Genomic DNA, 288,358 nt, shown 5'->3' on the forward strand with positions numbered 1-288,358 from the left:
ACCACATCAACAAAAAGAAGGACAAAAACCACATGATCATCTCCATAGATGCTGAAAAAACATTCGACAAAATTCAACATCCATTCATGATAAAAACTCTCAACAAAATGGGTAAAGAGGGCAAGTACCTCAACATAATAAAGGCCATATATGATAAACCCACAGCTAACATCATACTGAACAGTGAAAGGCTGAAAGCTTTTCCTCTGAGATCGGGAACAAGACAGGGATGCCCACTCTCCCCACTGTTATTCAATATAGTACTGGAGGTCCTAGCCATGGCAATTAGACAAAACAAAGAAATACAAGGAATACAGATTGGTAAAGAAGAAGTCAAACTGTCACTATTTGCAGATGACATGATATTGTACATAAAAAAACCCTAAAGACTCCACTCCAAAACTACTAGAACTAATATTGGAATTCAGCAAAATTGCAGGATACCAAATTAACACACAGAAATCTGTGGCTTTCCTATACACTAACAATGAACTAACAGAAAGAGAAATCAGGAAGACAATTCCATTTACAGTAGCATCAAAAAGAATAAAATACCTAGGAATAAACCTAACCAAGGAAGTGGAAGACCTATACCCTGAAAACTACAAGACACTCTTAAGAGAAATTAAAGAGGACACTAACAAATGGAAACTCATCCCATGCTCCCGGCTAGGAAGAATTAATATCCTCAAAATGGCCATCCTGCCCAAAGCAATATACAGATTCGATGCAATCTCTATCAAATTACCAACAGCATTCTTCAATGAACTGGAACAAATAGTTCAAAAATTCATATGGAACCACCAAAGACCCCGAATAGCCAAAGCAAGCCTGAGAAGGAAGAATAAAGTCGGGGGGATCTCACTCCCCAACTTCAAGCTCTACTTCAAAGCTACAGTAATCAAGACAATTTGGTACTGGCACAAGAACAGAGCCAGAGACCAGTGGAACAGAATAGAGACTCCAAACATTAACCCAAATATATATGGCCAATTAATATATGATAAAGGAGCCATGGACATAGAATGGGAAAATGACAGTCTCTTCAACAGATGGCAAAACTGGGCAGCTACATGTAAGAGAATGAAACTGGATCACTGTCTAACCCCTTACACAAAAGTAAATTCGAGATGGATCAAAGACCTGAATGTAAGTCATGAAACCATAAAACTCTTAGAAAAAAACACAGGCAAAGATCTCTTGGACATAAACATTAGCAACTTCTTCATGAACATATCTCCCTGGGCTAGGGAAACAAAAGCAAAAATGAACAAGTGAAACTATATCAAGCTGAAAAGCTTCTGTACAGCAAAGGACATCATCAATAGAACAAAAAGGTACCCAACAGTATGGGAGAATATATTCGTAAATGACAGATCCGATAAAGGCTCAACATCCAAAATATATAAAGAGCTCATGCACCTCAACAAACAAAAAGCAAATAATCCAATTAAAAAATGGGCAGTGGAATGGAACAGACAGTTCTCCAAAAGAGAAATTCAGATGGCCAACAGACAGATGAAAAGATGCTCCACATCACCAGTTATCAGAGAAATGCAAATTAAAACCACAATGATATATCACCTCACAGCAGTAAGGATGGCTGCTATCCAAAAGACAAACAACAATAAATGTTGGCAAGATTGTGGAGAAAGGGGAACCCTCCTACACTGCTGGTGGGAATGTAAATTAGTTCAACCATTGTGGAAAGCAATATGGAGTTTCCTCAAAATGCTCAGAATAGACTTACCATTTGACCCAGGAATTCCACTTCTAGGAATTTACCCTAAGGATGCAGCACTCCAGTTTGAAAAAGACAGATGCACCCCTATGTTTATCACTGCACTATTTACAATAGCTAAGAAGTGGAAGCAACCTAAGTGTCCATCAGTAGATGAATGGATAAAGAAGATGTGGTAGATATACACAATGGAATATTACTCAGCCATAAGAAAAAAACAGATCCTACCATTCACAACAACATGGATGGAACCAAAGGGTATTATTCTCAGTGAAATAAGCCAGGCAGAGAAAGACAAGTACCAAATGATTTCACTCATATGTGGAGCATAAGAACAAAGGAAAACTGAAGGGACGAAACAGCAGCAGAATCACAGAACCCAAGAATGGACTAACAGTTACCAAAGGGAAAGGGACTGGGGAGGATGGGTGGGAAGGGCGGGATAAGGGCAGGGAAAAAGAAAGGGGGCATTACGATTAGCATGTATAGTGTGTGGGGGGCACGGGGAGGGCTGTGCAACACAGAGAAGAGAGGTAGTGTCTTACAGGATCTTGACTGTGAAGGGGTATTTCGGGGGGGACTTGGTGAAGTAAACATAATGTTCTTCATGTAATTGTAGATTGATGATACCAAAAAAATAAAAGTTGTTCAAACCCAAGAACTAAGCGATATCTTGTTTTGACCACCTGCCTTAGAGAAGTGCTCACAACACATGTACTGGAAGTCATCAGTTATAATAGCAAAAGATGTTTAAATAAAAATATTTTGGAGTATAATTAAGACAGCACAGTTTTTATAAAACATGTAAAACCAATTCTTCCAACTTAGAGAGGTGGGTTAAGAATGTGTGTCTATGATTAGAGGTTGAAGGTAAAAAGGGCTTTTCCAGGCCCTTGGGATCCAATTCTCTTTTACTGTAACTATTATAGAATCTCCTGCATCAAGGTCTAAAGTATACAATTAAAATCTTATAGCCCATATTCAGGCTACAATTGCACATCATATAGAATTCTTAAGTATCTCATTATTTAAAGATTGTGGGAATTTTTATGAATTGATGATAAGCTTAGTGAGATGTGGTTACCAAAATATGAAAGAGTATTCTCACAAGGGAGAAAAGGGTCCCTCTCTACTGTTTTTTTGTGAAACCATGTCTCAGTAAGTTGTATTTACTTCTGGATACCACACTTTAGCTGGGACACTGACACACAGGAGTGTATTTTCAAGTCTTCATGATGGTGAGGAAACCTGAAACCATGTCACATGAGGCAATGGTAAAAAAAAAAAAATCCCACAGGGAAGGAGAAAAATATCTCCAAAGAGCATCATATGGAAAGTTCTTCTTCATGTTTTACAGGACCAGAACCAAGATGGAGGTTACACAAACAGAAGATTCAACCAGGGTGATGTGCACTAAGACCCAGAAAGCAGGAGATCCAGTCTGCCCTATGAGTAGTCATCACACCTCCGGAAAAGTAATTTAAATTCTCAAAGCCAGTCTTATCCAAGAGAACTATCTGCAATGATGGAAATGTTCCCTATTTTTGCTCTACAATACAGGTAGCAGTAGAAATCTGGTTATCATAACTTGAGGAATTGGATTTTTAATTTTATTTCATTTTGATTACCTTAAATTTAAATAGCTTTTGTTTCTCTTGCCTGGGGAGATACGTTCATAAAGAATTCGCTCATGTTTATGTCCAAGAGATTTTTGCCTATTTTTTTCTAAGAGTTTTATGGTTTCATGACTTACATTCAGGTCTTTGATCCATTTCAAATTTACTTTTGTGTGTGGGGTTAGACAGTGATCCAGCTTTGCCAGCACCATCTGTTGAAGAGACTGTCATTTCTCCATTGTATGTCCATGGCTCCTTTATCATATATTAATTGACCATATATGTTTGGGTTAATATCTGGAGTCTCTATTCTGTTCCACTGGTCTGTGGCTCTGTTCTTGTGCCAGTACCAAATTGTCTTGATTACTGTGGCTTTGTAGTAGAGCTTGAAGTTGGGGAGCGAGATCCCCCCCACTTTATTCTTCCTTCCCAGGATTGCTTTGTCTATTCAGGGTCTTTGGTGTTTCCATGTAAATTTTTGAACTATTTGTTCCAGTTCGTTGAAGAATGCTGTTGGTAATTTGATAGGGATTGCATCAAATCTGTATATTGCTTTGGGCAGGATGGCCATTTTGATGATATTAATTCTTCCTAGCCAAGAGCATGGGATGAGTTTCCATTTGTTAGTGTCCTCTTTAATTTCTTTTAAGAGTGTCTTATAGTTTTCAGGGTATAGGTCTTTCACTTCCTTGGTTAGGTTTATTCCTAGGTATTTTATATATAAAGCTAGAGACGGTAGTATTTGGAAGGTGCAGCTGTAAAGCCTTAATTTCCTCCTCTCTGAAATGGGGATAATATTTTCCAAATGTTGAGCTGAAGTTCAAATGACAATATATGTGACTTTAGATAAACTGTATCATACCACACAGTGTTAATTATGTTGATAATTATTTCATTATTGTCTTGCTGTAAAGCGTTTCTATCATTTGGATTTAAAGAAAAGTGGAATAGCAGTCTGAGAAGTATTTCCCAAGTCTGGTTTTCAAATACAGGTTTGAGGCATGCAGATACTGGAGAGAAGAAGAAAAACATCCTGAAGAGTTGGGCTAAATCCGAAACATCGATCAGGTGCCTGTATAGACCTTCTTCACAAGGTTCTCCCGAACTCCCCACTTGATGAACTAATGACCCTCCTTCAGGCCTTACCAGGATACTCCCCACACTGTATTGTAAAAAGTGGTATTTGTTCAACTGTATCTGTGAGCAGGCACCGCTTATACCCCCGCGGTCCATGGCCGTGTCCCTGTGTTTAGCCAACTATCGGGCACACAGTAGGTCCTCAATATTTGCTGAGTGATTAACTTGCCATGTACTCTTAAGGGTATGATTCCCTGCTAATAATTAGGTAACTACTAGATTGTGGGAAACGTTATGACAGTTCTTTGAGGACCAAGCAGGTGAATACCAGCTCCCGCAGCGGTAAGGCTGGATGTCCTCCGTTCCAGGAGGTGTGCAGGCGATGGCCTCTCTCTTTCGCCCTTGCGCTCCCTTGGCTCTTCAGGCTGTAGAGCACCTCGTGGTCACAAGGTAGCGATAGTCCGCACGGTCGTGGAGACGAGCGGAGCGCGGAGAGAGAACTACATTTCCCAGACGACTCTCGTGCGCGCGCCTCTGCCCGCGCAAGAGGGGCGAATGCACTAGGCGCTGCGCTCCCTGCCGAGCTCGTCGCCCGCCCGAGCCTTTGCCACGGGATGAGGTGGGAGGCGCTAGAAACCACTTAGCTACAGCCAAGCGCCCAATGCAGCACTCGCTCGCTCCCCCCGCCAGCGGAAGCGCCCGCGGAGCACAATGCAGCACTGAGGCAGCGCCGCGGCGGAACCTGCAGCGCCACGGCCGCCGCAGCACCGGCCCGGGTTGGGAGCGGGCGGCCAGGCCAGCCGCGGGGCGCGGCGCGGGGGAGCCGGACCTGGCTGCTCGGGCATGAGTTGCTGAGCGTTTCCCACCCGGCGGCCGGCGGCAGCACCATGCAGGCGGCGGCGGCTGCGTCCGTGCCCTTCTTGCTGCTCTGTGCCGTGGGGACCTGCCCCCCGGCGCGCTGCGGCCGGGCAGGTGAGTTAGCCACCCTCCGTGGATTCCGGACGTACCGTTTTCCGGGAAGCTCTGTGGCTCTCAAGTGCACTGTAAATGGGCATCCCCATTTCCCGAGTGCGCGGGGAAATTTTTTCTTTGGAAGGGTGGTGAGAAGTGAAGCAAAAATACATGTGTGGGGGCGCGCGGATGCATTAGAAACCTCCGGTCAAAAGCCTGTTTTCATCTGAAGAAGAGTGCGGAGGATGGGAAAGGGGTGCTGTGCTTCTGGGCCCCGATCCTGGATGATTTCAGAGGAGCTGGTTCAAGGTTCTCCGGTTGGTGTCTCCGCGTCCTTCCCAGACGGGTCCGGGAGGGAGGGGGCGGTGGGGTTTGCCCAGGGCACTCAGACCGCAGGACGGACGAGTGCGGGGCCGGGTCACTATTCTCGTCTTCTCTCCCCACTCCTTCCTTACCGCCTTTCTGCCTGGAGGAGACGCCTCTTTTACGGAGCTGGAGAGGAGGGATGAAAACCGCTTCCTGGAGCGCCAGAGCATCATGCCGTTCCGGCTCATCTACCGCTCGGGCGGCCGCGACGAAGCTGGGCACGACGCCCTCGACACGCGGGTGCGGGGCGACCCCGGCGGCGGGCAGGTGAGAGGCGCAGTCAGGGGGGTGGTCGTCCGAGCGGCCCGGTCCTCCGCCTCCCCGCGTTTGCTTTCGGTTGCCCTGGAGATGCAATGTCTTCGGTGAAATGAGCGCAATCCTAATGCTCCCTGTGTAAAAAAGAAGGGAAAGGAGGGTACAAGACCCCCAAAGAACCCCAGAGCGGGGGCTTTGCCCGAGAGGAGTTTGGGCGGGCTGCCTCCAGGAGGGCGGCAGCCTGAGAGCAGGGGTGGAGATCTCTTCCCTCTGCCAAGCAAAAGCCTAGCAGCGGCAGAAGGGATCTATTTGCGCACGATTTGCATCATCATTGTTGTGGCAGTGGTTGTTGTAATCTTCAAAAAGGAGACTTTATAAGAGATTTAAAGCAAGGTGGGTACTGTCGAAAAATGGAAAAAACAAGCCTAGGCATCCCAGCCTAAACTCGGACCGTAAAAACAAGCTGAACTGCCGGGCTCTGCGCTCTCTTACTTGTGGACACAAGAGATGTACCCATTCACCTTCACCTGACCGGAAAGGCGTCCCTCTCCCCCTTTCCTTTGTTGGTGGGCAGCCCTTTTGGTGTAATTAGGGCTGTGTTGTTTATTCGGCATTTCTAAATTACGTTTTAAAAAATATCTAAGCTTCTCATATAACCATATTTAGATACTAGTTACCCATATTTAGACCGCACATCCACAGATACTCTTGAACATTATTTTGAATTTACTAGTTGATTTAAGTAAATATACTGGGACTCTGTAAACATTTTTTGTGTTTATATACATCAACCTGGAAACCAGTTCACCCACCTGAAAGTGTACATATTAGGATAGAACTTGTTCATGTGGTTGAAAATTTTGTAAACTTTGCTAAAGCCAAAGCATGCTGGTCATGTTCACATGCATAAATACATTCATTAATACTTTGAGCATATCTTGATGATGTAATAGTCATGGTAATATATCTGTGCAAAATATGGAAAAATAGCAAAATATTATTTGTATCTGTATTTGTAACCAAATGCTTACTTCTGTTAAAAATTTAATCTAAGATAGAAATTAATTCAAAGCACTATAGTAATATCCACTGAAGTTAGATTATTGTAGTAGGAAATCTAATATGCCAAGCCAAGCTTTAATGGATTCCATTATTTGAATTAATGTTTTGAGAATACCTATTTCCCTTTTCCATTTCGACCTGTTTCTGTAGCAAAACTGAAGCAGCAGGGGATACTGTCTTATTTTTCAAAAAAAATTAGAATTACTTCTCTGGAGGAATATTCTCACATCTTTCACCACTTTTAATTATATAAAATGTCCAACACCCACAGAAGTAGACAGAATATTATAATGAATCCCCAGGGTCAGCAATTAGCAACTCAAAACCAATCTTGTTTCACCTATTTCCTATTTTCTTCCCCTTCCTGTATTATTTTGAAGCAGATTATTTCATTTCATTCATAAGAAGTGCAAATTTCACTATGCGCCTCTAAAGGATTCTTTTAAAAATGTAACCATGTTATTATCACATCTAACAAACATATTAAATATTGAATATATAAATGTGTTAAGTATTATGTAGTAAAGTAAATATATGTAAGTATAATACATATATATTTAAATTTGCCTGTTTGATTCAGGACCCAAATAATGTCTGTAGACTGCAATTAGTTAATTTTTTTGTTTTTTTAAGTATCTTTGAATCATGGTTTTTCCCACTCCATTTCCTTGGTTTCTTCTCCTTGCAATTTATCTGTTGAAGACATGGGGTCTTTCATCCTGTAGAGTTTCCCAGAGTCTGAATTTTTACTGACAGCCAGCTCTTTAAAGAAAATCACAAAGACATTCTTGGAGGGCAGGGGAGACAGAAGGAAGCAGAGATTCAGAAAAGGAAGGCTGCAGGATTGAACCTTGAAGCTTCCAGGGTGTCTGCCTGGTGCTGATAATGTTTTCAGGTACCCTCTGCCCTTCTGTGTTGGCAAAAGACCACCACTTTTGGAAAACAGGCTGTCCTCCTTTTCTCCCCATTTATGGAGCACCATTTCTGCAGATTCTGGTTCATAGGCCTCTGTGTAGTTTCCGCTTCTGACAATAGTAAACCTCCCATTTGGGAAGAATGACTGGCTTTTGGTGAGGTGTGAAAGAATTGCTAGGATGTGGGTTAAATAGCATGAGTAGATTATGAATTCAAGTCAGAAAGGAAAGTGAAGATACTGTCTTGTCATCAAAGTAATTTTTACAAGCAATTATCTCAGTGCTAGGCACATAGTATGATACGCATAATACATCTGGTTGGATATCTGGGTCACCTGGGACCTTTGCAGTTTACCATGCTCCTTAAATTACAGTTTGAAATCATTGACTCTTTTCTAGGACTGTATCTGTCAGTTAGAGTTGTATAGACTTAGTTGCCATATGCCAACTTTCCCCGCAGTAAGGAAACTAAGGAGTTTTCCTGCATTTTGCCATTCCTAGTTTCTTTAAAGGCTGTCATTGGACCAGAAAACACAAGTTGATTGTATGTGGTCCTTGTTATATCTTTGGTAATTAAAGAGAGAGAATTTATGGCATCTTGGCTGCCCATAGGTATTTTAGCATCTTCTCTACTTCAGAAATAAAAGTAGGGTGTTGTTCTGTCAACTGACAAGGCTTACATATATTCATTTGTTGATTTGTTTATTTAAAAGTCATTTATTTACTTGAGCTCATACTGTATACCAATTTTTGTGCAAGGCCTTGAGGATTTAGAGATAAAAGGCATAGTTCTAGCCTTTAAGGAATTTGTAGACAAGTGGGAAGATGGGTGAATAGTTAAGCAGTTACGCTCTGCACTTCTCTGATTTTCTGGCAGTGATCACAGATAGCTGTGGAAGCCAAGAAGACACAGTACTTAACCCAGGGGAGCAGTCAGGGCAGGTTCTCGGGGACAAGGTGCTGTCCGAGCTGTGTTTTGAGGGTGAGTAGGAACTGGCCAGATTAAAGGGAGCAGATGGGCATATCAAACAGAAGAAGCAGCAATTGCACAGGCATGTGGGAATCAGGACACATTTTTGTTAACTGCAAATAGTTGGAATTTCAGGGACAGAGGACGCAAAATGAGAAAGCAGAGTAGATGTTGCGGCACCTTCATGACTGACTGAGGAATTTGGACTTTGTCCTGAAGGCAGCTGAAGGATTTTAGAAAAGAATGTTAACTGACCTGATTCATGTCACTGTGGGGTAATCCTAATTGTTAGAAATGAATTATTTTAATTTCAGAGGGTAAGTGAATGTGGTTTTTCACTTTAAGTTATTGGTAAATGCTGATTCACATACTCATTAATCTTCATAAGAACTTAGTTACTAAGTATACTGAAAATACTGTATGAGTGGGTTAATACTTATAAAGCACTTAGAATAACACTGGGTATATTGTAAACACTGTATAAATTTTCATTAAATAACCTTAGCTCCTTCAGGCTGCTTGAGTACTATTTAGAAATTTTATGACATCACTTTAATGCAAAATGGTGCCCTAATTACCTAAATTTAACACATTCCCAGAAGTAAGTTACAAACTACTACAATTTACATAACCAAGTAGAATCTAACAGTCCTAGAGGTGGAGGAGACCTTATAGGTCATCTAACCTAATTCAGGAGTTGCTTCTCACCTGATAAGATAAAGCCCTTGCTCGGAGGAAGGAAACCAGCAATGTATTACTTAATGTTTCAGAAAGGTCACAAGAACTATGGTATAAAACACCTTAATTTTACACTTTTGAAGTGTATTTGTTTCAGTTTCAACACTAAATGGAACAGAACACTTATTTTTTGGAAGACATTTTCACTTTAGTTCTGTAGAAATACAATTTCATTGGTGTGATATAATAATTCTGTTGATATGAGGCCTTTACCTTTACTACATGGCCAGTTACTTGAATGCAAACTTTACTTTTCATCCCAAGTGGGATGACTGGCCCCCACTGAAGCTTATTATCCCATAAGGTCTTAGAAATGATAGTCCAAGAGGTATTTGATTGAGGGTAACCTTGTTATCTTCAAGGTTAAGTCAGAAGTAATTTCAGTCCTGTAAAAATAACAGTACTATAATATTCAAAATAATCCAGTCTTTCTTCTGACTTGAAATCATTTGTGCTGAAGGAACTGTGTGTTTGCAGATGAAAGAATACATTTTTTTAGCTGAACACCCATCCAGGCAGGATATCACGTACTGAGTCTTACTGATGGTTTCATCCTGTTGATTATGTAATTGCTATTTTTAAGGATAAGCATCTTAATGGTTGCTCCTTTTTTGCTAGCCAAGCATGACAGATTTACTTTAGCACTAAAGATAGGTTGTTTGGTGGTTTATTTTGTTGTGTGGTCACCCCATAAATTTTCAATAATTTGTGTTTCACCCAGTGATTACATTTCTCTACAGCATCAGAATTTCTGTTTGTCAGAAGTCGTCGTTGTCAGTGAATAGATGGGGCACTTTTTTCTTTCTTTCCCTGGAAAGTATTGTAGCTTCTCAAAAGTGGTCAGGTGCCAAGAACATATTTACAGTTTTTCATGGTTTTGATAGCTGGTAAAGGGGAATATGCAAGATATAGCAAAAGTTTGCTCCATTTTTATGAATATATTTATCCATATGCCTAAGTCTGAGTGAGCTGTACTTAGAATTGTGCTGTTTCACCTGGGAGCACTGAGTCAGCTTGACTGTAAATTGTCCGCAGTACTGCTTCTCTGGCAGAAAAGGACTCCTAGGAATTACAGCTTTATAAGTATTTTGCAAGGATAGCACAAACATGTTTTTTTTTTCTTAATGTGCATTTGTTAAACCTAAGTAGCTCAATATTGATGAAGTTTTGCCACCAATTAAAACTTTGCTCTGCTGCTATTGTTATGCCTGAATCGCAGCGAGTCCCAAGAACCACCGGAGGACTCAGCACGTAAAAACAAAGAGCCTTTATTAAAGCAGAACAAGCTCGAGCTTGGGCACCCAACCAGCCCGACGCAGCGGGACTTAGTTCAGGAGCCCCTGTGAATGTTACAACAGGATTTTTATGCATTCAAGAGGTACTTTTCACCTATTAAATGTTAAATGGCTTTATATTTTCCATTCTCACTCTCAAGATAATAGAAATGAAGCATTTTTGCTGTGTTCTGCAAGCTTCTTCACTACTATATAACTTTAAAAAAATATTTTCAAGTGCTGCAAGATAGATGTAGTTCCACTAAAATGACATCTAAAGAAATATTGGTAGCCATCCATATTCCTATGTCTTTCTCCAAGACAAGACACAAACTATCTTTTGTGTCTACCCAGTACTACTGAACTCACAGCTTCCTGCTCTCACTAAGACCCCACCAGAAAGCAGGCCACCTGTCATGTACATCTAGGAGCGGCTCTAATCATTAAAAATGGTAGAACATTTAGCAGTCTTTGAAAAATGAGAAATAAAACAAGAGTGTTTATCAACCCATAAGCTCCTAAATTAAGTCATTCATAGTTTTCCATGTGTAGCTATAAAGAAGTAAAGAAAGTGAGCTGTAGAAATAGCTTCAGAGTCTCAAATGTCCAAACATTCAGATAAAACAGATACCTAATCAGTAATAACTCAAATGATAGCTTCTGTGAACATCTAGTTGGATGTGTTTACTTGGGGAATAAAAGTACTAGAAAGCAAATATGGAGAGAAAGATTTAAAAATAAGAATATTTGTTGAATATTTACCACATACCAGGCACTGTACTGATTTACGTGCATTATCTCTCATAATGAGATAGATATAATTACATAGCCATTTTATAGATAAGGAAACTGAGGCCTAAGGAAGCTAATTAACCTGCCCAAGATCATATAACTAGTAAGTAGTAGAATTGGGAAAAGAATTGTTGAAGAAACTGTTAGCGAGCCACATAAAGTAATCCTTATGTAATCTTTACTACTTCTTTACCCATTCATTTCTGTGTTGGAACAAACCTAACATTTCTTTATGAAACTCTTGGCCCTGGCTGGGCCTCCTCCTCTGCTAATTTCTTCAGGGAAGAATTGTTGTCATGTTTAGTACTTGTTATATGTCTTCACTTCTAGAAAGGGATATAAAATTTCTATTTCTATGTTAAGAGATTCTTTTAGCCGCATGGGAATATCTCAATCTACATGTAAACAGCAGCAGAGGTTATTTGCACTCTGAGTACTTGTTGGAGTTTAATCTGCCAGAAATTCATTTAAAGGAAATTATTTACGGAGAATTATCATCTGTTCCTTCACAGTGTACTGGCCTCAGCTCCAGAGATTCTGGGGTGGGGGGTATTTTAAGAAATCCTCCCAGGAGATTTCAGTTTGCATCCAGGGCTGAGGAGTTCTGTGTATTTTATCTTACGATTAAAGACTTTTTTTTCCTTAATTCTCTTTGGATTTCAGTTAGTCATAAGACAGTTTGATATCTGAATTGGTATTGGTATCAGTTTTCTCAGTCATTTTCCGTGACCTCTTCAATCACCTAAATGATATTTAAAAGTAAGAAATATTCGTGCAAAACAAGTTGGAGTGTTAAATGAAGTCTTGGAGAATATCAGGCATGGTGTCTCATCAGGACCAAGAGGAGAGATTTGTCCTGTAACTGTGTTTCCTCCCTTGAGTTGGATCCCAAAATTTAGCGACAAATTGTGCCCTCTCGCAAAGCCAAAGGCACAGCTTGGGAGCAGCTACATCTGGCTCATCAGCATACCCCTTTCAGCATCCCCATTTCAGCTCAAAAGCCGTCTGAAATATCTCTTGACTCGTGATAATTTATCAATCTGGGAAGTCATTTCTGTGCACATTTTCATATGCATGTTTTACTTAGATTAATATACATCTGCAGGCTTAAAAATAGTAATCTCAGGCCCCACCCTGGACACTGTGTGTGCGCTGGCCAGGCAGAGGCTACGGTGTCAGGTGTGCTCCCCTTCCCCAAAAGAAATCTCACAGAGGTTTCCTCTGTCCACTTTTGTAAAGTAGCCCCCCTGCATCCCCTTCTTACAACAGCTCAGCATGCCATTGTCTCGCTAGCGCTTGTTATCATTTGATGTTCTATTTAGGCTTGCTTATTGCCTTCCTTCTAAGTGCTCTGAGAACAGAGATCTTGCCTATTTGTTTGCGATGTATTCCACTGCTTAGAACAGTGCCTGGCACAGGGCAGGTGCTTAATGAATATTTATTGAAGTAATAAATTTTCCTTTTCCCCCAGTTTCTTCATCTGCTTAAAAATTATATTTTATCTTGCAAATGTCCATGTAAATACCCTGAAATTCTTTTGGGAACATAGTAGGGGAAAAAGTCATGAGTAATTTAAATATTGAATTTATAGCCCCTTTTAATGATTACAATTATTTTACACATAATTAAGACAGAGTTCAGTGTGCTATTTAAAAATACAAATACTTCATATATGAAAAAAGATTTTAGACTTATAGCTGTCCTTTACTTCTGATTTCATCATCTGAGTTGCTTTTAAGATAGAAATCTGTTTTTTCCCCAGAACAGACTATTATATGTAATTTGATTTTGGAAATAAAGTAAAACTTGCTGTACCATGATCCAGAAATATCAGCAATTATAACTGGGAAGAGAAGGAATAAAGAACTTAATCCACCCCCCCAAAATCTGTTTGCATTGAAGAGATTTTTCAGATTTGTATGTATCAATATGAGTAAATCAACATTTTTCTTCTCCTTTTTAAAAATTAATTTTGTACCAGGGTACTTCAGTACTTAGCAGCAGTTGCCTTTTTGTTGCATTTTTTTTGCCCAAATAAAGAACATTACATAATTCTTTGAAGATGGGAAATCAATGATGCTTTCTTGAAGACAGGCCTCAGGAGCTCAAGTTTTGCAGGTGGTTTTAAAATGTTCTACCTGAGGCGGTATAACTGGTTGATGGTTTTCTTAGACCACATGTTCTATTTGACACTGACTCATCTCTCTAGCATTTACCTCTAGTTGGTCAATTGCTCTTCTTCCTTCTTTATTAATTTATTTTTTCAGTTTGCCTTCTAAGTAGGCTTGTTTGGAAGAAATTTCCTCCACTGGTGGGGTCAGGATGTTGGAGGCAGGCCGTAACACACAGTTTGCTTAAGCTTTTCTCTGAGAGGTTTCTCTTTTTTTGGATTAGATAGCAAGATAATGCAGAAAGAACTGCCACTTCATAGAACCTGAGATGTCTATGGATTCGCCTGTGGATTTTTAATGCCTTTGGAATATCCTGTCAGGATCTGCCCAGGAAGTCAGCTGTGGAGCCTCAGTGGGCCTAAGTAGCAGTCAAGGTCATGCACAGTGGAATGAGTCTAGGAGGCTGGAGTAACTGTTGGCTGAAGGCTGATCTCGGGTCATGAACATGGGCGACTGTGGGCAGAAGGGTGGAGAAAGGTGAGGCTCAGGGAAATGAGAAACCGGTTAGAGAGAGAAGATAATGGTTTCTCTGGGCCAGGGCAGGCCCGTAAGCTTCTGGCTCAACCAGGGAGTCTGAGGAACTAAAACCATCCGGGTTTTGGCGGTTGGCTCCACTCTTGATCTAAGTCTAGTGTTTTTTAAAGGGGAACTTGTATTTTTTAACCAGACTTGCTCTGATGGCATCTGAACTGTTTTCATCTCCCCGAGCTTTATGTGGCTCAGAGTGAAGAACAATTTCTTCTTCTTTTCTCCTTTTCCTTCCTCTCTGTTCCCTCCCGCTTCCTCATTTTCTCTTCTTTATTTCTTATTCTTCCTCCCTCTTCTTCTTCCTCCATCTTATTTTTCATTTGTCTTTTCTAAAGGTCTGCAGGCTAGTGGGAGAGGGCTTTAAAGGGCTCACTCTTCTCTCCATTTCATGCTGTGCTTCTCTTGGGTCAAGAGATGAGGCTCCTATAAAGACTGAGTTCCTACTTCATGCAAGAGTTGATGCTCTGAAAAAAGTGTGTACAAAATGAGTAGCAGGCTCATTTTGAATGGCATGTGGTCTGTGGTCAATAAATGTATGTTAATGATCAAAGAGTCCTTGTAAGTGGGAGTTTGGAAAATGTGTTCTTAATGGAATGGATAATTGTGGTGTCCATCTCTGTTTGCCATAAAAAGTGGGTTATTTTCAAGGTGAATTTGGTATTACCTGCAGTTTGGCAGTGGTTAGGAGTGCTTTCCATGAAAACTTAAGGTAAACGTTTAATCTAAGAATGAGAATTTTTTTTTTTTACAGATGCACTTACAAATTTAACCTTATGCTAAATAATTAAGCCATGGTTTCTTATGAAGAGTTTTATTGACTTTGATAGAAACTTAAACATCACTGAAGATGATGAAAGTTTTGATTCAGGACTGCAAAACTGATCTCGAATGTTATGGTCTTGTACAGCTGGTTTAGTTGCAAATACTCATTGCACTTTTAAAAGCTTATCTCCTCATTGAAGTACCTTAAAACCTGGGCAGATATCAATTGATAAGGAGATAAAAATTCAGGTAGTGTTCATTGCTGTCTCCAAAGTGTAAGCCATTTCTGACTGGGTGAGTAAGTAGAGGTAAGGCTATTTCAAACCATGGGGTAGAGCAGTTTGTATTGTTTCTCAAAATCCTCTAGGATAAAAAGGTGGGGTAGGGGGAGAGGGGAGGGCATATTGGTGCCAAGACACTGAGAATTCTCATTTAATTGAATTTCTAAGGTTGGTTTAGTATGTGTTCTTCTATATATGTTCTTCTAATGATGTTCTTATACTATGAAATCTCCTTGAGGTAGATTAACTGAGTTGTTCAGAGGACATTTCTTAAATGTTCTGATTGTGAAATCATTAAGTTTGTTGTTGTGATAGGGTGTTGGGTAAAAATTTATTTTATTCCAATTTAATTGTACAGGAAAATATGGAGTGAAGGCACTCATCCTCATCTTCCACTTTCCTTCCTTCTCAGCATTGAGCCCAGAGCCTTGTACCTGACAAGGCCCAGCAAGCAGCGTTGGCTGGGTGAGGTCCCCAGTGCCATGAACATGGAGAGTGCTGGTCCAGTCGTAGGCCCCAGAACCCTCTGGCTGTACCAGGCTTTTCCTGGTCAGTCATTTCTTTTTTCTTCATTTCTTTCTTCATCTATTGGTGCAGCTCTGGCACTTTTCCTGTGACCGCTTTCCATTTGCTATTGTCCTGTGAACATGGCCTTGCTCTGTCCACTTTCCCTAGGACCCTGGGTTTATTTTGTATTTTTTTCCCCCCACTCTATTTCTGTCAAATGGCTCTTTTGCTCTTAGCAACTAAAGTAAAAACAAGTCTCTGAAAGGTTACTTACACCCAGTGTTGAGAATATTGTGCTGTACATTGCCGGGCTTAATTATTTTGGGATTTGAAAAATGTGTCATAGTTCAACGAGCTATCCATTTTATCACTTACCTTTAAACCTGTTTTTCATTTTGTTTTTGTTTTTGTTTCTGTGTGGTTTTCCTTTTTTCTCTTTGATTTTGTTCCCCTTAAATTGTCCCTCATTCATTTTCTTCTTTGGCTATGGATTGAAGTGTCCCTTCTGCTCTTTACTGCTGGAATAATCATCTTTCTAAAATCATTCTCCTTGTTTTCATTGTTCATAGTCTCCTGGATTTGAACTCTGAGTTATGTGCTCAGCCCATCCTCCACACTTTCTGAGCATGTCACTTCTCAAAGTCTTCCAATGATCTGTTGTTATATGATTTGGACTCAGTATTAAGGAATGGTAAGACAGGTGTACTAAAACTTGCCTCATAGGCTTGTCATCAAATTGTTCTTGCTTCTGTGTGTGTTGGTGGCCCACGGGGGTGCTGGGGCGGGGATGGGAACACTGCTAACTTGGGTGTGTTATGGAAGGTGTCCCCATGAAATAGACTGTAGTCTTGGGCTGGAGCTTGGTCATTCATATATGCCAGTGTTGGCTTACTGCCTAGCACTGTGCCTGATGCATAGCTGATAATTCAGCAAATACTTGTGGTCTGCTTTTGTTTCAATTTTTTTGTGTCAGAGATGCTGAAAAAATGTCCTGTGAACATTTATGTTACTGATTTTATGCACTTTGGATGTGTTTCCAATAGTTAGAACGTTTATTTCCTCTGGATCATTCAAATATTTTGTTGGGATGGGTTTCAGAGGAGCATGAGCCTCCTTCCACACTTCTGCCTTATCTCTGACCTCGTTCTTCCTCATCTCCCACATCAATGCTATTGGGCCAGCCCAGCAGAGCCACCCTGTACGTGGGGCGCCCAGGTTCTGTGAGGATCCCATTACTGTGAGCAATCTGAGCCCTCCTGCTTCCAGTCTGAGGCAGGGTTTGGTCGGAAAGGCAGGGCCGTGATGAGGAGGAGAGAGACCACCAGAGAAAGTGGTGAGAACTCAGTGCTTGGTGTACTGACATCCTGCCACATAAAGCCGCTTTGCTGTCTCTCAGCTGCTTTAATCACTGTGACAAAATCATTCGTGTCAGTTTATAGCCCCATCGCTCCCAAAAAAGATAAATCCAAGCTATTTAACCTCTGTGTGTGATTCTATCCACTATTTGCCCCCTGGAGCTGCATTTTCTTTAAGACAGTGATGTATGTCTTCTGGGAGAGTGACAGAGAGTATTTTTGATGGATCTGAACTCATATGACATGTTCAGCCAAGGTGTTCTTTGATGTTTGTTCTTGGAATTTGTATTTTATTTTTTTTGACTGTGGTTTTGAACTAAAAACATCCTTTTTTTTTCTTTTACCCTCTGTAGGTAAGCCCACATTAACTTTCTTTTATAATACTGTTTCATTTCAATTTTTCTCTAGTTTCTACCTCTCTTTAATGAGTTAATATAAAATATTTACTTTGTTTTTTTAGAAGGTAGCTATTACCCCGTATAGTACTATTACTCCATGAAATCTGCATGCCTTTACAAAATCTGGACTCTGATTTAAATCAGAAAAACACCACTGCAGAATAGTTACTTTAGAATAAGTGGAGACCCCAGGGAAGGGTGACTGACGCTCTAAACTGATTTCAAGCATTTATATTTGAGTATGCATGAAGGACGTGAAAGCAGTTTTAAGATCAGAAAAGAAAATAAGGGCGTGTGGTAGGAAAGAGGTCCCACATCAAAATATTAAGATTAAGTCACTGTCTAATAGATACTAACTGTTTAACAGTTTTATGACTTCAGCTGACCTACTGTAATCTCTCAGGAATAAAATAATTCATATTTTAATCATATATACATATTTTACATAGGAGCTTTATGCAAATATAATTTGCATACCATAGAATTCACTCATTTAACAATAATGAACGACTTAGAAGTTTTTTAATGTAACCAGTTGTGCAACCATCACCACAGTCAATTTTAAAATGTTTTCATCACCCCAGAAAGAAACATATTCTTCAGGCTGTTTGCCACACTGCCTGATCCCAGTCCCAGCTTCTGCAGCCACTAATCTACTTTCTGTGTCTATGGATTTGCCTCTTCCAGACACTTTTATAAATGGAATCATACACTATGTGGGTTCTTGTGGCTGGCCTCTTTCATTTAGTATGTTTTCAAGGTTCATCCACATTGTAGCATGCATTATTATTATTATTTTTTTTTTAAAATTTTTTATTATGTCATGATTGATATACACTCTTATGAAGGTTTCACATGAAAAAACAATGTGGTTACTACATTTACCCATATTATCAAGTCCCCACCCATACCCCAATGCAGTCACTGTCCATCAGTGCAGCAAGATGTAGCATGCATTATTACTTCATTCCTTTCCACTGCTGAATAATATTCCACTGTGCATCAACTCACCTGGAGATTTGGGCTGTTTCTACTTTTTTGGGAATTGTGCATAATGCCGCCATGAGGATCTTGTAAAAGTTTTTGTATATACCCTGAAAAACACACACACACTCCAAAGAACAAAACAAGTGTGTTATGAAACAATACCTACCCTTAATACATGCAGTTGTATATTCTTCATTCTACTGTGCTCTTTGTCATTTTCCAAAACCTCTTGCCCATTGTGCACTAAAGTGAATTCAGAGCTCTCTAATGGGTCATGATCCAAACTACAGTTTTTAAAAGTGTCCTGTAGGGTTCCTCACAGGGGCACCTAATACCTATAAGGCAACTCTTTCTTTGGGCAGCTCTGGTTAAAAAGATTTTAGAAAGTTGAGTCAAAATGTGCCTCCTTGCAACTCTCATAATATTTCTTGTAGTTTTTCTGGCAACGGTATTAGCGATATCTGTACAGATGTGTCCCTCAGCCCCTAGCAGTTAGGTGGGATCTATGAAATCCACCATGTGAGGGTGCTTGTGAAAATTTCTTGAAGGCAATTCTTTGTTACTTTTTGTAATTTTAAAAAGATTACATTTCAAAGTAATTGAAACATACCAAAAAGGTAGATAGAGTAACATAACAGACATTCTTGTACTCACCAACCAGAATCAATACAACATAGTAGTTTTTATTTTTATTTTCAGATAAACATTATAGACTGAGTGGAGGCCTTCCTGCCTTCCATTTCCCCATCTTTCCCAGAGGGACTGTCACCTTGCAATTGGTGTACATCCATCCTGGCTTTGTTTTCATAGTTTATCTAGATAAATATTTATCCATAAACTATATTAATCTTTTGTGTGTGTTTTATTTATTTATTTTAAATTAATTAATTATTTTTGTTGTCATTAATCTACAATTACATGAAGAATATTATGTTTACTAGAGTCCCCCCTTCACCAAATTCCCCCCACAAACCCCATTACAGTACTGTCCATCAGCATAGTAAGATGCTTGTAGAATCACTACTTGTCTTCTCTGTGTTGCACAGCCCTCCCCATGCCTCCCCCCACATTATACATACTACTCGTAATGCCCCCTTTCTTTTTCCCCACCCTTATCCCTCCCTTCCCTCCCTTTCTCCCCAGTCCCTTTCCCTTTGGTAACTGTTAGTCCATTCTTAGGTTCTATGATTCTGCTGCTGTTTTGTTCCTTCAGTCTTTCATTGTTCCTATAGTCTTTGGGTTTGAGGTGAGTCTCTTGTAAGCAGCATAGAGATGGGTCTTGCTTTTTTATCCATTCTATTATTCTGTGTCTTTTGATTGGTGTATTCAGTCCATTTACATTTAGGGTGATTATTGAAAGATATGTACGTATTGCCATTGCAAGCTTTAGATTCGTGGTTGCCAAAGGTTCAAGGTTAGCATCTTTAGTATCTTACTGTCTAACTTAACTCACTTATTGAGCTATTTTAAACACTATCTGGTCATTCTTAATTTTTCTCCCTTCTTATTCCTCCTCCTCCATTCTTTATATGTTGGTTGTTTAATTCTGTGATCTTTTGTGCTTCCTTTAACTGCTTTTGTGGGTAGTTGATTTTTTTTTGCCTTTAGTCAGTATTTGGTTGGTCTGCTTTCTTTGCTGTGATTTTATTTTCTCTGGTGACATCTATTTAGTCTTAGGAGTGCTCCCATCTAGAGCAGTCCCTCTAAAATACCCTGTAGAGGTGGTTTGTGGGAGGCAAATTCCCTCAACTTTTGCTTGTCTGGGAATTGTTTAATCCCTCCTTCACATTTAAATGATAGTCGTGTGGATACAGTATTCTTGGTTCAAGGCCCTTCTCTTTCATTGCATTAAATATATCATGCCATTCTCTTCTGGCCTGTATTGTTTCTGTTGAGAAGTCTGATGATAGCCTGATGGGTTTCCCTTTGTAGGTGACCTTTTTCTTCTCTCTAGCTGCCTTTAAAACTCTGTCCTTGTCCTTGATCTTTGCCATTTTAATTATTATGTGTCTTGGTGTTGTCCTACTTGGGTCCTTTCTGTTGGGAGTTCTGTACACTTCCATGGTCTGATCGATTATTTCCTCCCCCAGTTTGGGGAAGTTTTCAGCAATTATTTCTTCAAATACACTTCCTATCCCTTTCTCTCTCTGTTCTTCTTCTGGTACCCCTATAATGCGGATATTGTTCCTTTTGGATTGGTCACACAGTTTTCTTAATATTGTTTCATTCCTGGAGATCCTTTTATCTCTCTGTGTCAGCTTCTATGCGTTCCTGTTGTCTGGTTTCTATTCCATCAATGGCCTCTTGCATCTTATCCATTCTGCTTATAAATCCTTCCAGAGATTGTTTCATTTCTGTAATCTCCTTCTGGACATCATCCCTTAGCTCTTGCATATTTCTCTGCAGCTCCATCATCATGGTTATGAGCTTTGTTTTTAATTCTTTTTCAGGAAGACTGGTTAGGTCTATCTCCTTCTCAGGGTTTGCCTCTGTGATCTTGGTCTGCATCAATTTCTTCTGCCTTTTCATGGTGATAGATGTATTTGTGGAGAGCGGGCGCGTTGTTGGGTAAGAGAAAATCCCTTCTTGCCAGTTTGTGGACTTCCTCTCCTGGGAGAACAGCGGCCTCTAGCGGCTTGTGCTGGGCAGCTGCGTGCAGACAGGGCTTCTGATCAGCCCTAAGGGGCTGCTATGGAGTTAGTGCTGCAGTTGCTGTGGGCGTGGCCTGCCTCAGGCTGCTTTCCCAATATGGCAGAGCCGCGTCGGAGGGGGAACAGGTAGGAGGCTGTTTATCGTGGTGAGGGGCCTCCGCGCTGCACTGCGCTGTGGGGGTTCGGGTGCCCAGAGTTCCCTGTGATTCCCAGCTGCTGGGCTAAGTGTCCCGGGGTGCTTCCGTCCAGCTGTGGGGTCCCTGTTCCTTTAAGACTTTCAAAAAGCACTCGCTTTTCTTTGTCCGGGTGCGCGGGCTGCTGCGGGGTCCCGCTCACAGGTCTTGCTCTCCTGTTTCCCTGGTTTCCAGCACCCCACGCACGCACTGTGTCTGCGCTCTGGTGTGGATGGCTGGGGCTGGGTGTTTAACAGTCCTGGGCTCCCTCTCCTTCCCCGCTCTGACTCCTCTCCTCCCTCCAGGAGCTGGGGGCAGGGGTGCTCGGGTCCCGCCGGGCCGGGGCTTGTATCTACCCCCTTCGCGAGGCGCTGGGTTCTCGTGGGTGTGGATGTAGTCTGGCTGTTGTCCTGTGTCTTCTGGTCTCTCTTTTAGGATTAGTTGTATTTTTTGTATTTTCAAAATATATATATGGTTTTGGGAGGAGATTTCCGCTGCTCTACTCACGCCGCCATCTTGGTTCTTCTTGTGTGTATTTTAAACGCACATATTTGGTATCCCATACATCCTTTTTCCACTTCTCAACACTTAATTTCCAGTCTCTTATGTTGAGAGAGGTAAAATAATTGAATTTATTCCTTTTTATTAGTCTCTGGCATTCCCCTTTATAAACCCACCATCATTTATTTATTTTTCTATTAAGGGCTTTTATAGATTGTTTCCAACTTTTTTCTGTTGTAAGCAGTATCTGCCATTGATACACACATACTCATGAGTTTCTGTGGGGCATATATTTAGAAGTGAAATTGTTGACTTTTAGGGTTTGTTCATTCTCAGCTTCTCTGCATAATGCAAGATCGCATAGTGATTTAACAATTTATACTCTATCAGCAGTGCATGAGAATTTCTGTATATATCTTCATAACCATTTGGAATCATAAGACTTCTAAATTTCTAACAATATTATGGGTGTGAAATAGCATCTAATTATTGCACTTCTCATTTCCCTGATGACTAACGAGATGGTCCACCTTTGGTGGTCACGTTTCTTCCTTTGAACTCACATGGTTCTCCATTTTTCTACTGGAATACTTATCTCTTTATTATTAATTTATAGGCATTGAAAATATATTCTGGCTTCTCTTCTACTGTTACCTCTATTGTAAATACTTTCTTAAATTTCTGTGTCTTGTCTATTCATTGTCCTCTTTTGTTGTAACAGATTAAAATTTTTTTGATATTACCCATATCAACCCTTTTCTTTATGATTCTTTGTACTTGTGTATTACTTTACTACTGTAGAACCTACTATAGTTTTGGAATAAGTCTTACTCTTCATTGAAACAATTTCCTGATATAGTTTTCTTCCTAAAAAAACATTATAGACTAGTGAGTAAGAGTTGGAGGACCCGGAATTAATTGCACAATTCAAAGCCCACCTTTGCCACCAGCTAACTGTGTGAACTTGGCACATACTTTCTCATTCTACATTTTTACACCAATAAAATGGGAATAAGAATAGTATGCAGCTCATATGTTGTTGCAAGGACTAAAAAAAGATAATTCATGTAGAGTTTATAGCTGAGCATTTGGCATATAGTAAGAGCTCAATAAATGTTTTTTTTTTTTTTTTTTTTTTAGCTCCCATAGTGATCATTTCCTGGTATAAAACTGGTGGTGCCCAGTTTCTTGTGTATACAAATCACCAGATTTCTCTGATCTTTTTCACTAGAGTTGTGATTCCTATCAAATGTGCCAGAGGGTAGGACAGTTTGGCCCCTGGTGCTAATTCTGGGTTCCAGCTGTGGTCTCACTGCACTCTTTCCAGGAATTTAACAAACCAAGTTAATTTTATTGCTTTTTTCTCTTATGTCATATTAGTTCAAACATCAACTGGGATTTCTTTTCTTTTTTTTTTTTTTTTTTTTTTTTTAAATAATTATTTTTTATTGAAGGGTAGTTGACACACAGTATTACATTACATGAGTTTCAAGTGTACAACACAGTGGTAGAACATTTATATACATAATTCTAGGTTCCAGCTATCACCCTACCAGGCTGTTACAATATCTTGACTATATTCCTTATGCTATACATTACATCCCGGTTACTAATTTATTTTACCATTGGAAGTCTGTCCTTCTTTTTTTTTTTTTTTTTTTTTTTTTTTTTTGGTGAGAGCATCTCTCATATTTATTGATCAAATGGTTGTTAACGACAATAAAATTCTGTATAGGGGAGTCAATGCTCAATGCACAATCATGCACAATCATTATTCCACCCCAAGCCTAATTTTTGTCAGTCTCCAATCTTCTGAGGCATAACAAACAAGTTTTTACATGTAGAACAAATTCTTACATAATGAATAAGTTACATAGTGAACAGTACAAGGGCAGTCATCACAGAAACTTTCGGTTTTGCTCATGCATTATGAACTATAAACAGTCAGTTCAAATATGAATACTCATTTGGTTTTTATACTTGATTTATATGTGGATACCACATTTCTCTCTTTATTATTATTATTTTTAATAAAATGCTGAAGTGGTAGGTAGATACAAGATAAAGGTAGAAAACATAGTTTAGTGTTGTAAGAGAGCACATGTAGATGATCAGGTGTGTGCCTGTAGACTATGTGTTAATCCAAGCTAGACCAGGGCAATAAAACATCCACGTATGCAGAAGATTTCTCTCAGAACAGGGGGGGTGAGGTTCTAAGCCTCACCTCTGTTGATCCCCAATTTCTCACCTGATGTCCCCCCTGCGACTGTGCCTGTCTTAGGTTGTTCCTCCCTTGAGGAATCTTACCCGTCTCTGGCTAACCAGTCATCTTCCGGGGCCATACAGGGAAATGTGAAGTTGGTAAGTGAGAGAGAAGCCTTATTGTTTGAAAAAGTTAGCTTTTTACTTCTTTGCATATTTATGCCCTGTGGCTTCTATGCCCAGCATTTGTCTTGAGGTATCTTTACCACTTGGAAGAATTATGACACTCGGTAAATTTGATATGAGGCACGAATTCTATTTAAGGGTTGTAATTAGGAAGGAAGAAGAAAAGCTATAGAAGTAGCAGGCGGAAGAAAACATGGGAAGATTGACTATTTCTTTGACAAATCTTCTTGTAGAGTAACTTCAGCATATATAGGTTTTAAGCTACTACTTAAATTGCGCACACACATTAACATAATAGAAGTATAGTTACATAACCAAAGCATATCTGTAATTACCAGCCATCTGCAGTGAAACCAAGAAAACCAGTTAGGCACCTTAGGCATTTGTGAAAACTTATCTATGATATGGTGGATATTGTCCAACTGAACTTGAACAGTCTGAGAGAAATCAGACAAATTAAAACAACCCATTCCTGGGGACTGTTCACATGCCATATGTTCTTTTAACAGTAAATAGTCTGTAGTTGTAAGAGTTTGGAGCGCTACAATTTGCACTTCTCCAAATTCTTGGTTGAGTTCCAACAGTATAGATCCAGTCAAATTTGTTGTTTTACTGTATGCACAGGCCAGCTTAGATATCTCCTTCCTCATTCCCATGGCAAGTCCAGGAACTGGTGGGATGAGTGCATCTACAGCTGTAGCAGTGCGTGGATCTTTGTTGGGGTTTTTTGATGATCATCTTCTGGCATGAGTCTTCCAGAGAGTGCAGATGTTGGAAGTTCTTTTTCATATCGTATCTTAGTTCATTTTTGGGGTAGCACAATTAGGCTTTGATCCTCTGTATAAACACAAACAGACCCTTTGCCTACACTTTTATATGCCCTTTATACCCTTGTGTAGAACTCGTTGGAGGTTACCACACAGGAACTGCCCTTTTTTTTTTTTTTTTTTTGCTATCACTAATCTACACTTACATGATGAATATTATGTTTACTAGGCTCTCCCCTATACCAGGTCTCCCCTATAAACCCCTTTACAGTCACTGTCCATCAGCATAGCAAAATGTTATAGAATCACTACTTGCCTTCTCTGTGTTGTACAGCCCTCCCTTTTCTCCTACCCCCCCATGCATGTTAATCTTAATACCCCCCTACTTCTCCCCCCCTTATCCCTCCCTACCCACCCATCCTCCCCAGTCCCTTTCCCTTTGGTACCTGTTAGTCCATTCTTGAGTTCTGTGATTCTGCTGCTGTTTTGTTCCTTCAGTTTTTCCTTTGTTCTTATATTCCACAGATAAGTGAAATCATTTGGTATTTCTCTTTCTCCGCTTGGCTTGTTTCACTGAGCATAATACCCTCCAGCTCCATCCATGTTGCTGCAAATGATTGGATTTGCCCTTTTCTTATAGCTGAGTAGTATTCCATTGTGTATATGTACCACATCTTCTTTATCCATTCATCTATTGATGGACATTTAGGTTGCTTCCAATTCTTGGCTATTGTAAATAGTGCTGCAATAAACATAGGGGTGCATCTGTCTTTCTCAAACTTGATTGCTGCGTTCTTAGGGTAAATTCCTAGGAGTGCAATTCCTGGGTCAAATGGTAAGTCTGTTTTGAGCATTTTGATGTACCTCCATACTGCTTTCCACAATGGTTGAACAAGTTTACATTCCCACCAGCAGTGTAGGAGGGTTCCCCTTTCTCCACAGCCTTGCCAACATTTGTTGTTGTTTGTCTTTTGGATGGCAGCCATCCTTACTGATGTGAGGTGATACCTCATTGTAGTTTTAATTTGCATTTCTCTGATAATTAACGATGTGGAGCATCTTTTCATGTGTCTGTTGGCCATCTGTATTTCTTTTTTGGAGAACTGTCTGTTCAGTTCCTCTGCCCATTTTTTAATTGGGTTATTTGTTTTTTGTTTGTTGAGGCATGAGAGCTCCTTGTATATTCTGGACGTCAAGCCTTTATCGGATGTGTCATTTTCAAATATATTCTCCCATACTGTAGGGATCCTTCTTGTTCTATTGATGGTGTCTTTGGCTGTACAGAAGCTTTTCAGCTTAATATAGTCCCACTTACTCATTTTTGCTGTTGTTTTCCTTGCCCGGGGAGATATGTTCAAGAAGAGGTCACTCATGTTTATGTCTAAGAGGTTTGTGCCTATGTTTTCTTCCAAGAGTTTAATGGTTTCATGGCTTACATTCAGGTCTTTGATCCATTTTGAGTTTACTTTTGTATATGGGGTTAGACAATGGTCCAGTTTCATTCTCCTACATGTAGCTGTCCAGTTTTGCCAGCACCACCTGTTGAAGAGACTGTCATTTTGCCATTGTATATCCATGGCTCCTTTATCAAATATTAATTGACCATATATGTCTGGGTTAATATCTGGATTCTCTAGTCTGTTCCATTGGTCTGTGGCTCTGCTCTTGTGCCAGTACCAAATTGTCTTGATTACTATGGCTTTATAGTAGAGCTTGAAGTTGGGGAGTGAGATCCCCCCTACTTTATTCTTCTTTCTCAGGATTGCTTTGGCTATTCGGGGTCTTTTGTGTTTCCATATGAATTTTTGAATTATTTGTTCCAGTTCATTGAAGAATGTTGGTGGTAGTTTCATAGGGATTGCATCAAATCTGTATATTGCTTTGGGCAGGATGGCCATTTTGACGATATTAATTCTTCCTAGCCACGAGCATGGGATGAGTTTCCATCTGTTAGTGTCCCCTTTAATTTCTCTTAAGAGTGACTTGTAGTTTTCAGAGTATAAGTCTTTCACTTCTTTGGTTAGGTTTATTCCTAGGTATTTTATTTTTTTTGATGCAATTGTGAATGGAGTTGTTTTCCTGATTTCTCTTTCTGTTGGTTCATTGTTAGTATATAGGAAAGCCACAGATTTCTGTGTGTTGATTTTGTATCCTGCAACTTTGCTGTATTCCGATATCAGTTCTAGTAGTTTTGGGGTGGAGTCTTTAGGGGGATTTATTTTCTTAAAATTGAATGAGTAACAATGCAGTTCAGTTACTTTGGAATAGAAAACATCTCTGCATTAGCAGAGAGCACTGTAAGTCTGTATTCTGCACAGGACTGTTCCCAGCTGGGAAGTAAGGTAAAGAAAGAAGAGCAGGACACAAAGACGCTAAGAATCAGTGAGATAAAGGTTTGGACTCATAGTTCCCAAACCAGGCTGAGTGTTGGAATCTGTATTTTTAACTGTATTAGAGGACAAGTTGCTTTATTTTAATAGCTTGTTTTACCTTTTTTAAAAACGTTTTATTTGAAGAACTTCAAAAGGCAAAATTCTAACAGAACAGATAGTTGAAGAAGAAAAGCTCCCAAAATTTTATAGAAGGTAGCAGGTATTATAACAAAGTCCATTCTTCTTCTGTGAAAACTTTGCATTTGAAATACATTTATGACAACAATCCTTATTTGAATTTGTTTTTTTATAACAGCTTTATTGAGATATAATTAATGTACCATGAAATTCACACTTTTGAAGTATATAATGCAATGTTTAATATTGTTTTGAATACAGCTTACAGGCACTCTCAGTTCTCTTTTCCCCTTCTGTTCTGGCTCTTCACTTTTTGTCATTCTATTGTCATTGGTCCCACTGTAAACTAGCCGTGGTCCTCAGTTCCATTGTGCCATTTCTTGTTTGGACAGCTTGGCCCAGTGTTAGAAAGAGTTCAGCTCAATGGAAGAACTTCCATTTCCTTGCAGTAGAGTCCATGTTTAATAAATATTTTAACGCTTAATCAATCAGCCATGTGTTCCTGAATTTCTAGCAGTTTTCAACAAACAGTCTTTCCAAAATCTGTTATTCCTAAATTAATTGTGGTATTTCTTTTTCCTCAAGAAATAATTAGATTAGAAGAAGTCCGTATGCTTTTATTTTAGCATCATATGCTCACCGCAGAAAGTGTTCAGAAGAGCAGAGCTCCACGTGCTGATACAATTATTGCTGGGCTGGTGGTGGGGTTAGTGGGGGGTGTGGTGTGGGGAGTCCTCATGCAGCATCCCATTTCCATGGGGCCATGGGGTCAGCTTTAGTCTTCACTTTTCATTTGATGAGAAAAACAGCTACACTTGTCTCTGCACCTTCTGGCCCTTGTGCAGCTGGGTATTTTAGTTATGTCTGAGCTATTAATCAAGCCTTTTTATAGCTCCTGTTCTTTGCAGTGTGTTTTCACTAGAACCAGAAATTCTCTATTTCTCTTTTCGTCATCCTATCTTTGAATAATGAGGGAACAGGGAAGATTGCAAATATTTAATAGACTTTGACTCTTGTTCCTTTTCTCATGAAGTTTAAACTTGCCTGCTTTGTAATTAAAATTTTTCCATTGGTTCTTTTATTTTTCAAATTACAGCTCAATAACTATTTGGGGTGACACTGTCATAGTGTGTGTTTGTGTGTGAGAGATAGAATTATTAATTGTGATTTGATTTCTGGGCTGACATCTTTTTAGTTAACTCCACAAATATTTACTGAGGGCCTATTATGTGGCAGGCACTGTTCTGGGCCCTTGGGCCATGAGTGGATTTAAAAAAAATCAATGAATTTCTTTCTTTATGGGGCTTATGTTCTAGCTGATAGATAAAAACATAATAAATGATAAATGATATGCTATATTAGAAGGTGGTAAATACTAGGAAAAGAAAAGAAAAAACAGTGTGGCCAATAGGGATTGAGAACGCATGGGGGTATAGGGAGCATAGGTTGTAACCTTTTATTGGGTGTTCCATTAGGTCTCATAGAGAAGGGAAAATTCTGGAAGAAAGTGGGAATCCTCCAAGCAGATATATGAAGGAAAGCATTCCAGGATGAGAGAATAGCTAGTACAATGACCTTAAGTCTGGAGTGTTTCTGTTGAGTATGAGTAACAAGACTACTTCTCCAAAGAGGATCTGTGATGGAAGGTCTCACTGAGAACTGTATTGGGGGGAAAATTTGGACTTATCCATACCTCTGGCTGTATTTCAGTGTCATTCTGTGTTCTCAGAGGATTGCATTATCTCACCAAAAAGGGCCATGCATATTTTCACTATAGTAGCTAAGTGTAGCCCATCTCCCACCTCCTCCCCATAATTTAGTGCTTTTGAATTCTTCCTTGCCAGGCAGTGTTACTTCTTTGCCCTTAAATGTACTCTCTTTTATGTTTCATACATACATGGCTCTTTTTGCAGGATATCTTACCATGTGTGGTTGGTAGATATTTTTAATGCCAGCCTGCCATAAGCTTACAAAGTAGCAAATAGTTTCTACTGTGCCTAAGTGATGAGAGGCATACTTCCAAGTCATCTTTGAACATATCCTGTTTCACAAATGGAGGAAATAGACCTAAATTGCATTAAGAGAGTTTTGTTAGCTATTTAAGAGGGAAAATGAGATGATTCAGCATTGGAACAGATAGGAGTTGAGGAACTGTCTCAAGTATTTGTAAAATAGGCTCAGCAATCATTTTTTCAAAGTAGTTTTGAGTAGGTGTTTGTTTCCTCACAGGTAGGAAATGACCACATATGTCACTGAGGTTCCCTAAAGCCAAAGTCCCCTCTTTCTCTCTCCTTCTCCCTCAAGTCATGTAGCCAAATAAGGACCAAACTCACTAACAAACGTTAGTTGAATAAAATGAACACAGGAATACAGGTCAGAAGTTTTTAAGGAGAATCAGTGGGCTGTATATGCTGCAAACGGTGATCCTTTATATGGCAATGATATGTGCTTATAATTACTAACTAGTAGAGAACCAACAAAGATAACAGTTGCCTGATTTGCTTTACAACCCAAAGTAAGCACAGACTTTGTGCTTAGTGAGGTGCCAAGTGTTGGAAATTGGCACTTGTATGGAATTGACAGTGGATGATAGTGAAGCTTTAGGGCATGGACCTCAAAGAGAGAGGGACAGAGGAGCTATTCTGGAAGTGACAAGAAGCAAGAACAATTCTGACTCCTGAATGTAACAGAAAATTCTGTTCATACATGCTCAGACTTTTGCTGCTCATGTGTTAACAATAAAATAGCACTGTTGGAGCTAGACTGTTGTACTCCATCTAGACTGAGTATCCTGCCATGTAGTCAGTCATCCTAGCAGTCCTCAGAGGTTGGCACTATTGTTCTCATCTATTAACTAGAGAGACTGACTTGTCCAAGGTCACCCAATGTGGGAAGGGCTGGGAGTAGGGTTTGAAACAGGGAAACTGGCTGTAGAATTTGGAGTCTCAGCCACTACCCTCAGCAGCTTTTCCTAAGTAACAGCCAACAGTTTCAAAACAAGGAAGACTTCTTGGACAAACCAGTTTAGTACAGGATTATATTACTGCCCAGTGGAGTAGCAACATGTCTTTCCAGACAATAAAACTCTGTGGGCGAAGCCTGTCCTCCTCAGAGGCTTTCATGGTCCTCATGGAGTTCTGTGCACACGGTAGAGATTCAGGACATGGTGCTGGCAATGGAGATGGCAAAGCATGTGGGGAAGGCCAGAGAAGAATAAGCAAGACAGCTCGGTGGCAGTTTCCTGAGGATGCTCATCTGGGGAACATTTTATTCAGAAGTCCTTCCACAAGGCAGCTTCCCAGAAAAATCAGTGGGGGTAGTTCAGAGCAACTTCTCAGAAGTGGATAAATCCTCCTAGGGTATCATTTAATAAATTGAGAAGTGAACTCTGTGTTACATCAAAGTATTCATTTGCTTCAGAGCAACAAGTGAAAAGCTTGCATAAAATGGACAGAAAGAATGACTCTGCCTAGCCTTTTTCCTTTGTAAAAGAATAAGAATGTCTTGTAGGAATCCTTTCTTTAGCTCAGCATGTCAATAGCACGGTGGCCTCATTAAACTAATTTGCCCCCAGTAGAGGCAACAATTAGGGACGAGTTTGGTTTGTTCATCTTTACATCAAAACACATCTGCAGCACAGAGACGTGGGTCATGTATGGAGCATCAAAGACAGTCCCCCTGCATGTGTGCCCTTTTGTTAAGACTGTGAGTTCAAGCAGGGGTGAGTGAATGGCTCTAATCTTGCTAGCGGCTCCCAAGCACCACCGTCCTGCCCTAATGAGGCCATGGTTTCTCGTAAATCTGTTTGTTCATGTTTCCTGTTTCTGATGCCGAAGGGGTCAAGTTCCTTCAGCCTTTGACATGAAATGGTCTCTATCAAGAGCTGACTTAATGCCAGTGAAGAAAAGGAGTGGTGAGACTAAGTATTAGTTTTTTTATATTCAGACACCAAGTCAGAAATAATTGGGAATCTCCAAAGTTATATTGTGGTTTTTTTCTTGTATGAAGATATGTTTTGGGGGTAATGGGTAGTCTGCATTTGAATATGATTTTATACCATTTAATACTGTTAGCTTGTCCTAGGTCAGAAGGGCTTGCAGTGATGATCTGTGTCCTGTCTCCCTCTTCAAGGGCAGCATAGTTATTCCTTCCACTCCGGCTTTTCAGAGTGGGACCCAGCAGCATCACAGAGTTGTAGTTATTTTCCAGGTTCCGTTTGGCCACACACTGCCCCGGCCTTCATGCAGACCCTGTGCACACAGACATGCACAGGCAAGCACTACTGGAGGTACAGTGGATGATGTCACTTGATTTGTTGAGTTTTTCTTGCTCTCCTAATAACAGTCTCTCTGAGAATTCCTACTTTCATAATGGCATTTCATTATTCTAGGGACAGTGTTAGTGTAAAGGATTAGGTGACAAGGTTGATCTCCTTATTGAATGGCTAATAGTGACTAGCTTCAATAAAAAACAGAAGTGTAAGTACAAGTAATTTCTAGAGTTTCTTTCATTACCTTTATCCAAAAGAATAATTTCATTATTTTGCTGCCCCTTAGATTTTTCCTAGTAACATGTTTGAAAAACTGTACTTGTTTAATTTCTTTAGGCTCAGATGCTTTTGAAGTTAGTATCCCAGAAAGATGATAGATCAGATCCATGTAAAGCAGCACACATAACAAAGATTTTCTTACTGAGTTTTTGTGTTTTATCTCAAACATGCATTGTGGACAGATGCTTTCAATTTTCTTGCAATTTAAGGTCAAGGAGTTAACTTTTGAAGCAGCTCAGAGATGCCAGCTGGTGGTACATGGAAACCGATCAGTTTAAGAATTTTGGGGGCAGATTTATGTCATACTGAATCTCTGTAACCGATTCTTGTTATGTTCCAACCTATGTGTGTATTTAAAGAGCCCGCAGCTTGGAGACACAGTTTCCTCCGACATGACTGTGATCTGCACTCTCTCTCCCTCTCCCACCCCCTGCCACATTTCCATTCCTTTCTTTTCTCTGTAGCTGTGCTCATTAAGATAACTAGTATGTTCTGCATACCAATCTTCATTCTAGCTACTTGGGAAACAAACAAAAACATGAAATATTTTGCCGGGGTTTTTGGCTCTGGAATTCTCTCATTTGGTGTCCCAGTAAAGAAAGCCCTTGCTTGGTGACTGTCATGTTACAGATGAAAAGAACATCTTTTGAGTGTCTTTGACATTAGAGTCTTACTGCTCTTTTCCCTTTCTTTTAAGCAGGAGCTTCATTCTTGTAATATTTTACTCAGATTATTTCTTGACTATGTTCTTGGAAAACTTTTGGATAGTTGAGAGGTGTTAGTAAAGAAGGAATCTGGTCCTTTTAAGGTTTACTATATGCATATATACCATATGTATATGTATATGTTTCTGCTTATGCATAGATCTATGCATATGTGTATGTGTGAGCAGAAAGTCCTCTGGGATTATGCAGTTTTAGTCTAGTTCTAGGAAAGAAAAGCCTAGACCCATGTGAATTTGTTTCCCAAAGGATATGCTATGGAGTTACTGTATGCCAGGTATTCATGGGATTTTGTTCAGTGATATTTCTGGTTTTCATTCTCCAAATACTTGGACCTTTGAAGCTGGCCCTTTTGTGGAAGTGACCTGTGATTCTCATTGGCCTCTAATCTCTATAAGGCAGATGAAATTAAGTGAGCAAACCAACAGAAATCCATTGACGTACCAGCCCTGGGTGAAGTGAATCTTGATGTGAAGAACTCACTATTCTTAATTTTATTCTTTGGACTTGGCCTATTTCTGATGTTCCTTCCAGGGGAGATTGTGATCAAGCCTGGAAGAGACAACCTTTATTGCCAGCCTTGCTTTTAAAATTACTGATCGGGAGCCGAACTGATGAGTTATGCATTTGATAATGTAGTAGCTTAACCACTCACCCTTTTTCCCTCCTCTGCTCTTTTTAGTTATCTTTTATTTAGCTTGCAGTAAATTATTCTTTGCAACTAGCTTTTGTATACTTCTTTACCATAAAGAAAAATTTTAGTGTTTTCATTACAGCATTCTGTAATTAATACTATTTCAACTTCACATGTGAGGGAAAAAACAAAATGAAGCCTAGCAAGTCTCAGTGACTCCACTCTGAAACAAGTACGATGTCAGAGTGGGGCCAGGAGGACCTGTGAGCTTTCTCCCAAGTCTTTCTTGTATTAAGGAAGAGTATCAGTTTCCCAGGGCTGATGCATCTGAGGGATTTTGTCTGCTGATTTTGTTGTATCCAAATTTTGGGATGCCTTGTTCTCAGATTTAATTACAGCTCAATATGACCACATATTGTATTGTTCTCGGGCTACTAAAGATCTTAGAGGTATGCTTTGACTTTCAGGATTATGCGAATAAGCATTTTCTTGTTCAGGCCTTAAATGCAGACCTAGTAATGGACAGTTAATGGCCAAGATGATGGAGAGACTGATTTATCAGGAGATAGCTGGAGCATAAATAGGTAATGAGGCTGCCCGACTTCCTGAATGGAACTGAGAAAATGGGAGCTGGTGCCAGTGTCGGCACAGTGTCTCTGCCTCCTGCTGGTTGGAGCCAGGGCCACTGGAGAGAGGGCCCTGGGCCACCAGGGAGTCACAGAATATAGTCACAGAATCACTGCCACCAGAACTGGAAACTCAGCAAGGCAAATTCAGGGAATGCCTCTCAAGAACTCATCTAAGGAAAGGCATTTTTTTTTGTGGTATATATGGTTTCACATAGGGGCTCCTGGGTGCTGAGACCTGTGTGACATAATCTTTATCCTTGGGTAACACATCCCCAGACAATGCATGTTCACATCAGTTGAACATATTTACATCAATTATAAAAACTTTCATGTCAAATAAAGTCAATAGCAAGAGTTGGCATTTGAATTAGTGAGAAGTTCAACTAGAGGAGAATGCCATGGGAATTGGCTACATGTTAAACTCACATGCGTAGTTTGTCACAAAGTTCTGCTTCACAAAATTAGTCCCGTATCTTCACTACCTAAACAAGGGAAAACTGTCTTGCTGATGTGGCCACAGCAAATTCCAGAACGAAGAATCATAATGTTGTTAGATATGTCTCTTGGAGCTCTTTTGTCAAAAGTTCACACACGCAGCGGAATAGTTAGTGTGAGGTTATGGTGATTTTTCATTTGGCCCTTTCTGATGTAGAAAAAGAAAAATAATATATAGAAGTGATTATTGATACTTAGTTTTTTATTGAACTCAAGGTATTAGATGCCAGGAATTACATTTGTTTTTTTAAAACCAAGTTGAAGCAATCAATCAAAAAGAAGTATTTAGGATGCAGAATAGCTAAAGATTCTGTGACATGCATCAAGACGTCTTTTAATAGTGTTAATTACTTTCACAGTTATTGTGGTGCATAATGCCATTTGACTGGTAATACTCCCATCCATTGCTCTTCATTGATTCCTTATTCAAGTTGGGCTTAATTTAAAACCCAAACTACCTTGTCTTTCTCCTTGTGCCAAAGTTCTGATTCTACCATGAAAATTTTAGTGTCAGCTATGCTTTAAAACGTGGTTGTGAATAAGGCAGTCTTGAAAAGTTCATCTGTATTTGCTCTTTGGATATGTAGGCTGCCCCTGGTTCATCAGTTCCAGATGTGAGGAGAAAAAGACAGGCTGCCAAGAAGCAAAATCCATAAGGAGCATGGATGTTACCTTTACTTTACATTTAAATTTCAGGTATTGCCCATGAATAATCAATAGGCCTCAATCTGGGGATTGTCTCAGGTTCTTCAGGTCCTCCAGTTCTATAGTTCACTTTTGAAATTTGAAATTAAAATTATCCTCATGTAATTATATTTATTTTTTACATTTTCTTGCCATCTGGATAGTTATTTTATGTTTTTGTATTTTTCTCCCTCAGTCTTTCATTTCACAGCTTTTATAAACATCAGCCTCACTGTTTGTCTCAGTCCTTACAGCACCACACACACAAATGCTTTACCATACCTAGGCAATTTTTTTTCTTTAATAAATGGATTTCCATCTATATTTTAAACCACAATTCTTAATTTCTAAGGTCTTAATCAAATTGGTCTTTAGAACATGTACTCTGTGTTAGATGTGGTAATGTTACTGACTTTTCCTGATGAAAGCAGAGTTCTAAACATTGTTTCTCATGTGCTCTAAAAATGCTGTTTAGAGCATTTTCATGACTCTAAAAATGCTCCTATTGTAATAGTTCCTGATCAGAACCCAGTGACCCTGCAAGCACTTCTGAGGTGCAGAATGACAGCAAGGAGGAAGCATAATGGAAAAGGCCTGCCAGGAGGTGAAATGCCTGCTCTGCTACCAAGTAGCGGGACTTTGGAAATGACATTGGCCCACACTGGCCTCAGTTTCCTTATTTGTAAACTAAGGATGCTGTATTATATGAGCTCTGAAACTTCTCTCAATAATATATGATACTAAGGTGTTTGGTGAATAGTTTTTAAAATCACAAATCATTCTTCAAAGAATACATTACTGCAAAATTATGTTGTTCAGATATCTCTAGGAGCCATTACTACCCTTTAATCTTCAAATTAAAGTTAATTAAATTTTAGAATTTTTCTTGGAAATACATGTTAGGCAGCCCTCACACCCCCATCCCCCGAAAAGGAAAATCCTGATATTATACTGTTCTCTCTCTCAAAGCCTTCCTTTTCCTGTGAACTAAAAAGGCAAGGTCTAAGATTAGCTTCCTGAGAGCCGTCCAGGCTTACTTCCAATGGGGTTGAATAATAAGCTGGATTGTTAAAACAGCATGCATTCAGTGTAATCCTACTTAATTTACTGTTTCTGCAAGATAACCTAAGGAAGTAACATGTTTCTTCTCTTTGGTCTACTTGGTAAGTCAAAGTTCTGGAGAAGGCAGGTCCCTGCGTGGCAGAGGAGAACACAGAATGCGAGGAAACCATGCTAACCATTATCTTAGTGATGGCCTCTGCAGGGTCGTTTCAGGCTCGGAAGCTCTGTGTTTGGAATTTAATCTTGTACCTTTATAAGTGTCAGTCCTACTGCCGTGAGTGCCTCACTTTGAACTGAGGCATGGAGGAAGGTGATACTGAACACTGGTGAAATTAACTTTCTATTGGTGCTGCTTTTCTGAGTGTTCAGGGACATTGCCAGTAAAGCTGTATTAGCTTCCCATCACTGCTGTAACACATTGATGCAAACTTAATGTCATAAAACAACAAAAATTAATTTTCCTACAGTTCTGGGCATCAGAAGCCTGAAATGGGTCTTACAAGGCTAAAATGAAGGTGTCGGCAGTGCTATACTCCCTCTGGAAGCTTCAGGGGAGAACTCTTCCTTGCTTTTTCCAGTTTCTAGAGGCTCCCAGCACTTCTTGGCGTGTACCCTTTTCCTCACCTCATTCTAATCTCTGTTTCCATTACCTCATCTCCTCCTCTGACTCTGACCCTTGTAAGACTCTCGTTTTATAAGGATCCTTGTGATTACATTTGAGTCCACCTGGGTAATCCAGGATAATCTCCTCATCCCAAGGTCCTTAACTTCATCACAGCTGCAAAGTTCCTTTTGCCACGTGAGTTAACATGTTCATAGTTTCTTGGGATTAGAGTGTAGGCATCTTTTGGGGCCATTATTCTGTCTACCACAGATCCCTTCTAGGCATTCAGTTCGTCACCCAAATGTCACCTTCTGGGAGAAGGTTTCAGAACCACCTAGAATCCCATCTCCCCCAGTCTCCTGTTTACCCTGATTTATTAAATCTGAGAATAGTGTGTTCATTTTCTAAATTTCTTTTTACTTAATTGTTCATTTTCTGTCATTTTATTTAATTGCCATGTTCTGTCCTTCCACTAGAAGGTAAACTCTACTAGATCAGAAACCTGGTCAGTCTTCTTCACCACTTTGTCCACCAAATCAAAAGTTCCCAGCAGTAGGCAGACTCTCAGAAAATGTTTGTTGAATAATTCCATCTGCATAGAGTCTAAGGAAGCCTGCCTTCCAATAAAACAATATTAATATACTCCTGTTCCTATTACCATTAATAATGCAAACTTTCTTCTACTCAACTACAGTTAAACATGGTTTCAGTAGACTTTCTTTTGAATTTAAATAATGGGTTTCTCCTTGGGACATGGATGATCGATAAAATAAAATACCAGATATAAACTGAAGCTGCAGGAAGAAAATATGTAAGAATTAGACAGAATTAGTAGAAGCAGTAAACATCTTGATCCAAGCTGAATGCTGATACTATGATGAATAACATGCGGCCTGAGCCCAGAGAGACGGAGGAGAGAGAGGTTCACGTACCTGAGACATCAATTCTGGTAAGAAGAGCTTGCCTCAGGCTGCTCCAAAACATGGTTGTTGGCACTTCGGGAAACTCAGAGAGCTTTTACACAAAAAAAGCACATTATCCATTGATACGGCATTAAGAACAACCCTGATGGAAGGAGTACATTTCCATAAGCAGATTTATAGCTGTTCACTTGTCTTATGCAGCCAGGTGATGGAGAAAACAAACCCTCAAATGAGTCATTTGGTCTGGAAATACTTCTGAGTATTTGACCACTGAGACTGGTCAGGACTGAGGCCCTAATATCAAACTGGAGGTGTTGGGAGGACTTAGTGGAAGAGGAGTGTTTGGGCTGAATTGTGGCCCCTCCGAGTTCCTATGTTGAAGCGCTATCCCCTAATGAGACTGTGTTTGGAGATGGGGCCTTTAAAGAGATAGCCAAGGTTAAATGAAGTCATGTAAGGTGGGCCCTAATCTACTATGACTGATGTCCTTACAAACAGAGAGTGATGCCAGGGGGCAGATGTGTAGTGAAAGCGCCATGTGAGGACACAGCGGGCAGCCAGGGGGAGAGGCCTTAGGAGAAACCCAATCTGCCAGCACCCCGATCTTGGACTCCAGCCTCCAGCACTGGGGGGAAGTAAAATTCTGTTGCTGAAGCCCCCTTGTCTGAAGTAGTTTGTTATGGCAGCCCTAGCCGACTAATACAAGGAGGAACTTGATCTCAGCCTTGAAGGATGGATAAAGCCATTCCTGGGAATGACCTGCTTCAGAAAAGCACTCAGCAGAAGTGAGGAATGAAAGCCACAGAGTTGGAATGCTCACAGCTTGTTGAATTAAAGGGCAGATGAGAGAACTGGGTGTGAGCAGGGTTTGGACGGGTCATCAGGGATTGTGTACTATTATGTCTGGGCTGGGGGAGTGTTGGGGGAGAGGTGCTATCCAGGGAGAGAGAAAGTGTGTATTTGATGCAGGAGAAAATCTGGGGCTTACATTTGGGGTTTGGGTACGGAGTCGATTTTAGAAAGATGAGGGAGAAGGCTATGATCTGTGGCTGATACAGAAATGAAGAGTGAGGTGTGGCTCCAAATACTATCACAAAAAGAGAAGAGAAGCCTGAGCTTGGTGATAGCCTCGATGCTGATTGGGAAGAGCAAGGTGTTCAGTTTGAAGGGTTCATGAGATTTTTGAGGCTGAGAAGAACCAACTAGTATTAATTCCTTGGGGTTTCATGAGGATTGGAGCGTGTGAGCTGCTGATATGTGGCTTTCTCCGACTGCCACTTCTTTCATATACTTTAACACAGAAGTTCTATCCTTTCCTTCCAGAAACCTTTATTATGATGAATTAAGCTCTTCCCTTTCAACTAATACTGTAAACTCGGTATGTGTGAAAATCCCAGGGGTGACTGAGGAGCCCGTGTGTGCCCCGCAGAATCCTAGGATGGTCCCTCCTCAGACGCGCTGGTTCTCACAGAGCAGCACCACCATCTGCCTCACATGGGATGTAAACACAGTCACCCAGATGGTTTTGATCTCTAAAATAGTGTTTGTTTTGTCACTGTTAGAATCATACATGTTTATTTTAGAAATTGTGGGTACTATAAAAATATAAACAAAAAAATGAATAATTCATAGTTCTACTTCTTAGATACAGCTACTGTTAATATTGGGAAAGTCAAATGGAATAAATCATTTTGCATCCATCTTTCTTTTCAGTTAATGCACATAATTATCCAATATGTTAATATTAATGTTAGTGGTAACACTCTATTTCTTTAGTTTAGAGTCCCTTCTGCTTTTCTCTAGAAGTTCATAGAATGGCATCAAGAAATAGTGATTTTTTTAAAGAAAATTTTGATAGGTGATATTTGGAGTAAATAGGAAGAGGTTGTTTTGTTACTAGGAAGAGGTAGAAACCTTTATGTAACGACATGTGGTAAATTAGAACTTATGTTATTTTTAAAGTACGTATTTGAGATAGGATGAAAGTGTCTTTTTTTCTTTTAGAAGTTTAGACATCTTCCTTGTAAATAGATCATATTCCCATATTATTTTACTCGTTTATTGAAATTGTTTTTTTTTTCTATTTCCTTTTAATGTACAAAGCTTAATTTTAAATGAGCCAGGCATTTAATATAGAATAAAAAAATGAATGAAAGTGCTGTCTCCTTGGAAATGAAATGTTTAGCCACTTGAAGTAAACCAGAAAGGCAGCGCCCTCCCTGATTAGGTGATAACTTCACTTCAGATTTGTGAATGTTTGGCTTCAAAGAAGGTGCCAACTACTGTTTTCACTTAATTTCCATGTTGGATTGTTTCCTAATTTATGATATTATAAACCTTTTTGAGTGATCATAATGCTTGTTGTTTGATCGCTATGGCTGAATGATAAATATTCTTTATCTTTTTGATATTGCAGTTGACTCATGTTGACCAGGCAAGCTTCCAGGTTGATGCCTTTGGAACATCATTTATCCTTGATGTCGTGCTAAACCAGTGAGTCTTTGTTGAGCTGCGCTCTGTTTTGTGAGATAAACATTGAAATCCACTTTCTTATCCTTCTATAAGGTTTTGTTTTCTTACTGTATTTTACTTCATCCCTATATCAGTTAAATACTACATTTAAAACTGTTCTATCTATTGACCGTCAGTTATAAAGTCTGGCAAATAACAGGAAATGGATATCAATTTGAAACCAAACAGCTATAACAAAATTTCAGAATGTAAAGTGCAGGGCAAGACTTCCTCCAATACTTTTTGCATAAGAATGTATGTGGCCTAAGTCCCTGTGAATGATAATCAATTGTGAAAATAATACTTTGGGTATCAAAATATCTTCCTTAAGAACAGCAGAAAAGAGAAAGTTACCTTTTTTGCTCAGTCATTCAGAGGACTGGCTTCATGACATGTGATTCCTAACAATGCCATTACATACTTTGATTTGGAAGTCAGTTTCTGTGAGATTTACAGTACTGGGATTATTCTGTAAGTACAGTATCATTTTGAAAATGGTCATTTGTCTACTTAAAATTTTAGGTTTGGAATAATAGAACTTTAGGTTTGGAAGTGGCTTTTGATAAATCACCAGATTTCATCTTTTTCCTTTGGGTAAGTCTAATCAGTCTTATAGGACATTTAATTGTTTACTTTTTAAAAAAAGCATTTGTATTCCACTTTTTATCATGGGCAAGTGGAAAGACCCGAGGGCTCTGCCAGCCCTTGTTTCTGAGCTGAACCGCCCTGTGCACAGGTTTGCTGTCATCCCATGCGGGACAGAAAGGGAGAGCCTACGCTGTCTACATTCCCAAACCAGCAAAATGGAAGACTAAGTTATTTACAAAACAGTAGAAGAGTCAGGACTGAGAACGTGCCATCTGGATAGGTAGCCACTAACCTCTTATGGCTGTTTAAGTTAATTTCAATAAAATTAATAATTCTGCTTTTCAGTTGCATTAGCCATATTTCAAATGCTCAGTAGCCGTGTGTGGCTAGTGGTTACTTTATTGGACAAGGCAGAACATTTCCATCATAGCAGAAAGCTTGGTTGGACAGGGGTGGTTCAGAGATTTCTTTTCGGGAACCGGCACATAGGAAGTGTGATTGCTGAGCTGGGTCGCCAGTATTCAGGAGGAGAATCACTCCTTTTTCTGCTTAGAAATCAGTCCATGTTCAATGGATTAATTTAATAATTAACTTTGGTAGTAATTTTTACAGAATTTATTTACAAAGTTGTGAGTATAGTGTTTTTGTTGTGTTAAAGTTTACTCCATCTATTAATTTTTTAAGTTAAGCTGTCTTGTAGCAGTTCTCTACTTTCCCCACATTTTTGTAGTTCCCAAACAACTTAAATACTGAAGAGCATTGCATTCAGATGGAAATTGCTATTTGGGTGATCCAACAGTGGAAGTTCCTTGTTCTTTGATCATGTGTATTTAAAAAATGTAACATAAATAATATATATACCATTCATTAAGATGCAGTTTAGTTCTTGTTTTTAAAATTAATGGCTTAGAACATATATAATTAAATATTTCACCCCATACTATATTTTTTTAACATAATTTCATGGGGTAAAAATAAGATAATGTTAATATGAACTGTCTTTTATATTCCTGCTTGTTGTAAATATCCTAAAATTTACATGTTTAGATGATTCATTCCATTTTTTTCTGCAACTCTGATAGTATAACTTAAAAAAAAAATCTTACTATAAGGAATGTGTATCCCTTGGAAAAATAATGAAAAGTAGAAAAACAATCTCACATAATTCCACCACTTACAGATGGATTGCCCTATTTTAAGTTATAATCCTTCTGCCTTTGCTCCCTCATCCATCCCAGTACCTATTCTCCCACACTTCATTTAAAAAATAATAGTAAATAGTGATGAACTCATATGAAATTGCCTTTTTTCAGGTCCACAAATTTGACACCAGCAGTCATATGGTCAATTAATATTCTTTCTTTGAATTACTTACTCTGTTCATTGTCTTTTTCCTCCCACTAGAATGTAAGCTTCTTGAGGGCAGAGATTGTCTTTCCTTCACTGCTGTCTCATGAGCACAGACTAGGTGCTAAATTCCAGGCTGGGAAGTCATACTGACTTAACAACCGAAGGCTGGAATTTACCAGGAGACAGAGAGCTGCCGGGATGAGGGTAGAGGTTGTCGTGGAGGAGGAGTGAAGCCGCAAAGAAGAGAAAAAGGATAAGTGGGACTAGATTCTAAAAGCTGAGCATTTATATCCAGGTGTGACTGGGAAGTCGGTTTCTTAGGTTTCTGTGTAAATGGTGCTCTCCTATCCCTCCTTTAAGTCCCTGTTCTTGTGGATAACCCTACCTTGGTTTCTGGCCCCTGACATTTAGAACACCTTGATTTCAGAGAAGATATGTATTCATGTCCATTCTCCCCAAACCACATCACTTCCTTTGGAGAAATCTGAGCCCAGGAACATTTTGTTCCTGAAGGAGAAACACCTATGGCCATAGTCACCAGAGCATGAAGCATTCATAGAATACAAGGAGTGAAGCAGAATCTCTTAAGATACTGATAAGAACCTCCACTGGGCATTTTTCTTCTCATTGCAGTGGAAATTTGAAATTACAAGAGGTACAAAGGATAAAATAATAGTATACATACAGATTTCTGAGCTGAGAAATGTACAAAGTTTTCTTTTTCCCCCTTGGAATCTGAATTAAACATAGTGGCAGATAGTGGCAGGTAGCTGATTTCTTTAGAGCCAGGAAGATTTGACACAAAGATTTTTTTTTCATATTTTCATGGAGAATGTTTTTATTTCATGGTTTCAGTTTATATATTGCCTCGTTGTGGTGATGAAGGAGCAGGAAGGTGAAAAATTGAATATGCTCTTTAAAGCCTTATTTCTAATGAAGCAATTCTAGGGCTGTAGAAGAGGTAGTTTTTTGTCTGTTTTGTTTTAAATTGGAGGCAAATTAAATAAGTCTCTGTGTAGCTGGATTCCAGTTGCAGAATGGATCTAATAATTCATATTTTTAGATTAAATGGAAGGAAAAGTATTATTACATAAGATTCCATTATCAGTAAAAGATTACCTACAGCAAAATTATACAAGAGATCAACTTTTGGGTTATAACTTCTGCAAGAGGCAGAAAATGAATATGGAATGGTTAAAAACAAAAAGCACAGCCAGTTCCTGTTTGTTAAGCTTTTGAATGGTAGAAATCAAATTTCATTTTCTTCATGGGGTCACACAGTTGTGAAATTTCACTCTTTTGGACAGATGTATTAATAAAACCAAACATATGGCCTGGCCTGGTCAAGCTAGCCCTGAGGCCACACTGGACCTTTCCAGAGGTCAGGGGCTGGTATATACTTTATTGTGAAACATTCATCAGAAAGAAAAAGGCTCAATAAAGATATTTAACTATATTATTGGATCCATTCAAGCCAAGTCTTTTCCTGTAAATCTCTTTCCTGTTCTTCAATTGTACTTAATATGCCCAAAGCAATGTACAGTTATTGAAAAAATTTCCTTTCAATACTCTTTGACCCTTTAACAAAAGGTGACCTAACAAAAACAAACCACTTGTGCAGGAACGCACACACACACACACACACACACACACACACACACACCACACGCACCACACACACACACACACACACTACACACCACACCCCCCTCCGCCCCACACACAAAGAAACAAACACTCCATGTGGTTGTTTTAGCTTGTGAAACATAGTTAGGAAGACAGAACCCATCTTATGTTTTGGGAAGGGATTCTGTGGTATAGCTCCAATATCTTGGATGATCCTACTCTTAAATTTGACCATATTTTACAGATTATTTGTCTCTTACCCTCTTACTCCAGTAACAACAAAAATAGTTTCTCTCCCTTATGATCCTTACATCAGTCTCTCTTTCTTATTTCACAGTAGGTCTAAAGGACAACCAGGGACTCAAATATGACAGCTGTTAGCAGATGGGCTTGCCCATGCAGAATGGGAAGTGTTATAGAGATGACAAGATGGTGGGGAGGAGAAGCAGGAGCAAGGTCAGACAAGGAACAGCCGAATTCTGTTCAAATGGGCAAGTCCAGTCTTGTCTTCAGTCTTTTAGGGGAATCATTTGCAAATTAGTCATCTCTTGCATGCTTTCCACTGGGACTCTTGAATTTGCAAGAAAAGTAGGAATACAATGAGTAAAAGACAGTGTATGAGTTCAACTGGAATTAGAAATTAGGTCTGGAGGAATCTCATTTACTTAACTATGCTCTATTTACAGCGTAGTAATTAGAATGTTTATAGTACAGATAAAAATAAATGATGAGATAAGAATACAATTAAATAATGATGTTACATGATGATAATGAATAACAATAGATCTTTTAAAACTCTTATTAATAAATCTGTAACTGAACATTTGCTGTTCAACTAAATTGGTTATGTTAAATATTTGTTTATATGTATATTTAATGCAAAATTATTGTGTAGAAGGCAAATCTGTATTGAATAGTCCTTATCAATAAGGGTCTTTATGTTCATTTTATACATATACATACACAAAATATACAAACATAAACATGTATAATACATATGTGCCTATGTACACACACATGTATAAGTTTCTTAAGCCTTTAGTTAAGAGCTTAGAGTTCTAGACTGTGAGGACTCAGTAGAAACAAGGATATAAGCACCCTGCTCTTAGGGACCCTGTATTCTAGCCAGTAAGACATGTTAACAAATAAAGTAATTTCAGAAAGTGACAGCGCTATTAGTAGTAAGGGCCTGGAGTGGAGGTAAGGGTGCTATTTGAGCAGTGGTTGTCAGGGGCAGGCCTCTCGGAGGAGATGACATTTGAACTGAAGGGGCCCGCAGGCAGAGAAGACCATGTCAAGGCCCTGAGGCAGAAACAAGCCTAGCATGTTTGAGAGACAGGGAGATGGCTTAAGAAGCTAGAACAGGGTGAGCCAAGAGAATTATTGAATCAGGAAGGAAAGTTAGCAGGACCCAAATCACATGGGTCTCACAGGCCACAGGAAAGAACTTTGGGTGATAGACCAAGCAGAGATTACTGATTTTCTTCACACCATATATATTGCATTAGTCACTTCTTTCCCCACTGACTTAAGATCCTTTATTCATCATATTTAGTTATTGTGTATTTCAATGTCTTCTCAAAGTAATTTCTTCTAAAGATGTATTCATTAATTATTTGGCCTAGTACTACCATACTATTTATTGTAGTTTTATTAGTGTTTTTATACCAGCATGGAAAACTCTCCTGTGGTTAAATTTTTTTTGTAAAATCTTAGATATTTTGCCTTTTCTAATATGGCAATTTAGAATTATTTTTTTCAGTCCCTTTTTGGAATTCTTATTGGGCGATCACTAAATCTATATTTTAATCTGAGAAAAGTACACATTTTTACCATACTGAGTCTTTCCATTCCAATATCATTGTATATTTTTTTAATTAAGAAAAATTTAAACTAAAAAATTAAAAATGAATTTTTGAATTTAATTTTAATTTAACAATTTAATTAAATTTTTAATTTAATCTTTCTTATGTCTCACAGTAAATTTAGTACTTTGGATTTTATAAGTCCTGCACATTTCATGTTAAACATTTTCATGGGAATTGTATTTTTTGTTGCTATGATGGATATTTTTCCATTACATTTTATAATTTAGTTATTGAGGTTAGGTAGGAAAGTTGATTTTGTTGTACCTTATTAACTTTCTTTTTTCTTTTATTTTTTTCTATTTTGGTATCATTAATCTACAATTACATGAAGAACATTATGTTTACTAGGCTCCCCCCATCACCAAGTCCCCCCGACATACCCCTTCACAGTCACTGTCCATCTGGGTAGTAAGATGCTGTAAAGTCACTACTTGTCTTCTCTGTGTTGCACAGCCCTTCCGGTGCCCCCCACGCACTATACATGCTAATGGTAATACCCCCTTTCTTTTTCCCCTGCTCTTATCCCTCCCTTCCCACCCATCCTCCCCAGTCCCTTTCCCTTTGGTAACTGTTAGTCCATTCTTGGGTTCTGTGCTTCTGCTGCTGTTTTGTTCCTTCAGTTTTCCTTTGTTCTTATACTCCACATATGAGTGAAATCATTTGGTACTTGTCTTTCCCTGCCTGGCTTATTACACTGAGCATAATACCCTCTAGCTCCATCCATGTTGTTGCAAATGGTAGGATCTGTTTTTTTATTATAGCTGAGTAATATTCCATTGTGTATATGTACCACAGCTTCTTTATCCATTCATCTACTGATGGACATTTAGGTTGCTTCCATATCTTGGCTATTGTAAATAGGGCAGCGATAAACATAGGGCTGCATCTGTCTTTTTCAAACTGGAGTGCTGTATTCGTGGGGTAAATTCCTAGAAGTGGAATTCCTGGGTCAAATGGTATTTCTATTTTGAGCATTTTGAGGAACCTCCATACTGCTTTCCACAACGGTTGAACTAATTTACATTCCCACCAGCAGTGTAGGAGGGTTCCCCTTTCTCCACAACCTCCCGAACATTTGTTGTTGTTTGTCTTTTGGATGGCAGCCATCCTTACTGGTGTGAGATGATATCTCATTGTGGTTTAAATTTGCATTTCTCTGATGATTAGTGATGTGGAGCATCTTTTCATGTGTCTGTTGGCCATCTGAATTTCTTCTTTAGAGAACTGTCTGTTCAGCTCCTCTGCCCATTTTTTAATTGGATTATTTGCTTTTTGTTTGTTGAGGTGTGTGAGCTCTTTATATATTTTGGATGTCAACCCTTTATCGGATCTGTCATTTATGAATATATTCTCCCATACTGTAGAATACCTTTTTGTTCTATTGATGGTGTCCTTTGCTGTACAGAAGCTTTTCAGCTTCATATAGTCCCATTTGTTCATTTTTGCTTTTGTTTCCCTTGCCTGGGGAGATATGTTCAAGAAGAGGTCACTCATGTTCATGTCTAAGAGATTTTTGCCTATGTTATTTTGTAAGAGTTTTATGGTTTCATGACTTACATTCAGGTCTTTGATCCATTTCGAATTTACTTTTGTGTATGAGGTTAGACAGTGATCCAGTTTCATTCTCTTACATGTAGCTGTCCAGTTTTGCCAGCACCATCTGTTGAAGAGACTGTCATTTCCCCATTGTATGTCCATGGCTCCTTTATTGTATATTAATTGGCCATATATGTTTGGGTTAATGTCTGGAGTCTCTATTCTGTTCCACTGCTCTGTTCTTGTGCCAGTACCAAATTGTCTTGATTACTGTGGCTTTGTAGTAGAGCTTGACATTGGGGAGCGAGATCCCCCCTACTTTATTCTTCCTTCTCAGGATTGCTTTGGCTATTCGAGGTCTTTGGCGGTTCCATGTGAATTTTTGAACTATTTGTTCCAGTTCATTGAAGAATGCTGTTGGTAATTTGATAGGGATTGCATTGAATCTGTATATTGCTTTGGGCAGGATGGCCATTTTGACGATATTAATTCTTCCTAGCCAGGAGCATGGGATGAGTTTCCATTTGTTAGTGTCCTCTTTAATTTCTCTTAAGAGTGTCTTGTAGTTTTCAGGGTATAGGTCTTTCACTTCCTTGGTTAGGTTTATTCCTAGGTATTTTATTCTTTTTGATGCTATTGTGAATGGAATTGTTTTCCTGATTTCTCTTTCTATTAGTTCATTGTTAGTATGTAGGAAAGTCTCAGATTTCTGTGTGTTAATTTTATATCCTGCAACTTTGCTGAATTCCGATATTAGTTGTAGTAGTTTTGGAGTGGAGTCTTTAGGGTTTTTTATGTACAATATCATGTCATCTGCAAATAGTGACAGTTTGACTTCTTCTTTACCAATCTGTATTCCTTGTATTTCTTTGTATTGTCTGATTGCCTTGGCTAGGACCTCCAGTACTATGTTAAATAACAGTGGTGAGAGTGGGCATCCCTGTCTTGTTCCCGATCTCAGAGGAAAAGCTTTCAGCTTCTCGCTGTTCAGTATGATGTTGGCTGTGGGTTTATCATATATGGCCTTTATTATGTTGAGGTACTTGCCCTCTGTACCCATTTTGCTGAGTTTTTATCATGAATGGATGTTGAATTTTGTTGAATGCTTTTTCAGCATCTATGGAGATGATCATGTGCTTTTTGTCCTTCTTTTTGTTGATGTGGTGGATGATGTTGATGGATTTTCGAATGTTGTACCATCCTTGCATCCTTGGGATGAATCCCACTTGGTCATGGTGTATGATCCTCTTGATGTATTTTTGAATTTGGTTTGCTAATTCTTTGTTGAGTATTTTTGCATCTGCGTTCATCAGGGATATTGGTCTGTAGTTTTCTTCTTTGGTTGGGTCTTTGCCTGGTTTTGGTATTAGGGTGATGTTGGCTTCATAGAATGAGTTTGGGAGTATTCCCTCCTCTTCTATTTTTTGGAAATCTTTAAGGATAATGGGTATTACATCTTGTCTGTATGTCTGATAAAATTCCAAGTTAAATCCATCTGGCCTGGGGGTTTTGTTCTTGGGTAGTTTTTTGATTACTGATTCAATTTCATTGCTGGTAATTGGTCTGTTTAGATTTTCTATTTCTTTCTGGGTCAGTCTTGGAAGGTTGTATTTTTCTAGGAAGTTGTCCATTTCTCCTAGGTTTTCCAGCTTGTTAGCATATAGGTTTTCATAGTATTCTTTAATAATTCTGTGTATTTCTGTGGGGTCTGTTGTGATTTATCCTTTCTCGTTTCTGATTCTGTTGATGTGTGTTGACTCTATTTTTCTCTCAATAAGTCTGGCTAGAGGCTTATCTATTTTGTTTATATTCTTGAAGAACTAGCTCTTGGTTTCATTGATTTTTTCTATTGTTTTATTCTTCTCAATTTTATTTATTTCTTCTCTCATCTTTATTATGTCCCTCCGAATGCTGACTTTAGGCCTCATCTGTTCTTCTTTTTCTAATTTTGATAATTGTGACATTAGACTATTCATTTGGGATTGTTCTTCCCTCTTTAAATATGCCTGGATTGCTGTATACTTTCCTCTTAAGACTGATTTCACTGCGTCCCACAGAAGTTGGGGCTTTGTGTTGTTGTCATTTGTTTCCATGTATTGCTGGATCTCCATTTTAATTTGATCATTGATCCATTGATTATTTAGGAGTATGTTGTTAAGCCTCCATGTGTTTCTGAACCTTTTTACTTTCTTTGTACAATTTATTTCTAGTTTTATACCTTTGTGGTCTGAAAAGTTGGTTGGTAGGATTTCAATCTTTTGGAATATTCTGAGGCTCTTTTTGTGGCCTAGTATGTGGTCTATTCTGGAGAATGTTCCATGTGCACTTGAGAAGAATGTGTATCCTGTTGGTTTTGGATGTAGAGTTCTGTAGATTTCTATTAGGACCATCTGTTCTACTGTGTTGTTCAGTGCCTCTGTGTCCTTACTTATTTTCTGTCTGGTGGATCTGTCCTTCGGAGTGAGTGGTGTGTTAAAGTCTCCCAAAATGAATACATTGCAGTCTTTATCCCCCTTTAGTTCTGTTAGCATTTGTTTCACATATGCTGGTGCTCCTGTATTGGGTGCATATATATTTATAATGGTTATATCCTTTTGTTGAACTGAGCCCTTTATCATTATGTGATGTCCTTCTTTATCTCTTGTTACTTTCTTTATTTTGAAGTCTATTTTGTCTGATACTAGTATTGCAACACCTGCTTTTTTCTCTCTGTTGTTTGCATGAAATATCTTTTTCCATCCCTTGACTTTTTTTTTTACTTATAAAATTGCTTTTATTTAAAATATTTATTTTTAAAAATATTTCATTTCTTGTACATCATTTTTATAGTTGCTAGACAAGAACAGATATCTCCATGTGTTTCACTGATGGAAAATAATCTAGCAAATATAAACTAACCTATGTTACATAAAAAATATGATCAATTTCTCACAACAAAAGAGTTTTCTGAAACTTGTTTCCTCAGAAATAAAGTAGTATTTTCTATGGTTATTACAACAGTATTTGCTAACTAAAGGATGTCTTTTTTTTTTTTTTTTGAGAGGTCATCTCTCATATTTATTGATCAAATGGTTGTTAACAGTTAACAACAATAAAATTCTGTACAGGCGACTCAATGCACAATCATTAATCAACCCCAAGCCTAATTCTCATCAGTCTCTGATCTTCTGAAGCACAACAAACAAGTTCTTACATGGTGAACAAATTCTTTGATAGTGAATAAGTTCTTACATGGTGAACAGTACAAGGGCAGTCATCACAGAAACTTTCAGTTTTGATCACGCATTATGAACTACAATCAGGACAGATATGAATATTTGTTTGATTTTTTTTTTTTTAAATTAAGAGGAAAGGCTTTATTTATTTATTTATTTATTTATTTTTTTATATAATTATTTTTTATTGAAGGGTAGTTGATGCACACTATTACATTACATTAGTTTCAAGTGTACAACACAGTGATAAAACATTTATATACATAATTCTAGGTTCCAGCTATCACCCTACCAGGCTGTTACAATATCTTGACTATATTCCTTATGCTATACTTTACATCCCGGTTACTTATTTATTTTACCATTGGAAGTCTGTCTTTTTTTTTTTTTTTTGTGAGGGCATCTCTGATATTTATTGATCAAATGGTTGTTAACGACAATAAAATTCTGTATAGGGGAGTCAGTGCTCAATGTACAATCATTAATCCACTCCAAGCCTAATTTTCATCAGTCTCCAATCTTCTGAGGCATAACAAACAAGTTCTTATATGGAGAACAAATTCTTACATAATGAATAAGTTACATAGTGAACAGTACAAGGGCAGTCATCACAGAAACTTTTGGTTTTGCTCATGCATTATGAACTATAAACAGTCAGTTCAAATATGAATACTCATTTGGTTTTTATACTTGATTTACATGTGGATACCACATTTCTCTCTTTATTATTATTATTTTTAATAAAATGCTGAAGTGGTAGGTAGATACAAGATAAAGGTAGAAAACATAGTTTAGTGTTGTAAGAGAGCAAATGTAGATGATCAGGTGTGTGCCTGTAGACTATGTGTTAATCCAAGCTAGACAAGGGCAATAAAACATCCACGTATGCAGAAGATTTCTCTCAGAACGGGGGGGTGAGGTTCTAAGCCTCACCTCTGTTGATCCCCAGTTTCTCTCCTGATGGCCCCCTGTGACTGTGCCTGTCTTAGGTTGTTCCTCCCATGAGGAATCTTACCCGTCTCTGGCTAACCAGTCATCTTCTGGGGCCATACAGGGAAATGTAAAGTGGGTAAGTGAGAGAGAAGCCTTATTGTTTGAAATGGTTAGCTTTTTATTTCTTTGCATATTTATGCCCTGTAGCTTCTATGCCCAGCATTTGTCTTGAGGTATCTTTACCACTTGGAAGAATTATGATACTCAGTAAATTTGATATGAGGCATGAATTCTATTTAAGGGCTGTAATTAGGAAGGAAGAAGAAAAGCTATAGAAGTAGCAGGCAGAAGAAAACATGGGAAGATTGATTATTTCTTTGACATATCTTCTTGTAGAGTAACTTCAGCATGTATAGGTTTTAAGCTACTACTTAAATTGCACACACACATTAACATAATAGGAGTATAGTTACATAACCAAAGCATACCTGTAATTACCAGCCATCTCCAGTGAAACCAAGAAAACCAGTTAGGCACCTTAGGCATTTGTGAAAACTTATCTATGATATGGTGGATATTGTCCAACTGAACTTGAACAGTCTGAGAGAAATCAGACAAATTAAAACAACCCATTCCTAGGGAATGTTCACATCCCTTATGTTCTTTTAACAGTAAATAGTCTGTAGTTGTAAGATTTGGAGCGCTACAATTTGCACTTCTCCTAATTCTTGGTTGAGTTCCAACAGCATAGATGCAGTCAAATTTGTTGTTTTACTGTATGCACAGGCCGGCTTAGATATGTCTTTCCTCATTCCCATGGCAAGTCCAGGAACTGGTGGGGTGAGTGCATCTACAGCTGTAGCAGTGCGTGGATCTTTGTTGGGGTTTTTTGATGATCATCTTCTGGCATGAGTCTTCCAGAGAGTGCTGATGTTGGAAGTTCTTTTTCATATTGTATCTTAGTTCATTTTCGGGGTAGCCCAATTAGGCTTTCATCTTCTGTATAAACGCAAACAGACCCTTTGACTACACTTTTTTTTTTTTTAGATAATTATTTTTTATTGAAGGGTAGTTGATGCACACTATTACATTACATTAGTTTCACGTGTACAACATAGTGATCAAACATATATATACATAATTCTAGGTTCCAGCTATCACCCTACCAAGCTGTTACAATATCTTGACTATGTTCCTTATGCTATACATTACATCCCGGATACTTATTTATTTTACCATTGGAAGTCTGCCCTTTTTTTTTTTTTTTTTGTGAGGGCATCTCTCATATCAAATGGTTGTTAACGACAATAAAATTCTGTATAGGGGAGTCAATGCTCAATGCACAATCATTAATCTACCCAAAGCCTAATTTTCGTCAGTCTCCAATCATCTGAGGCATAACAAACAAGTTGTTACATGGAGAACAAATTCTTACATAATGAATAAGTTACATAGTGAACAGTATAAGGACAGTCATCACAGAAACGTTTGGTATTGCTCATGCATTATGAACTATAAACAGTCAGTTCAAATATGAATACTCATTTGGTTTTTATACTTGATTTACATGTGGATACCACATTTCTCTCTTTATTATTATTATTTTTAATAAAATGCTGAAGTGGTAGGTAGATACAAGATAAAGGTAGAAAACATAGTTTAGTGTTGTAAGAGAGCAAATGTAGATGATCAGGTGTGTGCCTGTAGACTATGTGTTAATCCAAGCTAGACAAGGGCAATAAAACATCCATGTATGCAGAAGATTTCTCTCAGAATGGGGGGGTGAGGTTCTAAGCCTCACCTCTGTTGATCCCCAATTTCTCACCTGATGACCCCCCTGCGACTGTGCCTGTCTTAGGTTGTTCCTCCCTTGAGGAATCTTACCTGTCTCTGGCTAACCAGTCATCTTCTGGGGCCATACAGGGAAATGTAAAGTGGGTAAGTGAGAGAGAAGCCTTATTGTTTGAAATGGTTAGCTTTTTATTTCTTTGCATATTTATGCCCTGTAGCTTCTATGCCCAGCATTTGTCTTGAGGTATCTTTACCACTTGGAAGATTTATGATATTCGGTAAATTTGATATGAGGCACGAATTCTATTTAAGGGTTGTAATTAGGAAGGAAGAAGAAAAGCTATAGAAGTAGCAGGCAGAAGAAAACATGGGAAGATTGATTATTTCTTTGACATATCTTCTTGTAGAGTAACTTCAGCATATATAGGTTTTAAGCTACTACTTAAATTGCACACACACATTAACATAATAGGAGTATAGTTACATAACCAAAGCATACCTGTAATTACCAGCCATCTCCAGTGAAACCAAGAAAACCAGTTAGGCACCTTAGGCATTTGTGAAAACTTATCTATGATATGGTGGACATTGTCCATCTGAGCTCGAACAGTCTGAGAGAAATCAGACAAATTAAAACAACCCATTCCTAGGGAATGTTCATATCCCTTATGTTCTTTTAACAGTAGATAGTCTGTAGTTGTAAGATTTTGGAGTGCTACAATTTGCACTTCTCCTAATTCTTGGTTGAGTTCCAACAGCATAGATGCAGTCAAATTTGTTGTTTTACTGTATGCACAGGCCAGCTTAGATATGTCTTTCCTCATTCCCATGGCAAGTCCAGGAACTGGTGGGGTGAGTGCATCTACAGCTGTAGCAGTGCGTGGATCTTTGTTGGGGTTTTTTGATGATCATCTTCTGGCATGAGTCTTCCACAGAGTGCTGATGTTGGAAGTTCTCTTTCATATCGTATCTTAGTTCATTTTCGGGGTAGCCCAATTAGGCTTTGATCTTCTGTATAAATGCAAACAGACCCTTTGCCTACACTTTTATATGCCCTTTATACCCTTGTGTAGAACTCATTGGAGGTTACCACACAGGAACTGCCCTTTTTTTTTTTTTTTTTTTTCGTATCACTAATCTACACTTACATGACGAATATTATGTTTACTAGGCTCTCCCCTATACCAGGTCTCCCCTATAAACCCCTTTACAGTCACTGTCCATCAGCATAACAAAATGTTGTAGAATCACTACTTGCCTTCTCTGTGTTGTACAGCCCTCCCCTTTCTCTCCCCCCCATGTTTGCTAATCTTAATACTCCCGTTCTTCTTCCCCCTCTTATCACTCCCTACCCACCCATCCTCCCCAGTCCCTTTCCCTTTGGTACCTGTTAGTCCATTCTTGAGTTCTGTGATTCTGCTGCTGTTTTGTTCCTTCAGTTTTTCCTTTGTTCTTATATTCCACAGATAAGTGAAATCATTTGGTATTTCTCTTTCTCCGCTTGGCTTGTTTCACTGAGCATAATACCCTCCAGCTCCATCCATGTTGCTGCAAATGGTTGAATTTGACATTTTCTTGCGGCTGAGTAGTGTTCCATTGTGTATATGTACGACATCTTCTTTATCCATTCATCTATCGATGGACATTTAGGTTGCTTCCAATTCTTGGCTATTGTAAATAGTGCTGCGATAAACATAGGGGTGCACTGATCTTTCTCATACTTGATTGCTGCATTCTTCGGGCAAATTCCTAGGAGTGCAATTCCTGGGTCAAATGGTAAGTCTGTTTTGAGCATTTTGATGTACCTCCATACTGCTTTCCACAATGGTTGAACTAATTTACATTCCCACCAGCAGTGTAGGAGGGTTCCACTTTCTGCACAGCCTCGCCATCATTTGTTGTTGTTTGTCTTTTGGATGGCAGCCATCCTTACTGGTGTGAGGTGATACCTCATTGTAGTTTTAATTTGCATTTCTCTGATACTTAGCGATGTGGAGCATCTTTTCATGTTTCAGTTGGCCATCTGTATTTCTTTTTTGGAGAACTGTCTGTTCAGTTCCTCTGCCCATTTTTTAATTGGGTTATTTGTTTTTTGTTTGTTGAGGCGTGTGAGCTCTTTATATATTCTGGACGTCAAGCCTTTATCAGATGTGTCATTTTCAAATATATTCTCCCATACTGTAGGGATCCTTTTTGTTCTGTTGATGGTGTCTTTTGCTGTACAGAAGCTTTTCAGCTTAATATAGTCCCACTTACTCATTTTTGCTGTTGTTTTCCTTGCCCGGGGAGATATGTTCAAGAAGAGGTCACTCATGTTTATGTCTAAGAGGTTTGTGCCTATGTTTTCTTCCAAGAGTTTAATGGTTTCGTGACTTACATTCAGGTCTTTGATCCATTTTGAGTTTACTTTTGTATATGGGGTTAGACAATGGTCCAGTTTCATTCTCCTACATGTAGCTGTCCAGTTTTGCCAGCACCATCTGTTGAAGAGACTGTCATTTCTCCATTGTATGTCCATGGCTCCTTTATCAAATATTAATTGACCATATGTGTCTGGGTTAATGTCTGGATTCTCTAGTCTGTTCCATTGGTCTGTGGCTCTGCTCTTGTGCCAGTACCAAATTGTCTTGATTACTATGGCTTTATAGTAGAGCTTGAAGTTGGGGAGTGAGATCCCCCCTACTTTATTCTTCTTTCTCAGGATTGCTTTGGCTATTCGGGGTCTTTGGTGTTTCCATTTGAATTTTTTAATTATTTGTTCCAGTTCATTGAAGGATGTTGCTGATAGTTTTATAGGGATTGCATCAAATCTGTATATTGCTTTGGGCAGGATGGCCATTTTGACGATATTAATTCTTCATAGCCACGAGCATAGGATGAGTTTCCATCTGTTAGTGTCCCCTTTAATTTCTCTTAAGAGTGTCTTGTAGTTTTCAGAGTATAAGTCTTTCACTTCTTTGGTTAAGTTTATTCCTAGGTATTTTATTTTTTTTGATGCAATTGTGAATGGAGTTGTTTTCCTGATTTCTCTTTCTGTTGGTTCATTGTTAGTATATAGGAAAGCCTCATATTTCTGTGTGTTGATTTTGTATCCTGCAACTTTGCTGTATTCCAATATCAGTTCTAGTAGTTTTCGGGTGGAGTCTTTAGGGTTTTTTATGTACAGTATCATGTCATCTGCATATAGTGACAGTTTTACTTCCTCTTTACCAATCTGGATTCCTTGTATTTCTTCGTTTTGTCTGATTGCCGTGACTAGGACCTCCAGTACTATGTTAAATAACAGTGGAGAGAGTGGGCATCCCTGTCTAGTTCCCGATCTCGGAGGAAATGCTTTCAGCTTCTCACTGTTCAATATAATGTTGGCTGTGGGTTTATCATAGATGGCCTTTATTATGTTGAGGTACTTGCCCTCTATTCCCATTTTGCTGAGAGTTTTTATCATGAATGGATGTTGAACTTTGTCAAATGCTTTTTCAGCATCTATGGAGATGATCATGTGGTTTTTGTCTTTCTTTTTGTTGATGTGGTGGATGGTGTTGATGGACTTTCGAATGTTGTACCATCCTTGCATCCCTGGGATGAATCCCACTTGGTCATGGTGTATGATCCTGTTGATGTATTTTTGAATTCGGTTTGCTAATATTTTGTTGAGTATTTTTGCATCTACATTCATCAGGGATATTGGTCTGTAGTTTTCTTTTTTGGTGGAGTCTTTGCCTGGTTTTGGTATTAGGGTGATGTTATCTTCATAGAATGAGTTTGGGAGTATCCCCTCCTCCTCTATTTTTTGGAAAACTTTAAGGAGAATGGGTATTATGTCTTCCCTGTATGTCTGATAAAATTCCGAGGCAAATTCATCTGGCCCGGGGGTTTTCTTCTTTGGTAGTTTTTTGATTACCGCTTCAATTTCATTGCTGGTAATTGGTCTGTTTAGATTTTCTGTTTCTTTCTGGGTGCATCTTGGAAGGTTGTATTTTTCTAGGAAGTTGTCCATTTCTCCTAGGTTTCCCAGCTTGTTAGCATATAGGTTTTCATAGTGTTCTCTAATAATTCTTTGTATTTCTGAGGGGTCCGTCGTGATTTTTCTTTTCTCGTTTCTGATACTGTTGATTTGTGTTGACTCTCTTTTCTTCTTAATAAGTCTGGCTAGACGTTTATCTATTTTGTTTATTTTCTCGAAGAAGCAGCTCTTGGTTTCCTTGATTTTTGCTCTTGTTTTATTCTTTTCAATTTTATTTATTTCTTCTCTGATCTTTATTATGTCCCTCCTTCTGCTGCCCTTAGGCCTCATCTGGTCTTCTTTTTCCAATTTCGATAATTGTGACATTAGACCATTCATTTGGGGTTGCTCTTCCTTTTTTACATATGCTTGGATTGCTATATACTTTCCTCTTAAGAATGCTTTTGCTGTGTCCCACAGAAGTTGGGGCTTATTGTTGTTGTTGTCATTTGTTTCCATATATTGCTGGATGTCCATTTTGATTTGGTCATTGATCCATTGATTATTTAGGAGCGTGTTGTTAAGCCTCCATGTGTTTGTGAGCCTGTTTGCTTTCTTTGTAGAGTTTATTTCTAGTTTTATGCCTTTGTCGTCTGAAAAGTTGTTTGGTAGGATTTCAATCTTTTGGAATTTTCTGAGACTATTTTGTGGCCTAGTATGTGGTCTATGCTGGAGAATGTTCCATGTGCACTGGAGAAGAATGTATATCCTGTTGCTTTTGGATGTAGAGTTCTATATATGTCTATTAGGTCCATCTGCTCTACTGTGTTGTTCAGTGCCTCTGTGTCCTTATTTTATGCCCAGTGGATCTATCCTTTGGGCTGAGTGGTTTGTGGAAGTCTCCTAGAATGAATGCATTGCAGTCTATATCCCCCTTTAGTTCTGTTAGTATTTGTTTCACATATGCTGGTGCTCCTGTGTTGGGTGCATATATATTTAGAATGGTTATATCCTCTTGTTGGACTGAGCCCTTTATCGTTATGTAGTGTCCTTCTCTATCTCTTGTTACTTTCTTTGTTTTGAAGTCTATTTTGTCTGATATTAGTACTGCAACCCCTGCTTTCTTCTCACTGTTGTTTGCTTGAAATATGTTTTTCCATCCCTTGACTTTTAGTCTGTACATGTCTTTGGGTTCGAGGTGAGTTTCTTTTAAGCAGCATATAGATTGGTCTTGCTTTTTTATCCATTCTGTTACCCTGTGTCTTTTGATTGGTGCATTCAACCCATTAACATTTAGGGTGACTATTGAAAGATATGTACTTATTGCCATTGTAGGCTTTGAATTCGTGGTTACCAAAAGTTCAAGGTTAGCCTCTTTAGTATCTTACTGCCTAACTTAGCTCGCTTATTGAGCTGTTATATACACTGTCTGGAGATTCTTTTCTTCTCTCCCTTCTTGTTCCTCCTCCTCGATTCTTCATATGTTGGGTGTTTTGTGCTGTGCTCTTTCTAGGAGTGCTCCCATCTAGAGCAGTCCCTGTAAGATGTTCTGTAGAGGTTATTTCTGGAAAGTAAATTCCCTCAGCTTTTGTTTGTCTGAGAATTGTTTAATCCCACCGTCATATTTGAATGATAGTCGTGCTGGATACAGTATCCTTGGTTCAAGGCCCTTCTGTTTCATTGTATTAAATATATCATGCCATTCTCTTCTGGCATGTAAAGTTTCTGTTGAGAAATCTGACGTTAGCCTGATGGGTTTCCCTTTATAGGTGACCTTTTTCTCTCTAGCTGCCTTTAACACTCTTTCCTTGTCCTTGATCTTTGCCATTTTAATTATTATGTGTCTTGGTGTTGTCCTTCTTGGATCCTTTCTGTTGGGGGTTCTGTGTATTTCCGTGTTCTGTTCGATTACTTCCTCCCCCAGTGTGGGGAAGTTTTCAGCAATTATTTCTTCTAAGATACTTTCCATCTCTTTTCCTCTCTCTTCTTCTTCTGGGACCCCTATAATGCGGATATTGTTCCTTTTGGATTGGTCACACAGTTCTCTTAATATTGTTTCATTCCTGGAGATCCTTTTGTCTCTCTCTATGTCAGCTTCTATGCGTTCCTGTTCTCTGATTTCAATTCCATCAATGGCCTATTACATTCTATCCATTCTGCTTATAAACCCTTCCAGAGTTTGTTTCATTTCTGCGATCTCCTTTCTGGCATCTGTGATCTCTTTCCGGACTTCATCCCATTTCTCTTGCGTATTTCTCTGCATCTCTGTCAGCATGTTTATGATTCTTATTTTGAATTCTTTTTCAGGGAGACTGGTTAGGTCTGTCTCCTTCTCTGGTGTTGTCTCTGTGATCTTTGTCTGCCTGTAGCTTTGCCTTTTCATGGTGATAGGAATAGTCTGCAGAACTGGAACGAGTGACGGCTGGAAGGAGTTCCTTTCTTGTTGGTTTGTGGCCCTCCTCTCCTGGGAGAACAGCGGCCTCTAGTGGCTTGTGCTGTGCAGCTGCACGCAGACAGGTTTTCTGCTTCCTGCCCGGCTGCTATGGAGTTAATCTCCGCTGTTCCTGTGGGCGTGGCCTGGCTCGGGCAGCTGTTCCAAAATGGTGGAGTCGCGTTGGAGCAGGAGCTGCTGGGAGGCTATTTATCTTCGTAAGAGGCCTCCCTGCTCCCTGCAGCCCAGGGGTTAGGGTGCCCAGAGATCCCGGATTCCCTACCTCTGGATTAAGTGTCCCACCCTGCCCCTTTAAGACTTCCAAAAAGCTCCCGCTAAGACAGAAGAACGACCACCAAAAAAAAAAAAAAAAGAAAAAAAAAATTTTAAGTTAAAAAAAAAAAGGTGGTTGCTCTTTTTTCTTTATTCTCCGGTGCCAGCCTCGGGCCTCTGCTCACCGGTCTTGCTGCCCTGTTTCCCTAGTATTGGGGTCCCTATCCCTTTAAGACTACCAAATAGTCCTTGCCAAAAAAAAAATGTGCGCTCACTTTTCTGGTGTCCTCCTGCGCCAGGCCACCGGTACCCGCTCACTGTTCTTGCTACCGTGTTTCTCTGGTATTGGGGTCCCTATCCCTTTAGGACTTCCAAAAAGCGCTCGCCAAAACAAAACAGCAACAAAGCAAAAAAAAAAAAAAGAAATTGGTCGCGCGCTTTTCTTATGTCCTCCAGCACCCGGCCTCCAGTGCCCGCTCACTGTTCTTGCTGCCCCGTTTTCCTAGTATCGAGGACCCTGCACTCTGGCCCGGATGGCTGGGGCTGGGTATTCGGCAGTCCTGTGCTCCGTCTCCCTCCCGCTCTGCCTATTCTTCTCCCGCCGGGAGCTGGGGGGAGGGGCGCTCGGCTCCCGCCAGGCCGGGGCTTGTATCTTACCCCCTTCGCGAGGCGCCGGGTTCTCTCGGGTGCGGATGTGGTCTGGATATTGTCCTGTGTCCTCTGGTCTTTATTCTAGGAAGGGTTGTCTTTGTTATATTTTCATAGATATATGTTGTTTTGGGAGGAGATTTCTGCTTCTCTACTCACGCCACCATCTTCTGAAAGGAGAGGTATTTGTTTGATTTTTGTACTTGATTTATATATGAATCCCACATTTATCCCTTATTATTATTATTATTATTTTTTATAAAATGCTGAAGTGGTAGGTAGATGCAAGATAAAGTTAGAAAACATAGTTTAGTGCTGTAAGAAAGCAAATGTAGATGATCAGGTGTGTGCCTGTAAGCTAAGTATTAATCCAAGCTAGACAAGGGCAGCAAAACATCCACGGGTGCAGAAGATTTCTCTCAAAACAGGAGGGGTGAGGTTCTAAGCCTCACCTCTGTTGATCCCCAATTTCTCACCTGATGACCCCCCTGCGACTGTGCCTGTCTTAGGTTGTTCCTCCCTTGAGGAATCTTACCTGTCTCTGGCTAACCAGTCGTCTTCCAGGGCCATATAGGGAAATGTAAAGTTGGTAAGTGAGAGAGAAGCCATATTGTTTGAAAAGGTTAGCTTTTTACTTCTATGCAGATTTATGCCCTGTGGGTTTTATGCCCAGCATTTGTCTTGAGGTATCTTTACCACTTGGAAGAATTATGATACTCGGTAAATTCGATATGAGGCACAAATTCTATTTAAGGCTTGTAATTAGGAAGGTAGAAGAGAAGCTGTAGAAGTAGCAGATGGGAGAAAACATGGGAAGATTGGTTATTTCTTTGACATATCTTCTTGTAGAGTAACTTCATCATGCATAGGTTTTAAACTACTAATTGAATTGCACACACACATTAACATAATAGGAATACAGTTACATAACCAAAGCAGACCTACAATTACCAGCCATCTCCAGTGAAACCAAGAAAACCAGTTAAGCACCCGAAGCATTTGTGTAACTTATCTATGATATGATGGGTATTGTCTAACTGAATTTGAATAGTTTGAGAAAAATCAGACAATTTAAAACAACACATTCCTTGGAACTGTTCACATCCCATATGTTCTTTTAACAGTAGGTAGTCTGTAGTCTCAAGATTTTTTAGCGCTGCAACTTGCACTTCTCCTAATTCTTGGTTGAGTTCCAACAGTATAGTTCCAGTCAAATTTGTTATTTTACTGTGTGCACAGGCCAGCTTAGATATCTCCCCCTTCATTCCAATGGTAATTCCAGGAACCAGTGGGATGAATGCAGCTACAACTGCAACAGTGCCAGGAACTTTGTTGACACTTTTTGATGATCATCTTCTGGAATGACTCTTCCAGAGAATGTTGATGTTGGAACTTCTTCTTCGTATCGTATCTTATTTCGTTTTCTGGGTCATCCCTTGACTTTTAATCTGTGCATGTCTTTCGGTTTGAGGTGAGTCTCTTGTAAGCCGCATATAGATGGGTCTTGCTTTTTTATCGATTCTATTACTCTGTGTCTTTTGATTGGTGCATTTAGTCCATTTACATTTTGGGTGATTATTGAAAGATATGTACTTATTGCAATTGCAGGCTTTAGATATGTGGTTATGAAAGGTTCAGGGTTGGCTTGTTTACTACTGTCTAACTTAACTTGCTTATTGAGCTATTATAAACACAGTCTGATGATTATTTCTCTCCCTTCTTATTCCTCCTCCTCCATTCTTCATATGTTGGGTGTTTTGTTCTGTGCTCTTTTTAGGAGTGCTCCCATCTAGAGCAGTCCCTCTAAGATACCCTGTACAGGTGTTTTGTGGGAGGCAAATTCCCTCAACTTTTGCTTGTCTGGGAATTGTTTAATCCCTCCTTCATATTTAAAGGATAATAGTGCTGGATACAGTATCCTTGGTTCAAGGCCCTTCTGTTTCATTGCATTAAATATATCATTCCATTGTCTTCTGGACTGTATTGTTTCTGTTGAGAAGTCTGATGATAGCCTGATGGGTTTTCCTTTGTAGGAACCCTTTTTTCTCTCTCTGGCTACCTTTAATACTCTGTCCTTGTCCTTGATCTTTGCCATTTTAATTATTATGTGTCTTGGTGTTGTCCTCTTTGGGTCCCGTCTCTCAGGAGTTCTGTGTGCCTCCGTAGTCTGAGCAACTATTTCCTCCCCCAGTTTGGGGAGGTTCTCAGCAATTATTTCTTCAAAGACACTTTCTATCCCTTTTTCTCTCTCTTCTTCTTCTGGTACCCCTATAATGCGGATATTGTTCCTTTTGGAATGGTCACACAGTTCTCTTAATATTGTTTCATTCCTGGAGATCCTTTTATCTCTCTCTGCGTCAGCTTCTATGTGTTCCTGTTCTCTGATTTCTATTCCATCAATGGCCTCTTGCATCTTATCCATTCTGCTTATAAATCCTTCCAGAGTTTGTTTTACTTCTGTAATCTCCCTCTGGACGTCTGTAATCTCCCTCCAGACTTCATCCCTTAGCTCTTGCATATTTCTCTGCAGCTGTGTCAGCATGTTTATGATTTTTATTTTGAATTCTTTTTCAGGGAGACTGGTTAGGTCTGTCTCTACAGATCCTCTCTCAAGTGTTGTCTGAATGATCTTGGACTGGACTAAATTTTTTTGCTTAATTTTTTTTGCGTATTCATGGTGATAGTGGTGGCTGTAGGCAAGTTGCAGATGTGTCAGCTGGGAGAAGAAAGTCCTTTCCTGCGTGCTGGATGCCTTGCCCTTCTCCGCTGCCTGTGTCGGTTACCTGCACTCCTGGAGCAGCCACCAGGTTAGCCCCCTAAGCTGCTGTCGGTGGTGTCTCCATCAGAGCCGTGCGGAGCCCTGTGGGGAGTGGCAGGCACGCCAGGTATGCTCCCCTGTGATAGTGGCACCTCTCCCGGGCAGATGTGTTCCATCAGCGGCCTTTGGGTCTGGCCCGGGCAGCTGTGTGTTGGGCTGGGATTCTGGTCGGCTGCTGGGAGCGCACCTGCTCCCTCTTGCTCTGCTGCAGGTGTGTGCGGGGCTCTCCTGCGCGAGCCTCTACGGGGCTCCTCTGGCTCCATTGCCGCCGGTGCGCACGAGCTGCACCCGGGCTGTTCGGTCGCAGCTGCTGCGGGCTCACACAAGTCTCTCCTTGTCCCCTCTAGCGCCGTTGGTGCACGCGATCTGCTCCCGGTCCCTTCCGGTGCTGCCGCCCCCTGCACACACTGCCACTCTCCCGCTACTGGGCTGGTGTGTCGGGGTCCGCGCCAGTTGCAGGAACGAGTGGCAGGCTGCTTAGTGCCGTGAGGGGCTTCAGAGCTGCGCTGCCTCCCCAGGGTTTAGGGCCCCTGAGGTTCCCTGGGATTCCCAGCTGCTAGGTAAGTGTGCCAGGACGACTTCTTCCAGCAATGGGGTCCCTGTCTCTTTAAGACTTGCAGAAAGCACTCGCTTTTCTTTTGTCTGGTTGCGGGGACCTACCCACAAACTTTGCTTTTCCATTTCTCTAATATCGAGCCCCCTGTGCACCTTGTGTCTGCGCTCCGGGCGCGGATTTCTAGAGCTGCTTGTTTAGCAGTCCTGGGCTTTCACTCCCTCCCCGTTTTACTCCTTTCTTCCCGCCGTGTTCTGGGGTGGGGGAGCATTTGGGTCCCACCTGGTCGCGGCTTGTATCTTACCCCCTTCGTGTGATGTTGAGTTCTCACAGATGCAGATGTATCCTGGCTGTTGTACTGCATCCACTGGTGTCCCTTTTAGGAATAATTGTATTTATTGTATTTTCATAAATATATATGTTTTGGGGAGGAGATTTCCTCTGAACTACTCACGCTGCCATCTTCCCATGATCCTCCTTATTAACTTTCTTAATATTGCGCATAGTTTTTCATTGTTCCTCTTGAGTTTTCTAATTTCTCAGTAATATGACTGGGAATTCATGAGAGCATTTTTTTTTCTCTCCAAAATAAGACTTCTTTTTACTGTTGCCCACCTTAATTTTTCTAGAAGTTTTTTCTAGAAGTTCCTGAACTCTGTTAATTAGTGATCATAACATTTTTGTTTTGTATCATTCGGTAATTGGAATATCTCCTTAATTCACTATTAAGTAGAATGTTGATTACTGATTTTTGAGAGTTTTATCATGGTAAAGGAATATTCCATATCTTGTTTATTATGTTTTTTGAAAGCAATGGGTATTATATTTTACTGAATACCTTTCTAGTCAATATGGATTTTCTTATTTGACCTATTGCAATTCATTATATTAATGGTTCCCATTATTAAAAATTATTCTTGACTAAGAAGATAAACTGTACTTTGTCATTTGCATGATTTATTGTTGTAGCCCATATGTTGCTGGCCTCTACTTGTGACTATAGAATGAAATTACACCTCCTGTTTTTATCTAAATTATTATGGCATTAGTCCTTTGCTGGTCTTCCTGGTGTAAATTACCTCCTTTTCCAAGTGTTTCCCTGAACTACTTCTGAGATTTCTTCTCTAGTCTTTTATCCTGCTACTCAATTCCTGCTGCCAATAGAACCCCTGCAGTGACCCTTGTGACAGCTACTTTGCTGGGCACAGCCCCTGCCACCAGTGATGGTGGCTAACATCTGCCAGGAATTCACTCCAGAAACCCACAAGCCCAAGCCCATCCTCAAGGCTCCTTGTGGAGGGTGGTTACCACCACTGGGAGAGCATGAGATTTGTCTTCTGCTCAGAGGCGGGCAGAGAAAATGGGATGGCCTTTCTTTCCCTTTCCCAAGGCACCTTACATTCTGCCTCAAGGTGAAAAGCGGTGGGGGGAATCCACTCTCAGAAATGAAATTGGACCCTGCTCCCAGAGTTATGAACTCTTCTGACTTCCATAGCTTGACAGTACCTTTCCCAAAGTTTGCGTTATTCAACTTTAAACAATACCCTATGTGGGATGACTCCAGGCCAGAGCACTGAATATATTTATTTCCCTGTCACAGGCATTTCCTCCTGCATGAGGAAAGGAATAGGATCAGGATTAAGCAGCCTTCCTGCTTTAGCGCTGACCTTAATTTCATCTGACCCAGTGCTTAGACAAGGACAGACAGTCATTTACAGGAATGGGACAGGCTTACAAGTAAGCATGTTGTAGCACAACTCTGCAGTTAACACCTTGAGGAGAGTGTAATTGATTTTCTCTGCTGGATCAAGCTTTCCCAACAATTTAGAGAACCCCAAGGACTTATTAGGGGGACCTACCCCCCACAAGAGATGGATACCCCTTTGCAAATTCTTGTTTCTGCTTTAGAATGCTACAAATGATTTTAAGGCAGTTTCTAGTTTAGAATTTTAAGATCCATTTTCTTCAGTTACCCTGTTCCTAACTACTGAAATAGATATGCTGATACATCATTAAAATTTTTGCATCAACAATCATAAATAGGATTGGTATTGGTCTCTTTTTATGTGTATCAGAGTTAAAAAGCTGTATAAAGTAAATTTTTTTACTTAAATTCCCTGAAACATTCCCTTTTGTAGTATAGAGTCATATATAACTCTTTTAATGTTTAAAAGTCCTTATCTTTATCCTGACTAAGTGCTGCAATCTTTTTAAGAGATAAGTCTTTGATAAATAATATTTTTAATAGATACTGATTTTTAAGTCAACTTTGGAAAATTGTATTTCCCCAAAGAACTGTTCCCATCATGGAGCATTTCAGCTTTGTCAGTATGTATTTGTGTTTGCTTTTAAAATAGCTTCTAAAATTTCTTCTGTACCAACTGTTATATTCTCTTTCTCAATACTACCTATATTTGTGCCTGTTAAATGTAACCTCAATTATAACCTATAAACTTTTAGGAATATATTTTTTGTGTAAATTTAAACACATGTGATTTTAGAAAATAATCTTTTTGAGGTATTTTTACATGTCATAAGATTCACCCTTTTCAAGTGTACAATTCAGTGATTCTTCACTGGTGCAGTGATTCTTCACTGAGTAGTGTGGCCTTCACCATAAATCAGTTTTAAAACACTCTTCATTTCTCCAGTAATTTCCCTCATTCCCATTTAAACTTAATCCCCATTCCTATCTCCAGTCCCAAGTGGTAACCATTTTCTCTTCATAAACGTGCCTTTTCTGGACATTTCATATAAGGAGAGCCCTACAGTACATTGTTTAGCTTTGACTTGGCATGTTTTTGAAGTTCATCCGTGATGTAGCATGTGTTAGCAGTTCATTACGGTCTATCACTGGACATTCATTCACATGCATCATGCCCACCCATCCCCCTGATGCCGGGCATGGAGGCCTGTCACAGGTATCGGCAATCATGAATAATGCTGTTGTGAACGTTCACATGGAAATCTTTGTGTGGGGTAAGTTTTCATTTCTCTTAGGCAGATCCCTAAAAGTGAAAACTGTGGGGTCATGTGGTAGTTTTATGTCTAATTGTTTTGAGAAATGCTAAACTGTTTTCCAAAGTGGACTTCTGTTTCTCTTTTAATGGTACAATAACAGCTGTTTTTTGGTAAGTCCTACTTTGCAGGAAGGATGGTGTCAAGTATAAATTGCTAAGCTTTCAGGCTTTCAGTTCCACGTGCATTGTAAGTCTGGAAATAGTTTCATGCTTCTCATGGTTATGATCTTATGCTCTTTGATTCATAATCAAGCTCTACCTTTGAAATAGATGTTGAACTTTTGACATTTTTTTAAACGGTAAGGTTCTACCATTGATAGAATACCCTAAAGAACTTTATAATGACCTCACATTTCTTATATCTTAACTGAAGCATTTTATTTCCTTTATTTTTTCTAAGTTGAAAAGTGGTAGTTTTAAATTATGAACCCCAAACTTGATATTTTTTGTTGAAGTATAGTTGATATACAATCTTATGTTGGTTTCAAGTGTACAACACAGTAGTTCAACAGTTACCCACATTATTAAATCCTTACCCCCACTGTTGCAGTTACTATCTGTCAACATAGGAAGATGTTACAGCGTCATTGGCTATATCCTCCATCCTGTACGACCATCCGCCTGACCAACTTATATTATGGTTGAGAATTTTGGTGCCCTTTCATCTCCCTCATCCTCCCCACCTACCCACCCCAGCCCCTCCCCCATGGTAACCACCAGTCACTTCTCAGGGTCTATGAGTCTCCAGCTATTTCTTTCATTTTGCTAAAACTTGACTTTATAACTTCTGATTGTAGCAGGCAGCCTCTTAGGGCCAGTCCAGGGTGGCCTGGATTGTTAGTGGGATAGCCCATGACTGCAGAGCTCACGGCAAAGGGAAACTGGGTTGGTAGGCAGTGAAGAGGCCATTGGATGTGTCTGGCAATGAGCCAGAAAGTGAGCCAAGGCAGGAGACCAGTACTGAAGCTAAGACCTGGGAGATTATTTCACAAGGGGCATCCGGAAGGAATCCTAGAGGCAACAGGACACCAGGGGTTGGAACCTTTTACAGGTTTCAGAAGGCCAAACTCATGGGTCGGAGGAAACTGTAAAGCTCAAGTCAGCTCTTTTACAAGAGGTCTATTTAGATCTTTTAAAAGGTCGATTAAGCTTTCCACTTTTTTGGTTTGTTTTTAAAAGTATAGCCTTAGTGCAGACATACTGTCTTTCATCTGATTGTTTAACATGACCTTGAGATGGTTTTAGCATAACTTGCTCTTTTTATAGAGAAATCTAAAGATTTCAGCCTATTTATTAGGGTATTATTTGAATTGTAAATAGAGTAATTACAGAATTATTCAGTATAACCAAGACTGTTATGGTACTTAGTTTTTCAAAGAAAATACTGTATAAATGCAATTTTTATAGTTAAAATGATTACTGTGTGTTTCTGTTACAGATGTATTAGATGAGTTGAAAATGTAATTTGCTAAAATACTTTTAATGTGCAGTAATGAAATTTGTAATGTAGTAAATGTTTTTGCATAATTGCATAGAAAATCTTCTGAGTTTTACAGTGATTAGGAGACATGTTGAAGAATAATTATTAGAGCTCACACCATTTTTCTCCCACGTGCAAAATTATTGAACTCTGCTAAATTATCTAGCAGTGATAGTGGGTAGTGGGTATTTAATCACAGGAAATTTTGTCAGGTATAGTGAATTGGGTTCCCTAGACATAGTTAATATAAATAAGTTTAGGTTTATGATATGATTGTTAAAATATTGGGTGGGTGAAGAAAATCTTTGCAAGGCAAAAGACTCAGTTTGAGTAATTGGACAATTGTTCTGTAATAACAATATTTATTTTATTGTAAAGACTATGTTTTAGAGTGAGGTGTGAGGCATGTGCTTACCCCAGATGATACCATCTGCATGAGCTGGCTTGTTGTTCTTCATCTCTGAAATATTTTTCTCACACATACAGAAAATATTTATTAATCTGTTATCACACAGTGAATATATGTCTACTTCTCATGCTTCACCTATTGGCACATGTTCTCAGCCAGTGAGATCGGATGTGGCAGATTGTACTGTACACTCTTGTCCCATGAGTGTTAGGTAGAGCCATTCCCAGGCAGGGGGTGTGGCCCCATTATTTGGAGGTGACTCTATTAGTTTGTCTAAAACGAACAGTTTTGACACCTCTCAGAGTGAAGAAGTGAAAGTGCTAGATATACTGCTAAGACACAAAGAAAGATTAGCAGCCTAGTTATTAAACTAAAAGTTTTACAGAGTCTGAAGGCTCTTCCTGGAAACTGGTAGAGGATAAAGATAAGCTTGAACTTCCTTCAAGGAACAGGTCCCCGAAGCACAAGGTAAGGATCCATAGGCAACAAGGGATGGCATCATGGTTTGGTGTTAGGAGGGTATGGTTGCAGCTTGGTGGCTGGCCACAGCTGTGTGAAGGGTAGCTGGGAGGGATCATACCTGGGCGCCTGCTGTAACCCTGCAGGCTTTGGCAAGAAAGGTGGTGCAGTGCACCTCGGTGCGGACTCCTCTGGGACAAGCCCAGACAGGAGGCCCCTTCAGGGATAAAAATTTAGAAATTTGTCTCACAATTGGATACGTACTAGGTTAATGTTTTATGGCAAGGTATTTGCATATTAATTGAATATTTAATACAAATCATGCTTACATATTTTATTAAAAAAAAAAACACCTTGTGACTTACTGCCACAATTAGCTCACCTTAACTTGAGTTTTATCCAGTTCAGACATGTTGAAGAGGTGAAGCGAAGAGAGGCCTAGAATATAAATGATCTCTCTCATGGGCACTATTGTGCCGCCTTGCTCTCTTCTCTTGCATGGATTGTCAGAAGGTCAAGTGTCCTCTGTGGCACTGGTAGAGCGGTGACGGGCTCTTCAATTCACAGACACACATATCCCTCTCTAGTAGACACGATAAAATGGCTGTGTTACAGACAACTGCCCTAAGTCTAGTGGACTTAGCTTCCCCTTTTATTCTTTTAAAATAGATGCTTTAGTGACAGAAACAAAAATAGAAGGTTTTTTTCCCCCAAAAAATCAATTTTTCATATTCTCTTTGCTAATGTCCCAAGGGAAGGAGAATGAGCAAGTGAATGATTAATCCTGCTGTTTGCTTATTCTTTACTTCCAGTGTCAAGAGTTAAAAACAGCCAAGCTTTACTTCTTAATCATATGTTTCCATATGAAATTTTAAGTTTGGTTATTTAAGGTGAAGTGTAAGATACAGGATATTTTGATGAACTTACAACATACTGCCAGGGTTTCATTTATGAATGGGCTCTTTAATCAAAACAATCCTTGATAAAACATCCCTTAGATAAAAAAACAAGTTACGACAGGTTTCCATGTATATAAAATAGAAGTAAATGGAAACCTTAAATAACTAATTTTTACTCCTCACTCATTGTTACTACATGATTAGTTTAAAAAAAAAAGGAAGAAGGGAACATTGATACGAATAATTTAAATTTAACTAAAGTAACATCTATGGTATATGACTAGTGTGGACTGAGCATAATCTTTTATACATTCTATATTTATAACATTATATAGTAACAATTCTTATGGGTAATGTTTGGCCTAGAGCACTCTAAGATCCTAAAATCTCTTTGGAAGCAGAAATGAGCAGTTAGACTATTTTGTGTATAAATGTATTCAAATATAGTAGTATTCCCTTTCACATACTGTATGCTGGTTGATAGAAAATGAATTACATTTATTTAGCTTTCTTTGTCATTATTAACATTGTTGTCAGAGACAACATTTCATTAAAAAAATGAACTCTGTATTCCAGTTTAGTGCATTAGCGCTGACTGTTGCTCCTTTGTGTGATGAAGCTTCCAAGTATCAGAAGAGGTTTTGTTTTGCACTGCTTGCTCATTTGCTCATAATTCACTCACTCATGTAGCCACCCCTTGAGCACTTATAGAACACTCACACATGCTGGACACTGTTGGATTTGGGGATAGAGATGTGAAAAGGCAAGGACCCTATCCTCAAGAACATGACAGCTTAGTCTGGCAGAAATGCAAACAGTGATGGACATTGTGTGTGAGGGCATAAACAGGTATGGACAGTGGCATAGAGAGGGTGACGAGGCTTTATGGAGTGGAAGGATATTGTTTACTGGGGTATTTATTAATCACTTTTTGCAGGTACTAACTCTTTATTTGCTAGTTTTACCTTTTTACACTGTGAACGATTAAAACTCTTACTTAAGTGCTTTAAATTATTGTAATATATATCAGAATAGCGCAAGTAACATATGAACGATTTAAAAATACTATAAAGAGAATACCAATATAACCACTACCCAGATATAGTATATTACCAGCGTCTCCCGAGCCTGCAGTTATACCCTCTCCCTCCCTCCTTTGGAAACAACTGCCCTGACTTTTGTAATAATCATTTCAGTGATTTTCTTTGTAGTTTAATCACTTGTATATGAGCCCCTAAACACAAAAGTACATCTCTCTCTTTTAATAAATTTGAGTGTAGGATGGACTTGTGATTTTTATTTATGCAATGTTTACTTTTTATTACAGTTTTTATTCTTCGTGATGCTCAAACTGGCCCAAAGTTGGCTAGTGCACATACTTTCGTTTTAGTTCCTGTGTTCTTTTGAAGTGACCCATTAATCTTTAAGTGCTTCTTTGCTTTCTGAGACAACAAGAAAGCTTTCTGGCCTTCTGGGACAACCAGATTCACTTTTTATTGATAATAGATTTCTATTTTTTTTGGTGACTAGTTTCTAGACTGATTTGTCTTCATTTTGCTATTTCAATTGTATATCATCATCAGCATCTCATTACATAATAAGCCAAAGACTGATCGCCATCACTTATTTTTAATCCAATATTGAACCAGCATATGAATCAACGACAAAAGCATTCCAGTTACTTGTCTTTTGGGAGGATTGCCTGACACATAATAATTAAATTAAGTGAAACATAGGATTATAGCTTCTTTAAGAATGTCATGGTAGTTAATGATAAGTGAGGGTTGACATGAAAATCAGGATTTTAAAGAAATATTAGCATTCTAAGGGAATAAGTTCTTAATATCCCCAAGGTTGAAACAATCAGTTAAAAAGGAAGTGCATTTGTTTTCCTACCCACAAGTGAAATTCTTATTTGTTTATTTTTATTTTTTTTAAATTAAGGTCTAATTGATATACAATCTTATGCTCAGGTTTCACATGAGCAACATTGTGGTTACTACATTCCCCCTATGATCAAGTCCTCACCACATTCCCCATTATAGTCACTGTCCATCAGCATAGTAAGATGCTATAGAGTCACTACTTATCTTCTCTGTGCTATACTGCCTTCCCCGTGCCCCCCCTATATTATGTGTGCTAATCATAATGCCCCTTAATGCCCTTATCCCTCCCTTCCCACCTACCCTCTCCAGTCCCTTTCCCTTTGGTAACTGTTAGTCCATTCTTGGGTTCTGTGAGTCTGCTGCTGTTTTGTTCCTTCAGTTTTTTCTTTGTTGTTATACTCCACAGATGAGTGAAATCCTTTGGTACTTGTCTTTCTCTGCCTGGCTTATTTCACTGAGCATAATACCCTCTATCTCCATCCATGTTGTTGCAAATGGTAGGAGTTGTTTCCTTCTTATGGCTGAATAATATTCCATTGTACATATGTACCACTTCTTGTTTATCCATTCATCTACTGATGGACACCTAGGTTGCTTCTATTTCTTGGCTATTGTAAATACCCACTAGTGAAATTCTTAATGGCTTTTTTCTTCCAACGAAAGGAGATTTGTTTGGAGATCTGTAAACCCTAATCTGATTCAGATCAGATCAGAGACATGATCTGTGTTCAAGGTACTCTTGACCACATGGAGGAAACAGATACCTATCCAGTTTTCTGTAGTGCAAGATGATAAAAGCTGATTCTAGTGGTATCAACTCAGGGACAGAATGAACGGGTTTTGCCTGGTAGCAGGTTTCTAATAAAACTTCACAGAAAATGAATATTTTTTTTCTGATTTTTAAGCTGTGTAAGAAGATTTTGCCAAGGCAGGAATTATCTAAAGCAGAGAAAAGAGAACAATGATATGGATGTGGAAGTGCCTCTGCACAGAGTTGTATAAATTTCAGGGAGCTGGGTGGGACTGGGAAACCAAGTTACTTTGATGGGTTGGGGCCTAAGTGAGAACTCGGTTGCCATACTGATGGATGTGGACTTTTATCTGATTGGTAAAGGAGGACTGTCAAAGATGTTAAGTGTCTGAGTCTTAAAATTGATACTGTTTTCAGAAAGATAACTTCGGTAGTAGTATGGAAGTCTGATTAATCATGAGAACAAAAATCTAGTATGTTTAGGAGCTACTTAAGAAGCTTTCTTTTATTAGTGATTTTGGGTCTTAAAATAATTCCTGAACCCCATAGATGTATTACTCTTTAGGTCTACCACAGGTGGTGATTTTCCTTATCATAATTATGAAATTGTGTTCCTTTAGCATAATTTTTGTTTTTTGTTAAAGTCTCATTGATATACAATCTTATGTTGGTTTCAAAGGTATAGCACAGTGGTTCAACAGTTACCCATATTATTAAATCCTCACCCCCTGTAGTGTGGTTACTATCTATCAACATAGAAAGACAATACAGAATCATTGACTATTCTCCAAGCTGTACTACCGTCCCTGTGGCCAATTTATGTTTGTGATTGAGAATTATTATGCCCTTTCATCCCCCTCACCCTCCCTGCCACCCACCCTAAGCCCTCCCCTTTGGTAACCCCTAGTCTCTTCTCAGTGTCTATATGTCTACTGCTGTTTTGTTTCTTCTGTTTTTCTTTGTTTTTATATTCCACAAATAAATGGAATCATATGGTATTTGTCTTTCTCTGCCTGGCTTATTTCAGTGAGCATAATACCCTCTAGATCCATTCATGTCGTTGCAAATGGCAGGATTTCTTTCTTTTTATGGCTAACTAATATTCCATAGTATAATTTTTTATAATGAATTAGTTTGGATGCTTTGAGCTAAAAGTGATAGAGAATCTGACTCAAAGAGTCTGATGACACAATAGGAGATTCTTCCCTCACGTGCGTCCAGAGGTTGGGCTGCCCCACGCGTGAGTCTGGCTCTGCAGCTTTCCCATGCTCCTGCCCAGAAAAGGCAAAAGGACCACCTCCTCCTCTCTCACTGCAGGGAGCCAGGAAACCTCTTTACTGGAACTTCCAAAGTCTTACTAGCCAGAATTGGGACAAATCCCCTGCTAAACTAATCCTTGGCAAAGGAAAAAGCATTTATATGACTAGTTGATACTAATGAGGATCCCGCTGGAGCTGGGGTGGCTTCATCTTCCCCCTGTCAGATGGGAGAAGGAGCATCTATTCACGGTTCTTTAGCTAGTGGCATAGGGGGTGGGTATTGGAGAAGGAGCCGAAAGGGTCTGCCAAAGACAACTTAGGGTAACACTGACTTTCAAAGAATAGATTGGAGTGCTATTGGAGTACTTCTGCTGAGCTCATTCTGCAGACTTGCTGAAATGAGAACCCTCTGATCTTCCAAGTATACTTTCTTTTGTATTGATCCAAAGGAGCTCCCTTTGTCAAAAAGCAGTAAGTCATGAGACAGTAAAACCTAGGAATATTTATTGGATTTTATTTATTGGTTTTGGTAGTCTGGGTATATCTTATTAGTCATATCTGCTGACATACTGTAATAAATTGCTTTAAAATGTTTCTGATTTTAGTAACTTTGCTTTAGGTAGCTGAATAACCAGATTAGAAGTATTAAATGTCAGGTTGTTGAAGAATAGCTCTAGGAACACTGTGAAATTCAGCCTTCTGGCTGCCTGACTCTGGTCCCCACCTGAGTCAAGAGCTTCCCCCTGTAGGACAGTGAGTTTGCCTCAGGCCTTCACAGCCTTGCTTTTCCCTTCCCATTACCTTACCCATCTCTTCATTCTACCCTGGCCCTGGCGGGGTGGTCACCCAGCTACTTCAGTCCCATTAACTACCTGTTCAGTTAACCCATGATGGTGTGTTTGCTGATCCTCATCCCCTCCTTAGTCTGACTTTTTAGGGGTGTTCCTGCTTCTTGGAGGTAACTCAAAGGATTGGCTCTGAAAGGTGGTATTTCAGACCAGCTAGGAGGGCAGGGCAGGATTTTGAGCACAGTGACGTCTCTTAAATTTCATTGCACTAAAAGCGTGATAGGTGCAGAACTAGCCTTGCTCAAAGGATGATTCTGAGCCCATGAACCCAGGTTTACACTAGACTTCACTGAGAGGCCTGAACACTCAGGCAATAATCATTTAGAGAAAGAACACCACCAAACCATCTGACGAATGAAAGTGTCTAAATTTTCTGATGTAAATTACATACTAAAAAAATCTCTTTCTACAAAAATTATTTGAGTAGTTTTTAACTGAAGTCATTTTCACAGGGAAGATGGTTCATTGTCATTCTTCAGCCAAACTTTGTGTGTTGAGATCTGTTGTGAGTTGAATAATCCTTTTCCCCCATTACTTTCTGCCTCTCTGGTTCTAGTTTTGATGTGGATCTAATCTAATTCATAGCTGTTCTTTAAAAAAATATTTTTTGACTCTGGTCCCACCCTGATTCCTCTTCTAAAGCTGTGGCTCAGATTATAACAGATGACAAAGTTTGATAGTGGTCATAGAAAATCCCAGTTCTCACTTTGCTATGTACCTTGCATTTAAAGTGCACCATCACACAAACTTTCTAATTAAAATTTATCATGCAAGTAGATATTTTTCAAAGCTAATGTGGTAAAATGGCTTTGAAACAGCCCTCTGGCAGTAGTTCTGTAAAGGCCTTTTAGTTAACTAGTAACACATGGCTATAGATACGAATACCAGAGGATTTTAGAGAAATAACAGATATGGATTTATTCCTCCATCTGCCAAAATGGTGTTGGGAATCACAGCACCTTGATGGGAGACTTAGGGTTTTCCCTATGTTACATTATTGGTTGCTACTGGGCGATGCCAAGAGGCACCCTCCTTTTGATATCCAAAGGCCGTAAACTAGCCAGCAAACCCACCCTCCCAAGGACATCCTGCCTTTTGTGATAGCTTATCCCAGCCACCAGTCAGTTTCTACATTAACGTCTTCCTCATTAACAGTTTTCCTCGCCTAGTGATCTCAACTTTGGCCATATATTACAATTCCCTGGGAGTTTAAAAAAACCACTGCCATGGTCCCATTCCAGACCACCTAGTTCAGTGGGTTCCCAGTGTGGTCCCTGGACCAACAGCATCCATGTCATTTGGGAATGTGTTAAAGACAAACATTCAAGATTTTCACCCAGACCTACTGAATCACAACTTCTGATGGGCTAAGACCTGGGAAATTGTGTTTTAACAAAGCTGAGTGATTATGATGTACGTTCAGATTTGAGAACCACTGACCTAGTATTTATTCCTTCTGACATTCACCTTCTGCCATCAGTTTCTTGTCATGGTCTTGATATCGGCCAGACCCAACATTGTATCTACATGCTGCTCATCCCCTTGCAGAATATTCCAAGAGGAACTTTTTTGTTTTAGGTTTCCATAATTAAAAACTATTCTCATTCATGGTATAATAGAGGTAATGTCTTCTCGATCAATCCTATTGAAAAAGAGAACCAGGTTTCTTTTTTTTAAACATGTTTGGCTATTATCAATTAAGTCAAAGAAGAATTCCTACTGGGCCCTTTGTAGCTTGCTCTGACCCGAAGTGGTGTATTCTTGAGCTGAAAAATGTGAATCAGCCACTCACTCAGTCACCATGAGTTTATTTTGCAATAATAGGGTTATCGTAGTGACACCAGGTTATTGGGATTTTAGAACCAATAGTAGACATGATGTACAGAAGTTCACAATGTAATAGTATATAAAATGAAGCACTATAGGAAACCCTGGGTAGCAGATTGTGCTGGCTGGCTATGTGTCCCAAATTTATTGAGACTCGAGTAATCAGTGCAAAAGTTGATATGGAGAAGATCTAGCTTATATATTCTGCGTTGCAGATACTTTGTATTTGTTGTGCCAGTTATAGGTGTTTGATTCAATTCTATACTAACAGGCAGCATAACCAGGTGGTTCGCGGCATAGACTTTACAGCTAGACTACCTAGGTTTAAAATATATGCCAATTCCTAGCTACGTGATCTTGGGCAGGTCAGTTAACTGTTTGGTGTCTGGAAATATCTGTAAAATAGGATGGTAACAGTACTTTTTTCATTGGGTGGTTAAATGACAGATTTAATGGGTTAATGTATATGAGGCACCCAGAACAGTGCCTGGCATATGGAAGTACTCAGGAAGCATTAAGCTATTATAAGCGAACAGGGCACTTTCCTTTCAACAGTTGCTATGAGGTCAGCTGTCTTGAAGGGACTGGCTAACTTTGAAATCCTTAGGACTCGGAAATATCTGTAAAATAGGATGGTAACAGTACTTTTCTCATAGGGTGGTTAAATGACAGATTTAATGGGTTAATGTATATGAGGCACCCAGAACAGTGCCTGGCATATGGAAGTACTCAGGAAGCATTAAGCTATTATAAGCGAACAGGGCACTTTCCTTTCAACAGTTGCTGTGAGGTCAGCTGTCTTGAAGGGACTGGCTAACTTTGAAATCCTTAGGACTTAAAGTGAGTTAAGCACTGAGATTACTATTGGAGTGTTAAAAAAAATCTTAAAGTATATGTAACAAGGTTTTAGTGAAGTTCCAAAGTATTTATTTAGTATTTATAACTTGGTAAACTCACTGAACATATTATAACAGAAATAAATAGTTCTGAATCCCTTTGGCAATTCTGAAACCTCCAAAGCTCTGAAAACAGAAAGGTTTTGTAAATTTTCAGTAACTCATTTGGCATCAAAAAGCTCAGTTGAGTGTATACTTATTAGTTTTGTACTGCTGCCGTAACAAATTATCCTAAATAAAGCGACTTACAACAAGTCAAATTCATTATCTAACAGTTTCCATGAGTCAGAAGTGTGGGTCCTGCATGGCTCAGCTGGATCCCCTGCTTGGAGCTTCTCTGGCTTCAGTAAAGTTGTCATCTGAGCTGGGCTTCTTCCTGGAGGGAGGCTCTGGGGAAGAATCTCCTTCCAAATATTTTGAGGTTGTTGGCAAGATTCTGTTCCCTGAGATTGTAGGACTGGAAATCCCACTTCCTTGGTGGTTGTTGGCCATGGATTTGTCTGCGAGTGGCTGCCCACATTCCTTGGCTAGTGGCTCCCTTTCTACATCTTCAGAAGCAGCAATGGCCGGTCACATCCCTCTTTGGCCCTGAATCTTTCTGACCTCCCCTTCTGCCTCATCTTTTCTCTGTCTTCCTCTTCCACATATTTTCCCAAGTGCCTTCCACTTCAGCTTTTAAGGGCTCCTGTGCCAACAGTGGGTCTACCTCAGTAATCCAGGATCTTCTCCCTATTTTAAAGTCAACTGGCTGGTAACCTTAAGTGCATCTGCAGTTTCTTCATATAGTATGTTGACTAGTATTTGATTGGCTAACCAGATACTGGGAATCTTGGGGGACATCTTGAAAATTGCGCCTATCACAATGCATTAAACAATTAGTCTTTATGTATCCCACTTAGTGTGACTATCATTTGGTACAGAAATACCAATATGTTTGATTATAGGTTGTTGACCTTGAGCCATATATGTAATATATGACATATGCATATTGTTACCTTTCTAAAATTAAAAAAATTCTCAACCTAAAACATATCTGCCTCAAGGGTTGCTGAAGAGCTAGCTGGTGGATATGTTATAAAAAGTCACTGATAAAATATATTTTAAAAAGCATTTATATTTTAAAATACTTTAAAATACCATGAAATGGTACTGGGTAACACTCACTACTTCAGAGAAAGGAAATTTATATGTTCTCCAGATTCATACTTAGAGAACTAAAGAGGGCTATTGATAGATTTTTTATTTTAAAGGTTCAGAAGGAGGCATTGATATTATAGGTAAGGATGCAAAGTAGTAACATTTATCAAACATTATATTCAGTTTACATACAGTAACACGTGTGTGTGTGTGTAATTTAATCCTTACAACCTTTGTTATTTTTCCATTTTACATGTGCTAGAATCAAGAATCAGGGAGACTGAGGAACTTGCTCAGGATCACTTGGCGAGTCAGTGTGAAACTGGAATGTTTGAATTTGTTTCTGACTTCAAAGTCCATTTTCTCCATTCATCAAAGAAACACCTATTTGAAAGCAGATCTGGGATTTAAATTCCAACTTCCTGTCCTACCCCATTAAGGAGTTGTTTTTAATACATCATAATTATAGATTTACAAGTGCTTTTTGAAATATATAAAAGACTTTAAAACTTCTTCCAGGGGCATTTTATGATGCTTGATTTGTTATCAGAATTAATTGGTATTTAGAATACCAGTTGTATGGGATTAAGAGTTTCCATTATTTTAGGATCATTTTTTTATTAAACCTTAAGAGTAAAGTTTCAATTAAATATTTTAGTTATATGAATTCTTTATTAAAAATTGTTATAAATTGCCAATTCTCAAAATGATGTAGTTTACAAATTTAGCAGTCATTATTGAATACTAGAAATAATAAGATACTTTTCCAATACTGGCACATTTCTTATGTTTAATGTTGTTAAGTAATCCCTTATTATTCCTTAGAAAACCAGTTTGTTATTCCTTCTATATAAAATACTCTCTTTTGAACAGTAAACATCTCTCCTGCTGATTTCTGTGAACTCCTCCTTGCTGTTTTGGTCTCTGTTTTCTGTATGTAGTAAAGTGTTGACAGAAAGCAACTGTACAGAGATAAAAATATGCATCAATTAGAACAGCAAATCACAATGTAGTTTTTAAGCCAAGTATTTAGGTAAGACATGGGAAATACAGCTGTAATAAGCATCTGAATAGGAATATCTTTCAAACTGTTACTAAAATAATCTTATGTTTTGCATTTTACGATTGTCACAGGGGATTAAAAAACTTGAATAGGTGTGCATATTTGGGAGTGTGCATCATTTTGAAAATAAATGTGAAATGAAGACTGGAGATTTTTCTAATGTCTTCATTCTGTTCCTGTTATTTTGTTTTTGTATACACAAAGAAAATACTTCAGAATGATTTATTGTGATAAGTTTTTTAAGTCTTGGCTAAGAACCAACTTTATGATTGAGTGAAATAAATTTTATTTTACATAACATGGATTCTTTAAGAAAAATATTACTTTATAAATGAAGCTTTGAGGTAGATGCCTATACTGAATATGATTATTTGAATATTTGCCCATTAGACTAAGGCTTAGGAAATTCATATTTCTTTCAGTTGCAAAGATGGAATTAACTGTGATGTGTTGGGAAATTAAAAAGTAGAATGAGAATAGAACTAGGTTTTGTTTTTACCCTTTTCTTGAGGATAGTTGTTATCCATCTCTGTTGTTTACTATGCTTATGTTTTCAAGTCAGGCATTAAGATTATATTATCTTGGAATTGATTTTATCTCTTTGGGGATCAGAAGAATTGAGATTGGTTCGATATTATGTGATATTACCCAAAGAAGACAGTTTATACTCTGGTTCTTGACTGTCTTTCAGCCAAAAGGTATAGAAACATATGCTGAAAAATAATTTATAAGCTCTTGGCCAAGATAGCATGAGAGACAGTAGAAACTCAAAAGCCAAAATATTTAAGAATAAATAATTCTCTCTTGTTCAGAGATCTAGTATATCACTGCCTCTTTAGAAATGGGACTGAGACTCTGTGATTTCCTGATATTATAGGCTTGTGTCTTGTGCCTGAGGAGTCCGCTGCTCATTCCAAAGCTGGGGTAGGGGGTCGGGAAGAGGTAGCATTTTGAGCTTTAACAATAGAATCCATGTGTGGCACATTGTGTTGCCACTTAACTTTGTGTCCAAGGCCAAGCTTATATTGTAGAAGGCAGTGACCATTTTCCCATTGTTCCCACGGTGCCTAACAGTGTCTGTAATTCTCTTAGTTTCCAATAGGTGAGTCTTTGAGGATCGAGCCCCTGGGTGTGAAGAACTAGCAAGGTGAGACCAGCGGGAGCAAGCTCCCTGGAAGTTTCTGTAATAACGTTTGTAGAAAAGTAGAAATGATGACAGAGCCAGGATTCAGAAGACCCAGGTTTGAATTGTAGCTCTAGAACTTACCAGTTACGTAATCTTGGCCATGATGGATAATCTCCCTAGGGGTCAATTTCCTTGACTTGAAAATGGTGAGTGTTCTTGCTCTGTTTTATCTGGCAGACTTGTTGTGAAACGCTGATGTCACAAACTTCGCCAAGTAGTCAAATATGATGGATATCATGTGGGAATCTTTCATTTGTAAATGACAGAAGTCTGCAAAGGCAAAAGGGGTTGATTGACTCATGAAACAAATCCAGCGGCAGGCCTGGTTTTCAGTCTCATGACTCGGTTGCTCTCTTCTCTTGGCTCTGCTCCTCTCCGTCTTTAATCTCTAATTCAGTATATGCCTCTGGCCTTGGCACTCCATGTACCTTCAATTTCAGTCCCGTAGGGAGGATTGCCTGCCTCTGTCCCAGTGTGTCTCATTGTCTTCCCCCTGTTTTAACTGAGTCACATGCCCATCTCTGAACTACGTCCTATAACCAGATGATATATGCAGACCAGTGGCTGGGGTGAGTCTGGACCTACTCTGGAGCTGGGTGTGGAATTGATTCCTCCTAAACCACATGGACTCAATGTAGGGAGGTGTGATTCCCCAAAGGATGTCCAGGGGACACTTTTACTGATGTCAGGAAATACTGTGTCACAAGGACAATTTTCCACTGGACAAGATACTATTATTTTCTTTTTTGTGAAAAGAATATTTAATGGCTTAAAAGGAAAGTTAAACAGTTGGTGGGCATTCATAAAGGTCAAGAAAACATCAGATGTCAAAGGGAAATTTTATATAATAAGCCAGAGAGGAAAAAGACCAGAAAGGTATAGAGGACAGGTGAATACACTGGTGTGGGGGAGGCAGAACTCTCTCCTTTGTGCAGCTTGGAAGAGGACCATCATGCCTAGCGATACTAACCCTATTGGATGACCATCTTCTGAGACTCTTTTCACTTCCGTCTTGACGCTAACCCAAAAAACAATTCATTTTTAAGGAGGCGACACTCAGGGCAAAGGGCTGGGATTTAGGAAAACGTCATTCTTGACTGAACTAAGAAGAGGATGTCATTTGTGAAGTGTTGGAGCCTTTAGTTAGCATGAGCAGTGCTTTGTCAGAGAAGTGTGCATTATTGTCAAAAAAGTAGCTACACAAATTGTGAAATTGATTCCGATTTTCAGTGATTGGGTGGGGTCAGAGAAGAGTTCAAACGGGAAATTATGAAAATGCTGATCAAATTTTATTTGGGAATGGCAGAGAGCTTCAGGAGACAGCTGGTGCTGTCCCTGTGGAGAATAAGTGAGTCTTAGAAGATCTGAAATAAACAAAAAGGAGACTTAGAAAGACAGAGAGCTTAAATAGCTATATAATTCAGGAAAGAATTTGACCATGTGACATGTCCTTTGTTCCAGAAACTTTATATTCACTATTTCATTTAAACCTCATGGTAATTCTCTTTTACTGATGGGGAAACTCAAGCTTAGAGAAGCTGATAACCTAAGTTTCTACAACCACTCAGTACCAGCTAAGGGCTTTACCTGGGCATCAGTGGATCCGTGGTCCTTCTGCCCTAACTCAGGTATTACATGCAGCTTCTTAGGAAGTAGAATAGAGTTTATTCATTTGAGTTTTTCCTTCAGATTAGATATATACTGAGAAGCACTTCTCAACATTTTCCAAAAGACAGAGTCACAGCCAGAATTAAATAAGATATTGTGAAATACTTGGCTATATCAAATTTGGGAAAAAATGAGAAGACAGATTATAGGCTCCAAATGTAGACAGATCTTGTTCTTTAAGAAGAGGTAACAGAGTCAAAGGACAAATGTTGTTTCTGGAGATGGTGGGGAAAATGGTAGTTCCTATGGCCAGGATCCTTACCTGAACCTAAACTACTTGATGATGTAACTGGCCGGCTGCTGGGCTACTGCTTCCACACCCTAGGCAGTAAGCTATTATTGACTGGGTCACTATATAAAGAGCTCTGCACAGTGCTCTGTGAGGAGGCAGAAAAAAGGAGGAGGATTACAGACCTGCAGACTGCTGGATGCAGACGCGATTCTAGTGATCGACCTATTGCCGGGAGAGCAAGCCAGGTAGTAAACCCTTTCACCCCAAGAACATTCCATTGTCATTCCTGGGCCTCACTGAATCCATAGTGAACTTAACTGGGACTGAAACCCACTGGCAAGACAGGGTGATTTTCAGTGTTCCTAAAAAAGAGTTTTTTCTATGGTCATAGAAATTTGGAAATGCTCTGCATTATGACTGCACTTCGGATTCACGTGCAGCTGAGAGTGTGGCCTGTGGGAAGATGCCCTTGCTCTGTGGAGTCTCAGGTGAACACTCAGGAATGTACGGGCTTGTTGCTGGTTGCTTGTGCCTGCTGGGCAGGTTGACACAAAGCCTGAGAGAGAACAGGTGGGAGAATCTTGAAAGAAATGTAAAAAAAAAAAAAAAAGACTTGAAAACCTAAATGAATCTCTAACCATTTAAGCAGAAACTTCAGCAGTGGGGGTGTTTTTAGGGATTTGAAGGCCAGGGAAGCTGACTTCTCTTCCTGAGAGTTCTTCTGTGTCACCTGGCCTGAAAGGCCTTTCATACCAGTGGAGACCTGGAATCATTTTCCTGTAAGTTGGTATCTGTTAGTCTGTCAGCTTGCTGACAAATAACCACACGTTAAAGGCACTGAGAAGCCCTGAGACAAAGAAGCTCACTTAACAGTGTTGCTCAAACTTTCTTGATCCTGTATTATCTTTTTTTGTTTGTTTGTTTTTGGTGGAAACACCTATTAACATCTGGACTACACACAGTTAAGGGAAAAAAGAATAAAGACCCAAGATATGATGTCAAAAATTGTGTTCCTTGAGGTCTGAAACATTAGAGAGAGAATGGTGGCTTTATCAAATGCAATTCAGAATGAAAGAACATTAAGCTATAACATTAGGTAGGAAGTCCCACAAAGTTCTAATTTTCTAAAAAGTGAAAGCATTTACGACTCACTTTATGCCAGGTTAGCACTTTATGTACGTAAGTGTATTCAAAACTTGCAACAGTAAATGAGTATGAGGCATAGAGAGGTTAAGTAAATTGCATAAGGCCCCATAGAGTTTGTGGTAGAATTTAGATTCAAAATGAGGATAGTTGATGGCAGAGTTTATGCTCTCAAACAACACATATTCTGCCTCTCAGATTAATAACTTCAATGCTTTTGAAAAACATGTTGAATTTTTAGACAAAAACTTTTTTTCTCATTTGGGGGTGGGAGTTGTTTTACTAGAGCCCTGAGCATCAATGTAGCTTGACTTTTGGGTAATCCAACACTGAACATGGGAACTTCATGCTATATTACTATAAAATAATAATTGTGCTCTCTATCCACCTTTCACTGTCCATCCCATTTACGTATTAGAAGGACAGGAGATTTCCTGAGCTGGGTGTTGGGTGGTGTTACATCTTGTTCTGAACTGAGAGCGAGGAATCAGCGTGTTCTCTGGAAATGCCAGAACAGGAGAGAAGACCCTCTGATGGGAAGGCCAAATCTACATTTGGGTGCATCTTGCCCATCTTCAGTGAAGTCATTAACCAACAGTGTTCAATTTTAGGCCTTGGGGCTTGTGAATAGTTTGCTCAGATTGAATGATAATTTGATGTTAGGCAGGAAGTTGTTGATGACAGTGTGACAAGGAGACTGGGCTTGGAGGAAAGATTGGGAAAGGGGGCAGCTCTGTAACTTATAGGACTACAGGGTTGCCACCCTCTGGATTTCAGGGCCTGAGGAGGTAGGGAGCATTTTGGGCACTGCAGGAATGATAGAAGCTGTCTGGATAAGCAGACAGTTCCTACTGAGGGCAGATTTTGGAGGCTAGGTGCCCAGTGGTGTCACCATCACCATGAGATCCCCTGCCTTCGAAAATTTGAGCTTTAAGGCACTAGAAGGGTACTCTTTCCAGACCTAACTTGTTCTTGTGGAGGTTTGTATCAATATATTGATTAACAGGCTTTGATCTTGGTTCTAGGGCTGAATGGACATGAGTGCATAGGGGCCAGTGGTGCTGAGGTGGGTGGGTGAAGGGATCAAGCAGAGAGAAATGCTAAATCTGCCATATTAACTGTATGTGGCTAATGGAGACATAACTTGGAATTTTATTGGTATGATACAGGGCTTTGTCCATGGCTGGATCCGTGTTCTGTAGGTCCAGAAAGTTATATGGGTGACTCCGGAACACTGTGGTGGGGAGGAGTACCAATCTCCCTCACATATAACTTTCAACATCCCCAAAACTTAACCACTAATAGTCTACTGTTGACCAGAAACCTTACCAATAAAATGAATCGTTAACACATATTTTGTGTATGAATGATATACTGTATTCTTACAATAAAATAAGCTGGAGAAAAGAAAATATCTTTCCAAATTGCTGCAAATTTCCAAAAAAATGTATTTATTCAAAAAAATCTGCAGATAAGTGGACCCACACAGTTCAAACCCATGTTGTTCAAGGGTCAACTGTAAAATTTTGAGGGCCCTTTTAAGGAAAAAAACACAGAATTGTAAACACAAAGTTAGGTATAGATGTGAAAATAGAACAAGAAAAGAAACTATACATTTCAAAAAGCTAGCAAACATAATAAATATCACAAAATCCAGAAAAATAACAAAAAAATTAATTCCCTGACACATCACTTTAATACTTTATTTAATCTACATGTTGTAACTATGTATTTTCTGATTACCTCTCTTAATATGATAATCATTTTGAAATATAATTTCAATAAAGAGAATATGGAGATAATTTTGTCTTTCCAGTAGCACGGTTGATTGAATTTATTTTCCGTTATTGATGATTTAGAAATTTCTTTCAACTTTTCATCTTGTTTGTAATAACGTCTTATAAATTTGGGGATTTTAGGCCAAATTTGGAAAAAATCTCTCTCATAATAAGCTGCAAAATTTTATGGCATTTCAGGTTTTGAGGGGACAGTGGCTAATCTGCAGTACTTTGAATTAATGATCCTGTTAAATGGCTTGTCATCATTTTCCCCATTTAGTGGCATGCTGTAAGTTTTGTATTATCTCCATTGATGTCAGTATTTCATGTCAAATCAGGAAGAAATTTAAGTCTTTTTCTAGTTTGATCATATGATTAACTCCTCTTCTAAATTAGATTTTTAAACAACCCAAGAGCCTATTCATTATTTTTCTTTCTTTTTGATGGATTATTGCTTTTGGTACAGTCTGAAGAAAATCTGTAATATCTGCTTCTCGATGTCAAAATAATTTTAAATGGCTACATGATTGTTCTTTGTCGCTTTTGTTCAGATTACATTAATTTCTTTCTGAATTTTCCTTTAGATTTTAAAATATTTAAATTTTAAAATTAATTTTGAAATGACAAGCTACCCTTTTTATATATCCAAATCAGGCATCATAACTTTTTACTAGTTTTATTGAAATGTCTTCTCAAATTGCAGTTAAAATAGTGTATTCAAATTTTATAAAATATGCCATTCCCATTAAAAAAGAAAAACAAAAGTATGGTACATTTATATTGAATATATTTCTGACAGGAGAGCACTTTGAATTTTGACTAGGCATCAGTAGGAAAAAAAGTCAGTCCTCTGCTTATAATTTTAGACATCTGGTCACTGGAAAAATTTCCCACAGATTACCTTTTATTTCAGACCTTTCATCTCCACTCCCCACACCCTTCAGTGGCATTATAGAGCACATCCCTGTGGTGATAGGACTTTGGCCCTTTACTTCTTGTGTTGGTGGTTGAGAAAACCCAGTGGGCTGAAGGAGAGTGTTCCGGGATGCCATTCCTACACCACTAAGACTAGCAGTAACCTAACTACACACAAAATTGCTGGGAACCACATAAGTATTTCTGCAGCTTTACTTTTTCCCTTGTACAGATACCAAAAATACTCACAGCTGTTCTAGCCTATTGTGGTTAAATATCTTTTGCAAATATAAAAATTTTAACAGCATGTGAATGGATTGCTAGGCTGTCTTGTAGGATTTGGAAGGGAACTCTCTGGAATGGGTTCTTACGGTCAGGGCAGACCTACCTTTGGCTTTGCTTCATTTGGAACAAATCACTTAGGGGAGCAGGCCATGAAACCCTCTGGCTAGAGGGTTCCAGAAACTGACCTAATGAAACGTGTCCCATGTGAAATTATCAGAGATCTGTCTGAATTGTACATTTGTGAATCTGACTCAAGACTCTTTGGGTTTCAGGTGACAGTTTAATTGATCACTTTGGTAGAAAAAATGTATTGGCTCAGGTAATAAGCTCCTGAAAGGTAAGCAGGCTGGAGCTTAGTCTAAGGGTGACCTGGATCTAGCGATCTGAACGGTGTCAAATCTGTTAATCTATTTCTTTCTTTTCCCATCTCTATTTCTCTATGTTAATTTCACTCTCTACTTCTGAGAATGGCCTTTTTCTGAAAAAATGATGGCACATGCTATGACTCAAGAGGCAAAAGAACTTAAACCAGTGACTTTTCTATGCCTCCCCAATCGGCCAGCAATTGTGACTGACATTTGATGGGAGGGAAGAGCAGGTCCCCAGGGAAGCAGGGTATCATTTTGGTTAGACAAAACTGTAATTGTGCACTATAGTAGCTGAAGCTAAGGCTTGGTGTGAAGGTGGACATGGCAGTCGTACACATTATGAAACCCTGTACATTCCTCACGCAGACCAGTAACTTACCCCATTATGAAGATAAATCTAAGCACAAAATTCACTGAGTCTCAGAAAGTGTCTTCTCTGTGATTGTTAAGTGTGTGCCTCTTAAATTGTATCATTGAGTATTAATAGTTAATTCACATAATCCTTCATTAACATAAGGGAAAAATGGGACTAAATTAGTTCTAAAAATTATATTCCATATAATTTGGAATACAGCAGCTCAGGAGAGCTGCCATTTGGGAAACAAGGGGATCTGAGGGCCAAGAAACTTTCAGAAGCAACATTGTTAATGTATACTAAAATGGTGAAAAGGAAGCATTTGAATTAAACTCTTACTGATTTAAACTCATTAAGTAACACAACTGATACTGAACATTGAAATTAAGAACTTGGCATTTTTATTCCTAAGTCAACCTGGTAGAGAACATTAATATTTAATAGTTGGAGAGTGTATGTCTTTAAAGGGAAGGTGGATGTTGAACACTTGCTTCTTTATCAAATATGACTTAATAAAAAATTGGACTGCCTTATAATTTGTTTACATTAATAGAGTTTGCAATTATTTATTAATTATTTGAGATCCTATAGTAATACCATGGTCTATGAGCATGGATTTAAAGAAATAAAAAATATTTATGGATATATATAAATTAAACTTGATTCTTCATTTATTACATACTCTTGTTCTGGAGGAAGTATGCTGTTGATTGGATAATACCTTTGTGAGAAACATTCTCATTGGTAGATTGTTGTAATGATACTGTCTTGTTCAAACAAAGAAACGGTATCATCCGTCCAAATGAGGAGACATAATTTAGATTTTGGTGGGTATAGCATGTTGTCACCACAGAATATAAAATTTAGAAATCTGATCTTGAAATAGAATATTTTCTTTGTATGTAAACAGTTTGTATACTTAAACCAAGAAATATAACTACTATTATGGGGAAAAAGATTCTTGTGGAGTTATATTTTATTTAAAGAAAGGTGTTTGTGAAATAATTTGTCAGAATGAACCTTGGAAAGTTTAGTGAAGAAGTTGAGCACTAGTAGCCAGAAAGACATGATAGAATTAACAATAAGCAATATCTGTTGAACTTGTATTATGTGTCAGGCCTACATGTATATAACCCATGTAATGAATTTAATGCAATAGGTATAATTATCACCCCTGTTTTGGAGAAGAGAAAATTGAGGCTGAGGGATGTAAAAAACTTTCCTGTCACCCAAATGGTGGAGCTGTTCTGGGATTCAGAAGGCTTGGCTCCTACTACCTGTGGGAAACACCTAGAATGAAAAGATAACTTGTTTCTAGATCAAGAAATACATTTTGGCTTTTGGCTTTAAAGTAATATAAACATTACTATATATAATATTGCATATATCATATAATAATACATCATATAATAATATATCGCATAAAAACTCCTCATCAATTAATATTACTTAAAAATATTATTTAATCACTTCCCTATTTTTGAGTATTTGAGTTAATTTTTTTCACTGTTGAAACTCTAATGAATATCATTCTACATAATCTTTGTGCCATCCCTAAATGTTTCCTCAGCATGCATTCCTAAATGTGGGTTTACTGGTTCTAGTTTAGGAATACTTTAAAAGCTCTGGTGTAGGAATGCTTTAAAAGCTCTTGGTGGTTGCAGAAAAGCACCCCCACAGCTAGCAGCCTGTGGGGAGAGGGGGTGAGGCAGCTCCAAATTGCCAGAGGCGGGAGGGATGATCTTTCCTATCTCTTCACCATGAGAACACAGTGGGTTCCTGCAGGTAAAATTCTCAAAAGTGTGGGAGCACCCCCAGTGCCCCTCCCTCTCATGCTAACCCACATACAGCCTCCAGCAGTTCATCAGAGTTACCATTCAAGTGTCCCTACTCCAGTGGCTTCTGCTTCAGAGAGCAGTTTCCCCTGTCTCTGTATTCTCCTGTTTCTATAGATTTTGGGGTAACAATTTGCCGTGAACCTCTGCTCTCTGATAGGTCCAAGGAAAGCCATTGAATTTCTGTTCATTCAGCTTTTTTTTTTTTCATTTTTAAGGAAGAGAATGATGAGTTCCTAGTTCTTTACATGTTGAAGCTGAAAGTGGAAGTCTCAATGATTTTCGTAGACTGTATTTTTCCTGAACCTTCTGAATGCTATTTTGAGATGAATGATTTTCAGTGTTGTGACTCTGAACATTCATATTCATGTGGAGAGTAGTATGTGCTGTTTCCCACATTCATGTTTAGCTTTTGCTAGAACGTAAGCCCAATGAGGGTAGAGACTTGTCTATATTCTTTACCAAAAGCACATGAATTATAGGTACTCAATCAATATTCATGGAAAAAATAAATTTTGGCCATATCTGGGTACCACTTATTTTATTATTCATTATTATATTTTCTTGCAATTGATTACTTAAAAAATCCTAAATACCTAATGTACCTTTCTTTCAAGGAAGTAATGTCTGAAATCATAGATATGATATGGTAATTGTACTTTTCAATGAATATATTCAAATAATTCCCTAAGTATTAGAATTTAAAAGTTCCTAAAATCATCCAGCTTCTGACCAGTGGCATTTGTACCCATGTTGGGAAACACTGCTCTAAGCTACTGAGTCCCTTATAACTATAGTACTGATATTTATGAGTCTCTTAAAAATGAGTTGGTTAAGCAGAAACAAATCACCCTAAGTAGGACAGGAGTAAACTCAGAGTCTCTCTAGCTAGCATAGGAGTGAAAATTAAATAGGCCTGTGTGCTATTTCTATTCTAGGAAGGCATACCTTTCTCCCAACTCTGTGTCATACATACTTTTCACAAAGAGCATTCTATTGTACCACTCCTTAAATCTGGGAGTCAGCTGAGGAAGTTTCCCTGGCAGGAGCATTTTCAAGAAGTTGTACACTTTTTGGCAATCCTGGGCTCTAAGAATTTGCCATATCAAAGCCAGAAGTTGCCTGAGAGCCTTCTGGCAGTGGGAAGTTTGCTGAGGCAACACTTCCCAAGTCATCATTCTAGTGAGATATGTGATATTCCAGTGATTTCTAAATGCTGATTCTTAGACTCACTGGAGCAGAATTACCTGGGGAACTTCACGAGAAATGATTGCCGAGGCAAGTCCATTCACAGAGGTTCTGATTCAGTAGACCTGGTGGGGAATCCCTGGAGTCTGCAGGTTTTTAGAGCTCCCCCAGCGATTCTGACATGGAGCCATGACTGTGTATGTTTTGGTCTATACAGTGATCATTGGTATGGGGTAGAAACTTTTGCTAATATTTCAGCACACACTGTGACACTTTTTTCTTTGCATTCTAAATATACCAAGGATTTAATTAAAAAGAAAAGAATGGATTGTGGATTCTTGAATATACCATTATTTTGGAGATCAAAAGAACTTTAAAACTATCTCAGAAGCAAAAGAAGGAAAAAAGTAAAACAACAATCTCAGAAGGATTTTGCGGTTACAGTTGGTTGAGTTGATTTGAACCCTAGTAAGTGTTATCTGTGGGTTGATGTAATGGACTGAATGTATGTGTCATCCCAGAACTCACATGTTGAAGTCTTAACCCCAGTGTGATGGTATTAGGAGGTGGGGGTCTTTGGAAGGCAATTAGATTTAGATGAAGCCATGAGGGTGGAGCACCCATAAATGGAATTAGGGCCCTTAAAGGAAGAGAAAGAGACCAGAGCTTTCTCTCTCTGCCATGTGAAGAAGCAAGAGGCCTTCTGTCTGCAAGCCAGGAGGAGTTGCTCTCAGCAGACACTGAGTCTGTGGGTATCTTGATCTTGGATTTCTCAGCCTCCAAAACTGAGTAATAAATGTCTGTTGATTAAGCCACCCAGCCTGTGGTATTTCATTACAGCAGGCTGAGCAGACTAACATACTGGGAAGTACTGAATAAGCATTGATTATCTATGAAGTAAATAAATCTTCCCACTTTTAAAGAGATGGAAAGAGAGTAGCAAATGCCTAAACAATTACCCCATATCATAGCAGAGTAAAACAACTGTGGATTCTGGCTCTGTCCATGTGCCGAGACTGTCTCCACCATCCCTGGTGCCTTCATTGTACATTTGGAATCAATCGTCACAGGCATGTGTAACTGCAAGCATTTGGTTTCAGGAAAGAGGTTCAGAGAAACTAAGTGGTAAAAGGAATATGGTTGGATTAAATAAAAGAGCTGCATAATGAAACTGGAGGAGGAAATGGAACCAGACCCCCAGCCATCACATTTCATCTTAGTACATAAAATATCTTCTTACCAAAGTCAAGCAAAGCCCAGGAAATATTAAAAGCTTGACTTCTGAAGCCAGGCAGCTTGGGTTTTTCTTCAAACACCATGTCTCAGCAAATGATGAAGTTTAATATTCTCATGTATTGTTCTTTTACTACTAATCTAAAAATCTGTGCTTCATTTTGCATTAGTGAAATTTGTGGAGTGGAGCAGAGATATTTATTGCATTTCCCCTTGGAGTTTTTATTTTTGATCAAAGTTTATCTATGTACATTTTTTAATGAATTTAATAGTTGTACACTTTCCTGTGAGGCAACCACTTTAAATTCTTTCTTACTTCTTCCTCATATATATAGTAAATGTAGAAAATGATGGAACAGAAAATGTTTAATATACTTTTCCCTAAAACTTTTAAAGTATGTTTTCTGATCATGATCATTAGAATTAGCTGGGACGATTGTTAAAATTAGGAATCCTTGTTCCCATTCCAGATCTAAGAAGTCTGACTTGCTGGGGTGTGCTGCCTAGGCATCTGTATTTTAAACAACCTCAAAGCAATGCTGACACACATTAAAGCTTGAGAGTCTCTTTCTTAAAGCTTATGGATTTTTGCCAGGGAATGGCAGGTGGTTAGGGTTCTAGCTAACAACGATTACAACTTTCACAAATGATATTAATCCAAACAAGGCAAAATAGTAGTCTCAGTCCTCCTACAACCGGGAAACTTCTCTAGAGAATAAAATTTGGGTGCTAGGTGTGTTCACTGCTTCTAGGCCCTTTTAGTGGACAGATTTAAAAATTGAGTTATTTTTAAATTAGAAGTATCAATAGGCATATTACAGTGTATTAAATTATTATGTATTTTTTTCTTATACCAAATTCAGAGTTCCTAAGAACAATAATGTAATGAGTTTCTGCTAGTCGTAAAACTGTTGATTGATGTTTAAGATTTCTTTACATCTTCTTTGGGTCTTAGAATATTTCCCATTAAGGAAGTACAGTCAAGTACTATGCTCTAAATTCACTTTACTTATTTTCTCCATTCAGTTATATTACCAGTTTGGTATATATGTAGGCTATTTGTTTCAGTACATTTTTGGCTAGGGCCAGCATATTTTCCTTTTGATTCAATCTAGTTTTTGAGATATGTAAGGCATATGTGTGTTCAAAACTATGTAAGTATATGAAGTGAATCCTCAGGAAAGTTTCACTACATCTCGGTTCACTTCACTCAGTTTCTACCTCTTCCCCTCTCATAGGTAACTGTTTTTATTAATTTCTTCATTTTTTTTCCTTTTCCTTTCATTGTTTCTTTTTATAAGTAATGTAAGCATTGAGATCTGTATATTCTTGTTTCTCCTAATTTTTTCACACACAAAACTACAAAATACATTGCTCTGCTTTTCCCCACATTTTTTTCCTCCACATATATCCAGGTAATCAAGAAGAATTCTTATAAACTGCTAAATGCCCAAAGACTCAGATGGTTAACAGCTCATTGTGGTGTTAGGTCCTGTCTTGTTTCACGTATCCAAACTGGACCCTTTACTTAATAAAGGTCTTTTGTCTAGGCTCAGTATTTACTACTACCCCATGTTAATGAAAAGGACTAAAGAAATAACACAGTGTATCATGTTTGTGTGCTAACTCATGTTTAGATTATCCAAACAATGTTGATGTCTGGTGGCCAAGAAAGAAGTGGTTTTGCCTCCCATTTGTTCTCTGAAAATACAAGATCCATATATAACACCTATAAAACACCATTTTACCTGTTATTTCATTTTATTCTAGATACCACAGTTTTTTTTCTGTGGTTCTTCTTCATTAAAATGTTGTTAAAAACCATTTCAGAGCACTTTCATTAACAGACTCCTCTGTGACGGTCCTCTTATTTTATAAATAAATATGCTATCTAGATTTTTTTCTCCATTAGTAGGTGAGTTTACCAAATCAGTACATTCACACTAATTAGAGCAGAAAAATGGCACAAAGTGTGTTCATAAAAAGGAGAAGCCAAGTCTGATAGAATAAATTAAGTGACTGGGATTTGGGTAGACACAGAAAGCATTGCTTTTTTCCTTACTTGCAACATGCATTGACAATAAGTCACATTGCAAAGAAACAAAGTACTGTTTCCAAAGAAAGATTTTCCAATTGGACTCATTTTTTAAGACTCCCAATGGTACATTTATTTCCTGTTTTTCTGTTTTAGTCACATAAACTTGGTACATGCAAACCCCTGGAGGTCAAATGTTATGTAAATGGATCTTTAGCAATAAGTATCTGATTCTTGCATAGTAATCTTAGAAAACAAATTGCGTAATTTGCAAGAAATTATTTGATATAATAATGTTTACATAAAACTTTGGACAAAGGCAGTATCATTTCATGTTCCTTTTGGTGGATAGCTTATGAACTCTATAGCTTTTCTGATATAAAAAGGATTGAACTTAGTTATAATATCAAATATATACTGTGGTATACTATATATCATAATATATTATACCTAATGGTTTTCTTTTATGAACTCTATAAAAAATGTGTAAATTACTAAACTAGAAAAATTGATTAACTTCAATAGCATTCCATTTTTTATGGTGGTGTTGCTCAGGGGGGAAGGGTGTTCCTCACCTGGGGCAAAACTTCCCTATGAGATCTGTGAAACTGAAGTCAGTCAAGGGAAAGGTAGGTTGGGAGAAACAATTTTTATTGCTCACAGCTTGCGTGAATTTTCTAGGTAGGTCTGGCCCCATCCATCTCCTCAGCGCCACCACTCACGCTCTGCCCCCATGGCACACTCTCTACTTCCCACCTGCCCCTTCTGGGAGGAACTCCACTGGCAGGTCCTTGGTGACTAGTAGATGACAGACCAATTACATGCTAGGAACAGAGGGGAGGAGAGAATGGCCATTATCTCTCTATCCCTTGACCCAGAGGTTACAGGAGGCTGCAGCGATAAACGCGTATTGATATGTAAATGGACTAAGGCCAGGCAGGAGATTCTGGAAATTCTGCAATGTATCCCACAGGTGGGAAAAAGAACTCAGCAACTTAATACTGAGTGAGGAACAAGATGTATTAACATATTGATTTTGAAATTTTTAAGGGAGCATACTTACTTTTAAATATTATACTTAAAAAGATTAATCCTTAAACCATGAAAAATTACTTTAGTGCTGTCATTTGCCATACTACTGATGAAAATGGAATAAATGCTAAGTTCTGAACTTTTAAATGAGGTCACAAAGAACAGTGAAAGCCATCTCTTATGCGGATAGTACATTTTGTTCTGGGGAACACTAATGAGTAATCAGAAGAGGCGCTGCTGTCACCCCTGTGACCTGACGCTGCGCGCTCAGGAGAGCTGCAGTGGTGCTGATGCGCAGGCAGAGAGTGTCACCCATGGTGTGCACTCAAACGACCAGTGTGGAGGAAACAGTAGTGCGAACCACAGGCTTGCTAGTATCTTTTCTCCTGGGGCCTCACTGAGGCCAGAACCATAGTCTCCTTCAATTGGAAGTTGAGACTGGCTGGCTAAACCTGATACAGTGGGTTTTTAAGTGGCTCTGCCCATGATGTACCCAGAAGGGAGAGGCTCAGAGCCGTAGCCACAGGAAGCAACACTCCTCGGGCACTATCCCTCACAATGCCTCTCCGCCCTTAAAGGAGGCCTTCTGATTTGTACTTCTGGGCTGTCACTGGGAATACAGAGGCAACACTACTGTCCTGCTTTGTTTTACCAAGTGAATTCTCCTTAAAATGACTTTTTATGCTGCCTTCCAATGCAACAGGCCCAGGTAATTACCAAGTCCTCTAGCTGTATTTACTCTACGATAACATATATTTTTAAAAATTGTATATCTATTTATTTTGTATTCACACAGCATATAATTCAAAATTGAAAATGAGTGAGTTGGCCAGGGGCCCAGCAGGCTACAGATGGCATTCAAAATAGGACTATTCGGGGAGGGTTTATTTACAGTGAAACCATTCGTGCAAGCAAGGGAGTCAAGGAGCCCAGATGTATATCCCCGTAACCTGGCTTTAGTACCAGACCAGCTGGGGATGAGGGAGGGGTGGGTACTAGAACCAAGCGGTGAGTCCTGCTGTAGATTAGTCAGCCTTGAGAGAAGCCATAACCTTCTGTGGAGTGACAGCCAACGTGAGGGGACCATGAGTGAGCTAGCCAGAGGACTACGCTGTCCACAGTGTTCTTTCTCTCATTGATCTTCTGTCCTGCTTTCCATTATTCAGCCCAGCCAGAGGACGGGAAACTCTTGATGCTAACTAACCACATAGATCAGCCTCCTAGGGTACAAGCAGGGCGACAAGGGGACCTCAGGAGGCAAATAGAAGATACCTAGCATAAATGAAATATGGGGAAAAGACTCTCCTGCCCCAGTGCCCAGTGCCCCATTGCAAAAGCAACCATTTACCAGGGCCTTCCACAGATCTTAAATTGTGTTACCCTTCAGGTAAACTGAGGGGTGGGGATTATTTTTACAGATTTTCAAATTTGCCTAAAGCAAACCTTGTTGCTGGGAAGAATCCTTGCTGTGTGCCAAAGGTCTGCTGAGGGTCATTGAAGATGGAATGACACATATCCTGTTCTTGTATTCTGGGTGTGTCATATGGTCCATTTTGGCCTTAAAAATGTTAAATAGGTAAGTTTTGTGTTATTGCCTTGTGTTTTCTATTAGTGATCTGGCTCAAAAAGAAAACATGTAAAAATATATTGCCTCTTTTGAGACAAGTGATTGTAGCATTTTTTCTCAAATGGACCTTTCAATGGATCTAAAGTGCAGTTTATTCTGTTGACAGATAAATAGACACAGTATATTTCAGGAACCCCTGAAATTGTATTTAACCAGTGTATTTCTCAGGAGAGCAGACCATGGCTTGCATTAAATTTTCATAGTGGTCTTTGTGTCATAAAAGATTAAAAACATTGGTTTAAAGGAAGTTGGATTCACTTGGAATTTCTTCTTCCTCTCATTACTGTTTTTAATGTGACCTCTGCATTCTTAGGGCTCAGTAGTCTGGACAAAGTGAATAATACCAGACTTTTCATAACATTGAAATTTAATGTTCTCAGTAATTTGCAAACTAAAATTCTCTAGTGTGATGGATTAATATGTACTAAATGATTCTTGAAATAAAAAAATAGTGTGATCTTAGTCAAGAAATTCTGCTATGGCCAGCTAATGAGATGATTTATGTTCAATGAGAATATTTCATTTGGATTTAATCAAGAGAAAAATGTTTTGCTTAAGTGATAACAAAGAGGATTTGGATCAGCGAAAAAGTTGCATACTATTTTTTCTACATAAAATTGTCCAGAAATTTTATAGTATCTTCTGTTTTATGAAAATTGTCACTAATATTCTTTATACTTATATGTAGACTTGATAAATTACACTCATATTTAAGATTTTTATTATAAAATTAATGTTGTTTTATGTGAATGATTTCAAAGGTTTGCCATATTTTGGATTCTTGCTTTATGAACTCTGTCCTCTGGTCAAGTATTTTTCCAAGAAAAAGTTTCTAATTCAATTTTAGAAATCACTGAGTTGAGTTCAAGGTATGATTTTCTAGCAGCTTTGAAAGGAATTTCTCTTTCATTGGACACACATAAACTACTGAAACTTGTTAGTGGTGCAATGTAATTTCTGATGCACAAATCATTGTTAGGCTAGATAAGTTAATGCTTTACTTTTACTCATTTCATGTTTCTTTTGTTTAGGACTCTGGTTACAAGTGTGTAAAACCTAACTAACTTAAAACAGAGACTTTATTTTTATTTACTTTAATTATATTCAGAACAGTGGAAATGGATTGATCTCAGGTATGGCTACATCCAGGATCTCAGTTATATCAGCTCTCTTCCTTTTTATTTCTTGGCTCTTCTGTGTTCGCCTCATTCTCTTTAAATATAGTTTTTCTTTATGCTGAGAAATGCATTATAGTTACAGAAAGATCCGGACTTATAACACTCCAGCTAGCAAACAACATAAGAAGAAAACCTCTCTTTCCTCACTTAATATACAAATATCTAAGGGAAAGAGCTTGATCGGCCTTGCTTGGGTTACATATCCAATTGTTAGATCAAGTGATAATGCCTGCAGCTTAAGTCATAATTAGCAGTCCATTCATTGAATGGTGGAATTATTTTCCAAAGGAAGGGGAGGGGGTGCTATTACCAGAGGAAGGGGATAAGGTTGCTGGGCTGGCCTACAGATGTCCAGCACAATGAGTTAGTAAATGTTGCTGCCAAATCAGTACCTGGAATGCCATTCTCTGGGCACTGTATGCTAAGAGGTAAGCTGCTTGCTCTATTTTAACTATAAAAGCATAGACAAAGTCTGGAAAAATATGGATCTGTTTGATCTCCACATGTTCTTGCTCTTTCTATGGAAGAATGTCAAGTAGATAATACTTAAATATAACCACATAATCTTTATTATTGCAGAAGGCTTTTAAATGCTGACTAGCTGGTAAAATTAAGTAAGAATGCAAATGAAAAATAAGGAGCACATTGTGTTTTATGCTTCTGATGCATTTGGAAATAATTGCTGTATGAGTATTTGAATACAGTAGGTCTTCACTGCTCATTTTTCTGTGTAATCCTCCTTTTTTATTTTGGAAATTCCTGAAAATCTTCACTGAAGTATGAAAAGAATCTAGAGTTGTAACCGATGCAAGGTTTATTGTGCCTTCCAAAGTTTACGAATCCTGTAGGGTGAATGTCTTCATTTCCTTAATTATTTTAATGGCACAAATTAATAATACCTTTCTTTGCAACATTCTAATTAGGGCTGGGTAGAGATACTAAAAGGAATAAAAATACAAAATATTTTTCACAACCCCAGTTGCAATATAGCAATTCATTTTATCACCACATTTATTATAATTTATTATACTTGTGATACTTTAACAATGTATTAACAGCAGAATCAGCCATATAAACAACCACCACAGACTGAAGCTGTGAGTTTCTTAACCGTTACTTTAGCAGTTCCTTAAATAGACTATACCGTGTCTATTATCCCCTTCCTTTATGTGAAAACCTCTGGTTAAATTGAGCTCATTCTTAGTCTTAGTTTCTTTTGGTTTTAAAACTATTCTCCTTCATTTCTCCTTCCACCTAAAGTGGCGAGAAGTGAATTAGGATAAAATGAAAATTTCTCCTGACTTAATCACCCATTTTTGAAGGAGTACTTATGAAAGATTCACAATTTAAGACAAAAATAACAAATAAAAATGTTTAAAAACCCCTCTATAAAATCATATCATCCAACTGGCTTTTCCCCTCTTTACTTCTTTTTGTTCTTTCCCAGTAGGAATGCAATATTTTATGTCATTGTCATCATACTTAGCTAGAATTTATATTCTGCTTATTCCATTTAACATTTGCAATAAACATTTCCATATTTTGCACATCCAGTTTGGCTACAGTAAGATCTAATTTGTGATGTTCCATAATTTGCAAAAAAATTAATATTTTATTGGATTTTTTGTTATTTCTGGTTTTGAAACTTTATAAATGGTGCTATTATGAACATATTTGTGTAGTGGAGACTTGGGATTATTTCAAGAAAAATTCTAAGTAATGGGCTAGTGGACCAAAGATTAGCATGACTTTTTATAATTAATTTTATAGTGAATTTGAGATGCTTTTAAAATTTGGAAATATTGTAGCTACAATGTTATAGTAGTTTTTTAAAATTGAAGGTCATATGAATGTAGTTATCATTCATTGGCTTCATTCAACATGTTCTACCAAATTACCTTTTTTTACTCTGTTTATTATGTGAAAAATATAAACCTATATAAAAAATGAAAACCTAAAGCATAAATTCTCATATGAAAAGCACAGGGAAGGATGCAAAGATGTGTATTGACTTTCTTTTTACCCTGCTGTCTAATTTCCATTAGGTTTACCTGTTAGCTAATTTCCATGAGGTCTTCCTTGATTCCTTTTATCTATCTTTTGATTGCCTGTTGATAATTGCCTATTGATAAGAGCTTATTTCATGACTGTATCTCTGTGTTAACCTTTAAACCCAGTCATGGTCAGTGAAGGGTGATGATTTGATTCTTTTGGTGAATGATGAAAAGATCTCCACCATCTTTTCCCTTTATAAGAAGATTATGGATGATTACCCTGCACCTAAATACCTTCCACACACCATTCTTCCCTGGGAATTTTTCACAGAACAAGAGCTCTTTAATTTTCTGTAATGGGTACAACTGTACATACCATCTCTTTAAGACTTTCAGTGGGAAACCTTGTGCCAGTATTCAGAGAAGTCTTAAATGCCTGTTGGACAACTTGGAAAACCAAAGATAATGGATGCATTCAAAACATTGTACCTTATTGGCAGTTTTTTTCACGCAAGGACATTGAACATAGCTCACATGAAAATGTGCAGGAGTTGTGAGCCGCTTGATCTGAAGTCTTAGAAATAACATAACATCTTATTTTTTTGTGTGTCCCAGGGACTTATCTCAGTCCCTGGCAGGGATAAATTTTAGCATTATCCACATCCCATGGAAAGATAAGTACATTTTATCTCATTCTTTGGGAGAAAATATAGACTATAACAGGACAAATTCCATGAACAACTAACTGGCTTATTTTAATTTAGGATGAAAAATTAAAAGAAATTACTTCATTATGTCAAAAAACATCTAATGTACAGTATAAAGTTCAGAATATGTTGGCAGACATATTCACTGACTTGTAAAGTATAAAATCCCAGGATAAAAACTTAAACTAGAGCTTCTGTATTTACAAGCTCTATAGACAAAAAAACACATCTTTGTTATTTTACCCAGTAATTGTGTACATATATTTCTTAATCCAAGTAGAGAGTTCCAAATTTTTTCCCAGGACTCTGGATCTGCAGGGGATGGTAGCCATAATCAAGCTTATGAGAAAGAATTCTAAATTAGACAACAAATAATTTCCCACAGGGTGGCTATCATCTGAATCTGATTTTGTTCCCATGTCTTTTAAATATTGAAAAATTCAAGGACTGGAATAGATATAGGATTATACTTGAAATATTTTTCATTCTTCATGTGTATGTGTATTTTCATTTTTATAATGGGCAGGGTGATGATTATCTGGTATTTATTACCTGAATAAAAAAAGAAAAAATAACCTTTTAAAAAATGTTCTCACTGTCTGGTTTCTGCTAGTGTTATTTTACTGGGTCTGCTTGTACTCATATTACCAGTAACATTCTTGTCTTCAAATTTTATGACGTTTTTTGTTCTTGGCTTTTCTGTAAGTACTTGAAAAGCTTCATTTTCTCATCCTCAAAACTCTTCTTAGTACTAATTCATCTTTCATTTTCTCCGACTTCTTTAATGTCAGTTTGTTCTCTAAATGTGGACATTTCCACACCTGAGTCAAAGTCCTTTTTATTCTCCCACTTACTATCAACTCTGTTTCTGTAGCTATTTCCTAAACCTGCCCTTTCGTGAGGCTCCTTCCCACATCTCTAGTTCTTACCACATTCCTCTCAATAGACCAGGTTTTCTGTAATCATTGCAAGATTAACATGTCCAGTGCTAAACTCATCAGCTTTTCCCTTGGACAGGTCTTTCTCAATATTTTCACGTATCTATAAATGGTTCAACTATTCCCCCAGACATCCAGGCTATTGTATATATTATTGTAATAAGATACGTAAGAAAAACATGTAAGATGCAGATATGTGATAAGATAAGCTACAGATGATGTGATAAAGAGAAATTTAGAATTTTGATAAGGGTTAGTTTTCTATTGCTATGTAACAAATTACCTCAGACTTAGGAGCTTAAAATAATACAAATTTATTTTATCATTGATTTTGTGGGTCCAGAGACCATTTTCCGACTGCTGGGTTCTCTGAGTAGGGTGGAACAGAAGTGCTGGCTTGGGGTGGCAACTGCATCCGAGGTTCAGGGATCTCCTCCAAGCTCATTCACACTGTTGGCAGAATTCAGAATTCCTTGAGATTGTATGACTGGGGTCCCTGTCTTCTTGCTAGCTGTTGTGTGGAGACCTCTCTCAGCTCCCAAAGGTCACCCTCAGGGGCTTGCTACATAGTTCCCTCCACAGGCAGTTCCTAACTTGGAGTTGCTTTCTCCAGGCCTTGAAGAGAGCTTCTGCTCTTGCTCCCAGACCTGATTACCGGCTCACCGTCATCTGGCCCCCCCTCACCTTATCTCCCCTTTCATTAATTCAAAGTCATCTAATAAGGGACCTTAATTACATTTGCAATTCCCTCATTCCATATAATGTAGCATAACCATGGGAGTGATATCCCCTCATATTCACAGTACCATGCTCTGGGGAAAGAGATGATGCAGGGTAGCCTTGGGGTGGGAGTCCTCGAGGCCATCTTAGAGGTCTGCTTACCACAGACAAGTGGAAGCAAGGATGGTACTGAATGCCGCCGTCCGTTATTCTAAATGATGGCCTTGAGACGGTTATAATATAGGTGTTGCCAATAGAATGCCAGTTCAATATTTCATTAGACATATATCTTAATAAAGCTGATTCAAAAAGATTTCATGAGTGTGTGTGCATGTGTGTTTATGAAAAATTATATATCCATATTGGTGTATATATTTAAAAACAGCTAGAAAATGTCTTAATATTCAGTTATCTACACTCCACTCACTGAATCTTAAATCTGTCTTGGATGCTTCTTAGTAAACTTTCCCACAATTCAGCCATTTGAATGTGAAATATAAGATTAGTTTTGCAATGATTATGTTTTTCTTGAGAGATACATGTAAGTACTTTTTGCCCTTTTTCTTTGCTATAAAATTCTGGACAAATATAAATGCTTTTCTCCCTAGCTAGTTCAGACAAGGTGTAATATGAGGTGGTTCTCTTCATCTATCCACCTTGATAAGAATAATTGCTTCTGGTGAATAATCAAATTATGGCTGTCATCCTATTTCACCCTCTGACCTGTGGAGGAACAGCATCCCTCTTATTTTAAATAGTTTTTGTGTGTATGTGTGTGAGCCAAACTCTATTTGAAATGTTATTTTTCTTAGGAAAAATCTGTTAAGAAGTTAAGAATGTAGATTTCTCATTTGAATAAAGAGAATAGTGTTTCTGCTCTAGTTTCCTAAAGTGTATTTATAAATAGAATGTTTCTACATAAATACAGATATTTATTATTAATTATTTTCTGCTTGTGTTGCTGAAATTGGTAATAGAGCTTTTCTTTGAGTCATACCTATTCTGTATTCTTTGTTCTATTTTCTAAACCATTTCTCCAATCTAAGAAGAAAGTATCTTTTTAGAGGAGCCACTGTTTTTCATGGATTTTGCGTAAGAGGCTATTGCCAATTTTTGGCTGCTTATTCAACAATAAACTGTTTAGCCGAAGATAAGAAAGAGATATTCCATCTTCTATTTTACAGATACTGGGATTCAAAAATTTATGTGATGTTTACAAATATGGCATATTAGCCAGAGTATTCGTAAGATAAAAAGGAAGAATCCCAGTGCAAAATACCTCTAAAAACCGAAATCAGTCAAAGGGAAAAATAAAGTTTAAAATCTGTTTATTTCTCACAAACTGCAGTTTGGGCCCTTCTCGCTTTCCTGCTCTAGCAGAAGCAAAACCAGCCCTCCCAGGTACAGATAAGCAAGCCCTCCTTGCCCAGGTAATCACCCACTGCTATGGAGATTAACTTCTCTCCTCCCCTGAGGAATGATGCAAATGCACTAAACCCATACTTCTTTCCACCTCTGAACACCTGTTGATATGCAGATGTACTAAAGCCAGGTGAGATATTCTGGAAATATTACAATTTTACCCACATTTTCAAATCAGTGGGTTATATTGATATGGTATTTAGTCGATATGAAATTAAATACTGACACTTGAAGACTTATCTGTTTTGTTTGTTTGATTTGGAGCTGCTTATACTATCAAGACCATTATGTGGAACAGTCTTTTGCATATGTATTCATAGATTACTCTGCTGTAGACTCTCTAGCTTTGTACTTGATCTGAAGGAATTTAAAGTGAAATTGCAAATTAGTATGCTTATCTCCACCCACATACACTTTTCAGCCTGATTTCTCGATTGATTTAGCATTTTTCTTCTCATAGGGGAAAAAAAAAAGATTCATAGCTGTTGTTCCAGGAGGAGGCAGTCTCCTGCTCAGGGCAAGTTCACTGTGAATTCGATGAGACCAAATAAAAACAAGGGCAGATTGGGGGTATCAAAAGGAGTTCCTACCACGTTTATTCTCATGGCAGTAGACCTCAATCTCCCCTGGCTTCCCTTCTCTGCTTGCACCAGCCTCCTACTCCGCTCTCTGCGCCTCCTGCTCTCTCCCACTCTCCTCTGCTCTCTGCTTCCCCACCCTGGTGCCCTACCACCAGGGAGGAACTCTGTAGGCGGGTCTCTGTGGTGACTGGCAGATGCCAGACCAATTACCACCAGGAACTAAGGGGAGAGAGAATGGGTGTTTCTTCTCCACCCATCCCCTGTGCTGGTGTTCCCTGTGACTGACCATCTGCTTTGTCCCCAGTACACATCCCTTAAATACGCAAACAGGCTCTTTCAGGTGTACACTGGGCAATATTAAGGCCAGGTGAGTATCCTGGTCAGAAATTTTCATTTTCTCCACAATAGCTCAGTCAGTATTTGTATTTTCTTCCAATTAAGTCTTTCTTGAGTTGTTTCTCTTAGGCTGACATTTTATTTAATTTAAGGGAGACTTGATGATAGATATGAATCCATCAGATAATGTCTTGTTCTTGATTGTCACTGAAAAAATGAACTTATTTTAGGCCCTAATTAATCTCACCCATTCAATGATGTTTCGTCATATTTCCTGGGTGTACCTGATCTTATTTTGAAATTAATAGCCTTCTAAGGAAAGGAATATACTACAGCTGTAGAAGAAAAAAAATTGTTGTTACTAGTAGCCAGAAGGTGGATGAAACACACATTCCTGCATAGTAGTTACTTTTCAAGTAGCTTACCTGTTCTTTCTCTTCTTGAATGTTTGATGCTAATTGCCTATTTCAGATCTGCAATTTCAAGTGATAATTGCCATTTCTTATCTGAAACATGGATATCAGGGAAATAACTGTTGGAAAACTAATGAGTGGTTCCATTAAATGAGTTCATTAGCACAGATCTATGAACGTATGGATGAGAAATGTTCTACGCTTCATTGTAAAATTTATAACATTCCATATTATTAAAAAAGTAAACTTAGAAATTTACATTCCTTTCCTATTTGAATAAATTAAAAATTGAATAAAGGTATAGGAAAAATGCTTAAGAGAGCATTTACATTATTTCAGCTATATCCATGCACATTAACACATGTCAATATGTAGATGGAAATTGTGGAGAGTTTTTCATCAGTGTGCATACCATCTGAAAGGACAAGAGATCCTTAGGAGAATAATTTCATCCTTAGCATCAAAGATACTTTTTTTCATCTGTTTTTATGTATGTGCCTTATATAAATCAAATATACCATTCTTTTCATTGCTGTAGTATGGCTTGCATTAGAGCCAAAGAGATGTACTTCTTTTTGAAATTAAAATAGGGAAGCTAAACAATATGCAATCTATTAAAAAGTAATTATTTTAAGTGTTCATCAACCTCGTAGTCATATTATTGCCTGTTACAACCCTCAGATATTACACTGCAATTTCATGCTTATTAATCTATTGATAAACCAGTTATTTGAAGAAAGTGATTTAAAATTAATTTGGAAGTTTTTCTTCCCTTTTGGCTATGGATAATTCATTTACATATCATCCTTGATTATGAGGATAATGACTTTTTAAAAATGTGCATGAACTACCACTGTTACTGTTAGATGTTCTTACAAAGTTAATTCACAGATGGATGAATATGTGGAATTTTCCACAAATCTACCCCGAGTTGGAGAAATTCATTGTAAACTCATGTAATGGAGCCAGACATTTTATCATGAATCTCCTTTGCTAATCCCCTCTACCTACTGTAGTTAGTAGTTACTTTTAATAGGACTTTCATCTTGAATAGTCCTTTCATGCTTATTAGCTATCTGGTTGCTATAGGATAAAATCCTCAGTAGTCTGTTTTTATCCTTTTCTATTAATAGAGGGGTTTGGTTGTTCACAGCATGGACTACCTGGAAATCAGATCTACCTGGGAAATAATGTACTGCTATCATGGATGAGCTGGGGACTTTGGGCTTGCCCTTTCTTTGATAGTAGGGTAACTTTAGGCTTGTCACTTGGCCTCTCTGTAGGCTTGCTGGTCTACCTGCCAGAATCACATTTGTACCTACCTTTTGGACAGGCTGTACACTTCAGTGAGCTACTAGTGCATTTAAAGTCCCTAGCACAGTGCTTGGCACCCAGTAAACCCTTCATAAACACTAGCTGCTGGTAATATTCCCCCAGTTTGAACCCTCTAGCAGCTCTAGCAGGCTTCTCTTCTCACTACCTCTGGAGTCCCTGCTACAGCTCTGCTTTTGTTATTCCTTTCATTTGAGGAATGCCTTCTCTGCCTCTCTCAAACCTACTGACATTCTATCCATCTTCTTAGAATGAAGTTCTGTCACCTTTATGAATCCTGACTTGACTGCTCTAGTTAACAAAGATCTTTTCTTTTTATGGTTTTTGTGTGCCTACTGACAGTTCCATTTATCTTGGTTCTCAGTAATATATTGCATTGATATCTGTTCTCTGTATTTTGTTTCCATACTAAGACTCGAAGTTCCAAGAAATTAAGTGGTCTATAAATTCTCACATCTTCCTAAGAATTGAATGTGCAGGCATAATGTTGAATTGTATTTTTTTTTTCTTGGAGGGGGAGTTACTTACCATTAACTGTAGTATACTTGCAAATGAAAACTGAATATCCTACTAAATTTTAATTGTTAACAATTTTATTATAATATGTGAGTTGTAATACATTCATATAAGATTTCTCTTGTCACTTATTTTGTCAGGGTCTTTTACAAAGATTTATTTAAAATAAAATTTTAGATTACACATATGTGTATTTGGATCACTATATATTTGTGAATAGATTAAATAATAAGTATATCAAATGTGTGCACTTAAATAAAATTATGTGTACTTACATATATAATCAAGAAAAAACTTGAATGTATTTTTTAAAAGATGAAAAGATAAAAATGGGAATAAACATGGGAATTTAAAAAGTTGGGGTTTTTAAAAATTCTACATGAAAGTGATACCATATAGTATTTGTCTTTGTGTAACTAATTTTACTTAGCACAGTGCCCTCAAGGTCCACTCATGTTGCCACAAATGGCAGGATTTCCTTCCTTTTTACAGCCAAATACTATTCCATTATATACATACACCATGTTTTCTTTGTCTGTTCATCTGTTGATGGACATTTAGTTGTTTCTATGTCTTAGCTATTATAATTTTGATGCTACAATGAGTGTGGGGTTACAGATACAGTTTTGATATTTTATTTTTAACATTTTAATAAATGTAAAAAATGGGAAGTTCCTTGAACATTCTGCCTCCTGGAATTCCTCTCTGGTTTTCTCCTCATGTCCTGCCCTGTTTCTGAACTGCTGTCAACTATCAAAAATAAATTATTGTTTTCCTTGTAACATAAAAGAGATAGTATTTGTGCTGTTTTGTGGCCTGCTACTTTTTACTAACTCTAATTATTAATATTTCCATGTTAATAAGTAGATCTGTATCATCATTTGTAATGTGCCACAGTATGCCAGTGTATGGTCTATTATTAATCTCTTATTTATTTAATTAATCTCTTAGTGGATGTTTAGATGGTTTCTAATATTTTCCTGTTATAATATGAATATCTTGTTAATATACACTAGTGCTCTTGGCCAGTTATTTTCTTTGGACCTCTTCTTTAAAAGGGCATTTGGGTGATTGAGAATACATCCTTTATTTATGGTGCATATCATCAAACTGCCTTCTATAGAGGGTATACCAATGTATTTGCTCAAGATTTATGTGTTCCTATACCTTTATTCACCTTTTAAAATCCTCGCCTATGATAGATTAAAAAATTATTCTTTCAATATTCCTTTCTTTATTCTCTGATCCTGAAAAGGCTGAATGTATCTTTTGAAATATTTATTACCCATACGTAGGCATTTTATGAATTCCTTCTTCATGTACATTTTCTATTGTAGTGTTTACCTTTTTCTTCCTGATTTATAAGTACCCTTTATACATTAAGAATATTAGCTATTTGTTTATTATACAGGGTCATCACCAATTCTGAAATCATAGGAGAATATATAATAAATGATTTAGAGGTATTATGTTATAATTCATGTCCAAATAATGTTATCTATGTTTCCATATTTATGGCCACCCTATATATTCTATAAATAATTCTTCCTTCATTTTTTACCCCTCAGTGTGTCATTTACCATTAACTGAGTTTAACGTAGTTTGTCAAAGGGACTGTTTAAAGTTTTATATAACCAAATCTATTAGATGTTTTATTTTTAGTTTTGGTTTTGGTTTTAGAAAGATCCTCTTCATTGAGAAGTAATCATCCCAATTTCTCCTACTACTTTAATGATTTTATGTTTAATAATTAATGATTTACCTCATTTAGAATTTACATAGGTATTAGTGTGAAGTAGGGCTCCAGCTTTATTTTTCCAAAAGGCCTGCTAATTGTTCCTTCAGGAGGCCTCTACCTGAAGTTTTGATGGCTACTAATAGGTTATAAGTTTTTGGGAAATCCCTTAACCTCTCTGAGTCTCAGTTTTCTTGTTTATGAAATAGGGAGTTAGATTATTTTTTACCTCAGATTGGAGTCCATGGAGGGTAAATAACTCACCCAGAGTCTGACAGCTTATCTCTAGAAGAGAACTTCTCCATGTGTAGTCTTCAATGCTGTGCCATTTGGATAACTGGAGTTTGGGATAAGTGGGATTAGTCTGTCATGACATTGATCATGAATTGAGAAAGCTAAGGTTAGAGCTGGTGAGTGGAATATAACTTTTAGTTTTGGTCAGCATATGTTATTTTAAACTGATGAAGAATGATATTTTATATAAAATGCTTTTCATAAAAGAAACTTTGAAATAAGAAGTGCTCTCAGAAGATGAAAAGGTAATATACTACTTTATTAAAAATTATAAGAAAGGGCCAGCTCAGAAAAAAAAATACAGATATAGAAAATAGTTTTAATTGTGTTTCTATTTAAAAACTCATTTCACAATGATTTTTTTATTTCTTAGCTATTATAATTAAAAATGTCCAGATTTGGTCTTAAAGATATCAATAAGATAACAAAAAAAGGAATTGGGTAAAGAAGGTAAAGAAGTCTGTTGAGTGATTTGATACGATCATTGAAATCAGAGCTAGAGAAAACCTTAGCTTGTCAGATTTTTTCTGTTAAAAATGTGGATATATTTACAATAGTTTGTTTTCTGTTCTTTTTTTTAAATTAAAGTATCGTTGATATACAATCTTATGTTGGTTTCAAATATACAACACAGTGGTTCAACAGTTACCCACATTATTAAATCCTCAGCCCCTCTAGTGGTTTCTATCTATCAACATAGCGAGATGTTACAGAATCATATTGACTATATTCTCCACCTCCCTGACCAACTTATATTGTGATTATGAATTATTGTGTCCCTTTATCCCCCCCCCCACCTGCCCCAACTCTCCCCTCCCCCCGTTTGGTAACCACTAGTCCCTTCTCAGTGTCTGTGAGTCTACAGCTATTTTGTTCCTTCTGTTTTGCTTTGTTTTTATACTCCACAAATGAGTGAAATCATTTGTTATTTATCTTTCTCTGCATGGCTTATTTCACTGAGCATAATACCCTCTAGATCTATCCATGTTTTTGCAAATGGTAGAATTTCTTTTCTTTTTATGGCTGAATAATATTCCATTTTGTATATGTACCACCTTTTCTTTATCCATTCATTTATTGATGGACACTTAGATTGTTTCCATGTCTTGGCTATTGCAAATAGTGCAGTGATAAACATAAGGGTGTATATACCTTTCTGAATCAGGGATTTTGTTTTCTTCAGGTAAATTCCTAGGAGTGAAATTACTGGGTCAAATGGTATTTCTTTTTTTAGTTTTTTGAGGAAACTCCATGTTGCTTTTCACAGTGGTTATATCAATTTACATTCCCACCAACAGTGTTGGAGGGTTCCCCTTTCTCCACATCCTCACCAGCATTTGTTATTTCTTGTCTTTTGGATGTTGGCAATTCTAACTGGTATGACGTGACATCTCATTGTGATTTTACTTTGCATTTCTTTGATGATTAGTGATATGCAGTACCTTTTTATGTGCCTGTTGGCCATTTGTATTTCTTCTGTTGTTATGTCTTAATAAGGTTTACTGAATCTTGGCTTTGACCATTCCCTTCTTACATCATTTGCTGTTGACCAGTGAACGGATTTTACCAGACCAGACCTATTGTGCCCAGTGGATGGGAGTCATGGGATAAGGTTGTCACCATGTTCTTTTTATTTTGGTGTAGATCATCAGTTTTTAGTTGTTTAGTTTTACCTTTGCCTTTTAAAAAGAGGTTGTTAAATATGTACCCGAATTCAGAATTTCAGGCTAGGTGTTAACTTGCTAGACATGAGACTGCTTAAAGCTCTGTAATTGAGCATATTCTAAATGTAATTTAGGGCAACTTTGGTGTATTTGTTTCACTCATCAATCATTCTGGGCCACTGACTGCCCATTATTTGGAGTATCCTCACTACCCACTTTACTTTGTGAACATCAGAACTTAGTTAAGTGTCCGTGAAAGAAACAAAGACCCTGGGCCTTTGCTACAAAAAAAAAAAAAAAATCTTTAAAGGCTGCCAGTTGATCAGGTTATAAAATTCTGCATAATTTCAGAATCTTTAGTTTGACTTTTATACTATATGTAAAATATCAGTATTGCTTTCATCCTCTTTGTGATAATTTTTGCAAGGTTTTTTCAGATTGAGACTATGATTGTTTCTTTGTTTACTCTGCTTCACACACTCACATGGTATTTCTTTTCCTTGGGTTAACTGAGGAAAAAAGTTAATTTCCCCATTTCCTTCTCCTTTAAACTGTTCTGTTTCCTTTTGAACTCTATTGCTCTTCACTTCGGTAGTCTTTCTTCTCACTGAACTCTCTCTCTCCTCAGATTCCTTCTCAGCTGTCATCATTCATGGAAAAGCTTTCTTTTTGCTATGACCTATTAGAGTGTTTCTAGTTTTTTACTATTACAAACGGTACTGTGACAAATTATTATGTAAATGTATTCTTTTAAACATGTGGGATTATATTGAAAATATTTTTTAAAACATACCTGACTTTAATATTTTACTTTGCTGTATTTTATGAATTAAAATATATTTATTTTTGAGTAGATGATATTGGCATGTGGTACAGAATTTAAGGAAAGTTTCCTTTGTATCTCCAGCCACCTGATCTCCCATCTCTGCAGCATCCATTACTACATTTATTGTGTGTCCTTTCTGAGGTTATCTCTGTGTGCACACATACGCAAGCATGCAAACACACACATATATATATAATATATATTTTTCTACATAAATGTTGGCATATTAAATACAGTTTCTGACTTTCCTTTCCTCCCTTAGCAATGTCTTGGAAATACTTCAGTATCAGTACATATAGAGGTGCTTCATCTTTTTAAGGGTTGTATAGTGTGCCCTTTAATGGAGGTACTATAATTTACTATATTTATTTTACTTCCTGTTGACCAATGAAAGGGTCTTACCAGACCAGACCTATTATATTCCCATATTAAATTATATATTATATCTAATATATGTATTTATATACTCGTACTGCTTAGCCTTAAATATAGTTATATAATAGAAGATCAGTGAGAGGAAAAAAATGGCAAAGCAGAGGTCAGTCAGTATAATGGTCTGAATTTCACAGGGTCTTAGTTATTCTCTGGTCAACAACCTGTAACCAATATATAAAATTATATGTTAAATTATATATTATTATATGTAATTTACTAGAATTTATAGTTCTCTGTTGGCCATTTAGGTTGCTTCCAGTTTTTTATAATTAAAAATGGTGCTGTGATAAATCATATAAACATGTTTTTTTGAACACGTGGAATTGTATCTGTAGGATAAATTCTATAAATGAAATTGCTGGGTCAAAGAGAGTACACAAGTTCCAGTGCCACTTGAAACATGGCAGAGTGCCTTGCCTCGTTTATTAACATCCAGTAACAACACACACAGCTTTGCTCCCTGGTTTCGGAAGGACCCTGAATCATACTCTCCGTGGTGCCCTGCCCTACCACAGACCCCTCCCTCCCTCCGATCTTTCTTTTCCTTTAAGACTCAGTTCTACCACAGATTCCTGTTAGAAACATCCTTGCTTCATAATCACCATTCTGCTTCCTTCCCTGAAACTTTCCAGACCCAATTTGGTGCCCTTGTTCGTGCCTTCAGTGTGAAATTGATCTGCGAATGTAACAGATTTCTCCTGCGTGCCTCTGTTACTATGTTCACCACTCAGAATTTTCCTCATTGCTTTTTTACTCATACTTTGTTTTGACTCATCTCCAGGCTGTGCTATTCCCATCTCTGTCCAAAACACTTTCCTATGCCGATATGTAGTTGAGGCTCAGTAAATGTGTTTTTGAATGAATTAAAATAAATCAATGTCAGCGTTTTAAATTTGGATGGGAATTTAGCAATAATTTAATCCAATACGTTCACTTTATTAGTGAAAAACGGAGTTCTTAATTTTAATGTTCTAAATTCAAAATTGAGCAATTCATTGTTTTGCTTTTCTTGAAGGAAAAAAATTAAGCCAGTTGTTTTTCCTTGCCTCTGATCTTTTTCTCTGCCTTCAGATCAATACTCCGGTATAACAGTCCTTGACCTGTCGGTTTTTTATGATGGAACATGCAGTTGTTTCTTCGAACTCAACAAATATCAAAAACGTATCTTTTATTTCTTTCCATTTCTTTTATTGCTCACTTGTCCTTTGTTCTGAGGGCCTTGCTTGGAGCAAGTTTCCCAGAATGTGCCCGAGTTTAGAAACACTAAGAGATAGGAAGCTGGAGAGGAAAGACTCCCTCTTTTACTGATAAAACAGTTGAAAAACATCATGTCCCAGTGAGAAGGCCAAATGATCCCATTAGTACTTCCTGTCCCCATTTCCTCTAAAAGTCTAGATTTTGGTATTTAAGGAAGATTTGGGTTGTAGAGCATACACAGTTTCTCATAATTCTGTATTCGCATTGGTCTGGAGCAGAGGGGAAAAGAAAAAAGAGGAGAGTCCTCAGTGTTTATATACTTTTAAAAGATTAACTGCACCCATTTCAGAAATGTGGATCAGGGTAACTAACCAGGTCATCTCATTCCTTCAGAGAGGGAGAGGGGTAAGAGTCCTGGGAAGAACCCAGTGCTAATGCCCCGACGGGAAAACAAGGAGTATTAGAGGAAAGTGCGGCTCTCTAACACATCTTTCTTAAAACCCTTCCCACGTTTAGTTATGTGCTCTTTTAATTTCATGACTTTTTAATGTGTTTCATGTTCTTCCCCCCATCCTTTGGCTCTCTCTCCTTGAACTGTCATAACCTGGTTTCCGGAGTCTCCAGTCTCTCACCTCATCAAATGTTCAACTTGCTCTCTGGATTGCTAGGCACCTAAGGCTTTCACAGCCCTGACAGCATTCCTCATGACTCAGGAATCTGTATGTAAGAAAACTCAACAGAACTCTCAAGCATGTTGAGAAATATTCCTGTAATTCTGTGCAATTCCTAGTTCCCACTTCGATTGCATGTATTTCATTGCAATTTTGTGATATGTATGGAGTCCCTGTGTTAACTCTTGTGGTTTATACTTCTTGGTACATCTGCATACAATATTCATAGTTTCTTTCTTCTCCATTTTCTTTACTTAATAGGCAAGAGAAATGCTTAGTTTTATTAAAACATTCCCTCCAAGTGCCTAATTCGATACTGAAACCTAAAATTAGAGCAAAATCCCAAGAGAGCCATGAGAGTGTAAGGGAGGAAATCTTTTCCTTTTTCCCTTCTAACTTTTTTGGCGGGTCTAATAATTAAATTGACACAAGACAGATTAACAGGAGGAAAAACCCAAATTTTCATTTTGTATGTATGGGAGCTCATAGAAATATGAGACTCTAAGTGACCAAAGCAGGCAGCTTTTATATCTTTTAGATAAAGAAACAATAAATTTGTGAAGAATTGACAAGACAAAGAAGTTTGGGCTTGGGGTAGTAAATTAGTGAAGAAGTAACAGTTTATAAATACAGCCTTCTTGGGCCTGAATTCCCTATCTCTGTTTATAAGGATGTCTCTTCACCTCCTGGTACAGAGAAGGGTGCCTTTCACATGGGAGATTTATTTCCGCTTTCAGGGAGACAAAGGAGGGTCAGAGTGTCCTTCCTGCACTGGCTGTTTCTTAAGTAAATTTAGTTCAAAATAATATGTCAAATAGCATATTTTGGGGTGGCTTGCCCTGAACCCTATGTTAGTCATGTAGACATATCTTGGGTCTTTTCGGTATTATTTTGTAATAATAGAAGTTATTTTGTTTCAGTATCTCTGCTTACTCCCCCATAGATTAACATGAAGTCTTACCGTTATGCATTGATTTCTCTTTTATAAAAACATAATTTGAAATTTATGACTGAAAAGCAACAATGAAAGCACTGTTTTTCCTTTTCTTGGATTGGTGGCTGAATTTAGATTGAGAGGCATATAATGGTTCATTAGATAATTATGAAAAAAGGTGCCCCCTACAAAGGCCTTAGATCATCAGTGTCTAGCATATAGGTATTCACCACTGTTAGATGTACTTTCTCCTTTTCCTTATGCATTTTTGCATATTTTCAGATGCAAAAACTTCAGTAATTTTCCATGAGAAAATTTACTCCTAAAAGATTTTCCTAGAGATAATTTTGTGAAATCTAAGAGACTAGGAAAGCAAAGCATATTTAACTTTTATGTTTGCAACATTATGTTTTGATGATTAGCTCTTAAAATATAGACACTACCTCAGGTTCGGGTCATAGTGTCTAGACTGTGATTAGTTTTCTTTCCATTTATTGCTCATTTAAGTCAGTTTGCAGAGTGATTATAAAGTAATGAAACTCTTTCTAGACAAGCTTTTCAAACCCTACATGGCCAAGTGAGTTAGTTGTCCCCTTCAAAGCTGTCTCTGTAGGAGGGCTTTGCATTTATTACAGTAATATCTCTATTGCTGAAATCAGTGTTAGATCTTTTGGGGAGAATTGCCGTGAAAGTCTATAGCACTTTTCCGAACCTTTTAATGGTGACCTAACATCAGTAATGACAAAGGGTATATTTGAGTTTTGGAAATAGCCGACAGCCATTCACAATCATCTTTTCACTAGTAGGGGTGATTAGCCTATTTATAATTCAGAAGGTATGGTTAGGATTTTCGTATGTGTCACATGAATTGTCCCTCAAGGCAGTTCCAGAAAGGAAATTGTAACAGAGTTCTGAGCAATTGTAGGATCACTGGCCTAAGAGAAGAGGCTCTCAAGATGACAGTTCTCAAAGTGACAACATTCAGCTGCCTATTTAGTTCTTTTGTGATTTTTAAAAAGCACTCATTATTAATTGTAACATTCTGGTTTTGTGAAGAAACAAAGGCATTTCAGTGGAACCAAAGTAAAATGGTTTGACTTGGTTGTGATTACCATTTGCTAATAAAACGTATTTGTAAATGGGCTGAGATTAGCTGGAAATGGTCCCTGGATTTGAAAGCTGGGTAAGAAAACACAGCTAATGGAATAGAATGATATGTGTGAGAGCAGAAAGGGCACCTTTTAAGGACTTAGTGCTAGAGTTTTGAGGCAAATGGTGAGACGCAATTATCTACTCTTTGTTGTCTATTTCATGCCCACATTCCCTAGATTTCCCTGGCTCAGGTTTAATCTAATAATCTCCCATCATAAAATGTATATGATCGTAATAGAAAAATAAATATTTTAAATAACCTACATATTTCTGGTTAGGTGTGGCTGATTGAACTCTTACATATATCTTTCCTCCATTTTAATGACAGTGAAGGAATAATAAGCTCATAAGAGCAAAGCAGATGAGAGACATCAATAAAGTTTTGGAAGATGTAACAAAAATGGACAAGTGGTAACTGACAACTAGGTGGAGAAAGTTGACTCCTAATTTCAACAAGAAGCAGAACCTGGAACAGGGTCTGAAAATGGAGGCACCAGAAATCAGAAAACTGGGGTACAGTGTGGGGCTGAAAGAGAAGATAGGTTATATTAGCTTTAAAAGGTATTAAACTCTTAAACTTTGTTTTATAAGGGGAAACCCGACAGTCATAGTTTTGTTTTGTTTTACATCTGTAAACGTACAGGAGAAGACAGAAGTGCCAGCAATACTGTTTTGGCTTAACAAATATTAAGTGTGATAATGCTTATTTGATAAGCAGGAGGAGATATTGAGTATATGATTCTGGACTTTAGAGGACAGTTCTAAACTGGAGATATAAATCTGAGGGACATCATTATATAATTATTATTTAAGGGAAGGCATTCAATGAAATCACCAAGGGAGTGTGTAAAAAATAAAAGAGAGGAAGATCAAAGACTGAGCTGCAGGGCTAGAGGTTACAAAGATGGGAAGGAACTAGTAAAGGAAATTGAGAAGCAGCAGCAAGAAAAGTAGGAGACTCAACACCCAAAAAGCAAATAACCCGATTAAAAAATGGGCAGAGGATATGAAGAGACAGTTTTCCAAAGAAGAAATTCAGATGGCCAACAGACATATGACAAGATGCCATCGCTATCATCCACATTGCTAATCATCAGGGAAATGCAAATTAAAACCACAATGAGATATCACCTAACACCAGTAAGGATGGTCAGCCTCGAAAAGACTCAGAACAACAAATACTGGCGAGGATGTGGAGAAAGGGGAACCCTCCCTGCACTGCTGGTGGGAATGTAAGCTAGTTCAACCATTGCAGAAAGCAATATGGAGGTTCCTCAAAAAGCTAAAAATAGAAATACCATTTGACCCGGGAATCCCACTCCTTGGAATTTACCTAAAGAATACAACTTCTCAGATTCAGAAAGACATATGCACCCCTATGTTTATCGCAGCACTTTTTACAATAGCCACGATATGGAAGCAACCGAAGTCTCCATCAGTAGATGAATGGATAAAGAAGAGGTGGTACATATACAAAATGGAATATTATTCAGCCATAAGAAAGAAACAAATCCTACCATTTGCAACAACATGGATGGAGCTGGAGGACATCATGCTCAGTGAAATAAGCCAGGTGGAAAAAGGGGATAGAACCACATGGAGATTAGACAGCTGGAGATGAGGGAAGATTTGAGAGCTTGAGCTTCTTGGAGTGATAGACATGAACCAGGAGAAAGGGCCTGATTAGGTTAACCTTGATGATTCTAAAGCATATTGCCATAATGAGGCTGGCTGTGTTGATGGTTGGTAGATGCTCTCTTGCCAGGAGCAGGCAGAATTTGGGATCCTGCTTAACTTCAACTTGTGAGGGCAGGTAGGTGGGATGGGAGTAGTCTTACTCTGAGCACTGGGCTCTTCTTGATTTCTGACGATGGAGTCTGGCACAGGCATATGGTCTCCCTCCCAGAGTATGGATGTGGAAAGGAAGGAGACAGAGAAGGTAAAGGTGCTTATTAGGCAGATGGCAATAGAGAGAGAATTTGAGGCTAGCTCCAATTAATATTAATTAAACATAAATATAAATTACTAAATTAATATAAATAATTTATTTCAACCAAATCTAAGAACTGGAACTTTAACACCAAAATCTCCCATTGATAGGGTGCTCACAGAAAACCTAAGGAGATTTTGAATTGTGTCGGGCAATTTCCTTCTTAAAAAACAGCATGTCTCCCTGTGTTGATTATGTGCCATAAAATCCACCTGGGACTCCTTTTAATTGCTTTGCTGCCATGTGTTTCCTGGTGTCTTTGGTCTTCAATGTGGTAATGAGTCACAATGATCAGAATATGCCAACATGCTAGTCTATTTTTAGTATTTTACTAGAATATTTGTAGACATAATTTGATTATACTTTCATGTCCTGGGAACGTTTTTTGTATATCAGAATAAACATACCAGATTCTGATTTGATAGTTGGTGGAGGGGAAGGGTGCATAGGCATTTAAAAAAAAAAAAGTGTTCTGTGATTCTGCTGCAAAGCTAGGCTTGGAAACCTTTACCTTAGTAAAAATAAGGATTCTGTAAATAACAGCAAGTATTCATGCTAATGCCCATGTCAATTCCTACCTAACTGAATTTATGCCAAGTGCCCTAGTCTTAACATACACATTGAAAGTTCCCTGAAAATTTTCATTTTCTAAGTAGAACATAACTCAACAGCCTCACCTTTAGGCAAAAGAGTGTATAGAAAATCTCTTATATGTGCACAAGCAGGGAAGGAATTTTTATATATACAAATAAGAAAGTAATAAAATGAAAATCCAAAAGTATATCTTTAATTTTCCTTTAATTTAGGTTGAACAAAATAGGAATTTAAAATACTATTTGTTACATACTGAGGATACGGACAACAGTTTTGCAGAAAACAAAGCTGAAGAATGGATGATTAATTCTCAGTGGTATGAAAGTCCAGGACATACATGCATTTCTGTAGTGAGGATTCTCAGCAAAGCCATTAGTGTGCCTAAAGAATCTGGAAGGTGAATACTTAGCTAGATAAAATAGAAATAAGAGAGAGAAGATGAAATGGGTGTAAGGATGTATAGAATGAAGAGAATTGGAAGAGTATTTTCTTTAAAAAACTAAGCTTATAATTTCTTATTCCTTTTACATACAATAATAAAATTTAGATTCTTACTGAATCTTTCATTTTTCCCAGTTCTGTTCTTCTGAAAAGCTTTTCATAGCTTAAATACCTAATGAGATCTCTAATTTTCCATTGTGACTGATGATTTTTTAGGGCTTTTTCCTATTTCACTGGGTGGATTATAGTCATGTTTGAAGTTTTGATGATTCTTTAATATTTATGTTGTCCAAAGTGAGTTACATTGTGCTCATTTGGAGACTGCTCTCAGGAAAATGTGATGCAAATTTTGTGAAGTATAACAATCATTGAATGTTAGAATAAGAAGGCATGATCAACCTTTGCCTTATAGTTATTTTGGGCAATCTGTGGATTGGGCATTTCTGCTTCATGTAGTGTGTGAAATAAAATGAAGTTTTGTGTGTCCCCGCCGTGTCCCATAGGCAAAGACAGCTGTGCAAGCTGTAGAGCCCCAAGTCAGCCAGATGAGCTCAGACTGTGCTGTGAAGATGCCTGATAGCCCTCTTGCCTGTGCCACAAGACTGTCACAGCCCCTCACCCATGACCAGAGAAGACAAGCCTGGAATACTCAAAAAGAAGACAAACTGGTCTGCTTCTTGTGTCCTTGGTAGAATCCTTTAGGAGAATGATTAACAATCCTAATTGCTTCACCCTCTGGCACACAGGTAGCATCAGAATGTTTATTGTTCTCTTGACACTCCCCTGATGAGTTGATTAACATAACCTCTCCCCCGCACATATCCACTTCTGTAAAAAGGAATTAAAGATGCCCCCCAAGAGCTTTGGAGCAGTCTTGTCAGAACACTCTGACTGACTTCCAGGCCATGTTCCTCAGTAAGACTGAATAAACTGTTTCTTAAACCCAATGGCTATGTTAATTTACTTTGACAAGGTTTAGCTGGGGCACTACTACATCTTGAGGATCCAAATGGCCTCAGTCACATGGAAGTTGGTACCAGTATTGGCTGGATATTCACCTGGGGCTGTCAGCTAGGGACTTTGGTTCTCCCCCACTTTGGTCTTGCCATGTGGTTGCCTGGGCTTCCTCACACAATGGTGGCTCAATTGAAAGATTCAAAGATGGGAAGTTGCAATATCAGATGATACATAATATCACTTCTGTCCCATTATATTGGCCAAAGGACTGGCTTAGATTAGAGGAGAGGAATATCGATTGATTTCTACTTCACCATGAGAGGAGTTGCAAAGCATTTGTAGCTTTCTTGATCAATATAGTCCATCCTTTGACACAAATTATTTACATTTTTCATATATGCAAAATGCACTAAATTCCTCCCAAGACTCCTGAAAAACATATTTCCATTATAGTATTAGGTTCAAACTCTTGGGGTTCAGGTTTTCATCATCTCAGTCAGGCCCCAGTGTGATTAAGGCTTCTTAGATGAAGTAACTCAGGTACAGATCCTTAGACTAAAGAGACAAGTCATCTGTTCCACACACACTGAAGATACAGTGGGGAGGTAGGGACAGGATGACTGCAGTAGATGCTGCTCCTGTTTAAAGCAGGGAGGGAGAATAGGGAGTACCTAGTTATCACTGGTCCATTGAAATTCTGATATTCAGCCAGGTCTATGTTACCAGTTCCCCTTGTTTTGGGCAAAAGTAATGAATGTTCATTAGAGCTCTGTTCTGCCTCCTGAGAGTGGCTACCTTTGGTTCTTGGTTCTACTCTTTGAACTACCATTTTTTTCCTACAAGAAATGGCCCAGGCCTTAATCTAACTATCTTTCTAGGTCCACTTGCAGACTGTAAAAAATTTGAACTGACTGGCCATTTTGGTTCAAACTGGTGGTGATTCATTGAGGGATTTCCTGAGAATCTTATTGGGATTTACTCCATTATACAAAACTATAACCACAGATCTTTTCGAGAGAGGCCCCTATCTACTTTGGACTGTGAATTAAGATATTTTGGGACAAATGATTTTCAGATTCTTAGATGTGAATGTCTATGAGTCACACCTTTAAGATTCTTAAAAACTCTTTGATATAGCTGAGGATCCAGCAGGGAGGCCCTTAAGAATCTTAGACACTCTTTTCCATAGATGATACAGTTTAAGCAAAACTAACCTTAAGTCTTTCTTCAGGGTCTTAACAAAGGGTCTTACATCCACTTGCACTTGATTTGATTTTGACCTTGAGGTCACATTTTTCTGGAAGCACTTTGGATTAGATATTTGCTTTGAGGCTGTTTCTTTGAAAATCTAAAGCTCTTTTTATTTTCTTTGTTTATTTGTTTCTTTCTTACACTGTAGTGTTCCTGCTAAACACTTGTTTCTTTCTCACTGTATCCCCTTAGGAGCAGTGGTTTTGGTTTCCTCCATTACTGGTGTGATGTTAACTAAGATCACTTGGTTAAAGTGATGTCCCCAGTTTTCTTTACTGTAGAGTTATTACTAGGATACATTTTGAATGTAGAATTGGATTTTTGGATTTGGCTGGGTTATTCATTAGCCATATTGAATTTGAGATGCCTGTTGGACAGCCTAAATGGAGTCTGATTGAGCAACAGTGGTGTTGGTGGTGTTAAAAATCAAAATTCACCGATGTAAATTTGAAGAGCTAATTGACTTTGTTAAGTGATTCATGAATCGGGCAGTATCCCCTCTAGCAAGTAGAGAGATGCTCTGAGGAATTGTACAAAATGGAAGGTTTTATCGATAGTTGGTGAAGGGAAAGTTATTAGCAAAAGAAAAGGAAAAAGCTGAAAATAGAAAAAGAAAAAATTGTTTCAGGCAAGGTCACTTTCTCTTAGAGGGAAGAACAGGGGTTCTTATAATGCAGATGACCTCCTCTTCTTTTAGGGAAGAGGGAGAAGGCTCATGTGAAAGGTATCTTGTGGGTGATGTTGACCAGACAATTCCTGACTGACTGTATTTCTGGGGGAGGTTGAAACTGTAATAAGCTTAGGTATTAAGCCCTGGTTTGGTGACCTGGCCTAGCAGAAGTTGGGCCAGTGTGATTCTTTTTGACAGTAGACTGGAAAGATGAAGCAGATCTTTCTGTTTCCATTTTTTCAGTGAATACAGAAGTGACATCATAGCAGGGAGTGATGAAGTGGTAATGCTTTGGAGATTTGAGACAGAAAAGTTCAAAAGTGCCCTCTCACAGTAAATTGACTAGAAAAAACGTAGTGAATTTATGGGGAGTGTGCTACAGGGGAGCACTTGATATTGTGGTCATAGATTCAACATACAGTCATTCAGGATGTTCTGCTCCTTGGGGTCAGACTTTGATCAGTAGAAGACGTAAATGTTACCGTGGTGGAGGTTTGACCAAACGAGCAGAGTGGAGCATGAGGGAGGGGTGAGGAAGTTCACAGTGTGCAAGGGGGTGGTTATCACCATGGATCATGGAATATCAACTAGACGAGGTGGACAGGGCGGGGTGAAGGACAGTGGAAAGGTGGTAGGTAGGATCAGTGGTTTAAAAGTCTCCCAAATAGTTAAAGAGAAAGATGGATAACAGATGGTGGATATGGGTGGAGATGATTGAAATGAGGATTTGGAGACATTTTCATTGTGGTTCTGATTTAAAAATACCAATTTTATAAAGAAACTGTTATCATCTCTCTTTTAGACATGGGAAAACCTCATGTTCATAACAAATAACTTGACCAAGGTCACAGAGCTAGTAAACAGCAGAGTTTGAATAGGAAACCAAAGTATTTGTTTTTGTTTTTAAACTCTAAAGCATTTGTATTGTACCAGCTGCCTCTGATCCATGATAGTTGCCCATTAGACAAAGGATAATCATTATGACTGAAAATGTTTACATTCTATTTGTTCTGCTTATTCCAGGCTAATTTTGTCCTGCAGATGAAAAAAAATGCCTCAGAATACATATCTAATTTTAAAAACAACTTATATCCTTTTTAAAATGAGTGGCCTTTAGAATTTGATCGAAAATGATTTTTGTTTTTATCTTTCAAAATTCTCAAAGAATTCAAAATTCACACATCAGTTTTGAATAAGCGGTTAAAATGGTATACATTTTATCTGATTAATTCATAGTAAATAAAATTTCCCAGATATTAAGGAGATCCCTACTTAACAGTACACAATGATGATCTAAGGAAAAGACCTTAAGGTAATTTTGAAAATCTCTATTTTAAGAAGTTTTAAGAAAATTTACTCTGGTTCTAAGTTGATGGTAATAAGGATTTTATGGTTCAGTAGAGGAAAAGCGACATTTTAAATAGAAGGTTTTTCAGTCTAATAATTAAAATGACAACTGTTAGCCATCTTCCACAATACTGCAAACAAACAAAACCAAATTGTGTGGGCTGTTTTTGGTTAAATGATGTGAATCCTTTCCAGCAATATACTTGTAGGTGTAGAGGCTTGATTGAAATAGCTGCATAATTCCGGAGCAGACCGTTTTCTTTGCTGTAATTACATTTGTGTGGTGATGCATATGATCTTGATTCCTAGATTTTACAATTCAAAGGAAAATACTCTCTTGAAATTTGAAACCTGGGAGACTCAAAGTTTTTAAAAGCCTTGCTGTTGTTATTATTACTGCAGAACTACCTTCTTCCATGTCGTATTTAATGTAGCTGCTTTGATTTCACTCATGCCAGCTCTGATGGGGGGTGGTTTACTCATTTGGCTGTGATGGGGACAGGATCGGCAGGTATCTGGCATCAGGGACGGGCTGTTCTGGGTGCAGGGGGGGATTTACTCACATGGCTGTGACGGGGACAGGATCGGCAGGTGTCCGGCATCAGGCACGGGCTGTCCTAGGTGCAGGTGGGGATTTTCTCACGTGGTCATGATGGGGACAGGATCAGCAGGTGTCCAGCATCAGGGACGGTCTCTTCTGGGTTCAGGGATGCATGCAGCGGGGATTTGGGGCTTTCACGCAGGCATTCATCATTGGCCCACCTCAGTTTCTCTCAAGTGTCTGCTTATTTTTGACTTTCTGCTTCCTTTTTCGTCATCAGCTGAATGATTTGTCTAAATTTACTATAGATTCCCAAGAAAGGGAACCTGGCTGGTTCTGCTAATCAACACTGCCCCTGTCTGGTAGTTATTTCTCTGAACATCTGACCCGTACTACCCTGTCCGGGGCGTGGCCTTGGGCAACAGGGCGAGGTGTGGATGCTGAAACAATGACACGCTTTTCCTGAGGCAGATCTTGGCCAGGCAGCTTCATTATTTTGAGAGAAGCCCTGGGAAATTTATAAAATACTGACACATCTGTGGCAACTGTCGGTTGGTTATACAACAGCTTTTCTCTCTATCACCCTCCTTACCTGTGCTATTGTTAACTTTCTGTGTGTAGTCACAGTGTCGGTGGGAAGACCCAAAGAAGGAGAATCTAGATTGTGCAAAGACAAATGTCCTTGTCAAAGGATTGATTTTGGCATGGACAAATATGTAATTCTGGCAAAACACACTTGAGAAAATGAATACTAGGGACTTTTTGTGAAGAGTTTATTGACTCTTAAAGAAATCCAAGGCTTTTATGCCTCGGGATATTTTTATCTTCATGAGATGCTAGAATTGCAGCAGCCATGTGAGGGTCATGGGAGGCACTGGTTTAAGAGAACAGGTCCCCCACCAGACTGCCATCTGCAGACAGGTGAACACATTCCTGATCTCAGTAATGGTACTGAACCACCACACAAACCAACCCAGGACTTCCCTGGTGTCAGGTGGGAAATGCAATGGTAGCCTACCATTGCAAGTATACTACCAGGCAAGCTGTCTCAGAAGTAAGGACACAGCCAACCCCCACCAATGAACCAAATTGAAGTCCTCAGATCCCATGGTTTGCTAAGTCACCTTAGGGCCCATGGTGAGAAGCAAGAGGAAAGAAATGGGTGAGTTAGCACACTTAGGATGGGGTGCCACTGGAGGGGAAGGGCCACGTCAGCTAATCCTGGCATGCACAGTGCTTCTCTGCCTGCTGCAGCTCCCGTCCCTGCTGCTCATGTGGTTTCAAGGACCAGAGTTGAGGTTTGGGCAAGCCCAGTAGATGGGAGCAATTACACCCACTTGCAGTGTCTGAGATACACAGGAACAAGGAACAAGTATACCTGGTCTGGAGCAGTAGCTCACCAGTTAGCTTGGTGACAGCCATGAATTCTATTTGTGCTTTTCGGGCAGAGAAAAACATGGGGCAGGAATGGGTGTCAGCAGCGGTTCTTAACCAGGGAAATTTTACCTCCCAGTGTACGTTTGGCAAGGCTGGACACATTTTTTATTGTCATGACTGGTGTATGTGTGGGAGAGAGAGAGAGAGATGCTACTGGTATCTAGTGGGCAGGCCAGGCATGCTGCTGAATATGCTGCCATGTGTAAGACATTCCCCAAGACAAAGAATTATCTGGCCCAAAAGTTGAGTAGTGTGGAAGTCGAGAAACCTATATATCCTGGACATTTAGTGTCCTTTGTATATTTATTATATTATGAACATTTACTATTTGGGTACCTCATGAATATTAGGTATCTTTTGGTTATCCATCCTTTCTATCAATGTGTAACCCATACATGATCTTCTTACTTATATTTTACACACATCCTATCCATTCCGCCCAGGTCTAACAAAGTTGTGTTTACTAGCTGCTTATCTGTACTTAAAACCTCTTTGAAGTGTTTGCCTATATTTTATAAACTGCAAATGTATTAATTGAATGGAATTGAAGATTCACAAATTAAAGACTATACCTGCCCTGAAATTTCTAACAAAAAATAAGATATACCTGTCCTAATGGCTTAAGCCACTTTTAGTTGTGTTTTCTGCAACTTGCAGCTTAGAGCACCCTAGCTGGTTCCCTATAAAGTCGATAGGAAATACATGCTGAAGACATATGAAACAAGGACTTAGACCATAATTATAGGTTTCCTAAATGGTAATGTAAGCATCAGATACAACAGGAAACTGAGTGTGGTGACTGTGTTAATATAATGCTTGTTTGATCATTCTGTTTACATTTCAAGCAACTGTAGGCATGGTGCCTTTCATGGTAGGCCTATGTGCTCAGAAATATACATTTTTTTAAATGATGGGACAATTTTGGTACCTTCAGAGTACTGTGAAAAAAAATGCAAACCTGGCTTTGCATTTAGTTGCATTTAGTGTTTTAGTTGGCTGGATGTCTATGAATAGAGTAATATATTTAGAAATGCTATAGCTTTATGTATTATTTTTATTTAATAATATTTATTTTATTTATATTTTAGCACTTTAAAAATTTGAAGACTTCAAAACATTTTATGGGAGTTGTGTCTTGGGTCAGCTCCATTGATGGGGACATTTTTCACATATATGAAATTAAAGAGAAGCATACTGAAGATGATGGAAACATTTTAGAAGTATACAAAAAGGTTGTCATTTAAGGGAGATTTCAAAAGAGATTGTTTTAAAATGCCGGAGGTGTATGTTTTCATTTTTCCTACTTTCCTTTGCCCCTTTAAAATTCTTTTTTGTGATGGAAACTAATATTTTGTTAGATTAAAACATCATACATACATTACAAATGGGAAGATATGATAATAAGTCAAAAGTATTTGATAAAAAGTTAAAGTAACAAGGAGAAGACTATGAAGTCTTAAAAATCATGGTGTGTTTGCGGTAGTTTCCTACAACTGTTGACCCCAGTGAGGGGAATCGGCTCTGCTGGACGTAGGGTGATGGGTGATTTAGTCAGTGTAGTCTACTATCTTTTTAGAAGTAATAGGCTGTTTGTGTGTATGTAACAGAGAGAGAGAGAGAGAGAGAGAGAGAGACCTATAAAGTTTATTTTTGTTTTCAGATCTGAGTCGAAGAATCATTAAAGCTGGTGTATGTCAGCTGGACAGTGATTTTCAAGTGATTTACATTCCCAAGGCCCTCTCTCATCATCTTTTCTGTTTGTTGCAGTGATTTGCTGTCTTCTGAATACATAGAGAGACACATCGAACCTGGAGGGAAGACAGTGGAAGTTAAGGTAAGTAAAATTGTCCTCTCTGTGGAAATTGTTTGAGAATCTTTTATATATTGATGATGATTTTGATTTTCAGTGATACTTCTAATGTACAGTTTTGGGGTTCTTATATTTCAGAATTTACCAAGAAAGTATATCACTTCATGGGAGAAAAAAAACCTCTTTAGTTATCAAGAAAGGAATTCTTATTGTTTTCTAGAAATTGTTGGAGTTATGTTCTGTGGGATTAATATAGCTTCCAGAGTCCTTTTTAAGAATGTGTCACAGAAAAATGATTTCTGAAATTGTCCTTTAAGGTTAGCTCTGAGAAGCAAGAGGTGGGATCTTGGGTCCAGGGGAGGTACCTGGCTTTGCATTTAGTTGGGGAAGACTTTCTGGCAAAATTATAAACTTATTAGGTCTGCAGGGAAGTCCCAAGGAGTTTTAAATCCCTGGAGATAGGAAACTCAGAATCCTATTTCTTGTCAAGTAAGCTCTGAAAAGACTACACACAAATAAAACCCTCTTCCATTTAAAAGTGTAAGAATGTGTGTTTTTTCCAGGCTACTGATGTAATCTGATGGCATATGAGACCAGACCCTGCCCAAAGGTTTCTTTAGATCCAATGTTTTGTATAGGGAGTTTTAGTTAAGTGTTTATTTTTTCCTGAACAGTGTTCAGACTGTCTATTTTGCCTTATCAGAATTAAAATGCCATTTATAATATATTTACTTTCTTTTTCTGATTACAAATTTGATACATTCTCATTTTTGAAAAATTTTAAGTAGAGAAAAGTGTAACAAAAAAGGGAAAATCACCCTTTAACTCATCACTAAGGTAAACTTTGTTTTCATTTTGTTGTATTTCCTTTTAGTGTTGTTTTGTCCTGTGCGCATGATTAAGTTTTTATTTTTTTTACAGTTTGTTTCATGCCTATCTGCAATATTGAATCTTGCTTTTTAGAAGTAAACCTTTTATCATATTCTAAACATTTTCCCAAGTTATTTTCTCTTCAATCCTGTGTCCACTGCCTTTCAATTTTTAAGTATATTATTGTCGTAAAGCTTTTTTATCCAAATTAAACTATTAGCAATAACCAAAATACATCACATTGTCCTATTCAAGTGACAATATGAAGAGAATGAGGTTTTCAATTATATATTAACTAAAAAAAGAAAAACTTTTTTTTTTTTTTTTTTTGTGAGGGCATCTCTCATATCAAATGGTTGTTAACGACAATAAAATTCTGTATAGGGGAGTCCATGCTCAATGCACAATCATTAATCCACCGCAAGCCTAATTTTCGTCAGTCTCCAATCTTCTGAGGCATAACAAACAAGTTGTTACATGGAGAACAAATTCTTACATAATGAATAAGTTACATAGTGAACAGTACAAGGGCAGTCATCACAGAAACTTTCGGTTTTGCTCATGCATTATGAACTATAAACAGTCAGTTCAAATATGAATACTCATTTGATTTTTATACTTGATTTATATGTGGATACCACATTTCTCTCTTTATTATTATTATTTTTAATAAAATGCTGAAGTGGTAGGTAGATACAAGATAAAGGTAGAAAACATAGTTTAGTGTTGTAAGAGAGCAAATGTAGATGATCAGGTGTGTGCCTGTAGACTATGTGTTAATCCAAGCTAGACCAGGGCAATAAAACATCCACGGATGCAGAAGATTTCTCTCAGAACAGGGGGGGTGAGGTTCTAAGCCTCACCTCTGTTGATCCCCAATTTCTCACCTGATGGCCCCCCTGCGACTGTGCCTGTCTTAGGTTGTTCCTCCCTTGAGGAATCTTACCCGTCTCTGGCTAACCAGTCATCTTCCGGGGCCATACAGGGAAATGTAAAGTTGGTAAGTGAGAGAGAAGCCTTATTGTTTGAAATGGTTAGCTTTTTATTTCTTTGCATATTTATGCCCTGTGGCTTCTATGCCCAGCATTTGTCTTGAGGTATCTTTACCACTTGGAAGAATTATGATACTCGGTAAATTTGATATAAGGCACGAATTCTATTTAAGAGTTGTAATTAGGAAGGAAGAAGAAAAGCTATAGAAGTAGCAGGCGGAAGAAAACATGGGAAGATTGATTATTTCTTTGACATATCTTCTTGTAGAGTAACTTCAGCATGTAGAGGTTTTAAGCTACTACTTAAATTGCGCACACACATTAACATAATAGGAGTATAGTTACATAACCAAAGCATACCTGTAATTACCAGCCATCTCCAGTGAAACCAAGAAAACCAGTTAGGCACCTTAGGCATTTGTGAAAACTTATCTATGATATGGTGGATATTGTCCAACTGAACTTGAACAGTCTGAGAGAAATCAGACAAATTAAAACAACCCATTCCTGGGAAATGTTCACATCCCTTATGTTCTTTTAACAGGAAATAGTCTGTAGTTGTAAGATTTTGGAGTGCTACAATTTGCACTTCTCCTAATTCTTGATTGAGTTCCAACAGTATAGATCCAGTCAAATTTGTTGTTTTACTGTATGCACAGGCCAGCTTAGATATCTCCTTCCTCATTCCCATGGCAAGTCCAGGAACTGGTGGGGTAAGTGCATCTACAGCTGTAGCAGTGCGTGGATCTTTGTTGGGGTTTTTTGATGATCATCTTCTGGCATGAGTCTTCCAGAGAGTGCTGATGTTGGAAGTTCTTTTTCATATCGTATCATAGTTCATTTTCTGGGTAGCCCAATTAGGCTTTGATCCTCTGTATAAACACAAACAGACCCTTTGCCTACACTTTTATATGCCCTTTATACCCTTGTGTAGAACTCATTGGAGGTTACCACACAGGAACTGCCCTTTTTTTTGTTTGTTTGTTTTGTTTTTGGTATCACTAATCTACACTTACATGACAAATATTATGTTTACTAGGCTCTCCCCTATACCAGGTCTCCCCTATAAACCCCTTTACAGTCACTGTCCTTTAGCATAGCAAAATGTTATAGAATCACTACTTGTCCTCTCTGTGTTGTACAGCCCTCCCTTTTCTCCTACCCCCCCATGCATGCTAATCTTAATACCCCCCTACTTCTCCCCCCCACTTATCCCTCCCTACCCACCCATCCTCCCCAGTCCTTTTCCCTTTGGTACCTGTTAGTCCATTCTTGAGTTCTGTGATTCTGCTGCTGTTTCGTTACTTCAGTTTTTCCTTTGTTCTTATATTCCACAGATAAGTGAAATCATTTGGTATTTTTCTTTCTCCGCTTGGCTTGTTTCACTGAGCATAATACCCTCCAGCTCCATCCATGTTGCTGCAAATGGTTGGATTTGCCATTTTCTTGCGGCTGAGTAGTATTCCATTGTGTATATGTACCACATCTTCTTTATCCATTCATCTATCGATGGATATTTAGGTTGCTTCCAATTCTTGGCTATTGTAACTAGTGCTGCGATAAACATAGGGGTGCACTGATCTTTCTCATACTTGATTGCTGCATTCTTCGGGTAAATTCCTAGGAGTGCAATTCCTGGGTCAAATGGTAAGTCTGTTTTGAGCATTTTGATGTACCTCCATACTGCTTTCCACAATGGTTGAACTAACTTACATTCCCACCAGCAGTGTAGGAGGGTTCCCCTTTCTGCACAGCCTCGCCAACATTTGTTGTTGTTTGTCTTTTGGATGGCAGCCATCCTTACTGGTGTGAGGTGATACCTCACTGTAGTTTTAATTTGCATTTCTCTGATAATTAGCGATGTGGAGCATCTTTTCATGTGTCTGTTGGCCATCTGTATTTCTTTTTTGGAGAACTGTCTGTTCAGTTCCTCTGCCCATTTTTTAATTGGGTTATTTGTTTTTTGTTTGTTGAGGCGTGTGAGCTCTTTATATATTCTGGACGTCAAGCCTTTATCGGATGTGTCATTTTCAAATATATTCTCCCATACTGTAGGGTTCCTTTTTGTTCTATTGATGGTGTCTTTTGCTGTACAGAAGCTTTTCAGCTTAATATAGTCCCACTTACTCATTTTTGCTGTTGTTTTCCTTGCCTGGGGAGATATGTTCAAGAAGAGGTCACTCACGTTTATGTCTGAGAGGTTTTTGCCTATGTTTTCTTCCAAGAGTTTAATGGTTTCATGGCTTACATTCAGGTCTTTGATCCATTTTGAGTTTACTTTTGTATATGGGGTTAGACAATGGTCCAGTTTCATTCTCCTACATGTAGCTGTCCAGTTTTGCCAGCACCATCTGTTGAAGAGACTGTCATTTCGCCATTGTATGTCCATGGCTCCTTTATCAAATATTAGTTGACCATATATGTCTGGGTTAATGTCTGGATTCTCTAGTCTGTTCCATTGGTCTGTGGCTCTGCACTTGTGCCAGTACCAAATTGTCTTGATTATTATGGCTTTATAGTAGAGCTTGAAGTTGGGGAGTGAGATCCCCCCTACTTTATTCTTCTTTCTCAGGATTGCTTTGGCTATTCGGGGTCTTTGGTGTTTCCATATGAATTTTTGAATTATTTGTTCTAGTTCATTGAAGAATGTTGCTGGTAGTTTCATAGGGATTGCATCAAATCTGTATATTGCTTTGGGCAGGATGGCAATTTTGACGATATTAATTCTTCCTAGCCACGAGCATGGGATGAGTTTCCATCTGTTAGTGTCCCCTTTAATTTCTCTTAAGAGTGACTTGTAGTTTTCAGAGTATAAGTCTTTCACTTCTTTGGTTAGGTTTATTCCTAGGTATTTTATTTTTTTTGATGCAATTGTGAATGGAGTTGTTTTCCTGATTTCTCTTTCTGTTGGTTCATTGTTAGTATATAGGAAAACCACAGATTTCTGTGTGTTGATTTTGTATCCTGCAACTTTGCTGTATTCCAATATCAGTTCTAGTAGTTTTGGGGTGGAGTCTTTAGGGTTTTTTATGTACAGTATCATGTCATCTGCAAATAGTGACAGTTTAACTTCTTCTTTACCAATCTGGATTCCTTGTATTTCTTTGTTTTGTCTGATTGCCATGGCTAGGACCTCCAGTACTATGTTAAATAACAGTGGAGAGAGTGGGCATCCCTGTCTAGTTCCCGATCTCAGAGGAAATGCTTTCAGCCTCTCGCTGTTCAATATAATGTTGGCTGTGAGTTTATCATAGATGGCCTTTATTATGTTGAGGTACTTGCCCTCTATTCCCATTTTGCTGAGAGTTTTTTATCATGAATGGATGTTGAACTTTGTCAAATGCTTTTTCCGCATCTATGGAGATGATCATGTGGTTTTTGTCCTTCTTTTTATTGATGTGGTGGATGATGTTGATGGACTTTCGAATGTTGTACCATCCTTGCATCCCTACGATGAATCCCACGTGGTCATGGTGTATGATCCTGTTGATGTATTTTTGAATTCGGTTTGCTAATATTTTGTTGAGTGTTTTTGCACCTACGTTCATCAGGGATATTGGTCTGTAGTTTTCTTTTTTGGTGGGGTCTTTGCCTGGTTTTGGTATTAGCGTGATGTTAGCTTCATAGAATGAGTTTGGGAGTATCCCCTCCTCCTCTATTTTTTGGAAAACTTTAAGGAGAATGGGTATTATGTCTTTCCTGTATGTCTGATAAAATTCCGAGGTAAATCCATCTGGCCTGGGGGTTTTGTTCTTGGGTAGTTTTTTGATTACCGCTTCAATTTCGTTGCTGGTAATTGGTCTGTTTAGATTTTCTGTTTCTTCCTGGGTCAATCTTGGAAGGTTGTATTTTTCTAGGAAGTTGTCCATTTCTCCTAGGTTTCCCAGCTTGTTAGCATATAGGTTTTCATGGTATTCTCTAATAATTCTTTGTATTTCTGTGGGGTCCGTCGTGATTTTTCTTTTCTCGTTTCTGATACTGTTGATTTGTGTTGACTCTCTTTTCTTCTTAATACGTCTGGCTAGAGGCTTATCTGTTTTGTTTATTTTCTCGAAGAACCAGCTCTTGGTTTCCTTGATTTTTGCTATTGTTTTGTTCTTCTCAATTTTATTTATTTCTTCTCTGATCTTTATTATGTCCCTCCTTCTGCTGACCTTAGGCCTCATCTGTTCTTCTTTTTCCAATTTCGATAATTGTGACATTAGACCATTCATTTGGGATTGCTCTTCCTTTTTTAAATATGCTTGGATTGCTATATACTTTCCTCTTAAGACTGCTTTTGCTGTGTCCCACAGAAGTTGGGGCTTAGTGTTGTTGTTATCATTTGTTTCCATATATTGCTGGATCTCTATTTTGATTTGGTCATTGATCCATTGATTATTTAGGAGCGTGTTGTTAAGCCTCCATGTGTTTGTGAGCCTCTTTGCTTTCTTTGTACAGTTTATTTCTAGTTTTATGCGTTTGTGGTCTGAAAAGTTGGTTGGTAGGATTTCAATCTTTTGGAATTTTCTGAGGCTCTTTTTGTGGCCTAGTATGTGGTCTATTCTGGAGAATGTTCCATGTGCACTTGAGAAGAATGTGTATTCTGTTGCTTTTGGATGTAGAGTTCTGTAGATGTCTATTAGGTTCATCTGCTCTACTGTGTTGTTCAGTGACTCTTTGTCCTTACTTATTTTCTGCCCGGTGGATCTATCCTTTGGGGTGAGTGGTGTGTTGAAGTCTCCTAGAATGAATGCACTGCAGTCTATTTCCCCCTTTAGTTCTGTTAGTATTTGTTTCACATATGCTGGTGCTCCTGTGTTGGGTGCATATATATTTAGGATGGTTATATCCTCTTGTTGGACTGCGCCCTTTATCATTATGTAGTGTCCTTCGTTATCTCTTGTTACTTTCTTTGTTTTGAAGTCTATTTTGTCTGATATTAGTACTGCAACCCCTGCTTTTTTCTCTCTGTTGTTTGCTTGAAATATGTTTTTCCATCCTTTGACTTTTAGTCTGTACATGTCTTTGGGTTTGAGGTGAGTTTCTTGTAAGCAGCATATAGATGGGTCTTGCTTTTTTACCCATTCCATTACTCTGTGTCTTTTGATTGGTGCATTCAGCCCATTAACATTTAGGGTGACTATTGAAAGATATGTACTTATTGCCATTGCAGTCTTTAAATTCGTGGTTACCAAAGGTTCAAGGTTAGCCTCTTTAGTATCTTACTGCCTAACTTAGCTCGCTTATTGAGCTGTTATGTACACTTTCCGGAGATTCTTTTCTTCTCTCCCTTCTTATTCCTCCTCCTCGATTCTTCATATGTTGGGTGTTTTGTGCTGTGCTCTTTCTAGGAGTGCTCCCATCTAGAGCAGTCCCTGTAAGATGTTCTGTAGAGGTGGTTTGTGGGAAGCAAATTCCCTCAGCTTTTGTTTATCTGGGAATTGTTTAATCCCACCGTCATATTTGAATGATCGTCGTGCTGGATACAGTATCCTTGGTTCAAGGCCCTTCTGTTTCATTTTATTAAATATATCATGCCATTCTCTTCTGGCCTGTTGGGTTTCTGTCGAGAAATCTGATGTTAACCTGATGGGTTTTCCTTTATAGGTGACCTTTTTCTCTCTAGCTGCCTTTAAAACTCTTTCCTTGTCCTTGATCTTTGCCATTTTAATTATTATGTGTCTTGGTGTTGACCTCCTTGGGTCCTTTCTGTTGGGGGTTCTGTGTATTTCCATGGTTTGTTCGATTATTTCCTCCCCCAGTTTGGGGAAGTTTTCAGCAATTATTTCTTCTAAGATACTTTCCATCCCTTTTCCTCTCTCTTCTTCTTCTGGTACCCCTATAATATGGATATTGTTCCTTTTGGATTGGTCACACAGTTCTCTTAATATTGTTTCATTCCTGGAGATCCTTTTGTCTCTCTCTATGTCAGCTTCTATGTGTTCCTGTTCTCTGGTTTCATTTCCATCAATGGCCTCTTGCATCCTATCCATTCTGCTTATAAACCCTTCCAGAGTTTGTTTCATTTCTGCAATCTCCTTTCTGGCATCTGTGATCTCCCTCCAGACTTCATCCCATTTCTCTTGCGTATTTCTCTGCATCTCTGTCAGCATGTTTATGATTCTTATTTTGAATTCTTTTTCAGGAAGACTGGTTTGGTCTGTCTCCTTCTCTGGTGTTGTCTCTGTGATCTTTGTCTGCCTGTAGCTTTCCTTTTCATGGTGATAGGAATAGTTTGCAGAGCTGGGACGAGTGACGGCTGGAAGAACTTCCCTTCTTGTTGGTTTGTGGCACTCCTCTCCTGGGAGAACAGCGACCTCTACTGGCTCGTGCTGTGCAGCTGCGCACAGACAGGGTTTCTGCTTCCTGCCTGGCTGCTGTGGAGTTTATCTCCGCTGTTGCTGTGGGCGTGGCCTGGCTCGGGCAGCTACTCCACAGTGGTGAAGTCACGTTTGAGCAGGAGCGGCTGGGAGGCTATTTATCTCTGTAAGGGGCCTCCCAGCTCTCTGCAGCCCAGTGGTTAGGGTGCCCAGAGATCCCCGGATTCCCTACCTCTGGATTAAGTGTCCCGCCCTGCCCCTTTAAGACTTCCAAAAAGCACCCGCCAAAACAAAACAACGACCACCAAAAAAAAAAAAAAAAAAAGGGTGGCTGCTCATTTGTCTTTAGTCTTGCTGCCCTGTTTCCCTGTTATTAGGGTTCCTATCCCTTTAAGACTTCCAAAAAGCGTTCGCCCAAGCAAAACAGAAAAAAAAAAAAATGGGCGCTTGCTTTTCTGGTGTCCTCCAGCGCCAGGCCACCGGTGCCCTCTCAGTGTTCTTGCTGCCCTGTTTCCCTAGTATTGGTGGCCCTATCCCTTTAAGACTTCCAAAAAGCACTCGCCAAAACAAAACAGCAAAAAAAAAGAAAGAAAAATGGTCGGCGCTTTTCTTATGTCCTCCGGCACCCGGCCTCTGGTGCCTGCTCACTGTTCTTGCTGCCCTGATTCCCTAGCATCCAATGCCCCGTGGGCACGTACTGTGTCTGCACTCTGGCCCGGATGGCTGGGGCTGGGTGTTCGGCAGTCCTGTGCTCTGTCTCCCTCCCGCTCTGCCTATTCTTCTACCGCCGGGAGTTGGGATGCGCGCTCGGCTCCCGCGGGGCCGGGGCTTGTATCTTACCCCCTTCACGAGGCGCTGGGTTCTCTCAGGTGCAGATGTGGTCTGGATATTGTCCTGTGTCTTCTGGTCTTTATTCTAGGAAGGGTTGTCTTTGTTATATTTTCATAGATATATGTGGTTTTGGGAGGAGATTTCCGCTGCTCTACTCACGCCGCCATCTTCCGCCCCTCCCAAGAAAAACTTTTATTATGGAAAATTTCAAACATAATAGCTGGGAAAAAAAATTATGTAGATTCAGAATCTCCAGGCTTTTATTCTCTTACATGTTTATTTGGCTTCACTCCTGTATTTTATAAGATGCTTTTCTGGATACACAGTGTATCTTACTCCTTTGTTAAGGTAAAAAGTAAAGGAAACAAGCAGTACACTATATACATTTATGTCTGTCAGTGGAGTGATAAAATGCAAATACGAGCATGGAGGGCAGATCCAGCAAATAGCTCTCTGTCGTTTCCACAGTGATACTGCTGTTAGGAAACTTGTACTTAATCAACAAAGCATACTCCACTCTGAGACCATTAGACTGTGTGAGATACATAACACCCTCTAGAGCACTGACTGTACTGCAGAATTTTTGCTAATATTCCAGTCTGAGAATTGCATTTTCTTCCTTGATGGTTTGCCTACCCTTCAAGCCTTTCAAACCAGGGAAATAATGAATCCAACTTTCATTCAAACCCTTGGGCCAGAGATGTTTCTCTCTTTAAGAAAGCCTCTTTGGTCTTACCCTTCACCTCCATTTGTTTCTAGTCCATTTTAAGGTCTGACTCAAAATTCTCCTCTGGGTTTTGTCCAGGAACCACACTGAAAACAATCCTGCCCCATCACTTCAAACGCAGTAGCCAGTTCTTTTCCTGCTGGTCCTCTAGGGTCTTATCCTCTGTGCTGAGCCCTTTGGGGTGTATCTTTTTACATCAATCTGTTAGTTTTCTTTTCCTTCAAATTTTCTTCAGCTTTTCTTTTCACTATACATTATGTGTCATACACAATTGTAAAACTGCAGCATTTTGTGTTTTTCTTTTGCTTCTTTCTACTACCTTTTCAAAAAGTATTGCATGTTTTTTACTTTCCTCTTACCTCTGGTACTAGTTTGCTGGGGCTGCCATACAAGTGCCACAAACACGGTGGCTTAAACAACAGAAATTTGTTGTCTCACAATTCTGAAGGCTGAAAGTTCAAGATCAAGGTGCCAACAGTGTTGGCTCTCTCCTTGTAGATGCCCATATTCACCCAGCTTTCCCTGTGTCTCTGTACCCTAGATTTTTCTTTTTAGGGTACCAGTCATGTTGGAGTAGAGCCTACCCTAATGACCTCATTTAACTTAATTACCTCTTTAAAACTATATCTGCAAATCGAGTCACAATCTGAGGTACTGGGGGTTAGGACTTCAACATTTGAATTTTGGGGGAATACAGTTAATTGTCCATAACATCTTCCCTAAAAGCCTTATGAGTTTTTGTTGTTGTTGCTGTTGTTTTTAATTGGCTTTTCTCTTGGGACTAAAATATATGAAAGATATATGAAATCAAAGCAAAACTCTATATATAGAAAATAAATTTTTTTGATGATGCAAAATTAAAATCATCATGCCAGATTTAAGCAATAGCTAGAAACCAATCTAGTAAATGATTGTGCTCAGGTGTCGTGGAACCTTTATTTGTGAAAATTAAGGTGTGATGCATTTATTTAAGGGTGTGAGTATGAATGTGGGAAAAGGAATACATTTGCATGAAAAAAATACATATTAGCTGTTTTGGTGAATCTTTAGATTGCCATTTTATTTTTAAAACCTTTTATATTATACAATATAATACTGACACAGAAATTATTAAATATGATTACCCTCTAACCACCATCCACTTCAAGACTTTGAGCTTGGCCAGCGCTTCCGTGCGCTGTTTTCCAAACCCAGCGCCCCCACCTGCACCCTGGAGGGCTTGTAAACGCTATACTCACTTTTATGGTTGTCATTCCCTTACTTTTGTTTAGTGTTATCACCCAAGTGTCCCTGGAGCTTAGTTTTGCCTGTTTAGGGTTTAAAAAAAAGTAAGTTTTAAGAAGTCCCTTTTAATGCATTGGTTTCCCCATATCTTTCTCTTTTTATTCTCCCTTGCAATATATTTTTTGAAGAAACCAGATTGTTTATCTTGTGCTGTTTCTCATTCTGGAGTTGGCTGTTGACTGCAATTTTATATTTAGAGTAAAATGAATATACAATTTAGTGATCTTTCCTTAAGATAGTGATTTCTTTTATCTGCAAGAACATTCTTTTTCACATCAAAGACAGTTTTATCCAGATCATTAGGTTCATAATCCTGATTTTGGAGTTCTATTCCAATCTTTTCTTCAAAGGTTACCAAGATAAAGGCTTTAAGCAGGAAAAAAAATACTTTTTTTTGCTCCTTTAACAAAAGGTATTAATCTCACCTTTCACTTACATTTATTTCCATTTAAAAATTAAATTCTAAATTTGCCTCTTAGTTTAGGGACAACTTTTATGTGTTTGATACGAACTTTTAAAAGAATTTAAGCATAAAACCTCGACTAATCAGAATACCTTGAGAACAAAATCTTTTTATTTTGATTGTGGAGAACTACAGTTCTACATTCTTAAGACAGCAAACTGGAATTGATGAGTAGCTGCAAAAGAGTCTAAGTCATGTAGCTGGCTGTTTTATTATTAGCTAGTAGCTTTTTCTGTCTTGAATGTGCCCGTGTTCTGGTTACTTGAAATTTCCAGTTATGTAGGTTCCAGTTAACCAGTAGTATATTACTGACAATGGTAATCACATTTATTGCTCATGATTTGCCAAGCACATGAATTTATATGTATCAATCCTTAAAACAACCTGTGATTATAAATATAACTATTATCCCACAACTATTATGACAGGAAACCGGGGTATTGTGAGGTTACCTCCTTTGCTGAAGGAACACAGGCAGGAGTGGAAGAGCTGCAGTTTGAATCTAGGTTATCTACCTCCTGAGCTGATGCTTATATTATCTACCACATATTCTATATTATGTAAAACAGGATAGATATAAAAATAGAAATGTATTTTATTGAGACTTAGTATCTATATAATCCAATTCATATATATCTAACTGTTACTTCTTTTTTTCTTAATTGAGGTAGTACATACAATAAAATGTACAAATCGTAGTGTATGGTTTAATGAATTTTGACATGTGCATACACTCGTGTAACCATCACCCAGATCAAGATATCAAACATTCTATTTTTTCCTCCTCCTTCATCTACATCTCCCATTCCCTGACCCTAATAATTAGTTCTCTATAATCTAATCCTTAAACTGAAATGATGGTCTCCTTGAATACCCACGACATATTTCTCTCAAGTTTGGTTATGCATTTGGGTAGTTTTTTTAGTAACATCAGTTGTTGGGCAAAAACAGCGAAGACACACCCAGGATGAAGCCTGTTTTATTTTTTCACATCTCAGGAAAATAGCCATAGTAGGACTTTTAGAACATGAGGAAAGGAATGGTTAATTCTTTATATATGCCAGAAATATGTATAGATGGGCATGGGGCAGATTGCCTTGGGATGAAAAAGAGAAAACAGACATCTTAATAGAGATATGATTTATTATATTTATTACCAATGCAAGATCATGACCAGTTATCAATATCATTAGCTCTAATAGTATTTTTTGATGTCTTATGATAATAATCAAAAGTAAGAGCTGCTAATGAGCTCATATTATTTTGAAACTGCTGTCTGTGAGCACCTCCAGCTTGTCCTTAGATCAGGATGCTAATCTGTAAGGATAAGCTTGGGCAGACACCCATTATACAGTACTGACTTTCAACTGGCAATCAACTGGTTACTACCCATCATTTAATTGAATTGAGTGCACTCAGAGATCATTGCCTCAAAGTCTTAATTACATCCATAGTGGCAGTAAGAAGATGGATAAGAAAGCAAAGGCGTGTGGGTCAAGGTTGAAGTGTGGAAATGGGTAAAGGAATAGGGGAGAGTGCTTGTGCTGGGAGCAGGTGTCAGAGGACAAAACATCTACTTATAAGGGTGGAGAAGATTGTTGTGACTCTGGGGGAACCTTTTACTCTGATGAAATGATGGTGTAATTTTTATTACATATTTTTTAGGCAAATCTAAATGTCCACTATTATTTCTGGGAACAGAATATCGGGAAAATTTATATAGAAGCAAGGAGAAAGCCTGAGTTTTTTTACAAAATAGTTTTTCTCCTGCTGTTCCCATCTATCTTCCCTCCCTGGGGTTGAAGCTCCATGAAAGGTCACTAGTTTAGCACAGTACCATCTCCCAGCAGGCGCCTGTGCTATTAGAAGCGTCTCTAGATTCCTTTTATACTCATTTTTCTAAGTCAGAGTACCTGCTCATTTCTCCTTCCTAAAATAGAGATACCTTTTTTATCCTGACTTCATCTCTTTGTTTTCCACAATAAATATGTCAAGGACAGGAAAAAAAAAATAATACTAGAGGAGGGCTGTAAGAAATCACTTAGAAAATTTTAAATATGATGATTGTCAGGACAACAGATACCTTCCTGACTCATGCTAACTTTGTAGCTCCTATAAACCTGAACAGCATCCATGGAAAATGACTTGTCTTGAATGGTGTTCAAGCTTTCTTGTGTCTTGCTTTCTAGATTTCTCCATCTCAATACCTGAATATTTTAAAAGGAGTACAATATGTTAAATGTTTCTTAAAGTATTTTTTAAGATGTTTTGTTTGCAAAAAAACCCCAAACCCCACAAGTAATTATATAGTGCTGTAAAATAGAGTGGTCTCCTTTCTTAAGTAAAAAGTGTTCTCAGTTTGTCACTAGTGACAGAATTTAGTTTATTTAAATATAGGTTATAGCTTAGTGACTGCATTCTGCAGCTTCTACTGTTTTTTAAAATAAAAAGACCTCACTTATCTTGTTATGAGACATAGATTTTTCTTGAATTCATTGCATGCAATTGAATAATACAGAAATGTTTGAACTGTTTCTTTTTTGTCCATGGGAGCCCAAAAATAGCTATTCAACTGCTGCAGTGTCATTGTATATATTTATTGCAGCAGAAAAGATGATGAAAGGGGTTAATCTGATTTTGCTTGTCCTGGATATCAGGTTTCCTTATTGATTCTCAAAACTGCATCACCATCGAGAATCTTGATTCTTTCTATAGAAGCAAGAAGAGTAAGTGATTAAGAAGAAAAGAAATACCAGGCTTTGGTGTGCAGTAAAATTTGCTGCATGCATTAGTACAGGGCCATCGATACCATTGCGTCAGTGATGAATCTTCTGAAGTGGAAACTTGTGTTTTTTTCAAACTGCCTTTAGGTTATCTCTTTGAGGCTGTCTTTGAGATGAAAGGCAAGGCACTCTTGCCAACTAATGTATACAAAGGCTTTTTAAAATCTCATTTATCTTTTTTAAGGGTAACCACTCAGCAGTAGCATTTCTCTTCTATAAAGCCCTTTCATATTTACAACTTTCCCTTTGATCTGAGAAACACACTTTCTATCTTGAATTCTCTCTGCAGAAGCTTTTCCATAGCCTCTGGGATAAGGGAATAGTACTTAGTCACTTAGACAGTAATTAAGCCTGGGAACATGCTTTTAGAAAAGGTTGTTTTTTTTTTTAATGGATCTGTGTATAGAAGTTGTCACCTAAGCTCTTAGTTTTGTCACCTTTAATTTCAAGTCCAAATGTCAGGCATTTTCCCTGGCTCTGTGGAGATGCGGAGGCCTTTACCCAGTAGAGACACTCAGTGATATGCATTGTAAGGCCTCCTGGCGAGCAGACTACCAGTCAGAGATCCTTAGTTCCTCAGAGGGGCTCCTGCTGCCATGGTGACCGGGATTTTTTAACAAACAGCTTTATTGAGATATAGTTCATATACCATTAACTGAAGTGTTTTTGGTCTCCATTTTGTCCATTAGGAAGCACAGATTCTTTAACTGAGTGTGTGTAAATAGAGATGATTACAAGTATCACAGATTAATGAAACAATGATAGTAATGTTTGGCACATGTAACTACCCATATGTCAGAGTGGGTATCTATATCTATATTCTTGCCACACATGCTGGGAGATTGGGACTACCAGCTCTCCCCACCGAGCCTAACCTCTGAGAGTGGACTCCCTGTTCAGGGAGAAGGAAGGCTCCCCGCACAGGTATTACAGGTGAGCTGTGGGCGTGCAGGTACCTCGCACAGGTTTTCTCTGCCCATGGGAAAATTTCAGATGTCATAGCTACAGACATGATATTTTTACACCAATACAAACAAGTTAGCCACAAATACACAGATTTTAAAATTGGATGACTTCGAGGCCTTTCTTCTCAAGCTCGTACTCTGAAACAGTTTAGCCAGGCCTTAACATCCTTCCAACTAGTAATGACCTAGGATGATTTTTTTAAAAGATATTGATCAACATATTTTCCTTAAACATGAATATTTAGTTACTCACTGTAGCTAAACTAGTTTAAAATTTTATTATATTTAATGACTTCATTAGCCCCCACTTGCTGACATAAATGATTTTTAGAAAACCTTGGGACATAAATATCCTATAAGAGTAAGAGTTGGGCTTAAAAAGAAATAAATGTACAAGTAGGGTATACTTTCCTACTTCCAGTACTTTAATAAGAAATTATTGCATTGAATTCCAGAGATGGTGGGGAGGCTCAGTTCCAGGATCTTCTTATTTAGAGATGATTCTGTGATTGCAAATAAGCGAACATAGGAAACCTTGTCCTTTGGGCCCTGTGGGTTTGAGCTGCTGCTCATTTTTAAATACTTTCATTTTTAAATAGTGGATTGTATCAGAAGGAAGACTCATTAATTTTCTCTATTATTTATACAAAGACCACGATAACTCCACATGAGTATTTTAAATCCTGAACATATATATAGCTGGAAAAAACACACATATTTGGTAGTTGGTATATGGGAGTCCTCATGGGCTGGTTTCATTGATTGATAATTGCCATATGTTGCTTTCCTGTAGAAAGACTAGGCCTTCATTTGCTGCCTATTAACTCAGGCTCCAGGACAAAGTCTCATCTTAGGGGCAAATAACTGCTGCTGGTGGTTTAATGTTAGTCTCTTGGAAGAGTTAACCTCTTCTCCTTACAAAGCCAAATTCATTTGGCTTCATTAAGGTTATTGGTGACATCTCTCCAGTGAAAGAAACACTCACCTTAATGGAATTAAATAATAAAATGATTCTTTTTATATCATTGTTCTGTTTTATATCACTCTCAAAAATTTGTATTTTTGCAAATACGTAACTATTATGCCCCCACAGGCGTTCATTTTACCGTTATGGATTTCTTGCTTTATATAATCTATGCCTCTCTGAATCATATTGTTATCCTGATGAGATCGATGCTGGTAACTGGATTTAGGAATAATAACAGTAGAAGTACTAGTCGCAGCTAGAGAAATAATAAATGCTTGCATGGTGTTTATTTACTCTGTGTCAGGCACTAGTCTAATAAAGTATGCCACATATGCTGAGTCATTTAGTTCTCCCATAGTACCATTGTATCTTCATTTTGTAGATGAGGAAACTAAGGCACAGCGCGTTTAACTAACTGGCTCAAGATTTGAAGCCAGGAAGTCTAGTGCCAGAATTTTTGCTATCACCCTCTTTAGTCTACCCTCTCCATGGAATAACCAGAATAGCAGAGGAATCTGAATACCAGAATTTAAATCACAGTGCTTCAATTTACCACATGCAATTACATCTCCTTTAGCAGCTGTTTTAGTAGGCCATAAAATGGAGATGTAATTGTTTGGTTCAGATGAGTCTCGGTTATTCTAAATATAAAATTGCCATTATTCTAAAGAAAACCAAATGCCTTCTTAGGTAGCTCTGTTTTTTCAACTATTTTCTCTTGGGGTTTATTTTTAGTCCTTTGTTCTCCATAGAACTGAGTAATGTTCAGTCCAGGGGATTGCCATGGCTTCTAGACTACAACTGTTTGGAATATGTTCTGTCTTGCAGATGGCAAACACATGGCTCAGTTCTTATGTCCATCTTATGCCTATGTGTAAATGTATCTGCATCTGGAGGAAATGTGAAATTTTATGGACAAGAGTAACTAAGCTAAAACATATAATCCTGCCAGAAGACGAGAACATATTTAGTTGTAATTTTGCCAAGTATTTGTATTTCAAAATACTCCCTGCCTTCCCCCCAAACACACACACACACACACACACACACACACACACACACACCCGAAGCAATGAAAGAGCAATACAAATCACAGAAACTGATAAAACGTTTTTTTTTTCCTCACATGTAACACTTATTCCAGGTGCATCTCCTGTATTTTTTTTGATGAGCTGGACAGAGCGTGCATTTTCCCCCTGGCAGGCTTAGGCAGACATATGTTCCTCTGCCATCTTGTCATCAGTGTGGTTTCAGGAAGGTCTCAGGTTTCATGATTTAGTTTTCTTTGCATTATAGGATTCTTTGGGGATTAAGTAAAATTTTCTGTCCCTTGGGACTGAAGCAAAGTTGCTTTAGGTCCATCATCATGTATAATGTATCAGCTGCCTTAATGGCATTGTTAAGATTGCAAGTAGTGTTCACTCTGTAGCCTGAGGAAAATATATTGGCCCATTACCAGTTTATACAGGTCACGTGTCTTGGTGCTGGCAGTAAGGAAAAACGAAAAGTGACAGCTGGTGTCAGCATGACTTTTGTTTCTAAGCTCTGTAACCTATTTGAGTAGAAAGTCATCTTTACTTTCTTTCTAGTGTAAGATTTTTTTTCAATTAAGTATCCAAAGAATTACTTCATCTATTAATATTCAAGATGTTATCTATAAACTTAAAAAGATCTATTCAGCCATAAATTAAAAAATTCAAAGTAGTGTAATTAATGGTATTCCTGTGTAGAACCAATTAGCTATTTTATAATAGAATATCATTCCTATTTTATTCTAATTTTAGAACTAATCTTTTCATTAAATATATGGGCTTATACAAATCTGTTGTAAACTTTTTCTGAAATTGGAGCAAACTATTAGAGTAATTATGATTGAACAGGAAATGTTGTTTTGGACAAGTTTGTGATTGATTTGAAGCAAAAAAAAACCAAACACGAATGATTCCTTTGTTGTCCTAAACGTGTTATTTTCTTATTGACAAAAAATTCTTATTTTTTGGTGTTTAAGTGGCTACTATAAAAATAAGAACAGATAGTAAAGACCAGAGAATAAATACCTATAAATATCTAGTTTTGATGTTTACAGCCATTTTGGGGAGATTGATCAAGGCTTCATTTGAGTTTTATCATAGCAGGCATTTCATTGCATCTGTGAGGTAGAAAGGTAGGTAGATATTAAGTGGACTTAATTATCCCTATAGGAAACTCCTATAAACTTAGGTATACAGAGTCTAAGTGACTACGAAAGCTGACATTAGAGATTTATGGCAGAGTAGGAAAAAGTCCACATTCTCAGATACTCGTGTTTCAGCTCTGTCTCGTTGGATAGATATGTGTTGAGGGCTTACCATTGGCTGAAGGATATAATTTTGAACACTGTATGATACAAGTCTCACCCTCAGAAAGCTTGTAGCTTAGTAGGTGTGAAAGGCAGAATGAAAATAACTCCCAAAAGGCGTTTTTAAATGACAGTGATGAGAGTCCCATGAGAAAAGTCCACTCCATGTTGCCTTGAAAGCACTTGATGGGGGACCTGACCTGGTCTGGTTGTCAGGGAAGACCCTTCTGAAGGAAATGGTACTAATTCTGAAGTTTGAAGGATAAGTAACAGGCAGGGGACATGGGAGGGGAGAAATAGCAGGGAAATTAGCTTTTCAGGCATTTATTAAGGAAATTAGCATATGTAGAAGTCCAGAGTCCTTGATGCAGGATCATCAAGAAACCAGAGGGTGGCTAGAGCAAGAGGTGCTGGGGGAGTTGGATGAAAATCGGAGTCTGATATTTGACCTGAGCCTCAACTCAGAGAAATCAGATGCAGCCTTAAGGAAACAGCCTGATGATGCCTTTGGACTTAACAATGTTGATTACATTTTGCCTTTGTTTTTCCTTCTCTCAGTATTTTAAAAAAATTTGGAAGTGTACTCATTTTCTGGAAGGCCGAGTAGTGGCTTTGATAATTCCAAATGGGCTAAACCACATAGCAGTTAGATTTTTGGACAGAGCAAATGCTGCCCTCTTCAGGTCATGCTAACTTTCTGATTAAAACAAAAGTTAAAAAAATTGTTTTTCTTGAATAGTGTTAAAAGATGGAACTTGTCACTTCTTTTGTTTCTAAGTCCAGGACAGATCTGTTGTTTGGAGGCAGTCAGATTTAAAGACCAAGAATATTATTAAGGGTAGGCAGACCTAAATTCAAATCCTGACTGCCAATTAATATTCACATGGCTTTGGAGAGTGTATTTACTCTTTCTGTGCTTCATTTTCCTCGTATATCAAATGAGGACAGACATGCATATTCTTTAATTTATACCATGACTTTTATGGACTTATAAGTTACTTTGGTATTTAGAAACAATTTTTAAATTGGTTAAAAATTTATATTAAACATTAAAAAATTTCCAAACACATGAGCATCTTTTGTTATTGCTCTTAAATTTAATTGCTTTCTAATAAGTGCAGTGTACAAGATACTGATTTTTTGGCCTGCTATATGAAAGAAATAAAATATTGGCAGCCTTTGATTTTTTAAAAAATAGATTGCAAATCACAGAACCAGAAAGGACTTTAGAGTTCGTCTAATTCAACTCCTTCCTTCATTTTACAGGAAAATAAGTAATAACAGAAAACTGCATACCACCAGCCTGTGCCCCTAGAAATAGTTGCTAAAAAAACACTGTTTTTTTCAGGCTTCTAGCATCACTTTTTATCAGATACAACCTTAGACACTTGTTTGCCTCCCTGAAGATCATTGCTTGAGAAGTTCCTTTCAGTAAGCCAGTCCTTTATTTGTACCTTTAAATCATTCCTGGGTTAATTCCAAGTCATCCAGGGAGGGGTAAAAATGCCAACCTAGTGCTAGTGTTGAGTTCTTGAACACAATGTGTTTTTTTGTTTTGTTTTTATTAAGGTATCATTGATATACAATCTTATGAAGGTTTCACATGAGCAACATTGTGATTACTACACTTACCCATATTATCAAGTCCCCCCACCACCCCATTGCAGTCACTGTCCATCAGCACAGTAAGATGCCAGAGTCACTACTTGTTGTCTACCCCTCAATCCCCTTCTCCCTCCCTCCCCACCTGCCCTCCTCCACCCCTCCCCTTTGGTAACCCCTAGTCCCTTCTTGGGGTCTGTGAGTCTGCTGCTGTTTTGATCCTTCAGTTTTGCTTTGTTGTTATACTGCACAGATGAGTGAAATCATTTGGTACTTGTCTTTCTCCACCTGGCTTATTTCACTGAGCATAATACCCTCTAGCTCCATCCGTGTTTTGCAAATGGTAGGATTTGTTTTCTTCTTATGGCTGAATAGTATTCCACTGTGTATATGTACCACATCTTTTTTATCCATTCCTCTACTGATGGACACTTAGGTTGCTTCCATATCTTGGCTATTGTAAATACTGAGCACAGTGTTTAAGGTTCAAGGTGCAAGAAGGCAGAGATGCCGCAGTTGCAGTCGTCCCTTGGCAGCTCTGAGTTTTCCCTGTTCATTCTTCCTTCCAAAAGAAGAGTGGTTGGGAGGATGATCAAATGGTAGTGAAATTAAAGAAAGAGGAGTTCATGGTAAAAGTGGGAAAGAAACCATGTTCTTGTTCTTACCTCAGACCCTCATGTAGTTACATTAAAAAACAAAAAAAGGAGGAAAAAACAACAAAAATCTCCTTTTTAGATGGAAATCTTTTTCTTGCGTTATTTTAGGGATGCCAAATATGCTTTCCTTTCATTTAACTGTCTTCAAAGTCAGTTATATTTCTTCCTGTTAATATTCAAACATCAACTACAGAGTAAGGTTTTAGGTAATATGCATCTTTTATGCTAAAAAACTCAGAACAATACATTTAAACTTCTATTATTTGTAAAAAGATACAGTGATGTAGTAATTTCCTGGAAAGAGTTATAATTTCATGAGTTTGTAATTATGTAGTCACTGTATGTGGTCCACATTGATTTTTCCGTTCTCCCGATTTCAGATTGCATCTTAGAGAACCTAGTAAGTATCCTCTCTACATTACAGTAATTTGTTGCTGAGAAGCATTTTGTGGGAACCTAAAATTTTTTAGTAGTCTGATAAGACATTCTTATATTAGTGGGTCTCTAATGATCACCTGACAGATGCAAAATAATTTCCCTTGCCTATTCTCTGGTTAAAAATAAGCGACTTGGGAAGCTCTGTTTGACTTAATAATAACATTGAAGGTCAGATTCACCATATGGTTTGTATAGAAATAATGATGAGTATTTTTAAATGAAGCTATGGGAAACTAGAATGGCCTGCTAGAGTAATTAGGATGTGGGTTAATCTTTATTAGATGATTGATGCTGTGGTGGACACCTCCAGTTTATTCGACTAAACCAAGCTTCTGAGAAGTAAAATCCCTGGATTATGAATATAAAAATTAACTCAGTCACATTCAGAGAGATGAGAAATTGTACTGTGTTAAAATCATATCCCCTCAAAATTCATGTCTCTGGTACTTGTGAATGGGACCTTTTTTGTAAATGGGTCTTTCCACATGTAATAAGTGAAAAAGAGGGCCCTAATCCAGTGACTAGTGTCCTTGTAAGATGAAAGCTTAAAGACAGAGAGAGAGACCCACAAGGAGACTGCCATGTGAATACAGAGGCAGAGATTGGAGGATGGGTCTACAAGACCAGAAACCCTAAGGGTCATTGGCAACCAGTGGGAGTTAACAAGAGGCAAGGAAGGATCCTTCCTTATAGCCATCAGAGGGACCATGGCTATGCCAACACCTTGAGTTCCTACTTCTAGCCTCCAGCACTGCGTGAGCATAAATTTCTGTCACTTTAAGCTGCCAGTTTTTGGTAATTTGTTACGACGGTCTTAGGAAATTAATACTGAAGGCATTTGATTATAACTAATGTAAAAACAATTAGAATGTTGCTGGAGGTGCCTGAGCCCACATTAAGAGGAGCACTAGTAAGTTTTTACCTTCTAGAAATGCATTGCATCTCCCCCATATGTTTATTGCTGCATTACTTACAATAGGCAAGATATGGAAGCAGCCTAAGTGTCCATCAGTAGATGAATGGATAAAGAAGATGTGGTACATATACACAATAGAATACTATTCGGCCATAAGATGAAAACAAATCCTACCATTTGCAACAACATGGATGGAGCTAGAGGATATGATGCTCAGTGAGATAAGCCAGGCAGAGAAAGACAAGTACCATATGATACCACTTATTTGTGGAATATAAAAACAAAGCAAAACAGAAGGAACAAAATAGCAGTAGACTCACAGACACTGAGAAGTGACTACTGGTTACTAAGAGGCAGGGATTGGGACAGGTGGGGGGGCCGAGGGTGAGGGGGATAAAGAGGCACAATAATTTGCAGTCACGTATAAGTTGGTCATGGGGATGGTAGTACAACATGGAGAGAATAGTCAGCGATTCTGTAATGTCCTTCTACATTGATAGATAGTAGCCACACTAGAGGGGGTGAGGATTTAATAATATGGGTAACTGTTAAACTACTGTGTTGTACATTTGAAACCAATATAAGATTGTGTATCAGTGAAACTTCAGTAAAAAAATATTTTTAATAAAGTTGTAAATTGAACATTAAAATAAAAGAAACACATTGCATCTCAAAAGACTTTAACACTTGTTCATTTAGGATACTTGTAAGCAGTAACTCCTGGGAGCCTATCAAAGTTTCCATACTTTGTTTTCCACAGCTGATATAACCCAGGGAAATCAATATAAGTAAAAACTCCTGCACCATTAATAAAAATAGATTTTTTAAGTTCACTGGGTCTCTGGTGGCTTATTTTTTTTATTTTAAGTTGAGGGCTCAAAATTTCTGTGGTGATCACCATCTTCCAATAAGACTCTTTCCTTTTCACTTTTATTTATATCCAGTAACTTTTTAGTTCTCTTTCTTTTCCTTTCTTATGGAAACTTTTGCTACAAAAATATTATTTACTTTTTTCTCTTCAACAGCAGCCATGCATCTTATAAGTGAAATTATTCCATCAGCTAGATTTGTCTCCTATTAGTTTTTAAAATTTTTTTATTATTTATTATTTTTTATTTTGGTATCATTAATCTACAATTACATGAAGAATCCTATTAGTTTTGAAAATTGTTTTTATTGATAACTATGTTACAAGATCCTAGCGCTTATCAATGAATATTAAAATAGTGCATAGATTTTGACTATTTGGCTTTAGATGTTGGAGTGAGCTCATAAGTTGGATGCTGTTGAGCAGTTGTACCCTGGAATGGGGTGACAAACACAAATGTCCAAAGGTGTCAACCAGTAGGATAAATGACAGGCAGGCTAGCTACGATAAAGTGGGCAGTGTGTGCCTTTTTCAAGTTCAGCTGATCCTTGTTCTACAGGAGGATGGAAATGTGGAAAGGGAGGCTCACTGTTAGCAAATCTAATTTTCAGGGGAAGATGGGAATCCAAGTTTCAAGAACTGCAAAGGTCTGAGACTTTATCCTCTTTGCAAGTTAACAAGTTAATGTATCAGGCTGCTGTAATTCCATGTGTATTGGCAGAAGACAGGTGACTCTTGGATCAGCAACAAAGGACTTTATTACTGTAGCCAGAATATCAACATTTTCTTGTACATAATCTTGAGCCTAGATTCCCAGAAGGTGGCAGAGGAAAGGACTAGGTGATACCCGCATACACAGTGTATTCTGTTACTAGAGAGAAACCCTGATGTTAGGAGTCCTCAGTCCTTTGTGATAGGGAATAAACGTGCTTGCCTTTTGCTCTGTCTTCCAAGGCTGTCCAGCTGTCCACAACATAAACATCCTTGCAAGGATAGTCCAGGAAAATCTCAGGCAATGAGGAGTTCTAGATTTTTATGATAGTAAAGTGTTATTGAGTAATCTTTCAGAATTTATTTCCATGGGTTATATTAAAAAATGACGTTTTAATCAGTCATTTAAATTAAGCCTGATTATGTAAGGGTATTTTTTTTTTTTGAGAGGGCATCTCATATTTATTGATCAAATGGTTGTTAACAACAATAAAATTCTGTATAGGGGACTCAATGCACAATCATTAATCAACCCCGAGCCTAATTCTCAACAGTCTCCAATCTTCTGAAGCATAACGAACAAGTTCTTACATGGTGAACAAATTCTTACATAGTGAATAAGTTCTTACATGGTGAACAGTGCAAGGGCAGTCATCACAGAAACTTTTGGTTTTGATCACGCATTCTGAACTATAAACAATCAGGTCAAACATGAATATTCGTTTGATTTTTATACTTGATTTATATGTGAATCCCACATTTCTCCCTTATTATTATTATTTTTAATAAAATGCTGAAGTGGTAGGTAGATGCAAGATAAAGGTAGAAAACATAGTTTAGTGCTGCTGTAAGAGGGCAAATGTAGATGATCAGGTGTGTGCCTATAGACTAAGTATTAATCCAAGATAGATTAGGGCAACAAAACATCCACGGATGCAGAAGATTTATCTCAAAACAGGGGGGGTGAGGTTCTAAGCCTCACCTCTGTTGATCCCCAATTTTCTCACCTGATGGCTGCCCTGCGACTGTGCCTGTCTTAGGTTGTTCCTCCCTTGAGGAATCTGTAAGGGTATTTTAAAAAAATCTTTTGAAAACCGATAGTACTGTGTTAAAGTCTAGGAAGTATTTATTTATACTCTTGATCCAGGATTATATTTCATAGCCCAGGATAATAACAAAACAAATTTTAGGGATCAATATAGGGTTGCCAATCATTTTATCTTGCCATATATGGAAACAACTTCTTCTAAATGCCTAAATTCTATTTACTATTGCCACCAAATCAAAAACACTGAATAGGGCAACTCATGTAATATAGTGCCCTGGAATGGATCCTGGAACAGAATGAGGAAATTGATGGAAACACTGGTGAAAGCTAAATGTTCAGAGTCTAGTAAAGTTACACACCAATATCAATCTCTGTTTTGACAGATGTACCCTCATAATATAAGATGTAAACAGTGGGAGAAGCTGAGTGATAGGTACACTAGCATCCTCTGTACCAGCTTTGCAACTTTTCTGTGAATCTAAAATTGTTCCAAAATAAAAAGTCTATTGATAAATTAAAAATGGGTAATTTTAATAATCAAAGAGAAGAAAGGATAATCAAAGACAGTTAAATAGAAATTAAGTACATTTAGCTTTATGAAAAATTGATTATATTGTGCTTATTTTTCTCATTTTGGCATGCACTGGTAGAGATTTTAGCATGCATTAGTATAGATCCGTGAGTTATTGGCATTTGGGAACCACCACTAAATTATAGCTTTCTTTGGTTAATTTACAGTAAAATGGGATGAGATTGTTTTTCTCTCTACTTTCTCGAGAGGAATCAGATACTCTTACACTTTGTACCTGAACAGATGTTTAGCCCATGTCCCTTTGATAAGAATAGGCTGATTCTCTATAATCCCAAGTTACGAATTTTAATCAGGGTGGGTTGGTGGCTCCTCTCCCATATAATATCTGGCTTTTCTAGGAATTTCCTTCATGCAGATGGCCCTAGCGAGACTCATAATATTCCTGACTTATTAATGCTTGAAAATCCCATTTCTCACTATTGAAAGGAGAGGCAAGGGAAGAAAGAGAGCACGTCCCTCGTGTTATTCGAGAGGAAATTGGGAAGAGGTGATTGCAGGCAAGCACCTGGTGGTACAGACTCCAGGTGTGCAGCTAAAAATGTGAGTCTGGGCAGGGCACATGCCTGGGAGGAATCGAGTATGCTCTAGAGTTCCAGGGCAGGACTTCAGTTCCTGCAAAGGGGTATTAGCTAGAGTGTAGCTTCACAGCCATGGCAGCATGTTGGAATCATCTGGGCAGATTTTTTTAAATGCCCAGGTCCCACCCCCTGGTTCTGATTTAATTGGTGTGGAGTGAGGCTTGGTATTTTTTTTACAAAGCTTCCCCTGTGAACTAAAATGTGCCTGGGGTTGAGAACAACTGTGCTAGAGTGAGCAAGCATTTCCCTTGTGGAGGATGATGGGCGTGAGCTCCAGTCCACAAGGGCAAGAGGTCAGTCCTGGCATTGGTGCCCATGGAGGAGCAGAGGGCTCTGACTCAAGGGGCAGAGCAGGAACATAAGGGTTACAAGGCTTGGTGGTGTGGTCTGGAAGTGTCTGTGCAGGCCCTGTCCCTTTTTGGTGACTGTATCACCCAGATTCACCTGTGACTTTCATGGATGTAGCATCCTGGGAAACCCCTTGGCCCTAGGTTAACCACCATGGTTGATCACTTAGTCCCTTTAATCCAGGCCAAAGCTCTCCTGTATGGTATCCTGTTACCAGCATCCACATAAAGTAGCTCTCCTCATCCTGGCTTTGTACATGGCAGAATTCTCACATCTTGAATCTCACCTTTTACCTTCTGTTTTGTTTCTGATAAAGTCAGCAGGCTTGCAGGAAACAAGAAAAGCTGTGGAGGAGAGCTATGGCTGTGAATATCCTTTCTGCCTCATATGAATCTGCTCAGGAACTAGTGTAGGAACTACTGTAGGGTTTCTGGAGCTTAGCAGTAAGGGACTTTAGGATGCAGAGGCATGTGTAGTGCAAAGCAGTTGTTCTCAAACTTTACAGTGCGCTGAAGTCACCCAGAGAGTTGGCTCAAACGCAGGTGGCTGAGCCACATCTCCAGACCTTCTGATAGAGTAAGTCTGGGGTGAGGCTTGGGAATTTGAATTTCTGACAAGCAGATGCTATTGGGCTGGAAATCACACTTTTAAGAACCACCTGTGTAAAGAAACTTGCCCCTGAGGGTGAAGGGGTATGAAGGCTGTCTCTCAATCTATATTTCCTCACTTGTAAAATGGGGAAATTTATATTTACCTCATCAGTCATCATGAAATATCACATAAATTATCAAGATCACCAAGAAGAATGCCCAGGATATGGTAGATACTTAATTCTCTGGAAGATCTCCATCTTTCTGGTGTCCATTACATAGGGATGGTTTGATATTAGGTTGAATAATTTCAGGTTAATAATTTCAAGTGCAATAATCAGTATCACGTGGGGATTCTTTTGCAACTCTGTAAAACCTGGGACCCTGCTTCCTTGGAGACTTTGATTCAGTAGGTTTGAGGGAAGGCTTGGGAGTTGGGGTTTGCAAAGCCCACCAGGACGATTCTGATAGGCGGTTTGGGGAAACACTGCTGTTGTGTAACACTTACCTAGTGCCCCGGGGCTCAATCTCTGCAGCTTCTTGGGTCATCTGGAGCACTTCAGGAGGAGTTGACACCTGCATTCCATCGCCAGAGACTTAATTCATTTGGAGTTTGGCCTGTGCATTGGGATTTGAAAAGCTCCCCGGTGATTCTGACCAGCAGTCAAAGTTGAGAACCACTGCTGTAGTGTATTCCTGGCATAAGAAAAACATGGACTGTTTATTAAAATGTAGATTTCTTGGTCTCACCTCAGAGCTGCCTAAACAAGCCATCTGGGCAAGAGGCACAGTACTCTGCATCCTTAATCAATGCCCTGAATGGTTAGTCTTAACAAATAAATTATGAGAAACCTAGCTGAAGAGATATGACAGAATCCCTCATCGAATAAATATTCTCTGACTGCACCTCTCACCTATTTATATAGCAGTTTACAGTGGACTTTGCTATCTCGTGGAATTCCCCGTTATATGCTTGTGAAGAAGCTGGGTAAATATTATCCCCATCTTATTGATGAAGAAACTGAGATTTAGGGAGGTTTTCTCTCAGCACACCTGGAGTTACAAACATACGTCAGGCACACATACGTTGCTGGGAGGAAACCACGATGGGGTACAAAAGACAGAAACAGAGATGCAGGTGTGAAGAGATGTAGTGCAGGTTAAAAATAAGAAAATTCAGAGAAGGGGTTAATGACAATAAATTTGTGAGGAGAAGGGAATCTGAGGAGGCTCTTTGGAGGAGGTGGCCCTGCCTATCTTGGAGCTGGGAAGTTGGAGAGTTTCCTTTTTCAGGTCTGGATGGAGGGCACATGACCATGGCCTGCTGCTATGCTCCCTTTATGGATTCCCATTCTTGGAGTTTTGCTGTTTTATAACCCAGTCTGTGTTACTTCCTTGTGCTATCATTTTATCACATTTATAATAAATTCTGTTTTGTCTTTTGAGGTCTTTCTGGCTGTTTAACAAAAATGTGGTTTCTCTTTGGATTTTGCAAACAAGTGATTATTTTGACTTCCCTGGAGTAAAAAATTGCAATAAGCTTTTTGTCCTCTGGGAAAATAAGCCAATAGACATATGAACTATCATGTAGTTCATTTTTATAGAGGTGGGTAATTTTTTTAGCTATAATTATCTAACCAGCTAAAAAATAAACATCTGTACTGTTATGACTATAATTAAATCAAGGAAAATGAAGAAAGTTTCAAGGACAGTGGGTTTATTTCTGGAACAAAAGAGACAGTAAGGAGTAAATCTATGACTGGCCATTGGATAAAGAGTCAAGCTATGGCTGGCTTTTCTCTTTTCCTACATCTGTCTTAGATTATTATATATATTACCTACTTCCATAAGGCATCTGGTGCCTCAAAAAAGTCATATGAAGATATGGAGAACCTTTATAATTGTTAAGACTTGGGAAAATTGGCTTAAGTAGTGGTCTTTATTGAAATACACAATTTTTAATAAAATGCAGTTCATTATTTCCAAATGCAATGCATCTTTTAAAACAGTTATAAGTGCAAAGAAATGCAATTATATTTGTCCTTTAAAATATATCTATTTAAATTTAAAAGGCACATATTCTTTGACCTATTGGGTCCACATCTACTAATCTATCCTATATATATATATATATATATATACACACACACACACACACGCATATATATATATATAAACTGACAAGTATACAAAAATACGTGAAGGTATGTTTATTGTAATATTATTTATAACAGCCAAAAAATGGAGATTATCTTAAAGTCCATTAGTATGGGACTGTTTAAATGAATTACAGTTCAACCCTGTAATGGAATATTATACTATCTTTGAAAGAATGAGGTATTGATATAGAAAGGTGTCAAGTTACTGTAAGGAAAAAAAATCAAGTGGCAGAACATTGCACATAGTATAAACCCATTTGTACACTTAAAAGGATATGTGTATATACATTTTCTTAAATATGCATGGATTATTCCTGACATGGTACACAAAATCCGTCAAAAATACTTACTACTTAGAAGGCAATAGCAGCTTGAGCAATGTGCATGAAGGGAATATTTTTTGCCTTTCACTGTGTACCTCCCGGATTCTTAGAATATCGTTTCTATAATCATTTATTACTTTTACAAAATGGATTAAAATAATTATTAAAAAATAAAAATTATTAAATTTTATTAATTTTATAAATTTTATAATAGAGTTACATAACTTGAAGAAGCCAGCCATTTAATATAAAAGCCTGTATCCTGGACTAAGAAATTTTCCAGATATGTCAAAGGAAACAAAAATAATCTTCATTAATTTAGTACTTAGTTTAAATAATTACTGATTTATGCTGAATAATCCCTGGAAAAAAAAACACAACACAAAAATTAATTTCTGCCATTGTTTAGAAGAATTATATATACCATCAGTTGAGAGCTTCATGATTTGAATTATAATAGCCCAATTGAGGAGACTACCGCCCCCCACCCTGTGTTTATGCTTCTCCTGAAGTGTCATGGAAACATTTGATAATAATCCAACCACATTGAGCTCTTCTTTTGCAGTGTTAGGCTTTTGTGCAGATGGGTCCTGATCATATGCTGTTTTGGATTGATTTCCTATTTTTCAGAATCAGAAATTAGTAAAAGATTGTTTTTTGTTATTTAATCATTTATTTAGCCCCAATGTATTGGGGAAATGTTTTAAAACATGATTTTTTTTGGTCTTTTTTATGATTTAATATAACATGTTTCCCGAGTTGGTATTTTAAAGAAAACTTTTAGTAATTTTTAAAACATTTCTTATATGACTTTCTGACATATTTGCCCCACATATAGTGACTTATCAACTTCCATTATTCCCTGATCTGATACCATAATTGTTGTGATTATCTTTGTTTCTACTATCTTATTATCTACTATTCACTGTGTGTCTTAGACCTCAGAGAGAGATCTGATTGGGTTATTTAGTAACTTTCTGGTATAGGGAAACACTTTTAGATAGAATTCTCTCTCTATCCAGGTTACTTTAGCCTTTGTGTCTGGCCAATAGAAAGCTAGTTGTTGATTTCTGGTCCAATCAGATATGTCCAGGAAAACAAGCTCATTTGAAACATAATGACCTCTGATGCATTTACAACCTAATCTTATGGACAGGTCACCAGTCCAACAGCCCAACAGAGGACATTTTAAATTCTGTTAAATTTACTCTGGCCCTACTCAAAAAATAAATTAAAAACAAATTAATGGCAGAAAATCAGCTTGGGGGAAGCTTAGATTTGCACTGCATGACCCCCAGCTCCTGAGTAACTCAAGGAAAATGACACAGGCTTTGTGTTCATATGTTCACAGAAAGTTTGCATCCCTACTTGGCAGCTTCTCAGGTGGTCAGCCTTGGCGCTCAGAGATGGTGACCTCCTATGTAGTGTAGGGCTAATAATATTTCTTTATAGGATTGATGTGAGAATTTAAGGTGATTGTGTATGTAAACTAAATAGGTCAATCATTGTCACACAGAAATTATAATAGTAGCAAACATTTACTGAGTGTATACCAAATGCCAAGCACTATTCTAAACACTTTCTGCTATAAATTCTTTAATCATCTGAACAACCCCATGAGATAATTATTTTCGTTTGATAGGTGATCCAGGCAGGTTCTGTAACTTGCTGGAGATTTCACCGCTAGTGAGTGAAGGAGCCAATATCTCATGCTGTTAACATCTACTAAACCACCTCTACCCAGGAAGTCAGCCCTCGGCTGTTTTTGCTCTTAACTCTGTAACCTGGGTTACATTCCCTGGGAGACCCACATGTGAAGTCCCACCCTATCTTGCCCTCCATCAAATCCAGCCACAGTCCTAGTTCATGATGCTCACTGAGTCCCTTGGGAATTGGAGATGTCACAGGGGCAGGGATTGCACTGTGTACTGTCCTACCTGCTCTCCAGCCCTCACTGAAGCCACAGTGCATCCTGTCCTGTGGGATTACCTCATGAGGAGCATAGCTCAGGCGAGGCTGCCTTCCTCGGAATTCCAGTGAAAAGAACATCTTCGGCTTGTTACATTAGTACATTATCTCCTGTTTTCTCTCCTCCACTTGTGAGGCACTGCATATTTTGAGTAGGGTCAGTCCTTAAGGCAGACTGAAGTAGGTCACATTTGCCCCTGTGAACCACCCAGTCTACCAGTTGTTTCTGTTTCACTCTTTCATATCTTAATGGGTTAGTTTAATGAGAAGCTTTTAGCTTCTGAAGAAATAAGAGCTTAGTGGAGGAATGGAAAAAGTGATTTAAAGCAATGCTTCTCAAACTTTAATGTGCATATGAGTCACTTAGGGAGCTTGTTAAAATGCGTGTTTTGATACAGTAGATCAGACTGGGGCCTGAGAGTCTGCAATTCTGACAAGCTTCTGGTAATGCCAGTGCTGCAGGTTTCTAGACCACACTGAGTAGCAAGTATTTAAAGACTGTGGCACCATCCTGAGGTGGCAGAGGATTCACTCTATTACCTTTCCAGGAACAATTTAATCCAAAACACTGAGTCTCTTAGTGGACTTTAGTTAATGTAACTGGCCGCTAAAAGAAACTTCTCAATTTCAGACCCTACCCTAGAGTGCTTGCCAGTAAAGTCATTCCTGATTGGAGAAAAGAACTAGTATAAACTTATCAAGTTTTCATACAAATACTGTAAAATTAGTTGTTTTCCTTCATCAGTCTAATTTAGTGACTCTCAAGTGATTTACACTCATTTTTCCTTAGCTTTATGCAGAAGAGTATCATCTTGCCGCTGCTCAAGGTTGAGTTTCCCATGACTGGGGAAATAGATGACTAAACTCATCCTGGTCCAAGGGCCGCAGGTGTATTTCAGTATCTGTTTCTTTGTTCCTTCTAGCATCACCCACATAAAAGGAAAGCTAAGTCAACTTTTATTTCCCTGTCTTTTGATTTGGAGTCAGCTCCATAGGAGTGTTTATGAATAATTCTTTTAGAACTGGTTTGATAATTTTAATCTGAATAATGAAATATGGTACAGAGCTTTACATATGGAGGTGCAGTGTGGGCAGACATATGTAAAATGACACAGCTAATTCTTCTTGTGATGCCAAAGCCTTATGTTCTCTGTTTCTGCTTGCAGGGAGGTGAACACTGTTATTACCAGGGTCATATCCGGGGAAACCCTGCCTCATTTGCTGCAATGTCAACATGCCATGGTCTTCAGTAAGTATCCAAAATTTTTTTTGTGCCATCCATTCCTTCCATTATTTTCTTTATTTGTAATGCACTATATTAAAATCTCTATTTATGTCAAGACATAATTTTAAGTCAGTGATGGATTTGATCTTCTTTGTTGTGGTTTATAAACCAAGCAGATTTTAAAATCAGAGTGTTAGAGACCAGGGCCTTTGGAATTATCATCTGATACCTTGTAGTGACATTTGAAGCATTTCTCTAGTTTCATCCACATTGAGACAAGAGTGGTTTGCATAACTTTGGTCTCTGTTTCTGTGAATGTTTAGCCCCTTGGTACCAGTTCTGCCCCATGCTCCTCCTTGATGTCAGTTGCTATATTCTGTGGAATCATAGACATGTCAGTAGCCGGAAACCCTTGACTCCTTGCACAAAGACAAAATGCTGCAAGTGACTTCAAGAGCTCATGTGTTCTAGCCCCTTTTTTCCAGCCAGAGTACCACCTAACCCCCAGCAAACTTGTGGGAGGGCCATTTGTTCTCAGAAATCTCCAGGGAACAGAGTTCATCCTTCCTCGGGGCCTTGCTTCCTTTCTCATAACCTTCATCTCAAAGAATGTCTGCTGATGTCTAACATGGGAATACATCTACTTCCTCTGGCCTGTCCATGGTGGTGACCCACAGGTGGCTCTTCTGTTTGTGTTGTAACCCCTTATAAAGCTTCCGTGTCGTTCCTCATCATTCTACTCAGGCTAACTCGTCTCAGTTCCTTCTTGTTTGCTTTGCCTTTTTGGGCACAGACCAAGCCAGCATTTCAGTTCTGTTAAATTTTTGTTTGTAAACTTTAAAATACTTCCTGTCTGTTACCACATCAGCGATACAGCTTTTTCATCTAACTGGCTGTCGTTGGGTTGTGTGCTTCAACCAGCCACTAGAAAAATGAAGGTGATTAGAACATGAGCTCACAGTCTGATGGAGAAGCTAAATCTAGCACAGTTTACCTACTGTGGAATGTGTATAAGAATATTTGTTTTCTTTGAGAGAGGAAACAACTGAGAAAAATGCAAGCCAAGAGTGGGCCCTGAAGAATAAGATGATGTTTGAGGGCTCCAGAGAAATGTCACCTGAAGAAGGTGGAGTGTACCTTGGAACCAGCTGTGAGAGGATCTTCCAAGGAGGGAGGTTAGATGGACGGATCTTAAAGAGAGCTGGAGAAGAGCTTGAATGGGGAAGCCTGGAAAATCTAGACAGTCTGCCTAAGTGGCACCTCTGATCAGGCTTTGACCATAGGTATGTGAGAGACAGAACGGAGAGTGTGAGCATTAGTTAAATAGTCAGAGAAAGGACCGTGTACCTGAGAGCATGGAAGACTTCCATTTGCTTATTGTTTGTTCTAAAAGACTGTTTTACTTATTTTTAAGTAAATTCTTTGAATAAAGAGACGTGTTTATGAATAGGAATCTCTGCCTAATAACTGAGAGCCTTGCTTTTTCTTTTTTGGGAAAAGAAACAGTGAAGTTTCTTTCAGCAGTACAGTTGTACAGCTGATGTCAAGATGAGCACAGCTGTTGGGAACTGAGCCTGTTGATGTTTGTGACAGCAAGTATAGATTGTAGGAGAATGATAGAAAAATAAGAGGCTTTTCCCCTCTCTGGTCCTCTTAAAATCTCAATCCCAAGTCACACTGTAAGCATCTTGCCCAGTACTTATTCCAGTTGGCCTCCCAGTTTTCCTAATGGACAGAATACTGTGAGAAGCAGAAAAAAGGTATTACTGCTTTTTAAGGACTCTAATAGACCCAAGAGCCTAAGACTAATAGCTTGATACTAATCCTACGTAATAGTCATTTGAAGGAGGATGGAAAAGTGACTTTGAAGAGATTTTAATGATTGTATCAAAAGTGGAACTCAGAGCCTGTTTCAGTTATTTTAACTAAGTAAAACTTACTTCTGCCTTTAGAAACCTGTTCATTTAAAATTAAAAAGAAACAAACAGAAAACCCACCATTATCTAGGAACACTGTCAGGGTTGTGTATAAGTGTGTCTGAATGTTCCTAGATGTTTATGAGCATGTTGGATAGATATACTCTTGTTATTTACAAATTATTACTTTTCATCTTGATTTTTTGCCTTCTGAACAAACATTGCTGACAGAAATCTTTTGGGCAATATTACTAAATATTAAATAATTTCTATTGTCTCAATTGCAGTGATGTAGATATTTTCACCCATGACTCATCTTTTATAAATTACCAAGCGCATCCTGAGATTTTTCATTTTTCTTGATTTGCTGAAATCAGTTGAAGAACATAGAAGGGGAAACAATCAGATTTAAATGTATTTTCCATAAAGAACCTGCAAGATCACATTTTTTTTTTCAAATTCAAAGGACTAATGGGCAGTATTTTGGTCCTGATATGTTTGGTGTTATGACAAAATCTTGTAACTATGGAGACTTAAAGGATCAAATCGAATGTAAGTTTATGGCAATTTGTAAGAATGGCTGTTTTTCTTTCAAAATTTTGTTTTGATTCAGCTTTTTTCAAATTGTAGTCCAGTTGGCCTATAATGACTAAGTACTGCCTGCAGGTTTTTCTCAAGTATATACAGTGTATGGACTCAGTATACTCATTGAAATTTATATAAATATAACAAAAAGGTGTCAATCCTCAAACAAAGCAAATAAAACACGTGCTTTTTTAGTTGTTAAAGAATCAATAATGGAAGATTGTCGTATAGGGAACCAGAAACTTCTAGTTATGAATGGTTGACAGAATCTGCTTTCTTTGCATCATGTGTGTCATGATGCTGAACCCAATAAAAATAACTGATTTTTGCATCGGACACTAACCCCATACTATTTAAACAAAATAATCTGCTTCCTACCTGATCAGCATAGTCATATGAATTTTGGCAAAGGGTGATGGTCTGTACAGTTTTCTGGATGGGTCTGGCCACTTCTCCTCAGGGGCAGAGAATGCTTACTGCAGTAATTGCTCTACTGTTTTGAAAAGGTTCCCCCCACTGATTCCTTAGGCATATGTTGTCAGTAATATCTTACATCCTGCATCTGTTTAGCTTTAAATTCCAAATTCAGAAGATGTACTTTTGGTTGAAAGCCTTACAGATGTGAGGATAGCAGTTCTGAGGGTATATACAGTTGAGGACATGTGGAAGATGTTATAGCAGGCATGAAAGAATTTGGATAGACGCAGAGCTGGAGGCCATTATGATAATAGCTCAGGGAAACCAACTGATTTCACTAAGCCACCAGTGAAAGACAAACACTGCTCTATGTTTCACAGCTTGGGTGTCATGCACGTATTTCCACCTAACCTGAAAGTCACTGCAGATCACCGCTTTGCCCCCATCACGCGCCTGAATAAGACACGTTCCTCCAGCATCAGAAGAGGCTTGATCTCAGGAGAAGGACCATGTTCTCCTAAAAGGAGACCTTTGAGTGGGAGTTGAGGCCATCTGTAGCTTAAAATGCCTGCCAGAGGATTTCTCAGTTGGCTGATAGTCATCTCCAGCCTAAGAGGGCCAACTTTACACCCTGCTCGCTGCATTCTATTCCTTGTGCCTGCCCCTTTCTGCTCTTCCAACAGTTTTTTTCATCTTATTAAATGGCAATTCCATCTTTCCAGTTGCTGGGGTCAAACCTTGGAGTCCTCACTGACATCACTTTTTCTTGCACACTCCATTTCAAATCCATTGACAAATCTATTGTTGTAACAAAGCTGTTGAAGCAATTATTTAAATTTTAAAGGAGATAGTTTCCCCTCTGCTTGGAATCCTGCAGTGGCTCCTCATCTGTCTCAGAATAAACCCAAGGCTTAGAAGGTCCTACCTAGTATGGCCCCGCTATTCCTCTGGTCTCATTTTATGTCACTGCCTGTCACCCACTTGACTCCAGCCACACTGAATCCTTGGTGTTCTGGAACACACCAAGATTCTCTTACCTTACAGCAGGAGTCTGAAAGGTTCTGTACGTGGGTGTCCCTGTGGTTCCTCTTCCCTGCTTCCAGGTCTTTGCTTAAATGTCGTCTTCTCTGTGGAGCCTTGATTGGACCCTCCCAGCAGTGTGCGTGTGTGTTGTGTGTGTGGTGTGTGTGTACATGGTGTGCGTGTATGGTGTGTGTGTGTGTGTGTTTGAGGGGGATCTGGAGGTGATGGGTGGAACTGGGAAATGGGCACTGAGCAGTAAATTGGTCCTCTGGCAGCAGCTGGTTGTAATGCATCTTGTTGTGAGGCCAGAGTTGATGGCTGTGCCTACCTCTTTCCTTGTCCTTGGCAGTGGGATGTTCTACGATGGGAACCATACGTATCTCATTGAGCCAGAAGAAAATGACACCTCCCAGGTAAGTGCTCCTTCTCTCTGCTGTGGCGGATGTAAAAATTGATGCTGGGAACTTTTCTCCCCTTTCATTTTCATCCTCTTTTTTCTCTTTCATTTTAATGTTTTAATAGCCATGATAGTAGAAAAAAATATATATACACACACACACACACACACACACATATATATATATATATTTTTTTTTAAGTTAAATACTGACTACCTTAAAATACTTTTTTAAAATTAAATATTGAATAAGTCAAGACCACAAGTGGGTTTTTGTTTTTTAAGTCTGTCTCTTCTTCCTCCTTTATGTTGGAAACATTTTCCTACTGAGATGTTTGGAAGCCTCCATTTCTATCTCCATCATAATGTGCTGTGATCTGTTTTAGTCTGCACAGGCTGCCATAACAAAATACTAGAAGTCTTTTTTTTTTAAATTAAAGTATCATTGATATACAGTCTTACATTGGTTTCAGATATGCAACACAGGTACCCATATTATAAATCCTCACCCCCTCTAGTGCAGTCACTATCAATATAGTAAGATATTACAGAATCATTAACTGCAAAATACTGGATGTCTTAAAAACAACAGTTTATTTTCCCACAGTTCTGGTGACTGGATGTCCAAGGTGCCAGCTAGGTTGGTGTCTGCTGAAGGCTCTCTCCATAGAGTGCAGATGGCCGCCTTCAGTTAGGGCCTCACCCTTAAGACCTCTTTGAACCTTTATCACCTCCTCACATGCCCTATCTGTAAATATAGTCAGCCACAAGGGGGGTTAGGGCTTAAACATAAGAATATTTGGGGGTAAACCAACATTCAGTCTGTTACACATCAAATCTACAGATTTCTTTTCAAGATGGTAGATTTTTCTCTCTGTTGATTATAGTTTTCTCCTGCCTGTTGTCTTTAAGGCCCTGTGCTGATGAAGTTGAGAAAAATCTACATTGTCTTAATTATCTCCTTCACTTCAGTTGAAACACTGATTTTCCACAAATTAGAAAAGCATTTAGTTAGTGTTACAGATCACGGAGACACTTCTATTCTAGTTCTGTACACACAGATACTATTCCTTATATCATGCAACATTGTTTAAACACTTAGAGAGGCAAGTCAATCTAGAAAAAATTCCAGATCCTATTTTATAGAATCACTATTACTTTGCCACCCAGCAACAATCTGGTTTGGGAAACTATTTGCATTATATATTATTTTCTAGGTTATTATTGCCAGCTGTTGTATCAATTTGCTTGACCAGGTGATTTTTTTTAAAAGGTACTATCATGAAACTTGACAGTTTATGATACTCTTTTTTTTTTTTTTTGGTAGTTGAATGCAGCCAAAAGAAATTATTTGAATGTTTATTAATTTTATTTAGAAGAAAGGTGGCTTTATATCTGGTGGTTTTTCTCAGAACTTCGTATGATACCTAAATTTTGGAGCAAGGTCTGCTGGGCATCTGCTTGTATCAATCACCCTGCTCCCCAGTGCCAGGATGATTGTTAGCTCTACAGTCTTTGCCTAGCAACAGTGTCTGGCTCTAAAAGGGGGAAAGGGATCCATGGAAAGGAACCGGTTATAAAAAACATTAACCCATTTTCTGAGATGTCTTACCTCTCCTTGGGGAAATAGGTCCACTCATTTATTTTCCATTACTGCTAGCTTTGGCTTCTCTGTCTACAAAGGCATTTTGCTTCTAATAGGATATCGCTCTGGTGCTGGGAGAATCCAGGAGTGAGAGCGTTGTGTAATGGCTCATCGCCTTTCCAAACCGAGGAGAATTTTGTAGGCAAGCTATGGTTCTTCTAAGGGTCTCAGCTTCTTCAGCTATGATTGCCTGAGGCTGGAGATAGCCGGTTGCATGTGCTTAATCTCTGTTGTCTTGTGTTATTTCAGGAGGATTTCCGTTTTCATTCAGTTTACAAATCCAGACTGTTTGAATTTCCCTTGGACGATCTTCCATCTGGTATGATATTCATATTGTGATAAAAAAAAAGAACACTTTAATAATTCACTTTAATGCTTTAGAGCTAACCTATATAGAGAGTATCATTAGCCCAGGACTGCTCATAACAGTTTTAGAGAGCAAGTCAAGCAACGTCAAGAGGGAGAATAAAATGCAGAGTGACCTCAGGGTATAGTGGATGAGTTTGGAAAGATAGCTTGAGCACTTTGACAGAAAACTTAAAAAAATTATTAGACTTAAAGTAAGATATTTCTCAAAGGAAAAATAATATTTGAGCAGAAATTAGTTTGCATAGACAAAATATATGTGAGTTCACTCTTGGTGAAATACTGTTTTTGTACATATAGCGATGAACTCTTAATCATTTTCCCATTCAGTGTTTTCCTCATCTCTTTTGCCCCTGCATTTTAAGAATGATTCTGTACTGGCATTTTTATTATTATGTGCTATTTGTGAGATCATTCTGTCTCTCTCATGTGCGCTTGTTTACAGGTCCATTTATTTGTAGATGTTGATTTGAGCACTGCAGCCACTCGTCAGCTGACAAGTAGGGTAGAGGGCATGCATGGCCGCGTTAGTGAAGCACAGTCTGTTTGCCTTTGGTTTTATTGGAACCATTGGTTGTCTCTTTCTGAAGACAGAAGATTTTATAGGTGAAGAAACAGAGGTTCAGCTTGTTTCTCTTTTCTAGTTCGCAAGGGACTGATTGGGGATTTGGATTATGGCACTACGAGAATATACACTGAGGGGCAGAAGGGAAAAGGGACAGTGATCAGTCTGAGAGCAAATCTTAACCTCGCTTAGGAAAATCACCAAGAAGGTCACATTATGTCTTCATCAGAAAATGACACAAGTGTTTTCTAATGCCCCTTCCTCTCTGAAATGGGTTTGTAACTCCTTGACTTTCTGCAGTTTCTCTAAAGAGAAACAAAATTCACCCCTTCTCTCTGACTGCCAAAGAGATAGAAGATCCTATTTTATAGAACTCACTATTTTGAAAAATGTGCAAATAAGCATAGAGATGCCTGTATTTTACACAGCCACTTGACTGTTCCTTCAGTTACCTTTTGAAACTTTTTACAATCCCTATTATGGGAAGAAAATAAATCATGACTGGCTGCTTGAGAATAGAAATACAATCGTAATAGGTATTACTGGAAGCAATAGACAATAATTAATATTTAAAGTTATAAATAAAGATCATCCCTCAGGACTTTATTGTTGGCCTTCTATGATACAATCTCACCATTTTTAAAAAAACTTTGTTCAGGATTTCTTTTTCTGCAGAAACTTTGGGGCTGGCTTGGCCATTTTGCTGCTATTAAAAATGATTTTGAACATACTCTGAAAATTCTGGTCTGCCTCAATTAGTTTTTGGTTTTCTTTTCTCATCAGAAGTTGGCACTGTCAATTTTCAGTCTTCCATTCAGTCAATTATCTGTCTTCCAAGATGCTTAGACTTATGATAAGTTAGAAGAAAACAAGAAATGAATAGATGTCAAAGCTGCAATTTTTGTGAAATAAGCTCAAAAGTAAGCTTACTTATTTAAGATTTAATAGAGTTTCCCTGGGCTATGGTCACCAGCACTTTTGTCTTGCTGAGATTATGTATTTCCCAGAGGTGGACTCTGGTCAGGTATTCCCCAAGCCTGTTTGATTGTAGAACCTCTTGTTTTTACATGACACAGCTCTCAGGACTAGTGTTCCTAAGAATACATTTTTGATAAGGACTTATTTATTTTGTATGGGCCCCTTAACACTCATTTTTTTAAAGATTACCGCAATGACATAAATCTTGGGTACTGTTGGATGAGTTGTGACATATGCATACTCCCCTGGTGAGATACAGAGCTCATCTGCTTCCATAAATTCCTGTGTGCCCTTTCCCAGTCATGTCTCCCTCCTCGGCAATCCCTTTTCTGATTATTTTTTATTTTTATATTTATTGCCATAGATCACTTTATCCTGTTACAGGTCTTCATACAAGTGAGTCATGCATTATGTCCAGATCCTTTGCTTAGGACATACCTATGAGATTTATGTTATCAGGGGTCATAGTTCATTCTTTTTAATCAATGAAACCGTCATAAGATTGTATATCGATGATTGCTTACTAAAAAAAATCTAATGTATCATCGATATACAATCTTATGACAGTTTCACAAGAAAAGCAATGTGGTTATTACATTCACCCTTATTATCAAGTCCTCCCCAATACCCCATTGCAGTCACTGTCATCAATGTAGTGAGATGCCACAGAGTCACTATTTGTCTTCTCTGAGCTACACTGTCTTCCCCATGACCCCACACACACCATGTGCACCAATCATGATAATACCCTGCAATTCCCTTCTCCCTCCCTCTCCACCTGCCCTCTCTCACCCCTCCCCTTTGGTAACCACTAGTCCCTTCTTGGAGTCTGTGGGCCTGTTATTTTGTTCCTTCAGTTTTGCTTTGTTGTTATACTCCACAACTGAGGGAAATCATTTGGTATTTGTCTTTCTCTGCCTGGCTTATTTCACTGAACATAATACCCTCTAGCTCCATCCATGTTGTTGCAAGTGATAGGATTTGTTTTCTTCCTACAGCTGAGTAGTATTCCATTGTGTATATGTACGACATCTTTTTTATCCATTCCTCTACTGGTGGACACTTAGGTTGCTTCCATATCTTGGCTATTGTAAATAGTGCTGCTATAAACATAGGGGTGCATATGTCTTTTTGAATCTGGGAACTTGTTTTCTTTGGGTAAATTCCTAGAAGTGGAATTCCTGGATCAAATGATATTTCTATTTTTAGTTTTTTGAGGAACCTCCATATTGCTTTCCACAATGGTTGAACTAGTTTACATTCCCACCAGCAGTGTAGGAGGGTTCCCCTTTCTCCGCATCCTCACCAGCATTTGTTGCTCCTAGTCTTTTCTGTGTTGGCCATCCTAACTGGTATGAGGTGATATCTCTCAATAAGTATATTTTATTGTATGAAAACACCAAAATTTCTTAATCCATTGTGTTGATGATGTTTGTTGTTCTAATTTTTGACTGTTATGAATAAAATAACTATGAACATCCTTGTCAATTCTTTTTTGTGGTCACATTTACATTTCTTCTGTCAAGTACCTAGGAATGAAATTACTGGGCCATAAGGTAGGTCCGTATTAACTGGATAACAGTGCTTTCAAACTGAGCATGCATCAGAATCACCTGGAGGGCTTATTAAACATGGACTGCTGGCCTTATCTCTAGAGTTTTTCTTTAAACCACTCTGTGGAGATATGAATGACATACAAAAAGCTGTACATAATCAATGTATACAACTTGATGAGTTGGGAGATAAATATACATCCATGAAGTCATCACTGTAATCTATACTATAAGCATACCATCAACTCTAAAAGTTTCCTCCTGCCCTCTTTATTTATTATTCTTCTTCTTACTGATAAGAACGCTTAGGATCTACACTATTAGCAAAATTTCAAGTATATAATACAGTAAATTAACTATAGGCACAATCCTGTCCAGTAGGTCAATAGGACTTATTCACCTTATACAACTGAAACTTTGTAACCTTTGACTAAACCTTCCCGTTTTCCTCTTACCCCGGCTCCTGGCAGCCACCATTCCACTTTCTGCTTCTATGAGTTGGCTATTTTAGGTTCCTCATGTAAGTAGTATCATACAGTACTTGTCCTTCTGTGTCTGGCTTATTTCACATAACAAAGTGGCCCCTAGGTTCATCATTGTTGTCACAAATGGCAGGACTTCCCTCGCTTTAAGGTTGAATAATATCCCATTATATGTATGTGCCACATTTTCTGTATCCGTTCATCCATCAGTGTACATTTAGGTTGCTTCTGTATCCTGGCTATTGTGACTAATGCTGCAGTGAGCATGGGGGTGCAAATATCTCTTTGAGATACTGATTTCGGTTCCTTTGGCTGTACCCAGAAGTGAAATTGCTGGATCATATGGTGGTTCTGTTTTTAATGTTTCAAGGAACCTCCATATTGTTTCCATAGTGGCTATACCAATTTCTAGAGCTTTGATTCAGTACATTTTGGGTGGGTTATGAGAACTGGCATTCCCAAGAAGTTCTCAGGTAATGCCTATGCCATTAGTCCAGAGTCACAATTTGAGAATTGCTGTTGTATGAGAAATTGCCAAATCTTTTTCCAAACTGGCTGTATCATTTTACACTCTCACCAGCATTATTTGAGTATTCTAATTGCTCCACGTCTGCACCAACATTTGGTGTGTCACTCATTAATGAAGGAAAGTAGTGGAAGTGAAGGTCAAGTTGGGCTATTTAGAAAGTTCTTGAAAAACAATGTGATTGTGTATGTAGGGGAAAATGAAAATATTTCATGAGATAAATTGTTAGGAGTAATATTTGAAATTAAAAAAAATTATATTCATTCATGATAAGTTTTTTTAGTATCACTATGAACATAATTACTTTGATGTTCTGTATTATTAAGTACAATATTATAAATTATAAAATTCATAGAAATCATAGTTATATAATTTAAAACAATTATTATAATTATAAGTTTTAATAATTAATGATCAGGGTATAATTATATAATTTATACTGGCAATAACTAGTAAAACTTTGACTACTCTATGTGAAATACATCTGGCAAATGCACTAAGTTAATTTTATTTTTATTTCCTTTTAGAATTCCAGCAAGTACACATCACTCCACCAAAATTTATTTTGAAGCTAAGACCAAAAAGGAGTAAACGGCAGGTATGTCTTCATAGGAATATGTCATAATGTTTTACTCATCTACATTAAGTCTCTGTAAGAGGGTAGGTAGTAGTTTAGCCCGTAGTCAGGGTGTGCTAAACAGTAAGGGTGGCAGATCTGTAGGAGCAGTAGAGATGGGACCATATTATTTCATAGACTCAAAAAGGACTCAAGATAGTGGTAATAATATGGTTATTCATCATACAGATGGATTATGGGACTGTTTGTGCGGCATCTCAGATTTTTTTCTACCAAGGACTTTTTCCTTGCCACATTCTGGAGTCTTGTGTATAGTACGCATCCTTGTATCCCCTTAAAGATATGCTCTTCAGAGTAAATTTATCAGGTTCTGAAGCCACAGACTGCTATTTGAGCTCCTTTGTGGAGTCTGTATGAATGTTCAGTGAATCTTGGACTTGGTAGTAATAACTGTTTGTACATTGCTTTAAACACCATAACGTAGGTCCTATTATTCCCCTTTCATGGGGAAAAAAAAAGATGGCTCTAAGCTGTGAAAATGACTTGCCCAGAATCATAGAGCAGGTAACGCTGTAGACAAAAAAGAACTGTGGTCAACAGAACTAAGATACGATCACCTTCGGGGTGGTTGGGGGTGGTTGGTGTGTGCATGTGTGTATGTGTGTGTGGCATAAAAAACACAACACAGGATGAGAGAAGTAGATCTCTAATAAGATTAAGCAGTTGAAGGAACCATATATCTTCTTTTAAAAAGATAACTTAATAAGTATGAAATAAAATATGTTTGCAGACAGATTTCTAATGTGAATAATAATCGCTAAATGTTACTGAGTACTTACCATGTGCCTGGCCCTGTTCTGAGAATAACATATTTAACCCTCATAACAACCTTATGAGGAAGGTATTTTTATTTCCATTGTATTAAAAAGGACATTGAAGCATTAGAGATTAAAGAACTTGCCCACAGCTACATGGGTTACCAGGTGGTGGAGCTAGAATTCTTACCTAGAAGTCTGGTCTCAGAGAAGTGTTTATAACCACATGTGCTTTATAGTTTAAACTCAGAAGCCTTTGTGTTCCATGAATTACTACGATGAGCTCTATATATTTTATGAGTATACATACATAGTGAGACTCAATTAAATAGATAAAAATAATTGCTATCAGGATTTAATTTGAAATAGTATTTATTTCCATGAATTATGAAGTGAGAGAATAAGGCAGTTTTCTTTTGACACATTCCTTGATGTTCTTCATAAACATCTGCAACATTTAGTCATTTGCTAAGCAAGCAAACCCTTGATTTCTTTTTCTGAGAAAGCTGTGGACCCATGGAGGTGAAATATATGAAACTGTGTGGCCAGTAGGGCAACTCTCTGACATTAAGAAAATGCTGAGAATTGTTAGAACATGTACTGTGTGAACTGGTAAGGCTCAGGTGTCTTCCACAATTCATGAAGCAGATACTAGCATCCTAAAACATCTGTTTTTAAAAAGACTCCTGTCATGATGTGCAGTTTATGTTGCTTCTTGGTTTCCAAACCCAGAGTTTGAGTCTTTTATTCCCTATCAACTTGTTGTTAAAGGGGTTTGTGGAAAAAATTTTTAAAGTTTGGGAATGCAGATAGCACAGAGACAAAATCCATGTGGCAGTAATTCCTTAGTTTGTTTGAAAAGCAGCTTTCAACACAAACATCCCCATATTGATTTAGGTTTGATTGTATACCCTAGCCTTTGGGAAAGTGAACAAGATTTTCTGAGATAATGTATATCAAAGCCTGACATATTGGGAAAAGTTAACCTGACAGACCTTATCCAAGGCTGTGTTGTAGACTAACTGCAGACACAAAGGCATATGTCTGGCTTCGTGGCTCTTACCAGTAGCATTCATTGATCATAATTTTGAAGATGGAGAAAATGTTTTGTTGAACAGGCATATAGAGCTGAGCTAGGTAACCCAAGACTGCCCAGGAGCTCTCAGATCTATCACGACAGAGCTCTTGGATCACTTGGAGAGGAAGGGCATGTCTCAATTTCAGATCTGGAGATTTTAGAATGAAAGTGCCAATAGCCCACTCCCTGTGTCTTCTCAGACATCCTCGGGAGCTTGAATTAAACCAGAAAGAGTGTGCTTCCATGTTACAATCTCCAAAATAGACTGGTAAATGAAAATAGCCTGATGTAAAGGACAGTGAGGCAAATGAAAGTATGAAATAAGGTATATTTCACATTTGATTTTAGATGTGTAAATATTTCTGGAAGAAACCAGTAATTGTGTTGTATCCATTGTGGGAGAAGGAGTAACAACTAAGTAAATGGGGGACAGAGGTGAGAAGAACACTTTGATCCTAAGCCTTTTTGTAATTCTTCAATTTTGGAACCGTGTACATTTATTACGTATTCAAAAACTAAATTAATTAATGAAAATGAAGGAAAAAGCCTAGAAAAATAAAAGGCCAAATTTTGTTTTCTTTATTTTTCTGGTTTTTTTTAATTAAAAAATTTTCAGCTTTATTGAAGTATAATTGACAAAATGGTAAAAGTATTTAAAGTGTAAAACAGGATATGAGATTTGATATACATATATTTTATGAAAGGATCCCCCCGAGTTAATTAACACATCCATCACCTCAAATATTTATTACCTATTTGGTTTTTTTAGTGAGAACAATATAAATTCTACTGTCTTAGGAAATACCTATTATACAATACAGTATTATTACTTCAAATGTCCACCAATGAATAAATGGATCAAGATACACACACACACACACACACACACACACACACACACACACACACACACACACACAGTGGAATACTGTTCAGCCTTTAAGAAGAAGGAAATCGTGTCACTTGTGACACATAGATGGAACTGTAGGGCATTACGCTAAGTGCAGTAAGTCAGGCAGAGAAAGATAAAAATTACATGGCGCCACTTATAGGTGGAATCTAAAAACAAAGTCAAACTCCTAGAACAGGAGTAAGAAAGTGGTTGCTGGGGTGAGTGATGGGGGAAATGAGAGGTTGGAAAAGGGTACGGATTTTCAGCTATTAGATAAAGGTCTAAGGATCTAAAGCATAACATATTTTTTAGTTTTTCACAGCCAAGTTCAGAGGACTTAGTTATGTGCTGTCTCCTTTACTATCTTGCAGCTTCATCGACATCCTCGTAGTGTAGAGGAGGAGACCAAATACATTGAACTGATGATTGTGAATGATCATCTTATGGTAAAATTCGCTGAATATTTTTCTTGCTTGAACCTGTCTATACCTAGGGTAAAACTGGTGGGTGCAGAAATGTGTTTAGAAGAAAGAAGAAGTCTGTAATGTTTTAACGTGGAGAAGATACTTGTGTAACCAGACATGTTTCTTACCCAGCAACAACCTGGAAATACTCTTAGGTGGAAGTAACTAGTGGTATTTTGTGAAGTTCCAGAAGTACTTGTGTAGCCCGTAATGTCAACTTTTTGGATTTGCTTGTTAATATTTTAAGTTGGAAAAATAAGCGAGGCACCAATAATGTGACACTTTAGTTCATCATATACAGCTTTATCCTAATGAAAGAAAAGCAGGTTTTCTGTTTGTCTTGCTATGCAGTAAACCATATGGAAATGCTTATGTAGCCAAACAGTGAAGATTTTAGGATCTGACAACATGTCCTTCTTGTTCAGTCAATTATTTTGACCCTAGGTAGGTATATTCAATTCATGGACATGTTGCAGTCAGGATGGGTACATTCATAGCACATCAGTGAGTTATAAAGCTAATTGTTCCATGTAACCGGTTTTAAACTAAACATATTCAGTAATGCACATTGTTGTATTTTACTTAATTTCAGGTACAAGTGCATTTTAATTTACTTTGGATGATTTATGAGAGAGAAAATGTGTCATTTATTTGCATGTGACTAAACAAACATATTGCTGTTCTTTATTATTGTTACGCCTAATAGTAATAATAATAAAATAAAGATTGAGTGTTTCTTCCTTGTTCAGGCCAGGACTAAGTTTTGTCTTTCTACTTATTTGAAGGCAATGAGTGTTAATTGTTTCCTGAGATTTTTACAAAATAAGTTGTGTACGTACATATATTTTGGAAATTCTAGGGTATCACAACACAAATGAAAGCAGATAACACAAATGACATGAGCCAGGTATAAAACAATAGGGAGGGTTGAGGGGTATGGAAAGGAAGGCACATGGTTTGCGGAACAGGAATAGCTGCCTCTCAGCACTTGCCAGTTATCATGTGGGGAGGCTCATTTTAAGTGAAGCCAGAAATCAGGTTTTACAGGGTATTTCTGATATTTATTTATTTATTGAAGTGTAATTGATGCACAATCTTATATTGGCTTCAAGTACACAATACCGTGGTTCACCAGTTACCACATTACTAAATCCTCACCCTCACTAGTGCGGCCACCATCTGTCAGCATAGGAAGGTGTTACAGAATGGCTGACTATATTCTCTGTGCTGTGATTTCTTTGTTCTTAAAATACTGTTGACACCAAACAAAAGTATATGTGATCCACATCTACCCTTTAAGCCACCTCTTTGTGACCCTTCTCTTAGAGCTTTCTTCTCTTTACTAAGTCTTATCAAACTTTACACTTTCAGCGGTATTCACGTCCACTTTTTCTGGCTATCACCCTACTTATGTCTGTGTATCTTGCAATTCATAGACAGCTTTCATATGTTTTATCATTTTCAGTGACAATCCTGTGATAAAAATAAACTTGTGAAATGGATGGAATGGTTATTTTTTACTTCACCTCATGGGTGAGTTAGCTGAGGCTTCAGATTTTTAAGAGCCTTGCCTCGGACTACACAGCATATAAAGGACTAGTTCTCAACTCTTAAGATTTTTTTATAGAAAGCCTTAGGGATCTTTCAAACCACATGTTTTCTCTGCCAAGGTGACTGTTTGCGGATGACTCTGAAAGACCTTCTCTTGTTTTCTTCTGCTTTCAGTTTAAAAAGCACCGGCTCTCCGTTGTACACACCAACACGTATGCGAAGTCTGTGGTGAACATTGCGGATCTAGTAAGTATGAACTCGATTTAACATTTCCATAGAGGGTTTTCGTTTGATTGCTAATGCTAACTGGTTGGATAATATGGGTTCTTATATTGTCACTGCTCTAAATTGCCCTTTAGCCAAGGTGTCATGTAAGTCCGGTAAGCCCGGGGCTGCATTGACTTAAATGAGCTGGGAAGATGATAAAAGGAGTGGCCAAAGTTACCCATGGATTTATGCCTGAAATTCCTTTCTGCATTTTTCACATTGGAAAATAAAGGGTTGAGTCATAGCTCCTAACAAAGACATTCGTAGTGTCCTCGTAAGAGTGGAGAGACCTTCCCAGTTGTGCCATTTCCAAGAGTGCCTAGTGTTGTGGGAATGATGCCACTAAATAATTCTACTGGATTTCCTTTCCAAATCTTCCCTCAACAAAGCAGTGCCAGTGCCTCCTCCGTGAGTTAAAAATCAGGTTGCCTAGACCTCATTTCCTTGGAGTGTCCTCGTCGTCCCATTTTCTGCTTGAACATGAATTCTCTGTCCAGAAAATGGTCTCAGAGGGAGTCTTGATTAAGCATGCAAATATTTGTCAAAAAACTGGTCTTCTGTTTCTAATTAGGGCTCTGTTCTTTGGGTTTTACTTGGTGAACAGGTGGACTCTCTCTTACTCAAGGGAAATGTATGTAAATTAGAAAAATAAGTATCTCCCTTACAAACAGTGACATTTCTTACATTTAACTAAAACTCAAGGAGTTTCCGTAAAAGGAGCTTTATAGTCCTGTTCATAAATCATTTGATTTTACCACGTGTACAGCTGCTGTGTTCATTTTGTTAATATACTAGATATATAAAGACCAACTTAAGACAAGGATAGTATTGGTTGCCATGGAAACCTGGGCGGCTGACAACAAGTTTGCCATATCTGAAAACCCACTGATCACCCTACGTGAGTTTATGAAATACAGGAGGGATTTTATCAAAGAGAAAAGTGACGCAGTACACCTTTTTTCGTACGTAACTTTTGTAATGATTTACTACTTTTTTGGGTTCTGTGTTGAATGCTCTTATTACTTGTGACTGAGATGTATCCTTCCTGTCATGTACTGCGTAATGCAGTTAGGATGTGACATGGCAGATATGTTTGGAAGAACTTTTAAAGTAGAGATTGTTTGAAATTTTCATGAATGTGTAGGAGGTTTGATTTTGAGTTATTTTATTATTGCATGTGTATTTCATTCACTTTTTCAAGAGATTTAATCAGAGCATTTACTGAGTAAAAGTACTGAGTTAATACTCATAAAGAGTATTTTTAACAGAACAATTATATTCTTTAACGCTTATGTCTTTTAAATGTTAATGCTATCGTTATTTTTGGTTCCACAGGGAGAGCTAACTATTTCTGGAGTTTATCTTCTATTTTTTTTTCACTCTTAAGGTTTTTGGGGGTTAACATGTATTTTGATACAAATTATATATAGTAGCATTTAAAAAATTTATTATTTCAAGTGAAAGCTGTTGACAAAAGTTACAAATGGAAGTAAGAGTGGGGTGTCTTTTTGTTATAAACTTTTAGTTTTCACACAATTTCAAATTTATAGAAATGTGGGAAGAATACTATAAAGGAATACCATATGTCCTCAACCCAGATCCACCAGTTGTTTACATTTTGCCCCACTTGTTTGTGATTTCTGCTTCTATCCTTCCCTCCTTTCTGCCACCCTTCCTTTCATCCATTCATCTTATCAATTTTTTTTTCCTGAACCATTTGAGGGTAAGTTAGAGACTTCCACTTACTAGGCCTTTACAACATAAGTGTATTCCCTAAGAATAAAGACATTCTTTTATATAACCATAGTAAATTATTAAAACCAGAAAATTCAACATTGATACAATACTTTTAAGCAATCTATAGTCTATATTCAAATTTCACCAATTGTCTCAGTGTCTTTTATAGCTAATCCCCCCACCCCACCATTCCAGGGTCCTATTCAAGATCCCACTTTGCACTGAATTGTCAAGTCTCTTTAGTCTCTTTTAATTTGAAAGATTTCCTCAGCCTTTCTTTGGCTATTTTGAACTTAAACATTTGCAAAGGGCACTGGTCAGCAATTTTACAGAATGTTCCTAATTGTGGGAACATCTGATGTTTTCTCATACGAGATTCATGTTATGCATCTTTGGCAAAAATACCACAGAAGTGATTTTGTGTCCTCAGAGTACATCATATTGGTAATGTGTTTTAATAGTTATGGTTCTGTTTTAAGATATTTTTTGGTCATGGTGGGGAACCATCCCTCAGAAACTTTTTTCGTTGGTTATGTGTGAAGCAGTATTCTCATTCCTCCCTTAGCTCAAGGAGGATATATAGTATAGAAACATGTGCATTGGGAAAATAAGTGTGGTAAATTAATAATGAGAGGTTGTATGATGTTTGAACTGTGAGCAGTAAGCATTTTTCATTTCCTTTTCTAAAAGGGGGAGTCAATTTGAGAGTAGCCGGAGCGGGGCAGCTTATATTGGTGGGATTTGCTCGTTGCTGAAAGGAGGAGGCGTGAATGAAGTAGGTGTGAACGTCCATACGATACAAAGTGGTATGATGGCTGAACATGTTTTCCTAATATTTGGGAGATTATTTCTTAGTATCCCACATTCTCCAAATGTTAGGTTGTTTTTTTTTTTAACAACCAAAATGGTTACTGTAAATGACCAGAGGACAGAAGAGGGAAATAATGAAAGATAATACCTGATAATTTTGTTCACATTCTACTTAGAATAATTTCCCAATTTAGTGATTTACAGATTATACACAGACAGTCTGTACTTCTACCTTTGTTGAAAATAAGGCCCTGTTTAGCACTTCAATTTTCCAGAGAATTGGGTAATTCCCTGAAGCATTGACTTACTACCAGTGGGTAACTACCTAACAACTCCATGGGAAATTTCCTTCCTTTTCCCTTATTTGGTAATTTTTGGGGAAAAAAATAGACCAGAATTTCCAAAAAGTTCCTTCTACTCCTAGCACTAAACCTGATGGAAGTGATTTAAAAGAAAAAGAATCTTTGGGAGAGGCTACATATTGAGAAAAAAATATCCCAAAGTCTTTTCAAGTTTCTTTGGCCAAAGATTATCACCACACTTTGTTACTCATACCATTTATTATCTGAAGCCACATTCTACTCAGTTTGGGGACATTTCAGGAGTGCAAATGGACACACAAAGATGAACAAGTTCCAAATAACCTAGACATTTATTTTTATCCAAAATACAGGCTTAATTATATGTAAGTACTAAGTTTTTCAGAAATGGCACTGGTGAAATTTGGACTCAGAATTATATTTAAGTTTTCAAACCCAAAAGTTGATGATTTCCTGGCTTGTAGTCTTCTTTATAAGACTTAATCAAGATTTATTTCTTACTACTTCCCAAATTCTCAGTTGTTCAGCATTAGCTATGTGTGTTTAAACATTGCTAAATAAAATGCTTGGAAATTCCTTACTTTCAATTACATTGTGACGTTTTTCTCTGACCCATCTTAAATAAAAAATACTTTGCATTTACATATATTTTATTTTTGTTTTTGTTTTTCAGTTTGGAAAAACTGATTTAATGGCAGTTACACTTGCCCAGTCACTAGCCCATAATATTGGTATTATCTCAGACAAAAGGAAGTTAGCAAGTGGTAAGTTCAAGTGCACATGTGGTTTAGTATTATTTAAAATAGAGTATGTGTCAGATAGTTTGGAGAATAGAGATTCTTTGGTTGTTTGATCAAAAGGGTTTGCATGAATTATAAACAGGACCTATATACTTTTTAAAAAAGCAATACAAGGTAATATTTACATTACAGATGAAAATTTCTGCATGAGTAATAAACATGTAAAGCTATGTGATGATAAATTCACAGTGAATTTAACCTAAAAATGGACAAAATAAGGTCAATTTACTCATTTTAAATGGTCTGGTAGAGAATCCTAGGCCTAAAGGTTAAAATCATTCTGTTTTATTATGATTTACTTAAAACAGCTCTTAGTCTGGCTAGAGAGGTAGAATTTGCCTGCTGGAATCAGACCTGATAAAGGGCATAATAAAATAGGGACCTAGTGAAATATGCTAGCTTTAGAATTCTCATAAAGGCCTATGAGACCAGTCCTGCGGTGGTGCATCCTGATTCCTTGGTATTAGATTGTAAAGCCTTTTAAGTGGATGCTTTCAAAATGGCCATTTGTTAATATATCCAAAGATTTTATCTTAGTGAAAATTATAAAATCTTGATAGAGTCAACATAGATTTTTGTTTTGTGTTGCCTAAAAACCTTCAAATATAAGGAAAATTAGAAAGGAGTTATTACTTTTTTAAAGGTACTTTGAGTAATAAAGTGAAGATTTATTTTTAAAAATAAGAACTGCTCTAAGGCACTTGTTTTCACTTTGTAACAAGATGTGTATTCATTTTCTCTAGGTGAGTGTAAATGTGAGGACACGTGGTCCGGATGCATAATGGGAGACACGGGGTGAGCCACTTCTATTTGAAAATAAGTCACTCTCCCTTCCCTGCTCTGCTGTTGTCTTAGGAGGATGACAGCCTGGAACTTAGTGCACGGAACCTCACCACAGACATGGAAGAGAAAATCAAGAGTAGATTTTCTCAGTGGCTCTGTATATAAAATATTTTCACAAAATATTTACTTAGGAATACAGTTGATGTCAGTTAAGCTAGTAGATCATTTTTTCAGCCTTGAATCTAGATTGGAAATGTAAGAAATAAGGAAAAACTTTGTTCTTGGCTAAATAATTCCCTTTCCTTTCATCTCTTCAGTTCTAATTAGATGGGTTATAAACGGTAATGTGCTGGTAAGCTGATGCTTAAGAACAAAACAAAACAAAAAACAAGAAAAGAGCCTGGACTTGTAGCTTTCTTGATTTCTGTGATGTAAATACTCCCACAATAGTTATTTCAAGCTACCAATGGTTAGTCATCGAACAAGGAACGGGGAAGAGATACGCACAATCTGCTCTCCTGAGAAGTTTCCATTTTTATACCATCCTACCCTTCCTACACCCATCCTGTCTGTTATTCTTCCTAAATAAATTTCACAACCTTTCCTTTCATGCCTAGCTTCTCACCACCACCTTACTTTAAACGCTCATCATCTCGGGCTTTTATTATTTCAACAACACATTGCAGATACTCAGGCAGCTATCAGGCTCCCTCTCTCCCCTCCGGAACTCCACTTTCATCATCACTAAAAATGAGTGAAGAATAAAACAGAGAACACTTGTATACTATCATTCAGCTTAAAAAAATAAAACACTGCCTACATAGTTAAGTCCCTCTTGTATTCTCTCTTTACTGGTCCTGGGCCTGACCAAGGTAACTACCATCTTTAGTGTGGTTCATATCATTCACAAGTTCCCTTTTATATTTTTACTATATATATGTGTATGTGAGATGAATACATACCATCGCTGTGCATATTTTTAGTTTATATGAAAGGTGTCATACTACATGTATTCTTGGTGACTTGCTTTTTTTCATCAACTTCATGTGTGTGAGATTCATCCATGCTGATAACATAGAGGTTTAGTTCACTGACTGTATACTGCACAGTTTCTCCATTTGCCTCTTAATGCATACAGATTTATGTGTTAAACATATGAATCACATCATTTTTCTGCTCAGAACTTTTGTTGAGTCTCTATTGTCTAAAGAATGAGGTTCAGATTCCTTCCTCCAGTGTTTAGATGTCCATAATCTTTCTTCATCCTCATTTGCAATCTCATTTTCCAGTACTATTCACTTACCATAATTTTGCTTACCATAACTGTACATGGGTTTCCAGCTGTTTTGATTTGTGAACCATAATCTTACATGGATTTTCAGCTTCTAAAAAAGTTGCTCACCGTAATTATATGTTAATTTATAGCCTCTTTTGATTTCTTCACTGTATTCTCCATCTGGAATTCTCATTTTTCTCTAAATAATGTGCAACTCTAGCCATTTGAGATTTATTATAGTTTTTAACTCCTTCATTATACTTAATTCTGTATGTCCTTCTGTTTCGCCTCACCAATTCGTTGTAAATTTTTGAGGATTACATCTTATACTAATTTATATTTTTGTCTGACCTCACGTAATCTCTTGTACAGATCCAATACTTATTGATTTGATTTGAATTTTGAGCTCCCAAAATGTGCATGATGAGGAAAATAAATGATGGAGGGAATATACATGCAAACATCATTTAAAATATTCTTCAAAATATCTTTGGACTTTTTGTTTAGTAATAAGACAATATGATCAAAGTCTTTTTTTATAGTTGTAATTCTCCAACAGTTACTAAATTCCATGCTAGAGATTCTAATCTCTTAAAAGCTATTTAGTATATTATGTCTGATTATTCTGATTAACCATGAAAATAAAATTTTATTGACGATCTACCTAGCGTGAAGCATGATGTGTAGCTAAATCAATTGGCAACACTCAGATACCTGCGTATAGCTCTTTGCATTGAAACTCTTACATCAAATGGGTCTGTGCAAGAGAAAAATCTCTTTATACAAAAACATTGTCTGGTATGATGCTTTGTACCATACGATCTGTGCCAAACATTATATAGCAGCACTATTTATAGATACATATTTCCCATGAGTACATTCTCTCCCATTTCTACTTTCTGAAGTTCCTCTGTACTGCTAAATGTTGCAAGGCATTGTTGAAATGAATACCAGTCCTATTTAGAGGTATAACAGTTAAAATTTTAAGACTGAATTAACTAAAAACCGATATGTTACCCTGCAAAAAAGAAGTTTCGAGTCAGAGCCTAGGAGAGACATGGTATCTGCTTTTGGGTATTTAAAGGACCATTGTATGGTGGAGAAATTAGCCGTGTTTACTACACAACTGTGTGTGCAATTGTAGGAAGTCAGATGTAGCAGAGTTGAAGGTAAGAGTGATCCACAAATTTCAAGTGTTCATTTATTAAAAGAGCTTCCCTGTGAGTTTCCTGTCCTTGTTGGAAAGCAGACTGAGCTCCCAGCTCTGCAGTCGGCAGGAGGCTGGGTGAGGCTGAGACCCTGAGGGGCTCTTTGGGGCAGGTGTTTGACTTCTGAGGGCCCAACACGAAGTGTTACTGCCTTTCTTCTTGGGCAATAGGGAGTCATCTCAGGTTTTGACCAGTAGAATAAAGAGAGAAATTTAAGAAAAACTTTTTTCAATTCCATAATTCTGGCAAAAATATGCTGGATTAGAGGGGAAAGTGAGTATATGTGAGAAGTAATATATGTAAGAAACTTTTCAAATAAAAAATAAAATTTATGACTTGTTAGGAAAATGGAGTGAAGGAAGTAAAATAGTTCAGACAGTTTAAGCCCAGGATACCTTTATTTGGCATGAAACACTTGAAAAATGAATCTAGGATGAATAATCATTGTATATTCCATTAATTGATGCACAAAGCAATAACCACTAGGAAAAAGTAGGGATGTAAATGGACATAGTCCTTGCAGACTAGTGAGAGAGACTTTATAAAAACTATCCATTATCATATTAATTTGTGTTTCACTTTTCTAAAAGCTCAATGTAAAGCAGTGTTTGAAAAATATAGGATATAAAATTTGTATCATTTCTTTCTCATCATTTCATGATAACCATGGTTAATATTAAAATACTGCTGGTTCAATCCAATATTTTTTCTCTTTCCACTTATACTGTTTTATAAAATCTGGTTCCTGTTAGATATATAATTCCTTAGTCATTAACATTATGTAGTCAGCATTTTTCTGAATCTTTATCTTCAACACCATGATTACTAATAACTATATAGTATTCTACTTTATTAATATATTACAGCTTAGTTAACAGTTTTCTTACTATTGAACATTTAGGCTATTTTCATATTATTTGCTATTATAAATTGTGCCATCATGAATATCTTTGTTCATACATTTTTGTACACATGGCTAGTTATTTTCTCAAGAAACATTTCTGAAAGAATTACTAAATGTAAGGATATTTCTCACTTTGAGTCTACTTTATGCATATTGCCAAATTGCTTTCTATGCAAGTTTCTTTTTCTATTGACCTCTTTATTTTGTATGCCTTTAAAAAAATATTTTTGACACAATTTAAAACTTGAAGAAAAGTTGCAAGAATAGTATAGCAAAGAAATTTTTGTCCTCTGAATCATAAGTTGCTAACTTGGCTCCCCATCACCCGCAAACACCTTAGTGTGCTTTTCCTGCAAACAGGGACATCCACCTGCAGAACCGCAATACAATCAATAACATCTCATTCTTAACCTTCATTCAAGATTGTCCCTGTGTTTCAAAAATGCCATCTTGGCAAAAGGTTTAGAATCATTTAGTTTTTATGTCTCTTACTCACCCCCCCAGGCTGGAACAATTCCTCCTCACTCTGTCTCTGATTTTCATGGCCTTGACACATTGATGGATTATAGGCCAGGTATTTTGTAGAATGTTCTGCAGTTTATGTTCCAGCTCAGTCTTAATATTTAAGAGGGAATCATTATGAAATAAATTATTCCTCACTCTCTTTGCTTGAAATTAAAAGTGTGTGTGTGTTTCCTGTGGATGTGTATGCAAATATGGACAGCCCAGAGTCACCATTAGTCACCAAATGAAGAATTTAGAAATATATTGGTTGAATAAAAACTCTTGTGATTGAATATAAATGTTGTGCATAAGTGGTTGAATATAAATGTTGTGCATAAGTGGAATTTATTCTTCCTTTTTTAAGAATAATGTGCAGTTCTTACAATGGTCAGTTTTAAGAATAATATACAAACAAGGGAGCTGAAAATACCTAGCTATTGCTTTCCTTACTTCTTACAGCTATTACCTTCCTAAAAAGTTCACCCAGTGTAACGTTGAAGAGTACCACGACTTCTTGCAGAGTGGAGGTGGTGCCTGCCTTTTCAACAAGCCCTCTAAGGTAATCACGGTGGTCAGAGGTGTTAGTTACGAATCATTCTAATGTATTATAACAACAAGTTTTTAGTAGTTGGACCTTATGAAAGAATGCAGGTAGAAATAGTGTTTGCTTTCTGAAAAATGTCTCTTTTCTGTTTATGTAACCAAATGATGATTCAGGGTGAGCCTACAAAAATGGTTTCATTTTGCCTTTCCTTGTCATTTTCTTGATGCGGTTTTTATTTTCCCCCTTTAGACAGGTCGTCATGACTCATACTGACAGGAATGGGAGCCTACCTCCCTACATTACTCCCCACCACTGCCTTTCAGAATGAGCAGTGTGAGTGATGTTACAGGCACTTCTCAGTATGAAAACCCAGTCTACTTGAAGAGAAAAGGAAAAAGTCTTTCTGTACGTGGACTTTCTCAGAGTCTTTTACAACTTGCAGAGCATCTTCTGGTTACTGACTCGAAAGCAGGTCTTTTCCCATGCAGTTTGGAGGTCTGCGTGTTGAAGCAGAATGCTCTGTCCTTGTTAATAATGTGACAGGCTCCTTCTGTGCACCACCATGATATGTGGCCTTGCCTTTGTGAGCATTTGCCTGGTTTCATTGTTTGCTCACTCCAATGATACTTAGGAAATGTATCATATTGCATTAGAAAGCAAATTGACAATGTTAAGACTTTTCCGAGAGCTTCAAAAGGGATATTTGAACTGAATCCCTGTTGCTATAAAGGGAAAGCAATACAAGTCTTTTTACCAAAATAACTGATTATTCTGACTCAGAGTAACAGATTAAGGGTATTTTTTATCTGGATGAGTTTTAGTTCTGGCTTTCAAAACTGTCTCATTTGTTATGATCTCTTAACTGAAAATGAAATCTAGAGATGAGTTGATTCCTTTGTAGGAGAGGAGAGAGTGAAATCAGGTGGGGATTTCATTGCTGCCTTCTTTATTCTGCTTTTTCACTCTTATGAGTTAGGAAAGTGTGTGTATATGTATGTCTGCTGATATGTGTGTGTTCACTTCCATTCCATAATATGTAAACTTTGATGAACTTTTGAAAGAATAGTATATATCTGAAGTAGCAACTATTTACTAATTTTACCTATAACTGCAAGATAAGTTACACTCAAAACATAATGAAAATGATGAAGAATTAAAAAATAAAGGTCTTAAAATGTACTCTTGTACAGGCTAAAAATTGCTTCCATTTTGGGGGCAAATTATTATTGCTGTTCTCACAAAGCTGTGTTAACAGGAGGAGCTATCTGTTGTAGTAAATAAATCAGTGGATTTATTAATTTTTATGATGGTCTCCTAATTGTGAAATAATTTTGCACTCCACAAAGAGATACATTTAGTAAAGGGCTTTCGAAGATGATGGAACTTGATCCTCACAACAATTTGTGATGTAGATGGGCAGCTAATATTATTATTATTTCTGTTTTAAATATTAAAACACTTGGGCCATGAGATGATAAGCCGTTTGCCCCAAGTAAGCAGCTGAGCAAGCACTGAATACAGACTTTCTCACTCCAAATTCCTTGTTTCCTTTTTGAAATGAAATGTCAGGAGTCAGTCTAGCCTGGGTTTAGTCAATGGATCATTTTTTGTTTTGGTGGCATTTACCAGACTTTACTTGAAATGTGTGCTACATACGTAAATATGATTTAATCTGAAATGGACACAGAAGTAGACACTTCTGTTCTAAAGGTCCCAGTTCTAAAGTTCTAAAGTCATGCTTTCAAGTTTAGGAAAATAAAGATAGAGTGCTTTGACATGACCGACAGGCACGCCAGATGGATAGATGGGGCACTTACAGTCTCTTACAAAGTCTTTGATGTTGCTTTTTCTATATTTCAGTCCCTTTTTGGTTTTCATCCCACAGCTTCTCGATCCTCCTGAGTGTGGCAATGGCTTCATTGAAACTGGAGAGGAGTGTGACTGTGGGACCCCGGCAGTAAGTCCCTGGGTGCTTTGATGATTGTTTCTTTTAGGTTATTCAGAGTCATTCCAGGTCCACACATAGAGACAGAGCAAGTGTTACATCTGGAAATTTTATAGAATTTGTGGAAGAAAAATTGTTCTTGTGAGGTTATACTTTTATTTGAGAAAATATCCTGGTACCTTCAGGAAAATGACTCCATTTTTTGATGTTCTACAAATGTTTCTATTCCTTAGGAGTGTGTTCTTGAAGGAGCAGAGTGTTGTAAGAAGTGCACTTTGACTCAGGATTCTCAATGCAGTGATGGTCTTTGCTGTAAAAAGTGCAAGGTAAATAAATATTGAGTAATGACCAGTGGACAGAAAAGAGGATATATTTGGTTAAATTGTTAAGGCTAAATAAATATAATCTAATAACAATAGTGATATCTATAATACTTAATACTTAAGTGATTAAGTGCCAGCTCTTTTACAAGGATCCTCACAAAATCTTGTGAGGTATAGTTCCTATTTTTAATCCCATTTAATGGATGAAGACACTGAGGCATGAAGTGGTTAAACAGCTTGCCCAGGGTCTTATGCCAGCTAGTCAGGGAGATGGGTCCTGAACCTCATTACTCTCCCCAGTTGTCCTCTCACTACTGCCTTCCTGGGGAGCATACATAATAGAGGAAACCAGGTGTTGCTAATGATGTTTTTCCTTTCTTTGTAAAGCCAAGTGTATATTCAATTGATCCTTTTCTCTTGCTGCTCAGCTTGGTGTATCTTTTGCATTAGCTGTTGAGGGAGCAAAGGCTATACTGTTTAGACATGACAACACCTAGCATATGTTGTAGTACAGGAGAGTTTAGAAGGCATCCTTCTATATGTTCTCTGTCTTCTTCCTCCCAGAATCTGTCTCCAAATATTTAAGCCTTTACATCAAGACTAACAGTTATTTGAGGCTCACCTTTTTCAAAGAAATCTATTTCTTTTTTCTCTTATATAAAATCTGGTAAAAAATTCTATACTATTTCTGAGGTTTATTATCAGTCTCTTCCACTCTGTGCGTTTTATGGAGGCAGAGCCAGGATTTACACAGTCATCGGTACAGGTCCTTAGTACATATTTTTTGACTGAATGAATAAATAGATGGCACTCTTTTATTGATTATTAGCTGACTGACTAGTCTAAGAAGTTAAGGGATAGTTGGATAGGAACCTATCATATTAATTATCTAGTATGTGTCATAGACTGTGCCAAACACTTTGCATTTATATCATTTTATACCTGGTTTCTCAACCCTGGTACTATTGACATTTTTTTGCTGGATAATTCTTTGTTGTGAGGCTGTGTCTTGTGTATTGTTAAGACGTTTAGCATCTCCCCTGACTTCTGCCTACTAGGTGCATGCATCACCCCTTCCAACAATGACCAGCAAAAATGCCTCCAGACATTGCCAAATGTCCCTGTGGGGGCAAAAGCATACTCGCTGAGGCCGCTGTCTTAGATCATGCTTACAACTATGTTCTGGGATGGGCATTACAGGAGGCCCCCCTTATCCACAGTTTCAACCTTCCATGGTGTCAGTTACCCATGGTCAACTGTGGATCAGAAGTAAATGATCCTTCTTCTGACATATTATTAAGATGTCAGTAATAGCCTGATGCTACGTCACAGTGCCCAGGTCATCCCCTCACTTCATCTCAAGTAGGCATTTTGTCATCTCACTCATCACAAGAAGGGTGAGTACAGTACAATAAGATACTTTGAGAGAGAGACCACATTCATATAACTTTTATTATAGGATACTGTTATAATTGTTCTATTTGATTATTAATTATTGTTAATCTCATACTGAGCCTAATTTATAAATTAAGCTTTTTCATAGATATGTATGTATAAGAAAAAAACATAGTATATGTATGTAGGGTTTGGTACTGTCTGTGGTTTTAGATAACCATTGAGGGTCTCGGAACATATCCCCTATGGATAAGCAGAGGACTACTGAATTATACTGATCTTTCCAATGGAGCAAGCCCAGCCTCAAGGAAGTGCAATAACCTGCATAGGCTCTTTCAGCCAGTGAGGAAGAGATGTGCAGTTACATCGCAGAGCTGCTGGCAGCAATTTCTGCTGTTTCCACTTTACCACTATGTCTCAAGCAGTTTTCTAAGACAAGCAAGATACTGGCAGAGATCTCTGGAGTGCTCTCCAAAAAAAGAAAGATTAAATGAAATGTGAAACAGACGTTCTTTCATTTTGGCTACTATGATTTACTCTGTCAGCTTCTCCAACTGCCATAACCAGGGATCCCCAATCATTTATTTTAATCCTCATGTTTTAAGACTGCCCACCCATAAAATGCATTTAATTGTGCCTTTTTTTCTTTGATGTGTAGAATTAGGCTCTTTGTGATCCCGTCATTTCAAAGAACAAGTACAAAATCATAGAATTAAAATACATGCAGTAAAATGGCATAATTAGCTCTGCTACAAAATAAGTTACAGTTGTAACTGTCAAGTAAGATCTTTTTTGCCACTTTCTCTACCCTACATTCCCCATTCTAACCCCTACCCTGGGCTCCTGGAGAAGCCACAGGCAGATGGTGAATGGAGAAGGGGCAATAGAAGAACAGGGTAAGAAAGCCTGTGTATCTATCTCTGTTTTTTCCATATGTATTTATAATAAAGTGTCTCTTAAGTTAGAGTTGGAAAACATTTTTTTGTAAAAGGCCAGATAGTAAATAGTTTAGAATTTGTAGGTCTTAAGGTCTCTGTCTGTTACTCAACTCTGCCTTTGAAAGCAGCCATCAAAACTACAGAAACGAATGGCCGTGGCTGTGTTCCAATAAAACTTTATAAGAACAGGCAGCACACCAGGTTTTGCTCTCATGACCATATTTTCAGACCCCTTCTGTAAAATATTGCTTATTTACTTATTATTTTTCTCCTCCCATTAGTTCATAAGTTCTAAGAGGACAGGAATTTGGGTTAATTTATTTACTGCTGTATCCCAGCACTTAAAGCAAGCCCTCCTTCACTCTGTTTTCTTTCAGAAGTTTCCTGGTGGTTCTTGAACATTTATACTTTCAATATAAGCTCTGCCTTAAATCTGCTCATATTTCTACCTCGATGTTCTAAAATTGTGGCTTACCCCAATCCCAAGGAGGAAGAGAACCAGAGTATATGAAATTAAATGATCTTGCTGATTTCTTGATTTTTGTGGCCCTTACTAACATATAAGTTCCTTTTGAGCAGGATTCTTGTGTCTTATTCTCCATTGAGTTCTCTGTGGCTAGAAAGGACCTGATATATTTTAAGTGCCCAGCAAATACCTGATGAATGAACAAGTGAACACAAATTTTGTTTGGATCTTCCAAAAGATATGCTGAGCTCTTGCCTGGAGTTGACAGTGTGCTGTTCATGTTGTAGGAACAACAGGAAACTCAAGTGCCTGGAGAGTTGTGAGCAAGGGAGAGAAGATCAAAGTTGGCAGGGCGAGGGGGGGTCCCCAAATAATGTGGATGTTTGTGCTATCAGTCATAAAATCATAGAAAGATCCAGCTCCAGACACTAGCCTTTTGGAGAGGGAATTTGAAGGGGGAGGGGAGGATGATGACTTTAATCTCTGTTTTGTTATAGTGAATACTCTTGCAATTTATAAATCCAGTGAGCTGAAAGATTTATGTGTACCTCCCATATGTATAAGAAATATTTATGGTGGCTGAAAAAATGCACAGAAACTCCCATATGTAGGTACAAATAAGAGAAACATTAAAAAAAGAATAAAAGACCGAGCTATAGATCTGTGTGAAAATGAGGCAGGAAAGAAGAGAAAGGAAAGCACAGGAAGAAATCTCTTTGCTAGAAAATTTCACTTTTGCAACTCAGCCCAATGTGTGACTTTCAAACTCTTGGCAGAGCAGGCATAAAAAAGTTATTGATAAAGGTGCCCACAGACTGAGGGGAAAAGTGTGAATCCAAAGCTATTTGGAAGGACGATTCCTATAACTTGGGCTGGGGTATCCTCCTGGTGGAGCTGTACTGCCAATACCACCAAGTAATCTCCTGTTTCAGTGAGATTGCATAAGGCTTCTGTGTGGTAACTATGCAAATTCCTTCATACTTGAGAAACTCTGAAAACTTTAACATTTTGTTCAGTGACTGTGGTTTTCACAGACTACCCTCTTAAAATAGGTTGATATTCCTGTCCTCAAAATACTCATTTTTCTTTTTTTTAAAGAAGGTACTGTGAGGTTTTTTTTCTTCAACAGTTTTACACATTGAGTTTTGTTCATTTTAGTTTCAGCCGATGGGGACCGTGTGCCGGGAAGCAGTAAATGATTGTGATATTCGTGAAACATGCTCAGGAAATTCAAGCCAGGTAATTCACAGAATAAGTACTCTAAACTGGGGCAGCTCTGTCGTGCCCTGAACCCCCAGAGAAATGTAAAAGGACAGGATGCTTCTGACTATCTTTCACATCAACTATGCCTCTATTTTTATTCACTTCTCAGGAATTTAATCAAAGCTTGAGCAGATGTCCAGCATAATTTTGTCTTAATGTTGAACTAACCTAAGACTGCAGGCATGCCTTAACTATTTCATTTTTATTTTATTTTTATTTATTAAACTATCATTGATATACAGTCTTATGAAAGTTTCACATCAGCAACATTGTGATTACAACATTCGCCCATGTTATCAAGTCCCCCCCACACCCCATTGCAGTCACTGCTGTTTGTCTCATGAAGGAGGAAAGAGAATGACTCTCTCTCCTCAGCTGGCTGAACCAGGAGTCAGCCAAGGCAGAGGGGCCCCACAGAGCACTGGGTTCTGAGAAGGGGTCTGTTTCTCTGTCTTGACTCCTGTTTATCTAAGACAGCTGGCATTACCTGAGCCATGAGTAGCTGCTCTTGGATTTAATATCATCTAGTTGTAAACAGAGAAGATAGGGAAGTTGATAAACTTCAGTGAGGCTCACAGATTTCACATGGTTGGTGAATATACAGGCAGTCCTCGATTTGCACAGTAGGGCAGGACCACAGAAATTACCATGCAGGCTGAAAACGTGTAGTCATCTTACCAACCAGTGGAAAAAATGACAGTTGTTCTGTGATCTTTAAAAAATGTTACCAAACTATGAAAAACTCTTACGATTTGTTTTATATGAAAAAGGAAATAAAAAAACCCTAATATTTACTTAGCAAACTAAATTAAAACGAACATTGAGAACTAAAGATTTTGTTTCTTTGTGAAATACTTATGAGGAGTCGTTTGAACTGTGCATGCCTTCTCTTTATCATAAACCTTAGGGCCCATAGTGAGCATCTTTTTTGTTTTGTTGGGTTGTTATATTCCTTTCTAAGTTTGGATCAGCTTTTGATATTTTAGTCTTTGTGCTTTCAATGTCATGAGATATCTCCAAGAGACGTGGAGTTGTGAATGTGGTTTTTTGCCAAGCAGCAGTCAGTGATTTTTGCCAGGAACTCCATTGACATTTGATTTGAACTTCCTCTGTCATCACTTTTCATTTCTTTGCTGCATTTTCATCTGTGCTGACAAATTCCCTCATTTGATTGTCCAATTTTGTGAAATGTCATGTGCTGTCACCTAGAGAAAGGGAGACAACACAAACGCAGACTTATTGTCTTTGCATGAACAAAATGAAGAGATAGATGGACAGTGATCACTGACATACTTTGAAAGCAGTGGCAAGACGGGTCGTTGACCATGATGGTCATCTGTCAGTTACCCAGTGCTGGGTGCACTGAAGAGCTAGTAGCCAAGTTTGGGCTTCATGCAATTACGGTTACTTTATAGTGGTAACTGAAACTGGAACTCTGTTGTTGGGTTACTGATGTCTTTTAACAAAATATGATAACTGAAATTCATATATTTTGGAGCCTGGCAAAGTGAGGACTGCCTGCATATTCTTTCCTCCTGAGAAGAGGGATTCAGTAGTGGCATACCTACATTAACCATCAAAAAGGTTTTATTTTGAAGATGCTCATCCTAAGAAACCTTTCATATAAAAGCATTTTGCTTTCTTATTACCCAGTTAGCATTGTTTTTCTAAGCTAACACTTGATGATAAAGATACAATGAGTGATTACCTCACCGGCTCCTGGAGGAAAAGTATTTTAAAACAATGTCTTTGGTTATAAGATTACACAATAAGCAGGAATCTTAAAAGAATCCTGAATTCAAAAATAATGTACATATGAAGATGCTCTTACTACATTTGTTGTAACAGTATAAATTGGAGGTAATTATAAGTGACTATTTTAGTACACTGGTTACATGGTTTGCTAGCTCAGTGCAGTGTTTTATAGCTATTACAGATGATGCTTAGAAAAAGTTTCTTATGACATGAGGAAATTCATATGATGAAAGTAAAGAGAAGAAGCAGAATATGAAATATTACTTATAATTTGTTTAAAGCTATGTTTAAAATACTAAATTCTGTAGAAAAAGGTAGGGAAAATATCCATCAAACTATAAAAAGTAAGTTGTCATGGGTGGTAGAAATGTGAGTGATTTTTATCTTTCATTTTTTTTTATGCTTACATTTTCTAACTTCTCAAATGAATATATAATTACTATCACGATAGAAAAAAATGTATAATACATTAAAAAAATTGTGGTTCGTTTATATCTGTATAATTTTCTGCAGTTGCTATAGGGAAAAACAAAGGGGCTATGAGGCATGGCTTTTTCTAACATGTCCCAAGTAGGCTTCTGCTGAAGAGTCATTTTAGGTATCAAGACTGTGGTGCTTCCCATGATAAAAAAAAAAGAGGAAACTCTTTATTGTTCCATTTATGTTGGCATCCTCCTCACTTCGTTGTGTGCTCTTGTTTTTCTTGCTCTGAGGAATAGCCTATCTACATAGAGCAGGGTGCTCTTCAGTGTTAGCGTTAGCTGCGTCATCGTCATCGCTGTCTGTCCTTTTTATCTGCTACTATGTTACCAACTGTTTTTGCCTTGGTTAGATCCAGATCTTTGGGGGAAAGTGCACAGGTTCTTGTGTTTCCTTTTGCTCTCTCTTGATCTTTGTGTTTTTGTTTTCAGATTATTTGAGAGACCAGCCATATTATCAGACTTTATCTGTAAAATGAAAACATGAAAGGGATCAGGCCCGCCTGCTATGTTGTTGTACATTTGGTTCATAGTTCTGTTTTCTTTTCTTAGTGTGCCCCAAATATTCATAAAATGGATGGATATTCCTGTGATGGTGTTCAGGTAGGTTATTTCAGCTTTATCTAAATTTTTCATGTGCACAGCGTGAAAGAAATACTGAAATGTTATCAAAACAGGGAAATCAATTTAAATGTTTTGTAATCAATTCTGAAGGTAAAAGGCCTTTATAATATTTGTGGGTTAGTTTTCTCAGTCATTAGCTTTTCAGTGTCCTGCCTTAAGCAGATCTTGCATCACTAATGGGTATACTTTCCATTCTAGGGAATTTGTTTTGGAGGAAGATGTAAAACCAGGGATAGACAATGCAAGTACATCTGGGGGCAAAGTAAGTAAATAGTGTGGCTTGACTGTTCTCAAAGTATGTTATCAGACCGAAGGACACATGGGCTAGAAGTAAATTTTCAACCACTTAATGACTGGGGGGATTCTTAAAGCCCTAGCAGGTCTTGGCAAGAGCACTTTTGTGGAAATTAGAGAAAGGCACTTCCTTTTAAAGACATATCTTCGCTAGTAGGCATATCTTCACTGTACATATCTTCGCTAGTAGGCAGTGCCTTTGGACAAAACAGATTTGCTGCCAGGCAGGTGAAGTCTACTCCAGGGTGTGTAGATTGGAGAATAGAGCAAACCTGGATTTCAGCTCCATTTATGCTCTCTTCAGCTGAATGTCCTTAAGCAAAACCTGTACAACCATGTAGGATGGCCATGGGCCCTGGATAGGGCACCCTTGGCTTAGCATGGTAGCAATTTAGCTAGAGTTCCTTTTTCTTCCTCAGCCATCTCTCTCAAACTCTAGCTGGCTTTCGTAGTTATGGGTGACCTTCTGCCATATCAGAATTAAATTGTAATGTCATTCCCTTCAAAATTTGCCAGATTTTTAGAGGGAAATAAATATGTAATATTTACATCTAAAACATATTGCTTAAAATATAAAATAGAATATTTATACCTAAAATGTATTAAAATTACTTTAAACTAATGCATATTTAAATGTCGTGAAATAATGTTTTTTCCAAAAGTGTTACCAGCCCTTTTAAAAGCAGGTTTTGTTTTAAACTCTTTCACAAAAGTTTGTTTTAGAAAGCAAGCTATAAAGATAATGATAATCCTTAATTATCACAAACAGTAGTTATAATCCTTTTATCCGTGGAAGTGTATGCTCTCTTGAGCAACTACAGAATGATTGGGATGGGGGAAAATTTAGTCATGCAGGTTTGTACTCTGAAAAAAGAGATGCAGTTTTTGTTTCCTACACTTGAGAAAAAAATAATACCTGACAGCAAGAAGTAAGAGCAGAAACTACCAACATAATTAGTTAAAACACACACACACACACAGCAGTCATCTTTTGATTAGTTTGCAAAAGTCATTTTTATCTCTTAGATCAAATGAGTCCCATCAACCAACTCTAGCTTTAGCAAAAATATAATCCTGATAAAGATGGTGACATAACTTGGTATGTTATTTGACTCTCAGAGATTTAGCATGAATTCAAGTTTGTCTAAAAGAAGAATAAAAGTAAGGTTTTTTTGAATAGCTATTAAGAATAAGTAAACAAGGTTGAAATTGTACGACTTTCTTGAATCTTTATAGAGCATAACTATTTTAATGAACTTGTCTTTATGGTTAATAAAGTAAGAGATTTATGCTTTATATTTGGCACGGATTGAAGTGTGCAGTATTTATTCAAGAAATCATTTGGTCGCATCTTCCCTTAAATTTTGGCCAAATTCTAAGGAGTGTTGTTCTTGGAACCTATAGCCTTAATCCTGTCAAAGGTCTAAATAGATTTGTTTTCCAAATTTCCAATGAGCAGTCATGAAAAATACACCTAAGCCATGGATGTACATGGAGAAGGAAACTGTGAAACAAGATACCAGTTTTGGAAGTGGTAACATTGTAGTGAAGGAGAGTCCTTACCTGGCTATTTTCCTTTACTGCAAACATTTTGAGCAGCTCACCTATTCTATCCAACCCTGATAGAAAACTCTATTCTGCTTCAGAGGTGATGGCATCGGACAAATACTGCTACGAAAAACTGAACATCGAAGGAACGGAGAAGGGTAACTGTGGGAAAGACAAGGATACATGGATACAGTGCAACAAACGGTGAGATGGAGAACTTAGCCTAGAGTATAGCCCTTAAGTTCTTAAAAGCATTGCTCTTTGAGCTGCCAGGAGTTGCCCGTGCTCTGCAAAGCATCTGTTGCCTTCTCACCTCACTTCTTCCCAGCATTCCAGCATCACCTTTGTGGAAGGTACCCAAATCTTAACATGTGTACTGACCTCTCTCCTAAGACCAGGTCATGCTTGCAGTAGCCTCAGGACTTTCTCACCTGTAAAACACCTGTCAGCATCTCACAAGCAACAAAAATGAAAGCCAGCAGAATGTGTACTCAGTGAATTTTCTAAGCTATCACTTTTGCCAAAGGCCTTGCTGTCTGTTCTGTTTAGAAGCCTCCAAATGATCCTTGACTCTACCCTACCTCTGGCACGTTGTCCAAACACGAAATCATGTCCATTCTTTCCTTTTATTCCCTAACCATTTGCTCCAACTAAGATCTATACTAATTCTTTAACTATTTCGAAGGCCTCTTAGCAAGTTTTTATGCCAACAGTCTCTAGCATGCTGCTATCATGATAATCTTCTACTGAATTTTTTGACTATTTCAATTCTTTGTTCAAATTTCACTGGTTCTACATAGTTAATTAATAGCAGGATTAATTTTATTTAGTGCACATTTATTGAGTGTACACACCATGTGCTGAGCACCGTTACACTTTACATAAGCTTTGTGATTTAATCTTTATAGCAGTTCTACCCATTTTATGGGCGAGGGAACTAAGTCGTAGTTAGTTTATTTGACCAAGGTCGTATAGCTAGGATGTGAAAGAATCAGAAATAGAATTCAGGCAGTTGATTTCAGAACTCTTTCTTAGCCACTTTGTTGAATGCCATACCATTTTTTTTTAACCAGCAAAATGGAACCTTAGCTTGGCACTATGCCTCCCTTACAGTTTGCCCCCAACTCACATTTTTTTGTTCTCTACTCTTCCCAAGTCTAGCAAACCTTGCCACTTAATACATGCATTACATTTTCTTGCCTGCATGCCTGTGCTCGTGCTACTCATTCCTCCTGAAACACCCTTTGTAGCCAAGCAATTACTAGTCAGAAATGCATCCACCCTTCAAAGCCCTGCTTGGACAGCCCTTCATAAATTATTTCTGACTTTACTCTAGAAATAAATAATCTCCCTCTTCTCCTCTGAACCCCATGGCCCTTTGTACTATAGTTTGGCTCTTGTCCCCAGCTTTGTGTTGTATAGTTGTTTATGTGTGTGATTTCTCTTTTCATCCAGAGTGTAATTTCCTTGAAGATAAAAATTATGTCTGCTTTTTCTTATATATCCTAAAGGACTTAGTAAGCTCCATATATGGAGCTTAAATGACAGTACACATAAATGACACTCAAAAAATGTTGACTGAATATCTCTTCTTTCTGTGTCAAGAAAGCATTTTTGTTTATGATAGATACAATGAAATGATACAACTTTTAAAAATTATTTTTTAACAATGGATTAATAATATTTTTTCTATGTTGGTGATAAGATATAAATCCTAATTTTTCTCCATCTGATAAAGCCTAATATTTCCATATATAATCTTGCTGGCCTACTAATCACTCCTTACAAGATACTTGTTAGAATATGTGTTTATCATTATCTATATTGATACTTAAAATGTGTTAGATATGGAGAATATGTAAGATAGTATTTAACACCAGGAAAAATATTTTACAAGTTAAATTAGAATTATATGTGATGGTTGGGGAACTAGTGAAATTTATTGAAAAAGGGATCATGAGCCTATGAGGTTGAGAATCTACAAAAACAAGTATGTGTGTATGTGTGTGTGTGTGTGTGTGTGTGTGTGTGTGTGTGTGTGTGTGTGTGTATACAATCTCTTCTTTAATTCTGGGGCAACAGGTTGAAAAATTAGCTGTATTCCAAAAGAATATTTATCAAAATTCACTTACCAAGTATCAAAAAATGTTTTAGCATATCCAGTGATATGTTATGGAAAAGAGATTCTTATATAAAATAAGTTGATTTGGTAGACAATTTCCTTTAGGTAAATATTTGAACTATTGAATTAGTGGGCAGTGAAGGAAAAGCTAAAAATCAACTAGGATTTTGGTGCACCAATCTGATTTTCAGAGAAGACTTTTAAAGCTGGAGACAAACTAATTTGGGCTTCTTTTATTTTGCCTGTAATTTGAGCAAATTATATAGTTGATGAAAAACAAATGCTAAATTGAGATAAAGATTATTGTTCTAATAGTACATGATTGCTTCACTCTTTGGAGAGAAATGTAAATAACTGTCACTCTTTCAACACAGGGATGTGCTCTGTGGTTACCTTTTGTGTACCAACATTGGTAACATCCCAAGGCTTGGAGAACTTGATGGTGAAATCACATCTACTTTAGTTATGCAGCAGGGAAGAACTTTAAACTGCAGGTAATTAGTTTACATTTCATTCTTATTAAGGAGAATGAGTGAGCACTTCTGGGTAAAATCAGTGGATTAAATATATGCATTTCCTTTTGTTCTCTTCTGAAATCTCACTAAAATGACACTAAGTGGGTCTTTTTTGGAATTCATATATCCACATGGGGGCAGAGAAAGAGAAAAGAGACAACCAACAAAAGTTTAGAATGTGGAAAGCAAATGGATGTGTGGCAAATGATTACCAAAACTAAGAAAGCTGTATTCCTAAGTCAGTAATGGGGAGAACTGAGAAGTAAGCCATTATATGTTAGTCCTCAAAGGCTCAAATGGCAGTGTCATCTACTTCTGGAAGAGACAGTAAAAGATTTGGGGTTGGCAAGGGGTTAAAAGTACTAGGTGGAAGTGTGTGGAAGAAGCTGCTCACAGATTACTTCTCTGACTCAGTTCAAATGGAGATTGTTTACCTCCCATGGGGGATTTAGCTTTACATTCAGCAGAGGATGAAACAGAAGGTTTTCACACCAAAGTACAGCAGGCAGTATTGACATCAAGATTGTAGGGACAGGGCCTAACCTCACTTGTGCTCAGCCAGAAAGCCTTAAATCTCCAATCATTTATATGATTCCCTGACTCAAATAAGAGCAGAATATCAGACATGTGAATAAAGACTGTAACACACACATACATGTACACAGAGTGATAAAAGCAACCAGAAAAAAAACCCCTGTGAATATTTGTGAGAGGTAAACTACCTCTATCATGAAACAAGAAAAGAGTGCTGTTTTTAAAAATGAAGAACATTCAGAGAAAAAAAGAGTGCTGTGGAAATAAAAAACATGATGGCAGAAATGAACAGTTTGAATTATTTCCCAGAAAGTAGGGCAAAAAAAGTGAAGAAATGGAACATGGAGAAAAACTCACCATTAGAATAGAAATTATAAAAACCAGAGATAACAGCAGGGAGAATATCATCAATGAGTCATTCAAGAGTATTATCTGGAACTGATGGACTTGAATTTCCATATTGACAAGCTCAACCAAACACCAGTTACAATGAAATTAGAGGTATGTCTAAACATATCATTATGAAATTTCAGAACTCCTTAGGAAAGAAAAGAATTGTAAACATTTCCAGAGAGGAGGGGAAAAAAAGAGTCAGACTTAGGATATAATAACAGGAACCCTGGAAGCCAGAAGACTCTGGTGAAAGTGATTTCCAAACTAGAATTCTGTACCCAGGCAAAATATGAAGTGTGAGGGTAGAAAATAAAGACGCTTTTAGATATGCAAGTTTCTCTCAAATTTCTCCCACATACCCTTTCTCAGGAAGCTATTAGAAATGTGCTTCCAAAATGAAGGAATAAACTAAAAGAAAAAGGAAGGAATTTAGGAAACAAGATACCTACCACAGGGCACTCCTCTTAATAAATGACGAGGGTAAAACCAAGATGTACAGCTTTGTACCAGGTCTGGGGACACCCAGACCATCTAGGAGTAGGGGACATTCCAGATGGAAAGAAGATGAACTGATGTTCAGACACATCTTGAATGGAGATTTTGGCGATCAGCAGAGTTGGGTTAGTATTGAGTTAGTGATAAATTCTTAGCAAAGTAGGCAAAGAAACACAAAACAAGTAAGAGATTTGCCAATCTGAGGGAAAATGACTTATTGCACAGGAAAAGAAAGGGCTTAATTATGTCATATTATGTCGCTCAACTGAATAACATATATATAATCATCATTGTCTGCATATTTGTTTTTGGTTTATTGATTATACAAAATATATCATGGGAGGATGGGGGAAAGAGACAAATTCTAGTCCCATAGAGGGAAGTCAGTTGATAAATACCTAAAATGGAAAATAAAAAATAAGAACACAAACTCATTATTTAAAGTTGTGCACATAATAACAAGAGTCAATTAAGAGTAGAAAGTGGTTCACTCCAGGGAAGAATATACAGAGGAGTAGGGGGCAGTAGATGGCTTTACTGCATTTAAAAAACCAATTTATCTGTTTGACTCTTTAAACTATATGCATGTATAATTTTTATAAAAATAAATAAAATTAATGGAGATTTTTGTACTAGCACTGACATGGCACCGTATGAATTAAACTGACTATGAAAATACATTTTCAATTCCTGTTCTTCTTATTCCTATGTAATATGTAGACTTGCTAAATTGAATAGTAAGGTGTATAATTTAGCCCTTCTCAAATATAATTTGTAAGTATAGCAGTCTTTTTGGGAAACAAACAAAATCCAGTTCTCATCCTTGTCTGAAACATGTTTGAACCCTTGAAACCTATTTACCTATCATATCAAGTCCTAATAAGAATGGCTTACTTGACTTGAACATACATGATAGCCCCAGTAAAACTATAAAGCTATCTCAATTCAGACCCTTGTTATAGTAATTATGTTTAAATCCTACAATATATCAATATCTCTGAAAAGAATTAGATCAGAAAATTCAAGTGCTTTCTGCATTTAGAGGTTGAAAATACTTATGCTATTGGTTTTTATTTAAGAATAAGTAGAAAAGAAAGTGATAATGCCCACTTTTTAGTTTTGCATATCCTTAAGTTGAATGTCAATTACTGGAATCCCATTTCTGCTTTGCTCTCACTTTGTGTTTAGTGGTGGGCATGTTAAGCTTGAAGAAGATGTAGATCTCGGCTATGTGGAAGATGGGACACCTTGCGGTCCCCAAATGATGTGCTTGGAGCACAGATGTCTTTCTGTGGCTTCCTTCAACTTCAGTACATGCCTAAGCAATAAAGAAGGCACTGTGTGTTCAGGAAATGGAGTAAGTGTTCAGTACCTCACCATGGGAGCTACTCATTTCTTTTATATCACAGAAATAGATATGACCCTGAACTGCTTATTTCTGTAATGATGGAAACGTGTTTGTCCACATTTCTAACTGGCATGTAACAGTTCTTTATGTGGTGATATAAATTTGAATATTTCTGTCCTGTCATCTGTGAAAGCCTGGGAATAAGAGGAAGTATCATCTTCCTAACCAAATTTTTCCATCTTCCATTTTTATTATGGAAATGTGATTTCATATGATGTAATGCTGGTTTTCTACAAGTGATTTAGGAGACAAATTTTAAGAAACTGTAATGGGATTAAAAGAGGGAGCGAAAAGCAGGGGCAACGGCCACACTATTTAGCCAAGGGTGCTTCATTGTATGTTGTTATGGTCAGGCAATGCTGTTGACAAACCAGTGTGTATCAGCTGACAATAGCTCCTAGAAATAAAACCAGAATAATTTAGGGAAATGCTTCTCACAGATGAATAGAAATAGTGGCATTGTTTAAAAGTCTAAGTTCTATTCTTTCAGTTATGTATCTGATAAAGTAGGTCCTATGTAACTGAGTTTTTAGGTTAAATAAACATGCTCTAATAGTGATTACAGTTTTATCATTTTCAGTGAGGATCCCTACACAAACAACTTTTTTGGTTTTTTTTTTTGGCATGTGCTATGATTTTTCTCTTTACCTTCATTCCAATTCTTCACTTGAATTGGTTGTATTGTCCAGTTGAAGTGAAAGATCCCTGGCCTGGAGTTGTAAACCTTCAATCCGGTCATTCCATGTATATTCCCAAGGGATAGGGCAAGAATTTCCTTGTGGGGGGGGGGCGGTGTTACCAATTATTTCTCTTTGCCAAAGGATAGGAATTCTTAAGACACAGGAGAATAGAGAAGGCATGTGGTAAGCAATTCTGCTCCTATAAAGGAGTCTATCAAGTCTTTTCTTCTTAGTAAGAAGATGTTAGGAGGAAATGTTTTTGGGGGAGATGGGAAATGAACAGTGAAATTATTTCTTGATCATTTGATCATTCATGCTAAAGAACAGCAATATATTTTTCATCTAGAAATCCTAAGTATATAACACAGAGACCAAAATAGTTGTGTTAATTAACCATTTGTTTAACAAATGAATGAAAGAGTGACAGACACAAATAAATCAGGTGACAAATCAGGTGGCAAATAGCATTAAAATCATTTACAACAATTATGTATAATGCAAAGAGGTTATAGCCTATGTATTTTTAACTTACAGTAACTCAGCTCTGTGCATGTGACAAATATTAAAATGGGAAATATAGTAGATATTCTTGCATATTTAATTACATTGAACAGTTAAGCATGTGAACTTGCAATCAGTCCAAGTTTGAATCCCAGCTCTACTTCTTCTTACTAACTGGTTGAGATTGGGCATATAACTAGCCTCTATGATTCAGTTTCTTCCTCTGTAAAATGGGAATAGTAATATTGCCTACTTTAAAAGGTTGTTGGGAAGAATCAGTGAGTTAATACTTTTAACTTTTATATGTAATACTTGAAACAATACTGAGACATAGTGAGTGTTCAGTAAATGTTTGCTCTGACTCTATTCATTATGATCAGTGTCAGTTCTTGTCCCTTTATCACTGGTGCTGTTGTGTGATATGGAAACTGACATTTGGAGAAGCTAATTGACCTGGTAAAGGTCCATGGATCAGACAGTGGCTAGACGGTGACTCAAACCCAGGCTTTTTGACTTTAGACCCAAAATGTTTTTCTTCCTGCATATTTGTTAATCTGCAGAAATTTGTTAATCTGAATTAATTTAAAATCTAAAATTTGGTAATCATATTTTGTAGTTACATTTAGATGTGGATGTGTGTTGTTTTCTGGTAAATTAGATCAGACAAAAGCCAGACACCCATCTAGTGAAAACCTGTCTCCTGAAGAACCTCTCTGATCTTAAACCTAACTGAATCCCTCCTACTTCCCACTCCATTTAGTTGTTCTGAATTACAATATCTAGGTATAGGTTCTGTTTTCTGGATATATAAATGAAGATGTTACTGTCTGATAATTTTGAATTCCATGTGAACGCTTCTCCTGTACTTTGTTGGAAGGAGTTCTCAGTTCCCGTGACCCTGCAGTAGCTTATCTGGGTAGCTTGGGTCAGGTACCAAGACCCACCGCCCAGCTTCAGGCCTCCCCTTTTTGTTGGATTTCTCTTGATGCCATCTGCTTTCTAAAAGATGAATAAAATGTTAGTATAAAGACCCTTACTTTGGAAGCCAGAAAGCTTTGTATTGGTTAATTGGCAAATGATTGTATTTCTGCTTAGTTTTTAAAGTCTGCCTTTTATAAAATTTAAGTTAATGAAATTCAAAACTATAATTTGATTTTTTTTCAGACATATATATTCATTTCTCTGTTAAAGTCTATTATTCCATTTGAATCAACCATTGATCTCTAGAAAGTAATTTTTTTAGGTACTTGAGTAAGAAATAAAGTAGTACTACGAGAGGGGACCAGTAATTCTTCGGTACCATCAACTTCTAGGCATATAGTAATTAGAAATTAATGTTTATTTGTCATGCCTCTGTATCAGAGAGTTCACGTTTACCCTAAATTGATTTTGTGTTTCAGGTTTGCAGTAATGAGCTGAAGTGTATGTGTAACAGACACTGGATAGGTGCAGATTGTAGCACTTACTTCCCTCACAATGATGATGCAAAGACTGGTATAACTCTGGCTGGCAATGGTAGGTACTTAGTTTGATACCATTACATCGTCTTTATATACAAGGGTAGAGCAAATTTCCCTTCAGATAGTTTCATTTGGATTATTTTTATGACTCAAATATAAGTTAAATTTACATAATAAGTCACAATAAAAAACTGGGGTCCTCATTATGAAACTGACCATTCCCATTAAATTGTAATGATATTTAATATTGAATATAACAATCTACTGATTTAGCCTTACCTTATCCTACATCATTGTTAGATGTTCATACTTTTGAGATTATTGTACTTGTTTGGGGCTGACAGCAAACCCTAACATTTCATTTAAAGGAAGAAAGTATAATACTTCTTGGCCATCTGAATTTAAAGGGAGAATTTTATATTTGGGGGCTGAATAAATTTAAACAAAAATTGAAGAATTGATTTTTAAATATTTTGCTGACTTTAATATTCCTTATTATAGAATCTCATTTGTATTCAACCCCAGTTCTTATAGCCTGAACTGTAGGTAATTCTAGAAGTAGTAATTTTGGCCAAGGTACTTGGGAGGAGGGGTTAAGGACATGGATAAGAAGGTACAAGTCTAAAAGCTAAAGTGGCCCAAATGGAGAAGGAGAAATTAAATGCGGGTAGTTCAAAGAACACGGAGCTTGGAGGCAAATGTCCCCTTTTAAGGTTTTTATGGTTTCATTGTTGAGTATTCTTTTGCATTAAATAATGCTCAAATCCTGAAATGCATTCATCTCCAAATGATGAGAAAAAACGTATGTTCATTCTAATCATCTAGATAGGATAAAAATCTTAGCTAATGTGATATTAATAAGGAAAGCCTCAGAATGATTAAGATGTTGGTATCTTCAGTCTTAGCTTTGATAGGGAGGTGCTTGCTCCTGTAGTTAATGCAGAGATGAGGCTACTCAGGTCCATGGATTTAAGTGGCTTGTCAAAAGTCAATCCATTATTTAGAAATAATCAGTATCAGTAGCCAAGTATATTGAACTCCATTATATCTCTGGAAGAAAAGGAAGGGAAGACAGACATGCTAGGTCTTAGAGTAAGAAAATCCCAATGACCAGGGAGTCCTCTGGCTTCTGCATGCACACATCCCACAGGAGACCTGGCTGAGGTGGAGTCTCCCAGTCTCCCCAGATGTCCTCACACTACCATCTGTCATGATCACCAAGGGCTCCCAGGCAGAGAGCTGCCACTTCTGTCAGGGGGAATTGGAATCTGCCCCAGTAGCCTATAATTATTGACCTTTGGTGTCTGGAAGGATACCTCAGGAGTGCAGCAACGAGGAGAGATCTGAGCTGATCTGGGTGATTTAGCATTTGTTATAAATCATTATAAGCAAAACAAGTCCCCTGGTGTCAGAGCCAGGCCTCGGCCTTTCCTGCTCATGGACCCTCAGTTGAGCTCTTTGACCAAGCCTTCGACTTGCTGGGCCACTGTGACTCCATGATCCCTTCCAGGAGCACATCTCAGCCTGCCTGACGGGTGCTGACCCAGCAGTGCTGTTGCCGGGGCCTGAGCGCAACCTGCCCAGCCCCTGGCCAGCCTGCCACATTGCCCTCGTGCTGCCCCAGCACCTCACTCCTGCTCACTGGACCCTGTCTGTGCCTTTGGTCTTTCCTTCCCCAGGACACCATAGCCATCATTGCCAAGACTAGGAACTTGAAGCCCAGTGCTCTATCATCGACACCACCTGAGCACAGATTATATAAATCTGTAGGCATGTTTTCTCCCTTAAGAAGCTTACATTTATTTTGAGAGACAAAATAATCACAACTGAGAGCAAGAAGGACCTTGCATTAGTTGTCAAAATGGAATGATGTGGGCAATAACATTTGTAGGATTTCTGAGGAATGAGTCAAGGTGAAAGGAATAGAGGCCCAAAAGAACCTCCCCAAAGGAGGCTATGCCAGTGATAATAGTATTGTCCCTCCCTTTTTTTCTTATCTTTACTCTGCTTTCTTTTAAGTTCAGTGATCTCATCTTATTTTCCTAAAAAATGCATGGAAAATAAAACTGTAAAGGCATTTGGATAAGAATTAAAAGGGAATGTACACAAGGAATTATGTTTTAAAAAACTTGATGTGGGGGGAGGAGCCAAGATGGTGGAATGAATAGAGCAGTGGAAATCTCCTCCCAAAACCATATATATTCTTGAAAATACTACAAATACAACTATCCCTAAAAGAGACCAGAAGATACAGGACAACAGCCAGGCTACATCCACACCTGCGAGAACCCAGTGCTTCACGAAGGGGGTAAGATACAAGACACAGCCTGGCAGGACCGAGCGCCCCTCACCCCAGCTCCCAGCGGGAGGAGAGGAGTCGGAGCGCGAAGGGAGAGGGAGACCAGGACTGCTAAATACCCAGCCCTAGCCATCTGCACTGGGAGCGCAGACACACAGTGCGTGGGGTGCTGGATACTAGGGAAATGGGACAGTAAAATCTGCAAGTGGGTCCCTGCAGCCGGTGCCCCTGGGACAAAGAAAAGCGAGTGCTTTTTGAAACTCTTAAAGGGGCAGGTATCCCACAGCTGGACGGGAGCGTCCCAGAATACTTAGCCCAGCAGCTGGGAATCCCGGGGAACTCTGGACGCCCTAATCCCCTGGGCAGCAGTGCAGCTCAGAGGCCCCTCATGGCGATAAACAGCCTCCCACTCATTTCCTCTCCAACGTGGCTCCATCATAGAGGAGCAGCAGCCTGAGACTGGCTACGCCCACAGCAGCAGAACAGAGCTTCTTTCACAGCGGCCGGGTAAGGATTAGAAACCCTGTCTGCGCGCAGCTGCCAAGCACAAGCCACTAGGGGTCACCATTCTCCCAGGAGAGGAAGGCCACCAACCAGCAAGAAGGGACAGTCTCCCAGCCAACACATGCGCCACCTCCGCACCTCGCCATGAAAAGGCAGAAGAATTTGATACAGACCAAGATCACAGAGTCAACCCCTGAGAAGAAGATAGACCTAACCAATCTTCCTGAAAAGGAACTCAAAATAAACGTCATAACCATGCTGATGGATCTTCAGAGAAATATGCAAGACCTAAGGGAAGAAGTCCGGAGGGAGATTACAGAAATAAAACAATCTCTGGAAGGACTTAAGAGAAGACTGGATGAGGTGCAAGAGGCCATTAATGGAATAGAAATAAGAGAACAGGAACACAGAGAAGCTGATGCAGAGAGAGATAAAAGGATCTCCAGGAATGAAAGAATATTAAAAGAACTGTGTGACCAATCCAAACGGAACAATATTCGCATTATAGGGGTACCAAAAGAAGAAGAGAGAGAAAAAGGGATAAAAAGTGTCTTTGAAGAAATAATTGCTAAAAACTTCCCCAAACTGGGGGAGGAAATAGTTGCTCAGACCACAGAAGCACACAGAACTCCCAACGGAAGGGACCCAAGGAGGACAAAACCAAGACACATAATAATTAAAATGGCAAAGATCAAGGACAAGGACAGAGTTTTAAAGGCAGCTAGAGTGAGGAAAAAGATCACCTACAAAGGAAAACCCATCAGGCTATCATCAGATTCTCAATAGAAACCTTACAGGCCAGAAGAGAATGGCATGATATATTTAATGCAATGAAACAGAAGGACCTTGAACCAAGAATACTGTATCCAGCACGATTATCATTTAAATATGAAGGAGGGATTAAACAATTCCCAGACAAGCAAAAGAAGAGGGAATTTGCCTCCCACAAACCACCTCTACAGGGTATCTTAGAGGGACTGCTCTAGATGGGAGTACTCCTAAGGCTAAACAGATGTCACCAGAGAAAATAAAATCACAACAAAGAAAGAAGACCAACCAAATACTAACTAAAGGCAAAAAATAAAATCAACTACCCACAAAAGCAGTCAAAGGAAACACAAAAGAGCACAGAATAAAACACCCAACATATAAAGAATGGAGGAGGAGTAAGAAGGGAGAGAAATAAAGAATCTCCAGACAGTGTATATAACAGCTCAATAAGCGAGTTAAGTTAGGTAGTAAGATACTAAAGAAGCTAACCTTGAACCTTTGGTAACCACGAATCTAAAGCCTGCAATAGCAATAAGTACATATCTTTCAATAATCACCCTAAATGTAAATGGACTGAATGCACCAATCAAAAGACACAGAGTAATAGAATTGATAAAAAAACAAGACCCATCTATATGCTGCTTATAAGAGACCCACCTCAAACCCAAAGACAGGCACAGACTAAAAGTCAAGGGATGGAAAAAGATATTCCATGCAAACAACAGGGAGAAAAAAGCAGGTGTTGCAGTACTAGTATCAGGCAAATTAGACTTCAAAACAAAGAAAGTAACAAGAGATAAAGAAGGACATTACATAATGATAAAGGGGTCAGTCCAACAAGAGGATATAACCATTATAAATATATATGCACCCAACACAGGAGCACCAGCATATGTGAAACAAATACTAACAGAACTAAAGGAGGAAATAGAATGCAATGCATTCATTTTAGGAAACTTCAACACACCACTCACTCCAAAGGATAGATCAACCAGACAGAAAGTAAGGACGGACAGAGAGGCACTGAACAACACCCTAGAACAGATGGACCTAATAGACATCTATAGAACTCTACATCCAAAAGCAACAGAATACACATTCTTCTCAAGTGCACATGGAACATTCTCCAGAATAGACCACATACTAGGCCACAAAAAGGGCCTCAGTAAATTCCTAAAGATTGAAATTCTACCAACCAACTTTTCAGACCACAAAGGTATAAAACTAGAAATAAATTGTACAAAGAAAGCAAAAAGGCCCACAAACACATGGAGGCTTAACAACATGCTCCTAAATAATCAGTGGATCAACGACCAAATTAAAATAGAGATCAAGCAATATATGAAAACAAATAACAACAACACAAAGCCCCAACTTCTGTGGGACACAGTGAAAGCAGTCTTAAGAGGAAAGTATATAGCAATCCAGGCACACTTAAAGAAGGAAGAACAACCCCAAATGAATAGTCTAATGTTACAATTATCGAAATTGGAAAAAGAAGAACAAATGAGGCCTAAAGTCAGCAGAAGGAGGGACATCATAAAGATGAGAGAATAAATAAATAAAATTGAGAAGAATAAAACAATAGAAAATACCAATGAAACCAAGAGTTGGTTCTTCGAGAAAATAAACAAAATAGATAAGCCTCTAGCCAGACTTATTAAGAGAAAAAGAGAATCAACACACATCAACAGAATCAGAAATGCGAAAGGAAAAATCATGATGGACGCCATAGAAATACAAGGAATTATTAGAGAATACTATATAAACCTATATGCTAACAAGCTGGAAAACCTAGAAGAAATGGACAACTTCCTAGAAAAATACAACCTTCTAAGACTGACCAAGGAAGAAACACAAAATCTGAGCAAACCAATTACCAGCAAAGAAATTGAAGCGGTAATCAAAAACTACCCAAGAACAAAACCCCCGGGCCAGATGGATTTACCTGGGAATTTTATCAGACATACAGAGAAGATATAATACCCATTCTCCTTAAGGTTTTTCAAAAAATAGAAGAGGAGGGTATTCTCCCAAACTCATTTTATGAAGCGAACATCACCCTAATACCAAAACCAGGCAAAGACCCCAACAAAAAAAAAAATTACAGACCAATATCCCTGATGAACATAGATGTAAAAATACTCAACAAAATATTAGCAAACCGAATTAAAAAATACATCAAAAGAATCATACACCATGACCAAGTGGGATTCATCCCAGGGATGCAAGGATGGTACAACATTCGAAAATCCATCAACATCATCCACCACATAAACAAAAAGAAAGACAAAAACCACATGATCATCTCCACAGATGCTGAAAAAGCATTCAACAAAATTCAACATCCATTCATGATAAAAACTCTCAGCAAAATGGGTATACAGGCCAAGTACCTCAAAGTAATAAAGGCCATATATGATAAGCCCACAGCCAACATCATACTGAACAGGGAGAAGCTGAAAGCTTTTTCTCTGAGATTGGGAACAAGACAGGGATGCCCACTCTCCCCACTGTTATTCAACATAGTACTGGAGGTACTAGCCATGGCAATTAGACAAAACAAAGAAATACAAGGAATCCAGATTGGTAAAGAAGAAGTTAAACTGTCACTATTTGCAGATGACATGATATTGTACATAAAAAACCCTAAAGACTCCACTCCAAAACTACTAGAACTGATATTGGAATACAGCAAAGTTGCAGGATACAAAACTAACACACAGAAATCTGTGGCTTTCCTATACACTAACAATGAACTAACAGAAAGAGAAATCAGGAAAACAATTCCATTTACAGTAGCATCAAAAAGAATAAAATACCTAGGAATAAACCTAACCAAGGAAGTGAAAGACCTATACCCTGAAAACTACAAGACACTCTTAAGAGAAATTAAGGAGGTCACTAACAAATGGAAACTCATCCCATGCTCCTGGCTAGGAGGAATTAATATCATCAAAATGGCCATCCTGCCCAAAGCAATATACAGATTCAATGCAATCCCTATCAAATTACCAACAGCATTCTTCAATGAACTGGAACAAATAGTTCAAAAATTCATATGGAACCGCTAAAGACCCCGAATAGCCAAAGCAATCCTGAGAAGGAAGAATAAAGTGGGGGAGATCTCACTCCCCAACTTCAAGCTCTACTACAAAGCCACAGTAATCAAGACAATTTGGTACTGGCATAAGAACATAGCCACAGACCAGTGGAACAGAATGGAGACTCCAGACATTAACCTAAACATATATGCTCAATTAATATACGATAAAGGAGCCATGGACATACAATGGGGAAATGACAATCTCTTCAACAGATGGTGCTGGCAAAACTGGACAGCTACATGTAAGAGAATGAAGTTGGATCACTGTCTAACCCCATACACAAAAGTAAATTCGAAATGGATGAAAGACCTGAATGTAAGTCATGAAACCATAAAACTCCTAGAAAAACACATAAGCAAAAATCTCCTGGACATAAACATGAGTGACTTCTTCATGAACATATCTCTCTGGGCAAGGGAAACAAAAGCAAAAATGAACAAGTGGTACTATATCAAGCTGAAAAGCTTCTGTACAGCAAAGGACATCATCAATAGAACAAAAGGTACCCTACAGTATGGGAGAATATATTCATAAATGACAGGTCGATAAAGGGTTGACATCCAAAATATATAAAGAGCTCATGCACCTCAACAAACAAAAAGCAAATAATCCAATTAAAAAATGGGCAGAGGAGCTGAACAGACAGTTCTCCAAAGAAGAAATTCAGGTGGCCAACAGACACATGAAAAGATGCTCCACATTGCTAGTCATCAGAGAAATGCAAATTAAAAACCACAATGAGATATCACCTCATGCCAGTAAGGATCGCCACCATCCAAAAGACAAACAATGACAAATGTTGGTGAAGTTGTGGAGAAAGGGGAACTCTCCTACACTGCTGGTGGGAATGTAAATTAGTTCAACCATTGTGGAAAGCAGTATGGAGGTTCCTCAGAATGCTCAAAATAGAAATACCATTTGACCCAGGAATTCCACTTCTAGGAATTTATCCTAAGAATGCAGCACTCCAGTTTGAAAAAGATAGATGCACCCCTATGTTTATCGCAGCACTATTTACAATAGCCACGAAATGGAAGCAACCTAAATGTCCATCAGTAGAGGAATGGATAAAGAAGATGTGGTACATATACACAATGGAATATTATTCAGCCATAAGAAGGAAACAATTCCTACCATTTGCAACAACATGGGTGGAGGTAGAGGGTATTATGCTCAGTGAAATAAGCCAGATAGAGAAAGACAAGTACCAAGTGATTTCACTCATATGTGGAGTATAAGAACAAAGAAAAACTGAAGGAACAAAGCAGCAGCAGAATCACAGAACCCAAGAATGGACTAACAGTTACCAAAGGGAAAGGGACTGGGGAGGGTGGCTGGGAAGGGAGGGATAAGGGGGGGGCGAAAAGAAAGGGGGCATTACGATTAGCATGTATAGTGTGTGTGGGGCACGGGGAGGGCTGTGCAACACAGAGCAGACAAGTAGACAAGTAGCATCTTACTACGCTAATGGACAGTGACTGTAATGGGGTGTGTTTGGGGGGTCTTGGTGAAGGGGGTGGGCCTAGTAAACATAATGTTCTTCATGTAATTGTAGATTAAGAATAACAACAACAACAAAAAACTTGAAGTGGATTGTTTTAAGTTATGGTTGATTTTTCTTCCCTTTAGAAAATACTCTCCACCTCACAATATATGCAAATACCAGATCACACCTGAAACTAATATGTTATATGTCAATGATATCTCAATAAAAAATAAAGAAAATTAAATTTTAGAAAAGGAAAAGTGCTTTCTAAAACTCAAAGTATATAAAAGAAAAAGAATTACTTACTTTTTAAAAGAAATTATGTTGTTAGTGTGATGATTACAAATCTGGATAATAAAGTTCCTGAATTTTATATCAAAATTCAATTATATACACTGATCTTCATTGTTGTTTTTTCCTCCCTCAGGTGTTGCTGGTACCAATATCATAATTGGCATAATTGCTGGCACCATTTTGGTGCTGGCCCTCATATTAGGAATAACTGCATGGGGTTATAAGTAAGTGAAATGTTTTAATATTGTTACTATCTAAACATACTTTAAAATGTTTGGTGTGAATGAATTAAACATCTGGAAAGTTTTGTATCATTGTATAAATATGCTGCAATGAAAATCAGCATGGCTCCACATTCAAAGATTATTCTTGGAACGATTAGCAGTAATAATTTATCATTTTTTAGATTTTGAGATAGCCCCCTCTATTCTAAAAGTACTGAATATTGTTTCAAAACTGTTACATTAAGTAAAATCAGTCTAAATTGTGTCCTCTACAAAGGGTGTGTTGGTTTGCCCCTTAGCTCTCCTGACTTAAACCCACACCCGGAAATCTAGGCGAGAGACCCAATGAGAGACTGTGGTGCTTGAATAACAGCAGCCATAATAACCGTGCTGTTCACATGTGCCACAGCATCAGATCCATTACCACGTACTGTGGCCGTGGGTCCTCCTAAAGGCAAAATCTCTTCATCTTCACAGCCAGTATGAAGGAGGCACCATATTATTTGCTACAGAAGTAGGTATATTTGTGTGAAGAAAAGACTGTCCAGAAATTTGTTTGTTAAAATTAAAATGAAACTTTTTAACTATTCAAAGCCTAATTCTTAAGCCTCAAAGATCAGCTTACAGTTTTTTTAGTTCTATTTGTAACTTTTGAATTTTGGATCTCCTTAAGCATTTAGCTATGTTAAGTGACTTCGGACCTTCCAAGCTTATTTATATTTTTAATATAAATATTAAACTTAGTTGTATATTTAGTATGTCCAGTTTCCTTTTTAAGTATTTCAATCTTGTGAAAAATTTCCCTAGTCTTCAAATAATTTATTTAAGCTTAATAAATTAAAACTTCTGTATGGCAAACCTTAGACTCTCTTCACTATTTCAATTTAAAATCATGATCCTGCCGATCCCCAGAGATGTTTCTGGGGCCCAGGCCTAGGGCTTTCTCCGTTTGGAAGGCCTGCAGCTTCTGCTAGGCAATCTGAGTATTGCCCCTGTTTTACAACATTACCCCTTCCCCCAGCATAGACCAAGCTTAGTTCACCAAGAAACCTGGGAGTTAGAATATTTTAGGCTTTAAAATGACTCCAAACCTTTTAATAGACTAGGCACTGTAAATGTGATTGTTATTATTATTATCACCTGACATAATCTTAAACCAACTGAATTAAAGGAAACACCTTTAAAAATGTATATGGATGATACTTGTTGGGAGGTCAAAACCCCAAGAGTTTCTTTGACTGAAAAGAGAGCAGTGTTTACTGTCAGGATAAACTTTGTATGCTGCCACCATTAAAATACAGAAAGACATTTAGGGAAGGCTATGTTAACAACTAGCAGAGACAGCATAGTCAAGTTTAGCATAGCATAGTCAATGCGGCACAGCATGGTGAAGCCGAGCACAGCGTGGGAGGAATGATCTACCCTGATTAAATGAACACCTAACCGTGTGTAAATCCTGAAGATGCTCAGTACCTGTGGGCCTCCTTGATATGCAGGTAGTTAGGTATATTGCATACTTGGATAGCCACAGGCTGGTCTCAGCATAACATTTGGTGTTATAAAATCACATGTCTGAAGGAAGACTTTTCTGTATGATTACTGTTCCATCTCTCCATCTGCCTCAGATGAATTAGCTCCATCTGCGAGTCCTGCTATTTCTTTGACTTCCCTGATGTAAGACTAATGTAGTAAGGGCCACCACAAGTATTGCTGTTTTGAAGTAGCTCATTGGTTTCATTTGGTCACATGAAAAAGGAAAGCAAAATTGTTCTATACTGAGTGATTTTGTTCCATGTACTAACGTAAATTGATATTTCATCTTTACGTTCCTGGAAAAATTACCTTTCAGAAAATATGAAACCTATGCGTCTCCTACTGCTCATGAAATTACCTGTGTCCGTTTGCTTTAATGAGTAGAATTGAAAGTGCCTTTTTCTGGGTATCACCTCTTTTTTTATGATATGATTTTGAGGCTTCACTGTTTTGTATTTTTCCATTTCTGAATACATGTACTTTGCAGATTCATTAAAGAAAAAGACAAATATATTCATACTGCATATCCTCTTCATAAATAATTTGAACCTAAATGATGAAAGTTTAAATGTTACTAAACTTATTCAGAATATGTTAAAAATAGAATGAGAATGTAGAAATTTTAATATAGGAATTAAATTCATGAGTATGATGTTTCACATATTCTATTTGAAATTCAAATATGGATTTAGGATTTGAGAACTCATTTTCTCATTAGTCCTTCCAATTAAACTTTCTCTCACTTCTCCAAGCCTTGGAAAGGGGGAATGGCAGGAATAGGAAACGAAGAATACTCATTTGGAGCTGGTGGACAGCTCAAGTAGTCAGAATGAGAGAATAAGAGGTAAAACATATTAAACAGAAAGATTCTGGGCTTACCTCCAGCCCCCATGGTTTCACAAATAAAAAAATAAAAAGTAACAAATTAGCACTTTTACCCTCTTGAGCTCATTGTTAAAGAGGATACTTAGAGGGAAAGCGGAACAGACCAGTAGGTGCTACAAACGGAATCCACACAGAAGCATTAAACCACACAGAAGCATTATATGGGATCTTGGAGGAAGGAGTCCACTACTCAGTTGCTTGACCTTTTAATACGTCTTCAAAATACTAAGGATTAGGTCACAATAGAAAATTAAAAATGAAGTCTTTTGAGTTAAAAGTAAAAATCATAGTGCCTCACTACCACACTGGGACACATTTTTGTTTTAAGACTGATATATATATTGAAACTCATTCAGTTTTATTTTAGTAAATGGACACATGAAAAAGAGAGACTAAACTTTTGAACAAAGTATTTCCAATGTGAACCTTCAGTGAGTAAGTAGTGATAACTTAAAAGGTCCCTAATAGCTATGAATTAACACATTCTAAGTTGTCATACACAATGAAATAAAATGTTCTAGTACTCATTTATGTTCTCCTATTTGAAATCCTTAGGAAGAGCTTTAGTTTGAGGAATATAGTCAAAAGGAATGAATTATGATTTTTATTTCTATGAAAGCACTGTTAACTTATAAAAGTAACTTGATTAATTTTATCATTTAAATCATTCTGTCTGAAAACCTGTATTTGAAATACAGTTGACTTTAGAACATTACTAAATGTTTAATATGATATAATTGATAATGAGAAAATAGTTACTTTTTAAAAACTGAAGCTTATTTATGCTTTTAAAAATAGTTATTTGAAAATATTGTCACTGACCCTTTTGGTGTCACTTCTAAAGTTGAGGTGAAATGTGTGTGTGTGTGTGTGTGTGTGTGTGTGTGTGTGTGTGTGTGTGAGACTGTTGCTATTCCCCATTTTAATTCTGCAATTCAAAATCCTCTAGTGGAGACCTTCCCATGATTGCTAGAGCTTTTATGTTTAGTGCTCTCTCTTAATGCTTAATGTACTTCTGTAGGTAACTAATTATTTTCTCCTCCCCCTTTCTTCTTGTCCATGCAAAGAAACTATCGAGAACAGAGGTATGTGGTGAGAATAATCTGAACATATAATCTAAAGGTTTAAATTCATATGTACAATTATAAATCAAGTTCACTTTTTTTATGCTGTAGTGAACATAAACTACTCTTGATTTTTCATGACCTTGAAATGATAATTTCAATAATGGTGTGTGAAATGTATTAATTTAAAATATATCTGTCATTTAATTTTAATGGTTCTTTCACCCAACAATACTACAATTAAAAGTTCTCATTTGTGTTACTTTTATAGTAGTATGTATAGAGACAGATTTTTTTTCCATCTAAAACAAACTTCTCTGTTAAGGTGTCACCTTTGTTTATATTAGTTAATTGATTTTGTTCACCTTTATAATACTCTTTTACTTGGTGCTTTCTGAGAGGACTTTTTTTCTTATTTGTTACTGTAGTTATATTAGTAACTTCCATTCATAAGGGACAAAATTTATATGTGAACAGTGTGTCAGGAGGATGTCCTGGCATTCAATGAGCATGTTTATTTCTGTATAAGAAAATACTTCTTGTACTGATTAGATACCCACAGGTAGGAAAAGAAATAATTCCAAATAGTTTGAATCTCTGATTGTTTAGTGTGATTTTTTTTTATAAAGACCCATAAAGTCAGGCATCCCATTCTGTTCATCATAACCTGAACATCTATGCTTATCTACCAATGTAATAAGAAATACAAAGAATTCATGTAGTTCTCTAAGAATTGCCTGTTTTTTCTGAATGTAAATTAGCCTCTGTTGGGGTACATACTTCACTTTTTATATTTAGAAAATTCCTTATGCTGTTAGCTATTGATACAAAAAGTTTCTAAATAACCCTGAAAATTGGTAGTACAGACCAGTTCTTAGACATCATAGAGTGCTGTGATGTGCTCAAGAAATTTATGCAGTTTGCCATTACTTAACAATTCCCGCTGTTCTTTAAATGCCTGTGGTGGATTAGGCATAAGATATAACAAATTTGAAGGTACTATTTCAGGTCCCAACTGCAGCTTTCATTTTTTCACAAATTAAAAATGTATTCTTCTGTTTCCCACCATATGGTAATATATGATTCCTATCATAAAGGCTGTAGCCATAAGAATCTATGTTTTTTTTCTGCATAAATGATACCCACATGGGTACAAAGTGAGACCCTGGTAAGCATAGATATTGTAAATATTGACCCTGCCCTAATTCATCATTAGTGAAAAAAGTAAAACTGAGGCAAAAATTAAAGACAATAAGATTTCTTTCTGATATGTTTTAAACTTTTGTGTCCAAACACACTGTAGAAGAGCTGGAGCCATTTAATCTTTCTGTTGGGTAGAAGTTGCTCAGTCCTATCACAAATCTAAGTTTGGTGACTTTCTTCAGTTACAAATAAAATCAGGCTAATAAGACCAAAATCTGATATTACAGCTCCATTTCCATAGGAGCTATAAGGCTACAATGTAATTAGATATTGCTGACCATGTAAAGAGAAAAGTAAAATGCTATAAATATGTAACATAAGCACAGCTAAAACAGTGCTCTAAGACATGGTCTCACCAGGGGTGCTATCCAGAATAAAGGAATTTTCCACACTACAAAAAAATGATGAATATGTAAAATTGTGTACCAGTTTCTTACTCTAACTCAATAAATACATAGGTAGAGTTAATAAATTTTTTTATATTGGGTATCTCCTTTATGTACCTGAAATATTTCATGCCTGGTATAACTGAGCCATTATTTCATCCATATGACTACTCTTCTGGAATCTAGTTCATATTTTGAGAGTTGTCCCATGTTCGGCAGATTTTATTGTATGTATTCTGATGTATTTCAACACAACCTTTATTTATTTATTTTTGCCTTTGTCTACAGCTAATGAATCTTAGGATTGTACGACAATTCTCAAAATGGAGAACTAGCAAAGAATGGACTTTAGATCAGGAAGTTGTGAATGTATAAATATCTTCTGAAGGATTTTCCTATTTGAGAATATATGTTAGTCGTTATAAAGAAGGTGGTAAGGCCAATAGAGCAAATTATGCATATAAGAAATATACAGTTTTGTACAAACATCTGCAGATACTCAAATAAAGATGTGCTCTGTTCCAAAGGTTGCCAGGAAATAGAAATAATATTTTTTTGAGTTGTCCTTGCCTTTAAATTAGGTTTTCCTTTGAGGTTCCATGGTGGGAGGAACAACTGACAAATAATTAGAAATGCATTTGCTAGTATGTGGTCTTGGGAAATCATTGAAACTTTCCTCAACTCTAAAATTAGATAAAGTTCTTTGTAAGTCTGTAAAGCCTTATAGTAATTTTATGAAGGAACCTGATAATCTGGTAAATTTTCCCTCTGGAGAATGTTTCCTCAAGGTTTTCATTCTATCAGAGAAATGTGTGATAGGTTTAATTCCAAGTTGGACAAGAAGATGAGAAACAAATCCATTTTTTACTTCTTAATAAAAACACAAGGCCCATTCTGGGGCACAGTGGAAGCAGAACCCTCCTCATGAATGATACCACTTTAAATTTGCCCTTGTCATCTTACTAAGGGTAGAACCATGGATCTGGGAGTCATGGAGAATTCTTTTTCATTATATAGTTAGAAGGATGGCTATTGATGCTTTTCTTTGAATTCTTCAAGAAAGAAGATGACCATAATTTTTTCAGTTGATGCTAGTGTTTATGTTTTGATAAATATTAAAATTTATCAATTTTAGTGTAATTTATTTAGGACTTAGCAGCTGTATACTTTTGTAATAAGAATTATAAGTTTGAGTTTGAGTTTTCAGGCAGATTTGCAAATAGCAGTAAGATAAGAAAACATTAATTGAGCTTGGATTTATAAGACATTTATATTCAGCTGAAATATTATCTTTCTTTGCCTGAAATAACACATCATTAGGATTAATATGAAGTTAAACAAATAATTAGATATATCTTCCTGACTCATACCTTAAGCAGAACCCTCCTTCCCCATTTCTTTTCTCTCACCTGTTTTAGCCATTTTACTATCCACTTGTGTATCTCCTACCCTCTTTTTTCAATTCTTTCTTTTTATATTATTATTTTTTTCAGTGATATTCATGCATTTGTCAGTGTAACTCGGTACACATTACACAAAATTTCTTAAAAGAGTAAAGCAACAATTCCAGTAATAGCCCAGACACCAACAAAGTATTGGAGAAATGCCTCCTTCAGCACTGAGGCTAGGACAGTTAATTATTCTTCATTGTATTCTCATTTTGAGTATGCATAGGATTATTAAGTTACATATTATGGTTCAGAAGATAAGACTTCCTTCACAACAGGGATCCTTTTTGAGGAAACAGAATTTAAATAAGCTTTTTTGGTCATTATTTATAATAAAAAAATCATACAAATGTCTGTTATATTTGCATATGCCATGGGAAATATGAGGTAATTTTCCCATTATACAACTTGGCAGTAGTCAGGTCATATAATGTGGTAATCACTTCTAGATTCCAAAATTCTATGAGACCAAGTTTTAGTAAGAAAGCCATTAAGACCAGAAAAAGAAATTCAATTAAAAAAATTTTAACATATCATTTAGTTGGTCATTTATGATCCTTTATAACAAATGATGAAATGTTACTTTATTATTCATGGGGACCTGATTTTCTCTAACTTCACTAAAGGTTAAGTAAGAAGAAAAAGATTTGTTATAACATGTAATGGATATTGAAAAAAAAAGATAAATTTCTGGACAGTGAAGGATGTTAAATATTTTTCTTTTAATTTAAGATTGTTACCCTTCAAATTAAATAGTCACTTGACCAGCAAAAATGGGTTTATTCCAGAAGAGCAGAGAATTACAGTTTAGGACATACAAGCTCTGGCAAAACCACAGGCAGGTGCAGCAAAGGAAAAAGTGTTCTTTTATGGAGAAGAATGAAGAAGTTGGGAAGGGTTGTTTTGAATGAATTGGAGAAAAGCAAGAGTTCAGGGTGATGAGGGTTCCTCATAGGCTGAATTGCAGGGCCGGTCAATTTCTTGTAGGAAAGATAATGTACAGTTTCCCCTATTGGAGCCCCTGATTGATGATTCCTTCTGTTGAGGATTCTTCTGTTGGGGTCTGTAATTGACACTGTGAGCTGCAGTGGTAAACTTTCCCTCCTAGCCTCCTGACTCTAGTTGCAATTTCCCCTTATTAATTTACACAAGATTCATAATCTATCACTCACATTTTTATGTATTTACTATGTGAAGAAAGTTACATGCATTTCTTTTGGAATTTTAAGGAGAATGCAGAGTAATTTCTTTATTTTGGAGACTTCACACTAGAGAAAGGTAAGAATCTAATCCACCCAGGGTGATAAAAGCAGGGCTGTGCCCCAGAAGTTCATCGAATTTAAACTCCCTTCCTACTCTTTGATTGAAGCCCATAGTGTGTGATATGTTTAGCATTTGGGCTGTTTGTATACTGTGTAAAAAAGATGACCATGTTTTGTAGAGAAATCACACTGGAAGAGTGATAAAATGTGCTCAGTTAAGGAAAAAAGGGCCCACCGACTGTGAGAGGCAGTCCATTTAAACCGGTGGTATCAGCTAAGTGAGCCCTTGGTAAAGCCAGAATACCAGAACCTTGGAAAGAGAAGATAATTTGGGGGATAGATTAATGGGAAAGGTCAAGTGTAGTTGGAACTTTATTTAATTTTAATTTTAGTGAGGCACATCTCTTTAGTTTATAAAGATTATCATTAAAAGTAATAGTGACAGAAATGATTTGTTAACCACATAGATTATTTTCGGAAATGTTACTTTGAAGGGATGTTCTCTGGCATTCTTTTATAAACGTTAATATGAAACAGGAGGGAAGTTCCCTTTCTGAGGCAACATACAGCACTCTGATTTTACTGAGAGCATTTTTTCAAGTATTGGTAGAATATTCTGATACGAGGTAAAGACAGAGATGATTCCAGAGATTAAAGCTATCTTGCATAAAAAATAATATTATTTATCTTGTATTACTAACACTATAACTATGGGGGAATTATATTATTTTTCCTATAAAATTAATGTTTCATAATATACTGGGGAAAAGAAAGGTTTTCATGAGCTGCAGTCACATGAAGGGTTAAAAATATTTTGAAGATATTATGTATCAGAGTTATAGATAAAATTAGGCTTACATACAAATGTAATGAGAAATTTGACTTTCTTTAAAGGGGAGGAGTAGATTAGATCACATAAGTGAAAACCTGTGCTTTAGATCAGCTGAAAAATCTTTTTTAGATTCGTAGAAATGTGTGAATATATAGGATTGAAAAAATATGAAAGGTATTCGGTCATTCAGAAGAATGAATAACAGTATTTTAAACATTTAAAATAGTATGGGAATCAATATAAGCAAGCAAACATTTGAAAGTGACATTGTTAGAGATCTATTTCAGCACAGCTCTGTTTAAAATTCTGAGACAAACACTGGTTCTGAATGGAACTGAATAAAGTGTTGGATGCACTTGGCTGTTTGGGGGCCATGCACTGGCAAGCTCCTAAGGGAGGAGGTTGACTAGCTGGTCCTATCTAAAGTTTTCTACCCTGTTTATTCCCCTGAGGAGAACAAAAATCTGTTTCAGTCTTAGTCCAAAATCAGAATGGGTGGGGCCCCTAACAGTTACAGATTAGATTTTCCCTTGGTGCGTTCCTCCTACAGTGGAGATAGAGAACCAAGGTCATCTACCAACTACCTATAAATATTCTTCCATAGTCTCAGCAAGAATTCAGTTATTTTTTCAACCCTTTCTTCCTCTTGCTAAACTCCTTTCCTTTACATATTCTACTGTGCAGTTCTAGAATTTATTTTTGCTTGACCTTTTGACTCTCTTTCAATTTCTTCATATTTCTGTTAAGTGAATAATGAATCTCCAAATTGAACAGAGAACTCTAATTAATTTATTTGGATCAAATTATAGAACATAGAGTAGAAATCAATCACTTCTTTTGAGAGCAATGCATTATATGATGTTTAGAAATCATGAATAGTTTATTTACCACAGCAAAAAAATAACTGCCTTATCTGGGCAAGAACTCTGTGTCCCAACACATGTTTTTTGGCACCTTTTTTTTTTTCTGACAAAATGGCAGTTAATGTATCCAAGTATAATGAAGTTACACTTTAAAATATTCATCTTTCCATATTTCTCCCCTGCAGCAAAGCTTTATCCATCCAGACGAACTATTTCAGTGATTGCATTTCTGACCTCTGTAGTTAGAATGACTTTAACTTGTCATAGTTATTAATATTCTTCTGTGTTGCTATAGATTTGATTCATGTAGATCATTACCCCTACCTCTTTTTTTCTAAAATAATATTTGTATATGTCTGTGTTCATGTGTGTGTCTTGTTTTCTGACTCTGAAATGTTTATTATGCCTTAGACAGTTACCCCAGGGAGATTATGTAAAAAAGCCTGGCGATGGCGACTCTTTTTATAGCGACATTCCTCCTGGAGTCAGCACAAACTCAGCATCTAGTTCTAAGAAGAGGTCTGCTTTTCTGTCGCATTTTCAGATTTCTACCTGTTCCATCACACATTATTCCATTAGTCAGAACATTTCATTATTTTGCAGCAGGTTTGATTACTTCTTCCTTCTTTCTTGAATGTTAAAAAATAGTATCCTTTGTTCTTTGATTACTCTACCACAAAATGCCATATGCTCAGAACCACTTGAGATACAAATCAGACCAAAAATGGAAACAAAAGTTAAATGAACAACAACCCAAATCTATATGGAAACCTCAGGGCTTTTTAACCTTGCTCTTAAATGGCTTGAGAAACCATAATATTTTATAATATTTTAAACGGTGAGCTTTATGTCATGTTTGGTAGTCAAAGAAAAAGGTTACTGTCATGCTTCAGTAAAGCAGTTGTTAAAATTAATTGGTGATATAAATGCTGCATTAAATATTTTTACATTGTAAATATATCAAAGCTAAGCTTGCTGTGAATCATGTATTTGAATATTATGATTTTTGCCTTTTATTCCTGGATGGATGATTTCTAGGCCTTATAACTTAGAGCTTGGTTGCCAAATTAACTTAAGTATATTTATTGTTTGTCTGAGTTTTATAAAAGTACAGGTGGGGTCAATATATTATTTATATGTTTTAAACTTTGATGCTATATTTTTGCTCCATGATCTTGAGGTAGATAAGGCCACTTAAAATTCTGCATGTTTTAGAATTGCTTAATAAAATAAAGTGATAGAAGAAATGAATAGTTGCAGTGTTTTAGGAAATGAGACCTACATTCACATTGAAGGAAGCTAAAATATTCCTGTTGGAAGAGTTTCTTTAAAATTGTTGTGGAGATGTAATGAATAGAGAAAAAGATTTGATAGCCCCATGCATTACTTTGTGCCCAGTAGTTACTTTTAGACTGAAGGGGAACCTGCTAGTTTATTGAGAAGAAACGTGATGTCTTCTGGAGTTCTATAGAGCTGGATCACCTGTAAAAATTCTACAATGGATCCCACTCTTCATAAGCGATCAGGAAGGAGAATAAAAGGAATTAGTGAGTTGTGGAAACTCCACTTTATGTGGAACTATCTTAATAAGCACGAAGGATTGCTTTAACTCAGATAACAGCTCTTAAAGCAAAAGTAAAAATCTTAGTTTTTGCTCAGAGTACAAGTCTATATAATCATGTTCAAAAACTTTTATTCTTTTAACTTACTGGTGGTTTTTTGGCTAAGAGAGTAAGATCTACTTAAATTCTCTCAGTATATAAATATTTTCTTAGTCAAGTATTTAATTTTAAATTAAATACCATGGTAAATAGGTGGACAAATCAATGGATTCCAAGCAGAATTTCTATTGGCCTTTGGTACAAAAGAGTCATTTTATAATTAGCAGATTATGTTGAAAAGTCCTAATCTAGGGAATTAATATGTAAATAATTGTGCTGAGTTCCATTTATTTTCATTTGTCAGTAGAAGATTCCTTTTAAAATAGACATTATTTCAATTAACTGGAATGATATATGGAAAGAATTTAAGTATAATACTATTTTCTAAAGTATCTCAAGGAAAGCTTAAAATACTGATTTGAATAATTCCCCAATTTTAGCACAATCTCAGTGGGTTACAACTTTCAACGAGTTAAAAGTCTATCAAATTATTCTCCTAAGTAAATATAGTTTGTCAAAATGCTTTTCTTATATGGTACAAGGTAGGTTTGTAAATTTTGCTTCTTGCAGAGAAATAATTTATAAATATGGCAGGATACAAATGGCAGAAGGGCTTAATGGTACATGGGCTTTGTGAGAGACACTTCCATGATAAAACATCTGATTCAGTTCACTTAGCAGACAATAACAGTACTACATTTCTGGGGCCCATATTTGTGGAGAAAATGACAATTCTCAGAAAATTTTATTGCTTAAGAAAACCTAAATATTACTTTGGTAAAGGTTCACCAGGTTCAACTGAGCAAATCTTAATGAAATCTCTTGGAAGTCCATGTTCTCATAATATTTGAATGGAAACCATTGCTTTACAATTAAGAAACATCTATGGTGGGACCCCATTATAACTCAGCTGCTCAGGTTATATAATTGAAATATGTATGAATTTGCTATATGTGGTTGCTGTGTTCTGGGGAATGTAATTGGCTTGCACTGTATCCTGATATTTTTCTATTATGAACTATTGTAATGGGGTTCCATTGTATTTGACTTTTCTTAAATTGAATGTTGTGTAATTCTGCCTTCTTCATGAAGACTTTCATGTTCTCTTCATTCTTTCATTTCAGATTTTTTTTTCTTTCTTGATTTATTTAACGCACAGAAATGCTTAGAAATTTTGCTTACTGACTTCAAGACATTCATTTGATTATATTTTTGAACAATATATACACATTTTCAATTTCAGGTCAAATGGACTCTCTCATTCTTGGAGTGAAAGGATTCCAGACACAAAACATATTTCAGACATCTGTGAAAATGGGCGACCCCGAAGTAACTCTTGGCAAGGTATATAGGGCAGCATTCTGAATGCGTCTGTCCACATAACCCAAATTCTGTTTTCTGTGTTTCCTGGTTGTAAAAGATTGTTCTTTCCTGTAAGCTTTAAACTCTTCCCCTAATAGAGAAGAGGGCATTTGTTATGAGTCCAGTTCTTTGTTTCTTGGATGGGAAAACTGGGATTCGGTAGTACCATTGTACCAGACACAGTGAGAAGGCTACAGAGGGCTGTAAAGCCCTGTGTTCTGGGGCTCTGCTGGTTATGAATTGTACCTGCTTGAAACACCATGTAATTAAACAACCAGCGAATGCTTATTTATATTCAATTCTAGCTCTAAACCGTCTTTTTTCAGGTAACCTGGGAGGCAACAGAAAGAAAATCAGAGGCAAAAGATTTAGACCTCGGTCTAATTCAACTGAGTAAGTCAGAACCTCTAATGCAAAAGGACATTGCAAGGTCCTGTGCCATTTCTGTGAAAAGTTAATTAACCAGATCTTCAAAGAATTGTAAACCATGCCTCTGGTTTTGGTTTAGTCCTTTTAATTCCTTTTTTTTTTTTGCCGTTCCAAAATTAACCATGGCTTTTCTCTTTTACATAGGCATCTCCGCAACTGTGCCCATACCAATACTCACTAATAGTGGGGTTTTCACCCTCACTGCAGGCTTTTTCCTCCAGTAACCTGCCATTGTGGTGTCTTGGTTCTGTTGGAAGGGAATTCTGATAACATCCCTTTCTTCTCATCACCTGGGGTCCAGCCATTTCAGAGGGGTCACCCTTCCTCTCCCAATATTCACACAGCCTAGAAGCAGGCAAGGGAGGTTCCCCCGTCCTAGAGCATGGTACTGCTCCCAGTGGGAATCCACCGCTCCGAGGGCTTCATGGCTGCAATCTAAGCATTATCTCAGACTAATAGAATACGTTTCACTTTTAAATGTTCCTTCTGAGGATATTTAAAAGGGCATTTACCTAAACCTGCTCTTTAATGACTCATTGTCACCAAATGCAACACTATGGAGTTTTAAATGATAGCCACACTTTTTTTTTAGTAGGGGTGGGGTTGGAAGTTACTTTTAAAGCCATTTATAATTAGGTAAATGCCATGCACTTTTTTTGTTCTTCTCTCCACTTCAGAAAGTACAACAAAACCAAGCTTCCTCAAACTTTTTATCTCCTATCATGGAATAAAACACACCCTTGGTATCCTTCTGGACCTTGTCACCTGGTTTTAATTAACCATACTTTTTTGACTTACATACATTTTTTGTACTTATTTCTCATGGCTGAGATAGTTATTCCCAGGGTCTCTATTTTTTCTTCATGCCTTAACACTTAGCAATCTGAATGGCAGGTATCTGTTAACTGCTTGTCCAGAACTTACGCTAGCTTTTCCATCGTCCACCCTGCCTTTCTCAGTAAGGAATAATAACTTTGCCCTGAAATTGTACCTTCCTGCTGATGGTATTGTCTTGTACGTGTCCTGACACGGTTCGCCTTAGAAGCCATAGATAGGTTCACATGATATCATTGCATGGTCCAGAATGGCATCATAGAACTTCATCATAAATAACTAATTGTTGGAGTTTATCTTTCACATTCCCAAAGTGCTTGGAAGCTTTAGGGCTCATTGTGGATAAACTCTTCTTGGAATGTTGTTTGATTCGGTTTTTTCTTGCATGAGGTCACCCAGTAAGAGCTCATCTCAGCTGCTTACAAGAGTACAGATAAAACTGCTAACTATTCTCCAGAACTTCCTTTGTACACTGTTCTAACAGTATTGCCAGTATTTCACCAGTATAACAAAGTTTTGAAAACCTCCATGTAAAAAAAAAAATCCAGCATTATATTAAAGCTAGGTGTTTAGGGCCCAGAGAATGCTTGGTGGTTAGCACAATTCAGATAATATTTTTATAGTGCAATTGCTTATTTTTTAAAAATTTCTGTAGAAGTCCTGTCCACATCATGTGAAAAAAATTATGATACTACAGATTGCCCTTGAGAAATCTTGCCTGAGAGATAAAGTTATAACATTTAATAAGACATCATACTGAAATCAGCTTTGTGAGGAAGAAGTGCTTAGGACTCCCTCAGATTTTTCAAGCTTTTCAAATTTGGGTTACATGACATGTTAACTGAAAGGGACCAAGTCTTTGAAGTTGACCAGTGTTCTCACCACCTTATTGTTTAGGCACTATATAGATGTATTTTTTTTTCTTAAAAAGAGTACTAATACAAAGCATATCAGGGATCTGTATTTACAAGAGTACAGACAGGTTTTTTTTTTATACTTCCAGATTTGTTAAATAACCCCTTTTGTCTCTGATATAACAGTATAATTTGGGTGACTGTAAGAGCAGAATGACTATGGACAAACATATCTTTAAAAATTTTTAGATTATGATGTATTATCAGGTCTGTTATCTCAACCTTCCCTTTAGTACCTCATCTTCTCACAGGATGAGGAAACATCGGGACATGAATTAAAACATGCATCACAAATGCATACTCGGCTAGTTAACAACATAAAATGTCCTTGTTTACTGTTTTGTTTTTCCACTCAAAGCTTTTGCATCTTCCTCACTGTTGTACATGATGTAAAAAAAGGTTTTGGCTTAGACTTTGTATTATATATTGTGTTTTTACAGGAGGGAGCCCCAAGCACCTGAGCCTGGGCACTCCCTCGCCCAGACAGTCCCATCCCAAGGCATAAGCCCAGGGGGCTCTGACAGCCCCCAGACAGGGAGTCTGGATCACAGGTCAGTCTCCACCTGCCCCCTCATTCTGGGCTGCCACGTAATCTCCCTCCAAGTACCTTCCTTGGCTGAGAACAGGGCCATTTGACCCCCAGTGTCTGCTTGACGGTAGTCCAGCCAGCACCAGCTAGTTTTCCTCTGCCTTTCCATCCTGGAGAATACAAAGAGCTCTCCTCTCCTAACGCATTTTTTTTGCATGCTGCGCTACAAGCCAAGTCAAGCTACATAGGCAGGTGTATAGCAGCTTGATGAAATCCCATCCCTCCAGCCGCCATGACCTAGAGATGTTAGGAAGCTCACTGTGAAGTCACTTTCACAGAAGCAACACCATTGAGAGCTTTCCTCAATGACCTCTAGTGAAATGGCCACACATCCTGAGATGCTTCCTGAAATGGAGGAAAAGGCCCTTCACATGCAAGGCAAGCCATGTGGCTGCAGGTTTCATGGAACAGCCAGAACACCAGCCCTTTGAGCTTCTAAGGTTGGCAGTGGAAGGAACACGTGGCCTCCTCCTGGGAGCGGCTGACTGCTTGTGGGTGACTCAGTTTGCCATGTGGCTACATTTCACCCGACAGTATCAGCATGGGCTTTTTCTAAGGTTTTCCCCAGGCCAGAGCATTCACTAGCCTTCATCTGTGGCTGCACTTGCTTTTGGACTTTTTGTTTGGAGTCTCAGGGGAAATCTTCATGCGGGTTTTGATTGGCTATCTCTGTGAAAATCTTAAGTGGGCAATGATTGTGGCTAAAGGCAAGGCTAGTGCAAGTTGTTCCTCATTCATGGATGCGACCTTAGCAAAAATGGTCTTATAAACATAAAAGGCAACCAGACCCTCTCAGGAGGGAGCTTCATGAATGATTTTGTGGTGTACGTTGGTTATAGGTAAAAATGAGAGCAAAGCACTTGGGAAAACAGTTGTCTGATTTTGTTTACATAACTGTGAAAATGTAGTCTTGATTTAAATGTGTTTTTCAAACTAAAGAACTAAAACTAAATATGGAGGAAAGAAGCCAACTTTGACTGAAAATGAACAGTGTACTTTATCATTTCCCATGATTTGTTTCCAAATGACTTCAGAAGTTTTATAGAGCTTGTGTCTTGTCTCTAGTGTCTTTTGAAGTTACTTTTTAAATGAGAAAAGTCAGTGAAACCTCCAAATTCTTCCAAGCTGTATTTGTGGAATCTATAATTATTTTATGAAGGTACATTCTAAGGGGATGTGTTTTTTGCTTGGTGGCCTGGGTAAAAGTCAAAAGAAACTGAGAAAACAACAATAAAACCTGCACTCCCAATTTTACTATCTTTTCGGTTTTCCTTTGCACAAGATTCTGATGGAGACAGACCCATCAGGGAAATGCTAACCAAGGTCATGATCATCCTGTGGGAGTCCCACACATGATTCATGATCAGACAATCAGAAGGCAAATTCTGAGGGCCATTTCCTAATGGAAGCTTGAACATTTTAGTCTTAATGCACTTTAGGAGTGCATAAAGAGGAGGAAGGAACATTGCAGATGTAACTCAGTTACTTAACCCAGCTCAGGATCATGGAGCCTGCCTGGTTAGTACTTAGTATGTCTTGGGGCTCCAGGATTAGAAGAGTGGGATCCCTTCCACTCCTGGTAGGGCCAGCTGGGACACGTTTCTCATTAACTCCAGCTGGGGATCTGCGATTGGGAGTAAGACGGATGCCATGTTAAGTCTTTCCTTGCATACTGGAAAGAGAACTTTGCTCCTTTTAATTGTTCTTGGGGTGTTATAAACCCAAACACCATGTTGGAATTACTGCCATCTGAATTTTCTCAAAAAAGCACCGTTATCATTTGAAAACCAAGGAGCCAAATGAGAGGTGGCCTGGGAAAAGCCACTTTGGAGGTGGGTGACTGGGCCTGCTGATAATACTATGACTGAAAGAGAGCTTCTAATTCACTTTGGGAGACCACTGGGAAGGTTTTCCCTGAAATGCTGAGTACATTCTAGAATGCCTTGAGCCTTGTTGTAGCTGAGTTTATCCTCATGTCATTGTACAGACTGCCTCATGTTCACCCAACACCCATCCTGGTTTATTTGCCATAGTCACTTGCATTTGGAGGGTGAAGAACATCCTTGCTAAGCTTGTGCTGTGTATTTTCAGATTTTCTATCTTGTTCTGCTTTCTTTGTTCCTTCCATTGCTTTCTGCAGGTATTTAAACCCATGGTTCAAAAGAGACTATAATGTAGCTAAGTGGGTAGAAGATGTGAATAAAAACACTGAAGGACCATACTTTAGGTATTTTATAAATTAATTTTATATCCTTTTCAAACTCTCCCAGCACATACAAATACTGTAGTGTGACTGGCTCTCCATCTTGTATCTCCCAATACAAGTTCCCATAGGTGGAAAAGGGTCCTTGTTTATTTGCTGCCTTTGATCTCTGTTTTTGACTTCGTGAGCAAGTCTACTTCTTTTCTGAATGTTTCAAATGAAGCCATTTGAAAGGGTTGCCATTTAGTGCATGTCACTATCACCATCTTGAGCTTTTTAGTAGCTTTCTCTTCATTTTATGCTATGTAGTGTTCTATGGGCATGAAACATACTTTCCACTAATAAAGCAACACTATTAACCTGAACAATTTAATTTCTAGAATAACAGCGGTTTTGTAGTGCATTATTCCTACTTCCTGCCTTAAGAGTGCATAGTGCATACGAACACTCCAGGGAAAACATGAAAAGAAATGGAATGAAGCATGGTAGAATTTTACCTATAGTACAAACAATGATTTGATGTCACTTGAAAATTTTTGAGAGAATAGTAACCACATAAGAGTGTATAGAATAAGTTTAGATTTTATTCGTTTACTATGACCATTTGTTACCAGAGGAGGGCCTTCCCGAGAAGGGTTTTATGGAATCTCAACACAGCACCTAAGGAATTTTTATGCTAATAAGAATGTTGTTGTCTAACACTTCAAAGAGAACAGGAAACAGATGGGAAACATATTCTTGATTCACAAAAGAGCAGATAGAGTAACCCTACATTTTAGAAACTATTGAGTTTATTCAGCCCACTGCAGGTCAGTGTAACATTAGAAGTCAGAATTTCCAAGAGCTCTTAATGGCATGTTTTCATTCTTTATAATATCAAAGTGATTTCCTAGAGTTAAATGTACACTGTATATCTGACTGTTTTGAGGGCAGCTAATATAAAGAAGAAATACAGATTCAGTTACTCTTCTGAACATAATAAATTTTCAAATTACTCATTGCCATGACTTGGGTCAACATTTAACAGATGTCAAATATGTATGCGTATTTCACTCTCAGCACCCATATAAGGTGATTTGCTCTTCCAGTGTACCATTTAGTTTAGATATGTATAGTTTGAGAAAATGATTAGACTGACTTGCATTTTAATCTGATCCATACATTTGCATATACCCCAAGGAAATCATATTCTCTGCCTGCTCACAGAATATATGTCCTGCTTTTAGACCCCGCCTTTCCCTCCTGCCCTGTCCTTCTGCTTATACCACTTTCCCACACTGAACCTCATGCACATAACACTCACATTCAACGTCCCACCCTCACCTGTAGCTCTCAGGATGGCCAACGTCAGGAAGACAGGTAAGATGATTTTTGAATATTATTTGAAATCTTGACTCACCTGCAGTCCTGTTTCTTTCTATTTTCCTCAGGCTTGTGGGCAGATGTAATTTGTATTGGCCATGCAACCAAAACAGACAGACTTTGGTCCCATATGGACTAAGGCTTTTATACCTCAGTGGTCTTAGCATTCTTGCAGCAATAATTTGTGAAATGGTACTCCGGAAGAGTTGATTCACCTCCCCTGGGTGAGCTGAGTAGTGTATGAGTCTCCCAGAGAAGAGTTGCATTTCTTAAAATCAGCACCCAGGTCTGCCCAGAAGCTGCATGACTAAACACAATTTGGATGGGGAAATGCTTTAGCGCCCTTAGTTGCATGTGCAGAACTGCAGGACAGTTTTAGAGGGTTCCCTTATCTCCTCTTTTAATACCGAATATCCATTCCCGCCATGAGTAGTCAGGTTCAGAATTAATTGTTAAAAACCTGTATTTATGTTTAAAAGCTAGATATAATTCAGTGACGGTTTATAATTTAACTGTCATTTTTGGATTAATAAGGGTTATATTGATAAGACATGAAAATCAACACAGAATTTCTGTGAGAGTTGTAAATAGTAGAGACACCCCAGAGCTTTTAACATAACAATTGTAATGCAACAGAGAGAATTTGTCTACTCCTCATCCATGCCTAGCCTCACAGAGGAGGCCCGAAGCGCCTTGGCTTCTGCTTTGCCAGCCCCAGGTTTAAGCACAGATCGGCCTCATCTGCCACCAGGTCACTCAGGATTACCTCTCCTGCCGAAACCACCCCTGAGAGCAACGGCACTTAATCAGTCACCCTGATGGGGTGGGGTTTGTGGCATTCTTTCTAAAATGCAAGTGGGACCTTGTGACTTAAGTAAACCGGGCCAAAATACAGTCCAGCATTTAAAATACAGTCTCCACATCACGACAGAGAGCAAAGCAAATGCCAGAAGATTCTGAGCTGTCAGAGCGCCTCAGGTGTGCTCCCTTACCCAGTTCTGCTAGGACCCTGACAGCTCGTTGTTATCAGTGGATATTCAGGTCCCTGAGAAGGAGTGGCTGAGGGCCAGGCAGGAGCGTTATCCCCTCCCCGTGGGACCTGGGGCAGTTCTCTTGGTGACGGTCCTTTACAAGCACCTAGAAGGCATCTTGTTGGTCTTATCTAGTTGATTATTTATGTCATCAGTGGTTTCTGAGTCCAATGTCATGATCCTATGGATAATAAAAACTAATAATAACTGAAAAGAAACTAATAATAACTCACGTATTGAGCGCCTATGGTGTACCTTTATTTCTCACAACATCATGAGCCGTAGGCATTCTTAGTCCCTTTGCAATGGTGGAGGAACTGAGGCACAAAGAAAGACTCAAAGTAGCACAGCTAGTAAGACAAGCCCAGACTCTGTTCCCCTTCCATAGCACAGTAGTGACTTAGAAGCGGCAGGGTGCATAAAGGGGGCTGAACTCCTATCCCGGGCTACTTTAGGACTCCTGCAGGGTTAGCCTACTCTAAAATTCACGTCTGAAGATAACCAATGAATAAGGGTGGGTCTGTGTTCCTCGTCTGTGACTGGCCTGGTTTTAGCCTGTTCTGGGGGGCAGAACGGAATTGAGATTGGCCTTGTGAGCCTATCTGCAAGAGGCAAGCCCGGGTGGTCTGATTGGGCCCCAGGATACACCACAAGCCAATGACACACAGACACACCTTCAATTCTTAACAGTACATTTATAGCTATTACGGTTTTAAAAAATGCAGTCCTGAGAGTGGCTACTATTTGTCCAAAGACTCCTTTGTAAGTGCCTGCCTCTCAGTGAACACCGGATTGGGACTGACAGGCAGGAGCCCGGGTCAGAAAAGAGCCTGGTGAGAGTTTTGAAGAAATGTCTGTCTTAGCTATTTATGAGAAATTTTGAGCCTTTTTATTTTCCCTAAACTGACTGACTCTGCCTTGTTCTCTTATTCTGACTCCTGCTCTGGCACCCCCCAGATAATCCCTTCAGGCTGTCACACACCTCCCAACCTCCAGGACCCCTCGCCCCTCCTAAAACTGTCTTGCTTGGCTTCTCGTCCTCTCACGGTCCGAAGTGTCAGTTAACTAGTGTGAGAAGTTAACATACACACAATTTCTTTGGGGTTCTTAAGACTCATCTCATTTTCATTTTCATTCATTATTGGCTTTGGCCATGGAAAGATATTCGAGGAGAAGACCAGACTCTCAGCATACCTTATTGGAGTGGCCTTGTATGTGTGCAAAGCTTGTCCTCTGCACCCATGGCCAAGTGAATGGCTGGCATGACTGTGAAGCTCTACCCTAACAACTTAAGCTATAGACAGATAAGCACTGCAGCAAATTAAAAAGAAGTTAAAAATAAAGCTCATTTTGCATGACCCCCCTAAAGTAAGCAAGGATTGAGTTGTTTATGTACCTGGCTAGCTTTCCTGAACTGGATATCTCAGGAGTGATGAGGCTAAAAATCTGAACTCAGTTTGATAACCTTTTGCTTTTAGAAATATGTATTTAATATCTAAATATGAACATTTGTCTGCATTCTATACATGCTGAATTTGTTTCCTAAATATCATAGTCCTATTTGAAATGTTTTCTGAAAGTTAAAAAAATCATTAATTTCCAAGTTAGAAAAGTGTGCAGTAGTACATTGCTTTATTAGTACTTTAGGGGATTGAAGTACGAATGTCCTTAGTTCCACCCATCTGCCCCACAGTGGAAAGCATTAACACAAAAGAAGTCGAACAGCCATAATATGCTTAAGTGTTCACACTAAAAAGTGATCCTGGATGTTTCCCCAAAACAGAGGTAACATTAGGAGTTACAGATTTAAAGTGAATTCAGTCATTCCCAATTCTTAAAACCAAGCAAGAATGTTCACTTGGATCTCAGGGTTTGTGGGAAAAATATTTTCAAACCTTGCTTGAATTCTGTGTCCATAAAACGGAAACCTATCTGAAAACTACAGAGGACCTAGAGCAAAGGATAACATATGGATGAGAACCAAAATTTAAAATAATTGAGCATAAAGACATCTTTTTGCTGTTGCATGGAGTGCAGGCAGGGTCTCCCCTCCCTCCATGCCCCCCACCCCTGACTCCTTACCACTCCCAGGCTGTCAGTCACTCATACAGATGAGGTGTGTCCTGCTGAAATAAATACTTGTGTCTAACGTGACCTATAACCAGTGTAGGTGGGACCTAACCACATTGTACCAGGAATTGAGAAGTCATGGGTATGTAGTGTTAATATTTGTGAATGGATAGTTACTGCTGAATGATCACATCTGTTTCCCATTGATACAATATGAGTGGAAAAACTCATTTGTCTTTTTTTTTTTCACTTAAAAGACAAGATAGCAAATGAGGGCTCTTCCAAGTGTGCTCAACTTAGTCGCAAATATTACCACTGCACATGCAGAATCAAACAAGAACAGCATAATACACCATAGCTTACATATATCTTTCATATGGAATAGCTCCATGATGAAGGTGACACGTTATCCAAATAGGAAGGGTTTTTGTGTTTTATTTAGCTTTCAGTAAAATTCCAAAGTATAGCCACCTTATTGGCATGACAAGTATACCCTATATGTTATCAAGATTTACTTCTGTGGCATAGAATCCTCCCCTATACAGAAATGCTGATTGTAGGGACTAATCAAACCATTTTTGTATGTTCTCATCAGACTCTGTTGGCTGGAACTCTGCACTCCTTACTGCTTGCATGTTTACTAATTTATTATTAAAACCCGGTATTTGCCTTTGTTCTTTCACCACTAACACACTGGCCTCTGAATGCATGAGTTTTGTGTGAACTGGTGTGTGACTTAGCAACTAATAAATGTATCAGTTGTATTATATTTTCAGATCTTAAAAATAGAATTGAAATTACTGTACATCTTTTACATTAAGTGGTAAAAGTAAGAATATTCATATGTTATACACTTAATTTACCATTATGAGCTCTTAGAATAATTATATCCCTTCTCCATTTTAGCTTTTTAATCTGTTCTATAGAAAATTTCACTATTGGCTTTCTAGTTGAAGAGTATGATTTTGTGTACTAACATGTAAACAATCCGTTGCAGTTATGAACTTAGGAAAATAAAATCCCAGCATTCCAGTGTTGTAAATGCCAGAGTATCTCCCAGCTGTTAAACCTTTGCAGTAGTGACCCATGAAAATAGAAATCAGAGAGTTTGTTCTGAACCCACTTTTCAGTTATGAGAAAAAGATATTAGGCAATCACATAATATTTATTTCATGTGTTTCAACGTCCCAGGACACTCTCTCCTGCCAAGTCTCCTTCTTCATCAACTGGGTCTATTGCCTCCAGCAGAAAATACCCCTACCCAATGCCTCCACTTCCTGATGAAGAGAAGAAAATGAACCGACAAAGTGCCAGGGTATGTGTATATATTAATCATTCATGGTTATATATTTATATATCTTTTTATTCATTGTAACAGATGTAGTAACAACCTGAAACAGACAAAACAGGGACTGTATTTGCTTTTACCTGTTTTCTCATATACCTGGAAATGCCAGAGATTATGTAAATAGCCTAACTTCTGTGCCCAGTTTGCTTATTCAGGCCTCTCATTGGCTGATAACAACCCATCAGGATTTTACAGATAGGAACCTGGGGTTGGAATTTGGATACGGAATGGGGATTTGAAAATCTGTAATATTAGAAGAATATGACAATAGTATGGTGAAATTTAGAAAGCTTAAACATATATGGAGTTTTAAAACATATTTAAAAAGTTAAAACATATATGGAGTTGGTTATTTGTATAAAAATATGATTCACCAGAACTTTCATTTCATTTGAATACTGGTCCCCTTTTACACTGTAATAATGGTTCTGCTCAGTCTCATAGCATTTACGGGAACACAACCATTATGAGAAATTTGAGATACAGTTGAGTTTAGAGAGACAGACCAGCCCTCAGAAGCTTAAATGAAAGATATAATGAAAGAATAATTATCTTTATTGATATCCAACCTCTGTTGTTGTTAGTTAACCTTTAATGTTGATCCTGGAAATAATTTTGCAATAAAATAACATAAAGTTTTAAAAGCCCAGGCAGATTTCCCTGTTGTTGGGTTCTTGGTTCTGAGACTTTAGTTTTGAAAGATATTCAGAGTCTTTTCACTCCTGAACTTAAATTATGGGGTTCAAGGTAAACTTGGACCATTCAGATTTTAACTCAATTAACTCAGAGTCAGTAAGAAAACACCACACATTAAAAGCAGATTCGATTACTATAATCAAAAAGATTTTGAAAGCAATCAGTGGTGTTTATATGTTTCATATGTTATATGGGAAATGGTGGGAAGGAAGAAGCTAACTCAGATTCTCAGCATGCAGCTTTCTGTCCTTAAAAAAAAAAGACTTGTTAATAAGCCTCCAGTTGTTCATGATGTGAGCAAGTGATAATGAAATCCAAGGCCCATGTCATTCCTTCCCTCTCTAGGGAATTGCTGAAGTGTAGCATATTACTCCCCACACCCCACAATAAATTGTCTGTTTTGATTTTTGCTCTACCTGGTTGTGAACATTCTTTCAGCTGTTGTCATGCTAGGGTGTAGGCCCTTGACACTCCCACACAAGAGCCTGTGAAAATGACAACACCCAGCAGAGATGGCTGGTTCCCTGCCCTCCCCTGGGCTGAATGGATGACTGTGAAGACAGTAGCCTTTGGGACAGTTCTGTGAAGAAAGGTCTGGTTGATTCTGTCCAGTTTGGAACATCCACTTGAGCTTGTAGCAGAATCGTGCAGAAGAGGCAGACGCTGTCCTGGGCTGTTTTTGTGGGCCGTGAGAATCAAGCACGCAGACTCTGTTACAGCCATCTAGCAGTGGCTGAGGGTATGCCTAGTCCTAAAAGTGATGGCTCGGTGATTCCGTGCTCCCTCTTCCTCACTGCGATCATCCTGACGCTCAGGTCTCCCAGTGTCATCCACTTGTTCCTCTCCTCTTTCTGCAAGCTGTCACTTACTCAGTCTTCACAACCATTTGGGAATACACCGGCTGAGGCTGAAGTCTGAACTCTCTACTACTACATACCACCACTTGAGCACCAATCCAGATCTTTTCCCCACACATTCTATGAGCTCCCTGTTTAACCATTCATTTTCATTTGTCTTCACCAACAGGTGTCATCCATACACAAAGATCCTCACAGTTGAGAGATTTGGTTTCCAAAGAGTGAGGAAATGGGTATGTTTTTTAATGAAAAGGACAGATGAAGCCAAATCTAAGGTATATAACACAGAGTATTATGGTATGGCCTTCAGAGCAAGATTTCCATGAAGATTCAAGTGAACATATTAAGGGAACCAATAGAGAAACATCCACTTAGTCCCTTAGCTCTTTCTCCTGTTTCTTTCCTAGAAACTCATTAGGTATACAGCAACATGCCCCAGACTCCCATTAAAAATAGAGATAGATGGAAATGGGATGTAACCTAAGTCACACTGGTCTTAGGCTTTCTTTGTTCATATTTATGGTAATTATACCCAAATCATAGTGCCTGCAAGTATACTCTGTTAGCTTGGTCTTTTCTTATTTTTAATATTGGCCTGCCTTCTCTGGTGAACAGAGTTGCATTCATATTTGATCATGCCTAAGTTATTTTAGTCCATGAAGGCTATTGCTGAATGTTGTAGAAATTAGATATGAACAGAGCCAGTACAAAGAGCTGGGGGCAGAGGCCAGGTAAGGGAAAGGATGAAAGAAGTAAGGAACTGACACCCTGCCCTGGATGCAACTTTCTACTCTGCTGTCAGCTCCTGAGAGAGGATCGTTTTCCAGGAGATTGTGATGGAACTAGAGAGGGTGCACCCTGCTCAGGTCCAGGGCAGTGACTTTAAAGGGCATCGTGGTCGAATTGATGGATCACATTTTCCTAAGGTTCTTACTAGCACTGGCTGAACACTGGGAACACTAGGAATTGTCTAGAGGACTTTTAAATCATACTGATGCCTGAGTCCCACCCAGAGATATTTATTAAGTTGGTGTGGAGAAAATGGAAGTTCCTATGGCCAGGATCCTCACCTGACCCTAACCTACTTGATGATGTAATTGGCCTGCTGCTAGGCTATTGCTTCCACACCCATTGGCAATAAGCTATTATTGACTGAGTCACTATTTAAAGAGCTCTGCCCAGAGCACTGGGCAGAGGCAGAGATGGACAAGAATTATGGACCTTCAGACTGCTGGATGCAGATGGGATTCTAGTGCTCAACCTACCACCGGGAGAATAAAGCTGGGTGTAAACCTTTTACCCCAAGACTGTTCCATTGTCATTCCTTGGTCTCACTGACTCCATAGTGAACTTGCCTGGGGCTGAAACCTTCAGGCAGGACAGTTGGTGTGGTACTGAGGCAGTGGGTTTTTAAACCATGCCTAGGTTATTGAAAATCACTACCTTAACTGACTATGTCAGAATCATGGGGAAAAGAAGGGTGTGTGTAGTTTGAAAAAATAATAATATTTAAAGTATTTTCTTTCATTTGAGACACAGTGTTTAACTTGTTCAAAATTTCAAGTAGCATTTAAATGAGGATTTTTATAGTAAAAGGTGGCAGTTGTTAAAAAGATTGAGATACAGGGTTAGAGAAAAGAGCTAAAACTGAGTGTTTATTTCATCCTTTGATTTGACTTTGCAAGAGTGCATCCACAATCACATGAGTATGGATGGAACCACCTAATTTTTTTCATCTTCATAGCTCTGAATATGTCTGTTTCCTGCTTTCACATTGTGCAATTTTGCTTTTCTCTGTTGTACAGCTATGGGAGACATCCATTTAAGAGCAACTGTTTACATGTGATACATCAAAACTGTTTACTTCAACTTTTATAGAAACCCAGCCTCATGGAATCACTGCAAATCTATCTGCTCTTCAGACAAATTGAAGATCCTCTGAGATGCCCCAGAGGAGAGGAAGCCAAGTCCTACATCTGGATACCATTTTCTTTTTGTCATTGGCTTAGGATTTAACTGAACCATGAAAAGAACTACTCAAATGTTACCTTATAACATGGAACAGTAAAGGTACTGGTATGTTAACAGATAATCCGCATGACAGAAATATGTAGAAATATCACTAAGATTAACTCACATGACCCAAATGTAGCAAGTTTCCTAAGGGACAGTCATGGATTCAGAACCTGACATTCTGAAGCACATCCTCATTGTAGACAGCAATGCTATGTGCATGAAGCTTCTGTTTCTTGTTTTCTACATTTAAGGAAACAACATCCCATAATAGACACTAGCATGCAGGGCTAAGGCATATAGGATTTTTCTGCAGGACTTTAAAGCTTCGAGAGGCCACTATCCCATAAGCTAACCTTAAATATGTATTTTTATTTTTGTTTTATCTTTTACTTTTCATATTTATGTCTGCATACAAGGACAATTGTACATATGTAAACATTTTTAAAATAAAAGAAAAGCAGCTGTTACACACAAGTATAATTTGCCAAATGCCTAACAACAGTCACACTCATATCATTGTTCTCCATCAAATGGTCTTTAAAGATTATAAGCTGATGATGATGTAAATATAGTGGTCAACACACTAAATGTGTCCCTCTATAACTGGTATTTGTTCAAAAGAGTGACGTCCCTTTAAACTGTGCACAGTCTGGAAGCAGTTTTATTGAGCAATTAATTGAACAAGAGAACAAAATGCCCTGCAAACTGTGGGGCCTCCACGGCTTCCTGGGGCCGGAGGCCAGTCACACAGCTGCTGTCCTGTCACCAATCCCTGTGGCTGATGTACTGCTTGCTGGGGATCCTCCACTCTGTCCAATTTCCCCCTGGGGGCTGCAGAGCCTGCCTGAGCAGCTGTCACCTTTCAGTACCAGAGCTCCGCTGGTCTCCCCCTGTGGCCTCTGAGCCCCCAGCAGTCCTGCTGAGAACAGCAAGGGCACAAAGATGCACGAGGCCAGAGGTAGCTTCACTTGCCAATACTCTAACCCTCTGGGGCCTCAGGTTTTGTACTTTAACAGAAATTTCTAGCCACTCTTACCTAAAATGAATGACTTGTTTTGATAAAAACAATTTCACACTGTTTATTAAGGCTATCTACCATCAGTGGGACACGCTTCCCAACAGGTCCTTCTGCACAGGCTTGGAAGCAAGACAGTGGAAGATTCTAGAGCTGGGCTGGGACACCTGAGCAGGCCACAGGGTTAACAGACACCAACAACCACGAGTGGGCAGCAACTGCAAAGTCATCCAGATAGCCAGCAGGGGAAAGAATCTGATGTTAACTCTCTTTTTCAACCCATAAAAAAGAGAAATCTCTGTTAAAGCCCCTCTTTACAACCAAAGCGATAGAGCGCAGCTCTGCCATTCCAGAGGGACGCTTCCCTAGGGAGGCAGCACAGTGAGCTCTGAAATTGATGGGGTCAGTCAGACGCTTTGAAGGGAAGAGTACTTCAGAATGTACTCATTTTCTCTCCTTTTTTTTGAGAGGAATGGAATCTGCAGACAGGATTTCAGAAATGTCCTCTAAATTTAACCTCTCCCCATACTGTCCCATAGACAACATCCATTTCCTCTCCATGGCATCACCTGCAATGTCCAAACCACAGGGGCGAGTTAGAGGCCAGTGTTCACACTCTGTGTGTTTCTATCTTCAGTGGCCCTCTCTTCTGAAAGCCTTTGAAGACATTTGAAAAGCAACTTAGTTATCCCAAATTCTAAAGCATAAGCAGCATTTTTCATGACAGGAAGAGGTGTAATCATTGATACTACAGTAAAGTGACCCAGCAGACTGAAGTTTGGGTGATGTTTCCACATAGCTTGAAGCCAAGAACAGAAGGGCAGACAGATTTAAAGATGTAGCAAATAAAGTGGCTTTTGACTAAGAAAAGATCACTTTTGACCAAGTGCACTGAATGTTTTCTGGTATTGACTGTATAAAATGCTAATGTTATAAGCTTTATTTTGACTATAAAAGAGTTTATAGATTTGAATGTAAGGTACCTCATGTAAATATGCTTCCTAGTTATGGTTATACAAGCTCTAATTTGAAAGAATCCACAGATGGCTAGCTACGCCATCAGCAGAGCCCCTCAGCCCTCTCTCTCTTTCCTCACCTTCTCAGTTACTTTTACATGAAAATTATAATTTCAAGTGACAATCAGTAGTACATGCCTTTTGGGAGTGATGGTTGTTCTAGAGGTATATAGTTTATAGTCATCCTCCTTAGTAATAACCTTCATAAGGAACTGAATGAAAAGTGTTTTGTTTGCAGAGATTATGAGATTATGATTTTGTAGTTGCTTGAATGTTCTATTCTGGGTATCTGCTCAATCTAAAATGTTTAAACATTCTTACAGCCATTTGCAGAATTCTTTGTCACGTTTATAATCTCAATGGAATAGTTTTGAGAAGTACCTGTATGTGTATTCATGGTTGGTGTTCTAGATGTAGTCAGCCTAAATATTTATGACTCTTCACCCACTGAGGCAGGGAGAACAGACCCATGGCACTGACACAAGCACAGCATTATTGTTTTTATATATATCTATTTTGGGGAGGAATTTTGAGGCCAAATAGCAATTTGTATCATGCAACTAATACTTATATCCCCCAGTGACCTATAGGACATTTATATGAAGCAGAGAAGAGCAGTTATTTGGCCTTTATGATCCATTGTATGCTTTTCCCTCTCTTTCTGGAGTTCTGTGCATAGCTAAGACTTCAGATTGACAGCCCTGCTACCTGAGATGTTCCGTTTACACATAGTCATTACAGTGGTAAGCTCTGGTTTAAACAAACACTTAGATCTCTTCTCTGTCCTCAAGAGGGTTGAGGAGTAACGGAGTCCTGAAGGGGCTGGCTGGTCAGACTAATTTGTTTCTGTGATCAGCCACCCTTTCTATAGTCAGGAGGTGGCTTCCTCCTCTGGAGTCTCTGGCTAGAAAGTGATTCCTCATCACATGCAATATGTGGAAAGGAATAAACTTCACCATCAGTGCAGCAGAAGGAAGCCTTTTAAAGTGCTGTAGTTGCTGTGTTTTAAAAAGAAACACTGCTGTTCCTTTTTAAAAAAAGTGCAACTAATAAACTGTAGGGTTAAAATGCCAGACATATTTTTCAGTTTGATAGAGATGCTTAAGTGATACTCCAGTTTCCTTCCCTCCCTTTTTCCCTTATCTCTTCCCCTCACTTTAAAAAGGCTTTAAAAATGTGTTTGTACATAAGGTCAGTCCAACATAGATTTCTGAACATAGGATTGATAGGGTTTCTAAAAGAAGTTGCTGAAAAGATAAAATTAGATATTCTGTGCACTTCCAGAGAACGACCATTTGTGTTTGAATTCCGGAACAGGCTTACATTTGTCATTTTTTATTTCTGTTGATTCCCCTGCAGATTTGCATAACTTAATCCTGTCCATTGTCCAGATTTCTCATGGCTACTCTACCTTTTACCTTTTCAAATTTTGTTCTTTGCTTTTTATAGTTTCTTATGGGCTATAGGAAATAGGCTACGTCTGTTCACTTCTCTCAGTGTTTCAAAATCAAGTTTGTCCATTTATTTATTTCATCCATTCTTCATTTCTGTTGTCATGTAGTGCTATTTTAATTATATACTTAGTGCTTTAAATATGTCCTGTGTTATTCAACATGATAATAAATCCTTACCTAAAGAGAAGACTATTTTATCTTTCTTTTACTTAAACTAAAAAAGAAGGGCCCAGAAGGATCTGGAGTAGCTTGCGGAGTATTTGGGAAGTAGAGCAAGGGGCAGCCCCAGTGGAGGGTGGGGAGTGCAAGAGGCCAGACCCAGCTGTCCGCCGCTGCCCTGGGTGTCCCTATGGGTGGCATGGTTTAAATGTTCCTGCCAGTTGGTAAATTGGCACCAGGTTTCCCGTGAAATGCTCTAATGTCCATTTGCAGCATAAAGTCATATTTTTTATGCTCCAAATCATCTTTTTCCTTTCACCTGTTTTCCTCTAAAACTGCCACCCAAATACTTCCTTATTCTTAAATGGAGTCAAGATGAATTTATCATTCTACTAGCTTAAAACATGTAAGCAAACATTTATGTGGAATAGGGCTGAATTTGGGCGCAAATTTGTTTTTTCCCTGAGTTATTCTCTGATTTTGGCTGCAGGAACTTCCCTCCAGGCATGGGAGAGCGCAGGACTTTGCTAACACCTTCCTCCTCTTATTGGATTGTGAGGCACCCCAGACCCCTCTTGTTAAAATCAGCTGAGAGGCAGCCGCCCATCCCGTGTGTGTGCGCGCGCGTGCGTGTGCGTGTGAACAGCCACACCTGCTGGGAACTGCTGGCGCGTGCTCAGAGCATGGGCTCTCTGGCCAGGTGCTTTTCCACCACACCACCCCTCAGATGTGGGGCAAATGCGGATGCAGCAAGACCTTAGGGGACGGGGATAATATTTCTGTTCACACTGTATGCATTGCTTTGTCGGAGCTCCCAGAGTGGAGCATCTTTTGGTTCAGTTTATAAGTAGAAAAGCAAAGCCTTCAAAAACAAAAACCTGCTTAGTATTTTTGTCCTTTAAACTAGGACATAGAATCCTCACTGTAGGGGTTGAGAGATGCTTCCAGACCCTTCCTACCTCCGAAGTCGCTCTCCCTTCAGTAGCTGTCTGCCTTTTTCTCCTGACTAGAAACTTTGTGTCATGGAGGTAAGTCCCTTCTTTGGTTACACTGGCAATTCGGAGAACAGATACAGGAGCATGGCGGGGAAGGAGGCACCGTTTGTCTTCCATTGGCACCGGGTTACGGCCCAGGTTATGCAACTGGCGGAGTGACCGAAGGATTGGTCCTGGTTCAGGATGGAGGGGAGCTAGGAAGCAGTGAGGCGGGAGGTCGTGGGGCATTTAGCAGAGGAGCAGAGTGGAGAACCCAGGAAGAGCTCAGGAGCCGCGTGCCGAGCTGCAGCATGGTGGGGAGAGAGACGTGAGTGCCTAGGACAGGCCTGTGTGCTTTGCAGTTTGAGTTTGGGCTCTATAAGTACTTCATGGTCCCGTTCCTTCTGCCTGGTGGGTGTGTCCCTGTTGCATGGTTCATGGAACCTCTGTTGTACTGGCAGGTGCTTTCTAGGCTGGCAGTGTTTTTGCTCAAGGGCATCATCATCATTTCATGTTTTTAGGTATTCTTGACATTAAAACGGGGAAATGTGCATGTTTTTTGTTTGATAGAAAGGCATAGTCTTTCATAACAAGACTAGCAATCTTGTTAAGATGTGTTTTCAAAATCAAAGATTTCAGAGTTTATGAAGAAAAAGGCGTTTTCCTCTCAGTGTGATTAATTTTAAAAGATCTATACTAATCTACATTTAATTTTAGGGCTTAGCCTCTTCTTACTTGATGAAGTTTAAGGCATGGGTTTGTGTTTTGATGGTCAAGCTCTAAAATAGTGCAGATAGCCCCCAAATCTTTAAACATAGTGGTGCTAAGTTATACCAGATAACACAATACAGAAAAGTGCTGATATGAATTTAAGGATTTATTCAGTAATAATACATGAGTTCTTGCTAAATTATACATGTATATCACTGCCTGATTAGAAACTCCACTTTTCTAATTCACAAAATCAAACTGTGATTCTACAGCGAGTCTTTTTAATGGGTAAAAAGGACCCAACATTTTTGTTTTCTATGGAAAAAAAATTTTTTTTTTTTACACTGACCTCCAAAGTGCTTAACAAAGTTTTTTCAGAGTAACTAAGCATGTACTCCTTTTTTAACTTGCTGGAAGAGTGTGCCCCTCCTATCTATCATCCCCAAAATACAACTTCTTTTAGAAACTGCTGTTCTACCTAAAAATAGTTTGTTAGTCAGTCTAGGTCAGCACTAGTTTCCCACATGTCATCTTCAAGGGGTGATGTCCCATCTACAGATAGAAGCCACTTGGTGGGGAGGTGTTAATCACATTTGGTAACCAGGTAATCATGTGTATATACTTAGTTTGGCTTCATTTTAATACTGTATTCTCTCTGCTACTCTGCACTTTGGGTTCTTAAGCTATTTTAAAACTAACTGGGTTCTGGCAAGCACCAATTGAAGTGTATATGGCAACTGCTTTCCTAAGCAAGTGTGATTTGTGTTATGGCTGTTCAAGTTACAAAATTCTTATATTGTAGGTAAACAAAATCTGTTTTTAAACATCACTGTCACTTGACGTTCAGATTTCTGGATCTTACTAGTATTCACTTCTGAAGCTAATAAGATACCACAGTTTTCTATGTTACTGTCATTGTAACATCAATAAAGTGACTTTCAATAAAAGATTTATGCTATTTTGACACATGACTCCCTTTCATCCTATTTTTCCTCCCAGCCACTGTTTCTCATTCAGAAGCTTTATCTGGGTATCTGGAGGGGGTTCTTTCTGTTCCATGCTGAGCTAGGAGGGAGCATCACCATGATGAGAAATGCAGTCCTTTAGAAAAGCCTGAATGCTTATTGTGTTGGACAGTTTCCTAGCTGGGTGGCAGTCTTCCTTTTAGCCAACCGCTCTGCCTCACAGGTTCTGGCCCTAACAAGGACCACCTTCCTGAAGCCTGACTTGAGTCCGGGAAGTGTTTGCCTAATAAGCCCATCTGTGCTAGGCCACAGCGCTGAGGTTCATGAGTTCACTGACCAGAACATTGTTCCACCTGCGTTTTGTCGTCTCCCAAGCAGCTTTCCCCCATCAGCCTTTCCCCTGGTGTTTGCAGTTCCCTTGCCTGCAGCTCATAGGCTGCTGAGGGAAAGTGTACTCATTTGAAAACTAAGTAATCAAAGTACTGTGTTAATGTGAGAAAAATCGAAGTTGTTGACTAAGGGTTTGTACATTCATTATGAAATTTATGTATTATAAAAATATTTATGGCAGTTACATCTAGCTCCATTTCTTGTACTTATGCTATTTTAGACATCGAATAATTCAGATAAGCTCTGAAACAGTAAGAGCTGAGCAAAAGCGAAGTCTGGTTCAGAGATAACAGAAGTTTTAGCTCACGCGCCATCCCAGGGACAGATGGGACCACTGGAACACCACGCGGAGGTGGAGTCTAAACTCCACTTGGGCTCAGCAGGAGAGAGACGTGACTGATTAAACATGACCACTGTGGCTCAAAGCTATGCCAACTGTCTCCAGGGAAGCAACAGGCTTCCTGCAGCCACAATCCTCTGGAGTGCTTGAAGAGTTAACAAGTACTTTATAAATCATGAATCTCTTCAAACACAAGACTAAAGCACACATCTCCAAAATTAAATTAACATCTTGAGTTGGGGTGATTGGAGGAACTTAATCCTTCAAATAACAAGTATTCAAGTTTGAGCTCAGAGCTTTACTGTGCTCCAGCTCGAAGCTTTAAGAAAAAAAATCAAGAAACAGTTTTAAAGAGGTGGGTGAGGCTGCACTGGAAGCATATAATGAATGAAATGCAGAACACAAGATTCACTTGTAATGAAGGCTTTAGCTATAATTAAAGAAAGGGATGGACACATCAAATTTGTCGGGGTTGGGGGGGAGGAAACTTTCTAACTGCAGGGACATACTGAAGACGAGGCTCCATGCTTTCAGAAACAGTGGAGGTGGAAGACGTAAGACTCACTAAGGTACCAATAACAAAACCGAGTTGATTGAAAATTTCCAGAGACGTTTTTTATAATACTTTAGCATTTACCCAAAGACAATCATGATGCATCACACCTTGGGACTTTTCAAAGCAGTAGGATGGGTCAAATATGGCCCATGACCTTGGGTCAGCGAGGGCCTTCTTCCTTACCACATAAGAGCCACCCAGGAAATTATCATTTCCTTAGGCTATGATTTCCTCAGAGGATCCTGGCGAGTTGGAAGCAAACAGGAGGTCTGGAACTCTGCTGGTTCTTTAAGTCCTCTTCCACCCTTTCTGAACAGCTCCGGCTCAAGCCAAGCTTTGTGGCCTCACACAATGTATCTGGAATAAAACCTCGCCTCACTACATACTATAAAGCAGGCTGCTGTATTATTAAATACACAGCCTAGGGGTGACTACTTGACATAAGTATATAATTTAGGGTTTAAGAAATATTTATAAAATGAATAAATATATTTTAGCAATATCTGAAAGAAAAATTAGTGAAATGAGGCTGAAGATACTTAGAAATGTTTTATTTTCATTGGTTGAGAACTAAATTGATCATCTGAATGGTAACTCTTGCATTGTGTCCTAAAATAAAACACTCTGCTGGCAAGGAGAAAATAGACTAATTTTGCTGTTTTATCTGTTAAGCTCACTTGCAAAAAAACCCCAAGCAAACCAGGCCAGTGTTAAATTTAAGGAATAGAAACATAAATTAGTGATGATTATACCAACACATTTTTTCATATTCAGAACTACCGCATGGGGTGAGTTATTTCCTTTTGAGCAATGAGAAAACTGAGGCTCTGAAATTATCCAAAATGATCAAACCACATATTTAGTAATAAGTTAGCATCAGAATCCAGATCTTAAAACTGGAAAAAAAAATGTCTTCCATTACAAATGTAATACTTGCTTATCAGAAAATATTTGGAAAAGTACTAGGATGGAAGAAAAATCCTGACTCACAGTGGAAGCCACATCCACATTTTGGTACACTTTTTCCAGTCCTTTTGCTGTGGATATTTTTAAATTTAACATGAACATGGCATATCAAAGTGGATATATGAATATTTTAACATCTTCTGATGTTAAAATGAAAGCACACACATTATAGGAAACTTGGAAAATACTTAAATGCATGAAAGGAACTAAAGTCACCTAGAATCCCATTAGCCAAAAATAACCATAGTTGATATTTTCTTATATTCCCTTAGTTGTTTTCTGACAATTTTCTTTTTTACATAGTTAAGTTCATAACGTACAAGACTTTTAAGTATAGTTAACAAAGGTCTAATGCATGATGACAAGGAATTTGGTGAAAGATAGTCACTTGTCACTCAAATTGTTCAATAGGTTTTCAAGAGGCAGAAAATCATCAGTCTGGTTCTCTGTCCATTCATACGGCCACCAAAATATCTGTAAGCCTTAAGGTTGCCACTGAGGTTAACCCTGACATTCATTACCATGTTTTGTTTGTTGCATCCAAGAGGGTCTAACCATTTATATAAGAATACTCCACACATAAAACTTTCAATATGATGCAAAAGCCCTTCTAGGAAAGACCACAGCTGTAGTCTGAAGAAAAAGTTTTAGTATCTTACAATGAAAAATGTATAATGTGCCTTAACATTTCACACACTTAAATTTACATGAGAAGCTTAAGCAAAAAATAAGGCATGAATGACAATGGCTCAAGGAAGTCCTAAATGCTGTTACAGACCTGGTATTAATAAAATTCCAAAGATTTTATTATCCATACTAAAAACTTCAGTTGTATGTGAAGTAATAAACCTTTACAACAGCTGTTAAGGAAAAGTGGCAATGTAAGTGCACACATTACTGAAGGCAAAGAGTAAGAGCGAAAGAACTCCCGTCGGAATGTTGATTCTGTTCATCCAGCTTCCAGCTTCCTCTTGGTTTAAACACTCATGACACACTGAATGAACTGAAAGAGAGAAACTGGGCATTAGACTGTGGACTTCGTAACACCAAATACACCCGAGATTTTTTTTGGGTAGCTTACATTTTGGTTTTCTAATTTGAATTGTAGATAATAAAAAAAATCCTTTCTAAAATAAGAGTAAATGATGGGTGGAAAGGGAAGCAGTCTAATATAAAATCCAATGAGATTCTCACATTAAAGCTGCTTAAAGGAAGCAGATCTTACTCCAATGGATAAGTAATTCTTTAAATTCCAAAGAGTATCTCAGGTTCTTGACCTACCCATTAACAGAAACAACAGTTGCTTTTATGCTGTTTTATCACAAGACTTCCACACTGCAGTACCCCACTACTCTAACAGTGCTTTTCAACAGTGTGTTCCCCTAAAACCTGCCTTATTACAATAAATCCTAGTATGCAAGACTCTGTATGCACAGAAACAGTGTCTGCTCCTTCCCCTGCAATTCAGAAGCCTGGGTCTAGAAGCATCAGCACTGACTGTGAAATGTTTGTCTCACCACTAAGCACACACCGAGAGACTCTACTTTTCTACCAATTTTCTTCATCCCTCTTCCAGCACCAGCGAGGCACTGTGGGCTGGGTGACCCTTGTAAAACTATCCACAAGACCACGCTAATTATCCCTATTTCAGGGAAAAGGAAACCAAACACTTGGACATTTCGCTCTCTCTCAAGGGGCCCCCTCTGAGGTCAAAGCCTGTGACCCTGACACTCCACAGGCTGCCTTGGGAAAGGGTGACAGCTACCACGTGAGAAGTGAATGCACACTAAAGAGAACACACCTCTAAGCAGAAAAAGTAAACATTTACATACAAGCTTTCTTAAACTGTATTCATTAACTGCGGCAGCTGCTAGGCCAAACAATGTGCATCTTTGTATTTTGTAATGGAGAAACATTTTAGAATGTTGAGTTATAGTCACTGCCATTCTAAAGTGATATTTTAATCAATGGCTGCACAAAATATGGAAAAACATCTCCCTAGCTTTGTTATGTATATCCAACTAATGCCATCAAAGGTGGCACTTGGTTACTGTCACACTGGTCATGTGGCCTTATCCTAGATCTTTTTGGACAGCTGTGTAGTGAATACAGTTTTAAATTGTAACTTGTTTGTGCCTTATGTCCTCGATGAAGAATGGGGGTGTGCCACATGCGTCTCTGAGCTGTTCAAGTCACTTCTCAATGACTGAGATGATCTAACAATGGGAAAGGCAGACAGAACTCTGCATGGGTGTCGAGGACATACCTGGTCGAACTCAAGCCCAGTGAAGGAGGCATTATTACTGCTTCCTCCTTCCTCAGTCTCAGAGCAATGAAGAAACTGCCTAAGTGATCCAGCTAAGTAAGTGGGGCAGGCTGGGCTTTGACCTAGGATTTTTAAATGAAAATCAAATACTGGTCTATGGATAAGACTAGTAATAAATAAAATTAATAAATTTGGAATGGTAACTCCTTCTAATCATTTAAGCTTAATTCTCTAGCATCCTTAAGATGCTCTTAACATCTGACTTAAAAAGGGATGCCCATTTGGTATATACCTTATTCATTTACTCAGTTCTGAATTTACTGAGACTTACATCATCGTATGGGAAATTCACAACACCTTGCTGAGCAGTATCCCGTCTTCGAAAACTATCTGCAAAACACCACAGCAAAATGTATTGGCTTTTTAAAATCATCTTATTTGAAATCACATTAGTTAATTATTTCAGCATAGATTCAAACTGTAATAACATTTACATTGTACAACCAGCTAACAAAAGAAAACACAGAGCAAAGAAACCAACTACATGGATATCAATAGATTTCATATACAGCAAAGTAATACAATATACAGAAGGTGACCAATTGTCATTTTAACCTGGAACTGGAAGAAAATGCCTTATCCCAAAGTCAGTAAAGCTCTGGTGACTTCCAAGGCCATTACTTGACTGTGATGGAAGCACAGAATTTCAGACTTCTTTACAACAAGGATATCATTTGATTAAAACCAGACGGCGTTCTGAACATGACAAATGGCTGTGACCAACTAGTCCAAACATTTTCAGCTCTGTCCTAGTGAAAAGGATTTAATAAAAAATCTCCGCTCAATGCAAGAAAATTATGAAACCATATTAAGAAAGTAAAAAAAACAAAGGTGAGGGATGGGACAAGAAAAAATATACCAGAGGAAGAAAAAGAATAGAGGGAACAGAAAAGTACAGATTATTGATAATAGCCTCATTTAAGAAGTATATCTGAAGCAGATGACCACTATATTATGTTGCTTTCCAACAGGAGGAATCAGAAAAGACAGCCTCTCAAATGACAAATTTCACTCTTTTCACATATTTCAATTTGAGGGAGAAATCACAGGATACTTATAATCTGATAAAAAATTATACAAGTAGCCTGTTTATGTTTTGGAGCCTTTTAGTAAAATTTAGTTAGGATTATTTAATGGCAGGTTACTTACTAATTTGAAAAGACTTCTGAAAAACATTATTCTACTAGCTATGCTCAATAGCAATAATTAAAAGGCCACTAAAATTAGGGGGGGTAAAGATTGTGAACAGTAAGAGTTCAGAAGCCCTGAGAAGTGAAATATAAAAACTGTGCCTTTTTGGCCCGTGGTGGTAACACTCTCTTCAAAACCACACCTGTGAGAGCTCGCAGTTTGACGCAGCAGGCGATATAGTCATCGAAGGTGATCTTGCCATTGGTGCTGTATCGTTTTGCAATTGAATTCACAGCCTGGGGACTCAACCTAAATCCTGGAGGGAGGAAAAATCAGCCAGCAAAGATAGTTAAAGGATTACAAAAAGCCCATTAAAATAACCAGGCATAATTGTTTAAGATTGAGTGTATTCATTTCAATTGTGAATACACACTACTTTGACAAAAGAGAAGCTGCCTGTAGCACTTCCCTTGAGAATTAAAAAGAACTCTTCTACCACGGAAGAGAGAGCTGGGGTTGGCCATACCCACCCATTGTTGTCAGGGCCTTCTGCAGTTCCTGAGGATCCACGGTTCCACTCCTGTCACTGTCAAAACTGATGAAGTGCTGTCTCCAGCCATTCAGTACAGCCCAGAGTTCTTTAAACTCATTGAAACCCATCGTGCCTGACATATCTCTCTGAGCTGTAATCAAGGATGACAGCATCTGTATTTTGCAACATTTTTTAATGGTTAAATCAAAGGTCAAGGGTATGGGAATCTAATTTCTTTCTGCTAAAATGTTACATGTTCTTGGCATGACATAATAAAACGATCCTCTAATGATATAAGAAGAAGGGCCCATGGAGACAAAGCTCTGAATCCATATTCTCACTGTGGGGAAAAGATAATCTATGTGATGTGACTGCGAGGAAATAACATGGCCACTGTGAGCCACATGTAAAAAGCAGTCTTGTTACTGGAATAGGGCTGCCCTTTCTGGGTGCCCCAGGCTAGGCTACTTACCCTTTTGTCTTGGGGTCCTCTGTGGCCCTAAGCCCTTGTTAAGCCCCCAGACCCAGGCTTTTCACTTTTGGGAAATAAGGTGGGATGGAAGGCACGACAGGGCCCAGCACTAGCTCAACTGAGTCAAAAACTGTGAGGTGGCAAATTCCACCGCTTGAAGGTCAGGTGTGAACCCTAAAGAACCATCAGTGTGAAAGCCAAAAAGCTTCCCTGACCGCTCGGATTGCCAGGCTCATTTCTCTTTGATGCTTCCTTGAATTCTTGAACAACATTCTGTGTGCTAGGCTCTCTTCCTTTCTCACACCAAATTACATCTTAAAGCCGAAGATTGTGGCAAACTTTTTGTGGTCATTTGTCACTCTGTGTTTACTGGGTACTAATTCTTGGATTAAAACCTTGAGGAAGGAGGTTTTTTGGTCAAGTATAAATACTCTAGACAGCAATCTAGGTAAAGGATACATCCAGCATTGAAACCATAAGCCGACAAGTCTCCAGGTTAAAAGCTGTTAAATCAAAAAAGTACATAAATATTATTACAATTTTAAAAGTTGACATTACCCTGGGTACATTCAAATTAATTAGGAATGTGATCATTTATATACTTTTATTTTTATATGCTGCTGAACCTATGTGAAACTAAATTGTGTGGAGCTTTAAATTAGACAGACTTTTTCCAGATAGACAAGATTCCTTCTAAAACCCAATTTTGATTTTAACAACTTCAATTTTTTTAAAAAAAGTATTGCATAGTACTGTTAGTATTTTCAAGTGTGTTTATGGTTTTGAATTTGGGGAAAAAAGTGTCCTTATCTTTTAGAAAAGTATACACTGATGTTTTTTGTATACAGAAATGTTAAGATACCAATTGAATCTTAACATGGGAGTTAGGGGCACAGACCCCTGCATAGTCGAAAATGCACATGTAACTTTTGCCTCCCCAAAAACTTAACTAATAGCCTACTATTGACAGGAAGCCTTACTAATCGTAAACAGTTGGTGAAGACATATTTTGTGTATGCATTATATACTGAATTCTTAAGCTGGAGAAAAAAAGTTTTCTCAAATTGTTGCAAATCTAAAAAATTTCCAACATATTTATTGGGGAAAAACATCTGTGTATAAGTGGACCCGTGCAGTTCAAACCTGTGTTTCAGTTTTGAAATCACATCTTATTTGAAATCACATTAATTATTTTAGCATAGATTCAAACTGCTACTACTTCAGAAGAAAACGGGCAAGTTTATAGATGAAATAAGAATGGAAACACCTTTGATAACTGTTGAAGCTGATTGGTACACAGAAGTTCACTGTACAGTTATCCCTATTCTTGGATAGGCTTACATTTTTCTATCATTGTCTTTTAAAAGTATTATATTACCTTCTTGCCTTTGAAATTGTACTATAGTGAGTTCAGTTCACCATAAGGAGCCACAAGGTATTATATACGCCATGGTAGGTGGGACAATAGGTTTGCTTTGTTTCCTACTGTACGACAACTGACTGTAAATTGCTGGTTAGTTCTGTGTCTAATATTTGTTTTTCTTTCTTTCCATTTAATGTCAGGTACTGAATGGTAACCTCCTACCTCAAATAGCCTATGACCTCTGTTCATATTCCATAAGCCTGTATATGAAACCAGATAAATATTTTAGAATTATGTGTTAAGAGCGAACACTCTGGGCTGGTCTGCAATAACCAGTTCAGCAATGGCCACTGTTCAAAAGACTTTTGTTTACAGTTCAAGGGTGTTCTGAGGGCATTTCCATACCTCACTTAGACAACCAAACCAGAATACACTTACTGTTTAATGACCTACTGGGAATATACCTAAGCATACATAGTATGTATATGATCCACACTGTACATCACTTATCCCAATGCTTTTCGCAACATCCCACACACATTGTTTGGGTTTGCACCCAGCACATGGTGGATGCCCACTGAAAATTGTTGGACAAGTATGAGTGGATGAGACTGAATTCTCATCCCTATGCAGAGCTGTATATACCCCCCTAAGAGAGTCTAAGAAGGATGTTTTTAAAATAGAATCTGATTTTTACTGATACTTAAAAATGATGTATAATCCCTTAAGTCAAATAGCAGTCTTAAAGTCAAAATACCAATAAGGGTATTGGGCTTTGATTTCTTCCATTTCAGAACATCTCCCATACTCATTAACTCAACAAATGTCTATTAAGTACTCACTAAATGCAAGGCTCAGGAAACCAAGAACACTGGAGATACAAATGCAAAACTGGGTCCTGCCCTAGCTGAGAGTCTAAGGAAAAGATATGTCATGAGCACATGACTTAATCAAGGTAGAGTGATAAGCCATAATGGAGATACTGAGAAATACCAAGAGGTATTGAGGTTCCCTCCTAGTAAGAAATACTTCAGAGAAGTAGCATTTAAGGCAATCCTTGAATGATAGAAAAGATGTAGGACATCTGGTGATAGCCAAATAGAGCTAGGGACCAGGATAAACAGAGAAGCAGGAAAGTCCAGGGCATGCAAAGGAAGTTGGAGGAAGTACTGTTTGATGAGGCCCCATTACAGAGGCTAAGGCGTTCACCTTTTTTTATAGGCACCAAAGAGCTACGACAGAGGGGAGTGACAGGTCAGAGCTGTATGACAGGAAGCACAGAAATTTGGAAATCTCATCTTTTGTGTGATTTAACAGGGAGGGAATGAGATGGGCAATGAATAAATGTTAACCAAGAAAATTTATCACTGCAGTTTAACGAACTAGAACACTGACATCTAAGTTTGGGTAACAAAAACTCTTCTTGAATTTTAATTGTATTTTTCCCCAGAAATTGCTTTCGTTAATGTTAATTGTTTTAATTAATTTCAAAAGACTCTCTGCAATCATTTTACTTTTACTCTTCCCTTTTTCCCGTTCATTCTACCAGAATCCTTCAAGCCTCTTTTCTTTTAGTAGAAATTCACCATGTAAGCGACCCTACCTCTAGTTGTTTCTCTCAGACTTACCACAGAGGAACAATTACACTCAAGGGAAAGACAGAAGTGAATCACTATTGTACAGACTAGAGCAACTTCCCTCATCGGCTCCACCTCTAGTTATGTCTGCTTCCTTTTAAACTGGTTAAGAAAATGCCCACAGGTATAGGCTGCAGTATCCCTTCCCCTTCCCCCATCTGTACTTTCTGGTTTGGAAGCTGGGTCTATAAGACCAGTGGCTGTATAACGTCTGTATTACAGAGCTCACTCTGACATGTTCCCAGCAGGATGGTGAGGGGTGCCTTACAGCCTCCACAACTGGATGACAGTAAGGAAATTAATTCCATCACATGGTTCTGAGGCCTGACGAAATGTCTTCCCTGTAACTCAGTGGTCTAAGGCCATGACGACGCCATCATTCTCAAATGAAAGCTTTAAGAGGACTGCTCTCCAAGGATATACAACCCACTTTGTTAGTGTGACTTCAAAACAGGCCACACCTCTTCTAATGAAAGGATGCAGAACAGCAGTTTATATTGTGACACGGTCACTGTTGTAAACCCTGACACTAGACCTTCTTTGTTCACTAGCCCCAACTGCTTGAAGTTAACAATGAACAATTTAATTGTATTACCTACAACAGTGAAAAGTCCCCTAATTGAGAAAGTGCTTCCTTTGTTTTGGACCAGCTTAAATGACATATGTAAAGTGTTCCTCTTTTGCATTAATTCCCCCATATTACTAGGATATTGAAGGAGATATTAATAGGATATTTATCAAAGTCATATAAAACAAAGGATGATAAAAACAGAAGGGCCAATCATTTAAAAAGAGAGCCATCTAGTAAATATGCCATCAAATGGTCCAAAAACGCGGTATAAATCCTCTGGTGTAGATTCCAGTTTTCAGCATTTTAATTCACAGTTTACCAGGCAATTTGATGTGTATCTCAATTAACATCTGGCAAAGAAGTCGGCAGGTAAGGCACTTCTGTCAAGACACTAATCTCCACCCTGGATATCTGCCCTGCTTGAGATCTGATTTGAGAAGAAGCATGTGGTACGTGTGTGGGATGAAGAGAAGGCCCTCTGGATGCAGCATCTCTGCAATGGCTCCTCATTTGCAGCTCGTGGCAGAGAGCTCAAAGGGCAGGAAGGGATGTAAGTGCTGAATTATAAGGCCGCAGATCCTGTCTGAGAGGAACTGAGGAGGAGAGGCAGGAGGAGGACCAGTATAAAGAGCTTAGAAATTAGGAAGGGCATCTCTGACTTAGCCTGAGCCCCTCTCTGAAGCGGCAGGAAGAAAGGCAGGGGAAGGCAGACAGGACCAACCACTCAGAACCAGGAGGGCAGGACAGGCCACTCATGGGCCAGACCTAAAGGCCACCAGGCTCGGGACAGAGTAAGGGCTTGGCACACAGTCCGCAGTAAATGTTAGCTCCTGTCGATCATGACACCTGACCTGGCAGGCTTCATGTCAGCACTAACCTCGCCATCCACTGTGAAGGAAGCCACAGAAAGTAGGTCATTGCTTAGCATGAGTCCAAATGCATGGAACCTACATCCAAGAAACCACTAAACTGGTAGGTAGTATGCAATGAGTTAGTAAGTAAGAACTGTTTTCAAAATAACATTTTGAAATAATGAACAGAATTTGGCTTCAAATTTCTAAATTTTGCTGATCAGAAAAGCTGGGTTTCCGTGAAGGTTATGATCACGGGAACAGCAAAAACAGTACTTTCAGAGAAATTGGGGGCCTGCCAACTTACGTTTGTATCCTCCGGCAATGCCCGACTGTGTCAGGCATCTCTGCAATTCATCGGCATCTATTTGCCCATCCTTTTGAAAACAAATGTGAAGAGGAATCACAATAGTGATTTGTACCTTCTAGTTCTTTTCTTTCAATACTCAGTGTTGAGTATTGAAAGCAACAATAACAAAGAAAATGAGTATTATGCATTTTTCTAAAGCAGTCTTCCAAATACAGGTATTTTCTAGATTCTACTTTCAAAAATAATTGAATGATGAAAGAAAAACAAATTAAGTCCTCTTCCCCAAATGGGTAATTAGGGAAATGAACAATAAATGCATTTCTTAATACCTGAAGAGCACATTCAATTTCAGACTATTTTAAATAATTATTACACAAGAATTAACAAAGTCTGAAAGCTAGTTACACCTATACCTTAGTATTACCAACATCTTTTCACCATTTCCTCTAAGTTCCTCAATCAGATGTGGCATAAACCTTCTCAAGTGTAAGGTTCCTCTTTTAATAAAACACTGAGCTCAGCTTCCCCCATTGATAAATATTTTTTAATGTATGAATAAAACTACTTTGTCTTGAACTGCTACTCTCAATCTGAGCTAGAAAAATGCCAAAGTTAAGTATTTTCAAATAAAATTACGTAGTTGCTTAAAAATCATTTTTTTTTTTTTGGCAGGGGAGGGGAGAGCAGGGTGTACATACGACATCAGTAGATAAAAAGTTTGGTTCTAACAGAGTGAAGCCTTTGTGATCATCTTTGCTTCTGATGGGGTGAATGTTTTTCCAGACCACAGTTGTATGTGGAAGATACAGGTTCCTATTATCATTTATTTGCAGACCTTGTTCAGAAACTAGATACATGTTACTTCTAGGGATTTAAAAATTAGACACTAAATCTTCAAGTCCATGGGTATTTTAAATTCTAAACGAGGAACAGGATTAATAATTTGAAAGATGATGGATATGCTGATGCAGGCCAGGGCTGCTGAAAGCTAAGCAGGTGGGGTCACTTACAGGGCTGGAGACAGAGGCAATCTAAGAATACAGCCTAGAGCTCCGCCTGCTCTTGTGGTTTCAGAGATACAGATCATCAACAGATTGAGCAGATACTTAAAGGGAAACTCAGTTTCAGACTCAATTTTCCACTCAATTTCTCCAACTGCATTTCTTAGAATGCTATTCCAAAAGATGGTCTTGGGTTTCTATCCCATAGTATTCTAAGGTATTTTCATATAAAGATGGTGTTATTTCTCATTTTTCATCAAAAGAAAGCTAAGTTGGATTCAGAAAAGCAAACATGCCCTTTGGACACGTCTGGGTCACAGCAGCAGTACATGTACCATACGCAGTGGCCTCCTGAGCAGGGGACGTGTCCTCCCCCAGTGCACACCACCGCTGTCACCCAACTCAGAGTGCGGGGAAGGGAAAGGTCTTGAAGGTCTTTATTCTCTCTCTGGATCAAGAGGCCACAAAACCTAGTAAGGACACAGAAGAGCTGACCCGGTAACAACATCTGCATCAAAAAGAAACTAAACTGTACAAAATTAACTTCCTAATAGTAAGAAAAGAGAAGCAGCTTTCTTGTTTTGAAGCTGGTGGGTTTTTACCATATATACTGATTTCCTTAGGGGGCAATTGATTAATAATCAAATTCAAACCAAGGAACGTGTTAAATTGAATCTGGCTACATAGTTACTGGTACACTAAATTGTAAAATCAGGGATTTCACCAGCTCTGGGATTTCTTTTCCGGAAACTCCCTGAAGCCTCAAAACTCATAGTTCTAAAAGTATTCTTCCACCTTACAGATCTTCAAAGTAATTTAAAATCCCCCGTTTTATTCAATCTGACCCTAATTCAATCACTAGTTTAGTTTTGGATTTAAAATAAATAGGAGTAACACTCTGTCCTAATTTGTTCTTAATATTCAAAAATAAGAAACCGACTATACATTTCCTTCTTTCTCTTTTGCAGAGGCAAAAGGATTCTTTCCCTGAGGCAAGTGCGTTTTTCTGTACTATAACAAAGGCTAATACAGACGCACTCTCTCACAATTCTTTAATATTAAAAGGAAAGCTAACCTGTCCAGCTACAGCAGCAAAATAGCCATACAGCGGGTCCTGAGTTTGTCCAGGAAATGCAGGTCCTCCGGGGGCCCCTCCATACTGTAAAACAGGAAACACAAATGCATCATGCCGCTGAATCAAGTTTTATTCTCTGGCCATTGAGTGCCTTTGTGCAAAGCCAGGCAATTGCCCGCCCCTCATCGTTTACTCCCTGCCACCAGGCACACTGTAACTGCAAACACTCCACCCCTTTCTTCCACTCGCACTCCATTATAATTTAAAAACTGGCAGTTTGGACCAAAATGAGTTGTCTGATAGTTAACATCTATGTAAGTGAAGTAACTTTAAAAATCCTTATTAGCCTACAGGTTACTGAGGTAAATACAACCTGGGCAAGCCACGTATGAACACGGCTCGGAGTTGCTTTCCTTCTATTTTTACAGCGTTCATGGTATTTTAAAAGCGCTAGAGGCAGGTGTAGCCTAGCGTGGGATTAGGTGTCTGGCGGGGCTGTTTCGCAGCCAGCACCGGGGCGGTGAGACGGGAGAACGTTCTGTCCCGGAACAGTTCCCACGGCGACGAGCATCCCTGCGCCCGAGAGGCAGCCCTCCTCCCGCAGTGGTCTCTCGCCCGCCTTTTCTTTTTTTCTCACTTTCTTTTAAAGAGGGAGAGGTAGATGTCTGGACCATTCTAGATTAAAATGGCTGTTGCTCTCAGGGGAAACAGAGAGGGGGAGCAAGCCGACGTGCAATGTGTACAATTTCACGCCACGCATCCGAGAGTCACAGGGCGGGCTCCCTGGGTTAAAATCCACCCGGCGTAAGACGGAACAGACCCGAAGGAGTCGGAGAAAGAGGCAAAGGGTAGGGTCTGGGTCGGGCGGCCGGCAGGCAGAAGCCGGGGCCGGGAGGCGCCGGGGAGCCGCCCCGACACGGGCCCCCAGCGCGGCCTTTCGGTGTCGTTGGTGTCAAGGGTCCGCCCGGGGCCTCGAGCCCGCGCGGACAGCACTTACCCCGCCTGGGTAGTACCCGCCGCTGGCGCCAGGGTGCCCCGGGTAGGCCATGGTGCAGACTGCGCCGCCGCCCTGCGCCCGCTGCCGCCCCGCCGCGCGCCGCCCCGGAGCGCACCACGTGGCGGAGGGGCCCCCGCGCCCGCGCCGCCTCCCGAACCCGTCTGCGGGCAGCCGCGGCCCCCTGCGTGCGCGCTGCCCTATCTGTGCGGTTACTGTGCCCAGGCCGTGTATAATCCAAGGTCCGGGAAGTGACCTCAGACCCGCGATGCAATCCACGCCAAGCACTTTCCTCCCTTCGAAACGAATGGCACATTCCAACACCAATACTGTGCCCCGGGAATTCTTTTTTTTTTCTTCCTACTTGGCAATTGTCTAGTGCGTTTTTTATTTTAAACAACTTCATTGGGCAAGGCCGACAGGCTCTAAGCAGAGTGCACTATTGCGGGAAAAGGGCAGCTCTTAGATGCCTGTGGGGGAAGGAGACAGTGAAAGAACAAAATATGAAAGTGTCCTTGGAAACCAGCAGTAAACCTCAGGAACTGTGTGCAGGGAGTGTAGCTTGAGATTGCATTTCACTGAACAATAGTGTGCTTCCTCGCTAGGGGATATTGGCATCTCCTGGTTAAGCTGGGCGTAACTCAGATATGGGACAGAGGGCATTTACCAGGGAGGGCAGCCTCGCCCAGATCCTTCTTAGAAAATAAGTTGTTTGAATTATCTCGCTGATTCAGACAAAACCCTCTCTCCAAAATTACTCAGCTACTTTTGATACAAGAAAAGTTTAGAGCAAGCTAAGAGTGTGTACGTAAAAACTCAGGAAGGTGAGACTGGAACTTAGGTGATTCAGACAATGATTTGCTTTACTTGATTCATTTTTCTTGTTCATCCAGCTGAACAATCTAAAGCAATTCTGATGTGAGGTTTTTGTTTGGTGGTGTTTCATGTAATTTCAGGCAGACTGCTAACGTTTTTAAAAATGCATTAATGAGCAAGATTCACACAGAAAAATTGAATCACCAACATTTACAAGATTGGAGCACCTGCTGAGTGCAGTACTGTATGTTCACAGTGGTGGACGGTGGCCTCAACGGAGCTCACATTAGGGTCATTGCTTTCCTCTTATTGTAACTTCCCTCCAAGTATTCTTTTTGGATACCTAAACTCCAAAAATGAAAGTCCTGAATTATGAGAAAAATTCTAATGGGCCTTGTTGTCTCAGGTCAAATAAACTATTTATTATTACCTAGTTTGTGATCCAGGAAGTAGGTTACTGTGTTCAAATACCATAGCAATCATCGAGGTAGATAAGACATTTTACGAGTACTTTTTAAATTATTATTGTGATAAGAACACTTAATATGAGAGCTACTCTCTTAACACATTTTTAAGTGTACCATACAGGATTGTTAATTATATGTGGAAGGAGTTAAAAACTGGTCTCTAGCTCCTTGCAGGCCACCAGGAGCAGATAAAGATAACCAGATGGACAGGGCAACATTGTCTATTTTGTTCCTGGAGTTGAGAGAGAGAAATAGTCCTTAGAGAGGAGAGGAGAGGAACTAAATGATACTACAGACCCGAAATCAACACTCCCTCTTAGATTTGCCAAAATAAGGGCAGTTCTGCACAGAGGCTTGTCAATAACTTGCTTGCAGCTTGAGAGTTCAGGCAAAAGAACTGTCCTATCAAGAATTTATATGAGCGTCATGACGGGGAGTCAACTGAGCAAGGACTAGGAGCTCCACCATCCTCCTCAGACTCTAGCTGATGTCCCGATGCCACAGTTACCTGTCACCTCCTGCCCCCCATCCTCCTCCCTCTTTCCCTAGCATAAAAGGAGCTTGAAATCAACCCTGAATTAGGATATTAGGATGGGTCTTTAGGAAAGTATTCACCGCCTCCCCCATTCCCCCGCTGCTCCGCAGTCTTCCAACCTGTGGGCTTGTTGAATAGAGAGCTCTTTCTCAGCTCGGCACTCTGCCTCCTGATGTACTGGCTGAATTGGCAGCAGTGGAACCAGATGTTCACAGTTACATATGCACTGTGTTGTACAGCACATCTCTAACTGTTCATTTTGCATGACTGAAAATCTATACCCATTGAACAACTCCCATTTACACTTCCCTCTAGCCCCTGGCAACCACCATTCTACTTTGTTTCTATGAGTCTCATGACTTTAGATACTTACATGAGTAGAATCATGCAGTATTTGTCTTTTTCTGCTCAGCCTATTTCACTAAGCATAATGTCCTTGAAGTTTAATCCATGTTGTAGCATATGACAGGATTGCCTTCTAAGACTGGATAACAACCTATTGTAATGATATGCCACATTTTTTTATACCCACTCCCTGTAGGCAGACTTTTGGTTTGCTTCCACATCTTGGCTATTGTAAATGATACTCTAAGGAACATAGGTATGCAAATAACTTCTTTGGGATCCTGATTTCAATTCTTTTGGGCACACCCAGAGGTGAGATTACTGGGTTATACAATAGTTTGATTTTTAATTTTTTGAGGAACCTCTGTGTTGTTGTCCATGACTGCCACACCATTTTGCATTCCCACAAACAATATTCAAAAATATTCAAGTGTTCCAATTTCCACATGCTTGTTGGCACTTACCGTCTGATCCTGTTTTGATAATAGCCATCCTGGCAGGTATGAGATGATATCTCTGTGGTTTTGATTTGTGGTTCCCTGATGTTTAGTGACACTGAGCATTTTTAATATACCTGTTGGCCATTCATATATTTTCTTTGGAGAAATGTTTACTGGAGTCCTTAGCCCAAGTTTTAGTCCAGTTATTAGATTTTATTGCTATTGAGTTGCAGGACTTACTTACGTATATTGGAGACTAACTTCTTTTCAGGTATATGGTTTGCAAATATTTTCTCCCTTTCCATGGGTTGGTTACCTTCTCATTCTTTAGTTTCCTTTGCTGTGCAGAGTGGCTTGGTTTGATGTAGTCCTGCTTGTATTTGCTTTTGTAGCCTATGCTTTTGATGTTATTGTCATGTATCACTGCCAAGACTAATGCTGTGAAGACTTTCCCTTGTATTTTCTTCTAGGAGCTTTATAGTTTTAGGTCTTACATTTAATTCGTTAATCCATTTTGAGTTAATTTTTGTGTATGGTGTAGGATAAGGTCCCATTTCATTCTTTTGCACGTGGATATCCAGTTTTCCCAACACCATTTGCTAAAGAGACCATCCTTTCTCCATTGTGTATTTTTGTCACTCTTGTCAAAGATCAGTTGAATGTATATGCCTGGATTTATTTCTGGGCTCTCTGTTCCTCAGCCGCTGTTTTAAAATATTTCTTTGTAAGGAGGTAACCAACCATAAAGACTAGATAGGGAGGGGAGAGCCAAAAGTTCAGCATAAGCTCTTCCAAGACAGGTTTGAAAGAAGTATATAGCATACAAGGTATTTATTAAGTAATACAGAAGTAGCTTCATGGAGAGGCGACTATGCTAATTGTCATTGGAGTTGTCTTTAGACCACTTCCTACTGCACGAGTGTTGAAGAGCTGAATTGAATGGAGTGCTGGAAGTGAAATTCTTACAGTTATTGCTAACAAATTGGTAAGCAGCTGCTGCTTTAGTTTATGAAAAAAATTCTGGCAACTAATAATAACAAACACATAGTACTTCATATGGCCCAGGCCCTCTTTTTAAGCACTTTACATATTTGCCTAATCCTCATAAAACCCCATGAGAAAGTGCTATCATCAACATCATTACACAGTTGAGGAAACTCAAGTTGAGAGAAATCGTCCAAGTGGAGGGAACACTTTGCTAAGCTGGGCTTCCATGCTCTGGCTCTTGAGTCTGTGCTCCACACCAGGGGACAGCATACTGTGTAAAGGGCCAGGTAGTAAATACAGGAAGCTTTGCGGGCTGTCTGGTCTCTGTAGCCAACTACTCAGTTCTGCCTTTGTAACACACAAGCATCCATAAACAATACTCAGATGAATGAGTGTGGCTGTGTCCCATTACAGCTTCATTTATGGACACTGAAATTTGAATTTCATATAATTTTCACATGTCATTAAGCATTATTCATCATTTTAATTTTTCAACTATTAAAATATATAAATATTCTTAGCTCCTAGGTGTACAAAAACAATAGGTAGGCCAGATTGGCCCTTGCGTAGTAGTTAGCACTTTACCTATTGGTTTGCTAATAACTTGCTAATGTAGCTAATGATTTGTGCCTTTAAGATAAAGCTATGGGTAGCAGTCTCTGAGTCACCTTCTGGAATGAGGACCTCCTTGGGTCAGGATCCTATGCAGAGAATGGCTTCTTCAGAGTCATCTCCATTGCCCAGGAAGATGATCATAAGGACCACTATGAAATCCTGACTTGTGGGGCTCACCTACGCAGTAGCCAGAGGGCGTGCACAATGACAAATCTGGATGCAAAGCTAACTTTGAGATGTTTATCGATATAATATGGATTCCTTTATTTATGGGCTAAGTATTGTCAAACCTAATAAACTGAGGGAAAAATACTCAATAAGAATTCTACAGAAAAGGAGATGAGTAAAGGGAATTTACTCTTAATACTCTAATGTAAGAGGCAAAGTTGTAGGGTAAAAGAAATAAGCAACTTTACAGAGTTCTTGGTATGTGCCAACCGTTGTACTAGATACTTCCCTATAGTATGGCACTTAATGAACATCTCCTTCCAAAGAAGATACAGTTTTACTCAAGTTTTATAGATGAGGAAATTGAGGAATAAGTAACTTTCCATACATATCAGGTCTTTGACTCCAGATCTACATGTCTCTAAACCATGGGTGTTTTAAAACACAAACAAATTACACAGATACTAAGCCAAGCTCATATTTTTTTCTCATTGTACTATTTCCTAAGGAATTATGGCAGAGGAGGGGCAGAAAAAGAATCGTAGAGGCAGAAAACCCTTCAAAGGTTCTAAATGTCAGCCTTGGGCAATACCATGCAAAGCATCAAAGAGTGATGCTTATTTCTTTCATTCCTAAATAAAACCTAGAGGAAGAGAGTCCATTCCTCATGCCTGTTTTAATTTTGAGCCAAATAAAAACTCATGGTGGAATAAGAACTCATTCTTATGCCTTCAAATCAAAGAATCCTACATAAGGACTCTGCAATCATCAAGCCACTTACAGAAATTCAGCAACAAAGAATCCAAGCTGTACAGTTAGAAGAGGTGTGGATAGTGTGGAGAGCTAGAACGCTGTGTTATTTGTCCTTATTAATTTTACTGAGTCCTAGTGTTACGGGTTGAGCTTCTTCTCCTCAGTCCTTGTTACTGCTGCAACAAAGAACTGAAAGGCAGAGATAGACAGTAGCGAAGCAGAGGGAAAGCTGTATTTGAATACACTCCAAGGGAGGAGCCGGCTGGAGTCAAGGGAGACAAAGACTTCGTCTGTTAGGCAGGTGGCCTTTATATTACATGCTGACTACGAGGTGCCTCTCTGGCTGACAAGGTGGGTTATTTGATTTGCAGGGCCACTGTATAACCATCCCCCTCATGGAGCACGACCTTACCCAGGCTGAGGTGTGGTTTGGGCAGTTCTCAGTTCCATTCATTGGGCCCATGTTGGGATCTGGCTGGGCAGGAAGTTACCTCCCTGAAAAGTCTTTGTTGTCTTCACCTGGGACTCCTGACCTGGGCAGGGTTTGGGCAGGTTTTTCTTTAAACTTGGTCTGGGAGGCTTCTTCTATGAACCTTATCTCCCCTTTTCTAGCTGCTCATGTCTATCTTTCTACCTAACACTAGAAAAATCCTGCAGGAGTTACGGAGCCATCCCACACTGATTGAGGGTGGCCAGCGGTGGGGGTCAGGGTGGTGGTGGCGGGGGTCAGGGTCCTGGCGGCGGTGGGGGTCGGGGTCCTCGTGGCAGGGGTTACAGAGGTTTACAGGCAGGATATGGGTCATAGTCATTTTGGGAAGTCATTGGAATCACAGATACCTTTGTGATTATCTTCTGCAACCATGTTGCTTTATGAAGAAGATGAAGAAACTGAGCCTGGGAGAAGGTAAATGACTGGTCCAAGGTCTTGAAAGGCTGACCTAGCCTGGTGTAAACACTTCATTCTCCTAATTAAAGTTGTGACCTTATCTGAACGTGCTTCTCACAGAGGATCTCGTTCTCTGTGGTATACTCTCCCCAGTCCGTGTCTGTCCTCTTTTTAGGACAAAAGGCAGTATGGACACTCATTTGTCCCTGGAGAAGCGTTAATCAAGTACTGCATATAGTATCCGCAGAACTTCCTCATTCAGACAAATGGTGAAGGGAATAGTCTAGCTTCAGTAATTGCAGTTGGTTCACTGTTTCCTGCAGTTGAATTACAAGTCCAACATAACAGGAAGAAATGAGCAATAACATTTGCCAGGTGAAGGTCTCAACTTTCTCTTAACTCTAAGCTGAATGTGCTACCTCATGATTTAAAGACTTCGGCCTTACAGAGAACTCAGATCTCTCAATATGTGGAAATGATTATTTGGTAACAACATAGGTAACCAATAAATACTATCACCATTTTCTTAAGATTGCTGGGAAAGAATTTGAAGATTAGGATCTTCACTTGGAAATAAAAGACACCCTTTTTCTCAAACTGCCCAGAGTAAGAGCTCAATTAATCATGTAACTATATATGTTTTAGTGCTTACATGTTTAACAGGCTCCTGGCACACTGTAGGTTAACAATGAATCATGAACCACAAAGCCATTCACTAGAACTTTTTACCTTGCCAGACATATTCCTTTCAGCCATCCAGGATGGTGGCCGTGAAGCACGTGAAATGAGGAACTGAAAGTTTAATTTAATAGAAATTGAGATAGCCATGTGGGTACTGAACAGGTTCCTTTGAACTATTTCTCTCTCAGTGAAGCTCTTAGCTAGACAGATGATCAAGATTAACCAGAAAGCAGGTTTTGGAGGATATGTATATATATATGTGTGTGTGTGTGTGTGTGTCTGTATTACATGTGTATGTCTATATATATATACAAGACTACAAGGTATTTTCTAATGGTCTTCTCTTAACTTTGGCCATATAATTAGGATTATTCCCACTTTGCAGGATAAGAAACTGAGGCTCTGTGGCTTGCCCTAGCTCCCAGACTAATAGCAGCAACACTGTACCAAATGCTCTCTTCTGACTTAAAATCTTTGCTCAGCCTTACACTGGTCTCTCAGCACTCTGCCATCTATGATTCAGCAACTCTTTTTGAATCAAGAATTTGAGGGAAATTTTTTTCTGTTTCTGAAGAGAATATGTTTCAGAAATCAGACTACTAAATTTAAAGCAATTGTCTAAAAATCATGGACACCTGTTTAGCTTTATTATTACCAACTATTGGTTGATTTTAGGAGAGACGCTGGCTTTTTTGGTGTAAGTATGTGTGACTTAAGAGAGGTCAAGAAGCAAATGCTGTATTTAGGAACTGGCTATTATTAGTCCTTTCTGAGGCTTATAATGGTTCTCAAGACTCCACACCTTCTACTTGTCACCATGCTTGGGAGCAGGTAGGGAGGAGTGAGTGGAGGAGCTGTAGTCCCAGGTAGAAGGCACCTGCGTTCGGCGTCAGAGCTCCCTGAGGATGGATGTTCCTAAGGACACTGGATGAGTATATTACAGGGTGTTGTCGGCCCTTAATGACATTGTGTTCTGGAAGCTGGTTGTTTGCAACATGGAATATATTCTCTTGTAAAAGTCACTTTATGACTGGTTCCCAAAGGTTCCTCAAAGCCCTCAAGGTTCTGAAGAGAAGCAGTCCTGGGCCCAGGGCAGAGTGGGCTGGGGGTACTCACTTAGGCTTGTTTTCTGCCGTCTCCCTGTATTAGTCCCTTTATCCTGCCACTCCTCATGCAATGAAGTCTACCGAGAACCTGAGGGGAAGAAGCCAGGGTTAGGGGGATGGAAAACAGAAGAAAAATTTCAAACACAGCTCTGTGGAAGGAAGAATGACTGTTTTTGACTCCCAGGCACCCAGGTGGAGTTGCTATTTCCAGAAAGTCAAACTTGTATGAGGCATATATATAAGTCAGTTATTTGTAGATAGGGAACTTCTTAATTCTATATTCAAACCTGGTTTATTATATGCTGAAATCGAGTCTGTCAAGTATCTGGGACTCTATGTGGAAGAGTCGATATACTCAATCTAAAGCATTACTAGAAGAGTTATAGATATTTTATCTTTAATTACATTCCATGCTTTACAATTACTGTTTCATGAAACAACTTGCATTGTGTCTGTTTGATTAAAATGGGAAGGATAACTTTAAATTAGATCTAATTTCACAGCAAAAGAAAAAAAAGGAGGCTTTTCTCTTGGCAAATGTGAGAAATTTAGGGGAACTGTATTCTCTAGGAAGCTGAAACTATACATTGAGCTTAGTATCTTATTTGTCTATACAAATGCATTTCTCAAAGGAGAAATCCAATCATTATTGCTGTATGCCCTTTATCTATTTATTAATTATTTTATTTTGGTATCATTAATCTACAATTACACGAAGAACATTATGTTTACTAGGCTCCCCCCTTCAACAAGTCCCCCCCACACCCCAGTTCACAGTCACTGTCCATCAACATAGTAAGATGCTATACAATCACTACTTGTCTTCTCTGTGTTCCACAGCCCTCCCCGTGCCCCCCCCAACACTATACATGCTAATCGTAATGCCCCCTTTCTTTTTTTCCCACCCTTATCCCTCCCTTCCCACCCATCCTCCCCAGCCCCTTTCCCTTTGGTAACTATTAGTCCATTCTTGGGTTCTGTGCTTCTGCTGCTGTTTTGTTCCTTCAGTTTTCTTTTGTTCTTATACTCCACATATGAGTGAAATCATTTGGTACTTTCTCCACCTGGCTTATTTCAATGAGCATAATACCCTCTAGCTCCATCCATGTTGTTGCGAATGGTAGGATTTGTTTTTTCTTATGGCTGAGTAATATTCCATTGTGTATATGTACCACATCTTCTTTATCCATTCCTCTACTGATGGACATTTAGGTTGCTTCCATATCTTGGCTATTGTAAATAGTGCAGCGATAAACATAGGGGTGCATCTGTTTTTTTCAAACTGGAGTGCTGCATTCGTGGGGTAAATTCCTAGAAGTGGAATTCCTGGGTCAAATGGTATTTCTATTTTGAGCATTTTGAGGAACCTCCATACTGCTTTCCACAATGGTTGAACTAATTTACATTCCCACCAGCAGTGTAGGAGGGTTCCCCTTTCTCCACAACCTCGCCAATATTTGTTGTTGTTTGTCTTTTGGATGGTAGCTATCCTTACTGGTGTGAGATGATATCTCATTGTGGTTTTAATTTGCATTTCTCTGATGACAAGCGATGTGGAGCATCTTTTCATGTGTCTGTTGGCCATCTGAATTTCTTCATTAGAGAACTGTCTATTCAGCTCCTCTGTCCATGTTTTAATTGGATTATTGGCTTTTTGTTTGTTGAGGTCTGTGAGCTCTTTATATATTTTGGATGTCAACCCTTTATCAGATCTGTCATTTACGAATATATTCTCCCATACTGTAGGATACCTTTTTGTTCTATTGATGGTGTCCTTTGCTGTACAGAAGCTTTTCAGCTTGATGTAGACCCATTTGTTCATTTTTGCATTTGTTTCCCTTACCCGGGGAGATATGTTCAAGAAGAGGTCACTCATGTTTATGTTTAAGAGATTTTTGTCTTTGTTTTTTTTCTAAGAGTTTTATGGTTTCATGACTTACATTCAAGTCTTTGATCCATTTTGAATTTACTTTTGTGTATGGGGTTAGACAGTGATCCAGTTTCATTCTCTTACATGTAGCTGTCCAGTTTTGCCAGCACCACCTGTTGAAGAGACTGTCATTTCCCCATTGTATGTCCATGGCTCCTTTATCAAATATTAGTTGACCATATATGTTTGGGTTAATGTTTGGAGTCTCTATTCTGTTCCATTGGTCTGTGGCTCTGTTCTTGTGCCAGTACCAAATTGCCTTGATTACTGTGGCTTTGTAGTAGAGCTTGAAGTTGGGGAGTGAGATCCCCCCCCACTTTATTCTTCCTTCTCAGAATTGCTTTAGCTATTCGGGGTCTTGGTGTTTCCATATGAATTTTTGAACTATTTGTTCCAGTTCATTGAAGAATGCTGTTGGTAGTTTGATAGGGATTGCATCGAATCTGTATATTGCTTTGGGCAGGATGGCCATTTTGACGGTATTAGTTCTTCCTAGCCAAGAGCATGGGATGAGTTTCCATTTGTTAGTGACCTCTTTAATTTCTCTTAAGAGTGTCTTATAGTTTTCAGGGTATAGGTCTTTCACTTCCTTGGTTAGGTTTATTCCTAGGTATTTTATTCTTTTGGATGCTATTGTGAATGGAATTGTCTTCCTGATTTCTCTTTCTATTAGTTTATTGTTAGTGTATAGGAAAGCCACAGATTTCTGTGTGTTAAATTTGTATCTGCAACTTTGCTGAATTCCGATATTAGCTCTAGTAGTTTCAGAGTGGAGTCTTTAGGATTTTTTATGTACAATATCATGCCATCTGCAAATAGTGACAGTTTAACTTCTTCTTTACCAATCTGGATTCCTTGTATTTCTTTGTTTTGTCTAATTGCCGTGGCTAGGACCTCCAGTACTATGTTGAATAACAGTGGGGAGAGTGGGCATCCCTGTCTTGTTCCCGATTGCAGAGGAAAAGCTTTCAGCTTCTCGCTGTTCAGTATGATGTTGGCTGTGGGTTTATCATATATGGCCTTTATTATGTTGAGGTAGCCCTTGCCCTCTATACCCATTTTGTTGAGAGTTTTTATCATGAATGGATGTCGAATTTTGTTGAATGCTTTTTCAGCATCTATGGAGATGATCATGTGCTTTTTGTCCTTCTTTTTGTTGATGTGGTGGATGATGTTGATGGATTTTTGAATGTTGTACCATCCTTGCATCCCTGGGATGAATCCCACTTGGTCATGGTGTATGTTCCTTTGGATGTAATTTTGAATTCGGTTTGCTAATATTTTGTTGAGTATTTTTGCATCTATGTTCATCAGGGATATTGGTCTGCAGTTTTCTTTTTTGGTGGGGTCTTTGCCTGGTTTTGGTATTAGGGTGATGTTGGCTTCATAGAATGAGTTTGGGAGTATTCCCTCCTCTTCTATTTTTTGGTGAAACTTTAAGGAGAATGGGTATTGTGTCTTCTCTGTATGTCTGATAAAATTCCGAGGTAAATCCATCTGGCCCGGGTTTTTTTCTTTGATAGTTTTTTGATTACCGCTTCAATTTCGTTGCTGGTAATTGGTCTGTTTACATTTTCTGTTTCTTGGTCAGTCTTGGAAGGTTGTATTTTTCTAGGAAGTTGTCCATTTCTCCTAGGTTTCCCAGCTTGTTAGCATATAGGTTTTCATAGTACACTCTAATAATTCTTTGTATTTCTGTGGGGTCCATCTTGATTTTTCCTTTCTCGTTTCTGATTCTGTTGATTTGTGTTGATTCTCTTTTCCTCTTAATAAGTCTGGCTAGAGGCTTATCTATTTTGTTTATTTTCTCGAAGAACCAGCTCTTGGTTTCATTGATTTTTGCTATTGTTTTATTCTTCTCAATTTTATTTATTTCTTCTCTGATCTTTATTATGTCCCTCCTTCTGCTGACCTTAGGCCTCATCTGTTCTTCTTTTTCCAATTTCGATAATTGTGACATTAGACCATTCATTTGGGATTGTTCTTCCTTCTTTAAATATGCCTGGATTGCTATATACTTTCCTCTTAAGACTGCTTTTGCTGTGTCCCACAGAAGTTGGGGCTTAGTGTTGTTGTTGTTGTTTGTTTCCATATATTGCTGGATCTCTATTTTGATTTGGTCATTGATCCATTGATTATTTAGGAGCATGTTGTTAAGCCTCCATGTGTTTGTGAGACTTTTTGCTTTCTTTGTACAATTTATTTCTAGTTTTATGCCTTTGTGGTCTGAAAAGTTGGTTGGTAGGATTTCAATCTTTTGGAATTTACTGAGGCTCTTTTTGTGGCCTAGTATGTGGTCTATTCTGGAGAATGTTCCATGTGCACTTGAGAAGAATGTGTATCCTGTTGCTTTTGGATGTAGAGTTCTGTAGATGTCTATTAGGTACATCTGTTCTAGTGTGTTGTTCAGTGCCTCTGTGTCCTTACTTATTTTCTGTCTGGTGGATCTGTCCTTTGGAGTGAGTGGTGTGTTGAAGTCTCCCACAATGAATGCATTGCATTCTATTTCCTCCTTTAGTTCTGTTAGTATTTGTTTCACATATGTTGGTGTTCCTGTATTGGGTGCATATATATTTATAATGGTTATATCCTCTTGTTGGACTGAGCCCTTTATCATTATGTAATGTCCTTCTTTATCTTTTGTTACTTTCTTTATTTTGAAGTCTATTTTGTCTGATACTAGTATTGCAATACCTGCTTTTTTCTCTCTGTTGTTTGCATGAAATATCTTTTTCCATCCCTTGACACTTAAGTCTGTGTATGTCTTCGGGTTTGAGGTGAGTCTCTTGTAAGCAGCATATGGATGGGTCTTGCTTTTTTATCCATTCTATTACTCTGTGTCTTTTCATTGGTGCATTCAGTCCATTTACATTTAGGGTGATTATTGAAAGGTATGTACTTATTGCCATTGCAGGCTTTAAGTTTGTGGTTACCAAAGGTTCAAGGTTTGCTTCTTTACTGCCTTACTGTCTGACTTAACTTGCTTATTGAGCTATTATAAACATGGTCTCATGATTCTTTATTTCTCTCCCTTCTTATTCCTATTCCTCCCTTCTTCATATGTTGGGTGTTTTGTTCTGTGCTCTTTTTAGGAGTGCTCCCATCTAGATGCCCTGTAGAGGTGGTTTGTGGGAGGCAAATTCCCTCAACTTTTGCTTGTCTGAGAATTGTTTAATCCCTCCTTCATATTTAAATGATAATCGTACTGGATACAGTATTCTTGGTTCGAGGCCCTTCTGTTTCATTGCATTAAGTATATCATGCCATTCTATTCTGGCCTGTAGGGTTTCTGTTGAGAAGTCTGATGATAGCCTGATGGGTTTTCCTTTGTAGGTGACCTTTTTTTTTCTCTCTGGCTGCCTTTAATACTTTGTCCTTGTCTTTGATCTTTGCCATTTTAATTATTATGTGTCTTGGTGTTGCCCTCCTTGGATCCCTTGTCATGGGAGTTCTGTATACCTCTGTGGTCTGAGAGGCCATTTCCTCCCCTAGTTTGCGGAAGTTTTCAGCAATTATTTCTTCAAAGACACGTTCTATCCCTTTTTCTCTCTTCTTCTTCTTCTGGTACCCCTATAATGCAGATATTGTTCTGTTTTGATTGGTCACACAGTTCTCTTAATATTCTTTCATTCCTGGAGATCCTTTTGTCTCTCTCTGCATCAGCTTCTCTGCGTTCCTGTTCTCTGTTTTCTAGTCCATTAATGGTCTCTTGCATCTTGTCCATTCTGTTTTGAAGTCCTTCCAGAGCTTGTTTTATTTCTGTATTCTCCCTCCTTAGTTCTTGCATATTTCTCTGCTAGTCCATCAACGTAGTTATGACTTTTGTTTTGAATTCTTTTTCAGGAAGACTGGTTCCTTCTCAGGGGAAGATGTAGAAGATGTCGAAGCTGTCTGGGTTAGTCTTGTCTGGATCAAATTTTTTTGCCTTTTCATGTTGATAGGTGCAGTGGAGTGCTATTGACGCTTCTATCAGCTGGGTGAGTCAAGGCTCTTTCCACTTGGCTCCTGGCCTCTCTTTACTGGGACAACTGCAACCCTTAGTCACTTGTGTTGGGCAATTGCGTGTATATTGGGTCTCTGTATCTTGCCTAGCCGGTATGGAGGAGGCTCCCTTGCTGTGGGCATGGCCAGCCTCAGGCTGCTGCTCTGCTGTGGCGGGGCCCCAGAGTGGTAATGGATGGGGGGCTGTTTGGCTGTTTACCTCCGTGAGGTGTCTCAGAGCTGTTGCCCAGGGAGTTAGTGCGCCCGGAGTTCCCTGGAATTTCCAGTTGCTGGACTGTGACCCGGGATGCTTCCGTCCAGCTGTGGGGTCCCTGTCCCTTTAAGACTTTCAAAAAGCACTCGCTTTTCTTTGTCACAGGGGCGCCGGCTTCGGGACCCACTCAAAGGTCTTACTGTCCTGTTTCCCTAGTATCCAGCACCCCACGAAAGCGTTGTGTCTGTGCTCTGGCCCGGATGGCTGGGGCTGGGTGATTAGCAGTCCTGGGCTCCCTCTCCCTCCCTGCTCCGACTCCTCTCCTCCCGCCAGGAGCTGGGGGGAGGGGTGCTCGGGTCCCACCGGGCCGGGGCTTGTATCTTACCCCTTTCACCAGGCTCTGGGTTCTTGCAGGTGTGGATGTAGTCTGGCTGTTGTCCTGTGTCTTCTGGTCTCTCTTTTAGGATTAGTTGTATTTGTTGTATTTTCAAAAATATGTATGTTTTTGGGAGGAGATTCCCACTGTCCTACTCACGCCGCAATCTTGGCTCTATGTATGTCCTTTAGAAACCTCAAGACTGAGAACACATTTTCTATTTTAAATAATCTTCTTTACCCTATTTGTTAATTTCCACATTTTGTTCTTAAATTTAGCTCCCAAAAGAACTTTCAGACATTTTATAAAAATAAACTTGACAGGTATTATCAGCCTGAAAAACATTTAATAGAACTGCACAGATTCAAATCTTGCTTATTTTTTTATCAGAAGAATTGAAATATTTGAGTTGTTATGGAACAAACATGACTTGTATATCCTTTTCTGACCTGCATCTTAAGGTGAGGCCTTAGAGGTATGAACTGGTGATTCGTAGAGGAGTATGTCCTTGACAGGATGGCCAAGCAGAAGAATCAAGAAGTAGAAACTCTAATAGCAGGTTAATCACATTGCCCTCTTGATCACTGGCAATCAGTAACCAACTATAAACATAATCAACAGCCTAGGCAGCTTTCCTATAAGTCCCAGAGAGGCTTATGAAATAACTGTGTTTCGATGTTAGAAAGAATGCCTGAGCTCAGGCAGCCAGGAGCCAAGAGCAACCATATTAAATGCCCATACACAGTTCAATACTTAGAATATATAATATTATAGTATATATAATATTAGTATAGAATTATTCTTAGTATATATAATATTAGTATACTTAGTATATATAATACTTAGAATAATTAGAATTATTGCCTCTATTGAGACTTCTGAAGACTTACAGAGCTGTGCACTCCACCAGTGGTGTGTGGGAGCTGGTCAGCAAGAGCAAAATTTTCAGGAATTTTGCCACCCATTGTTAAACTTACTATTGTAAATAAAAAAATTTAACTTACTGAAAACAAGGTAATAAATATTCAAAATACATCACCTCAATTATTTCTCTATACTTATACTATGTAATAAAGTATTCTAGACACTCATTTATAATTGGAGGCTCAGCTATGTCATGTTAATAGCTTGAAATCAGTCACCATAGGGGTATTTACACCATGGAAATCAACTTGTACTTACAAATAAGAGATTGATTTATTGTTTTGTTCCTTATCTACTCTAGATTTGGAGTTGATATGTGGGAGAAGATGTTAGTAATGTAGATTAAAGCTAAAAGTGTATTGTGTCTACTGTCACATGGTGAATTATACAATTGAGGAAACATTCTAGCATTTAAAATTATTTTGATTTATTAGAACCACTTACTGGGCTTTGTGAAGAACTAATTTCATTATAACTAGCTATGAAAAAATTGTATCATTTAAGTTTAAAACATGAAATTGGTTTGAATGATTTTCAGGATTTTGTCATTAATAATGTAGAACCAGACAATGCTCCAATCCCTGTAATTATGCAAAAAGCTAAAGAGAAGACACTATTGCAATCAGTAGTCCTAAAGCTGAAATGAATTTCAGTTTATGGAAAATACTTTTAGGGGATGAGCAATAGCAAATAGAAAAAAATGTGTATGCTACACATCTTCATATCAGGAAAATTTATAGTAATCTTAGGCACATATATGTTACATTTAAGTTTGTTTTTAATTGGAGAGCCAGTTGTTAAACATTTACCAACACATCCCTGGCTGTAGCCCAAAGGGTTTTGAACTCAAGAACTTAAAGAATTGTACCTGGTCTTCAGGCTGTGGACTTGATATTGACTAGCAAACCAAAGGTAGCATGTCATGGGATTTTTAAGCACATTTAGGCAAAATTTCAAAAGTTTATCTTCAGGGCCCTTGAATGTTCCTTTCTGTTCTTATCCTCCAGGTTCTAGAAGCAGCTATCACAGGCTCTTAGGAGTTCGTCTTTTGCCTCTGTGACTGTCAAAATCCCTGCTTCACAGTTCAGCCCTCTTTGAAGAGTCCTTGAGCTTTGAGATCACCGTAATGCCCCATTTAAACTCCTGTCCATTGAATGTAGATCACCTATAGTTGGAAGTACTTTAATTAAAACATAAATACTGCAAAATGTTAACATTTTGCAATGAAATCTTTTTTACCTGAAGTTAATCTTTAATAATAAAATATGTGACAGGTTTAAAAAAATAAAATAATGCATATTCATAACAAATTTATAAAACACACGTGGAAAGAAGAAAAGAAAAATCACCTACCACCCAGAGAAAATCATTGATAGTGTTTTCGTGTTTATCTTTCCAGGCTGTTTTCTATGCCTAAAAATAATATTGAGGTTATGGCAGGGACATGGGACAAGCATCATGATTAATTTTTCCTTCCTATGATGAAAAATGCCAAGTTATAAGTAGTGCAATAAGAACAGGAGGGACCCCATCTTAAGGCTAAGATTCCATTTTAAAAATCAGATTGTTGTGAAGTAAGATTCCTAACATATTCTCTGGTAATTAGACAATAACCCAATAGCCTATCTTAAGGCAATGCAGGCAGTCTTAACTGATATGTCCCCACTACTTGAGGGTAACCACTATCTTGGAGAAGAACAGGATAAATAAATTCCTTGTGTTGGGTTTATTTAGCAGAATTAGCTGGAGGACTGATAATAAAGGAAAGGAGATATGGTGTCTCTCACCAGAGATAAGCACCTTGAGACCACAAGTCAAGCCTACACCCAACAACACCCCTCTGCCCTTTGCCCCATTCTTGAAAGCCTTAAAAGACAGAATCCCCAAACTTTCAGCATGCCTCCTTTCTGAGGACGCCCGCACTTTCCTTTCTTTAAGTGTGTATTTTCAAATAATTCTCAGTGCTCAGATTATTGTGGTTTGTCTCTTTGTTATTTCATTTTATTTCCAAGTCTTCACTCTGTCTCTGCTTTACTCCTAAAAAATAATAGGAAGGGGCCGCTGAGAGCTCAGATTTGGACCTGCATGTTTCTGTTGCCTGGGTGACCTGGACAGAGCTACCACTGTGCCATCTGCTTGTAGTAGCCTGCCTGAAAATCTCCTTTCTTTGGGAGGTTCTCAGAATGTAATCTCACTCCACCTTGTGTTCCATGGCTCCCACATATCCTGGAGTGGTAGGGGCTAGGCCCCATGCTGTGCAGATCCATGCAGACACAGGTGACCATGGTTTCAGGAGTTGGCAAAGAAGTCACCCTAGGCCAAGAACTTTCCCTCTTTCCCTCTGCACTTACCTGTTCTTTGCTGCCTGCTAGACAGATACCATTTCTGCTGCTCTTGTTTTAATGAATTCCTTCCTTACTTACATTTGTCTGACCTGTTCAAGAACTCTTTCTTGTCCAGGTTGAGGTTTCTCCTCATGCTTCACCTAGTGCACAGGGAGAGACCTCCCCAGGCGCAGCTGCCCGGTAACATTTTCATCCTGTTTATACTGTTTTGTAACCTGCTTTTTCAGCTAGTACAGTGAATAAAGCACCATTTCATTAGGTAGTCTAAGTCAGCACCATTACTGATGGCCAGAATCTTAATTATATGATAATTCTACACTTTAGTAAACTGTTGTCATATAATTTGTTTCCAAATTTTTGTTATTACATACAATGCTGAAATAATAAAATCATAGTTAAAATTTCGCCCACGTTCTCAACTGTTTTCTTAGATACATTCTTAAAATTAGATTTGGTGGGATGAGGTTTCTGAAACTACTGATAGTTACTGCAAATTGCCTCACAGGAAATTTTTAATTGATTAACATACCTGCATCAATAGGCCTAGAGCATTTAGATCTATATATATAGTGGGGTGTGCAGGGATGTACAATGATATCATGGACTATCTCTCCTTATAGACCTGGAATGTAGACTGAGTTATTAAGGTAGCTATCCCTGGGTGTTGAGTTTAGGCCCTTTTTTTCTTTAATTTTCGTATGTGTAAATTGTAGTATTTTTTTTTAGCAAATATTTAAAGGAGAGAAGAGTCCTGCTAATTAGAACAAATAAACAAACAAGCTCTGTTACATTAACAAAACTCTACGATTAACAAAATTAAAAGGCAAATGACAAACTAGAAAAAATATTTGCAACATCTTAATAATGGGTTTATATCTTACACATATAAAATGTAAATCAGTAAAATGGAGAAGTGTATTTGGTGGATTCATCCTGTCCTTTGACTACCCTTTACCCTACCACCCTTTACTTATAATTCTACATACAGACCCCAAACCTGCCCTTACCAGCCCACACCCACTCTTAACTGTAATCCTGTGCATGAACACACACCCCATCCTCACCTACAATCCTCTACCATCCATACATCCCACCCTCACCTACAAACCCGCCCGTATCCACATACATCCATAACTGACCACAGCCTCTACCCAGAAATTTGAGGCCGCACTTTTGAAAGGCACATAAAACCTACCTTTAAAAAAATAATGATTTGGTTTGGAATTATGAAACCATTATTTGATTTTACAGATAAAGGTTTTATAGGTTAAATAATTTAACAAACTTCAATAATGTCTTTATTAAACTCTTCTCTCAGTTTGAAACTGAGGTGAAACACAAAACTGAGGCAGACAGGTTCTGTTGTTACCTAAGTGATAGATTCCCTAACAACCATTCACCCATATGATGGATGTTTTCTAAACAGTATTCCCATTCCCCTAACTAGGGATTGGTTTAGAAATGAGCATGACAATCAACAAAGTAAAAATGTAACCCACAGAGTAGGAAAAAATATCTGCAAACCATATTTTGGATAGAGGGCTGATATCCAGATAAACAAAGAGTATCAACACCTCAATAACGTAAGAAACACATGACACAAAATATGGACAGAAGACTTGGATAGACATTTCCCCAATGAAGATAATATAAATGGCCAACAGGCACATGAAAATACGCTCAACATCACTAATCAACAGGAAAATGCAAATCCAAACCATGGTGAGCTATCACCTTACACCTGTCGGGATGGTCATTATCAAAAAACCAGAAAACAACAAGTGTTGGCCAGGATGTGGAGAAATTGGGACCCTTAGATGTTGCTGAAGGGAAGGTAATATGGTGCAACAGCTATGAAGAGCAGTATGGATGTTCCTCAAAATATTAAAAAATAAAGCTATATGGTTGCAATACTACTTCTGGGTATATATTCAAAAGAATTGAGAACAGGGTCTTACTGAGATATTTGTACACCCATGTTCATTGCAGCATTATTCAAAATAAGATGTGAAAGCAACCCAAGTGTCCATCTATGTATGAATAGATTTAAAAAGTGTAGTATATACATACAATAGAATATTATTCAGCCTTAAAGAAGGAAATCCTGTCATATGCTATAGCATAAATGAACCTCCAGGACATTATGCTAAGTGAAACAAGCCAATTACAAAAATATAAAGACTGCATGTTTCCACTGATAGGAGGTATGAAAAGTAACACAACTCACGAAATAGAAAGTAGAATGGGGGTTGCAAGGGGCTGTGGGGAGGCAGCAATGGGGAGTTGTTTAATAGGTATAGATTTTCAGCATGTAAGATGAAAAGTTGTAGAGATCTGCTGCATAACACTATGCATATAGTTAACAATACTGCACTGTACACTTGTTTAGAAAGAAAATGTATGCATTTTTCCAGTTTTATTGAGAAATAGTTGATATTCATCATGACATAAGTTTAAGGCATACAACATGATGGTTTCATTAACATATATTGGGAAATTATTGCCACAATAGGCTGAGCTACCATCCGTCTTCTCATATAGATACAATAAATGAAAAGAAGAAAAAAAAAGGAAAAATTTTCTCCTAGTGATAAGAACTCAGGATTTACTCTCTTAACAACTTTCCCATATATTATACCTCAGTATTCACTATAGTCATGTATAGTTATATCCCTAGTCCTCATTTATCTTATAACTGGAATTTTGTACCTTTTGACCACCTTCCTCCAATTTCTCCTTCCTCCTCTACCTCTGGTACCCACAAGTCTAATCTCTTTTTTTATGAGTTTGGTGTTTTTGTTCTTGCTTTAGATTCTACAATAAGTGAGATTTTACAGTGTTTGTGTTTGACTTATTTCACTTAGTGTAATGCCTTCAAAATCCATTCATGTTGTCATAAATATAGGATTTCCTATATCCTGTTTTTATGGCTGAATAATATTCATTTATCCATCCATCTACTGATGATGAATGGATGTTTCCTTAGCTTGTTTCTATGTCTTGACTATTGTAAATAATGCTGCTATGAACATGGGGGTGCAGATAGCTTTCTGAGTTGGTGTTTTCTTTTCCTGTGGATATATTCCCAGAAATGGAATTGCTGGGTTATATGGTAGTTCCATTTTTAGTTTTTTGAGGACCTTCCATATAGTTTTCTCTAGTGGCCATACCAATTTATATTCCTACTGACAGTGCACATCCATGCCAGCCTTTGTTATCTTTTGTCTTTTTTTGGTGATGCCCATTCTGACAGGCATGAGGCAATATCTCATTGTAGTTTTAATTTGCATTTCCTTAATGACTAGTGAGGTTGAGCATCTTTTCATGTACCTGTTGGCCTTTTGTATGCCTTCTTTGCAGAATGCCTATTCAGATCCTTTGCCCTTTTAAAAATTGGATTGTTTGGGGTTTTTTACTGTTGAGATGTATGAGTTCTTTGTATGTTTTGGATATTAACACATTGTCAAATATGTTTTGCAAATAATTTTTCCCATTCCATAGGTTGTCTTTTCACTTTGTTGATGGTTTCTTTTGCCATAGAAACTTTTTACTTTAATGTAGTATCACTTTTCTATTTTTTATTTTGTTGCTTGTATTTTAAGTGTCATATCCAAAAAATCATTACCAAGATCCATGTCAAGGAGTTGTATTCCTATGATTTTCTCAAGGAGTTTCATGGTTTTCCATGTCAGGTCTTTCATTTAAGTCTTTAATCCATTTCGAATTAATTTTTGTGAGTGGTGTAAGATAGGGGACCACTTTCATTCTTTTACATGTGAATATCTTTTTATCCCAGAATCATTTTTTGAAGAGACTTTCTTCCTTATCTATTCTTAGCCCCCTTGTCAAATATTAGTTGATCATATATGCTTGGGTTCATTCCTCAGCCCTCAATTCTGTTCCCTTGGTCTGTTTGCCCGGTTTTACACTAGTACCATGTAATTCTGATGACTATAGCATTATAGAACACTTGAAACCAGAAAGCGTGATGCCTCCTGCTTTGTTCTTCCTCAGGATTTCTTTGGCAATTTAGGGTCTTTTGAGGTTCCATATAAATTTTAGGTGTGTTTTTTCTAATTTTGTAAAAAATGCCATTGGAATCTTGATATCGAATCTATAGATGGTTGTCAGTAGTATTGATGTTTTAACAATATTAATTCTTTCAATCCATGATCACAGGATTCCTTTCCATTTATTTGTGTCTTTGCTGATTTCTTTCTAATTTTCAGCCTAGAGATGTTTCACATCCTTGAATATATTCCTAAGTATTTTACTGTTTTTGATACTGTTATAAATAGGATTGATTTCTCTTTTTCAGAAATTTCATTGTTAAAGTATAACGCTAGTGATTTTTGTATGTTAATTTTGTATTCTGCAACTTAACTGAATTCATTGGTTAGGTCTAACAGTTTTTTGGTTGAGTAGGATTTTTCTAAATATAAAATCATGTCATCTGCAAAGTGAGACAATTGTTCTTCTTCTTTTCCAATTCTGATACTCTTCATTTCTCTCTCTTGCCTGATTGCTGTAGCTAGGACTTCTGGTACTATGTTGATTAGGAGTGGTGAGACTATACATCTTACCACTTACTGTATGCATTTTTTAAAACCAGTTAAAAAAAAGAAAAAGAATGAGCATATGACCTAATTCTGGCCAGTAAGATTGGAAGGGAAATCATGTGGGGGGGCATCTAGGAAACAACTGCCTGCTTTTAAGAGAGTTACTTAAGAAGTCATGGTTATCTGAAATTGTTACAACTGTTGTAGAACTAGTCTAAGGATAAATTCACCAATAGACTCTCAGGGCACATAGCCAGATCACTGACTTAATTCATCTAAAGTTGCAATATTTCTGAGAAACAGATTTCCTTATTACTTAATTTAGCTGAGTTAGTGTAGAATGTCGCTTGCAGCACAGAAACACCTTCCCTAAAAAACACAAAAAATTTCTAAAGCATAATTTTATTCTTTAAGTGTCCTGGCAAGTTATCTAAACTGTATTTCTATTAAAAAACTACATTAGACATAGAAATTAATCTATAAATTAAGACTAGTTATTTTAAAAATATAGAGAGGACTTTCTTTTATTAAAGACAGGTTTATTGAGGTATAATTCACCTGCAGTAAAACCCTGCTTTTTAAATACAGTTTTGATTTTGACAAATGCATACTTGTTTATGACCATTTACCAAGTAAAAAAATTATGATGACATCATCCCAATGTCAGCTTTTATTTGAGAAGAAAATTTCCCTCGAAATGGGATAAATTCTGCCTTTTTATATTTTGAAACTCCAAAGTAGGTGTGAAGCAATTTGTAGCATAGAGATAAGAGCCCAATTTAGATCACTATTTTGAGTGCCCAAAAGTACTCTGCACAGTCACATTGTTTTTTACCAATCATTTTTATTTGTAGTAACCCAAGACTTCTCCGTTTTTGAGCTGATGGTCCTCAGTTCTGAGAAACTTCCCAGACCTGGTCAAACCAGTAAGGTTTCTCAACCTGGGAACTAGTAACATTTTGGGCTAGATAATTATCTGGTGCTGGCACTGCCCTGTGCATTGTAGGATATCTGCAGCATCTAGGCCTCCACCCAGTAGATGCCAGAACACAGTCCACCCCTAGTCACTGTCACTAACAAAAATGTCCCCGGACACTGCCAAATGTCCCTGGGTGGGGGGCAAAATACCCCAGGGTAAGGATCACTGCTCTAGATGTAAAAACCATTACTGTGCAGCTTCTGTACTCACTTATCTCTCAAGATAAAAAGCCTAAAGAATGATATTTCATATGGAAAAAATATCCAACAGATTACCAGAAATGCATAATAGTCATTAACCTTTATGCAAGAATAGCCCAGTCTCAGACTTTATAAAACAAAGCCGATAGACATACAAGGAGAAATGGACTAAAACAGTCTACTGGGGTTTTCATACATCTCCCAGACATTTCTAAAAGATCAATTGGGCAGAAAATAAGAAAGGAGAAGACTAGAATGACATATTAAACAAGCAGAATCTAATATAAAGCTGTGCACCCAACAAAAAGGGAATGCATTCTTTTCAACAAGAAATATCCTTGGAAATCTACCTGCAAGAGGAAATTGCCCACAAATGCCAAAAGAACCCCAAAACATACATAAATATCTTAGTCACTGACCACAATGGAATTAAAAAGAAATCAACAGCAAAAAAATATTTTTAAAAGCTCTACACATAGGTGTAATTTTAGAAACGTGCATTTAAATAACTTTGGTTAAACAAATACTGAAACAATTAAGCTATAAAAATTCAGAAGTAGGATTATGAACACAGCACATTGTGAGGCACCAGCGTCATGTTCAGTGAGAGATACATATCCTTAAATGTTTGTAATTAGAAATAAATGACTGAATATAAATGAACAAAGAAACTGGGAAAAAGAACAGCATAATAAACCCACATAAAGTAGGATGAAGGAATTTGAGAAACATTGAAGAAAGATAAATGAAAAAAAATCAGTTTGAGTTTATTGACAAAATCAAAAGCTAGTTCTCTAAGAAGCCTCATGTAGAAAAATATTTGGTATGAATTATCAAGAGGAACAGGAGTAAATTTAAAAAAGGGCAAAGGAAATAAAAAAATACATTTAAACCCAATATAATCTTGGTAGGGTGTATAATTATTCTAAAATCTTTATCCCTCTCTATATCAATGCTCTTTGTCACAGAAATTTGCAATTATTCCTGGTAAAGGTAAAATATACTTCCCTCCATTCTTTATATAGGGCTAGGCCACGTGGCTTACTTTGCCTGATAAGCAGAAGTGACAGTGTGCCAGTTCTGAAACTAGTCCTCAAGAGGCCATCTCTTATTTCCACTTACTGCTCCTATACTTCTGCCACCACCATGAGAAGAACATGACTTGGGTAGCCAGTTGGTCCAAGAAAGATGTGAGACATAACCTCAGCTATCGAGTCAAGCCCAGCAAACCCAGAGATCAGCCAGTTGTCCAACTGTCCTGTAGATGTGTGAGCTGGGTTAAACGTTGCTTTATGTCACTAAGTTTGAGGTGTTTGAATTGCACACCATTTTTTACATCTACGCTGACTAGCATACTATGTTACCAATAAATTTGAAAAACTAGAAAAAAAATATTTTTTTTCTAGAAATATGTTTGGATAAAATAGGCCCAAGAAGAAAATCTGAATAGAGAAATTATTACAAAATAAAAATGGGTATGCCAAAGTTCTGCCACTCCCAAATGGTATGTTCTACTAAATCTTTAAATAACCGAAGTTCCATCTTATAAAAACTATTACAGAACATGGAAAAAGAGGAGACACTGTCCAAGTCATGTAAAGAAAGATAATGTGACTTTGGTAACAATACAAGACTAGAACAAAAAAAGAAAAAAGTCATTGATTTAATTGAACATCCATGCAGAAATCCTAAATGAAATAGGAGTCGTAAGTTGTAGATAGGAGCTCAAACTACACGCTAAAGGAACATACAGTTAAGGAGCCAAAAGTTAATAAGTACTCCTTTGTTCACACAATTTTTTCCATCATTAAGTGTTCCTCCTCATTTACGTCCTACTCCAAACCCAGCTGAACACTTCCATTATGATATCCCTTAGTGATTAGTAAATCTCTTTTTGTAATTAAGCTTATCAGATGAACATGAATTTTCAAAAAGTTATAAAAATTTAAAGGCAATCACTGGGAATCATTTGCCTTTTAAGTCTTTCAGAGTATCTTGCCAGAAAATAGACTCCGAGTCATTTTGTAATGATTGCCAGGTACACGGAATAGGCTACTTTAAATTTCTTTCAGACAAAATTCTAAAATGAGATTTTTGTAAGTAAAAATACTGAACGTAATACATGTTATTTCAGCCACTTGTATATCTATAATACTTCACAAGATATAAGTATTTTATGTACATTTTCTTTTTTAATGTTTTAAAATCTGTGATTTGTGTTTGTAATCCCCATTTGACAGATGATTATTCTGAAGCTAACTGAAGTAACCTGTCCTGGTTTTACAAATAAATGGAAAGGCTAAACTTAAATTTAGGTCTTTTCAAACCAAGTTTCTAGCTTTCTGTTATGTTATGTAGACTACTAAATTTCTTTGCATAATTAAATTAATTTTAAAGCATGAAAGTGACTCAATTCTGTTGAAGTGATAACTGCAAACAACTCATAAATAGTAACAGAAGGTTATTAAAAACCAGAAAGTTATCTTAAATGAGGAAAATTTAGAAAAAATCATGGGTGATGAATAATTACATTTCATCATCTCACACAAAAACACTTTATTAGGATAGGTTGCTGAAAGTTCAGCTTTTCTTTTTGATAAGATGAAAATGTTAGTGAAAAAGGTAGAAATTTATAGAACACAAGTAGAAAAAATATAGAATGAATAAGAAAAAAAATTCTGAGGGAAGTGTGAGGATCACTGATTTATTTGAAGAAAAAGTCTTTAAACTTGGAAAATTTTAAATGGCAGTAAACTGAACTGGAGAAAGTTATCTGAAGGAGTGATCTAATGCTGTATAGCACAAGAATATAAATCACTGATTTATACTTCCTATTGTCGTATGTTTATTTGTTATTTATGTTTCTGGTTTAACTAAGACATGTAAGTACGTATATTTTTAAAGTTCCAGAATAGGTACTTAGTATCTTATCTTTGGTTGTGTATCTCATGTCACATCCCAATGCTTGGATCCATGCTATACTGTCAGTATCCACGAGGTGTCACTGTAACATTACCTTTATTTTGGAATCTGATTTTTTTTTTTTTTTTTTTTTTTCATTTACTAATTTTTCCATTTGTAGTAAAACTGCAGCTTGCACTTCTCAGAGGCAGTGTCCTGGGAGGCTGCTAGTTGCTCTGAGGGGAACTGCCAAGGCTGATAGTGGAAGTTCTGAAGAAAGCTGAGGAATGAACCATCCAAGCTGTTTGATGGGCAATGCTGACCAGAACTGGAAAACTGGAAGGAATCCTTTCTCCTCTCCTCTTACCTTTCTCCTCCCTTTTGGGTCCCTAGTCACAAAACAGTAACAAGTCAGTAGACAAGACAATCTGGGACTGTAGAGTCTCAGCACAGAGCAGAGAAGAGTGGACTCGGAGCTGAGAGACAGTAAGTAAAATAAGCAGCATGAGAAAAATCAAGCAACAAATCACGTAAGGAGAAGAGGAGGGGTGGCTGGAAGGAAAACATTTTTGTTCCTTATATTATTCAGAAGAAGAGTAAAGACACTGATTGTCTTTAAATTTTTAAAAAGTTGACGATACATGTTGCCATCTCTAGGGTATTTTACTTATAACGACACAAATAGACGTTAACTTTCAAAGCAGGAAAAGGAAAAAATGGCATGAGGGGGAAATAGTCCATCCATCCAGGAGAAGTCAAGAAAGGGGAAAAAGAATTATTATAACACAACATGAAACAAAATAGAGCATTTTTGTTTTGAAATAAATCTGAATATATTAGTAATCACAGTCAATTTAAAACTACTGAACTCTCCTGTTGAAATAGATTAGATTTTAAAAGTATCTACACTGTCCTTATATACAGCTTAAACCTGGAGATCCAAAAAGGTTAACAATTTAATAAGAGTGAAAAAGAAACGGGAGGAAGTAAAAGGTAAGTACTAACCAACGGTAGGCTGATGAAGCTGTATTACTCACACAAAATAGAATTTCAGCAAGGAACATTACTGCAGATAGGGATGGTTTGATAAAGGCTTCATTTACTAAGAATATATAATAATGCGAGTATGTAAGTCCCATCAGCATAGTTTCAGGATACAGAAAGTAAAAACCAATGGAACTACAGAGAGAGAGAGAGAGAAAAAAAAAATTCACAATCATAGTGTTACCGGCAGACGATAGAACAGGGTCTTCCGTCCCTGTCTTTGTCTTAAATGAATTTGACATGGAGGCTAAGGAGTTTGCAAGCAGACAATGCGCTTTCTTAGAGATGTGGGGAAACAGAGACACCTTGACAGTCCAGGGTGGGCTGCTCAAGAGGGAGTCAGCCCTGAGAAGAATCAGGGTAACCTCCATTATGCAGAGTGCAATGTTTATTCATTAGTAAGGAGGTCGCCTAGCGTGAGTAGGGAAGTTTTCAGTTAGCACATGCGCAGGTAGATTACTTGCCTCCGTCATCTCACGGAGCGTTAGCATATAAAACCTCCACCCACGGGCGGGAAATTTAGTATTATAATGAGGAAAAGGCAACTGTCAGAAACCAAATTTTCCTTATGCTCATGTCACAAGTTGTTTGTGTCTCGGTCCATTGATTATCTGACCAAGGGGTGGGGGCTCTCTATACCTAGGACATGTTGGCTATACAACTTGTTAAAGCAATAGGTTGACATGAAAAACAAGACATACTGGAACCTTACAGAGCCAGTGGCCCAAATCACAAGACACTTAGTGAGGACTCAGGTGTGTGGGGTTGGACTGGTCTTCATTTTTTCCTACCTCTCTCAATAGTTGAAACTTTTAACACACTTCTCTCAGTATTTGATGGATCAAGTATACAAAAATCTGATTAAGCAAATAGAAGACTTGAACAAAATTAACAGGCTTAATTTAGTGGACATATGCATATCACCACTACCAAATGCAGAAGGCACATTCTTTTTAAGTACTTTTATAAAAGTGGAAAATGTGTCAGTCCATAAAGCAAGTTTGGACAAATTTCGAAGAGCTGGTATCACGGAGACTACATTCTCTGACCAATGTAATTGCATTAGAAGTCAATAGCAAGA

General features: G+C 38.1%; 2 protein-coding genes across 28 annotated transcripts; one reads left to right on the forward strand and one right to left on the reverse strand.

Moving 5' to 3' along the window:
* The first annotated feature begins 4,855 nt into the window (after nucleotides 1-4,855).
* Nucleotides 4,856-242,888, forward strand: ADAM22 (ADAM metallopeptidase domain 22). 27 transcript variants are annotated; one of them, XM_036911799.2, is made up of 33 exons: nucleotides 4,856-5,406; nucleotides 5,861-6,018; nucleotides 40,454-40,530; nucleotides 126,976-127,042; nucleotides 159,504-159,586; nucleotides 163,853-163,916; nucleotides 165,795-165,864; nucleotides 170,543-170,613; nucleotides 173,749-173,823; nucleotides 175,567-175,638; nucleotides 176,455-176,621; nucleotides 178,087-178,171; nucleotides 179,200-179,290; nucleotides 180,070-180,121; nucleotides 184,461-184,560; nucleotides 186,431-186,502; nucleotides 186,724-186,816; nucleotides 190,771-190,851; nucleotides 193,662-193,712; nucleotides 193,932-193,995; nucleotides 195,674-195,779; nucleotides 198,072-198,191; nucleotides 200,823-200,991; nucleotides 203,624-203,738; nucleotides 212,278-212,368; nucleotides 215,854-215,871; nucleotides 222,256-222,450; nucleotides 224,749-224,849; nucleotides 225,194-225,260; nucleotides 227,485-227,595; nucleotides 229,774-229,860; nucleotides 235,491-235,614; nucleotides 239,079-242,888. In XM_036911799.2, exons 1-33 carry the CDS (start codon nucleotides 5,322-5,324, stop codon nucleotides 239,214-239,216), a joined length of 3,120 nt encoding a protein of 1,039 aa, XP_036767694.2. In that variant the 5' UTR covers nucleotides 4,856-5,321; the 3' UTR covers nucleotides 239,217-242,888. The 27 variants fall into 27 exon arrangements, with proteins under 27 accessions (XP_036767694.2, XP_036767693.2, XP_036767695.2 ...); XM_036911798.2 differs by having other exon boundaries at nucleotides 4,857-5,406; nucleotides 5,858-6,018; XM_036911800.2 differs by lacking the exon at nucleotides 229,774-229,860 and adding an exon at nucleotides 231,166-231,195 and having other exon boundaries at nucleotides 4,858-5,406; nucleotides 5,858-6,018.
* Nucleotides 242,889-247,332: 4,444 nt separating this feature from the next.
* SRI (sorcin) lies at nucleotides 247,333-260,186 on the reverse strand. The gene is made up of 8 exons (XM_036911818.2): nucleotides 260,029-260,186; nucleotides 259,032-259,115; nucleotides 256,953-257,022; nucleotides 252,683-252,726; nucleotides 251,750-251,897; nucleotides 251,422-251,535; nucleotides 250,360-250,418; nucleotides 247,333-248,765 (listed from the first exon to the last, which is right to left on the reverse strand). The coding sequence occupies exons 1-8, from the start codon at nucleotides 260,077-260,079 to the stop codon at nucleotides 248,739-248,741; spliced, it is 597 nt and encodes a 198-aa protein (XP_036767713.1). The 5' UTR covers nucleotides 260,080-260,186; the 3' UTR covers nucleotides 247,333-248,738.
* Nucleotides 260,187-288,358: the final 28,172 nt, after the last annotated feature.

Source organism: Manis pentadactyla, chromosome 7 (genome assembly GCF_030020395.1).
Source record: "Manis pentadactyla isolate mManPen7 chromosome 7, mManPen7.hap1, whole genome shotgun sequence".
Taxonomy (NCBI): Eukaryota; Metazoa; Chordata; class Mammalia; order Pholidota; family Manidae; genus Manis; species Manis pentadactyla.

Excerpts from the sequence above, each read along its gene's own strand:
- ADAM22 (XM_036911798.2), top strand. The coding sequence starts at position 5,322 with ATGCAGGCGGCGGCGGCTGCGTCCGTGCCCTTCTTGCTGCTCTGTGCC. Across the intron at positions 193,713-193,931 it reads ATTCCTGTGATGGTGTTCAG|GGAATTTGTTTTGGAGGAAG; the intron begins GTAGGTTATTTC and ends TTTCCATTCTAG. Across the intron at positions 235,615-239,078 it reads TGAACCGACAAAGTGCCAGG|AAACCCAGCCTCATGGAATC; the intron begins GTATGTGTATAT and ends CAACTTTTATAG.
- SRI (XM_036911818.2), bottom strand. The coding sequence starts at position 260,079 with ATGGCCTACCCGGGGCACCCTGGCGCCAGCGGCGGGTACTACCCAGGC. Across the intron at positions 259,116-260,028 it reads GCGGGTACTACCCAGGCGGG|TATGGAGGGGCCCCCGGAGG; the intron begins GTAAGTGCTGTC and ends CCTGTTTTACAG. Across the intron at positions 248,766-250,359 it reads TGAATTTCCCATACGATGAT|TTCATTCAGTGTGTCATGAG; the intron begins GTAAGTCTCAGT and ends TCTCTCTTTCAG.